Source organism: Erythranthe guttata, chromosome 2 (assembly GCF_056151865.1).
Source record: "Erythranthe guttata isolate IM_541 chromosome 2, IM_541, whole genome shotgun sequence".
Taxonomy (NCBI): domain Eukaryota; kingdom Viridiplantae; phylum Streptophyta; class Magnoliopsida; order Lamiales; family Phrymaceae; genus Erythranthe; species Erythranthe guttata.
Genome location: NC_142534.1, coordinates 15678018 through 15955385, shown reverse-complemented (window position 1 = coordinate 15955385; position 277368 = coordinate 15678018). Strand labels below are relative to the sequence as shown.

The following is a 277368-nucleotide window of genomic DNA, read 5'->3' as shown; positions in this document are numbered from 1 at the left end:
ATAAAAAGAAGAAATTTTAAAAAATCATTAAAAAAATGAAGTTGCCTTTATTTTTTCCACGTGAAAGTCCCGTTTCCTCCATAGGTATATATCTCGCCACACAGCATAAAAAAAAAAATCAACTTCGTATGTATATAATATTAATATGATATATGACATGTACATTGGTATTTTTAATAATTTATGCATGTAATAAAAACATGCTTTTGGAATGTTTTGGAGGGTGGTGCGACGAGGTAAAAATTTCTTTAATGATTTTTTAAAATTTCTTCATTTTATTGCAATTGGTAAAAATATTTGGTAAAAGTCTTCGTAAGAAAAAATAATTTTCAAATAACTCGATAACAAAATAGCTGAAACATTTTGTTTTCCTAACTCGAGCTTGATTCGAAAAAAGGAATGATAAGAAATATAAAAACTTAAAGTTACTCGAACTCTATTCATACTCGAGCAAAAGGTAATTTTCACAAAATATTACATTTGGTTTCATAAAATGGGTTAATCTCTCAACCTTTAATAAACTATTTCATTAATTATTATTTTGGGTAAATTACGAGAAAACCCCTAAACTAAGGCCAAAATATTAAAAGAACCCCAATAAGAAAAAAAAACCCAATCATCTACCCATAATTAGCAATATATCCAAAATGCAGCACACAATGCTATACATATAAAACAATAGAAACACAGAATCAAAGCATTCAAAAAGACCGAACAAGCGGTCGAATTATACGCAACGCAACTCGGTTTCAGTTTGATGCACCAAATGATCGATTACATGTCAAAGTTCTTCAAGTTCAAGAACGTACGGCTTTACCGTACTGTACCGTTTTATTTATTGTATATACATTTTTTTATTTCTACTAACGAGATTTTGCAAACTGTCGATTATACACTTAACAACTCAAGTTCAACATCGAATCTTACGTTCGTTTCATATAAGTTATCCTGATGCGCTTGTTGAAAGGTTCGACTCTGCCGTAACCTCCACTCCTCTTATTAACCTCTCTTTCCTGTCTGTTCCAGCAATCTTCGTTACACGGACACGATTCGTTACATTTCACCTCCAAATAGCAACATTCACAGTCACTGCAGGACAAAAAAATTATAAACAACGTACGATGATTTTAATTAATCGTCTACAAAATCGCATAATTTGATTCAAAAAAAGGAAAAAAAAAATTGTTAGGTTGGATCATATAATTCTTACTCTTTCGAACAATATTTGTTCTCACATGTGCACTTTCTGATCTGAAAATCGGTTTGTGTCTCCTCGGAAGGGCCGACTTCGATCGGACCGATATCAGTGTCCGATGTCTCGGCGGCGTTAAGGCCGTCTTGTGATAAAGCATCAGGAGGACTACTAGAACCAATTAGTGCAAGAGCTTTACGAGATTCGATCTCTTTTCGCAGCTGAACAACTTCGGTCTCGTTTTCCCCGTTGTTCCAGCAATTTTCGCAAGGACAATATACGCCGCAGAAATTGTTCTTCGATAGACATAAACACAATCTGCATGCAGGGGAACATATATATATATATATATATATATATATATATATATATATATATATATATATTAATTGCAAACATATATGTATATATATAAAAAAATCATATAACTGATAAAGAATTAATGTTGGAAAATCGACTTACTCGTCTTTTGAGCATTCTTCCCCACACAAGCAATGTTCGATAACAGCTTCTCCCCCCGGTTCTTAATTTCGATCATCCATGTTCGGCTTAATATCTAAATCTTCGGATTCGGTAAAAAAAAAAAAAAAAAAAAAGGCATCTGTCAAGATAATATCGGAGCTCTCGGTCGATTTGAAATTAGATTCTGATTTAAAAAAAAAATCCTTCAAAACTGCTACCACCCAATTTTCGAATCGACCAACAAATTCAGAAAGAGTCGAGCCAAAAGGAAAAACAAAAATAATATTAAAGAACAGAATCGGAAAATCGCAATATACATACACAAATACAATTGATTGGTAGTTATCAAGCTTGCAAGATTTGACAGCGAGCAAAAATTTTCATGCATGAAAAGCTGATCAATTTATCTTTTCTCTCTTCGCATGAATTTCTTACTCTCTCTCTCTCTAGAAATTACATGTGCCTGATCAGCTTACCTTCTCTCTCTTCACGTCTTATTTGATCTATCGCCTGGAGTTGGTTATTTGATAATCGTTTAATTTATAGAATGTAAATTAAAAAAAAAAGTGGAAATATTTAAATATACAGTTGTGATATGGCGGGATAAAAGACTGTTATTTTGGGCTCAAATATGGTTAGTTAGGTCCACTAACTATTGGATGAGGGCCTATCTTTCCATTTTATTATTATTATTATTATTATTATTATTATTATTATTATTATTATTATTATTATTATTATTATTATTATTATTATTATTATTATTATTATTATTATTATTATTATTATTATTATTATTATTATTATTATTATTATTATTATTATTATTATTATTGTTAATAATAATTATTAATAATAATAATTAAAAAAGAATCAAAAGAATTTAATTTATATTTTTTTGGAAAGGGAAAGATGGGCCCTCATCCAATAGTTAGTGGGGCCTAAATAACCATATTGATTCCAAAAAACTGTTATTTCCCGCCATATCACAACTATATATTTAAATATTTCCATCTTTTTTTTATTTATTTACTTTCTACAAATTAAAACAGGAAAAACGATAATCAGATAATCAGCTCCAGGCGATAGATCAGAGAAGACGTGAAGAGAGAGAGAGAAAGAGAGAGAGAGAGAGAGAGAGAAGATAAACTGACCAGGTGCGTGTAATTTCTAGAGAGAGAGAGTAAGAAATTCATGCAGAGACTACTACTTCACAACTCTTTCAGAAATTAATCTTTTCATGCATTAAAAAAATTACTCGCTGTCAAATCTTGCAAGCTTGATAACTACCAATCAATTGTATTTGTGTATGTATATGTGATGTGTATACATTTATAATGCGCGTGTATCTCTAATTTCCGATTTCCGTTCTTTAATTTGAAAATTGGGGGAATTGAGTTTTGATTCTTTGATTATTATCTTCATCTTCAAGATTCAAGTTTATGGTATGGTAGCATTTTTTAAGGATTATTTAATTTTTATTTCTTAATGTTTTTTTAAATCAGAATATAATTTCAAATCGACCGAGAGCTCCGGAATTATCTTGACACATGCCCCCCTTTTTTTTAACCGAATCCGGAGATTTAGATATTCAGCCGAACATGGACGATCGAAATAACGAACCGCGCGGAGAAGCTGTTATCAAACGTTGCTTTTGTGGGGAACAATGCCCAAAAACTGATTAAGTAGATTTTCCAACATTAATTCTTTATCAGTGATATGATTTTATATATATGTATATATATAATATATGTTTGTAATTAATATATTATGTTCTCCTGCATGCAGATTGTGTTTATGTCTATCGAAGAAGATTTTCTGCGGCGGATTTTGTCCTTGCGGAAATTGCTGGAACAACGGGGAAAACGAGACGGAAGTCGTTCAGCTGCGAAAAGAGATCGAATCTCGTACAGCTCTTGCACTAATTGGTTCTGGTAGTCCTCCTGATGCTTTATTAAAAGACGGCCTTAACGCCGCCGGGACACCCGACACTGATATCGGTCCGTTCAAAGTCGGCCCTTCCGAGGAGACGCAAACTAATTTTCAGATCCAAAAGTGCAGCTGTGACAAAAAACAATGCTCGAATAAGAAAGAATTATTATATCCAACGTAACAATTTTTTTTTTTTTATCAAATTATACGATTTTGTAGACGATTAATTGAAATCATCGTACATTGTTTGTAATTTTTTGTCCCGCAGTGGCTGTGAATGTTACTTTCAGGCGGTAAAATGTAACGAATCGTGTGCGTGTAATGAAGATTGCTTGAACAAGCAGGACAGAGAGGTTAATAAGAGGAGTGGAAATGACGGAAATGCCGAATCTTCCAACAAGCGCCTCAAGATATCTTAACTGAAATTAATGAAGGTAAGATTTCGATTCCGACAAAAGTATCTATTATATATATATATATATATATGCGATTATATGTGGATAACTTTATTTGCAGTTGGTTTATTCTGGTTCGGTGTGACCTGAAGAATCGAAGCCCTTAGTAGAAAGAAATCGATGAAGCCATTGAAGAACTTGACTTACATTTTATCTTTAGTAGAAATAAAAATGTATATAGAATAATAAAACGGTACGGTAAAGCCGTTCTTGAACTTGAAGAACTTGACATGTAATCGATCATTTGGTGCATCAAACTGAAACCGAGTTACGTTGCGTATAATTCGACCACTTGTTTGGTTTTTTTGAATGTCTCTCTCTCTCTCTCTCTCTCTCTCTCTCTCTCTCTCTCTCTCTCTCTCTCTCTCTCTCTCTCTCTCTCTCTCTCTCTCTCATCCAATAACATTTTGGTTTTCGCGGAGATAAAGTAGCCGTTGATTTCGCTGTCTTCTCTCGATGCCCGCGAGAGTAACGGAGTTGCGGGGTGTAGCCTTAGGGCTTCTTTGACGACCAGCTTTAGGTACTTAAGTTTTGAAGCTTCGGTTTCGTCGATTTTTTGGCCGTCTTTGGAGACGTTTCTTACTTCGGCTTGTGCCTTTGCTCTTACGCGTGGGTTCCGCATTAGCTCCACCATTGCCCAATCGATTGTCGATGATGAAGTTTCGGTTGCCGCTGAGAACATGTCCTGGTTGAGAAACGAAGACACGATGCAACTAGTTAAGTCTTTTTTTCAAACAATAAATAACTACGGGGTCATAAATACTCGGATAAACGGTATAAAACCTCCGCGTGTTAAGCGAAACCTACACGTTTATGTTTATTTTATCGTATAAAATGAATTGTGATTTGGTACAATTTCTCTCAATACACAAGAGTTTAGGTTGTTTGAAATTAGGGCTGCAAATCGGATCGGATCGGGATTAGCACTATTTCGGAAAATTCCATTGTCTCCGAAGTGTAAAAAACTAACTTTACCAACGTCCCTATTCTCTTGCCGCGTACCGCGTAATTTTACCAATCCCCAATTCTCATTCATCTATTTCTCTCTCTATAATCTCCCAATTCGGCCGCTCTATCCTCAAACACCACCGTCCTCCTATCAAATTCGCCGAAGGCATGAAAAAGGCAAAATCAGAAGACGGCATTGACAGAATCTCCGAGTTGCCACAGTGCATACTGCAGAGAATACTGTATTTCCTCTCCCAACAAGACGCCGTCCGCACCTCCGTCTTCTCCAAATCATGGCGCCGCATTTGGTGCACTCGCCCTAATCTCAATTTCTCAGACGCCTTATTCAAAGGTAACACCAAACAACAACAATTCACCTCATTCGCGTGCAATACTTTACAGAGATACTCCGATCAAAAGCCGTGCGTAGATGATTTTCGCCTCTCTATATCTCTGCTTGATCTCGATTCGATTTCGCTTCTCCGTAAATGGATCCCATTGCTCCCAACCATCGGCGTAAAGCAGTTCCATCTTTCTATTCTTTCCGAGCAAATTACCGATTTGCCCTCGGTGGTCTTTGAAGCTGGATCTGAACTCAAGCTTCTGCACCTGCAAAATTGCAATTTGGTCCAAAATACCCCTGAGATTATACCGTTTGTTCGCCTGCAAGTGATTAAACTCTGCCACGTCTCGATCGCGAACGGGGTTTTCGACAAGGTAATCTCGAGCTGCCGTTTGCTTACGACAATGTGGTTCCAAGAGTGTAAGGGGCTGAAAACCATTACCGTGGAGAAGAAGGTTCACAGATACCTCAAGCACTTTGCTTTTATCAACAACGATACTTTCCCGTACGACGAATGCAGCATCCAAATCGACAGCAGCCCGGATCTCAAAACGATCAAGATTATCGGCAGTAAGATCCGCTTCAATGGCCGCGAGTTCATCAATCTGAGCTCTTTGGCTCTATAGAATGTGGTGATACTCTCTAGCAATAATTCGAATTCGGTCGAACAATCTCGGCTACTAATACGTATTGTTGCCCCCCGAATAAAGTACCTTCACTATTCGGGATTCTTCATCCCGTCAATCATTTACGCACCGGCTTCGGGGACGTCGGTTTTAGGACTGTACATTCGGGATGTAGATAATGCTCCGTCGTGGTTGCTCGGACTAAGTAAACTGCTCAAGAGTTTACGCAGGTCCGATATTTGGCTGAATATTGTTCAACTTACCATGAACAATGTGGACATTCAAGAAGACGATCTAGTACGACACGTTTTAGATGACGACGGTTATTATTATAGACCTGTTGTGGTGCATTTAAAACTCCACATTAGTCATTTGAGTTCGCTTCCATCTGTTTTGAACTGTTTGTTTTGTATCTGTCGTCCGAGGAAAATAGCTCCCAGCTGGTTCTCGCAGGGAATTTGTTGGGACGGAGAAAGGGAAATGAAGGAACTCGGTGAGTTTTTCTGCAATATCCAAAAGATGAGAGAGAGTGGAAATCAAGAAATCTGGCGAGATTTGGAGGATTTAACGATTGAAGGTTTGGATACGAGTTTGTCAGAATCTGCGTTTTCGGAGTTTGGGGTTCGATTGCAATGGAAGAGTGATCAAGATTGTGCAGAGAGAGAGAGAGAGAGAGAGAGAGAGAGAGAGAGAGAGAGAGAGAGAGAGAGAGAGAGAGAGAGAGAGAGAGAGAGAGAGAGAGAGAGAGAGAGAGAGAGAGAGAGAGAGAGGAAGCATTCAAAAAGACCAAACAAGTGGTCGAATTACACGCAACGTAACTCGGTGTTTCAGTTTGATGCACCAAAAGATCGTTCACATGTCAAGTTCTTCAAGTTCAAGAACGGCTTTACCGTACCGTTTTATTTATTCTATATACATTTTTTTTATTTCTACTAATGCACCAAAGAGTGAGTTTCTGGCACAAGATAAAATGTAAGTCAAGTTCTTCAATGGATTCATCGATTTCTTTCTACTAAGGGCTTCGATTCTTCAGGTCACACCGAACCAGAATAAACCAACTGCAAATAAAGTTATCCATATATAATCGCATATATATAAAATACATACTTTTGTCGGAATCGAAATCTTACCTTCAGTTAAGATATCTTGAGGCGCTTGTTGGAAGATTCGGCATTTCCGTCATTTCCACTCCTCTTATTAACCTCTCTGTCCTGCTTGTTCAAGCAATCTTCATTACACGCACACGATTCGTTACATTTTACCGCCAGAAAGTAACATTCACAGCCACTGCGGGACAAAAAATTACAAACAATGTACGATGATTTCAATTAATCGTCTGCAAAATGCAAAATCGTACAATTTGATAAAAAAAAATGTTAGGTTGGATATAATTAATAATTCTTACTTATTCGAGCATTGTTTGTTGTCACAGCTGCACTTTTGGATCTGAAAATCAGTTTGCGTCTCCTCGGAAGGGCCGACTTCGATCGGACCAACCGGTAACTTACTACTGGAACGACTTTCGGTACTGCTATCAGGTGCCTCGTTAAGGTCTTGTAATAAAGCAGGGGTGAAACTATGTGCAAGAGCTTTTCGAGTTTTAATCTCTTTTCGCAGCTGAACGACTTCAGTCTCGTTTTCCCCGTTGTTCCAGCAATTTTGGCAAGGACAAAATTCGCCGCAGAAAATCTTCTTCGATAGACATAAACACAATCTGCGTGCAGGAGAACATAATATATTAATTACAAACATATATTATATATATACATGTATATAAAATCATATCACTGATAAATAATTAATGTTGAAAAATCGACTTACTCGTCTTTTGGGCATTCTTCCCCACAAAAGCAACGTTCGAAAACAGCTTCTCCGCCCGGTTCGTTACTTCGATCGTCCATGTTCGGCTGAATATCTAAATCTTCGGATTCGGTTAAAAAAAAAGGGGGGCATGTGTCAAGATAATTCCGGAGCTCTCGGTCGATTTGAAATTGTATTCTGATTTAAAAAAAAAAACATATAAAAATTAAATAATGCTTAAAAAATGCTACCATACCATAAAATACTTGAATCTTGAAGTTGAAGATGAAGATAATAATCAAAGAATCAAAAACTCAATTCACCCAATATTCAAATTCACCCCCCAAATTGAAGAATGGAAATCGGAATTTGAGATACACGCGCATTAAAAAGGTATACACATACAAATACAATTGATTGGTAGTTATAATCAAGCTAGCAAGATTATATTCTGAAGGAGTTGTGAAGTAGTCTATCCATGCATTTCTTAGTTTCTCTCTCTAGAAATTACACGTACCTGATCAGTTTATCTTCTCTCTCTCTCTTCACGTCTTCTCTGATCTATCACCTGGAGCTGCTGCTGTTGGTTATCTGATTATCGTTTGTTCTGTTTTAATTTGCAGAAAGTAAAAATAAATATAGTTGTGATATGGCGGGAAAAGTCAGTTTTTTGGGCTCAAATATGGTTAGTTAGGCCCACTAACCATTGGATGAGGGCCCATCTTTCCCTTTCCAATAAATTATAAATTAAATCTTTTGTTTTTTGATTCTTTCTTAATTATTATTAATAATAATTATTATTAACAATAATAATAATAATAATAATAATAATAATAATAATAATAATAATAATAATAATAATAATAATAATTCTGGTCGGAAAATAAAATATGATGCAATTTGAACAATTAACCAAGTTTTGAGGGTGTAAAATGCGATAACTTATTTTTAGGGTGCAAAGTGCAAATATTGTACACTTCGAGGGTGCAAAGTGTAATTAAGCCAAATTTGCTGCGCTATTTCTTCTGCAGAGTGAGTTTAGCTTTGCGCGCTTGGGTAAGCAGACAAAATGGCTATCAATTCCAAATACATGCAACTTTACGGTACGACAAACATTGGGCAATCTTCTTAATCCTGTCTGAATTTCTAATTATTTAATTTAATTACTGAATTTGATGAATCTGCAAATTGTTTGAATTAAGGTTACGATCTGTTGCTGGGATCGATTGCTGCTTTCTATCTCTTTATGGCACCTTACACCAAGGTTGAAGAAAGCTTCAACGTTCAGGTATTTTTTAATTTGCTTTATATATTCGCTTTTGTTTTCGATTTCAAGTTTTTTTCTTTTTTGTTGCCCACACTGTTTTTACTGGTATTTTTTTTTTCTTCTGTTTTTTGAGGATTTTAGGTTTCTTAACACTCTTTTCTTGGATATATTTGGTTTTATTTTGTTTGGATTTTCAAGATTTTGGGTTTCTCATATATATATATATATATATATATATATATATATATATATATATATATATATATATATATATATATATATATATATATATATATATATATGTATATCATTTTTTATTTTTATTTTTTGCATTTTGATGAATTTATGAGTAAAACCCAATAATATGCAATAAGTGTCTGAATTTTTGTAGGCAATGCACGACGTCTTGTATTGGCGGCATCATGTGGAGAAGGTAAAAATATATATTTTCGGTTACGTTTACGGTTCTGGGGGGATTTTGTAAATAAAAAAATTGTTGTTTATATGATTTACCTGGTTTATATATTTTTGTGCTGTCAGTATGATCACTTGGAATTCCCTGGAGTTGTTCCTCGTACATTTATCGGTAATGTTTCTTACACCATTTCCTCCTATACAAACGCGTTGATCTTGATTAGATGTAGTTCAACGGTTTCCATTTCAGTTGCCTGCAAATTCATATCCTGTTTGATAAGATAATCAGAGCCGTTTACTTTTAAGTGTTTGCTCCGTAGGTCAGTAGTCAACGTTTGTAGGGAATCATTTGGATTACAATACATGACTTGATAAAGAATGCCTTAGTGAAAACGGATAAGAACTAAATCTGTTGCATATTGTTATGAATTGTAGAGATTTACTCGAACCGCAGTTTGCCACTCTTTCATGAGCTGTAGATATATAAGCCTTCGAGCAAGCATCAATGTCGTATTATTTTCAGATTCTTATCAAAATTTATTTGGGTGTAAACGACTCTTTCTTATTGCATATATGCAGTTATAGATTCTTATAGTTCTGTCTTTGCAATGGGGTTTCTCTAATTTTGAGCCTTCTTTATCTATTGAACTTGATCACCACCAAAATATTACTTTTCACCTCTATGATCGAGGCTAACTTTCGACTTTGGAGCAGTAATATATGGAGATTTAGGGTCAATTTAATGAGGCTTTGGTGTTTCTCACATAAAACCTTGTTTTACAGGCGCCGTAATTGTATCAGTACTATCTTATCCATTTGTACTAGGAGCAAGTTTATTACAATTGCCAAAGATTTACAGTCTTTATGCAGGTAACGTTTTGTTCCTGTGACTATGTTTCCATTTTGTAGAAGCGTTGTGTCCAAAATTGAACTCATCAACTTTGGAACAATTTGATCGATCAGTTCTGGCTTCCAGATTTTTCTAAATTTCTTTCCATTTCTTCGGATCTCTGGATTTTAAATTGATCACATTTTACAAGGCCTAACTTAGTGATCTTCTATCATTTGTTTTTATCCAGTTCGTTTGGTGTTAGGTTTCATCATCTTGTCTACATTGCGATTCTTCCGCATTCAGGTATAAATTTGGAACTGACTTCTTTAACACCCTTTTGCTCTTACATTTTTGAAACATACTTCTTTAATACAATTTTTGAGCAGATCAGGAAGAACTTTGGATCTCACGTTGAAGTGTTTTTCGTAGTGTTGACTCTCCTCCAGTTTCACATGCTGTTCTACTGCACACGCCCCCTTCCTAACATATTGGCATTTGGCCTAGGTAATAAATTGTGCTCGTAGAAATATTTAAACACTGGTGCTTTCTGTGTATATTAGAAAAAAAAAATTGCTGGTGCTTGCTGTCACGAGAGTTTTACCGCCCTATGTGATATATGTATAGAACTAAAAATAAAATCTCAAATTGCTGTATCCTGGGCACAAATTGCAAATGTCAGTTAACTTAATTAGTTGTTTGCAGTTAACTTGGCTTACGGGTATTTGTTGAAGCGAAGTTTCTATGCAGCATTAAATTCTTTGGTACGTATTCCTTATTGTCAATTAAATCTTGGATAAGTTTTACATCATTTAATGGTTACTGCACCACGCGTTATTGGTACGTGTAGAGGACACATCTTCCAGTTTCTCATTTCTACTATTGTTAATTGACCGCTACATACTTTTTGTCTTCATTGCTTTCGTCGTCTTTATAGACATTCAAGAATAAAAACGAGAAATCAAATAAAAATTGTAACATGCAACATTCTCTTATCTTTATCATTTTCTACTTTTTAATGAAATAAAACTCTGTTTTTCTGATGGTCAGATTTTCGCCACAATCGTCTTCAGATGTGATATATTGTTACTTGCTGCCCCTCTGGGTCTGGAGCTATTGCTGGTATGTTCTCTAGCCATTGATACTTTGTCTTGAAATTTGATGTTCTTTTTCCGTTATGCTCTGTGTGTGCGTGTGTGTGTGTGTGTGTGTGTGTGTGTGTGTGTGTGTGTGTGTGTGTGTGATGAGACAGTAATTAGTTCTTCTCCTTGTTTCTTTAACTCTGTCTTCAATTAATCAACTGCAGTCTAGATCAATTTCATTACCGAAAGCTCTATTATCTTGCACGGTAACTGCTCTGTTTTGCATAGGTTCGTGACCTAAACCACGCTATTTCCTCATCTTTCACACCTTAAAACAACAACTTTTTCTCAATGATATCACTATTATAATTATGCATTACAGGTTTGACAGTGCTGGTTGATTCAATCCTATGGAGGAAGTTGTTGTGGCCCGAACTTGAAGTTTTCTGGTTCAATTCGGTGTTGAATCGAAGTTCCGAATGGGGTGTATCCTTTTTCTCTGTTATCTGCTCTGTATGTTACTCCTTTTTATTATAATCTTATAATTATTTATCTTCTTCCTTAAACATTTCCCCTTTAGACACACGCTTTTCACTGGTACTTCACATCAGCACTTCCGCGTTCATTGCTGGCTGCATATCCGCTTTTTGTGGTGAGTGTAAGAAGGGTTTTCTTAATACCTTATTTTTCTATATGAAGTTAAAAAAACATCTTTTATTGGCTTAATTGTTCTTTTCTAAAATCTAGTTTCGTTTTCTTGATTTTACTATAAAGTACATAATCATATGCAATTTAATTTTAGTTTTATCGACCTTCACCTTTAAATGCTAATCAGAAGTTATGTTAATGTTGTGAACTTTTATTGCAGCTGGGTGTTATACTTGACAAAAGGGTTCGGTTCTACATTATTCCCGTTTTATCCTTTATTGTGCTTTACTCAAAGCTTCCCCACAAGGTAACGCAATGCAGGAGCTCTGTTTCGTTATCTGGAACTTTTATCAATATTGATAAATCATTATTTTACTGGTGCAGGAGCTCCGTTTCATTATGAGTTCCCTTCCTATGTTCAATTTATCTGCTGCAATTGCTGCTAGTAGAATGTACGTAACTTCTTCTTATCTATAGTTATCAAAATTATGATTATTTATTTTTTTAAATAAAAATATTATTTCGATTTTCTCCAGCTACAACAACAGGAAGAAAAGTTTCTGGAAGTATCTTTATGTTGCCATGCTGGGGTTGTTCCTCGTCAGGTTAAGTGAATTAACGTTTTTTGTTTCAATTGTTTGATGACGTCACCCAATTTTCTGCTGACATCACATTATGTAGTCTAGGGTGTACGATCTTGACATTTATGGCATCGTACGAGAACTATCCTAGTGGTTATGCCCTAAAAGAATTACATAAGATGGGTGAGCTTTTTCTTCCAATGTTTCTCTTTACCGAACATTCATTTATAAATATATATTATTTTATTATTTTATTTACAGGACATTTGGCGAATAATTCAAATGAAGTGTCAGTTCACATCGACACCTTCTCAGCAATAAATGGAATCTCGCGATTTTGTGAAAATCACGAACCGTGGCGGTATGCTCGACTACATTATTATTCCTATTACTGTATTTATGTTCCAAATGTTTTCTTTATAGCTTAATCGCACCGTTTAAATTAGAAAGTGGATCTACGAAAAAATTATATTAAATAGTAAATACTAACTAGCACTTTGTCCCCTAAGCTGTACGTCGATTTGCATGTTACCCCCTAAACATTTTTTTTCCCACACTATGTTCGTCCAAAATTCCATCGGAATCTTAGTCACATGACTTACACGTGATTTGTTTGGGGGCAAAATGTCCGTTATTATATATGTATATGTGTATACATATTCTTTGCCATTACTCGATCCAAAAAAATCTCAGTTCATGATTTGACTATGCTTTGTTTCAGGTACTCGAAAGAAGAAGGGATCCCTTTGCAAGAATTTCAGACTAGAAATTTTACGTACATTTTGAGGTAAATTTCCACTTCAATTATATTTACTTACCAAAGCCGAACATGGATTCTTTTCTTCAACTTTTTTTTTCGATTATTATTTATTTTATTTTATTTTATTTTTTTAAATTATTGTGTTACATTAACATGCATATATGGATTTTTAATTTAAAAAAAAAATTATTGCTTTATTGCAGTGAGCATGCTCAAGTCAATGGTTACAAGTGTCTCTTTAGTACAAAGGGGTTTTCAGGAACTCGTCTTCATGTTGGATTTCCTCCCATATCTCTGGTAAACGAAGAAAGCTTTATTTACCTCGTTGTTTTTTTACCTGAAGAATCGTACAAATATACCATACCTATTATTTTTTTTCTCTATAATACTATATAGGTCAAAATACCAAAGGTGTTTGTGCATGGAAATGTCGAAAACGAGGAAATAATGCATAGAAGGTGGCCAGGATGCTAACATAGGTAATAAAACTCAATTCAGAATTCTAATTTCCGTAGGGCTACTGGCTCTTTTCGTTCATGTGGAGGATGTCGAAAAGACTATATAGCCCTTCTACTTGCCCTGCGGTTTCGGAGGTTTTAATTGCACAATTGAATGTTATATGTTCTGTGATTTTAAAGTTTGTACTATTGTTTCTAAATCATAGATAGGATTAGGGTTTGCTCAACCTATTCATTAGCACTAACTGTGGTTTACACACACACACACACACACACACATATACATATATAAATTTTTGGGTGCCGGTTATTGGATAGAAATTTTCCTACCCGCTAACCAACCCGAAGTTTGTATGATCGGGTATCGGGTACCCTTCAACCCGAGCTTTTTTTTTTCATTTGTTATATGAAAAGACTGACCCGTCGGGTAAAACCGGGTCGGGTCGGGTCAACGGGTACCCGTATCCGAATGACTAATTCACGAAACCACCCCTACTCACAAGTCATAAGCAATTAAAAAGTCTGACCATTGACTTTGACTAATTGCACACTAAAAACCAAATTCCCCACCTTGATTTATACCACTCCATTTTACAATCTCAATATGCACTAACTCATCTCCTTCTTGCTTTCTTTCTCTCTCCCGGAAAAAAAAAAAAAAGAAAAAAGAAAAAAAAATGGCTAATTACGCCACCACCACAACACAAAGGCCATCTTCAAACCCTCAATCTCCTCTAATTTCCGACGAAAATGAACCCAAAATCTCGCCCCGAAGATACCACTACACGTTCAGCTTCAATCTCTCGTCTCCCTTCAACATCCCTTCATCACCAGAATCGGCTGCAGTTAGGATAATCAAAAACCTCGAAAAATTCAGTTTGTATTATGCGGTTTTCGTATGGACCGTGCTGTTTATCGCGCTGATCCCTGCACGGAAAGTTTCGGTCGTTTATTTGGTTGGCACAACTGAAGTGGCGTTTCTATACTACCTTTTGCTGCGTGCTTTACCGGATTCTTTTCTGCTAAATAAAATAATCGACAGGCGAATTGTGATGTTTGTTCTGTTTGTTGTTATAGCGGTTGAGATGATTCTGACTAAGGCTGCAGTTCATTTCTTTGTGGTTCTTGCCTCTACAGTGCCGATCGTTGCAGTTCATGCAGTTCTAAGCAAAAGGGATGATGTTGTCGTTGTGTCTGAGAAAGAGGCTGCAGAGATAGCTCTTCTTGTGCAGGAGAAACTTGGTGATGATGTTTCTTTGTCTGAGAATTTGGTTTGATTTTATTTTTCTCTATATATTGTTATTATGCTAAAAAAAGTTTGTAAGAGAGTGTGTTGAATAATAATTGTTAGTTGAATAACAAGGTCAAGAATTTGAAATTTGGACTTGATTACCGAAACGGAACTCGAAACCCCGAAAACCGAAACCAAGATATAAGTATAAAGTGATTGAAATTAGAGGATTTAGGTCATGTTTTATGGTTCTATATTGATGAATATAATTTTAAATTCTGATAATTGTGTATAAAATTCATATATATTTTACATGTATCCACACTAATATATGTGTGTAATTATGTGTAAATCAAATATGGATTTCCTTTTTTTTGATAAAAATAGTGGAGTTGACTCGGTCTTTGCATAATATTCCTTGGGGGCAAAAATGGTGGATATTGACTTGACTTGGTTTCACTTGAAAGTTAGAAAATATCACAATCTACACTCTCGCTATGCAAACTATTTGACTTATCAACGATAAAAATTGGCAAAAATTCCATCAAACATATTTTGTAAACTTAGATTGAAAAACTTAGTTGTAGAATTTAGATTGAAAATAGACATTTTAGACAGAATATTGACAGCGTAGTTGGATAACCAGGACCGTAACCAGACATTTTAGATGAAAATAATTCTTTTTCAATGATGATGTGGCAAAAATTAGGCTGTTGGTCGGAGGCAAGAAATTGGTGAGGAGAGGCAGTGGAATAAATGCATTTTTTTAAAGTGAATATAGTTTTGAGAATGGATAAGTTGATAACAAGTTATTTTCAATTGTCCGGAAAGTTTTGAGAACGGATAAGTTGATAACTAGTTATTTCTCAACTGTCCGCACGGACTTTTACCAAAATGCAAAAATATGATTGTCCTGATTTGAAAAGTTATTAATGTTTAATGATATTTAGCAAATTACCCCGTTTTTCAAAGTATATTTCTTATAGTACCTTGAACATGATACAAACAAAAAATTATTTATTTTTCTCAATTTATTTATCAAAAAACACATTTATTCCAGGATTTCTTTTACTTTTCAGCCCCAAAGGTTAGTTAATATTACAAACATTTTATTGGGGTTCTTTTGAAATAAAACAATACTTTAGAGTCTTGATTGTAAATAAAGAAAAGTAAAGAGAAAAAAATGTCTCTTATCTTCAGAAATCCTCACTTCACTTCTCTCAGCCTAAACCCTACACAAAAACTTCCCACAGTAGAGCAATGATTCTTCAACCCACCACCCCCAAACCACCGCCAAATTACCACCACCACCACCACCACCACCACCACAATCAAATCCATCTCTTCTCACCGAATACGCTGTCGTTTTCGTCCGGTCTTCTTCAAAATTCAGCTTTTTCTCTCAAACCACCACCAATTGTACCCACAATCTGTAATGCCCAGAGAAACCCGCTCTTCGTTGCGTGTTCGTCGATATCGCAGGTTCACAGCTATGGAACGCTTGACTACGAGAGGCGGCCGATGCTGAATTGGAACGCCGTGTACAAGCAGATATCCATGCTGGATGACCCCAAATTGGGATCCGCTTCTGTGCTGAATCAGGTGGAAAATGATGATAAGAGGCTCACGAAATGGGAACTCTGCAGGATTGTCAAGGAGCTCAGGAAATTCAAGCGCTTCAAATACGCCCTTGAGGTAATTCGCATTTCAATTTTGATGATTTCTTTTATATGAAGTTAAATTTGGGGATTTTTAGTTTCGGTTGGCTGTATCTCTTTCTTTTGTTCTTGAGATTTATGAAATGCTGTGTACTTGATTGATTTATCAGCTGCTGGGCACTAAATTGGAAGTGGAATTTTAAGTGTTTGGATTGAAATTGAAGCATTTGAACTTAATTAGGAAAATTTTAGGGAAGGATTTCGAATGACTCCGTATTGAGTAACTTTCAAATCCATCACAATAACTCGAAAACTAGTTTAGACGGAGGGTTATTAATTTGAGTGTTAAAACTAGTCTATAAGGATAATGTTGAGTTGTGTGTTTTAGGCTTCAGAGAGTCGTGCCTGGTTAGGAAATATGCTTTTATCTAGGTTTCGCATTATGTCTTATTGTATCGTACTGGATCTTTGTGCAACATGGTAAATGGAAGAGTTCGAGAAACATAAGTGCTCAACTGTTGTTCGGTATGTGGTATCGTTTGCTGGTACCTCTGTCTGTATGTCGTAGTTTTGAATCAATCAAAGTTAATTTTAATGGCCCTCGTTTTTTCTTCTGTTTATCTGTTCATAATTCCTCAACCTGCAAATGTATACGTGGCCTCTTAGTTATCAAGCTTCGAACAATGTTGTGAATGTATGATAACAACTGTCAATTGCGTTTACCCTGAAAGGCTAATAGCCCTCTGTTTTAAATTTTAATGATTATTTCCCCGTTGCATTTTCATAATCAATGCACCGTGATTTTTTAATTGAATCAGATGCGGTACAGAGTAACTGAAACTCTATTTTTTTCTAAAAGGAGTAAAAGGTTATCATTTGACATACTTAACCTCGAGAATTGACATAAAATTCCTTTGCTTCCATCTGTCATAATTCCTACTTTTTACTCATGTTCTCTTACATTATGATATTTAATGTGGTCTACGAGCTAGTCTAGTTTCCGTAATCCTTCATATTATATCTCTCTACTCTAATACCTCCAACATTCTTGTGGATTTGCAGGTTTACGATTGGATGAATAACAGAGCAGAGAGGTACAGAATAACAACAAGCGACACCGCTATTCAGCTTGATTTGATCGCCAAAGTGCACGGCATCGCAAGTGCCGAACACTATTTCCTCAAATTGCCAGATGCCTTAAAAGACAAGAGAATCTACGGCTCTCTCTTGAACGTGTACGCCCGTTCAAGAATGAGGGAAAAATCCGAGTCTCTAATGGACATAATGAGGAGCAAAGGCTACGCTAGCCACGCACTCCCTTTCAATGTGATGATGACACTCTATATGAACCTCAAAGACCATGAAAAGCTCGAATCACTAATATCAGAACTGAAGGAAAAAAACATCGCATTAGATATATATACATACAATATCTGGCTGTCATCCTGTGGTGCAAAAGGGGCTGTGGAGAAAATGGAGGAAGTTTTCGAACTGATGTCGGCAGACCCCGCCATCAATCCGAATTGGACCACATTCAGCACAATGGCAACAGTATATATCAAGTTAGGCCACCTCGAAAAAGCCGAAGACTGTCTGAAAAAGATTGAGAGTAGAGTAACGGGTAGGGACCGTTTGCCCTACCATTATCTTATTAGTTTATACGGAAGTGCTCATAATAAAGATGAGGTTTATCGGGTGTGGAATCTTTACAAGGCATCTTTTTTCAATATTCCGAATTTGGGCTACCACACTGTGATCTCTGCCTTAGCAAGAACAGACGAAATGGAAGGGGCTGAGAAGATATACGATGAATGGCTCTCCGTAAAATCGTTCTTCGATCCTAGAATAACGAATATTCTCTTGAGCTCATATGTTAGAAAGGGGCTTTCTCAAAAGGCGGAGACTATGTTTGGCCAGATGATCGAGGCTGGTGGGAAACCTAATTCCATGACTTGGGAGATTTTTGCAGAAGACCACATTCGGAATACAAGGATATCCGAGGCTTTGTCTTGCTTAAATAGTGCTACTTTAGCTGATGGTTCGAAAAATTGGAGGCCGAATCCCTCGAATGTGTCTTCGATTCTCAAGATCTGCGAGCAACAAGCTGATGTGGCAAGTAAGGACGCCTTGCTGGCGATCCTGAGGCGGATGGGTTGTCTTAATGATGTGGCGTATATGTCGTATATACCGATGCTGAGTGGTGAGAGAATTCCCGGCGGTGTTTCGGTGGCGGAAGATAGTGATGGGGGCGATGATGGAACTTTTGGACTTCTGAACGAACTGCAGGAGACCTTGTGAGAGAGTTTTCGATTTCTGACATGGCCATGCAATATAGTGTACCGTGTGAAAGGTAGGTGTTTCCTCGACGAAACTTATCCATTTTTAGCGACTTTTTTTAAGTATTAGTAAATAACTAAATATTGAGTTTGTTAGGTACTGTTATTCTCGAAAATCAAGAAAGAATTTTGGGTTTATTCAATGAAGCTCTGCAGAAACATTATTATTTTTGCTTGCTATAAGAATGAATCTTGTTGATTTGTGCCATCCTTTTTAATTATTTTGGACAAATGATGGACTCGGTGTTTTTCACTGTGCTCTGTAATGTGAAGAGCTTATAAGCTAATAAAACAGCTTATAAGCTTTTAGCCAAACACCCTCCTAATATTCACTATTATCACATTCCAATGATCAATGACTTTTTGGGATGTCTAGTTACTAGCTTAGAAGTGTTTTCTTTTTTTTTTTTTTTTATTAATATTTTCTATGTAAAATACAAATTTTAATATAGAATTTTGTTTTATGTTTGTGTTTCATAAAATATTTTTAAAAAATTGTAAAAACCCAAAAATGTTGGGACATGGGCATGTGCCTAAAATTGTAGGGGTTGTACATTTTTTATTTGGTCGTGGCCGAAGGATGCGGGTCGGATGCCCGACCGATTGAAGGACGTCACATGCAAATTAAACCCATATATATAATTAATTTATTATTTAATTTTACTTTTCTAGATTAATATTATTATTATTAATAAATTGTCACAATAAGAGTTTAAAAATATTATTTGGACAAATTACCTTACAAGACATGCTTCCTACCTTGCCAAATTTCATTTACTTTCTCTCTGTAATTGATGTGCTTAAAATACAAGTGGCTTTAAAAAAAAATTAAAAAATCATATATATATTTAAGAAATTGTCATCATTTTCATTAATTAATTGTTTTTTTGTACGAATATTCAGTGATTAAATTAATTTTGTAATAAATAGAAGTACTAGTACTTGAGAAATGCATATGGTGGCAGAGGACAAACTGAAGGTACTACAGTGGTTTGCCAGCATGTTATTACTCATTAATGATACAAACAAATTCACATCTGGCTTTTTTCATAAATAATTAATAAATAAAATAAAATAAATTACATCTGGCTGGAAAGCAAGGTTCTTGATTTACCCTTTATTAAACTCTTTGGAATAATTTTCACTTGCCCTTTATACCCTTTTAAGTTAATTAATGGAATCGGTTCGTTCTATTATATTTGAATTTTTATCGAGCTTTCAAAATCCCGTTTGAGCTTGATTTAAGCAATCCGGTCATGATCGAACGAATTTTTAATCGAGCTGAAATGAATCCACATTGAGTAGAATTCTCTTTTTTATTATTATGTTTTTTATATAATATTTTGTCATTTTTTTTAATTGAGCTCAAGTTGTAGCTGAGAATCATACAAGATCAAGATCTTAGTGCATTTCTAATGTTAAATTCTTTTTAATTTGTGCCGACAATTGTGTATTATATCTAGCTGTCTATTTTTAAGATAGCCTTAATTTTGTCATATAACATGTGTATATGAGTTATATCTATAGATTATGATTTATGATAAATAGATATTTTTGTCATATTAAATTAAAATAATATATTTCTAGCGGTAATTCGATTTTTGTTTAAAGAAAATTAGAAAATAATACACCAACAAGTGGAATTTAATTATACTAATGAAGGTTTTGGAAGTGATTTGGCACCAGATCTAATCACTAATCTAATTAATAACTATTGATTAATAGACAACTCATATAGTGATATAGATATGATTCCCTTTTGGTTTTGGATCTTTTTTATTTATTTTTCTAATTTGTTTTTCATATACACAATTTAAAATATTATTTGAAGGAATTAATTAGAAGAAAAGCATCAAATCATGAACAACAAATGTTAGTGATGGTTGAATGTGTGCATTAGAATCATCACACATGAATGTGTGAGGCAAAAGGTGGGCCCACTACTCACATTTTTCACACATTCATCCAAAGACATGTAATCACATGATTGATATATCTCTGTCTATAAGTTGCTACACCCGATGAAGATGAAAAGCATCGGGCGATCCAGCACCATAGTTCTGTACAAATAACTATTCACTAAGTACACATATTCATAAGTGTATGTTATTTCATCGGGTGTAGCATTTTATTATTTTTCTTTTTCTTTTTTTGTCATAAGAGCATATGATCAAGATCTAAGTTACCATGTTTTGCCCTTTAAATTTTTCATGTTTATTTAATAGAAAAAAGTGTTATTCTATAAATTAAAAAAATATAGAAAAAGTGTGGAGCACACATGATAGGTAATTTTCCCTCCCTCACAAGTTAAGTTCAAATTCAAGAATCATCCCTACCACTAATGAGTAATTGTTCATCATTTCCCTATTTTATCCTCTAAATACTTATAAAGCCATATATTTGAATTAAGAACCCATATTTCATTCGACACGATTCATAGTTGGGTTCGATAAAAAAAAAAAACGCTACACTAATTAACGAGATGCGGCTAAAAAAAAGTTCGATAACGCCAAATCAGTTCTTACATAGAAAATGTAAATCCATACCGTAAGTCCGTAACACTTCTAAATAGAACTAGATCCAATTCCCCCACAAGTAAAAAGCAAAAAGTCATTATTTTGTAAAATAAATAATTAAAAAAAAAAAAAAAGATCTTCATGTAATAAAATAAATAAATATATACACATGTAGTCATTTTTTATAATTTTGGCAAATTCCACAAAAAGAAATGAACATAGACATATATAGTAGTGCCATCCCATATTCCCATTTGCATCTCAAAGGGCATTTTAGTAAAAACACATCTTACCACCAAAACTAACTACCAGCCTACAAGTTGTTGGTTACACAAATTAATTTATTTATTTTAAAATAATAATAATAAATTAAAATAAATAAATAAAAGCAAGCCCCCCCTTTTTATTATAAAGTGTTAATAAATATCTGTGTTTCAACATTCACAAATTGAGCTTCGACAATGGCGGAGCTGGAGAGCCCAAGCGTGATGCCGAAGCTCATCGGATTCCTCTCCTCTCTCCTCCAGCGCGCGGCGGAGACGAACGATCTCAGCCGCGAATTTCAGCCGCCGCAGAAAATATCAGTCTTCCATGGATTGTCGAGGCCGAACATCTCAATCCAGAGCTATCTCGAGAGAATTTTCAAGTACGCCAACTGCAGCCCTTCCTGCTACATTGTGGCGTACGTGTACCTCGATCGATTCACGCAGACGCAGCCTTCTCTCCCCATCAATTCCTTCAACGTTCACCGATTGCTCATCACTAGCGTCATGGTTTCTGCCAAATTCATGGATGATATGTAAGTATTTTTAAATTATTCACTTTTTCCTTTTATTTAACTTTTTTATTTTTATTCAAGTTTTTTTTTTTTTTTTGTCGAGAAATTGTGTCTCTGTTTGATTCAATTTTTTTTTATTTTTTTAATGGGTGTTTTTTCTGGTTTTAGTGTTTGATTTGATTTCCCAAATTCTGGATTTTGAACTCGGATTGTGTTTTCAGAAGCCAATTTCTCTGAAATTGAACTAGGGCAGAAGTAAACAGAGAAGTGATCTTAATTCATAAGTGTGTGTGTGTGTGTGTGTGTGTGTGTGTGTGTGTGTGTGTGTGTGGATGCTAAAAAGAATTGTTATTAATTTTTTAATTAAATTAAGCAATTTCTTGATAATCCCAACAACCAATGTATAATCTTTGTTTAAAACTAACTTAGATTCCAGGTTGATTGATCCCTTCATTATTTTTAATCATTATTTAATTTACCATAAATTCTTGATTTTGAACTCTGATTGTGTTTTCAGAAGCCTGTTTCTCTGAAATTGAACTAGCGGAGAAGTAATCTTAATTCATATGTTTCTGCTAATTTTTTAGGTGTTTATTGTCATCATCTATGATAATTAAGCCATTTAACTCTGTGTGTGTACATGCTAAAAAAAATTAATATTACTTTTTTTTAAATTAAGCCAGTTCTTGATTATCCCAACAACCAATATATAATCTTTTTTTAAAACCAACTTAGATTCCAGCTACATGAAATCCAGCTTGATCTCATCATAATTTGAATATTTAAATAATTAGTATTAACAGTCTCATTCCAACATTGAAAACTGAAAGCTACAGCCCAACAATTAAAGACTTAAAACTCACAACTGTTCACAGCAAATGATTAGATTTTGTGAAAAAGAGATTAACATCTAATTAAACCACAATTAGTGATAATAAATGATTAATATATATATATGTGTGTGTGCAGGTATTACAACAATGCATACTATGCAAAAGTGGGAGGAATAAGCACAACAGAGATGAACTTTCTAGAACTGGATTTCCTATTTGGGATGGGGTTTCATTTGAATGTGACACCATCAACTTTCCAAACATACTGTTCATATCTGCAGAGGGAAATGATGACTCACCCTCATTTCAGTGTTTCTGAAGAGCCCTCTTTCTTGTATTCTTCAAAACTTCTTCATCTCTGTTTTAATGAAGATGATTCTTCTTCTCATCAGCAAACACACCAGCTTGCTGCTGTTTAATTTGTTAGATGATCATGTTCAATGCCAATGCATTCTTCCTTTTTTCTACTGTAGTTAGGTTAGTGGTAGGACTCTCTCTCTCTCTCTCTCTCTCTCTCTCTCTCTCTCTCTCTCTCTCTCTCTCTCTCTCTCTCTCTCTCTCTCTCTCTCTCTCTCTCTCTCTCTCTCTCTGTTGTCATTTGTAATGTTTTTCAGTGTATGTTTTTTTTCTGGGGAATATTTGGGAATGTACAGTTGGTTGTGTTTCTTGATTGACATTCTTGGCAATGGGGGAGCTCAATTGTTGTTTCTTGATTGAATATTATTCTTGTCACATGTTATTTCTTGATGTTTAGATACTTAGGTATATTTTTTGAATAAGTTGCAAGATTCTTGCTAGCAATTTTCTCTTGTGCACTTTAAAAAACAAGAATCTCAAGAAAAAAAAGAAAATCTTGATGATAAAAAAGAAAGTAGAGAGAAGGTGAGAGATCCAAAAGGGGAAAGGGACAATGAATGGTGAGATGATACAGTGGAAAAAAGTGATGGGGTTTTGTGGTGTGCTTATTTCTGGTGTTGAAGACAAGTCATTCCATTTGACAGTTGTATCTGATTCTTCACAGGGAACATTATACATGTGCAATCATGGAACTACATATATACATTCACATATATATACATATATATATATATATATATATATATATATGTGTGTGTGTGTGTGTGTGTGTGTGTGTGTGTAACTTTGGTTTGGGCATGTGACAAGTTGAAAGAGGGATTGAGACAAGAGAGAAACAAAAAGTCATCCTCTCCTTGTGTTGATATAAAGATTGCTTTTGTTATGTGGTGTTGTTGATATTTTTTTCTTATTTATTTATTTTATTTTGTTGAGAAGTTGTTATATATGTTAAGGAGTAAAAATTTTGTGAGTAGAGAAAACGTGGGTGCAATGTGTTGTATCGTTAGATGAGTTATGAAGTTCGGCTCGAGTTGAGTTCAATTAAACTTTTTTTTGATAAAATATGTACGAAAAATCAAACTACTTGAGCTAAATTTGTGTTTGGCTTGATTAAATCTCGTTCGAGATCGGCTAGATTGCTTATCAAACCAATCTCGAACGCAAATATAAAAATTCAAACAAACTTGCGTTCGTCTCGACTTAGATTAGTTTACTCCCCAATGTATAATTTCAATAGCTAAACATTTGTAGTGGGCTAGCATTTAAAAATTTGTTACGTTTTCTTGTTTTGTTAAAACTAGCGCGAAATCAAATGAATCGAGTTTGAGTTCCATCGTAAATGGTTTTTCGAGCTCGTCACACATAACGCATGCTAGTGTAGTTTACATCTCTGACTTTTCTTGCAAGCTACACAGAAAGGTGGAATTTTGCCGAGCACACCTATATAGTTAGCTACAAATTTATTCGAAAAAAAAGAAAATAATAATAACACTATTTGGATGACAATTTCCTTACGATCTTCTTCAACACCTGGAAAGCAAACGGCACGAACGCAATGTACAAAATGTACCGGAACCTCACCGACTCGTCAGGCGCGATCGCGAAAATGGCAGACGCGTAAGTCGTCAGCATGGAAAGAGTCGCGACCCAAACCTCAAAATGGAAAGGGAATCCGTACGTGAGGGATGTAATGATGACCATAGATATCGAAAGCGCCAAAGTGTTTGAGAACAAAAACACGTAGAACGCTCCCTCTTGATTCGCGTATATCGCCCTCCCGGCCCTGTGTGGGGCACGATCGTCCTGCCACACCCCGCCGGGGGGGTTTACCCCCGCCTGGAACGTCACCGCAGCTATCAACGTAGCTACTATGAGAAGAACGTTCCTCGTTTCCGTCGGAGAATCTCGTTCTTCTTCGTACTGGAACCTAAACCAACCCCCGCTCGAAAATTTTCCTCTAGGGCTAGCCATTTATTACGAGTCGAGAAAAAAATATACGACAATTTACGAGGTTCGATTAAGATGAAGGTCTTATATATGAGGGTTTAGGCAATTGAAAATACATATAAGTGGTGTTCCACATTGAAATGAATATTCATGTACAGGTTGGGATTAGTATAAACTATGATTGATTATTTAAGTCAACAACCAAAAGTCTTGATTAAAATGCTTTTAAACGAACACCTATACGATGTCATCGAGTCGTGACATCAGCGGTTCGATTGTATAATCGATTTTATAAGTATTCGAGTTATAATGGGATAGCATAATAGTGCAACAACTTGTGACGATATATATTATATGTTCGACGATTTTTTTTTTCAACACTTGCAATATAATAGAAAATCAAATTTCGATAGACAATGTGGTGTTCGATTCCCTAGCGTGTCGTTTTTTCCAATACTTTCGAGCTTTCTTCGCCCACCGAGGCAGCCATCTCTGAGCAAACGGCAGAGCAAAGGCAATCGAGACAAGAACGTAAGCCATCGCTTTCTGTTCGGCACGCACGCCTTCGATGGCAGTGCTGATAGCAAAACCGTAAGTGAACATCGTAGAGTACAACGCTATGTGGAGTTCTCTTTGAAACGGAAAACCGGAAGTGAGATATATTATAATGCACGTCGATGCAGTGAGGCCTAACGAGTTGCCGAACAGGAAAAGAAACGATGTGGAGTGGGACCTGAATATGGCCGACAATGCTGCCAGAGCGGAGCCTCCAACTGGACCCATAAGCTGTCTATCGCCGGAGTCTTGATTAGGCGGCGGCGGTGGTGGTGGTGGTGGCGGTGGTTGTTTATCGAGAACCCCCTTTGGAGGATTAGTGCCTGCTTGGAAACAAACGGTGGCTATTAGTGCGGCCACTACTAATAGCGCGTTACGAGTTTCGGAAGGGGAGTCTCTCTGCATCTGGAACTTGAAGTATTTGAACCAGTTTCTAGAAGGTTCTTCTGATTGGAGATTGTTCTCTCGTTCGAGACATGTTTCAAACTTTTTCGACCGTTGCGGAGCACCGATTGCTCCGGCACATTCGAGCTTCTCTCTGATCTTGACGTCGTACGAATCTTGTATGTGAAGAACGTCTAGAGGTGTGAGGCCATTAGCATTTTTCGCGTTCACGTTTATTGTTGTTCGTCCAGTGGCGATGTTTTCGCGAACAAGTAGGTCTACGCACTGCAAAATCGAACGAGGACACTTTCTCGATGATGCATATATATTAGTTAGAAATATAAATATACGAATTCACTTAAGTGGTTCACAGTAAACAGTTAAACCGAGCCAATTGACCACTCGGCAGATTCCGAGTTCGACCAAGACCGCAGTCGGGTCAAAACGTAAGCGTCAGACGAACTTACCTCATATTGCCTAGTCGAAACAGCAACGTGCAAGACAGTGTTTCAGTCGCAATCTCCCATATCGAGAACCGACTCCTTGTCTGGACCCTCGAGCCATTTCAACAGAGCGAAAAACGCATCGACCTGGTAATTCTTCACAGCAAGATGAAGGGCCGTCTCCCCGTGAATCGTGACATCTTCCAGCACGGCACACGGAGACGACGAAAGGAGCAACAAATCTATCACATCCACTCTCCCCTTGATGGCAGCGTAATGAAGGGCGGTTCTTCGGTCTTTGCCTTTGAGCCGGCATAAATCTCGCTCCTTGACCATCTCAAAGTCGCCCGCGATCACGGCTATATCCAACGGTCGAAAACCGTCCTTGTTGAGCTCTCTTGCAATACCGGAATCGATCCTCATGAGCTCCCGCGCAAAATACAGCTCCCTGGATTTCGTTGCTACGTGCAGAAGAGATTCTTGAAGGGATGCGAGTTTGAAATCGACGAGGATCGACCGATTTTCTTTGACGAGATTTGCTAGAAGTTCGAGGTTTCCATCACGGGCAGCTTCTTCCAACATTAACGTGTAGTCGCTCGCCATTTTTCTTAAACTTCGTTGTCTGGTAGTTTCGACACTAATTAAATTCCGAAGAAAACGAAAAGTACTTTCGATTTTGTGTTTGTGTCCGTAGCTAAGAAAATAGCCTCATTTCTAAGGGTCCACTTAAGAAAAAATATCTATATTGCATAGTCAATGATTTTAATGCACCTTCCCATGTTGTTCCCGATAAGTCTAGATCGATTATTGAACGTCGAGATTATACCGAGCAACTAAGATTAATCGAAATATTTGGTAAACTTCACGTTTTCTTTTTTCGGATTTTTTCAACTTGGAAGCAACAATAACCAAATGGACGATGATTATCCCAATTTCCAGGTAAATTTTTCATTTTATCAAAGAAAAATATTTGGTTATTCAGGGTTGTACAATAGCGAAACCGCGTCTACTATTCGGGATTTTGTGTTAAACAACGCGGAATTAAAAAAACAATTGAAAACCGAGTTCCGTGTTGAACAATACGGAAATAGCATAATTCAGTTTTTTCTTTTTCTCTTTTTTATTCGAGATGTGCATAATTCAAGAATTGTAAAAATATAGAATTTACCTCAGTTATTGCACGAGTTGAAAATATCAGCTTCAAGAGATTTTCTTGATTTAGAGAGTTTGAGAAAAAACAAGGTTTTAAAACAAATATGAAAAAATAATAGATATCGAAATTACTCTGTGACCTATCAATTTTCACTCCGTAAATATTACTTCAGCTATGTTAAATCTCACACCACGGCTTATCTGGTTATTTGAATATAAACTTATTTTATTGAATTTCATTTTCCTCCCCTCAATTATTTGTATAGTTCACTCGAGTCCCTTCGAAAAACATGATCCGGATTTACAAAATTACCCCTACCATTTACCATTTTATAAAGATCCAAGACAAGACTCAGTGAATTATATTTGACAGTTTATGTCATCCATATAGTACAACGTTCTTTGTAATCCACCTATGGTATATGATATAGTTATCAAAAGAAAATAATAATTTGAATTATATATTTAAAAATAATATAAAAAGAAAATAATAATTTTACAAACATTCCTTTTACAAGCTTATATTATCTGGTCAACAAATTAAATAAATAAATAAACATGGAAACTGGAATAATACATACATATCAAATTTGGATATTCCTCCAAATACTAATATAATAATACCTCAGACTTTCCCACCCTGTTTTACTCTACTCAAACATGAGAACAATTATTAAAGCACATAAACAAAACAAACAGCCAACACATAGAATGATTATTCCCTGGTTTCTTAGTACACGAGAATCGACCGACAGTTTTGACGAGCAAATCACGACTATATAAGATTACCGGAATTCTACTCACAAGTCAACAGAGATATTCTAAACAAGACCGACGGAATCCAATTAGTATTAACAGCAAGTTTTGCCTGGTTCAAAAAAGGATTTTGCTAAGGTGACATCCGCTGTCAACACTAGCAGTTTCAGAAATAAATAATGTAACTAGACCTCAACATTTTTCCGCTACAACCGGAAATAAAATTAGCAAAGCATGATGCATATTCCTACTGATCTTTTGTACCATACCGATATAGTATGGGACATCTATAATAGCAAGCAAATTTCAAACGACTAAGGACAAACAATACGAAGCCCGGAAAAAGGTCCTAAATTTAACTTATGTTCCGACTTTTTGCAACACTACAAGCATAGCAAGAACATCTAGACAATGCCCAGCTCGTAAAATTTTCAGCAGCATCATTATCCACTAATATTCATTCAATTGTCTATTGGACATTAACTTGAGAAACATTCCATCTCTTCAAGACAAAATTCATCAGAAAAGATGATCCGATGATCCTCAAGACGACCAATTGAAATAAGGCAGAAACGAAAACGTGGGATAAACTCAAGCGTGAGTAACTACATCCTAATCCCATCTAAGTGTGATCCAATAATAATCTTCGAATTTTTACTATTACGTCGAGATAGCTTCAGGCATATACATTCACTTCATTAAGACGAAAAACTGCTTTCACAACACGTAAAAAGAGATTCAAGAGACCAAACTCACTCCAACAAACCAATGGCATCAAAATGACAAAAATATGGTACCCCGACCAATAAGTAAACCATATCAAAGGACCAAGCTCGTTAGCCAATTAGCCTTTCACAACAAACCATATAGAATCGAATCATAACAAGTAACTTTGAACGTTTATTCAAGGTGGAAAATCTCAATCTCCAGGTGTCAGTCACCCTATATAACCTACGATTCCGATATTTCTTATCTCATTTCTGAATATTTTGGGGAAGTATGTTGAGCTTCCATTTGATGATCAACCACGACAAGGTAAACCGAAAAAAAAACTTGGGCAAGAACTAAACAGGCATTCTTCACCATTTCCAATTATAGTTCGCTGACCATCCAAAAATAAGAAAATGAAAAGAGAGAAATATCATTTGAAATGCTTCATCCAAAACCTTGCACCAAATAGAAGTACATGTGGCCCTTCAACACCACGTGTAGCTTCATCAGTTCAGTATTATATTACCCTCTGAACGGATAGTATATACTTTCTCCATTTTTTTTTCCACTGACAAACAATAGGAGTACTAAAAGACATTGTTTATAAATTATCGCAAGCTGGTGAACATGTCCCCGTTTAAGTTCTGAAAAAACTATGTGTCCTTACAGCATTAGTAATAAATAGGATGAAATCCAAACCAGATCTTTAAATACGTCGGTCCGTTATACAGCCACCTAAAGATTCTACTCAGAGTCACTCTTCCAGGTCATGGAATGTCATTTATATCACTTCATCGGGATACACGAGTTGCATTAAAGGTCCAAACTTCAAACCATCATCGTCCTACAGTAGAGCAGCCTCGTCTTAATTCCAGTTTCTGCCATACACAAGTTAACCATAACCATATTGCTCCATATCTGCCGAGTATAGCACCCTCAAAAACGGATGCGTAAACTATGGCTTGAGAGTGTTTATCCATTTAATCTAAAAAATAATCCACAAGTAAAATAATACACCCTTTCGCTGCCTCATGTAATCTAGCTAACACATCAAGATAGCAAAATACACAGGAAAAAATTGGTGTGTTAGCATTTCTTCTTACCTTAATAGTAAGACCCGGAACCACTGCCTCCCATGTAATTATTACCACCCATACCGCGTCCAGGATAGAGCGACGAGGAGTAAGAGCTTCCACCAACCTGTAATTCTCATGAACAAGCACAATTAAAAAGCCAGAAAAAAATACGACAAAAATCTTACAGAGATAGACTAGATTCCAAACATACATCACTCCCACGAGGCATATAATCACCACCATAGCTTGACGAGTACATTCCACCAGCATCACTACCACCATAAGGGCCTGCAAGGAGAAAATACATTTTCAGCATAAATTGCATAAGGTAAGCGTCTCTATTTCCAACAAGTAGGGAAATTAACCACGGACAATACGAAATTCCGAACACGAAAAGTTACAATAAAACCAGAGGCATACCTCCACCATAGCTCATACCCGGACGACCACTGTACATCCCATGAGAGTCTTGACTAGACAAAGAGCTTCTGCTTCCACTGCTTCCACCATATCCTACATTTGATCTCCCAAACCTAACATTCATGATGAAAGTAAAGGTCAGAATGTAAAGCATTTAAAAAGAGAAAAAATCATTAAAACTCACAAGTAACAACCAAAACAGACCTATCACTGTATGCGTCGCCGTAGTGATGAGAAGCACTTGGACCAAGATCATAATCCACACGAGCACGAGAGTGGCGCATTCCTGCCTCAGCATAGCGTGGAGGAGGAGCATCATCCTTATATGTATATACTTAAAAAGTCAGTTGTCAATATTTGACACATTACGAGAACTTAAATCAAATATAACACTATAGAGAATCATATTCCAGAAATTACCACAGCGGAGTATGGGCGTTTTGTCCCAGGCATAGAATCATATTCGCGCCCACGTCCTTCGCGGTAAGTTGGAGGTGGCCTTTCATACCTTTGATTACTATAACCGTCATCAACATATGCTCTTCTTGGTGCAGGTCTTGATGTGACGCTTCTAGGCAAATCTGGGTAACCAGATTCACGAGGGTGAGGATAATCCTCTCTGTAGGGTGGGCGTCTATCTGAAGTTGCTCTGGGATTATAGTCTACTGGGACTCTGCTTCTAGGGTGAAGCTCCTCCCTCTGACCATAATCCCTCTTGAAACCACCACTCTTGGGGTATGACGGAACTGTAAAGTAGAGATTAGTACATAACGCTTTTTTAAAAAACGACTCTCAAATATATTAGAGAAAGGTGAGCATACCAGGTGGTCTCCTATCATAGGACCTCGGCAAAGGAGCAACAGGCCTGCCCCTTGGAGGGGCATCCATAACAGGTCTTCTGTCTCGAATAACAGCAGGCCTTTTAAAGCCGCGATCAACTACAGGAGGAAAACGTGGTCCAATTCCTCTGGTGCCACGAAGAGGGATACTATGAGGAACAGGGCGGCCCCATGGACTCCTAACACCTCCAATAGATCCACGTCCAGGCCGAAAATCTCCTCGAGCAACATGTTTTCCTTTGCCCCTTTGAAGTGGTCTTGACAGTCTGGCTCTCACTTTAGCCTGAAAAATATCGCTGTTTAGCACAACTCAAATCCAAGACTGGAGGAAAAAATATTTTAAGCAAAAACGTATTGATTTCTATAAGTAACCTTATTATCTCCTTCACCCAATTCCTCATTATTGATACTTTTAGCACAAGTTACTGCAGCATCATGGGTATCAAACGTGACAAATCCAAAATCCTTTCTCCTGGCAGATGGCATATTACGAGCAAGCTCAACTTTCTCAATCTTTCCGTATTTTTTGAGGAGTCCCCTGATGTGTTCCTCGTCCCAAGAAGCACATAGACCATCCACAAACACAGTCTTAACCTGAATTGGAGTTATGAAGTCAACACAGCGTCGTAAACGAAAGAAAATATAAAACCTAAGTTTTTCAACACATTTAGCGTAATCAACGATTCAACAAAGAAAATCTTCAGATTTAAATAATGTCGAGTATATTTCATCTAAGTACGTAACTATACTAAAACAAAGGTTCGAGTATTTTTGCAACTATAAGCTACAACAAACAGGTACATACATCGAATTTAACCAAAGGATTAGATGACACCAAAAAAAGTTCACTACTGATAGAGAAACCAATATGTAATGGACTTTAACTGCTTGTTAGTTTCTAAATTTTTCAGCTCAACAGTACAATGAATATTAAAAGTACATCTCGAAAATATAACATCTAGAAAAGAAAAAAGGAAAAAGAATAAACGTTAAAAGCTCCAAAATCTATATCCAGGACCTATTATTCAGCCACACTTCAGATGGTAGTTAACAGAATACAAACAAAACCTCAGCAGTGAACGTTAACTTTTTTAAAATAAGCAAAAGTATCTAAGTGCGTACCTGGGCCATGATTTCATCGCCAGGGTCAATGAAGGAATCTGCGAACGAAATCTTAGCAGGCCTATCAACACCAAACATTATCTCCCTCTTCTGTAGACGCTTATAAGCATCCATGGCCTCGGATCGGGAGGAAAACTCTAAGAAGGCAAATCCTCTGTTCATCGCTACATTGTTACTGTCTTCAACCAATGTCAAATCCTCGATATTATCAACACCATAGTTCTTTAACTTTTCTTTCAACTGGAAGCACAATAGATAGCAGTGAGCATCATTTGAACAACATCATAGATCTAAAGAGTGAAGAAATTATCCAATCTACTTACAGCTTCTTTTGTCCATGTCCTGCATATGTTTCCTAAAAATAGAGTATCACTGTCCTGGCTTGGGGTAACACCACACTGCTTGCCATGAACCTGGAATTCGGGATTGTCAAGAATATTCATGCGAGATATAGAGAAAAACCAGTAATCGTGACAACTATAAGATTAAGTGAGTACCACTGGGTTTTTCAGCTGAGCACAAGCTCGTTTTGCTTGCTCCACAGTTGCAAAACGCAAGAATGCAAAACCCTTGTTCTTTTGCGTTAGAGGATTCATCATGAGTCTCACTTCAGTAACTTCACCAACTTCACTGAAGACTTTCCTAAGATCACTCTCACTGGCATCCTTGTCCAATCCCCCAACAAATATTTCATATTCTTTCCGCTTGCGTCTTTCTTTGAAAACTTCATGGTGTTCATCTTCCTCGGCAGTATCAAACATCTCAGCACGCTCCTCTACACGCTGCCCGTCTTCCTCAGGTTCAAGTACATCATGCACACCTTCCATTTCCTCCTCTACCGCATCGCCTTCTTCCTCGATGTAAATTTCCTCAGGATCTTCCTCTACTTCACCTCCCAATTCTGAAGGATCATAATCTACACCACCATCCTCTTCAGGTTCATATTCAGGCTCGTTATCCTCCAAGTCTAGCCGCTCACAATCATCCAGAGACTCTTTAGCCTCATTGTTCTCTGCAAGGTAAAATAAAGAAGACAGGCATCAAAAGAGAAGTCAAGTAACTGAGACCACGAAAGGCAACGACCATATAAATCAGAGTAATATTCTGTAAGCCAGTATCTCAATTTAAACATAAAATATTGTATATGGTAATTACATAAATAGTAATCCTCCTTCAAAAAATAGATATCATTCACAAATGTAATTGAATGCTAGGTTTTCCCGTCATTAAAACTAAGGCGTTGAGACTTTCGAACTTATAGAGCATATTTAAAAGTGTCTACTTTTTCCCCTTCCTCAACAATTCTAAAAAACCCCATAAAACCATAGGAACCGCATAAGACACATTCAGCCACCGCACTCGTTCAGAAGATGAGAGTTCTGTTGAAAATCAATGAAGGATATTTCCTTATGCGGTTTTATTTATTGTTTAAAACATCATAAAATAGTCATAAGTTAACGATTAAATCTTCCGATTACCTTCAGATATGGAAGAATATGGTGAAGCGTGATGGAGAATAGACGGCGGAGATATCGGAAGACTTTTAATTACTTTGGGAGAGAAGTGACAGTGATGGGTGCCTGTCAATAATTACTACTTGGGGTTTAGAAGGAAATGGCAAATGACGGACGGTGGTGAACCGTGGAAATATTGGAAGAAATGCAAAAATGGAAACACTGATGGAAGCAAAAGGAAAATTGGGGGAAACAGAGAATGCAACACCAGATACGAGATATCTTGGGTTTACTGCATTTAGATTATTTCTAGAATATTGCCCTTTCTTTTAACCTTTTAATACGTAAATGAAATGATAAAATTAATAATTTGGATCAAAAGTTTGGGCCATTAGGGTCCAATCCCGGCTCCCTCACCCCCTCTACCCTCTACCCTCCACCTGGCCCCCAACCACGCCGCCCCTAAAAAGGAAAAAAACTTTATATTATGGCTTGTGAAAGATACGCACCTAACCAATTGCACGTGTCAAATTATCAATAATTTATTGAGCTTTAAGGAAGAATGGGATATTAAATTGCAATCAGACTCCACTAATTACTTTATTATCTGTCTTTCCGAATCTATGGTAACTAAGTCTTATTATTAACAAAAAAACCAATTTGACGCAGTGAAAGAATTCATTCATACTCCAAAAGCAGCATTATTGAAAGACAGCCCTTTGCTACCGAATCTTCTTGAAGCCTAAATTAAATATCTACGGTCATGAATTTATTAGCAGCTAAAAACTAAAACTTCGCAGAACTCATAACAATCTTCTGTCAGTTACAAGAAAACATACCTACCAAGTTCCGACTATTCAAACTAGAAGCATAAAGAAAGATTCCTTTAGAAGAAGGGTGTCGGACGTGGTAAAAAGCAATATATACCTACCTACTCTAGTTGTCTCTGCTTAGAAAAATACATCACAATCCAAAGAGAAAAAAAAAGGAAAAGAAAACATGACCACCTTTTGCACGTTGAAAGTGAGCACAAAAAACCACAACGTCATCAGAGAGGGGGGAGACAATAGACATAAAGGTTGAATCACATAACCAAATGAGAGAATTTTATAAAATACACTAGGTCAATCTCATTTCTAAAACATAATGTAATAGTCATAGTAAAATCCATATGTACACCGAGAAGAAAAATCATCAATTGATTCAGAATCATTGAACAGTTCCATAACTGGGACAAATCGACCCCCTCAAAGACATGCAATAATCAATTTAATAAATTTAAAAACCAAAAGAAAAACCAGTGCAGAGAAGACGCGAACAAAATTATAACAATTGCTTTTAGAAAGAAAAAAAAAAAACCCAAACCACTTTAGCATATATATACACAAAAAAAACGCGAAACTCCCGTGAATCGAATCTCACATAACAACAGTTCATCCATGCAGCAGAAGATTATGAATCTTGCAAACATACAGATCTAAAACACACAACAAACGAAAACCAATTTCACAAGAACAACATTTTACCAATAAAAAAAATCAAGAAAATAATAAATCTTCACTTACTCATGGAAGAATCGTCTTCATTATCATCCGTCTTCACAATCTCCTCAGGTTCCGTCTCCTCCGCCGTAACTACGGGTGCTTTTTCTTCCTCAACCCTCACTGCATCGGCAGCCTCAAACTCGTCGACCTCCTCCGCTTTCATGTTTGATTCCTTCAGGTCAATTCCGGCCTGCAACTTCGCCGCCGCACCCCGCCCCCGCACAGCTCGCTTGCTACCCGGCCCCGCCGCAGTTTTCTTCGTCACTCTCGGTGGCATCTTTTTTTTTCTTCGAAATTCACCGATCAACGCTTCACGAATTCAATTCAGAAGCAGAAGAATTCACGAAAATTGAAAGAACGATCGGAAATTAGATAGTTGAGTAGTTGTATGTATGTATGTGCGCCGGTTGTACGCGAGAGAGACAGGTATACAGAAACCCTAGCAATTAAAATTGAGAAAATCTATTGTGTTTCGTGCAAGAGAGGGTCGAACACGATTTTTATAGGTGAAATTTTACTGTTGACCGTTCCACTTATTCCACACGTGTACACTCATTCTGTAATGACGAAATATTGGTCAGGATTCTATACTTTTTTATTTGATAAAATAAAAATTATTTTTTTATTTTTTTTTACAGCCATTTTTAAGCACACTGTATTTCGATTTTATATTGTTAAAAAAAACATAGTAAAAAATTACAGTTTCATGTTTTATTTTAGTTCTTTAAAAATCCAAAATTAAATTTGAGAAATTCTAATTCTTTTTTCCGAAAAATACACCTATAATAAATAATATATATTATAAATACTTATTTTAATTTTTTTCGTGAAAGATTAATTTGATATAAGTTTTGTTTTAGCATTTTGACATATTGGATTATTGTTATAAGTTTTATTGGATATTATGATGTGGTGTATTTTTTTTAACTTAAATTTAATAGTTATTAGTTTTACTTTAACACTTATCAACGTAGTTCGGAAAATTATGTAATTTTCAGAAAATTTCCGCTATGTGATGAAATTTCAAAACTTATGTTATTTTTGAAAAAACAAACGAAATTCTGAAATTTCCAGGCATTTTAGAATTTGATGAATTTTTAAATTCCAAAAATTTTGGAATTGGAATTTATTTTGTACTTCCGAACATTTTTTTTAAATTTCCAAAAAAGTAAATTCCGACCAAATCCGATCCGATCCATCCGACTTTCAAGTGTCAATCCTTAATGTGAAAAAAGAAATGCACACATTGAAGAAAAGTACACGTACAGATGTAGAGATACAGATGCATGATAAACAGTAGAACAAAAGAACATCATAGTTTCTCAAGAAGAACACTGACTCCATATTCCGGCTGTACAACCAATCTAAACGCCGGCGAGTGGCGGTACTCCGGCGAAAGAGACAACCTAAATTTGGACAGCACAAGTGACAGAATGACTTTCAGTTCAGCCATGGCAAAGTGCTGACCTAAGCAGATCCGATTCCCCACACCAAACGGCATATAAGCCTGTGGAATCTTGCAAGCCCCCGAAACCCCGTTGGAGAATCTTTCCGGATCGAACTGACCCGCTTGCGGGCCCCACAGGTCTATGCTCTGGTGCATTGCGGGTATGGGTACTTGAATGTTGATGCCCTTCGGGATTTTCAGCCCTTTGAAATCGATATCTTGCAAGGCTTCTCTCACCACGTAAGCTACCGGTGGGTAGAGACGTAGGGTTTCTTGAATCACCATCAACAGCTGCCATTTTTGGAATTAGGTTAGATTCTTTGAGAAATATCGGTTTATCTATAATAATTATGCAAGAAAGATGACGAATTTCGATTTTTCAACACACTAATAATTCTACAAGGGGGGTGGGTCCCACAACACTAGAGGACTACTCGGAAAGATAATAAACTTCTACGTAAAATAGTGGGGTTTTCAAGAAGTGGTGGGGGCCGTTACCCCCTCGTAGGAAGCTTACGATTGTATTAGCTTTTTGCATGAGATGTAAGACTTCTTAAGGAAAACACGAGGTTTTAACTAGGGGTGGGATCGGAACGAAATTTCCGATTTCAATCGATCCCGATCCCGATCCAAAACTTTCTGATTACTAACGTCTTTTAATGCGAATTACGAAAATTCCGATTTCCGAAACTTTTTATTTTAGATCAAAATTGGAATGTAGATAAGATTCGGATTCCCGATCCAAATTTAATTTGCAAACCTTTTTCCCCACAAAACTCCAAAACGAATTTCTGAAAATTACACTTGTACATCAATATGATTAGGTATTTTGTACTTTAGGCGGATAAAAATTTGGAATTTAAAAATGACGCCGATTCCTATTGGAAAATTTCCAATTTTGGAACAACGTTTTTCATTCCAATTTCAGAAATTTCGATTTCTACTTTTTTTGGACCGGAATTTATATTAGGGTTTTACCAAAAAAATAAAAAAATAAATCGGAACTTTTCCAAAAGTGTTGATTCCGATCCGATCTGTCCGATTTCCACCTCTAGTTTTAACCCATTTTCTCAACTTCACTACCATGATTTACAATTTTTTTCCCTAAAGCATATGATAATAAGATAGTCGTAAAAATTGTTAAAGAGATCGTACCACTTTCATATTCCGTAGCATATCAGAAGTCGGGACATTTGTGCCACATACTTCAAGCACATCTTCACGAGCTCGATCCTGCCAATAAGGATAAGCTGCAAGTACCATCAAGCACCAAGTTGCCGAAATGGCTGTGGTCTCGTGACCAGCAAAATATATGTTCTTGCAGTTATCCACTATGAATTTGTTCGGAGTGATATCTCCAGGTATGCTATTGCTGTCATCTCCGTAACTCTCGGCTGCACTTAATAGCAATTGCAGAAGGTCTTTCTTGTTATTGTTATCCTCACCATCACCTTCGCCTCGACTTTTGACTACTTCTAGTATCTTCGAGTCTATCTCGCGTTCTAATTTCCATATCTCTTTGTTGTGCTTGTTAGGAAGGTGCCTATTAAATGAGATTGCGTCATTAGAGACATATTTTTGTTTGATGAGATATGAAGATCAGCTTGACCTTGACCTACTTGCAACGAAACTACAAGTTTATTGCATTTCATACCCATGTATAACACATACATGGGTTTTTTTGGGATGGTTTGCTAAAAAAAATGCGGAGTTTTTAACAATTAGAGAAAACACAGATGTGCCGAATGCAATAAACCATAAAAATAAGCTATATTCGAGTTCAATTCATATTCAACTTGGTTAACGAGGGTTCTATTAGACTATTAATTAAAACCAATCTTTAACAAACTTGAACAATCATGTTTTCAACTCGACTTGTTTCATTTACATTTTAATTTTTACACCATTAACGTCAGCCATGCCCATGAAAAAACGAGTTTTTGTTGCCACAATTTTAGAAAGTGCGATTCCATCAAGCTCGTGCTAGCATTTCGTTAGTACGAATGATTCGATAAATAAAGATGGGCAATACCTTAAACCGGGAATTCCGATGCTTCCCCTTGACATTACCCTTAGAAGCGATTGAAGTTTGCTGAATATTTCTTCCCCTTGTGCATACCTTCTTCCAAAGCAAGTTCTCGAAATTATATCTGCTGACAAACTTCTCAAATCCTCATCTACTCTAATTTCCACCTTCTCGTTACACCTCTCGGTTTTCTTCTCCCAATCTTTTAACATAGTTGATGTGGATTCTACCATCAACTCCACCATACCCTATCAAAGAAACCAGTCATTAAAAAAATAAAATAAAAAATCCATATTAAACTAATTGAAGGAGTTGGCTATATTATATACCTTGACTCGATCTAGGTAAAATTCAGGTGCAATAATCTTCTTCTGATGAGCCCAATAAGGGCCGTTGGATGATAAGATGCCTCGACCGAGCAAAGGACCACGCTCTGTTGATAGATACGAAGGCTTACCGAGATTTAAGGATGTGTGGAGGCTCAATTCCTTCACCATTTCTGGATCTGTAATGCAAAGTATCTGTATGTTTCCGGTCGAATACGAAAAAATCGGCCCTGCCCATTGTATCTCAAGTCATTCTCCAATAACATGTTGTTTTATATATTTGTCTGTGGATTTGTGAGCATTGAACACTCTTTTCGATCGGTTTTATGCACAAATAAACGAAACCCCAAATCTCAAAGCAAATCGAAACTGTTGATAATTACAGCGATTATTAACCTAAATTTCCAACGATCATCAATTATATCCGAAAAGGGGGAAAACGGTCCGATATAGATACACATACAATAAATACAAAACAAATTCTGTACACTTACTGAAAATAGCGGGAAAATTAGTAATTAATTTGAGGGAAGAAGAAGAACAAGTGATGGATTTGCGGTTTACCGAATTGATTTCTCCATTGATCGAGGTGTGGGAAGACGGAGGGGAACCATGAATGAACTATCGAATCTTCGGGCCGGGCTGGTGATTTTTTTAACAGAGGCTTCTGAATTTGAGCAATCGTCTTCATTTCGTGTATGTTTCCGTACAAAATCGAGGGCGGAGGGCCTCTGATTCCTTGTTTCTCGAGTATTGATCTGAGTTTTCTCGGCTTCACGACCAAAGCATTCAGAAATCGGAGAAGAAACAGTGAAAAAATTCCCAGAGCTAGTGAGAAAATCATCTTCGTTGCTGTAATCGTCTCTCTTTCCATTGTTAATCAACCCTAACTCTGTTCCCTCCCTCTCTCTCTAAAACTCTCTCTCTCTCTCTCTCTCTTTCTCTATCTCTCTCTGCGTGTGTGTGTATGTATCAGTGTGTGTGAGCGACTGTCTGTGAGGAAAAACATGGCGCCTTTTTGTCTCTGCATTATGTTGCTACATTTAATTTTATTATTATTATTTTACTGAAATGCTATTCATAGAACAACTTTTACCGGCTTGCAGTGCGACTTTATTTCATTTGTAACTTTTCTTACGAAAATTCAAAATTCTCTCAAACCCTATCCAAGGTTCTTCGAGTTCTTGCGGATTAAACGAGCAATTCAACAACGATTTAAGGTAAAATTCGAACTCGAAATCATTGACACAATGTTTTTATAGTAGTATATTAACAAATTTCGTCGAAAATCTATACGTTTTGAGTATTTTGATTATGTTCGAAAGTTTTCGGAGATAAACTTACATTTCGTGTAGAAACTCACGAAATTAAGGGCTAATTTCGTGAGTTTGTACATGAAATAGACGTATTTGTTTGTTTTTCTTACATTTCGTGTACAATTACACGAAACACAAGCTTACATTTCGTGAGAAATCTCACGAACTGTAAACTTTTGTTTCGTATACTTGTACACGAAACGTATGTACTTTGGTTGTTTCACTGTCATTTCGTGGACAAACACACGGAATTAGTGCTTGTATTTCGTGTGTTCTTACACGAAATAGAGGCACTAATTTCGTGTGTTTGTCCACGAAATGACAGTGAAATAGCACGGTTCATTTTTTTTTTTAAGATTTATTTTATTTATTATTATGATTAACGCTTCTCTACTATCACACACAATACCACGTTCAAAGAAGTGACTATGATCGTGAGATTGTTCTCTTAGTTCCTGCATAAATATTTAAAATTAAAAGACAATATTTAAGGGATTTCGTAGAAAAACATACGAAATGTAACCTACATTTCGTGTAAACACACACGAAATAATAGCTTCCATTTCGTAGGTTTTACCACGAAAGCTTCCATTTCGTGTGATTGTCTACGAAACAAACAACTAACGATTTTAAGACATATTTCGTATAGTATTACACGAAATGAAAGCATATATTTCGTGTGTTATAACACGAAATCCCTAAAAACGTTGGAAATGAACAAAAAACGTGTATTTTCACCTCAAAATCGAAGCCATTGTCATCCATGTCGATAATGCTTTTGCTCTAATTGATATTGGTCGAAAAATTACTAAAATTGAAAATTTTCAAGAATAAAAGGTTGAGAGTGTTTGAGAGAAGATTTGGATAAGATTTGAAAAAGAAAAAAAAAATGAATTATTTTGCACTGCGAGTGGTAAAAACCGCACTGATAATAGCAAGCCCCTTATTTTATTTATTACTATTATTATTTATTTCATTTTCGGATATTCCGAATGGCCAAATAGGCAAATAATCATATATACAAAAGAATCTTAAATTTAGGGGTGTAAATGAGACGAGCAGGCTCGCGAGCTTCCGGAGCTTGCTCGAAAAAAGCTCGTACTCGAGCTCACGAGCCTGAGCTTTTCGACGAGTCAAGCTCGAGCTTCATTTCAGTTGTTCGAAAGCTCGCGAGCAGGCTCGCGAGCTTTACCTTTTCTCTATATTTTTTAATACATATTAATAATATATAATAATGAATATTATTAATAATAAACAAAAAAAAAAGAATAATATACTTTTTTAATTGAAAAAATAAATTTGATGGATGGGTTTTTAGTTGTGTCCAGCTCGAGCTCGGGCTCGTTTCGTATATGAGCTCGAGCGCGAGCTCGAGCTCCTTAGAAACACAACGAACTCAAGCTCGAGTTAAGACTTATAGGCTCCTCGAGCTCACGAAATAAGGCGAACTCGTCTCGTTTACACCCCTATTCTTAAACCTTAATGCAACGTAGATTTACTAATAAAATATCATCATGCCTTATTATATAAAAATTAGGATGAACCTTTTAACTTTTCGAGGTTTAGGGCTTGTTCGGTTGTTGTTATAAGGTTTTACTGACTAAATTGTAGGGACCGGTAACACGTTCGATTAATAAGATTCACGTTTTTTCTGACCTATAAAATTACTATTTCATAAAATAAGTAGTACTCCTTGATATTAATTTACCCCTTTAGATTAATTTAGTAGGAATGTAACTAAACAACAAATAAACACTATTTATCCTTCAAATCATATATAATACCGAAATTTAACACATTTAATACAAAATCGAACATATGGGATCACTCGAGAGGCTTAACTCAAGATTCTTTCAATTCCCGTCTAGTAGAATTGAATGGTCAACGTCCATTGAGCTTCGATTTGTTTCACATTCAACGATCAAGGGCTAGCCTAAGGCCCCCAATTTTATTTTTTATGTATTTCGGGGTAAAAAAATAAAATAAAACATAGAAACATAAAAGTTTTAGTTCTCAATTTTATATAAAAATGTATAATAATAATACAGGGGCTTCAAATTCTTGATAAATTAAAAAAAAAAATATTAACTATAAAAAAAAAATAGATGGGCCCCAACTTGTTTTGGGCCTTTGGACCACTTATTAATTTGGGCCGGCTCTATCAATTCTTACAAATGGATGTCATATCTACAAGTCCATTTGGAATAAATTTTTAACACCCTATAACATGGAAGAAAATAATAATAATAATTTGGGGGTTTAGCTCGTAAATCCATTTTGAATAGTTTAATATACTAGACGATCCCTGATGTACTGAAAAACCAACGAAATTGGATCTATATCTCTACATTTTACTGCTACAGTATCAAAAAGTTCATTCATATATAGTCTCATTATTCTTGATTGCAGCAACAAATTGCTGATGATTATGTTGGCAACTACATCCTAACATTTTAATCAATGGTTGTTGATTAACACCAGATATGTCCATTTTTTTAGACATGGGATAAAGAGCTTAGTAATATAGATGGGCGGAGCAACGGTGGCGCGAAAAGGGGCCATAAGTTGAGCTGCATGGCGTTTCTTTCGATTTTTTACCGTAATTTGATTCGGTTATGTTGAAAACAATAATTATGTATTGGAAAGTGGGATAAGAGATGTTTAGCTACATGTATAGATAAAATGGAGAAGAAAAGAGAAATACAAAATAGTTTAATGAAGGACATTTCAAACATTTTGGGTTCAGTTTCGGTTTCGATATTAAAGAAGATTATGTAAATAGAAAGAAAAAAAAAAAAAAATCCACGTAGGGTTATGCCACAATAGGAACACACAAAAATATCTTAAAAGAAACCAAAAATGAATACAGCAAAGAGGGACATATAAGAGTGCACACATGTGAATGTATATATTTAAAAAATGCATATATAATAAATAATAAAATTTTGTTATCTCTATGAAAAAATGAATGTGTGCTACTAATATTTATAGTATATCTACACACATATAAATATGTGTAAAATGGCTCGATTAACTTACCGAGTTTCAACTTTTATTCCATAAATAACTTTAAATTAAAAAATATTAGATAGCATGGAAAAATATGGGCTTAATTCCATTTTGCACCTTTAAGATATATCATTTTAGCATTTTGCACCCTCAAAAAAAATTAATAACATTTTACGCTATAGAAACACAATAAATTATGTATAATGCACTCCAAATAAATTTTCCCAGCCAATGTTTTTAGTGACATTTTTAACATGCCAAATGTCAAATCAATATTTTTCTTTCATCAAATCATTTTGAAAGTATGAAGTCTAAAAATAGAAATACATCTCATCAACATATTTATAAATTATATTTTTTATCATAAAAAAATATTTTACGAAAAAAAATCCTTCAGCTATTTCGTTATCTAGTTATTTGATAATCATATTTTATTCCAAATATTTTCACCTAATATTTCCACCAATTACAATAAAAGATTCCCCAATCCAATACTTTAGTAATAAAAGTTTTTTTTATTTATTTTGTAAGAAAATATAATTTTATTCAATAATCAGGTGTGATTTTTATTTTTTCGCACTTTTCGCACTTAAAATTAGGTCGGAGGTTGAAGAAACTAACAATTTAATTTGTTATCTTGCACAAAAAATAAATAATAACAAATAAAATTGCCCTTATTATTCAGTTTATGATGCATTGTACTTTGAGGGTGCAAAGTGCTTTTATATTTTTCAATGGTGCAAAGTGCCAAAAGGTTCCATGTTGAGGGTGCAAAATTGAACTAAGCTGAAAATATGTGGTGAAAAATAAAAACTGCAAAGGAAAGTAACGATAATTTCTTGGATGCAATTGTTATTACAAAAAGGATAAAGGATCAAATAACAATATTTATTAAATGATTACTAATAATCTTATATTATATTATTTGAAATCACAAGAAAAAAGAATTTGAAAATAAAAAACAAGAAAAAAACAGTTGGGAAAGAAAAAAAAACACAAAAAAAAAAAAAGAAAAAAAATCACCCGTTTCTCTTTCTCTCTATGTAAGAAGAACAAATTGAAATGAACCCTAGTTCTCTCCGTCTCTGTGAATCACGCACCACTACGTTTTTCTCCTCTCTCCGATCTTCCGATTGAAATTACAGATTTCGCACAACTTCAGACGTACAGATAGATACAGTCGGAGAATTTTTGGATTCGGATTTTTTTTTTATTTTTTTTTATTTTATAGTATGAACATGTACAAAGATCGAGGGGCTGGGGGCTCATCGAAAGGCGGCGAGATGTTGGATCGGAAACGGATCAACGAGGCGCTGGATAAGCAGCTGGAGAAGTCTTCACCTTCCACATCCAGAAACAAGGGTTCCGCCATCGCCGTGCCCTCCACCTCCACCGCCGCCGGGAAGCATATTGATCCACGGGAAAACCGCTCTTCCTCCACCATCCCCGCTAGCAAGAACAAGCTCTCCGAAGGTATTAATTTTTTTATTTTTTTTTGGTTTGGGTAGCTCTTCGGAGGTGGTGAATTTGATTTATTTTTCGATTTTTTTTTTTTTTGGTGAAATCGGTGAACCTTTGTTTTTTTTAATGCTTGAATTGCGAAGTAATTATTGTTTAGTTGTTCGTTTCTCCGAAAGCTGGTGTCTTTGTAGGTTAAAGTATTGTTTCATCTATGCAGTGTGTTGATAGATCGATCTATTCGATGTACTAAATATGCCGTTTTTGGAATTATAACTGTTGAGTGTGGGTAATGAGTGCATCACCTTGCTGAAGTTCTTTATATTCTGATCTAATCAGTTTGGTAGGCGTGTTGACAGGGCAATTTTGATAATCTATTCTTATCAAACTGAACTGGAAATTCTGCACTGCAGTCTCCGATTTTTATATTTTATAGAAGATACGATATATGATTGGGTTTCCGTATTTGGTTTTGCTAAAGTAGTCCAATGCATATGTTTTTATGAATTGGTTTTTAGTAACATGTTTGTGTTTATTACTTTTTGCTACATTTTAGCTCATTAATGTTTTTTGGAAATACTGTTATGATGGTACTTTTAAAAATACGATTAACCAAAAAATCCATAGTAACACGATTAATACGTTTGTTATTTGATAGAACACTTGGCATTCCAGATTGAGCGAAATCTCAGTTTGATTAACTTGTTTCTTTTTACCAGTTTGGTTCACTTTGACCGACGACTCCAATTTTGGGAATATGGAGTTCACGATATTATTTGGCTTGTGATTTTGTTTTCTCTTCGTGCTATTTGTTTGTTTGTTTTTATTTTGGTGAGCTTTTGAATAAGCTTTTCGGATATAACTGTGACTCCAAAAAAGTAATAAGTTTTAGATAACTTTTGCTGTGGTGATTTTGAGGGTTAAGCATTTAGCTAGCACATACGAGATTGTGATTTGTTTTTTGTTGATAATGCCGTAAAATTGACAAGGATACTTTCATAACGTTTAAACACACACACACACATGTGTGTGTGTGTGAGTGTATATGAATCTGCAGATGCGCTCGTATTTGCAGATCAGTTTTTATTCCCTTTCCTTCTACCATATATGCAGATATACGATGGCTAAATAGAAATTTAATATTCCAACTTTATGTTTATTTTTCAGAAGAATCTGACACAGATAGTGAAGAGTCTGATGTCAGTGGTTCCGACGGGGATGATACATCTTGGGTTTCATGGTTTTGCAACTTGCGCGGGAATGAGTTCTTTTGTGAAGTTGACGATGAATACATTCAAGATGATTTTAATCTCTGTGGGTTGAGCAGTCAAGTCCCGTATTACGATTATGCACTTGACCTAATCCTGGATGTAGAATCCTCTCACGGTGAGTGTTTTTTTATTTTTCTGTGACTTAAAGATGTAGGTTGAGTTGATATTTTTCCTAGATTTGGTAGTTGTATTATTTTTTTCTGCTTATAGTATGCAATTGTTGTTGCTAAATGTGTCAAGTTCTTTTATAGATCCTCGGTCGATTTATGACTGGCACCTAATGAGCCAAGGCTCATCATCTGAGTAATGAATTTTCGTCAACCGTTCCAGCTAATAAATTATATGGTGTGTCTGTGTCCAAATGTTCACGATATATCAGCCTTTCGAAAATACTTTTAAACTCAACATGGATATTTTATCTTTGAAACTATCGACGTTTCAGATTAAAGCAATAAACTCTTTTAGGAATTAAAATAACAGAAAGGTAGAGAACTGTTAAAATAACTGATTCTAACTCCTGCTGTAAATTATGCAGAACCTTTTTAATGCCTTATCTTTTATTTGAGCTTTAAATGAAGTTGATTTAAATTGATGGTTAACCTCCCCTTCAGTGTGTATGTGTATGTGTATGGAAGATAACAGCGCCCAACTTAATAATTATGTTTGAACTTACTTCGATTGATGGTTGATTATAGTTACACAAATAATTTTGGACAGGCTATGAATAAATAGAAGTTTCCATTCTCTTCATGCAAATCACGTGCCATGTTGTTAGAATTAGTTTGTAATGATAGTGTCCTAAGATTGCGTACAAGACTGGATTAAATGTAGGATTCAATTTAGTCGATCATTTTCCTTCAGACACATTTTTTTTGTGTTGTGACGTAATTGTGGCTGTTTCGCTGAATATGCAGTTCCATGTGAGGAAGTGCTATTTCAATTTCTTTTTTTTTGCTGTCAATGGCATGATTTTTTTCATTTACTTTGTTTGTGCTATAGCTTCAAGTTTCATTGTTTGACGAAATAAGAATGTTCTAGTAAATAGGTTGTCGTTTCGTTTTGCCCTGCAATTTGCTTATAGCTTAATTTACTTGCGAAATAGTGCTTTCTCTTCCCGTATTTTCTGTTTTTACTTTTATGAGCTGAATTATCTTTATTTTAGGTGATATGTTTACCGAGGAACAGAATGAATTGATTGAATCAGCTGCAGAAATGCTCTATGGCCTTATTCACGTACGGTACATTTTGACAAGCAAGGGAATGGCTGCAATGGTAACAACATTATTGATCTTATTAATCTATTTTTACGCGCTACGTCACCCCGTATTATTATCTTTTAACTTCCTGCTCGTGAACTAAAAAAAAACAGTTAGAGAAGTATAAGAACTACGACTTTGGAAGATGCCCAAGAGTTTATTGCTGTGGGCAGCCATGCCTTCCAGTCGGACAATCAGACATACCACGGTCAAGTACCGTAAAGATATACTGTCCTAAATGTGAAGACATTTACTATCCTCGATCCAAGTACCAAGGCAGTATCCTTACTCTTTTCTCACTGTTATTTTCAATCTATTATAAATCGAATGCATTCTCTCTCTTTATGTTTTTTTTTTCAATATTCTGATTATAGGGAAGTAAACTTGACTCACTAATTGCCTGTCGTCTAGCTTTTGAACTGGAACATATTTCTTTTTATATGCCGTCGATGAAAAAACTAGTCCTCCGCCTCGAACAATAATATATCTTTGTTAATTACCATAGATACGCCCGTAGTTGATATTTTACTGCATTACATTGTCTACCGAGGTTCTTAAAAATCGAAAATTGATGATTTGTGGTGCGTTTAAATGGGTTTTGCTACATTCGAATTATATGCGTTTTTATCACCGAATATTGAATATTATTTTTGCTTTTACTTTCTTTTGGGTTCCTTGACTTCCAAAAGATATCGACGGTTCATATTTCGGAACCACGTTTCCTCACCTGTTCTTGATGACTTACGGACACCTCAAGCCTCAGAAGTCAACACAAAACTACGTCCCTCGAGTTTTTGGCTTCAAATTGCACAAGCCTTGACGAACGAGTTTTTCGGCTTCGAAATTCTTCTTTCGGTATCATGGCTGCCTCAGTGTATAAAATGGGCTGCGAACGAGCCAGGTTAAAAAAAAAAAAAAAAAGAAAAAGAGAGCAGGTATTGATGTAAAATTGCTTAATTGATGTAGAAGCAATTCTATAGCTTATGAGGAATTGATGTTTAACTTCAGAGAAGCACATATGCTTATTTCGATTTTTTTTTTTTCGGTTGAGAAATGTTTTGCAGTACTTAATGTTATGTAGTCTTTCGTGTGTGAAATGCTTAAGCACTACACTTTTATATATCGAACGAATTGCGTTTCGAGTTCGGGAGAATTGTCTGCATGCAATGCTTGCTTTAGAGTTGATAGAACAATCTTACATTCATTTCCTTTTTTTTTTTTTTTTTTTTTTAAATATTTTTATTTCATATTATTTATCAATTTTCAATGTTGCATCAAATGTATTTTTTCATGTTTTAACCTTATAAATCCAATTCTAAGTATTAATTCTCTTTTATCACATCATTAGATGATTAAGGTTATTTAAATTTTTTTAACGCGTTTTTTTTTCTAAAATCAAGACACATTTATTCAAATTCTTAGTATTTGTGCCAAGCTGAAAAACGATAATTAATTAGTAAATTCAAAAACACACCTCTCAAATCCTCTCATTCAAATGCATCATAATTCACATGCATAGTGGTGGATTTAGACAAAAAATCGAAGAAAAAGTTGTAAAATAAACTTCAAATGATTACAAAAATGACAGAAGCACTTGTAGAGAAGTAAAAGCACCATTATCTAATTTGAGAAGTGCTTTTAAGAAATACCCATCCCCCTTTTAAGACGCACCCATAAATGAATATTAAAGAAAATATTAAATAATATTTTTTCTCTACACAAATACTCATTAATGATAAAAAAAAAAAAAAATAGTAAAAATAATTATTCCTTAGGTTCATAATAACGGTCTCTTTTCTAAAATATTTTTGTTCTATATATTATCTGTTACTTTAGATTTTTAATACTGCATTTTTTTCCTTTTCAACCTTATTAGTTCCACTTTAAACTTATCATCATCAAATTATTAAGGTTATTTTAGTCTTTTATTATATTTTTTCCTAAAATCAATACGTCATTTATTGTCATTCTTAATACTCGTACAGAGCTAAAAACGACTTTTAAAAAAGAGTTTAAGTAAGAAACCAAGATAGCAAAAAAATTCACAAAAATCTAGAATAAATATCTTTTAGGTGATAGAAAGATTTAAATCTTATCTTTGAAAAATAATAATTTGATAGGCAACTTGGAGCTGGCTAGACAAACTCAAAAGTGATCCATTTTTATTCTTTCCAGATGAAAAAATACCATCTTCGGCTATTCCCACTCTTTCAACTTTATTCATTCCAATTTTAACCTTTACTCAAATTAAGCTATACTTTTTCTCTTTGATTTTAATATATTTAAAACAATTTATTTAAACCACATTAGTAGTTTGTATACCTTTCTATGCATCACAATTGCATTTTTTTTCAAATGCCCGTCTATGAGTTCATAGTTTCGAATAATAATTTAAGGACTCGTTTGGTTATAAATATTGGATTAGATGAAATTGGATTGATATCCTACTGACTAATTAATTATTTAGTTAGTAAGATGATCGAATGCTTAGATCTTTTATTAAATTTGTTAAATTCGGTTATTATATATGGATTTTTTTTTTATAAAATCGCAGTAACAGTGATAAAATATGATTTTAAGGATAAACTTGTCTTTTTTTTTCTTTTTTTTCGATCCTTATAAAATTAATTGCAGCAAGGAGGATGCTACTAATTTTATGCAATAGTAGCACTTGATAGCGAACTTCAATTTGAATAGCAAGTTTCGAATAAGTACGAATATTAGCACCCGAACATCTTATCAGCCCCGACTATACAGTCAGTAGAATCTAATAGCGGTAGCCGAACGAGACATAAATTTGAGTTGCATTATCTTATTAATTATTGAATTTAAAAATTTTAGTCAAAAAATATTCCATAACCATGATATCAAGCCCATCACTTAAATGTTAACATCATCTAGCATGGAAGAATGAAGATAAACTATACTCCAAAAGGAACAAAACCCCATCTTCATCCAAAATAAAATATTAAAAATAAATTAAATGAAGAAATACAATTTACAATAAATTGTCTTAATCAAATTGTCTCTCTTATATCCAAATAAATAAATAAATAAATAACTAAATCCATTTTAATAAATATTTATAAAAAAGACGGCTTCTTGTTTGCGGCTATGATCAATCAATCTATTATCTAACTGCTCCATTTGAAAGGGAAATTGTGAAAAGACAATTTAACCCCCATTCCATATTTGGACTCATTCATTTGCTCCATATATTTCTTTTCAATCCCTTTCAATTGCATCCCACCTTTTTCCATTTTTTCCACACTCACTTTTCAATTTTCCCTTTTTTTTTATTCTTTAAATGTGGTATTAATTTGTTTTTATGGCTATTTAATTTTATTTTTTTTTGGTAAAAACTAATAGTAGTAGTAAAGTGTGGCAACTTTTTTTAGATGATTCAAATTTCAAACTACACAATTTGAAAGATGGAATTTGGTCCACATTTGAATATTACCAAATTACTCGATATTAAATATCGTTTATTAGACGCTCTTTTGAGCTCGATTTATAAACATAATGAACAAGCTTTGAACACATATTTTCGGTTTTGATAATCTATGAAACACGATTCGCGTTAGATGCTACTACGTGACAAATAAAAAAATATATACTTATTTGAATCGACTCAATAGACCCTTAATTATCTGCACCGAATCACCAAAAAATGGCCGAAAGTAAAATCCATCTATAAAGAATTAAGCTATAATGGTATCAGAATCGATCAAATGACTGTTTAGGTTTGTCTGAATTTTAAGAATTAAAAACTGTACTTAAATTTTTTTCTAGTCGATTACGAGTCGAACTTTATATCTTATCGAATGAAAATATGATACTTTTTATTTCGAATTTGAAATTTTCGTTTTCCTATTTTATTTTATTCTTCTTTTATCTTCTAAATTGAAGTTAGTCATTTTTTTCCTTTCGAATTGCTTTTTCTTTTTTTTCCCGAAGATACTAGTTTTCGACTTTCGACGTGTTCGATTTCCATCTAGTAGGAAGTGTCCCAAAATAGCCAGTTATAAATGAAGAGACTGAAATTGGTCCATGGCTACAATTTGGGAGAGGAGGGGCCTTCTTGCATTTATTTGTTTATATTTATTTTGTTTGAAATGTATGTTTTAGGCTTTTATTTCTAGACCGTGACCGAAACTGAAATCGAAACTGAATATATCGTACAATTTACAAATACGAAACAAAACTAATAGTCTCTCTCTCTTTTTTTTAGGGAAAAAAAAAAAACTACTAGTCAACATAGACTATTAGTGAATAATTATGTCGTTAATAAATAATTATGTTGACTAATTAGCTTATTAAGACATGGATAACACAAAACAAAATTGTCCTAAATTAGAATAAATTTGAGGAGTCAATAAAACTTGCACCTCAAGTATTAGCAGTTAGCACAAGTAATTTGAGTCTATATAGATTTTCTACCCTTTAAAATTTAATTAATTAGTAGTATTTCTGTGGTGGCTGATTAATTAATTAATTGGTAGTAGTAGTATTTTTACATTTTTTTTATAGTTTAAATTATAAATTAAAATTTTGAATTTTAATTAATTAATTAATTAATTCATTAATTAATTAATTAATTAATTAATTAATTAATTAATTAATTAATTAATTAATTAATGGTGTCTCTATCCATATATTCGTGCCTTAATTAATGGGATGTTTTTTCTTATTCTTTAAGTTATATGACAACTGTGGACGCGTAGAATTTAATATATATATTTGGTTTTGCTCTTTTTATCAAAATTTTGGTGAAATTGCATTTATTTCTTATCTCATACTATTTTTAGAATTTACTCAAAAAAAATAAAAAATTAGAATTAATTTTTTTATTGAAATGAAAAACTAATTCTAATTACATTATAAAAAGTAAGAAAATATATGGAAGAATCATAAATTTTGAAAAAGTTGTACCAAAATTGCAATTTTTCGGATCGAAATCGAAAATTATGTTTTTTTATTCACATAAAATATAATATAAATAATAATAATATATTATGTTGTAAGAGTAACGTTTGGAAATTAAAATAATAAAATCTCAAATTTCAATTTTGATTCAAAAGAAAATTTCAATAAATGAAAATTTTGACATTCATAATAAAAAAAATCCTCCGAAATAGAAAAAAAAAGAAGTCGATTTTCGAAACGAACATGCTCCAAGAAATTGTTATAATTTCCGCTCTTAACCATAAATTCATTAAAAAACATCTTCTACACATTAAATAAAGAAGGAAAATAACTATCTTGATATTTTATTGGATAAATTAAGGCCACCCCTAAAGTATGATGAAATTACGAAAAAATCTCATATTTTATGAATTTTTTTACACATCCACCTTTGTTGTGTTAAATTTTGTGGTATATTTTCTCCAATTCGTACTCATTTTATCCCATTCGAGATCCAAATTTTGAAACAAGATGACCATAACATGTGTTTCTTGGCTTGTAAATAGCAGATTGTAGTGCATTAGAAACTACATTTTGGCACAAAACGAGTACAAACAAAAGAACATTCCACTGAGTGTAGAAGATTCCGTTGCATTTGGCACCACATTGATGGACATATAAAAAAATTTATAATTGAATCGGTTGATTGTAATTACCCAAACACGAGGAATTTACCCTATTTTATTTGTTCCATACGTCAAAATGCAATTTAAAGATAGGAAGAATGAAGCAACCAATAAGAAAACAAGAAAAAAAAGAAAAGAAAAAATGAGATCATGATTACTCCCAAAAAAGGCAAGTAGAGTGGCAAAAACGTAATAAACATGAAAAAACAAGGTTAAAATAGGAAACCAAATTATAGAAAATATTTAATAAATAAATAAATAAATAAAGAAATAAGCGGCCGGTCGTCTCTGGTTTCAAATTGATCTCCTGCCCCAAACAACCATTAACTCCTCGCACTCTCCGCTCCTTCTTCTTTCTTCTTCTTCCCCTTTCTCTCTCACACACTAAACACACACACACTCTCTTCACTCATTTCCATATATAGATACACATATATATAACCCACCTATTGTTGAAAAAAAACACAAATTATAGTCCCTGAATTTCCAAGGAAAAAAACACACACACACACTAAAAAAAAACTGTGGAAGAGAGAGAAAAACAAAAAAATAAAGTTCGGGAGAGGGTTCGATTTTTTCTTAATTTTGTTTTTTTCTGCGTTGTGAAATTGAATTAGGGTTTGGTGATTTTTTGTTTGGGGGCGTATGTAATGCATCAGAAGAAATCTGAAGTACAGATCGGAACAGAAAGCAGCGGCGTCTCTTCCGATTTCAACCCAACCCCACCCCTCCCTCCTTCCTCCCTCACCCAGAAACACCCTTCGCCGTCGTCTTCCTCCTCCTCCCCTGTAAACAACACCCAAATTGAAATCCTCATCAACAACGGCGACAATCAACTCGACCAAAATGACGCTTTTGCCCTGAAGCACCCCGCACCCTTCAAGCGTCCCCAATTCTCCACTTCCCTCACAAAGACTCCGTCTTTATCCAACGCCCTCCACAGATATGGCGTATTCGCCGCCCAGAACCACCACCACCACCACCAGCCCGCCACCAATTTCAACCTCCTCTACAACAGGTCCCAGAAATTCCTGACGCATTTCCACCACCACCTCCGCTACCTCCGCCGCCGCCTCCGCCTCCACCTCCGCCTCATCCTCCTCCTCAGCCTTCCCTTCTTCTACTTCCTGGTCTCCCATCCTTCCAGCTCCTTCGTTCTCGATTTCCTCTCCGCTTTCGCCTTCTCCGCCGTGCTCCTCTTCTCCCTCAATTTAGCCATACCCCGCCTCCCCACCATAAGATTGTTCCTCGCAAGATCCTTGCCCTTAAAGATAACCGCAAAGGACCACGCAAACCGGCCGCACTTACCCGTATTCTGGTCGATCGGGTCCCGCCAGAAGGCCGATAAGAAAGCCATCTCGGGGTGCTATGTACAAGCATACAGCAATGGAGATGTGTATGAGGGAGAGTTCCACAAGGGTAAATGTAGTGGAAGCGGTGTCTATTACTATTACATGAGCGGAAGGTACGAAGGGGATTGGGTTGATGGTAAATACGATGGCTATGGAGTCGAAACGTGGGCCAGGGGGAGTCGGTATAGAGGGCAGTATAGGCAAGGTCTTAGGCATGGTTTCGGTGTGTACAGGTTTTATACGGGCGACGTGTATGCTGGTGAATGGTCGAGTGGGCAGAGCTACGGCTGTGGGGTTCATACTTGTGAGGACGGGAGTAGATATGTCGGAGAATTCAAGTGGGGTGTTAAGCATGGACTTGGGCACTACCATTTCAGGTATGTGTGCCTCTTTTTTTATATGCGTTTTTTAGTTCTTGTTTGTTGTTGTTCGATTCTTGGTTCTTCTTCGGTTGTAGTGTGGTTGAGTAGTTTTCTTGATTTGGTTCGTCGTTTTTGTGTTGACAGTGTCATTTGGTTGTTGGTGTATTGGCTGAGGTTGGCTATAATTAGGATAAGATGATGCGTATGAATTAAATTCAACGGAGTATTTTGAAGTGATTGATGATGACGTGAACATGGCCTTACTCTCATTGGTTGTAGACAAATTTGTTAGAAATTGCATTTTTTAAATGACACGTTTACGAACGCAGCTTTTTCGGGAAGTTTTATTGGAAGTAAGATTTAAATGACATTTAGTACTGATATATAGAGCGAGCATATGGATATTTGTTCTGTTAAAGTAAGGTAATATATGTAATTGAACATATTGACAGAAAAAAGAACGAGGAAACTTTACATGCGTATCTACATTCACTCCTAGGAAGTGTTGAATTCCATTCGATTGCACGGAGTGTGTTTTTTTTTTTTTTTTTTACGCTTTCTCATATTATCACCGTTTCTTTATTTGAGTTCTTGATTCAAAGAAACATGTCGAGCTATATAACCTTTTACTTAAACTTTGTTTGATGAATTTATGATATGCTTACAGGAATGGAGATAGATACGCAGGGGAATATTTTGCTGATAAGATGCATGGATTTGGAGTGTATTGTTTTGCAAACGGGCACCGTTATGAAGGTGCTTGGCATGAGGGTAGAAGACAAGGGCTTGGAATGTACACTTTCAGAAGTGGTGAAACTCAGTCTGGACATTGGCAAAACGGAGTTCTTGATGTTCCCAGTACACAGAGCACTGTATTTCCTGTTTCTCCTGTTGCGGTCAACCACTCCAAAGTGCTTAATGTTGTCCAGGTATTATTCTACACGTTTTTCGTTATTCGAATATTTTTTTTTTTGCAGTTTCGTATTCGTTTTTCCCCCTCTGGGAATGCAATGGCAATGAATTATTTTTCGGAACAAATCCAAAACAAATTCGGAAATGGAAAACTTATTCCAAAAGAATACAAAAAAGTTTGGAATTTCGGAAATTGGAATGAAAAAACTTGTTCCAAGATTGGAATTTTGCGGAAAATTCCAAAAAAAATAAAATCAGTCACCTGTCTATAAAATTCATAATAATAGTGATATTATTTATAGGTGTAAATTAAAAAAAAATGTATTTTTGGAAATCGGAATCCAATTTGTTCCAATTTCGTCCCGAAAAACAAAATTGAAAAGATCGGAAATCGGAAAATTTTGGATTGGAATAGGCTGAATTTGGAAATTATGTTCTAATTTCCATCCCTAACATAAAAGCATGAAATTATATACTTGGACACAACTAAAAGCTAAAGAAAACAGCATTAATTTGAAGAAAAAAGATGAATGTAGAAGAAATGTACTAATAAAAAAAAAATTAATGATATGTTTGTAATGAAATTCATGTGGAAATTATCAGGAAGCTCGAAGAGCAGCAGAGAAAGCATACGAGGTGAGCAAAGTGGACGAGAGAGTGAACAGAGCAGTAGCTTCTGCTAACAGAGCAGCTAATGCAGCTAGAGTATCCGCTGTTAAAGCCGTGCAAAGGCAAATGCACCGAAGAAGCAATAGCGACGAGATTCCAATCCCCCTCGTCTAAAAACGAGACTTATGCGGCCATTAATCAAATCAAATCGTTAGTACATAAAGCAACTACTCACTTTTTAATAGATCCTTCTAGATGGTGGTGGCCTTCGATTTTACTACCTTTTTTTCTTCCGGAAAAACGAAATGTTGGTTTCGTCATGAAAGCTGAATTTTCGACCAGCTCGGAGGGGAGAGAGAGATTTACGAGAGTGAAATTTATTTCCCGGGTTTTTTTTTTCTTTTTCTTTTTTGGGGGTTTATGTATAGTTGAAAGTAGGTATAAAATTTAGAGCTGGTAGTACAAAGGGAAACCCTTTGAGCTCAATCCAGCTTCTTTGTATGTGAAGAAATGAGTAATGAGAAACTAAAACAGAGAGATATGTTGTAATATTCTCAACTTACGTTGTAGTTTTGTCTAACCTCTGCTTTACTGTCTGAAATCTGAATATCACTATATCTTTCCATATATATATATATATATATAGAGAGAGAGAGAGAGAGAGAGAGAGAGAGAGAGAGAGAGAGAGAGAGAGAGATTTGCTAGAAGTATTAAACAAGGTGGAAAAACAAATTAAACTAATCCCACATTGATTAGGTTGATTGCGGAGCGATCCTAATGCAAAATTTCGATTCCAACCTAATATAACTTATAAATCATACCAAAACATAGATAGAAAACTGAATATAAGGCACTCTGCAAAAAGGATGCAACTTTCATAAGTCGAAACAAATACGGAAAACAAGTACATACGAGTAGCTAACAATCTCACTAGTCTCATAGTTTATCGTTTACTTTAAACTGAAATGAAAATTCAAATGCCAGAAGAAAAAAAACATAATTTAACTCTCGGTCTGCTCCCTAAGCCTTCTGATCGTGCTCCTGACAGTCACGGCACTAGCAGTGCTGCAAAAAACAAAACATCTCGATTTTTAGCCAAACAAACAAAAAATATAAGTCCATTAATTTACGTAAAAGTGAATGCTTATTTACTTTAGAGTGTAAGCACCGCCAGCTTTCACTTTGCCACAATCTTTGCATCCCCAGATGCCGACAGCCTGCCTCTTCACGGCGTACTGTGAAAAGACGGATAAAATTGTTCATTCAGAAAAAAATCACATTACATGAATAATAAATATATTGTGTTACGAATTCTCAATTTTATACCTTTCCGCAGAACTCGCAGAAATATTTGCTGTGCTGACTCACTTCCATCTTCTTAATCTGCTTCCTCAAACTAGCACCATACCTGGTACCTGCAACATGATAAATTCCGTAAATAACACATACCAATACAATCTGTAATATTAAATTTTCGACTTCAATACTCAAGAACCAAATAATATTTCTCAATCCCATATTAGAGCGCTAACAAGAAATTAACCAACATGAAATTGCCCTAAAAAAAAATGGAACAGACAATATTTCTTAAGCCCATATTAGAGCGCTAATGAAAAGCTGTTAACCAACACAAATGCTACATTATATTCATCACACATCTTAAATACCCAACCCTAATCAACAAGATAGTGTATCTTTACACAAGAAGATCCAATAAGTAAAAGAATGCGCGAAAAATCAAGAAAATAAACATAAAATTACAAGTATGACTTACCATATTTCCCGACAATTCCGACTTTCTTCGTTCGTTTGGCCTACACATAGCAAAGGAAATCTTGTTGAATATAAACAGCAGAAAAAACGAATACATGACTGTATAAATAACAATCCATACCCACTAATTACATTACAAAGTACCAAAGATGTAATTTTTATTTGTCAATCATAGCCATCAATTATTAGTAAGAAACATGAGTTCTTAGATCTGCAACATTTTTGAATAAAATTCCTGCACTAGTTAATTACAACAATTCCAGAAATCCCAGAAAACACAAACGCAAAATTCTAAAATGCGCCGAGATAAACAATTCATGAAGATACATACACTAATTTTAACATTAAAACAAGAAGGAATTAAATAAAGCTACAGTTCAGTACAGGAAGAACAAAAATGACGTCGTTTTAGCTAAAAGCATTTTCCACTCAATCGGAGAAGACGAAGATCGAGCACAAACTGAAATGAGAAAAAAACAGATGTGAGAGAAAGAGAGATGAGAGAGAGAAAGAGAGAGTACCATCGGAAAAGATTGAGAGGGGCGGCGAGTCGATGAAGCGAAACCCTAAATTCTGCTTGAGAGAGAGCTGTGTGATTTGCGAGTGGTTTTATATATTGATTATAAAAAAAGAAGTTGGGACAATTGCATTGAGCTCCTCAAAGTTATACCTAGTTGCAAGATATGCCCTAATATTTGGGGTAATTACTGTGTGGTCCTTTATGTTAACTTCGGTCATTTTTTGGACTTTATATTTTGAGGGGTTAAAATCGTAAATTTGTTTGCTTAATGAAATAGGCAAAAGGGCCAAGTTGTTGTTGAAGCCTCGTCCTACAGATTTGGCCAATAAAGGCAAAGACCCGATGGAATTGGCCCACACTCGAAAGATGAGGTAAGACCATATGGGATCCGAAATTCTTTGCTCATTTTATCGGACTTTGATAAGTGACCAAAAATATTGAGCACACAAGTGTAAGGCCCAAAGAATAAAATACATTGTCGGACGAACTAGGAGACCTAAGAGCTAGGAGCTAGTGGACCTCTGACGAGGTGAAGGTAGCTGACGAGCGACAAGCGACAAGTGCCGAGTGACGAGCTGAATGTGCAACCTCATGACTTAAGTACTAAGGCATAGAAAATATATTGGTAACTTAAGCACTAAACTTGTAAATTGTCATGGACTTGAAACGACACTATTAACCAAATTGAATAAAAACAGCTTTTTCTATAAATAGAGGGTTCATAACCCTCAAGGTAAGCAATCTCAGGTGGATCTACCAAGGTTTGAACCTTGTTGGAGTACATGGATGGATTCCTTAAAAGATTCTTGGATCACATCTATGGTCAACTTGACCAGCGTGATCATCATCAAGGAAGAGTAACACATCAGACACTTTCCGAACTCTTTCGGATCTACACACTAAAAGACCTTTCGGATGCTTGTTTAGGAGGTATATCACTGGTTTGTTGAATTGGTGCATTATCATTTAGCTTATCTATACCGACCTTAAAAGACCTCGATTTCGGGTCTAAAACCCGTTAATCCTGTATCCATCGTCATCCCTACTTAATGTATTATATGGTTTTCTTTAAATTGCCACGAATAAAACAATTACATTTTAATAAATCCTCAAAATAACTTGTTTTATTTCAAATTTAATATGACTTTTTATTTTTATTTTTTTAATATCTTTGTAAAAAAAAAATTATATTTTTCATTCCATGCTTTCAATTTCTTAATCATGACGTATACACGTCAATAGATATATTTATTCTTAAGGAGGAATGTGCTTTTTCAAATGTGGGATTTTATATTTAATGTAAAAGAATAAATATATCTTGCAATGGTGCAAGATATATTTATTCTTTTACATTAAATATAAAATCCCACATTTGAAAAAGCACATTCCTCCTTATTTATATAAAGGGCGAAATCGTCACACTCTGACATTTTTTTCCAAATCTTGGAAAAAAAATTCACGCGTGAAATTAAAATCAACAAATTCTCCTCGCCGCCTTCTAGAATCTCCGATTGATCTTCTCCGCCGTAGTTAGCTTCCACCACCTCTCAAATTGTCGATTCCCACCGCTATGTACATGTTAGTCAACTGCTCCGGTTGTCGCACTCCGTTGCAGTTGCCGCCGGGGGCCCCATCGATACGATGCGCTATTTGTCAGGCCGTCACTAATATAGGCGATCCTCGCCACGCGCCGCCGCCGCCGCCTGCCGGACCCCCTGCTCCGCCGTCCCCGTACTCCCACGCCCCGCCTGGGCCGCCGCCAAACCCTCACGGCCGTAAGAAGGCTGTGATCGTCGGCATATCGTACAAGTACTCTCGCCACGAGCTGAAAGGGTGCATTAATGACGCTAAGTGTATGAAGCATCTTCTGACCAATAAGTTTCGCTTTCCGGAATCTTCTATTCTCATGCTAACTGGTAAAATGGATTTTTTTTTTACTTGTTAATTTGTGTGTGTGTGTGTGTGTGTGTGTGTGTGTGGTTCTTTTCATGATGAGTTTGGGAATAAATATAAAAATGGAATATGATACAGTGGAAAATTGAATCCTTTGGAGCATTGCTTTTTGCTTTTTGCCTTTTGATTTTTCATTTGTGACCTTTCTTTGTGGGCTTTATTTCGTTTCGGTTTTCGTTGAAGATTGGGAACTGTGGGAAAGGTAAATGTTTGACTAAAGATAACTATTTGATTTAGTTGTAAAAGCCCTTTCAACATTAAGGATGTACGATGATTTGCTAGCTTCCGTAATAACTAAACAGGGTCGATGCATTTATCTGCCGTGCTTATCGATGTGATAAAGTTACAGAATATCCAACTATAGATGGAAATTCTTTAGCAATCTTTGTGATAAACAATAACTCCCAGCCTTTAGTTTTCTCGCATGTGAGGTACATAAAATTTCCGTTAATAGCTTGCTCGGTATGACATGAGTTACATGAAATAATATGAATAATGCATTGATTTAGCTGAATTTTGAGCTTAACCAATACCGTTAAGGTTTTGTAAAGATATTTGGATATGCCAATCGACGAAGTATAGTATTTTTTGCTTGATGATAATAAATAAAAGGATCCATAACTGTTTTCCAGTCACAGAGAAATAAGAATTTCTTTCTTACGTGTCACCCTATTATTCGATACTTTGCTGAGAGTAATTGTTCATGAACTTGCACAGCTTAAAAGGATATGATTATGTGAAAGAGTGAGATGTTGGGATCTCGAAAGAACCTTTTTGTTGTTACCTTAATACAGGTGTTTATGTGCCGAAAGCTTTGTGATATAGCTTGTTTTAATAATGGAAAACTCAGTTTTCAGTTCCTTTCGTATTTGATGTTTTCTTGAGTTCAAATTTTGCTGATACAAACAAAAAGATTATGGAACTTTTATTGGTAATGCAAGGCTTGTTTTATGCCAATGTTATTAGTGGTGCTCAAGTACTGTACTACTACCCGAGTAAATATTTTTCTTTGACATAAATTTAAAACTACCCATAATTAGGAATTATTTTCAAACTTGCGATTTCTCTTTGATAGTTGACTTCCTTTTGGTGAATTAAAATGCAGAAGAAGAAACCGACCCCTATAGACTTCCAACCAAGCATAACATGCGGATGGCATTGTTTTGGCTCGTACAAGGTTGTCAGCCAGGAGATTCTTTGGTGTTCCATTATTCTGGTCATGGTTCGCGGCAGAGGAACTATAATGGAGATGAAGTTGATGGATATGATGAAACCTTGTGTCCACTTGATTTCGAAACACAGGGTATGATTGTCGATGACGAAATCAATGCATCTATTGTCAGACCTCTACCTCGTGGAGTTAAGCTTCACTGCATCATAGATGCTTGTCATAGCGGAACAGTTCTGGATTTACCGTTTCTTTGCAGGATGAACAGGTAAAACTTTTAATATGCTTGATTGAAGATTGACGATGTACTCTGATATCTCTCTCTCTCTCTCGTTTTTTTTAATCTTTATCTTCTTAGTATCGGATGGTTATTTGTTTCTGGAAACAGAATATATGTCATAAAAAAAATTAAAAAACGAACTTTTTGCAATAATGACAAAATTAAACATGAAAGTTGACTTTGGGGATATTTTCTTATCAGTTTGTCATTTAACAATTTCCACTCATCTTTTACATATTAGGTCGTCGGTTGATTTAGACCAATATGATACAATCGTATTTTCGTCTTCGTAAAAATAGAGCTGTTGACATTGATTGTGTTTTTTATGCCTTTGTCTAGCTAACAGTGATACCAAATAGTAAAGAACTATTCCAAAAAATTAGAGACTATTTCTCCTACCTTAGTAAAACGGACCATTTCCCGATTCGGGCCTAGTAAAACGAAGTACTACAGCCTATAAATTTTTCAATTCGTTGATGTTACAAATCCAAACTTATAAATATATGCAAACACTCTTCTCTAATTGGTTTGAGAATTGCATACCTGTTTGTAAATTTTTTGTGGGTTCCTGTTAGTAAATATCAGTTGTTTTGAATTCACCTGTTAGTATAAAGTTGGAAAATACGAAAGATTGAATTAATACCAATTGTTGGCTATAACCTTATCATTACGCAACATTATTGAAACCAGGAGTGGGCAGTATGTATGGGAGGATCACCGCCCTCGATCAGGCGTATGGAAAGGATCCAACGGTGGTGAAGCAATTTCCTTCAGCGGCTGTGATGATGATCAAACCTCAGCCGACACCTCCGTAAGTTTTACTCATTTACAGAAAATCGAAAAACCAGCCAGCATTTTGTCATTTATATATTCTTTTTTGTTTAAAAAAATTATGTAGGCTTTGTCAAAAATCACTTCTACGGGTGCAATGACTTTCTGCTTTATACAAGCCATCGAGCGCGGGCATGGGGCTACGTACGGGAGTATTCTAGCTGCAATGCGCACCGCAATTAGAGATGCTGGAAGTTCTACAGGTCCTGATCTTGGTGGTGGTATGGTGACATCACTTCTGACCATGCTTATTACAGGAGGTAGTGGAGGTGGTGTTGGTGGATTGAGACAGGTAAATTTTTTTTATCATCTTTTTAAGCAACTGTCTACATTTAGACATTGACATTCTACTGAATTTTTAGCTCAATAGTCAATACTTAACCCCTCCCTTTTTTCCAGTCATTTGTAACGTAAATGAATAATATATGTATGTATATGATTATAAAGCTCAAGCCTTCTATATGGAAATGTTTGGTTCTATTTGGGGTTTAGGATGAGGTACAAAATTACTTTCGGTCAAATCTATGCTATACAGTCGGTGAAGCGTAATATCGGGTAGAGATGTAGTATTCGATTTACACACCAACGTGGATGCGTGTGTTTTTGTATTTGAATGAATGGTGAAATGGTGGTGATGTACTACGTACGTGTATTTAGCATGAAGCAAATTCGTTTAAAATGATTTTTTGAACATACATTGACTTTCTAAAATGTTTGTTCTTGTTACAGGAGCCACAACTAACTGCTATCGAACCTTTCGACGTGTACGCGAAGCCATTTTCCTTATGATTATATACAGAGGCGGAACCTGTATTTTTGCACCCGCATCACATCTAGGGGTGCGACAATTTTTCGATGCACGAAAAATAACCTATATTATATATGATTGGTTTGGGTGGGGTTTTTTCAGAAATGTGGAATGCTGTAATATTTACTTAGGATTGTGTATTTGTTTGTAGGAACAATATATTATGTATTCTTGATTGGGACAAACAGTATCTGACAATACATTGTTCAACTTTATTTTGAAATATTTTATTTATTTAACAGATTTAATCTCACATTAATTTATTTATTTAAAATGTAAAAAATATTATTCAACTTAATTTAATTTTCAAGTCTAATATGGCACTATTTAATTCAAAAGCTTTATTTGAAAAAAACAATAAATAAATTGAGTCTATTGTCATGGTTTTTATTTTTTATTTTTTATTACAACAGTGAATAAATGTTTTTCTATAATAAAAACAATAAATAAAAAAAATAATCACATTAAACATGCCACAAATTAAATAAAAATAGACAAGCGAAAAAGTCAATACAAAAAACATTAACATCTCCTATAAATACTCAGATATCTTGACCACTACTTTGTTACAATAGTATGTTTTAATTAATTAATTAATTATATTTTTTATTATCCAACAAAGAATAAATCGAAATTTTTTTTAAGTTTAGAAAGTTTTAAGCACTCATTTACACTAATTACTAGTGAATAATTACTTATTTAATAATTATGCAATATTTATTAATTTAATCACTGTGATATATACAATTAATGTACATAAACTCCATCTCTCTCACACTGTTTTACTTTATTTCTCTATATTCATTCATTCATTCTTCTTCTGCATCTTTTTTCTTATTATTTCTCATACGGCGTCGTTCTGTTATGGTTCACGCCATTGTTATCTCCCAGTAGAAACCCTAATTTCATTCCCAGGTGAAGTGAATCAAATTAATTACGTTGATTGCCTAATCGCTTTTTAGATTCTATTTTTTCCTCCCCCTCTGATTGAATTTGGATGCATTTGATTTGATGGATGGATCTCTGTAGGGAGAAAAGTGTTGCTCGAGATTTCAGGGAAAGCGTTTTGTTTCTCCAATACTAGAATTTATGTCTCACAATCAATCAAGGGCTGAAAGGAGCGAGTCTGCACAGTACAAAAAAACCGGCCGATCTGGTAGCTTCAATCAGCCACGTCAGTTCTCCGGCGGCGCCTCCAATAAGGTCGGCGGCGGCGGCGGCGGCGCCCCCTCCGGCTCAGCCAATCTTTCTAACCGCAGGTGCACCTTTTTATGTAGATACAACAAGTGGCTTGTTACATATGCATGTGGTTGCGTTTTTATTTTTATTTTTTTAATGGCTGGTAAGGAATGTCAGTGAGACTTTTCATTCAATTGTACGGAATCTAGGGTTTTGTGAATAGACGCATGATATGTTTGGATAAATAAACAATGAATTGAGTACTAATTACTGTTTTCTTTGAGATGCAGTTTTAAGAAGTATAACAACAGCAGTGCACCACCAGTAGGGCAGCCCAGTGCAAGAAGCCCTAATGTAGATTCTAGTGTTTCACCTGCACCAGTTTCTCTACAGAATGGTGCTCATCAACAACAGCAAACTAATAGTACGTGATATATTTTGATTCTTGGCAGAAAATAATCATTTATTTTTTGCATGTACTCGTCTTGTTAAACTTTTTGAAGAGAATCGTTGATGTTAGTACTATACATTTTCTTTAATTTGGGTTGTCATTTCTTGTTTTAGGAGTGTCCGTTACACCTGTCGTCAATACATCTTCTAATGTCAAGCCGGCTGATACTCCGAGCCAGACTATCAGCCGAGCTGTTCCGAGAGCTCCATCCTCTAATGTTTCATCTGAGTCTAAGACACCCACAACACCCGGTAAAGTTATGCATTTTGGTGATCATATTTAGTTTAAGCTGTTAATTTATGTTTAAATTAATTGGATGATACATCATTGCAATAATGATGAATGCATCTTCTGCTGTTGTTGTATAATGTATTCCTCATCTACAGGAGATGCATCTAAGTCATTTCCCCTGCAGTTTGGGTCCATAAGTCCTGGTCTTATGAATGGAGTGCAGGTATGTTATAATTGCATGAAGTTTAAAATTAACTATGTGGTCCACTTTATAATTTGTGTTGATATCCTTAAACTCCAGCTCGTAAAGATGGAAGGTTCCTTTTTATTTTTTTTGTAGATACCTGCTCGAACAAGTTCTGCACCACCAAATTTGGATGAGCAGAAAAAAGATCAGGTTTGTGGTTCTCTTTTAACCAGTTGTTTTTACCTACCACGGGGAAGTTAGTTTCAGCGGATAGGATAACAGAGTTGCATGCTATGCCGTTCTTTTGATTAGACAAAATTAATGTGTTCAACAGCATATTTTTTGTGTTGGATTATATACAAAGGTTCTTGGATAGCATGCTGGGAGATGAAAGGAAGTAATAAGTTACACCTTACAAGGGAGAATAAATTTTGATTCACTGTTTATCCTTCTGTTGGATGAAGGAATGGGGGATACTTCCATGTAATAAGAAAGCTTTGGCAATAAATTAATCCTTGCGTTCCTTTCTTTTCTCCCTGTGTTTTTTCCTGTATAAATTATATTTTCCGTCATTTACTCCGAACCAAGTTAACTCTAAAGTTTAAGTTACCAATTTTTTGTTGTTCATTTTTTTGTTCAGATCAATTTTTAGGGTAACTTCCACTTTACCGCCCTCAACACTAGCCCGGTCTCACTTCATACTCTTAATTGTATCACTATGCCCTCCTCTACTTGTCAATTTTGTTGTTATTCCATCCAAAACAAAAACCAAACTCTTAGGTGCGGATATTAATAGACATAAATGCCCTTACCTCTTATATTGATACATATATCATATATGGATATATGCCAAAAAACCAATTCTTGCAGTCTTCAACGATTCGTTTTCTTGTTAACACCCAACATTTTTCTACAAGCTTCAGCAAATCCAAAAGTAACATACTGGAATCACATGACTTAAACTTATTCCATACTATACTACATGAAATCCCCAAAAAACTGAGGTTCGTCGAATGAGTTATATAGAAACCAACTGATTCACATAGGGATTAGTTCTCTCTCTCTCTTCCTTTATCTGTCTTTCTCTCTGTTCATTAGCTCAAATTCTACAACATTGAAGGGTTGTCTGAAATAGGGTTTCAATTTGGGGGAGAAACAAAAGTGTGAGAATATGACCTGGAATAAGGATTCGATTTGACGAGAAACAAAGTGTGAGAATATGTTTGGGAGAAACATTGTGCTGTAATATTATGGGTATTTAGGGATGAAAGTTTGACGGAAACCATCTATTGAAGCAATTTTACGACTAGAGGGGGCCAGAGGCATAGTGATACATTTAAGAGTACCTGAGGGTAAAGTTTAGTGTAGAGGGAGAAGGGGGTGGGGGGGTAAAGTGGATTTTACCTCAATTTTTACAGTTGTAGCATTTCTCAATATTTATTTTTCTTTGAAAATTGCCTGAACACTATATAACTTAGAGTTGATAACGCCTGACTGCAGTCATTGAACTTGTGTTCAATCAAATAGGCATGTATGGTTTGACGGCATGTTGTTTGTTTCTTATTGTGACAGGTGCGTCATGAATCATTGAGGGCTGCTGCTGCAAAGCCAGTTCAATCAATTCCAAATCAGCAATTCCCAAAAAAGGATGTGGGGATTCCTGACCAACCTAATGCTGTTGAAGCTCAGCTAGTTTCCAGATCAAAGAGGGATGCCCAAGTTTCAGCTGCACCACCTGTGACTCAATCTCAGAGTCCTTCTCGACATCCAATCCAGGGTATGCCCATGCAACTTCCATACCACCAGCCACAGGTTCCTGTTCAATTTGGTGGTCAAAATCTTCAAATCCAGCCCCAAGCCATGCCTGGACCGCCAATGCCGATGCCAATGCCAATGTCCGTACCTATAGGAAATCTACCGGTGCAGCATCCAATGTATGTTCCAGGTCTCCAGCCACACCACATGCAGCCTCAAGGAATGATGCATCAGGGTCAGAGTTTGACCTTTCCACCCCAAATGGGTGCTCAGCATCCTTCTCAGTTGGGTAGCATGGGAATGAATTTACCTCCACAGTTTCAACAGCAACCGGCTGTAAAATACAGTGGTACTCGTAAAACTGTGAAGATTACTCATCCTGAAACTCATGAAGAGCTGAGGCTTGAAAGCTCACCCGCCCCAAGGTTACACCCTAATGTGCAATCTCAATCACAGCCCATTTCTTCATTTCCTCCTAATATCCAGATGAATTTTTATCCGAGTCCTTACAATCCAGCTTCCGCCTGTTTTCCTGCCGTGAGCTCTGTTCCTATTAATACTACTCAGGTTCCTCCCACTTCTCAGCCACCAAGGCCCTATAAACAGGTTTCTTCTATCGAGACTATTATTGATCAAACATGATGTTATTCTAATAAAAAACTATCACGTCAACATTGCATGCACTGTCAATTGGGATCGGTTCAGAGTTTATGTTATTTTAATGTATTTCACCTTAATTTCTGCAGGTGACTGTGAAATCACCTGTTGGCTCTCATGGGGAGAAAGAGGTATTGCCACCCACAGGGTCACCTTCTGGTGGAAAGGCAGAGTCGTTGAAACCTTCAAGGTTACCAGGGGAAGGTTCGATTTTTCCTGGCAAGGAGATTGAGCCTTCACCATTGAGCACTTTGCCAATGCCAAAGCCCGGTTTAGGAACATCATATGCAACTGTTGCCTCATCAAGTCCTGTTGTTGTGGACAGAGTTGTGCCCCACACTTCAGTTTCGGCTTCCGATCCTATGGATGGTTCTGCATCAGCATCAACTACCACTGCTGAAGCAAGAAGTGCAGCAGTAGTGCCTGATTCCATCAAAGATAAACATATAAAACCAGGCAATGACCAGCAAGACCAGGTATTTCACGGGCTGTTTCTTTGTTTTAGTTGTGCTTTTTGAGCGAATTTACCACAAGTTATGAGCATGATTTCTACGTCTTTTCAGGTTGGAAGGCCACAAACCTCTCCATCAAGTTTGCCTTCTCAATTCCCTGAACCTGAAGCGGTAGAAGTAAAATCTATTTCATCAAGAAATAATTTGGTTTCTGAAAATGATGAGGAATCATCATCAATAATTGCAGCTGCTTCGTCTGAGGCTTCTAATTCGACAAATGAGGGTGCTGGGGAAGGAAGGACGGCTGAGATTTTTAAAAGCGTTGGAGTGAAAGGTGTAGATAGCATACAATCAAAACCTGACACAATTGGGAGAAAGGAACAAGGAGAATCCATATTATCTGGAAGTTTGGAATCATCTACACATAGTTTGGAAACTTCTTTGAGGTCTCTTTCTTTAGAATCTCCAAAAATCTCGGGCAAAATGGAGGAGATCTCTAATCATGAACTAACATCCACTACTGGTGTTTTATCTGGACATACTCCAGATAAGTTGGACGAATCTGTGCCAGTAACTGGTTTATCTATGCAAAATGATACAACTTTTACTTCAGATGCATCATTGAGTGTGCCTCATAGTATTAATACAATGGAAACAACTGTTGCAAAGTATGACCTGGTGGACCAGAAGTCTGCCCCTGTTTTAGTTTCATATCCTCCTGAAGAAGTATTGGGATCTGGAAATGAAGATGAAGATATTGTCAGTAATGGTAGTGGCTTAGTCTCTCCTTCTCCATCTAGTGTCAACGGTAAAGTCTTATCAGATGTAAATGTTTCAAAAAGTGTTGCACCCAGAGGTAAGAAGAAAAAAAAAGATTTATATAAAAAAGCAGAAGCTGCTGGGACAAGTTCTGATCTTTATATGGCATACAAGGGTCCTGAGGGAAAGAAAGAAACTGTAACGTCTGCTCAGGGCTCAGAAAGTTCTTCAAGAGTTAGTGAGAAGCAAAAATCTACGGATATGTCTCAAGAGAATGCTGTTCCATGTGAGAAACCTTCTCATGTTAAAGTGGAGCCTGATGATTGGGAAGACGCTGCTGAAATTTCTACTCCGCAGTTAGATACTTTAAAGAATGAAAATCAGGATGATGATGGATTAACAACTAAAAGGTACTCCCGAGATTTCCTTCTGAAATTTGTTGAGCAATGCACTGATCTTCCAGAGGGTTTTGAAATTGCTCCCGACATAGTAGATACGCTGGTGGTCTCGAGTGTTAATATATCACGTGAGTCATATCCTAGCCCTGGACGTAATACTGACAGGCCGGTTGTAGGTTCTAGACCAGATCGTCGTGCAAGTGGCTTGGTAGAGGAGGACAAATGGAATAAAATTCCTGGGCCTGTTATGTCAGGGCGAGGAGACATACGGACAGATGTTGGCCACATGAATAATATTGCAGGGCTTCGACCTGGCCAAGGAGTTAATTATGGTGTTGTAAGGAATCTTCGGGCTCAGCCACCTGTCCATTATGCTGGGCCTATCCTCACTGGGCCATTGCAGTTTGGTCCTCAGGGTGGGCCATTGCAAAGAAATAATTCTGATTCCGATAGGTGGCAGCGAGCAACTGGTTTTCAGAAGGGTTTGATGCCTCCTCCTCAGACGCCTATGCAGATTATGCACAAAGCTGAAAAGAAGTATGAAATAGGTAAGGTCACTGATGAAGAACAAGCGAAGCAAAGGCAGTTGAAGGGCATCTTGAACAAGCTTACGCCTCAAAATTTTGAAAAACTGTTTGAACAAGTTAAGCAAGTGAACATCGACAATGTAATTACGTTGTCTGGGGTGATTTCGCAGATTTTTGATAAAGCTCTCATGGAGCCGACCTTTTGTGAGATGTACGCCAACTTCTGCTTTCACCTTGCTGCAGATTTGCCTGACCTAAGTGTGGACAATGAAAAAATTACTTTCAAGAGATTACTCCTGAATAAATGTCAGGAAGAATTTGAAAGGGGAGAAAGAGAGGAAGAAGAGGCAAATAAAGCTGAGGAAGAAGGGGAGGTTAAGCAGACAGCGGAAGAGAGAGAGGAAAAGAGACTCCAAGTCCGAAGACGCATGTTAGGTAATATTAGACTCATTGGAGAACTGTACAAGAAGAGAATGCTGACTGAGAGAATAATGCACGAGTGCATAAATAAGTTGTTGGGTCAGTATCACACTCCTGATGAGGAGAATATTGAAGCCCTGTGCAAATTGATGAGCACAATTGGGGAGATGATAGATCACCCAAAAGCAAAGGAGTTCATGGATGCCTATTTTGATATCATGGCACAGTTATCCAATAATATGAAACTTTCATCCAGGGTCAGGTTCATGCTGAAAGATTCTATTGATCTGAGAAAAAACAAGTGGCAGCAGAGGAGGAAAGTTGAAGGTCCTAAAAGAATTGATGAGGTACACAGAGATGCTGCTCAAGAGCGGCATGCACAGGCTAGTAGGCTTGCTCGTGTTCCCAGCATGGGTAATTCTGCTAGAAGGGGTCAACCTATGGATTTTGGTCCTAGATCTTCAAATATGTTATCTCCGCCAAGTCCCCAGATTGGTGGTTTCCGTGGTGTTCCCCAGCAGCAACGTGGTTATGGTACTCAGGACGCCCGGACAGATGAGAGACATTCCTCTGAGAACCGGACCATGTCCTTTCCTATGCCTCAGAGAACCCTCGGTGAGGAGTCCATAACTCTTGGGCCACAAGGTGGTCTTGCAAGGGGAATGGCTTTTAGAGGGCAGGCATCAGCACCTAGCATCCCCTTGGCTGAGATGCCAAATTCTGGAGATGCACGGAGGATAGGACTCGGTCAGAATAACATCAGTTCCATTCCTGAACGAGCGGCTTATGGCCAAAGAGAGGATCTCATGCCAAGATATATGTCCGACAAAATCCCTGCTCCAATTTTTGACCAATCTCATCCTCAGGTGCAAAATATTACTTCTGGGAATAGAGAAGTTAGAAATGCAGGTGGCCCGCCTATTAACACACTAAACGCGTCTTCTGATAAGGTGTGGCCAGAAGAGGAATTGCAGGAGAAGTTCTTGGCTACAATCAAAGAATTCTACAGGTATACATGTGAATCTTCTTTTAATTTTACAATTTGCGCATCTTTTATAAGTTTATTAGCTAGAGTGGAATTACATTCAATATTCCTCCTGCCTCTTATTCTCTCTCCAATGCTATATTATCCGGAATAGAACCAATATTAATTGCATTTTGAAGCTACCTATGTACTTTACTACATTGGCATGGTGGTTGCTGTGTCTTTCAATTATGTCACAGCATGAAAAGAACCATTACTCTCTACTTGAGAGGAATAAATGACTGTCAGAGTCATATTCTTTGAAGCAAATTGAGTGATTGGTTGTGGGGCTTGTGGTCTACATATATGCAGAAATATTCTTTGGATGCATGTTTAGTTCGTGCTAATTACAAATACGTCTTAATTTATTGGTATCTGTTCATATTTTCCTACACTGACCAGATAGGAAAATATCCTTGACATTTGAATTGTTGGCAGGTTTTGTCTTAGGAATGAATAATGATACATTGCTTTCAAATTGTTGGAAGGTTTTGTGTTAGGAATGATACATTGCTTTTAAGTTGTTAAGACAGTACTTTTTCACTTACCCCCAAGACATTCTGAAAAAGAAATCCGGGAAGTGAAGTTGCATTAGATAATTAACTATTGTTATGCATTTAGTTGGTAGTTAGGTCATTGTTGACTGGCATCTGTCCTTCTGACATATTGCAATCATTAATATTCCAAAATGATGCTTGGAATAATCAGTTACTTCAAAAAATAGGAAAAAAATATATTAATATTTTTTGCTGGAATCAGATCATGAATATTAACTGCTAGTAAGTTACATTGGCAAGGACTGTTCACTTTGGGTTTTGGGTTCCTTATGGAAATTTTATCTGATTAGTCCTTCAGTTATCTCCATTTTTTGAATTTTTAATTTGGTGCCTTTGCGTTTTGTCTCATCTGTAAGTGCGGGGTTGTAATGAAAAGTTAAATATCACATTTCCTGTTGGTAGAAAAAAATTAAGAAAAAGATAGAAAATTATTCCTTTTGATATGGAAGCCGAAGCATATATAAAGTGTATTATGGATTTTATTTTGGGAAGTGTGTGAATGGCGTCCACACTGATTCTAGGAAGGGGTCTAAGATTTCTACGTGTCCTTGTGAGTTCGACCACTCTAATTCTTAAGCTCTTTGTTACCTATTTGACATTTCATAAAGAATATACATTCTTGGAAGAAGACATTATTAGAGCTGAAACGATGTCAATAACTGAGGAGGATATTAGTATATTATGAGTTTATAGGGCACCAACCCAATTCTTTGTTGGATATAACCCGTATACATAATATCACTACGTAAACTTGTTATATTTGATCATTGCGTCTTATATCTTTTTATTGGTCCTTGATCTTTTTATTATTGGCATCCTTGAAAAATAGCACCCGGAGTTTTTTTACTTTCTTTTTCATGCATGCATTCGCTGCCACGTCCTGGTGGTACATCCATTTGGTTCTTTACTGTAAAAGCAGGTGGATATTTTTAGCTCTATGCATTTGGTGCAAGTTATAAATCACTCGAACAAACCTGTTTAGAGAGTCATTTCCAAGTTAAAAGGCTTTTGCTTTTTGTTTCCAATATTTTGTTCTAACAATTCGCTTGCCTGGCAAAAATGTGTGGAAGACGATGTAAAATAATTTTACAGATATATTTATTTTAGATTTGTATTGCCATCGTGGATAATTGAGTACATTCATCTTTACAACTACGCCTGTGGGGGTATGCTTGTATACTTGCATCGGCTTCTTACTGGTTCGAGATCCATTTATTTCCGTTGTCTCTTAGTAACTTGATTATCATGTATTGACATGAAAATATTTTTGTTTATTCCAGTGCAAGAGACGAGCACGAAGTTGCTTTGTGCATCAAGGAATTTAACGCCCCCAGCTTTTATCCGTCTATGATATCTGCCTGGGTTAATGATTCTTTCGAGAGAAAAGACATGGAGAGAGATTTATTGACAAAGCTTCTTATCAATCTAACAAAACCTGGACAAGGCATGATTAGTGAATCTCAACTCATCAAAGGGTATGTATTGGTTACGACGACTCGATATTCTCATATAGTTAAATATTTTAATCATACAAAATTAATTTAATTTTTTTTTTCAATATTATAATAGGTTTGGATCTGTTCTTGCTGGTTTGGAAGATATGGTGAATGATGCACCTAAAGCAGCAGAGTTCCTCGGTCGTATTTTCGCCAAAGTGATATTGGAAAAAATTGTCTCACTTTCTAAAATCGGGCAGTTAATATACGAAGGTGGAGAAGAGCAAGGGCAGCTTGTGCAAATAGGGCTTGCAGCCGATGTACTCGGCAGCACACTGAATATCATCCAGTCGGAGAAAGGTGAGTCCGTATTGAATGAGATTCGTTCGAGTTCTAATCTTCGACTAGAGGATTTTAGGCCACCTGGGTTTAAAAAATCTTTGACAATAGATAAGTTCATTTAGAGGATACGAATGCAGAATGCTCATTTGTATCTGGTTAGAGAATTTTTATTCCTTGGTTCTTTTTAGGACACAGTTTCTAAAGTTGCAGGTTTATATATTTAATTTTGGGTTAATGGTGGATTTTTTTTTATTAGCACAAAGTCAATTATTTTTGCCAGGATATTTATCTCGATTCTAGAAAGGTTCAATTGTGAGCATTCATCATCCATATCAACAATTTTTTTGGGGTCTCCTTTTCTTCTATATATATATATATATATATATATATATATGTATATGTATATATATATATATGTATGTATGTATGTATATTTAATTGGTTCTTGGAAGACTATGCGAATGAATAAACATGTGATCTTAAGCTATGAATGGTGTTTGCAAATGTTTATTTATAAGTAGAAGTTAGTGACTGTGAGTTAAGTTGGTATTAAGTGTTTATTTCTAAAAGTTGGGGGTGTTTGCAAGTAAATTGGAAAATCAACTGAAATAAAAAAACAAGTTTGTGTTTGTTTTTCAAATCATAGCTTAAAGCATATTATTAAGGTGGTGTTTGCAAACGCTGTTTTAAAGTGATTATGAACTTTTTAATGTTTAAAAAAACTGATTTTGAACCATAAAAAACTGATAGTCACTTTGGAAAAGTGTTTGCAAACACCACCTAATAAAAGCAAAAAAGGTAAAAGTTAGTTTTGCAAACGCTTAAAAGTTGATTATGATAGGAAGAAAACTCATCATCTGTATCTAGAAACTTTTGCAAACGCCACCTATAACTATAAGTTCTGTTGTAAATAAAAAAAACTCCTCTTTCTTGTTACAAATTAGCACATTACAAACTGTGTTTTATAGTATGTTAACAAAATCTAAATAACTCAACATAAACTCCCCAACGAATCTGTATAAGGAACTATACATTGCCACATTATAAATTGTGCTTCGTAATGTGTCAACGAATTGAATAACTCAATAAAAACTCTTCAACTAAGCTGTGTAAAAAAATAAAACCGCGCCTTGTATATCAAAAAAAAAAGTTCATTATTATATTACACACAAATTACTTCATTGGGTAACCAAATCGTATAAACAAATACACACACATATATATAACTTTTATTGTATGTATACATGAACATATCTGTATTTCTTTTTATAAAGGAGGATAGTTGCTGGTTTCCTAATTCCCCTCCTAATATATACGAATACATTTCCGTTTGATTTAACTCAATATAACATGTACAAGTTTATTAAAAAAAAAAAAAGAGACACTAAAATCTCCTACAAATACTCCTTATTGACCACCACCACCTAGGATAGTTTGTTACACCAACACAAAAAAAAAAAGAAAATAATAAGGAAAGAAAAGAAAAAAAAGAATTCACAATTAATAAAACTAAAACCTTCACAATCACAACACATAAACATATTTAAACTAGTTAGTGTTGGGAAGTGAAAAGGATTTCAATTAAAAAGGTAGACACATTTTTTAATAAATTTACCAAAATCAAAACCGTATATAAAACTATTGTTATATTAAATCGATTTTTATTAATTATATTTTCCCCTTTTCCTTTCATGAAAAAACAAAAAAAATATCAAAAATAATATATTATTAATATTTATTTTAGGTTTTAAAGTAGATAAAGTCCTTCTCTCTCTCTCTCTCTCTATCTTTCTCTCTCTTAAAATTTGTCTATACCTATTCATCTCTCTCACCCCTCACAACACACAGAATTACTCAATTTTTTTTTTTCTTCTTCTTTCTTCTCACGCTGTCGTGGCATGGTTCCCGCCATTGTTGGCTCACAGTAGAAACCCTAATTCTCTCTCGTTCCAGGTAAACGCAAAATCGAATTAATTACTGAATCTTTCGCTGATTGACTAATCAATCGCTTTTTAGATTTTCTCCCTTTCCCCCCCTCAATTGAATGCTTACCAGAACAGCATTAATTTTTGATGCGTTTGATTTGATTGACGGATCTCTGCAGGGAGAAGTGTTACTCTAAATCTCGACGAAAGCGGTTTTTTTTCTTTTCTTTTTCCCTCAAAGGTTAGAATTTATGTCCCACAATCAATCAAGGGCTGAAAGGAGCGAGTCTACCCAGTACAAGAAAACCGGCCGATCCGGTAGCTTCAATCAGCGCCAGTTTTCCGGCAGCGTCCCCACTAAGGGCGGTGGCGGCGCCTCCTCGGCCGCGACCAATCCTTCTAGCCGCAGGTGCGCCTTTTTTTGTTAATCGAATTAAAAATATGGTATTTAATTTTTGTTGATTTTGCGAAGTGGTTTTGTACAACATGCACGTGAGTTGTGAGTTTTCTGATGGTTGGTGAGGATTGTCTTCAATTCATATATATGCTACCTAGGGTTTTATGTATAGAGTCGACTGATGCGTTTGGACAATAAATTATGAATTGCATACTAATTTTTATTTCTGCGAGATGCAGTTTCAAGAAGAATAACAACAATGCACCAGTGGGGCAGCCAGGTGCAAGAAGCACTGTTGTAGATTCTAGTAATTCACCTGCACCTCATGCTGTACAGAATGGTGCTCATCAACAGCAGCCGCCAACTTATAGTACGTGATTTGTTTTTTTCTTCTTGTGGTAAACATCATATTGTTTTTGTTGTGTGTTGGGGGGATATGGGGTGGGTGGGACTTGATTTTTGAAAAAAAAAAAACTATTCTTTTCCCTTTTGCATATACTCGGTTTTGTAAACATATTTTGCATTTATAAAAGTTTCTGCACAAGAAAATTCTGCTTCATTTTGGCCCACCCTTGTATAATGGATTTTGCAGAAACCTGCAAGCAAACTAGCTTTTTGATTCTTTTTGTAATTGTTATTAATACTTTTTATCTAACCGGACTTTCACTTTCTGTTATAGGAGTATCGGGAACACCAACCATCAGTACCTCTTCTGGTGTCAAGCCGACTGATACCTCAACCCATAGTATCAGCCGAGCTGTTCCGAGAGCTCCATCATCTAATGTTTCATCTGCACCTGCACCATCTAATATTTCCACTACTAGCTCTGAGCCTAAGCCCCCCACAACACCCGGTAAAGGTATGCTTATGCATATTGACGATCTTATATAGCTTATGCTGTTAATTTTTTTTGAAATTATTGGCTGGTATATTATTGTAATAATGATGAAGGTATCTTCTGCCGGTAGTTTCTATTGATGATTTCTACTGTTTATGTATTCCTTAGCTCCAGGAGATGCATCTAAGCCAGTTCCCCTGCAGTTTGGGTCCATAAGTCCTGGTTTTATGAATGGAGTGCAGGTATATTACATTTGCATGAAATTAACGTTGTATCCTCCATTATAATTTCTTTTGTTGTCCTTAAAGTCTAGATCCTAAGGATAAAAGGTTCCTTTATATTCTTTTTGTAGATACCTGCTCGAACAAGTTCTGCACCACCAAATTTGGATGAACAGAAAAAAGATCAGGTTTGTCGTTCTCTTTTAGCCAGTTGTTTTTACACGCCACAGGGAAGTAGCTTTCAGTTGATAGTAGAACAGAGCTTCATGATATGCTTTTCTTTTGATAGAAAAATTTATGTGTTCAAGAACATATTGTTTATGTTGGATTGTAAATAGAAGTCGGAGATTGCATGCTGGGAGATGAAAGGAAATATTAAGTTATGAGGGATAATGATTTTTAATTTACTGTTTATCCTTCTGTTGGATGAAGAGAAGAATGGGCAATACATCCACTGATAAGAGAACTTTAGCAAGAAATTGATCCTTCCCTTCCTTTTCTTTCTCCCTGTGTTTTTTCCTGTATAAAAATTAAAATAGAGTTCCCTTCCATCCCTTATGCCCAACCACGTTAAGTCTAAAGTTTCATTGATCTATAATTCAATAAACTAGAAAAAAAATAAAAAAATGTCTTTAAGTTCCATTGGCAATTTGTTATTGTTTATTCTTTTGTTCAGATCAATATTTACAGTTGTGGCATTTCATATATTCTTTTCTTTGAAAATAGCGTGAAAATTATATTACTTAGAGTTGATAACACTTGACAGCAGTATTCAATCAAATAAGTATCTACGGTTTGACTTAAAAGTTTTTTTAATCATGACAGGCGCGCCATGAATCTTTGAGAGCTGCTGTTGCAAAGCCAGTTCCATCAATTCCTAATCAGCAATTCCCGAAAAAGGATGCGGGGATTCTAGACCAACCTAAAGCTGGTGAAACTCAGCTAGTTTCCAAACCCAAGAGGGATGCCCAAATTTCATCTGCCACTCATCATCAGAGTCCTTCTCGACATCCAATCCCGGGTATGCCCATGCAACTTCCATACCACCAGCCACAGGTTCCTGTTCAATTTGGTGGTCAGAATCTTCAAATCCAGCCCCAAGCCATGCCTGGACCGCCAATGCAGATGCAAATGCCAATGTCTTTACCTATAGGAAATCTACCGGTGCAGCATCCAATGTATGTTCCAGGTCTCCAGCCACACCACATGCAGCCTCAAGGAATGATGCATCAGGGTCAGAGTTTGACCTTTCCACCCCAAATGGGTGCTCCGCATCCTTCTCAGTTGGGTAGCATGGGAATGAGTTTACCTCCACAGTTTCAACAGCAACCGGCTGTAAAATACGGTGGTACTCGTAAAACTGTGAAGATTACTCATCCTGACACTCATGAAGAGTTGAGGCTTGAGAGCTCACCTGCCCCAAGGTTACACCCTAATATCTCGATGCAATTTTATCCGGGTTCTTACAATCCCGCTTCCGGCTATCTCCCTGCTGGCAGCTCTGTTCATCTTAATAGTACTCAGGTTCAGCCCACTTCTCAGCCACCAAGGGTTAACCAGGTTTCTTCTATGAGGCTATTATTGATCCAACTTCATGTTACTCTAATAAGAACTATGGCTTCAGCATGGCGGACACTTCAATTAGGTTGGGTTCAGAGTTTATGTTACTCTAATGCATTTCACCTTATTTTCTGCAGGTGACAGTTAAACCACCTGTTGGCTCTCGTGGGGAGAAAGAGCTATTGCCACCCACAGGTTCACTTTCTGTTGGAAAGGCAGAGTTGTCGAAACCGTCAAGGTCAGGGGAAGGTTCTGTTATTCCTCTGAAGGAAATTGAGCCTTCATCATTGAGCACTTCGCCAAAGCCAAAGCCTGGTTTAGGAACATCTTATGCAACTGTTGCCTCATCAAGTCCTGTTGTTGTGGACAGAGTTGTGTCCCGCACTTCAGTTTCTGCTTCAGATCCCATGGACGGTTCTGCATCAGCATCAACTACCGCTGCTGAAGAAGCAAGAAGTGCAGTAGTAAAGTCTGATTCCATCAAAGATGAGCATAAAAAATCAGGCAATGACCAGCAGGACCAGGTATTTTATGAATTGTTTATTGTCCTAGTTGTGCACTTTAAGCAAATTTATCACATGTTATGATCATTATTTTCCACATCTTTTCAGGTCGGAATGCCACAAACGTCATTATCAAGTTTGCCTTCTCAAATCCCTGAACCTGAAGCTGTGGAAGTAAAATCTATCTCATCAAGAAATAATTTGGTTTCTGAAAATGTTGAGGGACCATCATCAACAACTGCAGCTGCTTTTTCTGAGGCTTCTAATTCTACAAGTGAGGGTGCTGGGGAAGGAAGGACGGCTGAGAATTTAAAGAGTGTTGGAATGGAAGTTGTAAATTGCAGACAATCAAAGCCTGACACAATTGGAAGTCTGGAAACTTCTTTGAAGTCTCTTTCCTTAGAATCACCAAAAGTCACGGGCAAAATGGTGGAGAGCTCTGATCACGAGCTAACATCCACTACTGGTGTTTTATCTGAACATACTCCAGATGAGTTAGAAGAATCTTTAGGTTGCTGTTCCAATGATGCTAAGATGGATGGCAATTTAGCTGTGCCTACTCTGACATCAGGTGGTCAAAGTACTAAGAGTTCTGATGCATCATTAAGTGTGCCTGATAGTCTGGAAACTTCTTTGAGGTCTGTTTCTGTAGAAACAACTGTTGCAAAGTATGACCAGGTGGACCAGAAGTCTGCCCCTGTTTTAGTTTCATATCCTTCTGAAGATGTATTGCCATCTACTGTCAACGGTAAAGCCGTCTCAGATGTAAACGTGGGAAAAACTGTTGCACAAAGAGGTAAGAAGAAAAAAAAAGAACTATTTAAAAAGGCAGAAGCAGCTGGTGCAAGTTCTGATCTTTATATGGCATATAAGGGCCCTGAGGAAAACAAAGAAACTGTAATGTCTTCTCAGGGCTCGGATAACTCTTCAAGCGTTAGTGAGAAGGAAAAAGCCATGCCATGTGAGAAACCTGCTCAGATTAAAGTGGAGCCTGATGACTGGGAAGATGCCGCTGAAATTTCTACTCCGCAGTTAGAAACTTCAAAAAATGAAATTCAGGATAAAGATGGAGATGGCTATGAATTAACAATCAAAAGGTACTCTCGGGATTTCCTTCTCAAATTTTTGGAGCTATGCACCAATCTTCCGGAGGAATTTGAAATTGCTTCAGACATAGCAGATGCGCTGATGGTATCTAGTGTTAATGTTCCACGCGAGTCATATCCTAGCCCTGGACGTAATACTGACAGGCCGGTGGGAGGTTCTAGACCAGATCGTCGTGCAAGTGGCTTGGTAGATGAGGACAAATGGAATAAATTTCCTGCGCATATTATGTCAGGGCGAGGAGATATGAGGACAGATGTTAACTACATGCATAATATTGTTGGAGTTCGACATGTCCAAGGAGTAAATCATGCTGTTCTAAGGAATCCTCGCCCTCAGCCATCCGTCTATTATGTTGGGCCTATCCTCACTGGGCCAATGCAGCTTGGTCCTCAGGGTGGGCAATTGCAAAGAAATAATTCTGAGTCTGATAGGTGGCTGCGAGGAACTGGTTTTCAGAAGGGTTTGATGCCTAATTATCAGACGCCTATGCAGGTGATACACAAAGCTGAAAAGAAATATGAAATTGGTAAGGTTACTGATGAAGAACAAGCGAAGCAGAGGCAGTTGAAGGGCATCTTGAACAAGCTTACGCCTCAAAATTTTGAAAAATTGTTTGAACAAGTTAAGCAAGTGAACATCGACAATGTAATTACCTTGTCGGGGGTGATTTCGCAGATTTTTGATAAAGCTCTCATGGAGCCGACCTTTTGTGAGATGTACGCCAACTTCTGCTTTCACCTTGCTGCAGATTTGCCTGACCTAAGTGTGGACAATGAAAAAATTACTTTCAAGAGATTACTCCTGAATAAATGTCAGGAAGAATTTGAAAGGGGAGAAAGAGAGGAAGAAGAGGCAAATAAAGCTGAGGAAGAAGGGGAGGTTAAGCAGACAGCGGAAGAGAGAGAGGAAAAGAGACTCCAAGTCCGAAGACGCATGTTAGGTAATATTAGACTCATTGGAGAACTGTACAAGAAGAGAATGCTGACTGAGAGAATAATGCACGAGTGCATAAATAAGTTGTTGGGTCAGTATCACAATCCTGATGAGGAGAATATTGAAGCCCTGTGCAAATTGATGAGCACAATTGGGGAGATGATAGATCACCCAAAAGCAAAGGAGTTCATGGATGCCTATTTTGATATCATGGCACAGTTATCCAATAATATGAAACTTTCATCCAGGGTCAGGTTCATGCTGAAAGATTCTATTGATCTGAGAAAGAACAAGTGGCAGCAGAGGAGGAAAGTTGAAGGTCCGAAAAAGATTGATGAGGTACACAGAGATGCTGCTCAAGAGCGGCATGCACAGGCTAGTAGGCTTGCTCGTGTTCCCAGCATGGGTAATTCTGCTAGAAGGGGTCAACCTATGGATTTTGCTTCTAGATCTTCAAATATGTTATCTCCGCCAAGTCCCCAGATTGGTGGTTTCCGTGGTGTTCCCCCGCAGTCACGTGGTTATGGTTCTCAGGACGCTCGGACAGATGAGAGACATTCCTCTGAGAACAGGACCATGTCCGTTCCCATGCCTCAAAGACCTCCTGGTGATGAAACCATAACTCTTGGGCCTCAAGGTGGTCTTGCAAGGGGAATGGCTTTCAGAGGTTATCCATCAGCACCTAGCAGCATTCCTTTCGTTGAGATGCCGAGTTCTGGTGATGCACGGAGGGTGGGACTCGGCCAGAACAGCTTCAGTTCCATGTCAGAACGAGCAGCTTATGGGCCAGAAGTAATTGTTGCTGCTCCAATTTACGACCAATCTCATCCTCAGGAGCGAAATGATACCTATGTGAATAGAGAAGTTAGAAATATGGATCACAGTTCCGATCGAGCTGTGCCTGTTTCTTCACATGCTAGAGGTGGCCCACCTACTAGTACACAAAACGCGTCTTCAGATAAGGTGTGGACAGATGAGCTGCAGGCGAAGTCATTGGCTACAATCAAAGAATTCTACAGGTATTTTTCTATGCATCTTTGCAAAAAAATGTGAAAGTTTATTAGCCAGATTTGGACACATATTACTACTGCCAGATTCTGTCAGTGTCATTAAATTTATCCATTTTATTATATTTGAAACAGAATAAAATTCGGATAGATATTAGCACAAGTAAGCAGGTAATTGAAAGAACTAAATATGTGGGGAACAATAATTTCTGGAGGCATTATTTGTCTTGCTAGTCCCGACACAAGATAAGGTGTAGAACTTCTTGATTCTTGTGTCGAACGAGTAATGACTTTTAATTCTGATGATTTAATTCTGGGGATTGAGTGAATGACATCCACACCGACTTTATGGAAGGGTCCTAGATTTCAATGTTGTCCTCTGAGGACAATTCTAATTCTTGAACTCTTTCCTGGCTGCTACACATTCCATATTGCTTAAATTTACATGGGATATGTCACACAATCTTGGTTAATTTAGAATCAGTTCGTCCTTGAGAAATGATGACGGTTCACACAAGGCATGTTAGAAGAGTAGAGTGCGTGGATTTTTATCTGGTTCTTAAAAGCAAAACATATCTTGCTGATTGCATATTTAAGAAAGTTACTTTAGGAAGATGGTATTAGTGTTTTGAGATCCATTTATATCTGTTGGCTTTTAGTGACTTTATAATGGTTGGGATGGACAAAAGAAAAAAAAAGGAAAATTCAATTACGTATTAACATGATATTTTTTCTGTTTATTCCAGTGCAAGAGATGAGCACGAAGTTGCTTTGTGCATGAAGGAATTTGACACGCCCAGCTTTTATCCATCCATGATCTCTGCCTGGGTTAATGATTCTTTCGAGAGAAAAGACATGGAGAGAGATCTTTTGACAAAGCTTCTTATCAATCTAACAAAACCTGGACAAGGGATGATTACTGAATCTCAACTCATCAAAGGGTATGTATTATTTGGCTACGACGACTCGATATTCTCGTATGGTTAAATATTTTAATCATACCAGATTAATTTTAATTTTTTTTCCCCATATTATAATAGGTTTGGATCTGTTCTTGCTGGTTTGGAAGATATGGTGAATGATGCACCTAAAGCAGCAGAGTTCCTCGGTCGTATTTTTGCCAAAGTCATATTGGAGAAGATCGTTTCCCTTTCTGAAATTGGGCAGTTAATATACGAAGGTGGAGAAGAACAAGGGCAGCTTGTGCAAATAGGTCTTGCGGGTGATGTACTTGGTAGCGTATTGGATATAATCCAATCGGAAAAAGGGGAGTCTGTACTGAACGAGATTCGATCGAGCTCTAATCTGCGACTAGAGGATTTTAGGCCGCCTCCTGGCTCTAAAAAATCACCGAAAATAGACAAGTTCATTTAGAGAGATGGCGGGTGGTTGGTTGGTTGTATCTGGTAGAGAAATATATTCCTTGTTCTGTTAGAGGTCGGTCACGGTTCTTACAGCTGCAGGTTTTATATATTTAAATTTTTGGTTAATGGTGGATTTACGTAGATGTTTTCGTATATTATTTTGCCAAGAGATTGATTTCTTTCAATTTATTGAAGGTTCAGTTAGTTATTCGCATCTCAACTATCTCCTCGTATTCTTCTTATACAGAACAAACATGCTACTGGACTCTCTTTTATTCTTATTTACTCACTTTGTGAATGCAATGTTGGTCGATATTGATTTACTTTTTGGCAAGTAAAATCACTTATTTTTATTTTTATATTTTTTATATTTTAATTTCATGCATAACATTATTACTATTATTATTATTATTATATTGGTCCGTCGAAATGCCTTTCTATTTTGAATTTCAAATTAGTGTTTTGCTATTTATATATATATATATATATATTTAAATGCAAAAACTCCCCCTGTATTAATCCTAAAGACCAAAAACTTCCCTGGGATAAAAGAAGTGACAAAAATCCCCCTGTAGTCAATAGTCAAAGCCATACATCTCCCTAATCTTTGTGCGTGTCATTCACTCGCTGTGTGTGCGACTACTTGTTCGATTTTTGTACATTTTGCGCATGAAAAGACAAAATTGCCCCTCTGAATCAAAACACTTAAACTACTCATGAATTTTTAATAATATTTAAATTTAAACAAATAAAATAAAAAATATAAATTATATTTAAACATATTCAAAAAGAAAATAAGAAAATAAAAAAGGCATACAAATATGAATTTTTAATAGTAATTAAATTTAAACAAATAAAACGAAAAAATATAAATTATATTTAAAGATATTCAGAAAGAAAAAAAATGAAAATGTCTCAACCCAATCTACCCCACCCCACCCCACCCATCTCCCCTCCTGCCAAGGCCGTCGGTTCGCCGGAAATCTCAAACAATAACCACGACAATAGCAAATTCGGAATGCATAATTGGAGGTAAACTTCAGTTTTGGGGAAACTGAAGAAATGGTGCCCCGAGAAAATTAAATAAATGTTTTGTTTTGGAGAGAAGAAGGTTTATTGTTGCGGGACGACGTGTAATGGTGTTGAAATTGTGAATCATAACTTTGGATTTTTCTTTTTCTTGGAATAATTTTGTAAGAAATTTTTAGTTGAGAGGGAATTCGTTGTTGTTAGGGGTTGAGGAGCTTGGTTGCCGGAGAGAGGTTTCAGTCCATGAACGGAGCCGGCGAAAAATCAAAGTGTGAGTAATTGTGTATCTCTCTGTTTTTTTTTTCATTTAGGGAAGAGGGCTTAATTGAAAATATTAGGGACTGACTTGAAAATTTTAAAAACTTCATTTGGGTCATAAAATTTTTGTGGTTGGACAGATTTATCCGAGGGTTTATTCGTCTTTTCACGAGCAGTCAACGAATAAAAATAAATGGATCGAGTATGCTTGTTTGAACACTTATCCCAGGGGGGTTTTTGTCACTTTTTTTTTTATCCCCGGGGGGTTTTTGGTTTTTAAAATTAACACTGGGAGCATTTGCATTTAACTCTCTCTCTCTCTCTCTCTCTCTCTCTCTCTCTCTCTCTCTCTCTCTCTCTCTCTCTATATATATATATATATATATATATATATATATATATATATATATATTGAACACATAGTTACTCTTGAATCGAAAAATAACAGAAACCAAACAAAAAACCGAAGAAAACTAATATATTTTTCATGTTCGATTTTAGCAGAAATAAACAAAAACCGATGGAAACTAAAATATTTGGTTCATGTTCGATTTTTAGCAGAAAAGTGAGAGCGGATCGAGCACTGCACACGTTCAAAACAACTTCTTCTTAAGAAGCGAAAGCCGCCTATTTGCTGCGAGCCTCGTCCCCTCCTTCTGCACCAACGCGGCCTGCCACCGCCTTTGCAATTTCAACCTCTGCTCTTAGCTTTGCCATTTGAATTCGTAATTCTTCAATGAGTTGCCTCACATTCTTTCGATGTATTTCTTCTTCAACTCCCACGACTCGACTCAGCTCCTCCAATTTGTTCATTTGTATCTTATTAAGAATATCTAACTCCTCCAACAACACACTATACGGCAAAAAAATTATCTTCGAAATGCCGAGACCAACAAACCACCCGACTGCCGAACTCGCAACAAGCCCGGGAAAATCATGTTTTACAGCATACATCTGCATTACAAGAAAGAGGGGAAAAGAATTTAATTTCAAACCCTAAATTCCTCAATTCTACTAAACGAAGAAATCTGCAACTTCATCTAAATAATATAATAAACAGATAACAAATTTCTCAATTATTACAGCATACATCTGCATTCCAAATTAATTTCAAACCCTAAATTCCTCAATTCTACTAAATGAAGAAATCTGCAACTTCATCTAAATAATATAATAAACAGATAACAAATTTCTCAATTATTGCAACAAAAAAAAAACCTGAATTAAAATGAACAATGAAAAAAAATAAAAAAAAAGAACCAGTAACAAAGCAAAACAACAAATAAGAAAAAGAAGAAGCAATTACGAAAGAAGTGACGTCAGCTCCGGCGGTTCGGGAGAACTCTCTGCAACCCGATGGACGGCGATGCCACAGATCCGAGGAGAATGAACCGTTGGATTTGCTCCTTCCATAATTGAATAGCGAAGAAGAACCGTTGGATTTGGAAGATCGAATCAGACCTCGAAAAAAAGCCATTAAATCAAAATTGTATGATGTATTTTTTACAAAGTAAAACCCTAATAGTAATATAGTATGCTTGCCCAGTTTTATAGTTAATTGTGTGAGGAGATATGGCGGTGGGCCCGACCCGACCCGGTTATTTATAGGGGCATGCTATCTGGTTCTTTCATTCACCAAAGGCCACGTGTAAATTTTTAATTCCCTGTCTGTTAAAAGGAGACAAAGAAGAATATCCTTCTCTCATTTATTTTTAGGGCCCCTTACTATGGTCAAATTATGAAAAATACTCTTTATGTTTGGGTAATTACAATCATCCCCTTAACTATGAATCTTCTTACACGTCCGTCCATCGTTGCGGTGACAAATTTAGTCGAATCTTCTAGATTGTGTGGAATATTCTTCAGTTTGTACCCGTTTTGCCCCATTAGAGCTCCACATTTTGAAACAAGATGATCATAAAATGTGTCTATTGACTTATAAATATCAGATTGTAGTGCATTAAAAACTGTGTTTTTGCACAAAAAGAGTAGAAACTGGAGAACATTCCACGGATTTTAGAAGATTCTGTTGAATTGGATATCAAAAGAGTGGACGTGTAAGAAGATTCATAGTTGATGGGTGGTTGTAATTACCAAACTTGAGGGGGGTTTTCGTAATTTAACCTTACCTCAGGGAATTTACCCTTTATTTTTATTTTACTTTTTAGCTATAATATTTTCGTAATTTTTTTTATGTTACCAGCCTTTAATCATTATACACTAAGTTGCTATAGAATATAATAGATATTCATCAATCTAATTGAACTCTTTATTAAAAGACCACATAATAATATATATAGTAGAGTCTGGTGGAAAATTAACATTTGAATGAAAAAAATTCAAATAAAAAACTAATTCCAATTTCGTTCTAACAGTTCCATAAATACAAAAACCGGAATGAAAAATTGCTCTTTTGTCGTAAATTTTGCGGATCAAAATCGGCATGACTAAAAAAAATTCTATTATTTTATTCATTTATAAAATAAGAAACTTAATATTTTTTGAGAAAATGAATTTTTTATAAATAAAAAACTCAAAATCTATTTCAATTGCAATCCTAAAAGAAGTTAAAAAAAATATATAAAAAAAAAATATAAAATCCGGAAAAATAAATTATATCGATGTTTTTGAACGAGTACGAAAACATTTAATAAACTAGGATTGTGATATAGGTCTAAAATATAATCGAAAGTTCAGACATTAAGTTAATCTACTGCAACATAACAGAATCTGCAGTAAAACTGGAGTGAGTTTGTTTCTGCAATCTGATGGCAAAAATCAGATAAATATACCTTAAACAATCTCAAGAAGGGAGACCAAAAGTTTGAATCAAGTCGGTATCTTTCGGCTGGTTAATGATCTTTACGAACATCTCTTTCAATCTTTCTTGACCGACCATCTCCTCAAGAATCCTGTCCTCGATCCCCAAAGACGGGTGCTCTTGTTTATCACTCTCGTTCGAAGACGAGAAAACCAACTCCGACAAACGGTCCTTCTCAGCCTGCCTGCAGTACTTGTCTGCCTCGGTTGTACCCGAAGTCATCAAATGGTACGTATAGACGAACTTCTTCTGCCCGATTCTATAAGCTCGACTAATCGCTTGCCTCTCGACCGAAGGATTCCAAACGACGTCAAGCAAAACCACCCTCGAAGCCCCGACTAAGCTGATACCCTCGGAGCAGCACTTTGTCGAGGCGAGCATGACCTTCGATTCGCTCTTTGGATCGTTGAACACGTTAATCAGAACCTGACGCTGCTTCTGGTCGAGCTTTCCTCGCATCTGAAGAATCTGCTTTCCGTCGCCCCACTTGAAGAATTCTTTCAGCTGGTCGTTTATTAGTTGCAACGGTAGAATGTACTGGCTGAATATCAGTACCTTTTCGTTCATTACGACGCTGAGGCGGACGAGCTCCAGGATGAACTTTGTTTTGACGCCTTCGTTCGGGTTCAGCCTGGATGCCTCCACCGCAGCCATGTCTATGCCGGTCAGTTGCTGCTCTTCCGGCGAATCGGAGTGTTTGAAAAGATACGGATGCACGGATATCAGAGCCACTTTATGCTCGAACTCGAATGTATTTGGCAACCCTTCGAGCCTCTCGATTAAGCTCTTCTGCAGAGGCGGGGGGTTAAGAAAAACGACGCAGTCCATTAATCCCGGTAGACTCTGCTTGAGGATGGTGCCTCTGTGCACATGAACGAAGGGCGACATGTGTAATTTAAGCTTGTCCACGGCGCGGTCAACTACCTCCGGATTCAAAGTGGATTGCTGATGGTAAATCTCCCCCTTGTGCGTTCTTCGTGTCCTCGGCGTAACCATCTCGGAAAAAGTTCTCTCGTGCGCCAGCACATCGGCAACTGCTGGTCTGACGAGACGCAGCGTGTTGAAGAGTTCAGCAAAGTTGTTCTGGAAAGGAGTTCCGGAAAGAATGACCCGTTTTTGAGTCTGGAGTTTAAGGAGAACGTTCCATATGTTACTCCTCTGATTACGAGGAGTATGCCCTTCATCGAGAATGACCAATCCGGGCTTTTCGAGGAGTATTTTTCTCTGAGATTCCAATCTAGATCCGAGAGACACACCATTCCTCTTCTCGCCTAGCTTCTCCTTCTTCAAGTGCTTTTCCCCAGTTAACTTCTCAAACAAGCTATAGCTGATCCCCAAAATGCTTCTCCCCGTATTCCACGAAAATATCTTCACCCAACGAATCGCCTCTTGGTTACCACGTTTGCCCCCCTCGAGCCGCTCCGCAGCTTTCTTGTTCTCGTTGCCCAAAATCTCCGGATTATTGAGGTTAAAGAACGGGAACCGAACGTTCCATTTTCTGAACTCTTCTTCCCACGTGAGGAGCATGCTGGCTGGGGCGATAATCATTGGCCGGCAGTACGGAAACATTCTTAAATAAGATTCGATGAAAACTATCGTCAGACGGGTTTTTCCGGTTCCTGGGGCATGAGAAATGATGCATCCACCGACTTTACCAGGATCACTGCTCTTCAGTTCGTCGAGGTCGGTGCTTCCTGCCAAATTTTTCCACAGAAATTCAAAGCCTTCTTGCTGATGTTCGTACATACTTTCTCGTGCAACAGGATTGAGACTCCAAACAGTACCACTATAACTATTGCTATATTCGGCAAGATTATCAATCGAAAAATCGAAGTCCATTCCATCGAACTTTAAATGATGCTCCCATTCAGAATCTCTTTTCCTTTCCGATTCCCTGTAAATTCTCTCCACCTACATATAAATGTAAAAGGAGAAATTTCAATACAAATAATGTGACGGCATACAAAGTCTTGGAGAAGTAAATTCCACAAGAACCTGCTTCGATATTTTACTAACCACGGTTATATTTAAGAGGGTTTTGCTAATAATTCTACTTACCCAATCGGGCATTACGTCTTTCGGTCCCAGCTCCACGTGATAACAGTACTTGCAGATTAGCCCTTCCTCGTCTTGTAAGATCAACTCGTGCCTCCCTCTAGCGCATCGTGCATGCTGAGTTTCTTCAGACGGAGAAAGTTCGTTCTCTTCATCAATCTGCATGACATGGAATAGTCGTTAATCATGGTACATTTTTCTGGTCTCAAATTAGTTCTCGACTTGTCATTAAACATAGAAACAGTTCAGCCAGAGAGGTGTATATTGACAACAGAGATTTACGGAAGCATTGTTCAGTTTGAGTAGTGCAAATTACAGGGAAGTTAAGGAAACAAAGTTGGATATATATACCTCAGGGCAAAATGATCCTACTTGCTGCAGTGCCAAACAAACGTCAAACTCATCCCACAGGCCTTCCATTTCTCTCTCGTGTTCTGTTGTTTCTCTCTCTTCCGGTACCTCGTCTTCGAATCTGAACCTCGTTGGAAGAGCGACTTGGGTTTTATATTGATGTTCCATCTCAGCTTCTTCGTCATCAAGCATTGGTCCGATCCCCAGTACAGAATGAGCAAGCATTGTGCAGAAATCGTAGTGCCTTGAAGTAACTTGTCTCCCTTCGGTCGGCTTCTTGATTTCTTCAGGCACATCGTCAACTTTCTCCGAGCTGCCGTGCGTCTGGATATTTGAACTGGTTGCATCAATTTTATCCTGAAGAATATCGTCACTCTGAATACGAACGCTGTCGTCTCTCAACTCGGGAGGAGAAACTTCATCCCGTTGCTCCCTTACGTCTGCCTGTGAGGAGTCCTTGGTCTGCACCTCCTCCGCTTCGTCACAATCCATTAATTGCTTCGAGTCTGTGAATTTAGGCATTTCATCTATTTTCTCATTTCTCCTCTCTCCCAAGCCCTCGTCCGCATTCGCATCACCGCCGAAAATTCGGTTTATTACTTCATGGACACTGTGTGCTTTCTCTCCCTTACTTTTTTTACTAGACACACCGGGGCTCAACTTTCTTTTCCTAGAAGAAAATTTACGTCTTCGAAAAACAGGCTGCTCACAGTTTGAAACTTCTTTCTGAATATTGGATAGAAGCCCACTCTCCAAAGCATGCTGCACAGCAAGCCCTTCTTCTTTTCGGCACTCGTCGCTCTTTCTTGCAGCAAGCCCTTCTTCTTTTCGGCACTCGTCGCTCTTTTCTGCAGCAAGCCCTTGTTCTTTTCGGCACTCGTCCCTCTTTTCTGAAACAAGCCCTTCTTCTTTTCGGCACTCATCGCTCTTTTCAGCAGCAAACCCTTCTTCTTTTCGGCACTCGTCGCTCTTTTCCGCAGCAAGCCCTTCTTCTTTTCGGCACACGTCGCTATTTTCTGCAGCAAGCCCTTCTTCTATTCGGCACTCGTCGCTCTTTTCTGCAGCAAGCCCTTCTTCTATTCGGCACTCGTCGCTCTTTTCTGCAGCAAGCCCTTTTTGATTTAGGCAATCTTCACTCTTCTCTGCAGACACATCGGGCAACGTGTCTTTCTGTACATCACATGCCTCAACATGCAGTAGCTCTATCTCGGCAGAGTCAAAAGGACTCTCCGGTTCAGACTCTTCACCACCAGCATTACGATTTCCAGAAGACGAACTCGAGTCAACTTTCAGAGGCTTTTTGGTGATTCCCATCCTTGACCGAGTCCGACTCGCAACACCAATCTGAATCTTGTTTCCTCCACTGAGTGAGTTGGTTTCATCGTCTTGTAGCAAATCAACGGTGTTCTCGCTACTGGAATGACTGCTCGAGTAGGAGTCAGTGTCTTCCGAAGAGTCCTCGTCAAGAAATTCATTGCAATCTTCGTCACTCTCTGTCATTCTTGAAAAGGCAGCAACTTTTATTTTCTTTTTGCCTTTGTCAACTTTTTCAGTCGAGGGTTTCTTTTTCCTCATGCTGTTCGAGGGCCCTATGTTCTTCATGGAGGCCGAACGCAATTTCGCCCTTATGTACTCAGCTTCATCGACCGTCTCAATCATACTTTCCTTGGAACTCGTAAATGCATTTTTGTACCCTAAATAAAGACAAAAACATGCAAATAAATATAGTGTTTACTAAAGTATTACACCAATACAAAGGTTACGTACAAGATTCACACAGTGGGGAGTAGATAATAAAGATCCAAAATTATCACCTTTCTTTGCTAATGGACTTGGCAGCGGATCGGTATCGGTTTCACTATCATCTGGAAAATAGGGTTTGTTTTTGCTAGAAGAGCCAGCAAAACGGCCTCGATTTAACTCTTGCCCCCTCCTCGGGCCCACTTTTGTCACAAAACGAGTTTTCTGATTCTCGAACATGGCTTCATCAATTTCCTCTACGTCGAATTCCTCATGAACCATATCATCACTGTCGCTCTCTGCACATAAATATGAACCAATGAGAAACCTATGCAGGAGTGTTTTTTTTTTCTTTTTTTTTTTTAAATACGAAATTATCATTTAGTTGAAAAATAGAGATTGACCCACAAAATTTGAAGTTTCTTCAGGTCTAACGTACAATTTGTAACGTGAGGATCAAAGATGAATCAAAATTACATTTTTGATAGTTATATACTCTGTTGAGGCTTGTGCTTTAGACATTCAATCAAACATACAGTCGTACGGCACGATTTAATTAATTAAAAAAACATTTCTTTGAAAGACAATCGAACCTCTTGCCTCGCTAATTTGTTGCACAACAACTTTACATTTTTTTGAAATCATTTTAGGATTTTTTGGAGAATTATCTGAAGGTGCAGTATCGCAGCAAGGATAATTTATATTTGATAACGTAATTGATTAAAATTGACATGAAAATTATTTCAAAACTTCAAAGTTCAAAATTTGGCAAAGAGCGAACAAGTTAGACATGGCTTTCATGGGAAAGAAACAATAAAGAAGGGCAATTAAATGATTATACGAAGATGAAGAGTACATTAAAAACATTAATTGTGACATCAATCACAATTTACCTAATTAACCATAACGAAAATCCAATATATTAACTAACTGAAATGGGATACAATAGGTATAAAAAGAAAGTTAAGAAACACGAAACATTCATGCTTTTAAAAGGTATAATATAATATAATATAAATAATATAATATAAATTAAATAATAAATATAAAAAATAAATAAATAATAGGATATGAGTAAGATAGGAAACGAAGGACGAACCTGATTCCTGCAGGCATAATTGATCGAAACAATCGCAAGCGTTCCTAAGATTTTTACCAACCGAATAACCTTCGTTTGATTTTTTCTTGGTCGAGAACCCAATTTTTTGCATGAATTTGTTTTTCTGATTCAAGAACTCGGCTTTATCAATTATCTCAACGTCGTCTTCGTCGAGATACGTAGCTTTCTTGCGATTCCCTGCACAAAGACGTAAGAAATATAAAATCCTTCTATAAGTGGCTGCAAGCTCTGTAGAGCGCCATTAGTTTTGAATGAATTACACGTGGTGTTTTTTCGTTCGTGACTTTGCTGAAACGATATTCAATGCGATATACAGTTGTACGAAAAAAGTAATTACGAAGGGATGAGTGCTAAATTATTACGGATTAACGCATAATAATTATTTCTGGACAAAATTGAAATGAGGAATTTCAAAAGTCTTCATCGTCGATCCAGTTCACCGATTTTCATTGGATTGTATACTTATCTTCAAAATCTTGAAACACCAATTATATTATTGATAACCTTAATCGTATCAAGATTGCAAATGAAGTTGACGAAAAAAATTCAAGATCCAAATTAATATAATAGCCAAAAAAAAAGAATTAAAAAAATTAAAAATCACCACCTTTTTGTAAACTTGAAATTGACTGGTCTCGCCATCCTCGATTAAAATGATGCTCGTCGTGCTCAGGAGAAAAGGATCCATAACACATGCTTTTGCTCACACCAAACACATTCTTACTGGAAGTGGCTGCGAATCGATCGTTTATTACACGCCTGTTTGTGGGTCCTATATTCGACATAGATTGGTTTCTCTTTGCTCTGAACTCAACTCGCCCCAATTTCTCAGTCTCAACAGAATTATTACCTACAGACAACCTTAAAATCTGAGAAAACCATATCTGGAAAAAAAAAATTAATTAAAAATAAATAAAAAAATCTCGAGTTATAACCTCTTTGAAGAAAAAATCCGTGATCGGAGCGATGTCTGAAATCCTTCGAAGAAAAAAATCTGTTAACATAAGGAGAAGCTTTATCCCTCGTGCTGACATCAAAATTCTCCCGCGAAATGGATCCAGAAAAACCTTCATCTAATTTTCGCCTTGTCCTGAGCTCCATCTTTGATGCGATTTTTGTTTTCTTATTTTTGAATCCAGCTGCATTGGATCTCTCGATCTCGATTTCTTCGATATACATATCTCTACTGCTGCTGTTACCTGCAAAGAGACTTGAGAAAATGAGAGACCTACGATTTTAAGTTGTCGCAATCACTAGCGTTTTCTTCCAATTATTCAGCTTCCAGGAAACTTTATAAAAGGGGGAGGAGTTTCGACAATCCAATTATTTTTTATGTTGTAAGATTAAGTATATTTGATGTAGGAAGAAAAGGGGTAAACGATGCAATAAATATGTATTATGAGCATTTGCCTTTTCAAATAAGTGGAACGTCACGTCAGCATCATTTATGGTCTCCATTTAAACGAACGGTAATTTTTTTGAAAAAAAAAAAAACGACAGTGACGAAACTTCTGTTTCCGGTGTGCTTGCTTCGGCTAAAATTAACAATTATTTAAATGCTCATTAATCAAGTAAAATCAGTGTAACCATGTTTACGAGATGAACTGCTAGGATACCATATAAAACCTAAGTGTCTCGTCAAATTCCAAAGGCGATCCTAAAAACATATAGCAAAATGCGAGTCAAAATACGAACAAAATGGTACATCTCTTTTATTTGACCACCATGAACTCTTTCAATTCGGGATTGCAGATTGCATTTCATTTTCATTTTCTCATTCTCGGGAAATTCAAATGCCCTAACTTCTTTTTCCAGAAAGGTGCATTTCCACCAATCGACCATATCCATGAACAAAACATAAAATGCAAAAGCAAAGACGACAAAAAGGATCAAACTTCATAAAATTCATTCAATAAAAAAAAGGAGATTGCAGAACAAAATTCTTTCACATTCAGACAACGAACAGAAACAGAAATCCGCGGTCATGCTTTTAAAAAGATACCTGGAGAAACTCTTCGGACGGGGTTCGGTTGAATTTTCCTCTTCCGGTTTCGTCTTCTACAATCATGAGGGGCCGATACCCCCTCCGATCCAGTCTCGTAATCGCAGCTCGGAGAATTCTGTTCCCTTCGAGGAATCGGAGCAGAAACTCCCCACGAACGATAACTTGCTTTCGTTTCCTCCACAGTCTGAAACCCGGAAGAAATCCTGTGCGCTTCTTCTTCTTCACCACTGGTCTCGTAGTAGGTTCCATCGTAGGTTCCGCCTCTCTTCGATCTTGTTCTATCAGCAACACCAGACAAGAACAGCTTCGTTGCTTCGTCGTAGTTCTTCGATTGCCTATCGCTCTGAATCTCAAGTTTTATTATTCGAAATCACGAGCTCGATATTTGAAAATTTTAAATGGTATAAATACAAGAATGATTTTCTTGCTACAATATTTTCTTAAATCTGTTTGTGTCTAGTGGATAGCTATCACAAAAAATTCAATTCCTCGTACGAAAACGCATACTGCTGCATCTTAATAAGAAATCTCAACAACTAAACTCATATGTTCTGTAAGCAATAAAAATTTGAGGAAACATTAATCAATAAAAGGAGCCTAATAAAGCCCATAAACAATCAATCATCCAAACCAAACACTCTATTGACACTTTATACATAATCAATCCCATTCATCAATAGCCCCCAAAAAAAAACCCTAATTTATTTTGATTTAATAATCAATGCTCCAAAAATTCCAGTCAAAACTGAATATTACATAAAATCAATTCAATCCAGATGCAGTAATCTTAATATATATTAACATAAGTCTCCCAATTAATCTCCGACGAACAATTGCATGATAGACCAAATCAAAATTCCTTCAAATCACATTGCTAAAACCCCCCTAAATGCATCCATCGAACTGAATACACGCGCGCGCGTGCATGTGAGTGTGCGCGTGGGTGCATGTGTGTGTGTGTGTGTGTGTGTGTGTGAAAGTAAGAGAAATTACCTGTGTGAATGGAAAATTACAGGGTTCGTGGGAAGGTAAAGGGGTTTATAATAAATAAATAAAACTATATTTTAATTTTTTTTTATTTTTTATTATTATTTTATAGAATAAAAATTCTCAAACAAAAAAAAAGTAATCATGCAAAAAAAATCAATTACACTAACTACACACATGAAGAAAAATATTCAGCCATTGCAAATTTTATTTTTTTCAGTAAAAAATAATTTTGGGACATAATAAAACATTAAAACAATTTACATTTATTCTATAAAAAAAAATAATAATAATAATAATAACGTACCATTGTATCGAAATTCGATGTTTACGTTCTTCGGTGGCTACCTTGACAAAATCATGGATGCAGAAACTGGATCTGTTTCATGGAGATTTGGAGTTTTGTGAGTAAAACACCAAACAAAAAATTCAAAAAATCATTTGTTTTTATTTTCTTACATGCAATAATTGTTGCATTATTTGTATCTATATATGATTCTGAATTTTAATGTTATTCTAAATCAGACTTGTTGTAATTATTTCTTATAAAAGAAATAGACAATGACACCATCTGATTTTCTTTTCTAATATATTTATGTAATATAATGCATTATATTGAAATAATATTACTTGACATTATATATTGTTTCATGAAGAAAAAATAATTATGTATACAAATATTTTTTGGATGTAAGAAAATATACTTTTATTTAAAAAAAAACCCATAACCAAACGAGAGAGAGAGAGAGAGAGAGAGAGAGAGAGAGAGAGAGAGAGAGAGAGAGAGAGAGAGAGAGAGAGAGAGAGAGAGAGAGAGAGAGAGAGACCTTTTCCGCCATTAATTTGAATGAAGCTCTGATGTTTCTAATGTTCTTGATGAGAAAGAGAAGCCATTGATGAGGTTTTTGATATATGACAATTGACAACCAACTTTTTTTTCATAATTAATATAACAATATATATATATATATATAAATCATTTATTTCTAAAAAACAAAAACTGGAACACATACATACAAATACAAGCAATACTACGTAGTACTGCTGAAAGTAATATTAATGAAGAGCAACAATTAGTTTAATTTAATATATTTCTTGAAACTAAAGCAATCTGACAATTACATATTAATTAGGTCATATATATATATATATATATATATATATATATATATATATATATATATATATATATATATATATATATTGAAGAATTCTGCATGGTAACATTTACCATTTTTGGGTATAATAATTGTGATGAATTCTTTTCTCCTTTTCTTTTTGTTGTTGTTTTTTACTATTAGTAGAACCTTATTTACTATTTTCTGCAGTGTAGTCTTTTCGGAGTATGTTGTAAGATGTGCAGAAATTTGAGACAACAAGTCCTTTCTATTTATATATTCTTACATTGAATATTGGAGTTTATAATAAAATAAATATAACATTTTTAATAGGGGTAATTTGCTAAATATATTAGGCACTAATTAATACTATTTCAAATCAAAACGGTCATATTTTATCGAGCAGTTTAATTAGACACACAATAGTTAGACTGAAAATATATTTTAAGTGTACATACAGAAATATAGTAAGAATATGAGTATTAAGAATATCAAGAAGAGTCGTCATTTCCTTGTGTTCCAATGTTGTATTTATATCTATCGTATGGATGGGGTGGTGGGTCCCACGTTCTATCTTTGATCAGACCAGATGTGGGAGTAATGTGACTACTACAAGTTGTGTTTGTTTGCTGAGGGCATCTTACTTCCTGCGATCTTGGTCAGTTCGATGGGCATAGCCCGCTAGTGTAATCCCTTCTGCTTAGGGTTGTTCATGGGTCGGGTCGGTTGATTATCGGCCGATTATCGGCCCGACCCGACCAACCGACTCTTACAAATATGTAAAACCATTATCGGCCCGACTATTGTGAGTCGGGTAATGGTTGGCAACCGACTTTGTCGGTTGCCAAAACGGGTCGGTTGAAATTATCGGCCAATATCGGCCACATTAATTAAAATAAAAAATAAAAAATGAAAAAAATTATGCTATTCCTCTATCAAAATTCAGCAACAAACATTCCAATATTTCATGCCCAAAAATCAATTTCAACGATATCACATGTTACAAATTAAATTTTCAAAAACAATATAAAAACTAAAACGAATCACTTTAGCCATTCACACTTTCACAACACAAAATTATGAAACTTTTAATTTTAATTTGAGAAAATGAAGAGTATAGTTTTTTTAGTTGTGTATTTTTATTCATTTCACCGAAAGGTCAAAAATTAAATATTGAAACTAATAGTCGGTAAAAACATAAAGAGAAATTAAAAAAAAAAAAAAAAAAAAAAAAGTCGGTTGGTCGGGTAATATCGGCCAACCGACTTTTCAACAAATTAGAAACTATACCCGACCCAACCATGCATGGGTCGGTTAAAATTATCGGCCCGACCAAAGCGGGTCGGTTGGTGGGCAATTATCGGCCAGAATAGTCGGGCAGATAATGGGTCGGTTGTCGGGTAAAACCGACCCATGAACAACCCTACTTCTGCTTATGCCGTAAGTGAACCTCTCCCCAATCCATGTCATATTGCAGACATTCAGCCTTTATCTCTATCATTGAGCCCAATATAATGTAGTCACATTCACCATTTTCAATATTTAATATATATATATATATATATATATATATATATATATATATATATATATATATATATATATATATATATTGATTGTTTTGCGTGAAGAATCACAAGAAATAGACAGGATCTTTTTAAAACATTGGTGGCAATAAAAGATCATATCTACTTATATTCATCAAAATATAGGTAGAGTCAAAGTACATACTAGGTTTAATATTCCCCCATCTACATGACATGACATGACATGATGCAAGGAATGAATATAGGGAATGATTCAAAAAACATTCGAAAATGAAAAAACTACTTTTTTCTAAAGGGAAAATTCCAGACTTACGTCCCTAATGATGAGAGAGAGAGAGAGAGAGAGAGAGAGAGAGAGAGAGAGAGAATTGTGCATTTTTCATCATTTCAACTGTGTTGAAAGTTTTTGCAGAAATAGTCCGTACAAGTGGATATTAATAATAATTAGAATAATAAATTCTTACAGGTAAGACACAACTACATGCATTTAATCAATTTTTTTCCTCTTTTATGCACTAAAAATTCATATATATAGCTAATTAATATTCTCACTCCTCACACATTATCTTACACGCAAATGGCAGTCCTGCTTCTCTGTTAGAATCGAAGTTGATCATGTGCTTTTCAAATCTGGGATTTATCAACCTTTTTTTCTGCTATCAAGAAACGAGTTAATTGCAATTACTACCCCCTGTATTATCTCCAATCTACGCTTTTAGTCCCTGTCTTAATATGTATTTACAGGCACATGAAGCAGAAAGTACTGGACTGGATAAATCAATATATATCCCGCCGATAATCGAACCGAGGCTTGAAAATCAGTACTCACTCGTAAGATTGCTAAGTTGGCCGATAGTGGGGTCTAGTTGTAATTACACCTAATCACTGGGGAGGTAGGTGTGATTTACCCTTTTCGTAATCTACGAGATACGAAAAAGAATAGAAGAAACGAAACGGAAATCAGACATGTCTAATGCAAAAAAAATAAGTTAAAAATCAAATAGCAATCAGATGGTTCTAACGGAATATCAACGGTGGTAATTACAACGGTGTACCTGGTAATAGTAGGAAAGTTGAGTCTGTTAAATCTTCTTAGTTACTGCTTTCTTCACCAATGCGCAACAAACACGTAATACTCAAATGGGAAAATACCTTTCCACCATTAAATTCCCGAAACGGTATTTCAGCCTCGTTTTTCAATTTGAAATCCGACTTCTAGATTCTTATCCAGGTGGTCCGAATTCTGACAGGGTCTTCTGGAGAAGTCTCGTGTTTAGCCAACGAAAAACTTCCATGCAAAACAATTCCATAAACTCATCTGTTGATTGCTTCCCGATTAGTGCTGGAACGGTTATCAGTAAATTCCGAAGGGTCAAAATCTGATTTATGACGAACCCTGTTTCTGTATATAAAATCATACGTAATGTACATTAGGAAGTCGACAAACGGAATATTCCCCGTTATTTCTTCTTTACATCCAACATCTTCTTCTAAATCCCGATCCGCTTTGTCCAAAATCTTACATGTTATCTCATCGAACTCAAACTCAATCTCCCTCAACTTGTGAAACCATCTCACTGTCTTCTGCGGTAGCCCTTGCTTGCGCAGATTAGACAGCAGTAAGTTAATCGTAACTAAATCCGGAACAAAGGAAATCTTGAGCAGTTTTGCTGTCAAGATCATCGCACGATCCAGTATATCGTGACATATACCATTCATCAGAGTATTGTAGGTGACTGTGTCGGGAACAATTCCAGAAGAAATAAGATCATCGAACATCATTATAGCCTGATTCATTCTCTTGCTTCGGCAGTAGCCGTGAATCTGCGTGTTGTAGGTTATTACATCCGGGCCCCACCCACTGGACTCCATTCTGTTAGCCCAGTTTTCAGCATTCAACATATCGAACTGCTTACAGAATCCACTGATCAAAGTGTTGTAAGTCACGGTATCTGCTGTGTATCCATTCCTGTGCATATCTATGTAAGTATTCATCGCTGATGTCATCCTCCCCTGTCTACAAAACCCTTTGATAATAATGTTGAAGGTGATTAAATCTGGTATTAAACCCTTCTCCCTCATCTCCATCTCCAACTTCCAGGCTTCGTCTAGATTCCCGCAGTTGCAAAATCCAGAAATCAAAGAATTGTAAGCAAAGTTATTCGGCAGAAGACCTTTGCTCGTCATTTTCAAGAACATGTCATACGCCTTCTCGACAAACCCTCCTTTAGAAAGCCCGTCAATAAAAGCAGAAAAGGCAACGGCATCAGGGGCCACCCCCATGGACTCCATTTCTTGCCACAGATCATGAGCTCTCATCATATCGCCTTTCTTGAAATATCCATCAAGAACCACGGTAAAAGCCACTTTACTCACTGGATACCCCTGTTTAATCATGTTGTGTATAAGTGAGTTGGCTTCTTCGAGCCTTCCGGTTTTAGATAGACCTAAAAGAAGTGAAGAACACGTCGAAGCCGAAGGAGAAACACCGAATTTCACCATGACGTTATAGACTTCGAAAGCTTTGTCATCTAACCCCGCTTTGCCATAAGCAACGATTAAGGAGTTGAACGCAATTACACTAAGATGAATCCCTTTCTCTAGCATATGCTCCAATAACTCGAAAGCTTCGTCTAATCTTCCCGCCCAACATAGTCTTCCAATAGATACATCAGACAACGAACGATCCGGTACTAATTCCAACACCGACATGTTCCTTAATAACCTGTCCCCATCCTCCACCTTGCCATACTTGTAATGACCCCAGGATAAAATGTTAAAAGTCACACTATCGGGGACCACACCGTTTCTCCTCATCTTCTCGTAAAGCATATTTGCTAGACCTATTTCTCTGGCCTTAACATAACCATCCATCAAAGCATTGTACAATACCGTGTTTGGAAAAACACCCATTTCCTGCATACCGTCAAAGACATTTCTTGCTTTGACGATATTACCCTCCTTGCAGAACGCGTTGATGACTGTACTAAACGTAGCGGAGCTCGGTTTGCAACCGTTTTCAACCATCACATCCACCCAATCCAACGCATCCCAACTCCACCCTCTAATGCAATAAGCATTGATCAAGATATTATATGTATGCACATCGGGTTCGCAGCCGTACTTCCCCATCACACACAATAAACTTTCTCCAATACTAATGCATCCTTGCCTACAAAATCCAAGAATCATCATATTGTAGACATATATCGAAGGTATAGGTCCTTTACGAACCATATCTCTAAACAACTTCCACACACGACTAAAATCGCCAAGCATAAGCAATAATTTAAACAGAACACAAACTGCAGATACACTCGGCCTACCACCAACTTGTCTCATCCTATCGAGAACCTCCAATGCAGGAGATGCCATTTTCGTGTTTGTGAAAGAACGCATTAGAGTATCGAGAACGAAAAAATCGAACGCGTTACTGTAATAGTCCCTCCACACAGTTTTGTAACTCCTTTCCTCACCTATCTCCTGAATAACCCAAGTCAGCACATCTTGCGCTAAATACCTCGATTCATCGGCCACTAATAAATGCACTAAAACACAACAATGGCGGACTACACCATCGGAATGATCGCGGAATACATATTTGAAAAATGCAAAAGCAACATCACGATTAACTAGGGCTTTCATGATCTTTACGAGGCTGAATGGGCAGAAATTACCGGAAAATTCGCGGAGAAGATATCCTCTCTCCGCTTTGATAATCGTTGAAATTCCGACGGCGAGCCTGCGTCTCTCATTTGAATTAATCACGTCGCCGGAGGAATTGGTGTTGGAAGGAGAAAACTGCGCCAGAAAATCGGATTCTGGAGCAACGCCGGGTGAGTTCGAGCAGTTGAAGCAAGCAAATTTAATCAACTGGTGACAAAAAAATCGGGTTTCTGAGCTTCGTTGGAGAAATGGAGGGTAAGAAGAATGGCGGATTCTGAGATTTCTGTGCAGACGGCGCACAGCTGCAGACATCCGGATTCCCGCCGGAGATTACGTCGGAAATGGGGGACTCCGACGAACGGCGTCTCAGAAGGGTTTTACTTTTGGGCTTTTACGGCTGCATTTCGTTACCGTTAACGTTTGGAGTATTGTGCTTTACATTTTTTGAAAGCAAAATTGGGCCTCAAAATATAATCCTCTGGGCTTTAAATATCAGCTGAAAAGCCCTAATTTTAATTTTCAAGATGAACCCTAATTTTAATTTACTTTTAAAATAAGGATTTATTATTGAGAGTTATGCAGCACGAAAACTTCTACTTCTCAACTTATCCGCATTTCAGACAAGTTTTGTATCCGACGCTCGAGGATACCTGTCGGACACCTTATTTATCATTTTGCAATTTCCGAAAAGTTAGAAACATATTTGAATAGTGAATTTCCAATTTTTTGTTTTTGTTATGTCCCTATTAATTTACAAGATATAACGATCAATTGTCAATTGATAGTTAACAATAATATTTATTTTCAATATATTTGTATGGAAATATATAAAAATAATTCATAAATAAAGTTTTTGTTTCCTCGTTTCTCTGTATCGTTGTTTTCGTAAAAAAATAAAAAGATAAATAAATAATCCTGTAATTAAATTGAGGAGATAGGAATAATAAGTGTTGCTAAATTCATTAGAGCTAGAGCCAACGACATTCTATCTTATAGTTGTCCATTATCGCGGTCTCAAATTTAGTGCAAGTGAAATATTTTCCAACTTATATATTCGTTTTACTCATTCGAGCTCCATATTTTAAATAAGATGATCATAAGTCATAACATGTATTTTTTGGTTTTAAATATCATATTGTGAGGAAGTCGAGAAGATTCTGTTTATTTTGACACCAAGAATAATCGTGTAAAAATTAATATTATTCTTGACTAAAATCAAACGCATAAACTTACATACAATAATTATGATACTTTAATTATTTATTATTTTTACCAATTCGAAATAAGGAATATCATTTTTCATAATTCTCAAGAAATAAAAGAAAATAAAAAAGATAATGCTAATTTTTTTTTTTAACTATTTGAGAATTCCATTACATGAACAAAGATTTACATCTAATGGCATCTCAATTAGAAGACAACTCAATCCTCTTTATCATATTGACAATATCGAGATGCCATTTTCAAGAAATTAAAAAGAAAAAAGAAAAAGAAAAAAAGAAAATCACAAATGTAAAATAGTAATTAAAAAAAAAAGAAAATCAAAATTGTAGGGATGTACCCTCTCTTCTCCTCCTCCTTCTCCCCACTTTTTTTTTTTTCTTTTTCTTCAACAGATCAAACTATTTTCCAATCCATTTTTTTTGTTCTCGACAAAAAAGATTTGTTTTTTTATTTTGGGAAATTTCTAAGCCACGGCCACCGTGCCGTTCCGTACAGATTTACCGGCATCGTATTCTTTAGCAGATTCCGAGGTTGTTTGTCTCGCCGAGTTAGATCTCTTCGACGAAGAAGAAAGCTGCTTCATTTTCTTCTCACTCGCTTCGTCGATTTCAATCTGTTCTTGCCTGCAATCTTGGCTACAGAACGGCGTATCCCCTCTGCAAAATTAAATTATTTCAATTTTCAAAATCCAGATCCACAAAAATTTAAAAAAAAAATTGAAGAAGATGAATTTTAGGGCTGACCTGTACATGAAGATGTCGTTGTTTTGGCTGAGTGGTCGTCGGCAGAGGGAGCAGCAATCGAGAAAATGGGGTTCGTAATCGTCGTATTCGCAGCCGGAGTAGTACGCCGATGAGCCCATACCCTTAATTCGAAGACGGCGGAGGAATTGGTGGTTGACGGCGGCGGAGAGCGGTGGTGGATTTTTTGTATACGAAAAATATATGAGATTGAAGAACTGTGATTGTAGAGAGAGAAAAAGAGAGAGAGATATTGGTATAGGGGGTGGGTGGTTTATATAGGGAAAAAGCAGGCCGGTGGGGGTGGGGAATTATTGGGTGTTACGCGGACCACAAAGACCAGTGATATTAACTAATCGGAATTATTGAGCAAGTTGGCATTTGACAGGTTCTGATTGGTTGAAAGTTGAAACCCCCACTTTGGGTTTAATTGCTGTGCAAGAAAATGGTTTTTTTCTTTTAAATTATTTAATGATTAAATTAGTGAATTAAAAAAAGAAGAAAAAAAAACAGTAGCAGTTTCTCCCAAATCCAAGGGGCTGAATCTTGTGGCAGAGGGGTATTTGCGTCTGTTGGGCTTATCGGAGGAATATTCTCTCTCTCTCTCTCACACACACACACACACAAAATTAGAATTTGTTTTAAATATATATATTTTTTTTATATAAATTACAGCACTGATTTCATATTTGGTCCATAATGTTTATAAAACGCACATTTGATCCCTTATGTTGTAATAATTTAACAGTTTGGCTCATTTCCGTCAATTTATCGTTACTCTGTCAGTTAAGACGGTGCTGAACACGATGCTTGATTCGTTATTACTAATAGAAAATTAACGAAAATGACTGAAAGTGTTGAAATTTTTTAAACATGAAGGACCAAATGTGTTTTTTGCGAACATGGATGACCAAATGTGAAATTGGTGAAAACGTGAGGGATAAAATTTGTGTTTCCTCATCTTCTTTTTTCCCAAAATTAAGAAAAAAAAATTGGTTTTATACCAATCGGCGAAATAAATTTTATTTTTTAATCACATATATTTTAAAGTTCATAATATTTCACAAAATTATGACGTGGCCATAAAACTGAGTTTACATTACACTTTTTGAAAAAAAAAAAAAAAAAAAAAAAAGAAGGGTAAAGCAAAACCACTAAAACCACGTCATAACGATCACGACAACCCCCAAAAAGTTCCATAATTTCATTGGAGTCCCCACACTTTTTGGCCTTTCTCAATCACGCCACCTTGGAGCTGCGTGGAGTGGGCCCCACACCCCTTTCACACCAAAACGTGGGTCCCACCTTAAGGACCGATTTGGGCCCAGATTCCTCAGCCACTGTCATTTGTCTCCCCAGCCCGTTCTGCCCGCGGGCAGCTAACTATAATATTCTAGAATAATATATTCTCACACCAAATAAATAAATAAATAATACGTCCCAGGAGTTTCCAGCGAAGCAGGCAATAATTACTCCGAGATGCTTACGTGGCTCTCGGTCAGGCGGGTGTTATCGTTATACTTTGTTGGGATGCGTCACCGTTTTCTAGGTCAATGACGTGTACGGTTACGATTAGCTGGTGCACGTTAGCATTACGCCCGACTCAATTATTGGTGTAGATCCAGACTCTAATTCGGGTGTCTGAATTTCGATTAGTGAATATGATTAAATATAAACCTAAATTGGAGTTAAATAAGGCCTCGTTTGCTTACCTATATCGGATTACATTGAATTATGTGAGATTGGATTAATATTCAACTGACTTATTAATTATTTAGTCAGTAAGATGTTTGATTCGTTAGACTAAATCTTGTACTCCCTCCTTCCCATTTTATTTGTCGTTTTGAGCTCATGCACACGTATTAAGAAAATCAATAAATGTGCATGGATTCTACAAAAATCATAATAAAATGACTAAAAAACCACTCTTATTTATTGCTCCATCATTAATTCTTTTAATAGTAGTAAGGGCAAATTTGAGAAAACACAATAAATATGTCATTGAAATTGTAAAGTGACAATTATTTTGAAATAAAAAAATATCTCTAGAAAGACAAATAAAATGGCAAGGAGGGAGTATTAAATTTGTAAAATTCTGGTATTTAATGTGAATTGTCTAAAAAGTATTTTAATTAAAAAATTAAGATATTGTTTTAAGGATAAAATTGTATTTTCCTCTTTTAATCACCCCTACAAAATTAATCGCAGAGGGAGATGTGCTACTAATTTAACCAAATAATATCACTTAATTGCGGGCTTTGAGTAGTAGCGGACTTGACTAAATACGAATCTCATCAATCAAACATCTTACTAACCCCTACTATTTAGTTAATAGAGATTAATAGCACTAAGCAAACGAGGCCTAACACTATTAGGGATTGATCAGATTTTAAATTAAATAAAAAAAAAATTATATTTTAATTATGAAAATAAGAGAGAATATAATTAATTAAATTATACCCGGGCTGCACGTAATGATTCTTTAATGCATGATTAATTGTGAATTAATGATAAACAAGACTTTGAAGCATGTGACATAAATCTTTTGCCACCTGTCATATCGACAATTTTATTATATTTCTTGGAAAAATAATGAGTGATACAAAAAATAAGAAAATAAAAATAATAGAGAAATAAATAAAATTTGTCAAATGATGACTAAAGGCAAAATGGACCACAAGAGAAGGTTTCTCCAAAGTTTGAATGAATCTTGCTTAGAATATTGGGAAAAAGGGGAAACCTTCTTTTGTCAATAAATTTCAGTCATAATTTTATTTTGTTTTGGGAAAATATATTTTCTCAGCAAAATAAAATAATAATAATATCATGTTCATATTTTAGTCAAAAGAAATTTATATTGTATCAGTCATATCACGTGTATTGAAAGAAATGCAATTTGTATTTAGTACAAATATTTCATACTATTTCGTTGTGTTCGCAAAAAAATATTTAAAAGTAAAAGTTATGGAGTGTGAGTAAAGTTTATTTCTTAAATTGAAGGTGTTTAGATATTTGCTAGAAAATCAAATTAAATAAAAAAAAACAAGATTCAAGGGTGTTTTACGAATTATAGCTTAAAACAATTTATTTTAAGAGAAACAAAAATGAATGTTCATCTTGCAAACACCTAAATTCTTTTTTGCAAATACCACCTTCGTTTGCATAAGTGAATAAGCCGTATATATTCAATGTAAGGTGGTGTTTGCAAAATTTGAACTTTTACTTTTCGTAAAATAAGCAGATTTAACTTATAATTTGTAACGCACCCATGATCCTGCATTTTCTATTTAAATTGATTTTCCAGCAAATTTATAAATACCTTCAACTTCTAAAAATAAGCAGTATGTATGTAATAAGTCTATTTATTGTCATTATCAATATTAGTTAACTAATGATGTTCTTCCATTATTAAACATGTGTATTAGAAATATAAATAATGTATAAATTAAAGAAGAAAATCAGAATTAGGTCTTGCAAGAAAGTCATATAATAATATTTTTGAGTATTTTTAATTGAGTGCTAACTCGGAATTGAGTCATGATCATGTTATGTGGGCCATTTGATGGTTGGTAAAGTGTTGTTTAACTCATTAAGTGTGATTATGTATGTCATCACTTTTATTTAATTATTTTAAATTCTATTGGTTGGAGTTGTCACCCGATTTGGTATATACTGAAAAAGTCAAAAGTATTTAATACATAAATATTTAAATATTGCTTATTTTTTTTTTCAAAACAAAAAACATGTGATACAAGTATTTGGACTGAAAAGCAGATTGTGAGGACTGAGGTGCATTGAAATATTAATTGGTGCAAATTACGGCCAACCCCTGAGATATGCTCAAATTACGAAAAGATCTTTTGTATTTAGGTAATTACAACCATCTTTCATTGTCTTACACGTCCACCGTCACGGTGTCAAATTTACATACTGAATAAGGGATTTTTTTGTAAAACAATACCTAGTTGAGGGGCTTATTTGTAATTATCCAACATAAGAGATTTTTTCATAATTTGAATACAGTGATTTTCAGTAATAATTTAGATACTCAAATTATATTATTCATTTTACTGCAATATTTGTGTGAAAACATGTGTGGAAAGTAACATTAAATATGTTAATATCGTGTAAAAAGTAAATAATAAGTTAATGGGTAAATTACAATCACCCCTGAGGTATGGTCAAATTACGAAACTCCCCTCTTGTTTGGATAATTACAACCACCCCTCAACTTCTCAAATTTAGTGAAATCTTCGAGATTATATGGAATATTATCACTTTTATACCCATTTTATCCCATCGAACTCTACATTTTGAAGCAACATGATCATAATATTTGTTTTTTGGCTTGTATACATGAGATTGTAGTGCATCAGAAACTGTATTTTTTTCGTTTTTTTACACAAAATGAGTACAAAATAGAGCACATACCACGAAATATAGATGATTATGTTGAATTGAACACCATAAGGGTGGAGGTGTAAGAAAAAATCATAGTTGAGGGGTAGATGTAATTATCCAAACAAGAGGAGTTTTTTCGTAAATAAAACATATCTCGGGGGGTGTTTGTAATTTACCCTAAGTTAATTTATGTACTTCTTTTAAATTTACTTAGGCCAAGCTCACTTTTACTTGTGCCCAACTACTTTGCCTCCTAGTGATCATGCAAGAAAAACGTTTTGGGTAGCTGGAAAGAGCAAATGCATAAAAAACATTTAACTTATTTTATTTATTTATTATATTTTATTTTTCTAAAATTGAATTATTCAAGTTTCCATAGACTAATTTTAAAATAGAATAATTTTTTTTTGGTATAAATTCGAATACGATCACACATATGTACACATTCAAAGCAAATATTCGGAAAAAAGATTGCCACAACAATTAATTTTAAAACTTATACCTTATTTTTACTTCATTTTTCATATATATTCGAACGCTGTCACACCTGCACGCATTCAAAATAAATATTCGGGTAAAAAATCGCCACAACAACTCGGAAAAATAACAGCTATCTGGCATTAGCCCTTTTCTTGCAGTCAAGACTTGAGAGGGAAAAACGAATCAATAGTACATTCGAAAAAAAGTCTGGATTCGAGACGAAGATTTACATACGGATTCTAAATAACTTCATATATGTATTTATAATTTCAAACAGATTATTAATAATCAAATGGGACTGTAATGAAAGAGAAGAACTTAAAGAATTTAAAACATCCAAATCTATTTGGGCTTCAAATTTCTCCATATCAGTCCACACCTGTGTTCATCTTCCGAGTATATTCCAAGATTCCGTTTCGGACAGAAACGGGGTCCACGTGCTCAGTCGGAACAGTCTCAACTGCGATGACATCAGCAATTGAATTTGAATGGACAAAGGCAAATCCAGTGCTGATGAAGTAATTAGTGACTTCATTGCCCTCGTGTATGGAAACCAGGCTCGGTTTTAGCTCCGATATTGATGCCAGGTGTCCAGGGAGGATTCCCGTCTGGCCTGTTGTGGAAGGTACCGTAACCATGTCTACCTTAAATTGGCACAATATATTCCATAATTATTGATTTCGATTTCCAGATTTTATAACACACATTTCGGCAACCTGTCACTACTAAAGATGTTCGACGGAAGAAGACAGAGACTTAAAAATGAAAATAATAGTGCCTAATTCAAGAATGAAGAAGCTAATATTTATGCATTGATGATTGGACTAATGCACTCGAAGCATTTTTCCATCTTTTATCGGATGCTTCTAAGCACCAAATAATCATTTTAGCAATCTGGCACACTTAAACAATATTTTACAAAAAAAAAAAAAGAAAAAGAGTCGCTTAATGCAGATGATAAATGATAGTAGTGCCTAATTCAAGAACGAAATTGGACAAAAAAGACTCGAACCGTTTTTGCACTATTCATCGGATGCTAAGTTCCAGCCACTCCAATTTCAGTAAGTGACTGATAAGATATAAAGTTGTGCATTGGAGTCCTTCAATATAAGAATCAGCTAAGTACAAGGAATGTGTTCGATAAGATAAAACGAGAGTGATAACCAAGTTTAAAAAAAAACGGAAAGATCACCGCCACGTTCAGCCAATGAAGTGGACACCTCACCAAATCGGTGTGGCTACGAAGTTCTTTAAGCGATGCTGTAGAGGCATTTTCGAAAGACCAGAAAGTGCAGCTTCATATATAGCAGGATTATTGTATAGGAAAAAACGTGGAGGTCTTCCACATAGATTAATCACAGCGAAAAGGAAAAAAACAGAGCAAGTTAGAAACAAAAGAAAACTCAGACAAAACACTGCTACACTAATTATCGTCATTCTTCAGACGAGGCTTTTAGGAAAACTCACAAGGAATGAGGAAATCCAAGTTTAGTCATAGGGACTTTTTGTTCATTATCGATTTACGTTTTGCAGAAAAATCCCACACATTTATAATGTCGAACAAGAAAACAACACAGCAAATAGCTAACAAATTCTACAGGTTTAAAACAAAGAAATGCATCACACCGGGGGTGAATTTTCGTGGTTATTCGTATAAAAATCAAAAGTGAGAATTGCAAAATGGACCAATCAAAACAGGAATCAACTTTCGGTCCATAATAAGGAAAATAAGAAGAACATCAAGGCCTTGTTTGGGAATATTGATGAGATTGATAACATTGATAGAATTGAATTTGATAGGATTACACACGTCCATAATAATTTACTATGTGATTGTCTTATGTTTCGGATTTATGATGATACAATCCTGGTACTGGGTAATATAAAGACCTAATAAATCCAATTGATAAAAGCATAAACACAAACTAGAAATAATGCGACAAATCGTCAAAAACAGGGAGGAAATTACACCGAGTTAACTCAGACAGGTAATAAATAGGGGGAAATGTAGACCTGTTTATTCGAGAACTGAGAAGAGTACGGGCAAACCAAGTTGATAGTGAGCTTCGGCGGGATGGGTTCAGCAGAAGCGGCAGATGGCCGAGGCTGGAAGAAGGTCAGTGGAGTATTGGGTGGGTCCAGATTGGGCACTAGCTATCTGCCTCCAAACCGCCGTAAAAGCCCGCTCGAGGGGATGGTAAACTATGCAATGCAGTAGGTTACTGCACACGAGTTCAAGTCATCCGACGAGTGATATTCGCCGATTGACCTACATTAAATCCGGCGATTTAGAAAGGAAAAAAAAAAAGATTCATCCCTCCAAATCCCATTCAGAAATGAGGATAGCCAACATAATATTACAATTTATCTCGCATTCCCCTGAAACAGCACTAAAACCTACACAAAATCGAGACTTGCTTTCTGCCATCAATCATCAAAACCCAAATAAATCTGTCGAGCAACAAGTTAAAATTATCAAAGAACAATTCCAGCATGTTCTAATTACCACCAATTATCGATACAACTCAAACAAGTTACTCAAGATCGCATTCGAAAAAAAAGACTTTGACCGAAAGATTTCAAATCCAGTCAATAAAAAACTTCATACAACACAAACATTCGACAAAAAAAACCGGATATCAGCACCATATAAAGGAAATATATATAGACGAATACCAACGATTCACACAAACGTCCTTACGCCAATTTGCATATATCTTCGTACTCAACAGCCTTTAAAACCCTTCCGTCATATATCCCCTTCTCGACCACCACCTTAGCACAAAACTTATCCGTATCAATCGCAACCAACTTTGCATTTTCACCACGGTACGCCCCATTCACAATCTTCACAAGCCCACCAATCGGAGGAAGCACAGTCTCCAATTCCTCCTGATCGACTCTCAAAAGATGCTTATTCTCGAGCATCTCAATCTCCGCTAAATACCTATCGATCACTTTCCGCACAACCCCCTTCTGCTTGTAATACCCCTTACCCATCAAACCTTTACTCATGACCTTCACGATAATCCCCTCAAATAGCCAATAGTCCTTCCGATTACTCCTCTCCTTTAATCTCTCCTCCTCTCTCATCATCTCATCAAGAACCGATCCATTCTTCGTCGAATTTGAATTCGAATTCTCGCCTTCCCTTTTCCGTTTCCCATTACTATTTTCCTCGTCGTCAAACAACAACCTCGAAGATTCCCGTTTCTCGATCATCTCGGCGTTTTTCTTACCCAAACTCATCTTGATTTTAATCTCGCCCTCTCCGTCATTCTTCTCCAGGATTCTTGATTTGGTTTCGTCTTTTTCTCCAGTCTCGTTATCCGGCCCGACGGCGACCGTCTGCTCGGCTCGTTCGATTTGGCGCTGAATCTCCTTCTCCAGCTTCTCCTCGTCGGCGATATCGGCCTTAATCCTCTTACTCTTCAGCTTCTCCTTAAACAAGGTTTCGGAATCGCGATCGATGTAGGTGATGAACCAACCCTTGGGGGTTTCTTCGACCTTGAGCTTCCCCAACTTGCCCAGGTGCTTGATGAACTCGGTGAGGGTGGCCCACTGGGTTGAGTTCATGTGGACGTGGTGGCGGTCGGCGATGTACTCGTTGTAGACGACGGTGGCGGCGATGCGGCTGAAGCGGTGGCTACGCTTCATGTGCTCGAGGAAGGAGGTCTCGAACTCCTCGGAGTATCCGTCGACGACCCGGGTCGGGTTCTGGCCGAAGACCTGCATCTGGCGCTGGTGGGACTCGCTCATGCAATGGCACTTGAATCCGTTCTCGTCGCGGCATTGCTTCTGGCACATCTGGCAGTACCATCGGAGCTTCTGCAAACCTTTTGCTTTGATTCTGTTCGCGATCGCCTTTGGGGTCAGGAATTCGTTCTTCCCCATCGTTAATTTTAGGGTTTGATCAGCCGATTTAGGGATTTGGAAATGTTAGGGTTTGATAGAAATTTTGGGGCTACGGAGGAATCACAAGAAACTATCTAAAACAACCTCGTAAATAATATCAGAAGCCTGTAAATACATTAAAAAAAAAAACATTAACTGTAATATTAAAATATATTTAGTCAAAAAAAATATTAAAATATATTTTAAGAATACAATTTTGTATATTTATTATAGGGTAAATTCCACTTTCCACCCTTTACTTTCGCTGGATATCACTTTACCCCCTGTACTTTGGTTCGATATCACTTTACCCCCTTATACTCTCAATTCATCGACTTGCCCCCTTGTACTTTGGTTTGATATCACTTTACCCTCTTATACTCTCAATTGCATCGATTTGCCCCCTTGTACTTTGGTTTGATATCACTTTACCCTCTTCTACTCTCAATTGCATCGATTTGCCCCCTGTACTTAAAAAAATGTCTCAATGTGGCCCTCGCCGTTAGTTTTCAAACCTTTGACCTTAACACCGTTTTTTTATCTAAGTTTGAAAATTACAAAAATGTCACCCCTCCTAGTTTAAATAATTATTAATAAAAAAATGTGGCTGCGTCGTGGACTATGTTTTCTCGCTGTCTTGATTTTTTTATTATTTTATTTTTTGTTATTTATTTATTTATTTATTTATTTATTTTTAAACTGGAGGGGTGACATTTTAGTAATTTTCAGATTTAAATCAAACGGTGTTAGGTCAAAAGTCTGAAAACTAACGGCGAGGGCCACATTGAGACAATCAGACAATTTTTCAAGTACGTAGGGCAAATTGATGCAATTGAGAGTAGAAGGGGGTAAAGTGATATTGAGCCAAAGTACATGGGGGCAAATCGATGAATTGAGAGTAGAAGGAGGTAAGGTGATATCGAACCAAAGTACAAGGGGGCAAATCGATGCAATTGAGAGTACAAGGGAGTAAAGTGATATCTAGCCAAAATACAAGGGGGAAAGTGGAATTTACCCTTTCTTATGTATACATAATACATAACTAAGGTAAAAGGGGTAGAAATCAGACGGATCGTATCAAAATTATTTGTTTTGGGAAAGTGTCCCGATAATTTACGGAAAGAAAAAAAATAATTTCAATTATGTTCAAAAAGAATAAAAGATCGAAAATCAGAAGTTCGAAATTTGGATTGGAATTTCAATCGGCAATATTTTGATCAAAATTTGAAAATTATAATTCTTAATTCACATATATTACAAAACAATTAATTCGGACATCAAATATCATCCATATATAGTCCTACTAGAAGGCCCATCTTTGTAAACTGCGTAAACAACGACGACCTCACGAGCTAATACCGAGCTCGGATCATGACGAGAGGGGAGGCGCATTTGTTACTCTGATAAGCGTATTTAATGCTTCAGCATGCGCATTAAATGTCTTGACACGAAGGTGCGACTGTCTTAGATGGTCAAAATTATCATGAGACGTGCGGAAAGTAGGCAAAAACGGCGATATGATACGAAGATTCCATCCCACTCACAAGGGGACTCGGTTACGTGTATAAGAAAAATCTACCTTTTCAATTACTTACACAAATAGATATCGATATCCACTGACTTGATTGTCGGAGTGTTATTTCCGCACTCAGTCCGATTTTCTTTTTCTGTGCAGACCGACCTCGATTTTCCGGGATGTTCCGTAACCGGTCAAACTCGTTATATATACACAAATAAAACTCCAATACAAATTTCAAAGCCCGGTAATAACTCAATTAAGCTTAAAACAGTCATATGTTGGATTTTGATTAGCCCAGATAACATGGGCTTCGATATATGGGCCGAACTAATATAACAATAAGAAGGTCCAATATTTATTTTTATTTTATTTTTAAGCATATATATATATATATTTTTTTAATTTTAACACATATAAAATATATACTAATTTTATCCCGAAAAAATAAAATTGAAATAAAACCAAGAGATTTAGTGGAATCAAAGTGGGATGCGTGTGGGACAGAAATCTTACTAAGAACCAAGTCTATTTTATTTACTACCAAAAGAATTATAATTAAAGCATGCTTTTAATTTTCAAATAATAAAATAAAATGTTACATATGTCTGGGCACTGGCAATTTTTTCTTGAAGAAAGAGTGGTTATATGCTTCTGCAGTTTTAAGAGCATGCCAACCTTCTTACAGAAAGCAATATCATTACATACACAGTATGCGTGCTTGTTTCTGTTTATTATTTATAAAAAATATAATATATTTAGAAAATTAGCATATTAAAATATGATATATTATTACTCCTATTTAAATTCACCATTTATATTCAAAAGTCTCGATAACGAATTCATTACTAATAATTGCAAATTACGGTCATCCTCTTAAGCTAAGGTCAAATTACAAAAAAAAAATCATTTTATATTTAAATAATTACAATCATTCCCCTCAGATATGTATTTTTTTACGAAAAATCCCCTCATTTAGTAGATAAATCTGACACCATAAGAATAGACGTGTGTAAAACAATACATAGTTGAAAAAGTAGTTGTAATTACCCAACAGGAGGGGAAGTGTCGTAATTTAGCGTTACTTTAAGGGGTTGGCCGTAACTTGCCCTACTACTAATGAATACATATGACAGTAAGCATCAGCGGGATTATGATATCAAGTCCGGGGGCCGAATGCATTAAAAACATTAAGGAAATGCTGGATAATGCTTGTATACACAGTTTTAATACGAATATATATAAAATTAAGAATTTAAGAAATGTTAGAGGGGTCATGGCCCCTCTTGGCCGTATGGTTGCTCCGCCACTGTATCTATAAAAAAAATTGTATAATATTGAACCTATGTGTGATTAGTATATCATTATATATACATAATTGAGGTTGTGATTGGAGGGTAATGATATACCTTAACATTATTAATATTATTATATTATTAAAAACGAGGATTATGAAGTAGTGATGGCCTAATGGGGTTGCACTAATATACACGATTAACCAACAATTATTCTCAGAGGCTTTTTATCGAACACTTAGTGAGCACAAACTTTGAACAAATATTGTGAGAGTTGCAACATAAACAAAAGTTGATCAGCCTTCATTCCCAGCCGACAACAACCTTCGCATGTAGTAACATACAAAATCATTACATGTAACAAAAAAACAATAGCTCAAACTTTGGGCAAAGGATCAATTTTTTTTTTTTTTTTTGAACTTTTTTCTCATTTTGGTGCAATTAACTTTTTAATTGTGCATTTTTTTGCAGCCTCCAATTATAATTTATCTATGTTACTTTCGAAAAGCCAAAGTGGCCAACCAAGTCAAACTTGCAAAATAAATAAATGGCAAATAAGTAATTTTGCAGTTAACTTCTAATCTACTTATTCTGCAAATATGTATCCAATTCTTTTTTATAGGTTCATGCATGCAAGCAAATATATAATTTGGAGAATTTATTATGGTGCAACTTTTCGTTTGCCCACAATCATTTAATTTGTGTTGACCTATTTGGATATATATATATATAGTTCCCATGCATAAAAATGAAAATGATTGTTATGGAATCATCCACAAAAAAGATGGTAAATTAGATAATTTATTCATTCAGTTAGGGTTTATAATGCGAAGTATAGTTTTAGGGTGTATGTGTAAATATCGATACCACATGGATGTATAAGTTATTTGGTCATACTTCAGGAGTTCGCCGTAATTTAGTGAATATTGAATATCATATCAATCTCCTCTTGACTTGGTCGGTTATCAAGCAATTTTTTTAATTATGTTGCAGACGAGCAATAATCAACGGGTCTTCGTCTGAAACGAAATATAGTCATGAATTTGTGATGTATAATAGTATTGTTCGTATTGAATTGAATTCGAATTAAAAATATTTAAAATGTAGGGTTATAGATTCATGTTGATAATTGAGTGTAATATACCGAACTTGTGAATGCACTTAAATATTCTTAAAGTTCATAAATGATGTAGTGTGCCTATATTCACATCAACAATTCAATTCATTCGTATAGCATCAATTAATGCAATTATTTCTACCAATTAGTTTTATATTAACTGTCCATTTTGCAAAATATTTGTGTTTTGTATTATCTGTCACTTTACATTTTTAATAATCAATACTGTATTAAACGTATGTTTCTTGTTTTTTCCTTATTAATTCAATATTAAATATTAATTATCTCTTATAAATTATTAGATAATAATGATTATTTTAGTCATTTTTTATGTGGTTTAACTAAAACTAAGTTACATTTATTGAGTTCCTTAATACTTATGTGAGATAAAAATAGATAAGGATTCATCCAAGTTAATTTACCTTAATAAAATAATTAAAAAAAAAAAACAGAAATTGTGGTGCTAGTTAATTAGTAAAGAAAAAGTATTTTTTTTTATGAAAAAAAGAAAAAAGAAAAAAGAAAAAAGCAAGTGAATGTTTAAGAATGGGAAAAATACAAGTTTCATCCATCAAGTTTGTACCGATATTATATTTGGTCCCCGGTATTTACAAAAAAACACATTTGATCCTTTATGTTTGAAAAGTTCAACATTTTTAGTCTTTTCCGTCAAGTTTCTGTTAAAACTAACGGAATCAAGAATGTGACCACCACTAACTTAATTGATGGACTAACGGTAAATTAACGGAGATGACCAAAAATGTTAAATTATTAAAACATCAGAGACCAACTGTGTTTTTCTGTAAACATGAGGGGTCAAATGTGGAATAAATACAAACTTGAGGGGTAAAAAATATAATTTCCCCGTTTAAGAAGCTATCAACTTCAATCACCTAAACTGGTACTAATTATACAGTGATGAGAAGAGTCAATTTTCTGCAGATACACTTTGATGCACCCAAATATACATGAATGAGACCCCTCCATAATTAATTAATATTAGTAATAGTAATTATTATTATTACTATTATTAAGTTTAAGAATCCGGATTAATTAGCACTAACTATTAATATTAGTCCACAATCCTCCACTTTTTTTGTTAATCAAATTTAGTTGAGTTGACTAATAGCCACGTAATTATGGATAAATTATGTTGAAAAATGAAAACCAGTTGAATGGAAAGATAAAAATGGGATAATATCATCCAACAAATAACCAAAGAATTAAATGTAATTTTCATAACATTAATTTATATGGCAACTTATTTCAATACGCCAAAAATAAAAAGATAATAAAGTTATTAGTCAATCTTGACTGCCTTCTAAAGGTCAAATCTACGCTAAAATCCGAATAGAATAAATTTCTTCCAAGTGATGCATCAATTATTATTTTTATTTTCATTAATTTGAGGACAAATAATTTTTTAACTCACAAATAGGGGTATGAACGAGCCGAGTTCTATCTCGGGTCTGTTCGAGTTTTTTTATTTTTATATGTTCTTTTTATATTATTATTATAATATTTATTATTATTATTATTATTATTATTATTATTATTATTATTATTATTATTATTATTATTATTATTATTATTATTACTACTATATATTATCTAAAATAAAAAACAATATATAAAAAAAAAAAAGAAGACTCGTGAGCTCGAGCTCAAAATCAAAAAACTCAAATTCGAGGTCGGGCTTTTTTCGAACCGACTCAGCTCGTTTTTAACTCTACTCATAACCAAATAAAGAGACTATGAAGATCTAGGGCCGGGCATTTGGGATCGGGATTCGGGATCCCGTCCCGTCCCGATCGGAATTTTACTATTTGGGACTAAAACTTCGGGAATTCGGGATTACGGGATTCGGGATTGGGATTAGGAACAAATACGGGGTCGGTATTAGGGAATTGGTTCAATCCCGATTGGGATATTTTAATCCCGAATTAGGAAAAAAAGAAAAAAACTAATAAAAACACACACACACACACACAGATATATATATATATATATATATATATATATATATATATATATATATATATATATATATATATATATATATATATATATAGTGTCAATGAGATGAGAAATACAATATAAAATATATTGTTTCAACTTATTTTTAAATTTTTAAAATCTTATTTGTTCAAAGTTTTGTGGTAAAACTAAATAAGGCAATAACAATAGTATGTATATAATATATTCAAGTTGGTTTAGTGTATAAAATAATACTAATGGAAAAAAATGCAATATTTCTTAGTTTTTAGGCAAAATATGGGATTTCCCGATCCCAATCCCGATTCCCGAAATATTTAGGGATACCGATATAACCGGGATTTAATAGTATGGGACGGGATTGGGATTTAAGATTTCTATCCCGAATCCCGAAATCCCGATCCCGAAAATTCCGAATTCCCGAACTCACCCCTATGAAGATCCAAAAGAAAAGAATAAAACGAAATTAAATTACTATTCAATTCAACCGAACCAAAATGGGGAAACCAAACCCAAAACATGTTAACAGAACCAATTAATGCCCAAAACCAAAACCAACCAAAATTAAAATATTTTAATTATTTATTATTTATTAATTATTTAAAAAATAAAAAAGGAAGAAGAAGAAGGCCCCACCAATTAATTCCCATTGGCCTAAATCCAATTAATGCCCCCACTGTCACACTGCTCCACCTCTTTTACTGCTTTTCGCCCCCCAAATTTCATTTGAGTTTTTTGCAAAAAGTACCACCGTGAAATTCATAATTGCAAACTAAGTCCCTGTGCTATCAAATATCAATGAAACCCCTATAAAATTTTGTAATTGACAAACTCGACCCATCTTGCAGTTATACCCGTTGACCACGAAAGAAAAGACAGAAATACCCTAGGTTTTTTTGGAATTAGAAAGATAAATAGTTTTTTTTTAACTATTATTTAATTTATGTTATATTTTTAATACCACTATTGGGTTTTTTAGCAATTAATAAAGTATATTTAATTTACAAATATTATGTATTTCTTTATTTTGGATTTTTTATACTATATAACTAATTTGATTAAATGCAAAATTTTATAAAACATTTGTGTTTAATTTTATTAATATTATGTATCTCTTTATTATGCAATTATTAAAAAGAAAAAATATATAAAAAGATTTAAACATATAATTGTAACATTTGAAGTTTTCAATATTTGTTTTATAATTTTTTCATTCACATTTTACAATTTCAGAATTTTAGGGGACTAAAGGAGGGGAGAGAGCAAAATTTGTGGGTAATTTAATTTTAAATTTTGCGTTCCAAGAGGGGTATTTATGTCCTCTTACACTTAAAATTTCCTTCACCAGCCGCGAGTGCACAACACGAACACGAGCTGGGGAGGAAAGTGCCATTGACTAAAACTCATTGGGAGGTTCCAGTGATATTTTATAATACATGGACTTTTTCTGCAGTTGGAAATTTCACAGGGGCACGTTTTGCAAAAAACCCAAATTTCATTTTCATCAACTTTCTCGTTATTGCTTTTTTACCCCTGATTTTTCTCCTAATCCAAATTACACACACTTTTACATGGACATATAAAACACGCAGTGAAGTTGTAAGAAATTCCGTACACTAACTAGTAGGGTGTAGCAAAAACCACATATATAGGCATAATGGATTGTAAGAACACGTGCCAGTCACGTGTCATCCATCCCCAACAAAAACACCCAAAGGAAAGGAGCTCATTCGTCATTTATTATAGCAACCCCCTTAACTCCACCACCGGTGACACTAATAAATACCTCCCCTACCCTCATCCCCAATCTCTCTTTCTCTCTCTACAAATGTCTTAGTCCCTTCTCTCTCTAAAAACCTCCCTTTCTTCCTTTCTCTCTCTAAAAACCCCGGTCCGATCCTTCTTTCCCTCTTTCCAAATGTCATCTTCCTTTCCGCCGCCACTCACCGTCATCGGCGGCGGCTTCGCGACACCCGCCGACGTCGCCTCGCAACTTCCACCGCCGTACTCCGACGGCGCCGGAGGCGCCACCTCGTCCTCCGTCGTCATAGTCATCATCATCATCGCGTCCGCCGTCATCGTCTCCGCCTCCATCTACCTCTTCCTCCGCTGCCTCTCCAAGCGCTTCCACCGATCCTTCCGCACCTACTCCGCCGCCGACGACGTCGTCCTGCGTCGCGACTCCTCCGGCGGGATCTCCGGCCAGCAGCGGGAATGCCACGTGCCGGCTTCAAGCTTGCTCGACGCGCTGCCGCTTTTCACCTTCCGCTCCGTCACCGGCAACCTAACCGGCGGCGATTGCGCCGTCTGTTTGTCGAAGTTCGAGCCGCACGATCAGCTCCGCCTGCTGCCGCTCTGCTGCCACGCCTTCCACGCCGCCTGCATCGACACGTGGATCGTGTCCAACCAAACGTGTCCCCTCTGCAGGTCCACCGTAGTCCCCTCAGACGCCGACGTACTGGATAAAATACTCTCCGCCGAAAACGGCGGCAACAGTCTTCGAAGCGGCAGCTTCCGGATTGAAATCGGGAGCATCAGCCGCCGCGGAAGCGGCGCCGCGGAGGCGGCCGTGGAAGCTGGAGTGCGGCGGTCGTACTCCATAGGCTCCTTCGATTACATCGTCGACGACAGCGGGTACGAGGTTCCGGCGGGGTCCGTCGCACATCGCAGGGGAATTTCCGATTGCAATTCCGCCGACAAGGAATCGTCCGTCGGAATCCAGATGCCGGATCCGCCGGGCGAGGCTCTCGCGGCGGAGGTATCCAGCGGGAGAAATTGGCTGAGGGATTACGTTGACAGGCTGGCCTCCGTCTCAATTTCGTCCCGTGCGATGTCGTTTAGGAGCTCGGGAAGATTCTTCTCCGGCAGCAGTCGCCGGACGGACCCCGTCGCCGCCGCCGAGGATCTGGAGGCGAACCGTGTCGGAGAGGAAATCAGTGAGCTCTTTCGGTGGCTTTCCGGAGTCTAAAATGTAAATTCTCCAAACCCTTAGGGGTAATTTGGTAACTTCGGCACATAATTTCATTTTTTATTTTTTCTTAATTTTGTGAATTCCCACAGAAACTCTTGATTTTGCTGTCCACACTTAGATCAGTAATACTCTTTATTAAATATATATATATATTTGGAGTGGATTTTTAGCAAAATATGGAGTGCGAATACAATTAATTTTTATTTTCCTTTTCTTCAGCCATAGAAAAATGGAAATATTAATTTATAAAATCTTTAAAATAGAATTATCCAAATTGAATATAATCAGTCAACGCTAGTCTGGGATTACTGGTGGATTAAGTGGAAAATTAACAGGATTATTTATATTTTCTTATGACCTTTTATATTCTATATTAATTAATTAATGTAATTCTGGTTAGCTTTAGTTAATATGATTTAGTTAGAAAGTAGCATGTTATTTAAGTAGTAGAATAATATTGTTGGTGGTTTGACAAAGTTAAGGTCAAACTTTCTAACATGCAATTTTTCACCTTAATTAGTTAGCCAAAACCTAACAACATTTTACAGTTGTCTAACTTAGAGCCCATGTCTTGCATTTGTTCACACTTGGTAAAATATGTGATTATGGTAGAAATTGGAACGAAATTCTCGATTTCAATTGTTTCCGATCCAATAATTGGTCTTTTCTATGTTAGATTTCGATCCGATTTGTCGGATTTTCACCAATATAAATGTGTACGTTTTTGTACGTGACTGAACTAGCAGAGCCAGAATTTTTAAACTCTGGATGAGCCGTTAATGCTATTATACACGAACTTTTTAATATTTATACACAAAATAATGGGATTTGAGAAATGTTGGGGGGCCATGGCCCCTCCCGACCTATACTGACTCCGCCACTGATGGCTCCTCGGTCATATGCTGAATCCGCCTTTGGTGTAGTGTAGAATAAATATCTTCTCAATACGTGTAGCTTAGATTTTTATTATTGTAATTTAATTTCCTCTTGGATATTATAAATTTTATTTAAAAAATAAATAAAAAGAAAAGGACAAACATTAATCTCCTTGGGTAAATAGAGAATTAAGGACAAAGAAATGTTAGTTGTTGTCAAGTAGTATATACCTTTATTACCTTAACATTCCATTCTCCACCAACTATCTTCTACTTACAGGAAACATTAATCCTATGTGTTTTGTTTATAGGTAATCTACAATGTGGGGGCCCCCACCCCCCTTCCTTAAATGTCTTAAACTAATTAGATCAAACCCTATAAACATGGATCTCTTGTCATGCACTATGTCTCTTTCTCTCTAAGTAGTGATATTTTCGTGCACATTTTATTCCATTTATTGTAATCTTGTATCCAATTTTTATACTCCCTCTTTGCAAATTATCTGTCATTTAGATTCAAATAAATAAATAAAATATTGTGTTCCATGTTATGTAACACTTTAAAATACCAATATTACTCCAATTCTAAGGTAAAATATTACTCCCAAAATAATATATCGATGATCTGTTTGGCTAAACTTATTTTAAACAACTGATAAACTCTTACATCTGATAAGTTGTTTTAAGAGTTGATAAGTTGTTACATGCACTGAAACCTTAAAAAATATTATTTGAAAATAATGAGTAATCATTTAGTATTATAATGCAATTTTTGTGTATAGTATTTAAGGAAGTTGTACATTTATTATATGTAAATATAATATGTGCATATATATAAGTAAGATCCAGTTTCTTGTTTTTTAACAACTTTAAAAAATTATTCATAGTATTATTAGTATTTGTATTTTACTTGTCCTGCACGCATCAATTTGTCTTTCTTTCTCCCTATTTTGTGAGCAAAAGAGCATTTCTCATATGCTGCCAAATACTAAAGAGAAAATTCGCCCGCCAAACTTTTGTGGTGCCCACCCCACCTTTTTTCCTTTTCTCCCTCTTTTTTTTTTCCTACCAAAAAATAAAATAAATTAAATTAAATTGTATATTATACTACAATCAAAGATTAAATATATTTTTTTTGGATTTTATTTTATAATTAGAAAGAATAATAAGATTTTGTACACTTAAGTAGATAAATATAAATGAATAACGGGTTTTATAGAACTTACACCTGATGAAATACACTACGTCATTGATCAACACATAATAATACACACACACACTCATGTGTATCTATGCTCGGTGTATAATTATTTATATAGATTTACGAATTAAAACTATATAATATATTTCACCAAGTGTACGATCTCACGAAGCTGAATTATGTATGCCAGCAAAATTAAGGTAGTGACATGGTTAAGGCGTAGTGGCACTCATAATGTGGCACTAAATGGGGATTATGGATTTCAATTAATTAAGGGTTTGAATTTTTGTGCTTGATTTCGACACAACCACAAATTAGTTGGATTTAGTTGGAGTTTCCTCTAATGCAAGTCGTCTCCAAAGTCAACCACCCTTTATTTATTTTTTTATTTTTTTTTCCACATAGATGTACTAGTGAAGGGCGACTTGCATATAATTTCAAGGAGGACGACTTAAATGCACTTATATTTATACGAAAAACAGTTTCACAAATAAACTCATCCACAATATTTTTTTCCTAAAATACCCCTCGTAATATACTTTCATCCATTTTTCGTATTAAATTCCAAATGAAACGCTAATACCTATTCCCACTTTGGTGAAAGTCTCGTTTTTCATTAGAGAAGTTGTTTTTTGACATGAAAATAGTAGATTCAAGAAGCGTTCCTGTGGATTGAGATATTTTTGTTGTCACCCCAAAATGGATCCCGTTGTGGACCGGAAAGTCGTGAGATTATTAACGCCACATTTTGGAGCAAAGATCTTGGTGAAGTCACTTCTTGTAGATGGCAATATAGGCTATTGTTAGATGCACACAAATTAAAAATTTCAAGAAATGCAATCAAAATTCAATTCTCATTTGAAATCCGAGAAGTTAACTTTCAAAATTTCAAAATGTCTATTTTAATAGATAAGACATTTTTAAAATAATATATAATAATAAATAACTTTAAATAATATGAAACGAGGTTGAGGTGTCACAATATGATATATTGGGCCAAAATTTATGATATTTGGACCAAAGTTGTTCTCACTTCATAAAAAAAAAATAACCGAAAAGACAAACCCCAAATCGACCACTTTTAAGTAGGAATTTTTAAAAAATATATAAGTTGTCGCCAAATTTAAGATATTTCTATTACTTTTTAGAAAATTTTCCCTTCTACTTAGATATTCATTATACTTACCAACTAGCTAGAAGGTACCTAAAAATAAAATGTTTATGTAGTACTCTACAAATTAAAGGAACTCCCAATGATTAAATCAATTCCCACCGTCCATTAAGAAGGTGGAAAAGTATAATAGAAGGATGATTTCATTTGTGAAACCAACGAGACAAACCTTGTAAACACAAAATTTGTGAAATGTGCACAACCATGTTATTGCTAATGACATAAGATCATAGTAAACGAGGTCAATCCCAACATACTATTGCCAATAAAACAAAATTTGATTCAACAATCAAATATCAAACTTGGAACTAAACTCGCAATAAGTGTAGTCCATGCTACATTTTCATTGTTTATTTAGTGAAAAATGAATTATTTGTAGATGACATAAGAAATGTATTATTAAGTTTTACTACACAACAAGTTGCATACAAATTTCCACTGGTAGAGTGCGACAATCATCAACACTGAAACGGCTTTCGGGTTATGCAAGCCAACAAGATTTATGGCTGCCCATTGTCTCCAAGATTTATCAGAAGACATATGAGAAATTGTATTTTTGTAAGAATATAGTCAGTTATAAATATTTTTCTTGTAAAGTCAACGAGCCATTATGTACAACTATAAATGTAAATCGGAAATGAGAATTGAATTAGCAATTTTTTTTTTCTTTTTTTTTTTTTTTTGAAATGAAAAACTACTTCAAATTCATAAAACAAAATATTGGAAAATCAACAATAGGAATTTCATAATTTGTATTGGAAAAACTTGTTGCATAATAAAAAATAATTAGAGAGGAACGAACAATAATAAAATAAAAAGTTATATTATTTTATTCATCTGTAAAATAAAATACTCAATAAATTGATATCATAAATACTTATTTTCAGAAAGGAAAAAAAAAAGAACTTTTCTCATTAAATAACCCAAAAATGGAATGAGCAATACTGTTCCAAAATCGAAACTTTTCGAATAGGAATCGACGAAATCCGGAAAATCTATACCAATTGCACAAATGGCACATATACATCACCTTAAACACTTCCATTGTATTAGTACCAACAAAATGACAGTCTAAAATAGAGAAATGTTCACCTGCGAAAATAGAGAATCCATTCATATCTTCGATATAAATTCGACTTTTTCACACGTTCAACAAAACCTATAAAAGAACGAAAAATTGAACCGAAAAACTAACGAGCATCAAAAGTACCAACAATTTTCTTACCACATCGAAACGCTTGTCTCCTTTACTACAATCGAAGCTAGTTCCACTATAGCACCCACTCTTTTGCTCAATCCCTTTACCAACATCTTCAAGAACAAAAGTCGTAGCGTTTCTCCCTTTACTATCACTAAACAAAATGCACCAAATGTAAGGCCCTTTACCTTTTTTTCTCCCCCCGATTATTCCCACTCCAACTTGCGTAAAACTCCCGTTTTTCACTAGTGATAGTGTTTTTTGACCTGGAAATAGTAAACTCGAGAATGCTTCTTGTGGGTGTGAATATTTTTGTTGGCACCCTAAGACGGTTCCCGATATGGACCCGAAAGTCGGGAGTTCAACTCCACAATTTGGAGCGAAGATTTCGGTGAAGTCATCTTCTTGCGCATGGCAATGTAGAGTATTGTTGCTTGTGCAGTTTCCTCTGCGTACTGCAGAGCGATGCATCCTAGCCCTCGATTTTCGGTTAGGTTAGGGAGGTTTTGGGCCGTTCGATTCTTGTTAATGATCCCGAGTAGATCGTTTGCAGCGTTTCCTATAAACATGGAAGAAATAGCAATATTCAAGAAAACACCATGTTTGAGGATCATATAATAAGATGTGCGGATATTAATCTATAGAGATACACTTTTTTCGATTACTATTAGTGAAACGATCTTTTTTCAAATCGAACATGGTAACCGCAAAAAAAATCAAGGGCAAACGAGTTCAATAGGCCAATAATTTTCCGAAACTCATTATAAACACCTCAATTAGGGTATAGTTGGATAAAAACAAACTTGTTCATCGTTGGAATCGTAAAACGACAATTAATCTGATATAATACTTTTATTGCTAAAAAATGATCGATGGAATGGATCGGAGTACATACGCCACGACATGCTCTTCTTCGATGACTACTCTTAAATCTTTAATTGATCATAATTAAAAAACTAACAAATTAATCTCAAGTTACATATATGAGACCCTCAAAACATACATTGTCAAATATTACAAAATTACCATTGTCCTAAAGTAAAACTTAAATGCTGCAAAATAATAGGATTAATGAGTATAATTGCAAAAAAAAAAAAATAAGGGCAGCCATAAATTACGAAATTACCATGATTCTTGGAGCAAACAAGAGGGGCTAGTATAAGAATACTAGAGAGAGAAACCCAGTTGAAAAAACCTAAATTCTTGGCCTCCATCGCCATTAATAACAGAGCTCTGCTGCACACAGAGGAAAGATGTAATAGCAAATTCAAATTTCAAACAGAAGCCCAGAAAAGTAGGGTTTCTTTCCGACAGTGAAAATAATGAGGTCTGAGCTTATAAGGGTTTTTTTTTTCTTTAACAATGGCAGCGAAGCAAAGCTGTGGTGGATTAATGGGGAATAGGTTTCTTGGGAGGAACAAAAAGGAAGATGGATTTTTCATTTTAGTTATAGAAATTGAAAAGGGTAAATTATGTGCTGCTGAGATTGAGGACAAAAGGAACAAGTGGTGGGCCCTATTATATAGCCGTTGATTGGTTTCTTATCTGTGTAGAAATAAATTGGAGCCAATTTTGAAATGGTTAATTTACGGTAATACCCGAGGTAAGATCGAATTACGAAAAAAATTATTATGTTTGATAATTACAACTATTCTTCAACTATAAATTTTCTTACACTTCCACCTATGCGGTGTAAAATTTAATTGAAGTTTCTGGATTATATAGAATATTTTCCGATTTGTACATATTTTACCCTATTTGAGCTCCATATTTTGTGTCTATTGGCTTGTATAAATATCAGATTGTTGTGCATCAGAAACGACATTTTTGCACAACACGAGTACAAACTAGAGAACATTCCATGGAACCTACAAAATTATGTTGAATTTGACTTGTAAGAAGATTTATAGTTGAGAATAGTAGCTGTAGTTGTCCAAATAAGAGGAGTTTTTTTTTTTTTTTTTCGTAATTTGATGTTACCTGAGGGGCTTGGTCGTAATTTACCCATTTTGAAATCATTGAATCATAATCCTTATTACTTTTATTTGATGTAAATCCATATTTGATTGAAGGGCAATTTAGTTAATACTTCCCTGTATGGAATTTAAATTAGAAAAATGACTAATTTGCCCTTCATTCCGTACTATTAGTCTCTTACTGTTTAGACGTGGCCGGAAATCAGCGATTCAGATTCAAGTTTTGAGTGAACCCAAACCGGGAATATGGAGGTTATGGGCCGGTTCAAGTAAACCGCCAGTCCGGTTCGACGACGATTCATGTTAAATTTGATACATTTAAAAACATAATTATACACAAAAAAAAAAAATCATAAATTAATGCTGGACCGAAAGTTAGGTCCGTTTATATACTGGGCCTGCAATTCATCACGGCCCATTATATAAAACGAGTCGGGTTTCCGGGTCAAATAATAGAACTATCTAGAGCACATCTATATAGTGCCATCCAATAGCAATCCCACACGTGGCCTCGAAGAAGAAAGAAGGGCCTGCTTCATTTCAGCAAAATCCCCCTTTCATCCGGTTTGTTCGTTTCGAAGCAGCGCTAAAGCACAAAGTACAACACCCTCACTGCAACAAGAACTTCCCTTATCCATGGCGGCTTCTTTCATTACACTGTCCAACCCCTTCGCTCCCAACACACTCAGCTTCTCAAACAAAAACCCAACAGGTCATTATTATTATATTTATTATTATTAATATTTTATTTTAGAATAATTAAATTCCAATCTAAAGTTAGCTAAACTTTTTATTTATTATTATTATTTTTGCTTTGCTTGGATTTGTGTTGTTCGATTAGGTTTCCAGAGGAGCTCTTTGAGAGTAAACGCATTCGCCACGAAATATGAACCCACTAAGGTTTCATTCCTTTTCTTCTTTTCCGTTTTATTGGTAAATTACGGGTCACCCAAGTAAAATTACGAAAATACCCTTCATGTTCGGATAATTACAACAACCTGTCAACTATGAATCTTCTTACATGTCAACCCGTATGGTGTCAAATTGAACGTAATTTTATAGTTTTCGTAGAATATTGTTCTCTAGTTTGTACTCGTTTTGTGCAAAAATGTAGTTTTTGAGGCACCGCAATCTGATATACAAGTTAAGAAACGCATCTTATTTCAAAATGTGAGCTCGAATGGGGGTAAAACAAAGAACAAACTGGATAATATGCCACATAATCTAGAAGATTCCATTAAAAAATTTGACGCGTAAGAAGATTCATAGTTACTGTTGTGGTTGTAATTATCCAAACATGAAGGATTTTTTCGTAATTTGACATTACCTAAGAGTGTGGCCGTAATTTACCCTTATTAGTATTATTATTTTTTTACTTTTTTAGGTTTTCTATGTTGTGTAACTTTGAAGGAAGAGGCTTGAAAAAAATAATAAGTTTAATTATTGTGTTTGTTTGTCGTGTGTTACAGGTTGTGCCACAAGCTGATAGAGTTTTGATTCGCCTAGAAGCTCTAGCTGAGGTACTGTTTCGTGATTTCTTCTCATTGTGGAAAATTCCGATTTTCATTTATTTTGTAAATTATATAAAATAAATTTATGTTGACTGTGAGGTATCTTCATAATAACTGTGTGTTTGTGTGTTTAAGTAACCATTTTAATGATGTTATTTCATGCCAGACTCGGTATTTTCAACGCAATCGATCTATTCAATATCGAGTTTTATTTATTTATTTTTTTTCTTCGTAATTTCAAGATTTGAGTTGTTGATGCTTTCTTTCTTTAAAATGGCTGTGAATTTGGTTTTCGTTTCTGCTAATGTCCTCATTTTATCTGACCATCCGCATCGTATGATTCCACCAATTTACGAGCAACTACTTATCCACGTGTTATTCTTCAATAATTCATTATTCTCTTAATTTTTCTTTAGACTGGGATTTAGAATAACCGATCATTTTGCGTGCAGAAATCAGCTGGGGGAGTTTTGCTGCCAAAATCAGCTGTTAAATTTGAACGGTACCTCGTCGGAGAGGTGTGTGAAAGCATTCAAATATTTAGACATGCTTATTGCCTATCCCCTTTCAGAAAAATTATAAATAATAAATTAATAAATAATAATAATAATATATAATAAAAATGTATTATTGGAGTTCATATTCTGCTTTCTTATCGTTCGAACACTCGTTTTTCAGGTTCTTACTGTCGGTGCCGAGGTTGAGGAAGTAAAGGCTGGAAAGAAAGTGAGTTCTAATGTTTTTAATATTATATATAGATATATATATATATTATACACACTCACACACACACACACACACACACACACACACACACACACACACACACACACACACACACATATATATATATATATATATATATACATATATACACACTGTAGAACCTCGATAAATTAATAATCACGATTAAATAATAGTTTCTCCCGGTCCCGACTCGGTGAAAACGTGTTAAGTTATTAACTCTATTATTTAATAATTCTCTAAATTAATAAAATTTCCCTGATCCCGACTCTATTAATTTATAGAGGTTTAACTGTATATATATACATGTTTTAATTGTTTGGACAATATTCTGCCCATATTATTATTAGCAATTCTTCATGTGAGTTGATGCTTTCCTTCTATACAGGTTATGTTCTCCGACGTAAGTGCATACGAGGTACGTGATTTCGGTTTTTAGAACACGTGTGTGTGTGTGTGTGTGTGTGTGTGTCTATATATATATATATATATATATGTATGTCTGTATGTATATGTGTGACGTTAAAAAATGTATATGTTTATGATTGATCAGGTTGAATTGGGAACGGACGATGCGAGGTACTGCTTCTGCAAAGCTGGCGATCTGTTGGCTGTGGTCGAATAGAGATTTTATAGTGTTTTAGTTGTTTCGTGTTAAACCCTAGTTCCGAAAATAAACATGATTTTGTGTTTCAAGAATCTGTAAGAATATATGAATTTTCACCATTATAATTCCTCTTCTTTCTTTCTGTCTTATTTTCTGGCCCTAATTTCATCTTTCATTTTTTCCTTTCGATTTTTTTTTTAATTTTAATTTTATTTTCTTATTCACTTCAAATTCCATCCACAGTAATATAGAACGAACCAAATGCCCACTAAATCATATGAGACTCGACTTTGGTTAAAATTTGAAGTCTTAGTTTATATTACAATTAAATAAAAATGGTTATTGTGGTGTTTTTATTAGTGTAAATTGGATGGATCGAATCAGATCGTAATTAGTATTTTTGAAATATTTTTTTTTTGAAGTGGAGAGCTAGTTTCAATTTCGTTCCAAAAGGTTTAAAAAAGTCGAAAATCAAAAAATTGAAAAAAGGTTTTTCCAAAATTAGAATTATTTTTTGGGTTGTAACTGAAGGAATTCGAAGATTGCAATTGGGTAATCTATAATACAAGACATAATAATATTGATACTATAACTCTAATTTTGGGAGGAAAAAAAATCATAATTTTTCGGAAATATTTCGAAATTAAAATATGTCCGGAAATCGGAACCTAATATGCATTCCAAATCCGTTCAAAAAAAAAAATTCAGAAAAATGAAAATCGGTTCTAAAATTAAAGTTTTCGGATCAAAATCGATAGAATAACCAAATTTCCGTTTCAATTTACACCCCTGTTTTTTTTCCATGGGTCATGGGATCATAATAACCAAGTTTCATTTTTTGGAGGACTGCAAAATAAAATAAAATAAAATAAATAATATATATTTTGATCGGTTTCTGGTCAACGCTGCTGACCGATGACCGATGAGCTTTGGTGATTCTGTAAAACCCTCACAGCCAAACTGAGAAACACACAATCGGAGCAACAATGGCCGAAAATATGGATCGGCAAACCCTAGAGAAGAGACCCGCAATCTTCGTCGTCGGATCCCCCAATGTTGGCAAACGAACTCTACTCTCACGTAAGCCTCCGTTTTCTTCCGCCCCTCGATCTGGATCTTTCTTCCATTGTTTTGACCTAGATTTATTTTTTTCTCATACATTTCACAATTAGTGTATCAATACGCTGCCGTTTGATGTAACTTATTCATCAGGAATTAGATTGATGTTCAATACTTGTAAAAAGCTGTTGAATTTTGAAAAAAATAGCTTATTTGGTGAAGAAATCAGAAGAATTACCTCACATAAATATTCCTTTTTCTGATTGTTTTGGCGAATCTTTTGATGATCACATAATTTTTACGATAATCCGAGCGGTGAATTAAGATAATGTTTTTCAAGTAATTAAGGGTGTTAGCATGTGGCAATGCTATCTTCTAGCATATGTCAATTGTCATTCGTGCGGACGATTATGCGTTATCTTTCTAGATTTAACGTGTAACGGGTACTCGAATATTCGATTGTTTGATGCAGGACTACTCGGCGTGGATTTTGGAGATTCCCCGGATCCATCACCCGAGTTACTTGTCCACGGGTAAGTTTACTAGATGCAAAAAAACCAATTGCTCAATGATAAACACGATAATCTGAATGTGGTTACGTTATAAAGGTGGACAATCAACACAAAGTATTACACGGCGGATGTTTCAGTTTGGACGGCACATCTTTGTGACGAGTTATCCATCACAACCTTTCCAGCCATCGAACGATTAGTCGCCCTTGTGATGGTTTTCGACGTTAACGATGTAAGCCATTATCAATTTATTCGTTTATTATCTGTCCGGTTTACATATTGAACTGTTTTATCTGTGACTAGTACATTAACCTACATTGTTACTTGCAGCTGTCTTCGCTTGTTGTTCTTAAAGAATGGGTTTCTCAAACCGAAATTCAGAAGTTTGATATACTGCTATGCGTTGGTAATAAGGTAGATCTTCTTCCTGGTCATCCAGCTCATATAGAGTACAAGAGACGCTTGCTTAAGCATGGAGAATCTTCCGTAGATCCTCATCTAGACTTCTCGGAGTACGGTATATCCGAAACTGAAGGGAGTAGTTTATTGGGAGATGAAGAACCGTTATCGGGATTTAAAACATCGTGTTTAGAATGGTGTCTCGAACATAATATTGAATACGTTGAAGCTTGTGCATCTAACGCTGATTTTGACCGATGTAAGGCCCTCTAATTGTTTTTTTCCTCATTAGTTTATAAAAAAAGAAAAAGAAAAACCGATAACTAATTGTTTCTGAAAATTAAAATTTCGTTACAGGTTTGTCTGTAGACGGTGATTCGCAGGGTGTTGAGAGACTTTTCGGTGCACTCTCTGCTCATATGTGGCCTGGAATGCTGTTGAAGTCTGGTGATAAGATAAACGAACCCTCAATGCCCGATCAAGAAGGTTTTGTTCACATGCGAATTTGTTACGTTAATTTGCTAATTTGTTATTTATCTCAATGTTCATTTATTGAGTGTTATTATTATTTTCTTTTTTTTGCAGATTCGTCGGAAGAAGAATCTGATTACGAACCCGAATATGAAATATTATCTTCTGGTTCAGCAGAACCATGGGATGACGTAGGATGGATTTCTGCAGAAGGTCCTGTTTCCACCTCGGGAAATGGGAAACAGTTAGAAAATGATATTAACTCTCTAAATCGAGAGCTTGTAGTCGATTCAGCTGGAGAAGAAAACCAGCCATCCACATCAGGTACTCGGGCCCACGAAGCTGACAAAGCATCAGAGAATGACGATGAGAACGATGATGATGATGACAAAGCGTATGATTTTGAGGATTTGGAAACGCTGATGTCTGAAATTGGTAACATGCGCAACGGGTTAAGGTTGATGCCCGATTTCCAGAGGAGGGAAATGGCTGCGAAGCTGGCCATGAAAATGGCTACAATGTTCGGTGATAGTAGCGGTGAAGAAGAGGATACGATTGATGAGAGCGAGAAAAAATGAAGTACACTATGGAGTAAATTCGACGGTATAAAATTGAAGTTTCGACAGCTTCAAAGTTTCTATTTTCACTGCCGTGGTCCGATGGAGAAGCAACGGCAAAATGAAAGAGGTTAGTAAGCAGTCGAGACTGGATAGAATTAAGTGCCGATTATAATAAATTTATTTGGATAATTAGGTCAGTTCTTGAAAACAGTATTATTATATTCTTGAAAATATGTTTTTGATATATATATGTTGCGTATAAGCAATGAATTAGGGGGGGTGCCCAATTTTAGTTAACAAGTGATGTAACATTATTAAATGATGATGGGTTTATAGACTTTTACGGTTACTTGATTTTAAAAAAGAAGAAGCACCCGAGAGAAGAAACTCCGATTGAAGCTATACCTGAAATAACGGTTTTGCCCAAACTTGCATAGTTTTTGCAGTCCAGCCGAAAAGTGGCAAACCTATCATATTTCATGTGCCTTGTTGTTCTTGTTTCCGAAAGTTGCCGTTTCCGACTTTTTTTCCCCTCGGTTTTCGATCCCATTTTAATATTCAAAAGTATTCCAAAACATTGGAAGTTCTGAATTCCGCTGATCTTGATACGAAATTTTTCAATTTTGGAACAAGTTATTTTCATTTTGGCTAAAGCTAGCTAATAATCCCTCATCTTATTATTTAGTTTCAGCTTTAGCCTCTCGTCTCTATTGTCTTTTTTTCATTTTCATCCCTCAACTCTACAATTCATCTCATTATAGTCCTCCCGTGTATAATTTGGTTAACTTTATCGGGATCTTTTATTTATTGGATGAAATATTCCATTCTTATATTTATTTGTAATAAGCTATAAACAAAATAGTAGAAATAGAAAAAGACATATATAATTGAATTAGTTCTTCAAAATATTAACATAAAATTATAAAAAGTATAAATAAATTCAAATAAAGAATACACGTAGGGTGATATATTATAATTATTAGATACGTTCCTAAATTCAATTCGTATCAACAAAATAAATCTAAATGGTTATTTGTGTATTAGTATAAATTAATATTTTGTATAATTTTTTAAGTTATATTGTTTTGGTTGGAAATATTATTTTTAAATTATAAAATTAATCATTATTTTTATTTTTCTTCATAATTTATCAAAAATAATTAACAATGGTATTTTCCAACGATGAAGAACCGGCCTTTCATTTTAGTTTCTGAAATTCCAATTTTTTATTTTATCGAATTTCCTTGGAACAAAAATAGAATTCGTTTTTCACTTTCGAAAAATAACAGATTCTTTTTCAAAAGTGATAATTACATTCGATCAGTTCAATTTCCACACGTCTCTATTTTCGGCTGCTCATTTGTTTCATAACGAGTCCTATCTTATACATTTAAAGTTTGTCATAATTGTTTCTTCATCAAGAAAATTATGAGGGGAAGAGTATGATCAAGACTCTAAAATATATATATATATATATATATATATATATATATATATATATATATATATATATATATATATATATATATATATAAGATTTATGTATATCTTATACCACTGCACATATGTGGTTGCGTGTTCTTATCTGAATATTGACTAATTTTGGGATTAAATTGTTTTAATTATCTGTTAAACAGTCGTATTAGTGCATGATTAAGAATCCAAAATATTCTTATTCCATAATATCTTGTCATAATCAACTATTAGTCCAATAATACATAGCAATAAATCACTCCATAAATCAAATTATTGCGCATAATCACAACTAAGGATATATATATACTCTATATTATATACTTCTAACTGCAAGAAATTTGTGTTGTACTTGCACCACACCACTGTCAGAAGTACATTTCTATCTAGAGGTGAAAATAGCTACATTTTTTTTTAATTATGCTGATTTCGATCGGAATATTTGAAAGGATGCTAAAGAATGTCGTACCGATAAAACACGAAAACTTAACAAGAGTTTCGTGAGTTCGAAATTACGAGTAGTTTTGAGAAAATGGGATTTATCCTTAAAAGGCATGACCTATCATAGAAAATAAATTCGCCATCTTCATTCTCAAACAAGAAACAATAAATCAGAGTTTTGATTTATTTGTCTGATTGAGCAATCATCACTCTTAGCAACACTTCAAATTTACAATCATTTTTCTCATAACTGCACACAAGCCCACCTCTTGCCTATATAAAACCCATATATTTCTCCATTAAAACCACACCACACCACCCCCACTCCCCCCACCCCACCTTCAAGAAAAGAAAAAAAAATGAAGCCCTTTTTTCTGTTATCTCATCCAACCATAATAACAATCACAATCTTGATCATAATCCAAGCCACAAAAGGCGAAAACCTAATAAACACCACCTGCAAAACCCTCTCGAAAAACGATCCAAACATAAACTACACCTTCTGCACAACCTCCCTCCAGGCGGCTGCCGCCAGCCGGTGTGCCACCCTACGAGGCCTAGGCACAATCTCCGTTCGTTTACTCAGCCACAACATAACCGACACTCGTCGCCACATCACACAACTCTTGAAGAACAAGAAGTTGGATTCTTACGTCAGACGGTGCCTTAGCGATTGCTTAGAGCTTTACTCTGATTCGATCCCTTCGGTGGAAAAGGCCATGAAATATTATAATAATAAACGGTTTGACGATGCTAATGTGGCGATAAGCTCGATTATGGATGCTTCCACTACCTGCGAGGATGGGTTTAAGGAGGGGAGGACGGGTGTCGACTCGCCGTTGAGCGAGAGGAACGATGACGTGTTTCAGCTCTCGGCTGTGGCGCTTAGTGTTATGCGTTTGCTTCAGACAGGATCTTGATCAGGTTGTTTTTGTTTTGTTTTGTCCTAGGTAAGTACTGGTGTGTATATAATTATCTTGTGTTCGGTGTAAAGATGTGTATGTTTGTGTTTATGTTCTGCAGTTATATATTAGTACTAGTGTGTGTATGTGTGTGTAATTGTAAGTGTATCACTTCCTGATATTCTAATGAAAGAGGAAATTCGTATGCCACCGAGTAGAATCTCACCGTACACGTGTATACACAAACACACACACACACACACACACACACAATACACACACACACACACATGTATGGGTGTGTGTGTGTGTGTGTGTGCGATTGTAACCAAGAAAACATTCACTAATTCATTATGCTTCTTGAACAAATATGTTCCTTTTAGAGTATGAATAATGTTCAATTCAATATAGGGTTAATTATAAGTATTATCCATGAGATTTGACCTAATTATTAAAAAAAGACAAAAAAACCTCGAGAGTCGAGACATATTTGCAAAAGTAATTAGTCAAAGTAATTATTAAATCCCGCATGATCGGGGGTTCTTTTAATCAAAGAATCCCCAAATTATTTCCCATCCTGGGATCAAATTTCTACAACATCACACAGTCAAGCAATGACTGGATAAAAACGTCTAATTGCATTAAAATAAATTAAAAAAAAAAAAAAAAAAACCCGAAAAATGTGCTGCAGAACTTAGCTGGACATTGGGTGGTTATAGACATACTCGATTGCAAGAGGACAAGAGTCGATCTTATCAGCCTCCTTATCGGGAATTTCGAGCTTAAATTCTTCCTCAATAGCCATCACAATCTCCACAGTGTCTAAGCTGTCCAATCCTAGATCATTCTGAAAATGAACATCCGGGGTAACCTGCACATTTTTCAATACGAAATATGACGAAATCGGTTCAATCAAATAAACACAAAATACAGTTCTGCAAAATGCTGGGACGAATATAAAAATATAACCCCATCTCTTGTAATTTTATCTCTAATTAAAAGCAAAGGACACGGATTTAACGACGAAATCGGCTCAATCAAATAAACACAAAATACAGTTCTCCAAAATGCTGGGACGAATATAAGAATATAACCCCATCTCTTGTAATTTTATCTCTAATTAAAAGAAAAGGACACGGATTTAAAGCTGCATAAAAATGGAAACTTGTTTAATTACGAGACAGGCATTGTACTTACAGTGAAACTCTCGTGGAAATTGGGTTCAAATTCATTTACTATACAAAACCTGTGATTAAATGAAATCTTCTCGATTTCATTCTACAGAAGAATTACGTTTCATTAATGATAACTTTTGAACTTATGACAAGTCTAGAGAAATTACGACAAACCACGGCAACGTTTTTTTTTTAAATCACTCTAATTCTTAAGCAAAGTCCTGAAAAGAAATGAGAAAACTCATCCAAAGTACATAAATACGAGGTTTGAATTACTTCAACATCAATGAATCCCATTAAAATAAGCTGCTTTTAGATTCATGAAACGTTGTAGCTAACAACTTTTCTCCGTTTCAGATGGAAGTAGTAGAAAAAGGAGGGAACTAAATGTCGTAACTCGAGTCGAGTACCCACTAGTATTCGCATCTACGAGTTAAAGAACACTCACTCGTACTTCATTCCCGTCAACATCGTATGACATTTTGCACATCCTCTAGCATAATAAGACACGTTCGTGTCAACTTCTATTATTACCGAAAACATGTAAATATTTCGCTTTTCGTTCACTTTCATAGTCCCCTTTAATCGTCCGAACGGAAAAAATAATTGTGCTAAGAAACAAAGACGAAACCTTTATTGCAAAATAATGCTTCTTAAAAACACCAATTTCTATCTAAACATCTGCAATTAGCAAGCCACGGAAGATGAACTCGAAAACAATCGTAAATCGCCACCTCTTCAAATTAATCTCATTAATTCTCCCAATCCAGACACAGATAATCACACCTCCGATACAAATAAATCGGAGACAAATGTAATTTGCGAAAAAACAGAAATTTCCTGATAAAAAAAAATAAACACGAAAATTAAGATGAATAACCTTAGAGGGATCGACTTTGGGGAAGCTCTTGATTACATCGAGGACTCGGTCAACAACCTCCTGCTTGTCGAGGTGATCGTCGCCGTGCGACGACATTGATCGGACGGCCGTCGAACGGGATCCGTTTAGGTTTAGGGCCCTTGAAACGGGGATTCGTAGGTGGCGGAGTTCGGTGAATCTCCACGCCGATGCCATTCTTTTGCTGCAATTAATCTGTGGGAGAAATGCTCAGAATGCAAATTGCTGAGTGTTGGGGTTTGAGGTGATTTCTTCTGGACTTGCTTTATTCGAGGGTTTCTAGATCAGCCAGGGGTGAAATTGATACATAAAAACTGTAATTGAAAATTTAAAAAAAATATATTTAATTGAATTAGACCCTATTATATAGGGTAAATAACGCTTAAACCCCTTATACTTGTAATATCAGCATAAAACCCCCTTGTAGATAATCGAGGTAACTTCTGTTTGTTTTTCCGGCAAACTTAACCGCATGTGTCACACATCAAAGTATATCTTTTGCAGACGACCCCCTTGAAGTTTGACACATGCGGTTAAGTTTGGCGGAAAAACTAATGGAAGCTACCCGTAAACCATAAGGGGATTATGTGCTTATATTACGAGCACAATGGGTCATCTGCAAAAGCTTGTAACTCGAGAGGGTTAAGTGCTAATTACCCTATTATATATAACTTTTAAATTACGCCGTCCCTATGAGATAAGGACAGATTGCGAGAAAAAAAAACCCTCGTGTATGGGTAATTATAACTATTCTCTGAGTTATATTTTTCTTACAAAATAATTCATCTTTCAGTAGGTAAATTTGACACCATAAGGGTAAACGTGTAAGACAATATATAGTTCAAGGAATTGATTTTAATTACCCAAACAAAAGTGGTTATTTTGTAATTTGACCTTGCTTTAGGAGGTGACCTCTAAAATAAAATTGGGCTCAATATATATAATTTTATAACAGTATTTAATAGGGGTGGTTTCGGTACGGTTGCCGAATATTTTGATCAATATCGTGTACCTACCGAATTATATGGGATTGAAAAATTCGATACCGTTACCGTACCAACAAGTGCGGTATACCGTTATTCGGTCTACCGTTACTTTCGGTACGGTATATCGGTATATGGTACTCTACCGTTAATTTTAATTTATTATACTTTGAAGATGATCTTTATAAAAACACAATACTTTAAACAAAAACATTGGCTATTCATATAATCTTATTCAATTTTTCAAAGCTCCTTCAATATTTATCAAACTTTAACTTCATTGATTTAGTGACACCTTGCAAAATAAGATTACTAGAGTCATGATCTTTTTTTTCAATCTCAATTTGCAGCTCTATTATTTCAGTGAAAACCAAATGGGATGCACGTTTTTTTGTTGCACTAAACTTCAATGTTTTCTCATAATTTTTTAAGAACTATATTTTAACTTTTTTAAGTTTCGACCTATTTATTTTTATGTAGTAATTTTAGTTTTAGTTAATTATTAACCAATAAATATACATTAATTAAATTATAAAATTCAAATTTGTGGTACGGTACGGTATTCCCATAGTACTGAAATACAATACCACTACCGTACCGTATAATAGTGGTACGGTACTACTACCGTACCAAATGTAATGGTTACCGAAGTTTCGGCAATTTTTCGGTATTGTTTAGTAGGTATACCGTGATATTCGGTCGCGGTAATTATTTTCCAGCCCTAGTATTTAAGACCATGGGGGGCCTAGACAAGAGTTTTACATTGTTTATGGGTTGGGCCCGGCCCGGTTCATTTATCAATAATAAAAGGGGAAATATGCAATACACCCCTTATTTAGAAAATAATTTGAACTAAACCCAATTGACTTTAAAGACTTTTCTCATAACCCACATTCCAATCTAAATTAGTGAGACCCCCTTACCAGCCATGATAAGACTAAAGTGCCCCTATGTGTTAGGTTTTTAATATAATACAATTTTATTTCTCCCTCAATTTCATTCTCTCGCTCTCTCCCTCTTTCGTTCTCTCGCTCACAGTTTTTTTTCTTTTTTTTTCTTTTTCTTCTTTTTTTTCCTTTTCCTTCTTCTTCACATCTGTAGGCCGCCGCCGGAGTCACCCTTCAAACGCCGCCGGCCGAAACCCGTTGCAGGAGGCCCTCCTCCGCTGATGTTGGAGATCGACTCCCCTCTCGTCGAACACCACCACATCGACGCCTGGTACAATTGGCGGCGGCGCCTCCCCTCCCCCACCTTGTTGCTGCTTCTGTCGGATTTCTAGATGGAGATTTTCCTTCTCTCAACGCGGAATACCAATATATACTATATTAATTGGTAAATTTTATTTTTTTATTTTTCTCGAATTAATTGTCGAACTAGCAATAGAATATGTTATGGATCTGGATTTTCAGTTCTATTATTTGTTTGTTATGAACGCATACATTGATTTTCAATTATTCTGGATTTTATTAATATTTGTGTTATTCTGCATATTCTGAATGTTTAGATCTGGAAAACCATATGCTAAATAATATTGAATTGAATTGAATTGAATTAGTTTCAGCAGCAGGTGTTACCTCCAAGTCTCCATCTTAATCTTTTTCCCTTGAATACCAAGTTTATCTGTTATCCACAGCAAACAATGTCAGGATGAATTATATTGGTCCAACTGTATTCTATTAGCTAGTGTTTTGCTCAATCTTGAATTTGCTTACCCTGGTTGACCGCAATAACTTCCTTATTGCTTGGTAGTGCCAGTGTCGTTTTGTCCATTGACCGAATATCGCACCCGATTATCAGAGGAGCCTGATTCCCCACACATGAAAACATTTATAATGCATGCATGTTAGACTAGTCATGACTCAACCTGGAAAAAAAAAAATTCACTTATCAACTCTACTACTATATCACTTACTTTCACTAATGCCCATATGCTGAAATATGACCGGTATTCTTCCGTTGTCATCCCACCATTTCCAACTTCCAGCATGTCAGGATCTACCATAATCATCGCAAAATTGAGTCATAAGATTAGATTAACAATTTAATGTTGTTAACAAGGCAAAACACCGGCCAAATGGCTAATTCTTTTATCAATCCATTTTTTTTTCTTTCTTTTAACTCGTTATTCCAAATTAAAATTATGATGATTGAAGATGATCAAATATATAGAATCTAACAGAATTACGAGATTAGTCGGTTGTAGTGCAATGTATTTTACAGAGTAGTCACATTTGACAGAGTAGTCATGTTTAACAACTTAGTTATATTTGTCCTTTTTTTTTGTAGTGCTGCATATGTTCAACAGTGTAGTCATATTTAACAGAGAAGATCAAACGGAAGATTAAGTGCAGTCGGTGCAACCGAGTTGGATACCGCAACAAAAAAACATGTTCGATGGCCATTGTTGAAGGATCACATTAGTTATTTTTGTTTTTTCGTAGTCATTTTTTTTTTCTTTTTGCAATGTATTTTGCTGTTAATATTGCAAGTTTTTTCAAGTGCTGATTACTTGTAGTCATATTACGCAGAACCTAGTCACATAATAGTCATATTCCCACTGTCCTGTTCAGTCTGTTATACAAACTGTAGTCACATAATAGTCATATTCATGCTTCTACTGTCTGTTAATTATAATGTTTTACAAAGCACAGTCACATTCACATAATAGTCATATTCTTACTGTTAATCCTGTTCAGTCTGTTATACAAACTGTAGTCACATAATAGTCATATTCATGCTTCTACTGTTTGTTAAATATAATGTTTTACAAAACACAGTCACATTCACATAATAGTCATATTCTTACTGTTATATTAATAATTATGATTCTACAATATGTTAATTACAATGTTATACACAGCGTAGTCACATAATAGCCATATTCAACTATAGTCATATTCGGAGTTGTAAATCTGTCGAGAAAAAAAATTATCAATTTTTTGTTTAAAAAAAATTAAAAAAAAATATTTTTTATTAAAAAAATATTAAAATATTAAAAAATAAAAAAATAATAAAAAATGGCTATAAAATCCGAAAATAATACAAAATAAAAAATAATAAAAAAATGGCTATAAAATCCGAAAATAATACAAAATAAAAAAATAAAAAAATCCTTTTTTTTTTATTTGGTAGCAAATTTTAGAAATTTGGAAGTAGATTTTTTAGGAATTAGATTATTGTTATGGAAAGAGAGAAAAAAAAGGAATAATTGAGACTAATTATGCTAATTGACATAAGGGTAGAATTGGAAATACAAATTCTAGGGGTTTATCACAAAGAAAGATTTAAGGGTTGGACATATCACCATTTATTATCTACATGAGGGGTTTATTGCTAATGACCCCATAATAAAAAGAATATATTAAAAAAAATACGCTTAATACAAATTACTATTAATCACAATGGGGGCAATTTCGTCCAATAATTTAATAATAATTTGGATTAACATTTCCACATAGTCGACCGACGACCGCCACCACCGGTATCCGCACTCAGCAGCAGCTTCCGCCAACCCTTCTGTTTGTATTTTTCTTTTTTTCTTTTTTTAATAATAATAATTAGTAATAATAATTTATTATATAATATTTTCACAGTTGCTTCACGCGCAGAAGGAACACGTTAATAGCACAGTAGTATTTAGTGATTTAGCAAATCCCTCTCATTTCCAAATCAACAAAACGCGCAAACAATATACAAAATTTTTCTCGCATCATCGATTTCTCCGGCAGTTCTCCGATTTCCTTTTTTCCGGCGAGATCGTGAACTTTCCGTCGGAAAAAAAACAGCAACCGATCCGATTCTGAACGCCCCGATCCGGTTTCGTAATTTAATCGAGTTAATTTTGAGTGATGGCTCCGGTGTCGGCGCTTGCCAAGTACAAATTAGTGTTCCTCGGCGATCAATCCGTCGGGAAAACCAGTATCATCACTCGGTTTATGTACGACAAATTCGACAACACTTATCAGGTGAGCGATCAATTCGTTTTCTGGAGTTGCAGTTTAATATTTTTAATTTTTTTTTGAATTTTACATTGTTTTGAAAAGAATAATGCAATGAGTACGGATCTGGTTCCTGATTGTTGTTATTTGGTGTGATTTTTCGAAAAGGAACATTTCGAGTTGACTTTTTGTAGTTTGATTTTTCAAATAGGATCGATAAACCTTCAATTGAATGTGATAATTATGATTTGTTTATTGAAATTAAAATGTGTTAATTTTGAACCTTGAATTTAAGTTGAGCCTAGAATTCACGATCGTTGTAATCCGCTGTTCGGAGGCTGAACTTGCAAAGTATGCAGTTGCAAGCGTTTATGTGTTCGATTCAGAAGTTGCTTAAAATAATGGAATATCTATGATATGTTATGTGCAACATTTTGTTTGTTTGGTTTCTGATCTATTATTGCTTGGTCTGGCTCTTAGTATTTCGATCCACCCTCTCATGAACTAAAACAAAGGCATTGAAAATAATTAAATTTAATGGAAAATGCGTTCGGATTTCTATTTATGTTTGACATTGATGTTGTTTTCAGGCTACTATTGGTATTGATTTCCTATCCAAGACGATGTACCTTGAAGACAGAACTGTACGTTTGCAGCTGTGGTAAGATACAAATTCTCGACAGAAATGAAACTACACACGCTTGCTCAGATATATATGCTCAGATATATATTTTATGCTTTACATTCTCGTTGAAATAGGTTGCAAGAAAATCTACTCTAGAAATCTTTGATAACGTGATGTGACCGCCTTGTGAGGCTTGGAACTATAGATAGGAAGACTCGTATTATCTACAGACTACAGCACATCAGAAACTCTTTTTCTGTTAATCTATATTTCTTTTTTTCTTTTTTAACTGAATAGATCAGCATGATTAATAGCGAACCTAATTATAAGTAAATATTTTTTTTATAAAAACAATTGTGGCAGTGCCAAAATTTTGTTGGGTTATTTCCCACTGTCTGATAAAGAGCAATGACTCTATCTAGTGCTCTTTGTTTTGCTGTTCTCCGAATTCTCAGTTACTGTTTCCAAGTTATTTTTTTGATGAGTAATCTTTTTATCTTGTGTGTTCAGGGATACTGCTGGTCAAGAAAGGTTTAGGAGTCTCATCCCGAGCTATATAAGGGACTCCTCAGTTGCTGTCATAGTATTTGATGTTGCAAGTAAGATTTTATCTCTTTGTAATGTAATTTAAGCAAATTAATATTTTACTTCCCCTCTGAGGATGTCGTCTGGTTTTCCTAGATTTCGTTCTAATTTCATATAGAAGAGTTTTTTTTAGCTTCTTCCAATGTCCAGCTAGGCTAAATTTTGCAGTATTGGTAATTTTTTTGGTATTTATGATATTTCACTGGCTATTAGGTAGACAATCGTTTCTTAACACTTCAAAGTGGATCGAGGAGGTTCGTACTGAGAGAGGAAGTGATGTTATTATCGTCCTAGTTGGCAACAAAACTGATTTGGTGGATAAGAGGTAATTATTTCTAGTTTCTGCTCTTATTTATGCTCGGTTTTTCCACATAAGTTATAGCGATTTATCTCAATAAACTATTAGTTTTGCTTGTTTTATTTTTCAGTTTTATACTATGCACTTTATAGTGAATAAGAGAGAAACCCGGTTAGAAAAACCTCACCAGTTGTGTTGAATAGATTGGTGAACAAATCACCACACACCTAATTTGTACCTGTTGGGTCGAAATAACAAGTTTTTGACTATGTTGTTGCAAGGCTGCAAACATTAGAATTTATTGAGCAATATCAAAGTTTGATTCTTACTGGGATTATGAAATGGCCGATGCAAAAACAAGTTTTGTAACTTTTTATGAAGAGCGATTATTTGAAAGAAAAAAAATGGGAAAAGATTGGAAGCAGGGTACTTTAGCATTGAAGCGGGGTCGTAGAGTATTAGAGTATGTGTTTGATTTCAACCTTTTACATTAGTTTGTTATGTTAGCCATAATTGCAGGTAAGGGATAAGAGTTGGTATAATAAACAGAAGATAATTATATTCTGCTCTTACTCAACCAATTTACGGTGCCTAATTGCAGGCAAGTTTCAATAGAGGAAGGAGAGGCTAAAGCTCGTGATCTCAACGTCATGTTTATCGAAACTAGTGCAAAGGCCGGTTTCAATATTAAGGTAAATACACTGCAATATTTTCTCGTATGATAATCAATTTGGTACAAATCACCACCTTCTCCAATTTTCATTAGTTATATGATGGACAACTATACAATCTTCTCATCCTTTTTTTAGTCAACTAATATATAGCCCCATTTTAACTACCTCGTATTTTGATGTTGCTGTCTGCACCACCACATGATAAAGTAACCAATAAGGTAGTTTGGTTGCCACAATGGCATTAACCAAAATAAGATCGTTACAATCTCACTAGGCCTCGTTTAGTTCCTAAGATAAGATTAAATAATCTAACGAATACCCAATTCTATTATTTTCCAATAAAATAATATTTTCCGGGTCGACCGGGAAAATTATTGGGTTTACCAAACATCAAAGTCCCCATCCAAACAAGGCTTAATAGAATTTGAGCTTTGCATGACTTATTTTTTTATTTTTTCAGGCCTTGTTTAGGAAGATTGCTGCAGCTTTGCCAGGAATGGAAACTTTATCATCAACAAAGCAAGAAGATATGGTGGACGTGAACCTCAAATCTAGCAACGCAAACGGATCTCAGTCACAACAGCAGTCTGGAGGATGTGCCTGCTAATTAATTCAAAAAAAAAGAAAAAAAAACGAGCCTCGATTTTTTTTTTTTTTTTTGTGGTTCTATCGTATTTTTTGGTCGGGACAAAAAAATATATGCATCTGTAGAAAGTTCTTGTTATTTGATAGCGGATCGATTCTGGTTGTGATTTGTCAAGAGTACTTTTAAATCGGGATATAGTAGTAGATTGTCGTTGTTGTTTCACTCTCTACTGTGTGTGTTTTTCTCATCTTACGTATGTACCATTTTGGCGTATTCGTAGTCATTGAGACTGTAGTTAGTTTTGTTCCTTTCGGTGTTGTTTATTTTTCTTCTTCACCGACCCCCTAAGTATGCGTTTATTGGATATGTATTCATATGATTATGGATGTAAACGAGAGAGTTGATTATGTGATTGTTTGGATTTGTCGATTTTTTATCGAGCTATTATGTTTGATCGAACTATCTCAGTTCGATTTTCATCTGTATTCTTATGATGTAACAATCCATCTAAGTATGAATGACATCAAGAAATCGTATGCAGGGTCTGGATAACATTTGTGTATAAATTACACTTCTTGCAAATGCAATAAACAACAATGATATTGCAAATGCAAATGCAAATGCAAATGGTATTAGCCATTAGGATTTGAATTTCCTCCCACCTTCCGATGAAAGCAAATTTCAATTACGATTTTGCTACCGGTTCGAGTTGTGGGCCGGGCCCAACCATTCAATTATCTACTAATTATGATAATTGCCACTCAATAATCCCACTAATTTAGGACTATTAATTGTCACAACTCATAATGGATAGTTTGACTTTTTTTTTTTTGGGGGGGGGGGGTAAGTAAGACTTTTTATCTCAAAGATTACTCACGCAAAATTATGTTGGAATTTGGAACAAAATTTCACAATTTCATCGGTTCCGATTCAGATATCATCAATTTTGGAAAAAAGTATTTGTCATTCTGAATTCCAAAAGTTTCGATTTACATTTTTTAGTGGAAATGGAATATTAATTAAAATTTGACTCTTGATCCGATTTTAAGTTTTCGAAAAATCAATAGTGTTACGTATTTTATATTATAGATGATTAAGAAATAGAAACTTTGTCCCGATTTTGAAACAAGTCTTTTCATTCGTGATCGGGAACAATTCCAATTATACTGACCCACTAGGCAAGTTTGGTTCAATAAAGCCCATAAAAAGCGAGGCCGGTTATAAATCGCTCGCTCGCTCGCACCGATTTTCATAACAACCAACCAAATATGATAAATCATAGTACCAATATTTATTAAAAAGCAAAGAATCATGGCACCATTAAAAATAATTGATTAATTTATTCTTGCCAATTAGAAACCAATGCTAATTGAAGCTTAAATTGACATGCTACCAAGAGAAAATAAAAAAAAGCAAAAACAATATTTTTTTTTGAGAAATAAAAGAAAATAATAACAATTTATCAGAAAAAAAAATATTAATTAATATTAATTAATTCTAATAATGAATATATGATGCATCAAGTGATATTTGCTTTCATTATTTGTGTGTGTGGAAAAATCAAAAAAGCGAAACCCCATTAGATACAAATTTTGAAGTGCGTATAACTTCATCACCTCCATTGTTTCCCTTCAAAACTCTCTGAAATTATACGCAAATCCCTCAATTTTCTCTGAATCTCTCTTTTCCCCCGCATAGTCTGGGAATTCGCCCTTTTCTCTGGGTTTTAATTTTTCTTTTTCTGGAACCCATCTTCGAATCATGCCAGGTATTTCTACGTTCCTCAGTAGCTCAAAATACCTGTAATTTGTTGTTGTTTTTCTTTTTAATTTTTTTTTTTGTTGCAGTAATTACTTGTAATATTTCATGGCGTTTCCTTAAATTGATGTTTGTTTAAAATCAGTAGTTTATTTGGTAGAATATGATACAGATGACAAAGTGTTTGATAATTGATAGGAATCTGTTTTCAGGTTATTATGACAGTCTCTGATTAATTCAAATTTAGTATTAAATATTTTATGATTATTGAAGATTAGTTTGAGTTATAGTGAATTATTGTCTTGCTTGTCGCAAATTCGCATATCGAACATTTAAATTAGTGTTTACTTGTGGTGGATTTTAGGACTGTAAGTCTGTTTAACCAACATTCGACTGTAATAAATCTGGTAAAATTGAACTTTTCGATCGTAAGAGAATGCGTTTTAACAACTGACTTGTTACATCTATCAATGGGTTTGATGCGAATAGTCGATTCTTGATGTAGATTTCGTAAGAATCGGGAAGTTTGTAGTTTTACGTGTTTTTTTAGGTGTTAGTATATATGCTTTAAGATTTAGGATCTTGTTTATGAAACAAATCGCGCAGGATTTTCGCCCGAGTTGCTTTTGCTTTTATCCTCGTCAATTGTTGATAAATTTCGTCTTTCTGGATCCAAACTTTCGTTGTCTTATGTCATTACACATATACTTTCGATGTTTTTCTCTATTACATTGTCTTTACACTAAGCTAATCTAACGGGCCCACTTTTCCACTCTACAGATATTCAAGAACCCGTTATGGAAAAAGACGGGCTTTATCAACATCCACTTCATAAGCTAAAACGAACGCACTGGTGGATCTTGGTTGTTCTCAACATAACTTTTCTCATAGTCGGTCAAGCTGCAGCGGTTCTTTTAGGAAGATTCTATTACGACAAAGGCGGCAATAGTAAATGGCTAGCCACACTTGTCCAAACGGCCGCCTTCCCGATTCTTCTAATCCCGTATTTTTTCCTCCGCTCGAAAAACGAGCCCCCTAGTTCATCACCCCCACCTTCGATTCTTGTTCTTTGCACGATTTATTTCGTCATAGGCGTCCTAATTGCAGGTGATAACATGCTCTATTCCATCGCCCTTTTGTATCTATCCGCTTCGACTTATTCTCTCATCTGCGCCACACAATTGGCGTTCAACGCGATTTTTTCCTACTTCTTAAACAGTCAAAAGTTCACCGCTTTAATATTTAATTCCGTGGTGATTCTCTCTTTATCCGCCGCCCTTCTTGCTATAAACGACGACTCGGACAAACCTTTAGGGGTATCTAAGCGTAAATATATAATCGGAATTGTTACGGCACTTGCAGCTTCTGCACTGTACTCCCTTTTGCTGTCTCTAATGCAGTTGACTTTTGAGAAGGTTCTAAAGAAAGAAACTTTTTCGATTGTGCTCGAGATGCAGATTTACACGGCGATTGTGGCGACTTGTGTTGCTATTGTGGGCCTTTTCGCTAGCGGGGAGTGGAGGAGTTTGCAGGGAGAAATGGGTAATTTCACATCGGGGAGAGTTTCTTACGTAATGACTTTGGTTTGGACAGCTGTCGCGTGGCAGGTATGTTCAGTCGGTGTTGTTGGTTTGATTTTTGTGGTTTCGTCTCTTTTTTCGAATGTCATAAGTACCCTTTCGTTGGCTGTTACTCCTCTTGCTTCGGTGGTGATATTTCACGATAGTATGAACGGGGTGAAGATAATTGCTATGCTTATGGCTATTTGGGGATTTGCTTCTTATATTTATCAGAATTATTTGGATGATTTGAAATCGAGAAACGACAAAATTCGTGGTAATAACGACGCCGGTCATGATTCTTGTATCTGATTCTTGATTTTTTTTGGGATATTTTTATGGCAAAGACTTGATGGAAATTCATGTTTGGACAGTTAGATTATTTTGCGTTTATCATTTTCGTTCGATTTTCGGAAGGATTCGTATTAGAAAAAAAAGTTGGTTTTCGTTTTTTTAATTTTTCTTTTCGCAAACAAGAGAGGAAATTAAGATGAATACTGTTTACGATTTCAATGCTGCATTATTATGTACTTTTCAATTATACCCTTATTAACCCTCCAACACTATTTCTGCATTAATTAGTAAACAAGGGTATTTTTGTCTATCAACATCTATTTTTCTATAATCAAGACATATTTATTGAGATTCTTAAAACTTGTGCTAAGGCAAAAAAACTAAACTTATTTAGGAACCGAGGGAGTAACGATCATAGTTAGATGAGTAAGTAAAAGTTAGGATTGAGGGAAAATTAAATAAAAACTACGGGTTTCGATTAAACCCTATCCGTAAACTTGTCAGCTTTGCAAACCGGGTTTTCCTTCTCGATAGCAATCTTTCCCGTGCTCCTGAAATCAAACTGGCACGGATGCGCCTCCGCGTACCTGTGGACCCCACAAAACGTGCCGCCGCACCGGCACTCAAACCCTAGCAACCCCACTTTCTTCTTGCAAACCCCGCACCGATTTTTCACGGCTGGAGGAGCGGAAGCCGATGGGTTGTTGGCGGCGTCGACTTCCATCATTGCTCCGGTTCTCGAAACGTCGATCAATTTACCGATCGCGATTCCCCTCGGGGTGTTGCCGCCGGGCGGCGGGGCAAAATCCTGCCGTTGGCCGCCGATTGTTGCGGGTACCGATTTGATCATCGTCTCTTTGATGTAGTCGGAGTAGCACTTGGAACAGAGGCCGCGGTTCTCCGCCGCGCCGAAGAAGCCGCAGCCGCGGGCGCAGAGGTAGCTTATCTTGCCGTTATCGGTAGACGAAGATGAATCCATCAGCTTTTATGATGATTGCTTCTTTTTCTTTGAATGTTTTTTTGAATTTGATTTTGGGTTTGATTAATTTGTTTTGGCTGATCGATCGATACATGTATATATATAATGAGTGGTTTTTGTTTCAGAATTGGAAAAGGAAATTAAGTTAGGAAGTATCTTAGCTATTTCAAGAAGGAAAAAAATTATTACCTAAAAAATTACAAATTAATTAATTCTTAACTTGAAATCCTATATTTGCTAGATTTTATTTTACCACAAATTCACCTCTAACTACAATTCCCAATTCGACAACAAAATCTATTTCATGTGGGCGGCGGCCGGGCGGCGAGTGGCCGTAGTGGTGGCGGGGGTCCAGCAATAATGTAATCTTACAATAAATGTGTATAGTGCTACATAACAAATAAGGGCAAATTACGGTCACCCCTGATGTATGGCCAAATTACGGAAATACCCCTCTTGTTTGGGTAATTACGGCCACCGCTCATTTTAAATATTTTTACACAAATATTTATATAATTCAGTTATTTACCGAATCAAATCGTATATTCAATTCGGTAAACGGTATGAAATGTTGGCGTCCGAAATTTCGGTTCGGTTTTACCGATTTAACATCCCTAAATTTACATTTGGAGGGGTTTTCCGTAAGATAATACATAGTTGAGGGAGATGGCTGTAATTACCCAAACAGGAGGGAAGTTTTCGTAATTTGATGATAACTCAGGGGTGGACGTAATTTGCCATAACAAATAATTATTTCACCTCATGTTATTAGTATATATTATTCATTACTATTATGTACTATTGTAATAGTACAGTCCATATGAACAATAATGTGATGAACATTAAAATAATATCACTCATCTTTTACTATATTTTGATTACTTAGTAGAATAATAGTGTACCTAATTTAATTCATTATTCATAATGAAAGGGTTTAACCACTTTCTTGGACTATCCCACCAAATTTTCCAAATTCTACTTTAAATTTTGTCTTTTTGTGATTAATCAAAAGGTTTTTAGCAAACATGTTCACCTGGTCCCTAGAGCATCGGTTCATTGACCGTGAACCGGTTAGCCGTTGACCACGAATCAACATGTGAGTCGTAAATTCTCAAACTGTAAATTCATAGTTCGAATCATCTATTGAACTATTGGTTAAATCATAAAGGCGATTCCCGTAATAGTGGCGAACGTCAGCCGAAAGCATCATCAGCTTACACTCTGAACCGAGTAGAATGGGACACGTGGTATTCCGTGTGAAACGACAAGGACCACTTTACAAAACTAAATACCCCTGGGTGAACGATAGCAAAGTAGAACCTTGAGAAAAAGGGTAAAAAGGGAAACTACTAAATAAAGTAGATAGTTTGTGTTGAAAGATTTGGAATAACAATGATTAGAAAGAAAGCAAAAGTGTATGACCAACATTATAATTAAGGTGGGTTTCTATTAGAACCCACTTATGAAAAATAAAATAAAAACTTTATTCATAAAATTCAAAAGATATTTATTTTTATAATCATACCATATAAATCTTGTGTCTAAATGCAATTATCAACTATTTATTATGTATGTAACTTTATGCAATAGAGTCAACATAGTTGTCGAGAGTGTGTTCATGTTTAAAAATCTTTAGGGTCAAACACTTGACCTCAAATTGAACACGTTTCACTGAAATCCACATAAATTCCACTTTCGGTAAGAAACAAATCAAGTTTGAGTAAAATAATACACAAATAAAACATAAGATTTTTGTCGATTTTTTTCGTAATGAAGGAATCTGCAGTAAACTAATTACGTGCGCTGTCAGGGGCGGACCAAAGGCATATCTTGGGGGCTGTTCCTGTAGGAATTTTTTTTTTTTACCTCTTTTTTATTTTTTTTTTAATATTTTGAGTTATTTATCTATTAATTATATGTTTTAGCCCCTCAAAATTAAAATTTTATACCATTTTAGTCCAAAAAAATATTCTAGTCCGCACCCAAAATCCCCTGGGTCTCTGTGGCTGCTACACTCTCGTATAATGGTTTGCAAATCATACTAGGTAAATCATGCGTGATAAGTTTGACCTAGTAACAATTGACAATGGGATTCAAACTTGAGTTAATTAACACAAACTCATTTATTCCAATTGCTAACTCATCCCTTGCGGGAAATTTAGATAATAGTAATTAGTAATATGTTTGGATAATTGGGATCGAATTAATTCGAATTCGTTATAAAAGTTAAAGTCTCAAATCAAATGTGATTATCCAATAAAATTCGTGTTTACCTAAATTCAACCATATAAGTGCACCGAATAAGTAATATATTTTACAAGGTTAAAGTAGATGGTTTTTTATTGTTTTCTCAACCAATTTTTCAGAAGAAAATTATTTGAAGTGGTGGTACCATAACCATTTATAATTGGGTGAGAGTACAGCTCATTTCAATTAAGACCTCTTATCTCAACCATTTAAAACATTAATTAAAAGAAAAGGTTTTGAAATTAACAAATACCCAAACTATTGATTTCAAATGAATAAATAAAGTTATATATCAATGGATCGTAGAGAAGTTAGATAGATGGATATTAATGCAAATGCAGAGTGGGGGTGTATGTGTGGTACAGTGGAGACTCACCCCACCAGATCAACACTGTACAGTCAGACTCATCTGACCACCTTGCAATTATTACAAGCTTCCACATTCTAAGTATTAGATCCCACTTTCGTTTAAGACCTTTATTATACAAATATAGGTCAAATTACGGCCAATTGACTTATATCAAATTACAAAAATTCTCCTTCTCTTTGTGTAGTTACAGTCACTCCACTAGACTATGTATTATTTTACGAAAATACCCCTCTAAAGGTAAATTTTGGTATTAATTCGATAAAATCGAAACGAAATTTCGATACGCCAAAATTTCATACTGTTTACCGAACTGAATATACGATGTGGATCGGTAAATAACCGAATTACATAAATTTTATGGAAAAATATTTAAAAAGAGGGGATGGTTATAATTACCCAAACAAGAAGGATTTTTCGTAATTTGCCCATATCTCAGGGGTGACAGTAATTTGCCCTTAAATTTATCATTGATCGACAAATTTTGAAAACTATGTATTAAAACATTCTATTAAATATCAAATGAGTGTTTGAAAACTCAATACCACGAGAGCTATTCTTATTAGATGTGAGCAATATGGATCCATCAACCCACTGAATCCGTCAAACTCGAGAAAATCCGACTTGCTAAAATCGGACGGATAGATCCATCAAAAGGATTGGGTCCCAAATAGAGAAGACCGTAGTTTGGGTCTAAGATGGGTTAAAAAAATGAATACTCGTAAAATCCGTCCCGCCCAACCATACAAAACGATTTTATTTTGTTTATATTTGAAGTTAACAAATTAATAATATATAATACATGAACAAAATATCTATTACATGTCAAAACTTATATTTATAACTCGTTTTGTCGATAGTTATCTATTTTATTTTAAATATTGTCTTAAAAAACTTTGGATTTAGTTATTATGTTTAATGATTTGTTCGGTTAGAACGCATTAACTTTAATTTACTCTTAGACTAGTTAATTTACTCTTGACATTCACCATTGATGTTATTATTTACATTGGTTTTAACTTAAGATTTTATGTTTGATCACTCATTTTAATTTCTAAATATTTTCCCGTAAAATTTATAAAAATATTATATAAAAAAAAGGTTTAAATTAATATGAGTTTTGACCCGTGAAAATTGCATTCTACTATATTCCGCCATAGACACGCCCACCCGAACCCGTTAAAAATCCATAGTTTGACTCCTTAAAATCAAGAACTACTGTTTAACAGAACGAGAGCGAATTTTGCTAGAATCTGCAAATTAATGACCCCACACACCCCAACTCTTATTGTGAAAAACATTGAATGTGAGAGTGTTGCGCTCCACTTAGTGTAGTATAACCGACACATTGACTTTGTTCAATTGTTTAGTTACACTTATAAAAAAAAAAACCCCTTAGAAATCCAAACACAATCAAATACCACTTCAAAAGCCAATTTCTTGTCCATAAACTATGTACTAGTGCCCCACTAATCTCTATTCTACATTGCCACATTATTTCAATTTTTAATCAAATTGATAGGTACACTAATACATAATTAATTAACTAATTAAATAAATAAGACAGAAGACACCTTGACTTTGTTCAATTGTTTAGTTGCACTAAAAATCTTCTTGAACCATCTAAAACAAATCAAGCCAATTTCTTGTCCATAAACTATGTACAACCACCATCCACTAATCTCCATTCTACATTGCCACATTTTTCGTTTGTTTTTTTTTTTTTTTTTTTGAAATCAAATAGATAGGTACAAATATACATAAATAATTACATAAATAAAACAGAGAAGACACAATCATTACACTCAATCAAAAATAGTCAAACCCTAAAATCAAGTTAGTGTTATCCAAACTCAATCAAATCAAAAACTCCACCTAAATCAAACCAATCAAAAGTGTAACGATTATGGGGGGCAAATGCGCCATCCCCACTATACCATCCACTATTGCCTTACAGGGGCACTAATGTAATTTCACACGACCGTATTAATTGTATATTTGTTACTACAGTGGGTAAAAAAACATAATCCCCAAAATATTACTTTGTGTATTTATGTTTTTTTTTTTTTTTTTTTTTTTTTCTTTTCTTCTTTTTCTAGTAAATATAAGAAAACTGTGGGGGCAAAAATGTACATTGAATGAGAATAAGTAAAAAGAGTGGGGGCAAAACCGTAAATAGTGTCACGGGATGAGATGGGATGATCGGCGTGTCAGAAGTCAACGGTCGCCGCCATGGGTCAATGGTTGCTGTTATTGTAGTAGTGCCTACTGTAATCGGCGAGCTTTCGGGACCTGTTCTTGTAAAACGACGACGTTGTTGAGAGGTGTGCTTTCGCCTGAACCCTAGATTCGCCGGCAGCTGCCTCCGGCGGCATTCCTTTCTGATTCCAGTTACGGTTCGGGCTGGCCCGAACCAAGGGACTAAGGCAAAATGTCAGGCCCGATATGTTCCTGCTGAGCCCGCCAGCCTTTCCCCCACCCCGCCGCGCCGTGGCCGGCGTCCTCCGCGGGGTCTGTCTCCACCCTTGGGACGATTCCGACGAGTAGCCACTCGATCCGCCGTGGCAATGCTCGTCGTCCTCTCCGTCGGAGAATCTCGCCGGCGACATCCCGCGGTCTCGATTCCGGCGAGCGTTCCGCTGGGCTCTGATCAAGTTTTCGTCGAGAGAAAACGTACGAATCTGCTTTTTCCGGCGGCCGGGGACGATGGTGGAAAACCACGACGGAGAGGCCGAGCAGGAGTCGATCGAAGCCCCTGGATCCGAAATCGGGCCGGATTTCGGATCCAATTTGTCCGATTTCGATCTGAAGAGACCGAAAAACAGAGACGAGAATCTCCCACCCTTGCTCCTCCTACTCTTCTTCGATTCAACCGCCGCGGAACCGGCGGTGGGCCCCACCTGGGGAGTACTGTAGAAGCGCTGATGCTGCTGGCGCCCCCACGCATCGGTGTTGGTGTCCGACTTCCGCCGGTTAATATAAGGGGAAACCGAACGGGGAAACGAAAGCGGCGGCGGCGGTTGCTGGGCGTCCGATTTCCGGAAATCCAGCTGCGCCGCCATTGTAGCGAGGAGGCGCTCCCGGAGGCAGGAGGCGCAGACGCCGACGCTGCTGCTGAGGTCGGCGGGGTGTTTCCTGCACCTCATTATTCTACCTATAACAGCCACAAAACAAAACACCAACACCAACACCAACACAAATCCTGTATGTATCTATATATTGATGTATCTGATTTCAATCAGATTTCTTCAATTGGGGAGTATTGACGAAAATCCGGAGGCGATGAATTTTTATGGGAGAGGGGGAGAGAGATTTTTGTTTGTTATCGTGCGTGCGTGTGCGTGTTTGTGTGTGAGAATTTGGCAGATGTGACGACAATACCAACGCAGAGGCCTGATAGCTTTGTCTTCTTCTTCTTTCTTCTTCTGCTCCACACTTTTTGTGAGTGTTTCTAGAGAGAGAAAAAGATCATCAAACAGAGAGAGAGAGAGAGATATTATAGAGAGAGAAAGAAAGAAAAGGGTTTTTGCCTTTTTGGAGAGAGATAGAGTACTAGTGGGTGGGGTTAGGGTGGGGTTGGGGGGCGGGCTAATGGTGAAATTATTAATAATTATGTCCTTTCAATTAATTATTCCTAATATAAATAATATTTAGGGTAAATTACACATACACCCCTAAGGTATGCTAAAATAAATTTAAAGTCCCTGTAGTATGGTAATTACAATCACCTCCTTGAAACTTTGTTAGAAACGCTGCATAATGCATCGCATTATTTATTCTAGTAGATTTATAACGGACTATTAGTTTCAGATAGTGGTGGATACAATATAGAGCTAGAGGGTGACATGGATCTCCTAATATTGGGATAATTACAGTTTTAGTCCCCCAAGTTTGCACGTTTTTCAGTTTTGGTCCCCCATTTACCGCCGTCAACAAAATACACACTAATGTTGTCAAATTTTAACACATTTAGTCCCTCCGTCTGTTTGACCGTTAAGTAGTAACGGTCAACTGTTGAATTAGGGCTGAATTTGGGATTTTTCATAGATAAAAATTGCACACAGACCCCTGCATTCTTTTAAAATATTCTAAAACCCCCTAAAATTTTACCCAACCATAATTTAACAACAATTTCATCATTTAATCAATTTTGACAAACGACCCCAATTTTTACCACCATTACCGTTGACCCTTGACCGCCGTTGATTTTTTTTTTTGTAATTTGTTTTTCGGCATTGAGTTTTTTTATTTAAAATTGATTTTGACGCCGTTCACCGACATTGTATTCTCGGTAACAATGTTGATTTTTTTTATTTTTCTTGATTTTTTACGAACTTTTTCCTTTCACTTTTTTTTCCGATCAACACAATTACTGTATAACACAATAATAATACTATATTAATATCTAGTATCGTAATATTAAAATTACAACCTTCTAAGAAAGTTTTTATCTAAAATTTTAGGGCCTAAATACAATTTTAAAAAATTTCTAAAATCCATAATTTCTTCCCCTCAAATTTTTCTTCTTGGAACCGCCAGTGCATCTCAAATTTCTTCCCAAGAAAATATGAAGAAGATGAATTAGGCATATGCGGAGTAATTTGTAATGAGAAAACCACTCTATTACAACGGTTTTTGGGGGCTAATTAACACCGGCCGTTAATTTTTATCTCTTTTTTTTTTTTGTCTTAAAATTTTTCCGTCATTGAGATGCGTTGACTTTTTCATTTTTTATGATATTATTTTCTCGCCGATTATCAGTTTTGATTTTTTTAATTATATTTTTCCATTACTGAACAATTGAAATAAAAATCAAGAAAAAAAATGTCAACGTTGTTGAGCCGACATTCAACATCGGTCAACAACGGGAAAAAATATCAATCGACAAAAGAGTCAACCGAGTTAAAAAGAAAGTCAACGTCGGATTACCCAATTTTGAGAAATCGGGGTCATTGGTTAAAATTGGTTAATTGATGAAATAGGGGTTAAATTATGGTTGAATAAAATTTTAGAGGTTTTTATAATATTTTGAAAGAATACAGGGGTCTTATTGCAATTTTCTCAAAGAAAAACCCCAAATTCAACCATTTACCGTTACTACTTAACGGTCAAACAGACGGAGGGACTAAATGTGTTAAAATGTGACAACATTAGTGTGTATTTTGTTGACGGCGGTAAATGGGGGACCAAAAGTGAAAAACGTGCAAACTTGGGGGACCAAAACTGTAATTATCCCCCTAATATTTCTTAAATCCTTAGTATTTTAGATAAGATATATAAATTTTCCTCTATGGCAGCATTAACGGTCTTCAGAATATAAAATACTGGCTTCAGTAATTGTTTCAGGGGTGTAATTGTAATTACTAATACGGCATGGATCTTAAAGTCATTTTAGGATATCTCAGGGGTGTAGCTGTAATTTACCTTAATATTTAAGTAGGGCAAAATCTCATAAAGGACATTATTCTAAAAAAAATTAATTAAAAAACAAAGATATTTGGTCGGATTATTGTGGTGGTGTGCTCATCTATGTGGATAGATCCAATATAGTGGCATGAAAATAAGCAATTTTGCCCCCCCTCATATAATTTATATAACAAAATTATTCTAATAGCTAATAAAAATCGTTAAAAATTCAATTTCGATTCATTTGTCAACACTTTGTACGCTCGTATCGTACGTAACTTGTCTAGCATAATTTACAAATTTAAAATAATTTGCAAGTTACTATACTATTCGATCGTGAAAATGACCGCGCAAGTGTGAGGGCGGTTGAGCAAAGCAAGTTGGGCCCCGTCGTCTAATGGTTTATGACATCTCTCTTTCAACGAGGCAACGAGGATTCGAATTCCCCCGTAGGTAGGGTACTATGATATAGGAAGTTGATCATGGATTAACAATAAGCATAAAATTGATTTTTCTTGGGTCGATGTCTGAACGGTTAACAGGGACGAGCTGGGAATTCGTTGACAATATGTGTACGTCGGTTCAAATCCAGCTCAGCCAATAATTAGTCAATCTATCATAAGATGGTATAATCTCCATCGTTGGTTCTTCAGAAATACCCCAATCGAATATAAAAAAATAATTAATTTTTCTGCGATATCCCTTTTTGCCCTAGGATTGTAGCTTTATTCTTTGCTCACGTCAATTTGATAACTTCCTATTATATTTTGTTTTCATCTTATAATCTATTTTACTAATTATTCATTACATAATTAATTATTTTTTACTCAACATAGAATATCCTATTGGCATAAATTGACCTAGCTCTATAAGTAGTGGTTACACTGATTAGAAGAGTGGATTAATTAGTTTATTCATAATTATTAGATAAGTCGTACTTTGTGATTAATTGAACCAGTTGGAAGCGTAATGCTTACTTAAGCATCGATTTATTTATTCTTATTGAACTCGAGACGAGTTCGACTCTACGAAACTCGTCACTAGCTCATACACACTTGTGAATACTTATGAAATCAAGTCGGTTTTATTAATTCTTTTGAAGTGAGTTCGATTTTGAATTCGGTTATCTAAGCCTCGTATAATAGCTTGCAGATTATACGAGAGACGTAAATCACATAAAATCTAACAGACAAGTTCGACCTAGCGACCGTAAGAAGATTCGAACCTGGATCATTTGACATAGACTCACTTTGCTCCAACCCCTAGATTATAATTGAATATTTATAAAAAGTTAGGGCTCGAGTTGAATATTTTAATAAGAATGGATAAGAAATTGAGAATTTGTGAATAAATAAAAATGATTGAAGTAGTCATATATAGCAATAAAAAAGAATAAATAAATAAATAAAAATGAGATACACATCCACGTTGTCCTCAAATTGGTTTACTTGATGGTTAAGATTTTGTATATTTGATGAATAAAATTTACTAGAAATAGATAGCTTCATCTCTCAGCCACGCAATTGTGTGTGAACAAGCATGATTCTTCGTGTAATATCAAATATGTACATATATATAAAAACTTATGAAATTATTATCATTTAATTAAATTGAGTGGTAAATATTTGATTTGGTCAATGGAATTGGTTGACTTTCCTCTTATAACTCAAATTTTAGGTTACTTTGATTTTGTGTACTTTCATTCAACGTTATAGAGATTGTTAACCTAAAACGAAAGTGTTTCAATTTATCATGGAAATAGATATTAGATTCAATTAATTAAAGCTCGACCAAAAAATGATGAACTAAATTCTCGTATAATAGTTTGTAAATCATACGATAATGTAAACTACACTAGGTTAACCATGTATATGTTAACCATGTATAACAAGCTCGACTTAACAATCGTTGACGAGATAATTCGAACCTTGATATTTGACACAAACTCACCAGCTTCAATCGCTATGTCATTTATTACGGGACTTAATTAACATCGGTTATTAACATCTGAGCACAAATTATTTCAATATATTCTTATATAATCTTTATATCCACTACAATTCTTGAACAATCATCTCCAATTAAGAAGATGAGGGGTTTTACTTATATCTAGTAATATTAATTAGACCATATTTATATGTTTGTTTAATTTAATTAGGGCTCAAATCCCACAAAATAAAACATATTTCATTTTCTCTTAAAGGGCCTTCTTTTAAAGTAATTGGACTTGCTTGCAAATTTCAGTTAATGGGATGGGTGATTGTAAAATTAAATAATCACGATGGGTATTTTGGACATTTCAAGTGCACGTTTATAATTTTGAAAGTTCTCAATATATTTTTCTTTTTAATGATTCTAAAATAAATGAAAAAATATACACGTGGCCAAACATTATGATTATTTCTTCTCTAATCCTTTTGGCTGTCATTTGTCAGTGGTCAAAGTCAAACTTTAGTGAATTTTGCTTAAAACAACCGCAATATAAATGAAACAGAGACTCGGGTAAATAAATTAAAAAATAAAATAAAAACTGAGTATATTTTTTGGTAATAGATATTCTGATATTTTTATTGAAAAAAACCATGTATTATTAATTTTGTGTTTTAGTCCTTAAATAAATAAATAAATAACAATTGGAGACACTATATTCAAATACTCATAAACTGAGCTTCTATATCTCAATGTTTTGGGTCATTTATCAAAGTCCGATGAAGTGGACAAACGAGCCCGATTACCATTTGAGCCTTGCCTTGTTGGTTCATGCTAATCTGATCGGAACACAGTTATAATGTGGCTGAACTTTACCAATTTTGTTCCAAGAAATTCTGATTTTCTAATTTGTTTCTTCATTTGAATTTTCCAATTCTGAATTTCATTTTTTTTCACTTTCTTCTTTAAATGTCATTGCAATTAGTTTTCCACTTTTGAGAAAAAAAAATAGAAATTTTCGATTAGTACTAATTCAGATTCGATCCATTTAATTTTTATTCCTAAATAATACAATTGTGTTCTTATAATTTTTTTTTTAATAATTTTATCTTTTTGAGAATCAAACGAGTTAGTGATTAGGGGTTGTATTGACTTTGGAACTAACTTGGGGTGAAAACTGCAATTTCATAGATCATAGAGGATGAAACTTTAATTATTGCAATGAAGCTGTACATTTAAAATCTATTTATTTTATTTGCGTTCTTACCTTGATTTTGTACAACCACCCAACTTTTCCAATGTGTTATGTCTTTCTCAATCCTTAAATTTCATGTTGGAACTTGGACCATATGCTAAATTCCATGACAGCATTTAATATGTATACTGAATTTTCTTTAATCTTTTACCGAATTTTAAATTCATTTTGAATTGTTGCGCACGTATTAATAAATATGCATAAGCTACAATATAAATATAACAAATTATTAAAATACATTTAATGTTAATTATTTCTCAACTAAGTATTTCAAAAGTGATAAAGGGTAAAACTGAAAAATAATATGCAATGAATATAGTTTTATTTTTACTCTTATTATTGCAACTTTCTCATACATTAATTGTAAAATGGTATTTTTAGTCTTTCTATAAAACAATTCTTTTCTAATATTCAAGAATATTTTAGCAATTTTCTTAAAATGTGTGTAAAAAATTTAAACCACAAATATCGTAAAACACGGGGAATGTATACTCTAATGAAAATTAAATATTTTTTAATATATTGTAAATAATATAGAAATGAAGTTTCCTAACATAACCACACGATGGTTCTCGACTTCCCCTTATATTCTATATTGAACTGTGTTACTTTTCTTCCACGATTAGCAAAACCAAGGAGTTACATTAAATAGACCATTTTACAAAAAAAAAAAAGTATTACTTGTCAATAATATAAATATAAATATCCAAATGAGTAGACATCTTATATATAAAAGAAAGAAACGCTGGGCAACCCTAAAAACCCTAATGGTAGTTATCTGATTATTTATTTTTAATATTTTTTCTCTACTAATTTCTAACTATAATTTGTAACTATTATCAAGATTAAAACTAAACTTATGTAATTATTAATTTTTTTTTTCTCTACTAATTTTTTAACTATAATTTTCAACAATTATTAATCTCCTATATTTCATCAATATATCTCAAATCTTAAGAGATAAAGCTAGAAATTCGATTTGTTAACTCTTAGTCTATTTATTTGGATTATAATTTAATATGTAAGGTTTAAAAAAAAACTAATGTTATAAAAAATATTAATAATATTACATTATTAAATTTTACTATACTAATGTACTATATTTTTTTATGGGTGGTGATATACGCAGGCCAAATTAAACATTCAGGCACTTTTTTACCATGGTTTTTTACCTTTTTACCATAAGTATTTACCTTTTGTACTATTCCTACCAAATCCTATAAAAAAAGAAAACTCAACATTCAAAGTGAAAAATTTCAGATATTCAACAATTTTTGCGATGGATCCAAACAACTTAGACCCGAATGTAAGTTTTTTATTTTTTTCCCGAAAATTCATCTACTCGTGCGAATTTACGTGAGCACTTGCCAAGTGCTCGTGTAAATTCACACGAGTAGATGAATTTTATTTTTTATTCATGTGCTCGTGTGAATTTACGCGAGCACTTGGCAAGTGCTCGCGTAAATTCACACGAGCTCAAGAACTTTTTTTTTTTTTTTTTTAATTAGCTCGTGTGATTTCACACGAGCAGAGGAGGTTTGCTCGTGTGAAATCACACGAGCAGAACGTCTCTGTTCGTGTGAAATCACACGAGCACCACAATTTTTTTTTTTTTTTTTTTAATAGTTTTATTCTTTAGTTTTATAATTTGCTAATTACATTAATATAAAAACAGGAAGTATACATAGATGTGGATGAAGATATTGAAACATTCGAGCTACATGATTTCAGTGAATTTTTCACAATTTCGACTGCATTTGATAGTAAAGATGCACTAGTCGAGTGGGCGATGAATATGGCCATCAGTCATGGACATGAGATTAGGCGACAGTCTTACCACGAGGGCCGACAATATTTGACTTGCAAAAGAGCCTATAAGAGTCGAGGAAAAAATGCAGAGGTCGAAACAAGCCGGAAGTCCGGTTCAATAAAGTGTAAATGCCCTTTTGCGCTATGGGGTAAAGAGGGTCGTGATGGATTATGGCGCCTTACCATCAAAAATGGCAAGCACAATCATAATCCTCATAAATATCCACAAGGACTACGGTCGCTAAGTCGCCTGACTGAAGAGCAACGAGAAGTGACAAAGATACTGAAAAAGAGCCATGTGAAGCCGAAGGAAATTTTGCATCATCTGAGGCAGATGAATCCGGATACGGCTGCGTCCTTGAGAGAAGTGTACAATGAATCACAGAAAATTAGACGAGAGGAAATGAAAGGAAAAACAGTTATACAACATCTGTGGCACGAACTAAGTGAGAGTGGATACAGCAAATGGCATCGAACAAATCCAGCTGGTGATACAGTGCAAGACGTTATGTTTGCGCACCCTGATTCAATAAAGCTTTTGCAGTTATTTCCATACGTCATCCTGATGGATTGCACGTACAAGACTAACAGGTAATAATTATTTAAATGTGTATTACATTTATTATATATATATATATATATATGTAAGAGTTGACTAAATTATAATTACCTTCATGTAGATATGAAATGCCTCTTTTGGAGATCATTGGGGTTACTCCCGTGGGAAGGAACTTCACTATTGCCGTTGCTTTTATGTCACGTGAAGATGGGGACACTTATGCATGGACATTGCGATGTTTGCGAGACATATTACCAATCGGGATAGAACCAGAAGTGATACTGACAGATCGTGAGCTGGGCCTACTGAAAGCATTGCCAAACGTGTTTCCACATTCGCATCACATGTTATGTTTATATCACATAAACAGAAACGTTGAGGCAAACGCGTCAAAATTCTTGGGTAACACCAAGTTGGGTGTACTGTTCCGGAGGACGGTGTGGGCAAAGTTAGTCGAATCTGAGACTGAGGAAGAATACGAATGCAACTATAGAGAGATAGTTAGTTTGTACGGGCAATATCCGAAGCTGATAACTTACATCAATGAAACGTGGTTGATTTATAAGGAGAGATTTGTTAAGTGTTGGACCAACAACATCGTTCATTTCGGTAACACGACGACTAACAGGTATATAAATTGATTTTACTATAAACTCGTTACGTACAATCTTTTATACACATGTTACATTTATTCATTATTTGAGTGTTTTCTCGAAACAGAGTAGAGAGTGCACATCGTGCATCGAAGCGTTGGATCCAAACATCGACTGGAGCTATGGATACAGTTCAAAATGCACTAGATGCGCAAGTTGACCTTCAAATTAATGAATTGAAGGTGGAAAATGAAAGCAGTAGAACAGTCAGGATGTACAGTACTTCACTGTCGTGCTTCGGTGCTTTGGTATGTAACGTATCACACAAAGCACTGGACCTGTTGGATAAAGAGTACGAAAAATTAGAAAATAATCCGGATAGTTGCAACTGTTACCTAAGTCGAACCCACGGACTCCCGTGTGCGTGTATGATTGCAGTTAAAATTGCTGAGGGAGATACTTTTTATCCGCAACAGTTACATCCATTCTGGAGAACGTTGGTTGTCGAGCCAAAGTCGGGTCCATGGGAGGACGAGGAGGAACCGTTTGATCGCACAGTTGCAATTAAGAAAGTTCTTCTCGATGAGTTCGAGAAGTTATCAAACAAAGATTACATGTCCCAAAAAAATGCGGCCGACTATTTACGGGACCTAAATAATCCTTCTTCAACGCATTTACAAGAGCCGACATTTGTGAAGGCCAAGGGACGACCTAAGAATAACTCGATGAAGAGGTACTTGTCCGGATATGAGCACACGATGAATCGGAAATCCGAAGTTAAATCTTCTTCCGGCTCTAAGGTACTTGTACTGTATTATTGTAATTTTGTTTACGTTGTTATCGGACTTACTTATTTAGTTATTTGTACGGATTATAATTATGTTGTATCGAACGAAATTATATTTTTATTTGTAGTATTAACGGGATTTAAAAAAAAATAAAAAAAATAAAAAAAAAAATAATAATTTTTTGCTCTGCTCGTGCGTTTTCACACGAACAGAGGTGTTCTGCTCGTGTGAAAACACACGTGCAGAACGCCTCTGTGCGTGTGAAAACGCACGAGCGTATTAAATATATTTTTATTTTTTTTTTGGTTTTTTTAAAAAAAAAAAATAAAAAAATAAAAAAAAAAAAGATTACGTGGAAATACGCTCGTGCGTTTTCACACGCACAGAGGCGTTCTGCATGTGTGTTTTCACACGAGCAGAACACCTCTGTTCGTGTGAAAACGCACGAGCAGAGAAAAAAATTATTTTTTTTTTTTTTTTTTTTTATTTTTTAAATCCCGTTAATACTAAATAACTTCGTTCGATACAACATAATTATAATCCGTACAAATAACTAAATAACTTCGTTCGATACAACATAATTATAATCCGTACAAATAACTAAATAACTAAATACGGGCAAATAAGAAATATCCGCAAATCCAAAATGAAACATCCGTACAAAAAACTAAATTCGAAAACAAACAACAAATCACAACACACGAATACCAATTGTCAGGTGCAAAAAATCCGAAACTAATACACAAATAGATAACATGTCCTACTGTCCACCCCTCGACCCCCGACCCCGAGTCCTCGGACCTCCCCCGCGACCTCTCCTAGGTAAGAGACGCAAATAGTGGGCATGTGGCGTCAACAAGTCCCTCAACTGCGGCTGAATGCTCAGGAATGCCTCTGCTGCGTCGTCACCAGTCAAACCGAACACGATCGGAACTAGGAGCCGAGCTATATCGTTGGCGAACGGCTGGTCTGGCGGCACCGCAGCAACAACCCGTTCTGCAGGCGGAACTCTATCAGGGTTGCTAATGAACCGGTGCGTCCGCTCGATGTACCACTTCATGTACTCCTCGGCAACTGTTTCCGGCGGCCAGGCTTCAGGGTATTGCGACAGGTCAATGAAGTTGGCGTACTCGTTCTGCCACATGCCGCCAGGAGCGTGGAAAGTGACTTTGTATCCCGCGCCAAACAAGCCGCGGTTATGTGGCAAGTTCGATTCAATTATCGGGAAAGGAATAGTCTGGACTCTTCCAAACTGCCGCAACGCTCGGTCGGGCATGTACGGCTCCACTATATCCATGAACTGTATCGTGCCGTAATACATGGTCCGAGGGTGTAAGTAATGTGCACCGGTACCATACGGGGTCCAACAAACCTAAGCATATTTTAAACTAATTAGAAAAATCCGTAACTCTACTATAGACATAATTAGAAAAATTATTACTCACATCTCTTTCGGTCATGGCGTCGAGTATTTTCCGGTATTCCTGCAGCGTGGTTTTATTGCCTCCACCATGGGCCCACCTTCTGCATCGAGGCTCAAACTCGGCATATGAACGGGAAAGAGGTGGTCGAAAGCAGGGAAAATGCTCAAAGATCCAGCACTGAAAACAAACACCAATGAATAAATAAATAAAATAGAAGTTTAAATAAATAAATAATTACTAATAAATAATTACACGTACCAGAAGGAGAATAACACATCCACAGAGACTGTTCATCCCAGCGCGGGTGGCAATACCCAATTGGCGGTACATGTTTGCTAAGCATGCCGAAGCCCACGAATACTTGCCGACATTATCGAGATCGTTGGTAAAATGGATCCACCACGGCTTCATGTTACACCCTGTTTTGTCTACAAACAAAACAGACCCAAGCAGAAACATCAAGTAGCCCTTCATCTTCTTCTCGTCTGTGGCGGAGGGAAGGGTCAACTGATCTCTCACCTTAACCCAACCAACTCCCTTGTTTCGAAACATGTCATTGGTGTCCATCAGACCGAGACCCAATACAGATGCAAGACTCTGTGAGCACTCTTCTACCGGGCGAATTTCAGAAACTGCTGGTCCGTCCAGCCGCAACCCCATGATGAAAGCGACATCGTGGAGCGTGATCGTCATCTCGCCCCATGGCATGTGGAAACTGTTCGTCTCCGGCTGCCACCTCTCCACGAAAGCTAGCATGAGGTTCTTGTTCATCTTCTTCAGAAAACAGTCTCGTAAGTGGTAAAGATCTGTTGCCTCCAGCCTCGCAATCATCGTGTTATCCTGCGGGCCGCGGTAGTCCTCGAGTGCTTTGGTCCTCGACTCGCACCGTGTAGTTTCACGGCGCTCCTGAAAAATATTGCATGTATTGTTAGCTAAAAATAATGAATAATATAAGAATTATGTAAAGCACGTGTTGACAGAAAAACTTACATATCCTTCCCAAATGTACATCGCTATATGCGACTTGAACCATCGCATAAACTCTAATTTTTGCGGCCCTCCATCGCACGGACCCTCCAAGTACGCCGGACCAGGCAGCTGCGGAAAGGGTAAGGCACGACCAGCTTTACGATCCTGATGTACATCATCTTCCTCCACCTCCTCGTCAGTATCCATATTATCTGGATTGTTGTTGTGGTCATCATCATCGTCGGCATGTGGCAATGTACTACGAGCTAGCTGGAGATCGTGTGTAGGTCGACAGGGTCCGGCTCCAGCTGCAACAGCTTCTCGTCTCAATCTCTCATCTTCCCGCTGTAACGCTGCTTCTCGAGCTAACTGCTTTCTTCTACGGGCGGAAGCAAGGACATCTCGGTCTCCAATGCGATCCGGATCTTCCGGATTGTCACCCTTTCCGCTCAAGGCTTTCATTAAGCTCTTGCCTTTACCGGCAACTTGACTCATAAGACTTTTCCCCCGGCCTCCTGCCATCTACATTTTAAATAAACACTTTATTAATATTTCATTTAATATAAAAAAAACATTTAAATAATGAAACGAAAAAAAAAAAAAAAAAAAAAAAAAAAATTGGTTCTGCTCGCGCAAAAATGCACGAGCATTTCAACAGTGCTCGTGTGAAATCAGGCGAGTACTGTTGAAATGCTCGTGCATTTTTGCGTGAGGAGAACAAATGCAGATTTTTAAATTAATTAAAAAAAAAAAAAAAAAAATTAAAATTAAGTTGCTCGCGTGGATTTACACGAGCGCAGTGGATGCGCTCGTGTAAATCCACGCGAGCAACTTAAAAGCCGGTTTTTAATAAAAAAAAAAAAAAAAAAAAAAAAAAAAAATTAAATTCATACGCTCGTGCAATTTTACGCGAGCGAAGTGGATGCGCTCGCGTAAAATCGCGCGAGCGTCCCCAAGTGCGGTTTTTTTTTGTTTTTTTTTCGGATTCGTAATCTACATAACATGAGGATCGTAAAAACGTAAAAATTACCTCCGATCTGTTGACGATTTGCACGGGCTTTGCGAAAGAAAATCGAAAGGGTAGAGAGAGTTTTTTGAGTTTTTTACCTTTTGGTTTTTGAGAAATGGTAAAAAATGTGCCTGAATGTTTAATTTGTGCCTGCACAAATCATTTCAGTTTTTTTATTATGTATTAAATTGATTATTTTTTTTCACTATATAAATAATATCCCGTGCATCGCACGGGGGAAATGCTAGTATATTTAATAAAATGATGGTTGAGTTACCAAATTGATATGCATAAGAACTTGAACCTGGACCATTTTTCATATCAATTTTGTTACAAGTTGTTCTCTCGTGCCAACGTTGACCTATTATAGACCATTCAAAGTCTACTATCTCCCTAAGTAGCTTACTTTTAAGCCTAAACAAAATTAGTAAGCTCTAATTTATTTTTAATGACTAATTACCATTTGCTTAATTTATAAATAAATAATTTTACTCAATATTGTAAAATTATAATTTCATATTTTATGCATCGGTTTCCAAACGCTTCATAATTTTGCAGTTTCTTGATCTCAAAAGTGTTTGTTGGCAGATGACTTCGAACCTGAGTAAAGTGATACTGAATCGTTTCGTGTACGTTGAATATAAATTTCGAATCGAATGAATAGATGAAAAAAGAAAACATCATAAATATACAGGCTACCTAAAAAATGAAACTTGTACTCTATATATTATAGTTGAGTTAGTAGTTGGTTGGTCCCCTCTATTTTAGGAAAAATGTCACAAATTGGACATCTTACCATGGTCAAGCTAGAAGAAGACAATGTGTTATGTCTTGAGCAAAGGTTGCTCCTTACATGTAAATAAATGGTTTTTATTTACAATATATTTTATTATTATCAAAATATAACATTCTTCTAAAAAAAGTTTAAAAAAAAAAAAATAAGGGCAAATTACGGCCACCCCCCTATGTTATAGTTAAATTACAAAACCGCCCTTCTGTTTGGATAATTACAGTCACCCCCTCAACTATGTATTATCTTATGGAAAAAAACCCCTCCTCTAGAGGTAAATTTAGGGATGTTAAATCGGTAAAATCGAACCGCAATTTCGGTACGACAACATTTTATACTGTTTACCGAACTGAAAATACGATTTGATTTGGTAAATAACCGAATTATATAAATTTAATATAAAAATATTTAAAAGAAGGAGGATGAGTGTAATTACCCAAATAAGATGAGTTTTTTTATAATTTGGCCATATTTCAGGGGTGGCCGTAATTTGCACAAAAAATAATGTTAAAAATTTCCAACCAAAAAATGTTGAACATCTTTTCAAATTGAAGTACATATGGTAGGCATGTATTGTTATATTTGTGGGTATCGAGCCCAATTGCATAGCCCAATTATTATTTAAAATAAGCTATAATTTGGAGCAACTTTTCTTATTTAAAAACTCTTTTACAAATGATGGATAGAAACATCAAAAATAATATTTAGATGTACTTCATTTGATGCATCATCTACAACTTTACTATATGTATAATTGTATATTATTTCTTGCATAAATTGAAATGCTACTCGATGTACTTCATTCGGTGCAGCATCTACAAGATCACGAACATAAGTCTAAGAAACAACAAGATGAAAAAATATATGGAAAAAAAACATGATAAAAGAAGTTTTTAAAAACGAATATTATTATCCCTCTTCCTTCTCCTAAACGAAGCCCCGATCACCCACTTAACCAAATTGAACAACACCCTAATCATCTTCACAATCAAGCGAAGTGTATGTCCAACAAGTAGTAAGGCCATCAAACAAATCCACGCAAACACTGTAATCCCGACCATAGCATCGATCGTCGTCTCCTTTTTGTTAGGCGGGGTCGATATAATCACAACAACCGTGTAAGAAAGCGCTATCGCCGTAATCGCAATCCAAGTGACCACCATCAAAACCCAAACGAAGAATTTCCGTTTCAGCGGCAATCCGCTCATCAACAACAATATGATGCTTAGAGAAGCAATGAAGCTCGTGGTGTTGATCAAGTAGAACCGCTCGGAGTTTTTAAGGTGGTTGATCGCCTTTGTTAGGTAATGACGAAGATCTTTTGAGTTTCTCGTATCGAGCGTCTGAGTTTCCTGCCAGATGTTGTTGGGGGGGTTGACCCCCGCTTGAAACGCCATTGTTGCTATTAGCGAAGCCACTACCATCAATCCACTTCTCTTCCTCTCGAGCCAATCTTCTCTTTCGTTGAGCCATTTGTTCAAGATGACGTTGGTTGTTAGGTCTTTTTGAGGGGAGGACGACAATAAGCCCCTTTTTGGAGTGGTTTTGTGAAACGACGACGCACCTACAAAAGCTCCGGCTCGTTTGAGGGATTCTTCGATTTCTAAATCGCTCGAATCGGTTCTCCTTTGGATCAGAATGTCCATTGGTTTCATTCCGGCGGCGTTCACTACATTGAGATCGATGATTCCGATAAGTGACAACAAGTACTCTGTCGTCTGAAAAATATTCCAGCACATAAATTTTAACATTGTCAAAATTTGTCCCAAATTTACCATCGATCATAAAGAAATTAATGATAAGCATTATGAAGAGTAGTATGCATCTTAACAATAATCTTTATATATAATAGAAAACCCTAATGACATATTTAAAAAAAAAATTAAAATTAATTGCATCTCTTATTTTTCAGCCCTTTTTCTTCTAACGACTTTCATTGCAAGTCGACTAGCAAAAACCTAATCCACTCGCATATAGTTTTTTTTTTCTTTTTAAAGAGAAGTAACGTAACTTGATTAATTTATGTGTTTTGTTGGAATTTGCACAATCATACTTGTAGAAATATTAACGTTATTTTGATAATTTAAATTTCACAACTTCGTATTTTAATATAATGTTATCATTTTTATAATACAATTTAATTATCATATACTTAATTTTTCTTCTTTTTTTTGAATCACACAGAAAAAATTGCTAACAATAATAATAATAATAATACCTCAACTTGTTTATCAGCAACAGCAAGGTGCAAAACAGTGTTACCATTTTGGTCAACCCCGTTGACCAAATCCTTATCGAAACTCAAATCCTCCAAAACAATTTTCAAAGCCTCAAACCGGCCGTACTCCACGCAGAGGTGAAGCACGGTCCCACAACTCCGGCCACCCCTCTTGACCCGTTCGCGGGCGGACTCGGGTCTGACCCGAACCATCTCCCTCAGTACATCGACCCGGCCCATTACAGCAGCAATATGGATCGGGTTTCTCCCGTCCCTATCAAGTGCGTAGCACGCATCCGGATCGACCATCAGCAGGCGCTTCGCGATCGCCACGTGGCCTCCGGCGGCCGCCCGATGGAAAGGCGACGAACTCTGCCGGTCCAGCTGGCCGGCCAGGCCGGGCTTCCGGTTCAGGAGCTCGACGGCGAAGCTCTCGTGGCCGAGCATTGTGGCCACGTGGAGCGGGGTTTCTAGGTGCGGAGTTATGGGGGTTCTGTCGAGGATTAAGGGGTCTGTTTGGATTAGTTTGATTAGGGTTTCTGTGTTGCCTTCCATTGCTGCTTTGTACAGCCTTTCATCCATTGTTTTTTTTTTTTTCTGCTTTCTCTAAGTTTAATTTTCTGTTGGAAGAAATTCACACATTGTTGGGAAAATTGGTTAAAAATTGAGTCATGAACAATTTTTTATCAATGTTATTGTACGGTCTAATTGAGTATATAAATGAATTTTGGATTAGAACCAATTTTGTGGTGAATGAAAAAATTACTAGTCCAAAATATAAGGAAAGTGGGATTTGAGTTATCCCACATTGGAAAAGTAGAGAAGTACTGAGCTGTATATATATCAAAATATTGGGACGGGCCAAAAACATTAGGTCATGGGTTTTTAACCCATTGGGCCCTTATTACTCGAAGCCCATCTCGATTGGTCTGATTGGTCTGAATTGGTGCGGCCGAACCAATGCAAACCATTCGGCTCAACTCGAAATGGTGCAACCACTCCCAATTGGCTCAACTCGAAATGGTGCAACCATTCAAAACAAAAGGTACCTTTTTGCTCCAAAGGACACTACTTTTCGAACCTTATAAATAGACCCTAACTTTCCCAAAATTCCTCACTTCAATCCAAAAAACAAGCCTACTACATATTAAGCCTACCCTTCACAGATTCTCTCGAAAAGTTCTACACAAAGTACAGTTCGTCGTACTTGGGATTTGGAGTGCTCCTATTCCAAGTTTAGCCGTTGTATCTTGGGAGACGATCTCCATTTAGTCCGTTAGCACCGTTGCGGGGAAATTTCGTCTTAAGGACAGAGTCAACTCGCCTCGGCTAATCTTTCCGTATTTTCACTAATTAATTTGTTCAACCAATTTACTAAATTCACTACCCGTTTTATGTATCGGGAACAACAATCTTAAGACGAAATCTTTGTGATTTAGTAAATTGTGTTTTCTGCACACGTTGGTAAACGAGATGGAGAAGAAGATAGTCTGCCAAAAATCAAGAAGTTACAAAATACAATTGGAGAAAGTTCATTTTCGGACAGAACATGAAGTCCACATTCTTTCCCATTTTCGAAGGTGTTAAAGTCCGAATATGGCAAATTAACATTTCACAAAAGTTGTAGATAATCAAGTTAGCTTTCCAGAACATGTTAAATCGTCACAATCGGAGATCGTACGAGGAAGTTATGATGAAAACACGAAAGGGTGGCAGAACTGCCAATGCACCTTTTCATAAGAAATTACAACCGTTCGTGACCAATGCAACTCGTCGCATATTAACGCATCACCAATGTCCAATGCACGAAATTTTGATGAAAGAAGACTGAATCGAAGATCAATAATGAGGTTTTATATTATTTTTGATTCATGAATATTATTTAATATTTTTCTCTGGTTCCATTGTAGGTGCAAATTTACAGCACACCTATTCCGACTTCGTGGCTTATTTTGATCATGATCCAATCCGAATCTCAGAAAACGTAAAACATAAATGTTGTAGATAATTTTGTTGGCTGTTCGGATCATATTGAATCAACAAAATCGGACTTGGGACGGAAGAGATATGAATAAATGATTCAGCACTGCCATAATATTGACACGATTTGGTGCTACCCACAAAATCTTGAATTGACGAACATATAATTTATCGGGTACGTTTTTTAAGTATAAGATATCTATTTGTGAAATATATTGATAATGCTATATGATATAATGGTGGATTATTGCATGATAGTTTAATTTTCTATGTGGAAGCATCGTAAACCATGTACAATATATATGCTTAATGAATATTCATGATGTTTGTGTATGTACATTAATAATAGAAATATTTTTATCCTAAATAAAATAAAGTGATAGCGTATGTACTAATTATTTGAATAAATTTACCATAAACCGCATGATAAGTGCTATACTAATGACATTTCTCATGAAAATGCAATATTTATTTGCATAAATTGCTTATAGTTTGATATGGGATTAACTTTCTCCCAATTTGATGTGGAACTGTCCGGTTGATTGATTTTCGAATATGTGAGTACGTGATCTTATTAACGTTTTTATTATTGTCATGATCGATTAGACTTGTCTCGTATATTAAGTATGAGTTACTTACTAAGAGGAATATTATTATACATATTATTATTTGCGTAAGCCATACTAATTCCTTAGAATTGTGTTATTGCATTGACATGCATTGATTACGTGCTATAGAATTTTTATCAATTCATTATGTTGGACATGAATTTATTTATGCCATGAAATATTATTTTCAAATTTGATGCTATTATATACTAGTGTGTATACTATGTATATGTTGATATAATATGCTTGATATATTGTTTCTTTCTATGATCAACTAGTATGAAAGACGTGCTCACATGTCAAATATTATGTTTATTATAATATTGATGTACATATGTTTTATATATGAATCATACTACGGTTTAATTAAAAGCATGATTTGAAATAAAATAGAAAGAAAGAGAAGCTCAATTCATGAGAGCACATGAGTAGTTCTTGTCTCAAGAACATAAGAGAAGATCGAATTGTTGGTTCGATTTGGTTTTTTTGATATCACATTTACAAGGTGATGATCTACAATGTGAATGGATGAGATCAGATTTTGATTTTCAAACATCCGAAATAATTGTAAACAACAATGAATGCTTTGTTGAAATAAAATTCGAGCAGTTTACTTAAGAGCTCGTTTTGTAGAATTAAATCGTTGGATTTGGCTGAATTTTGAACGGCATGTTTAGGACATACAATCCTAAATTATGAATGATTAAGATTAGAATTTATATATTCTAACTTTAATGTTGAATAGTGGAGATCAACCACCATTTGAAGAGATTAATATTCTCTTGTTTATTGACAAGATTTAAGTATCTTGACAAGTTTTCTCTTTTGAGGAAAAAGAAGAAATCTTATTATCTTAATTGTTGACAAGATTTAAGTATCTTGAGAAGATTTTTCTTGTTGTGCTTTCTTGAGAGAAAGAAAAACAATACTTTGTAATTAAATCATATTGGTGATCCAAAATATTTTTCTAACTAAAGAAGAAATGTATTTTGTTACATTGTATCCTTATTAATAAAATAAAAATAAGGATTTCAAAGCATTTAAATGTTATGTGAATGAAAGTTGGAAAGTGCCAACTTTGACAAATGAATTAAAAATGAGAACCAAAACTTCTGGAAAAAGTTTATGGATATTATATTGATAAATACTAGAATACATACTCTAGAATTTGTGGGGAAAATCAGATATCCCGAGCTACCACGTTAATATTTAGAAATGTGGGGGTCTTTAGGCCCTAACCACATAAATTAAATATTCCGACCTAACCACATTAATATTTAGAAATGTGGGGGTGTTTAGGCAAAGGTAAAAAAGTACCTAAGTTAATATACAATGCCTAGTATAGTTAAGTGGATAAAATACTTACGCATATTCATTGAATATGCAAATAATGATTGTGCATAAGATAGTCATTCTTGATGCAAATTACATTATATTTTTCTTGTAAAATAAGAAAATAAATAAGTTCTAAATAAGAGAACTAATAAATGTCTAAGTGGTAAATCATCAAAGTGATGAATAACCAAGTTAAAATATGTGTGATTGGTAAATCATCAAAGTGATGAACAACCAAGATACAACAAGATGACAAAGAAAATCAATATGTTTGATTTTGATTTGATTTTATAATTTATGAGTTATAAAATGAACAAAGGACAATTATTGAAATATTGTCTACATTGGAAGAATGTACGTGGAAGTTAGTTTGTCTTCTTCCAAGTAGTAAACCATTAAGGTTTTGATGGACTATTCAAAGGAATGATTAAGGGTGGTCCAATAAAGCTAAATTAAATAGCTATGGAAATATTCTAAAGTAATATTTGATAAAATTGTGTTCGTAATTCTCGTAATAACGAGTGTGGCCAGTGTGTTTATATTAAAAGCACATGGAAGTATATGTCTATAGACGACATTATAATCATGAGACGATAGTGATCATGATACTATTTTGAACGTTGAGAAAATATTGGAAAAGTAAAAATAAAATTTTTGATGTCAAAAGACGAGGGTCTAGAGGATGTAATCTTATAGATTAAAATCACTAAGACAAAGATAGTCTTATTGAAAGTCTCATGTTGAGACACTACTAGAAAATTGATCTAGTTATCTAAAGACCAAGGGTTAACCTTGCCAAAAATAATGATGAACAATGGTTCAATTACAAATATTTTTGGATAGTTTGGCAGCATAATGAATTGCAAACTAGTAAATATGTAATTCCAAAAATAATAATCATTCAATGATATTATAAGGGTTCTTAGGTAATCTAAGTATAGCCTTTAAATGGATTACATTAAAGAAAATATCTTATTGTATTAGGAAAGTACATTGGGTATATAAGTCCACTAAGATTATGTATCTTGGAAATCCTTAAACAAAATTGAATAGCTCGATTCATGGTCGAATTCGAATGTATAACTTGAGATAAGGTTATAAAAGAAGTTGAATAAACTTCATAAAATTATTGGAGGATGTCCCGTGTTGGACTAAGTCGGTGTCTACAATTATGAATAAATTGTGATAACCAATCGGTTACGTTAAGGGCACAAACGACATGTATAATGGCAAGTATCGATACACTCGTACACATAAGACCATTAGGCAATTGATCTCAAAAGAAATAATATAACATTGATTACGAAAATCAATGGTTAATAGCGGATCCGCGACTAAAAGTCAACTAAAGAGATCAAACATATTGCCTGTCTAGGGGAGTGAGATTAAAACCCATAAATCAAGGACAATCTTGGTGGTAACCCAACCATGCTGACTGGAGATCCCAAGAACTGGTTCAAAAGGGACAACTAAGCTAAGAAAGTTCAGTGATGCACTAATGAGTATATATTCCTATGGAATAATATATTTCCAACTCATTCCCGTGATAGACATTAGTGCTGCCTGCAGAGAGGGTAAAGGATAAGCGGAAGCTTTTAATGATTCCAAAACCTTATAACAAAAGGTGAGGTATTGGCAGGATACCTTTAATAGGAGATCACCTATGTAAGTGTATGAAGTGAGGGCCGCTTCAAAAACTTGACAAACACTTATGAATCCAAGATGTGTGTCCATGGCCAAAACGGACACAATCATGAGAACTAAGGAAATGTGAGAATAGTATTGTGTGGGTTGCATTGTCTTGGTTTACACGAACGGCTGACAGTTCAAGACATCGCGTTCACTACTCAGCCTAGTAAATCCGATGTAACTCCACTACGGTAGGTTCAAAGCTATATGCTACCTATCCCGATGCAATACTATTCGCGGGAACTCTAGAGAGAATCGACGCCCTCGTTTTCATTCATGTGGGGGATTGTTGGGAAAATTGGTTAAAAATTGAGTCATGAACAATTTTTTATCAATGTTATTGTACGGTCTAATTGAGTATATAAATGAATTTTGGATTAGAACCAATTTTGTGGTGAATGAAAAAATTACTAGTCCAAAATATAAGGAAAGTGGGATTTGAGTTATCCCACATTGGAAAAGTAGAGAAGTACTGAGCTGTATATATATCAAAATATTGGGACGGGCCAAAAACATTAGGTCATGGGTTTTTAACCCATTGGGCCCTTATTACTCGAAGCCCATCTCGATTGGTCTGATTGGTCTGAATTGGTGCGGCCGAACCAATGCAAACCATTCGGCTCAACTCGAAATGGTGCAACCACTCCCAATTGGCTCAACTCGAAATGGTGCAACCATTCAAAACAAAAGGTACCTTTTTGCTCCAAAGGACACTACTTTTCGAACCTTATAAATAGACCCTAACTTTCCCAAAATTCCTCACTTCAATCCAAAAAACAAGCCTACTACATATTAAGCCTACCCTTCACAGATTCTCTCGAAAAGTTCTACACAAAGTACAGTTCGTCGTACTTGGGATTTGGAGTGCTCCTATTCCAAGTTTAGCCGTTGTATCTTGGGAGACGATCTCCATTTAGTCCGTTAGCACCGTTGCGGGGAAATTTCGTCTTAAGGACAGAGTCAACTCGCCTCGGCTAATCTTTCCGTATTTTCACTAATTAATTTGTTCAACCAATTTACTAAATTCACTACCCGTTTTATGTATCGGGAACAACAATTCACACACACACATATATATACACTAGTAAACTAATGAAGAGAACAAAGTCAATGGTCAGTCAACGCACAAAGTCAATCCAAGGAAGTTGCTAACTAAGGGAGGGAAATGGAAAAAAACACAAAAATACAAATATACAAATCCATATTACGCGGTGATAAATACGGAGTGGGTTTTCTGCTGCCACGTGTCATTTTTTGTATTTTATAATATATTCCCCTACTAGGGTTAACCTGTAGGGATTTTAGAAACATACAGAAAATGACACGTGGCAGCAGAAGACCCACCCGATGTTTATTATCACCTAATATGTAGAGTCGAAGAATATATATATATATATATATATATATATATATATATATATATATATATATATATATATATATATATATATATATATATATATATATATATATATATATATATATATATATATATATATATATATATATGTTTAGGGCTGAAAGTCGGATGGATCGGATCGGAATTAGCCTTTTCGGAAAATTCCCAAAAAAATTCGGAAGTACAAAATCAATTCCAATTCCAATTCCAAAATTTTCGGAATCTAAAAATTCATTCCAATTCCAAAAGGCCCGGAAATTTCGGAATTTCGGAAAAAAATCAGAAATCACATAAGCTTTAAAATTTCAAAACTTAGCCGAAATTTTCTAAATGTTCATAATTTTTCGAAAATAAGAGCATCCACGTCGATAAAAGTAAAACTAATAACTACTAAATTTCAGTTCAAAAAAATAAATAAAAATAAACACAACATAATATTCAATAAAACTTCCAACAACAATTCATTATGTCAAAATCCTAAAACAAAACTTATAGGTGTATTTTTCGGAAAATAAGTATTATATAATATATACTATTTATAGGTGTATTTTTCGGAAAAATATCAGAATTTTTCGGAATTAATTTCGGAATTAAATTGGATCGGAAATCGGAAATTCCAAATTTATTTTATATAATTTCAATTTAAATCCAAAAGAATCGGAAAGATTCGGAAATCGGAATTTCGGAAGTCGGAATGAAAAAAGTTATTCCAAAATTGGAACTTTTCGGATCGGAACCGGCGGAAATTGGAAAATCCGTTCAAACTTGCACCCCTATATATATGTTGATTGATGAGAATTTGTTATCAATGATGAAAAATCAACGAAAGAGTAATTTTCGACTAGAATACGTTCGCACATGAACTTGTTATTTTGTGCATGTAAGCATATTTTCCCGCCGAACTGACCGAAATACGCAATATGTGCATTTCCACGTAATTACGTACAATTTTCCGTGTTTTGTATTTTTCTGAAATTAAATTCGCGTCATAATAAAATGAGGCGAAAACCTCGAAAATTCTCATTTAAATTCTCCTAATTTCAAACTGTCACTACTAGAAGGAACGTGGCGTGCAATCCGACAATGATCTCGTAATTTTTATTCTACATGTATAATTTGTTTTTGTTATTAATTAGTTGATCAACAACAATCATTCAGTTGCAAGCAAGCGAAATCCAAATTTGTTAATTAAAAGTCTTAATTTTTTTTATTCAACTTTTGACTTTATATTATAAACGAACATCAACCACAATATTTTTTGTATATTAATGCTTAGCTTTTTTTGATATATATATGAAATACTTATTCTCAGCGCTAATAATTGATGACACGTGGATGTTATATCAGATGGAATATATTGAATAATATATCATATTATATCATCGGAAAAATAATTATGTACGTATACTTGTAGATATGTATATATATTAAATATATACGTGTCTATACTTATTGTTTATTAGTGGTTCTAAGACAAACAATTAGGCCTTGTTTGATTGCGAGCCTGGCTTTTGAGATCCTACACCGGGTAGATCTTTACCATTCATATACATACAAACACACACATACCAACATTGATGTGTGTAGATCAACGGTTAAAAACCACCCGGAGTAACCTTCACCGGGTGTAGGATAGATAAAACCTGCGAGCCTTTTAATCACCAATTTGCTGATTCGGTAAGTAGTTGTAATTGTGCATTTGAATTTAATTGTTAAATAGATTCACAAGGCTCTTAATGATTCGGCCAAAATATAATATAGGTGTTGACCGAATTAGTCATATGCATGCGTATTCAATATTCGGTGATCGTCGCTTAATTCAATTAAACATCGCCCTATGTGGTGTTTGTAAAAGCTTATTTAAAAGTTGTAGTTATGAATTGTGAGTTAAGTTAATTTTAAGTAATTATATCTAAAAGTTTCGGATGTTCGCAAATTTACTGGAAAATAGACTTAAATAGAAAAAACAGGATCATTAGTGCTTAACAAATTATAACTTAAAGTTACTTATTTTAAGAAAAACAAAAACAAAAATTCATTTTACACACACTTATAAATAGATTATGAATAAAAAAAGCTCATAATCTATTTGGAAGAGCTTTTACAAACACTTTTGGATTAAGATTTCAAGTTGTTTAAAAATTAAAAGTTAATTAACTATTATTCCATTGCGCGTTTGACAAGAAATACTCGGGCGAGAGGCTAAACTGCGCACCCGGCGCAATATATCACTACTTCCCCCAAAATAGTACGCCAACCAGAGCAGTTTGAAAATTCTTAGTCCAACTTCAACTCTGCTCCTTCTCTCTCTAAATTCGCGTCGATTTTTCCTCATTTTTGTTGCTTGCTTCGGTTCTAAGTTTCTTTCCCGTGTGTTTTCCGTACCTGAATCCGCCGTTTTAAGTTTGAGCAGAACAGCAATCGATCACAGTTTTTTTCAATTTTGATCTGTTGTGGTGGAAATAAGAATTTTGTGAATATTCAAACCGACATCTATGGCGGCTATGGAGAGTTTGATTGGATTAGTGAACAGAATACAGAGAGCCTGCACCTCCCTCGGTGACTACGGCGGTGACGACCAGGCTTTTTCTTCTCTGTGGGACGCTCTGCCCTCCGTCGCCGTCGTCGGTGGCCAGGTTAGCATATCAGTATTTTTTTTTAATTTATTTAAAGTAATTATTATTTGTAGAGACTCTGTGAAAACAAGGAAATTATCGTTTGTTTGGTGTTTATAATTGGAGTTTTAACTGTGCGATGCATCCTATGTTTAGTTTTAAAGTTTTAATCGAATTCATTGTTGATTTTAGTTTACGATGGAAGGAGGAATTGGTGTTTTTTTTTTCTGCTTTGTAATTAATCGTAGTATGAGAATAATATGTTGTTGTTTGAGCTGAATACAGAGTTCAGGAAAGTCGTCGGTGTTGGAGAGCATAGTCGGAAGAGATTTTCTACCCCGTGGATCTGGTTAGTGTTTTCGATTATTGCAATATGATGGTTAAGTAACTAGTTTTGAAAACTATGTGGATTTAATTAACGGCTGATGTTCTGTTTCCGGTTTTGTTGACGATAGGCATCGTTACTAGGCGACCGTTGGTGTTGCAATTGCAGCAAACTGAAAAAGGGAAGCAAGAATATGCCGAATTTGGACATTTGCCGCGGAGGCGGTTCACTGATTTCTGTATGTGTGATATTTGATACTTCACTGTCATATGTATTGACTAAGTGTGCTCTTAATTCTGGATCGAACCTGTATTTTGTTTAAACTTCTCCATGTTATTTTTATTGCTGTACTTAATAGTTAATACTATGCTTGGTTTTATTCACTCGGATATTATATTTAGTTTGGAATTGGCTGCTAGATGGAAAGTTACCTGGAGTAGTTTGTTTGATGTTTAATGATGTAGTTATTCCCCTCCTTCCCTCTTCGCTTCTCTTGATAGCCAAATTGTGATGTCTATATATTTACAGTATGTGGAATTTCAGCAATTGTAACTTCTGAAGTGCTTTATTGGCAACGAATAAGCTGACGAAATGTTTCCCATCTAATTCTCTGATGCAGCGTTGGTTCGCAAGGAAATTCAGGATGAAACTGATCGAATAACGGGGCAAACAAAACAGATATCGCCTGTACCTATCCACCTAAGCATCTATTCACCAAATGGTATTTTACTTTATTGAGCTAATTTTATGCTAGTTGGCCAAAAGTCATAATTGCTCACTACCAAAGCTACACCATAAAATTTCTATTACCGGATTTGTTTTTCAAATGCTGATGGTTTTGAGTTGTTTTCTGCAGTTGTGAACTTAACTCTGATTGATCTTCCTGGTTTGACAAAAGTTGCTATTGGTCAGTGCACATTTATATATTTATTTTTCCTACTACTGGTACAATTCCCAACTCAGGGGTGTATCTAATGCAAAGACATTTGATCTTGTAGAGGGGCAACCGGAAAGTATAGCGCAAGACATTGAAACTATGGTTCGTTCGTATGTTGAGAAGGTACTGATAAAACCATATTTTGTATTTTTTTCCCGATTAAACTAGCCTCATAACTCCCAGTGTATGTAAGAAGTATTTCTACAGTACCTTACGAGACCTAGTGTATACAGTCAGCATTAACTTTTTAAACGCTGAATTCCCCTTCTCTATCTTATCTGCGTTACTGGTTTGGCTGGGTTCATTCTCCTATTTTAAAATGTTAAAATTTGTCGATAAATTTATGCTCCTTCTTACTTTTCCTGCAAATTTTTCCCACATGCAGCCCAACTGCATCATACTGGCAATATCTCCAGCAAACCAAGATATTGCAACTTCAGATGCTATTAAACTTTCAAAGGAAGTGGATCCATCCGGTAAGTCTGGTTTCCTTTTGTATATTAAAAGTTCGGAAGGTTGAATATGTTTTAGTATGTGGCAACTGGCGTCGTCTGTCATTTAATATTTTTTTGCAATTCGCAGGTGAACGCACATTTGGGGTTCTAACAAAATTGGATCTGATGGACAAAGGAACCAATGCGCTTGAAGTAATATCTCTCTCTCTTTCACACACACACACACACACACACACACACACACACACACACACTACTCATTATAGTTCTGGATATGTTGATAAATATTTTCTTATATCGTAGGCACGTTATCCTTCTTGAAAACTAAGAACGACATTATACATCTTCTATTGAAATATTATTACTCCTTTAATAATTGGATCTGATGAAACATTTTTCTTGCTGCTAACTCAGTATGATTGAAGCGAACAAAAGCTCCTTTTAATTTTGGATTCCAAACTTTTTGCAATGTTCTTGTGAAGGTTCTTAGTTGTTAGTTATGTTAAATATGTTCTCTTATGTATTCTTGTCTTCCATGTCCTTCTATTTTGTCTCATCCTGCAACATTTTCGTCATTTCATATCATCATCTCTCCATATTCTTCCTGCTGCTAAAGATCAGAAGACCTTGAATAATTTTTTATTCGTCTGCTATTTTCATTAGGTTCTGGAAGGAAGATCTTATCGCTTGCAGCATCCTTGGGTGGGTGTTGTCAATCGTTCACAATTAGATATCAATAAAAATATGGAGATGGTTGCTGCTAGGGGAAATGAGCGCGAGTACTTTGCCACAAGTCCCGACTATTCGCACTTGGCAAGTAAAATGGGCTCTGAGTATCTTGCAAAGCTTCTCTCGAGGGTACGTTCGGGTTTCTTAGTTTTAATTTGAGTGTCATGACTGCATTACTTTTAGAGCTCATACGGTTGAAATTACTTGTACTGCAGCACTTGGAATCTGTAATTAGAGCAAGAATTCCAAGTATCATTTCATTGATTAACAAAAGCATTGATGAACTTGAATCTGAGCTTGACCACCTTGGAAGGCCTGTTGCTATTGATGATGGGGTGGGTTTCTTGCTTCCCTCATTGTTATTATTGATTTGATATTTCAAACTTGCAGCAATTGAAGTATGTGTTTCAGGCTAAATTGTACACCATTTTGGAACTTTGCCGCGCTTTTGACAGGATTTTCAAGGAACATTTAGACGGAGGGTATGCTTCATTTTCTCCTATTGTTTCCTCTTATTTTTTGATTGGAAACTCTTTCTGACAAGCAATTTAAATTTCATAATTTTTCCTGGATTTTTCTTTCGGTTCTGATGTCCATACTTGAGCTTTTTTTGACATGCATGGATATTTTTAATTCGACGTTCCTATTAGTCGTATAAAGTGGGAGGCTAATTGAGTTCAGTGATCTAAGAGAAATCAGACCCTAAATTTATGTTGCAAGTGATGCCAATGTTAATTGTCGTTGCAGTTGAATTAGAGTTTAAAGTTATATTTGACTTTCCATTCGGTAAAGACTTGGCAATCATTGTAGGATATATATATATGTAGTTTATTGGTATTCTGTCCTCCAGATTTCAGATACATGTATATTTATGTTTCTATAATTTAATTTGTTTTTACACATTGAATCACAAATGCCCCACATTAAGCTGATGAATTTGTCTTCACATCTATTGATTTATTTTAGGCTGTGGCAGATTATTGAGGCAGAAATTGACTCCATGTTTTATTATGGAATTGATTATCCTCTAGTCACTTACAATTAGCTATACCTCCCATTTGCAGTTAGCTCCCTACAATTTCACTTTATAATGCATTCCAACTTTATAATTTGCTTAAGAAGAAAAAAAAATTGACTTTCCAAGTTGGCTTGAAATTTTTTAGTACCTTGTACTTCTTATATTAGAAGAAATATGTCCACCTATATTTGTCAGAACTTTTTTGATTTTGCGTAAATTAGGCATCCATTATAGTGTAGATTCTAATCAGCTGCATGCATTGATAATTTCAGCCGACCAGGTGGTGATCGAATTTATGGAGTTTTCGACAATCAGCTGCCTGCTGCTTTGAGAAAACTTCCATTTGATCGATATCTCTCGTTGCAGAACGTAAGAAAAATTGTTTCAGAAGCTGACGGTTACCAACCGCACTTGATTGCTCCCGAGCAAGGTTATCGACGTCTTATTGAGGGCTCGTTAAGTTACTTTAGAGGCCCTGCTGAAGCTTCTGTCGATGCTGTAAGTACTTCTGTCCACTGGAATATATATAAAAAAAAGGAATTTTATTTCTTCTCAGTCACTAATCGTTTGCTTCATCCATGAATAATAAAACAAAACTGTTTTCAGGTTCACTTCGTCCTGAAAGAACTTGTAAGGAAGTCAATTGGAGAGTGTCAGGTGACGTTCTATATCTTAATAGTCAATGTTTGGCTTTCCTCTGGGCTAGTATTTTCATTTTATTTAGGGAAAAAGGTGTTTCGGGGAAGAATTTGTGAAGAAAGTAATGTTGTTTATATTTCGAGAGAATTTTTTTTTACAGTCAAATCTTCTGAGAACTACCGTAGTTGTGAAATCATGTTCCAAAGAGAGAGAGTATTTCCAGATTATTCTCCGAAAAGACTTTTGATTCTCCATTTAGAAAGCCAAACACGAAAAGAGGAATTGAAACGTTTTCAATTCTATTTTTGGTTTACACTGTTCGCTATTTGCTTCTAAATTTCTGTTCGGCAAAAACAGGAATTGAAACGTTTTCCATCTCTGCAAACGACAATAGCAGGAGCAGCAAACGAGGCTTTGGAAAAGTTCCGTGATGAAAGCAAGAAAACAGTGACTAGATTGGTTGATATGGAGTCTTCATATGTGACTGTAGAATTCTTCCGGAAAATTCCCCAAGAAATCGAGAATATTGCAGGAAATCCAGGGCAAAACCCAAGGGGGAAGCCAAACGAAAGGGAAAACTCAGCACCTGACCCAACTATTGATCGTTATTCAGAAGGCCACTTCAGAAGGATAGGCTCAAACGTGTCTTCTTACATAAACCTGATTTCCGAAAATCTTAAAAACACAATTCCTAAAGCAGTGGTTCACTGTCAAGTTAAAGAAGCCAAACAGAATCTACTTAATTACTTTTACATGCAGATTGGCAAGAAAGAGGTACTTTGCTCTGTTTTTTCATTTCTTGTACACATACATGGGCTCGTTTTATCGAGATTATTAACAGCTTTTATTTGGTGGCATTACAGGGAAAACAACTCGGTGAATTATTGGACGAAGATCCCACATTGATGGAGAAGAGAATGCAATTTGCAAAAAGGCTTGAACTGTACAAGCAAGCAAGGGACGAGGTTGATTCTGTCTCATGGGCTCGATGATCTCTATCCACGGTACAGTTATATTTCGTTTGTCAATAGATTTCACGATAAATAGCGATTGCATAAACATTGATTCTTGACTTAGGCGATTCATTCTTGCATTATTTCTTTTGGCTCGACACAATGATTTTTGTTTCCGTGATATTATTGAATTGTAAATGGTGAACATCTTCAGACTTTCATATTCGAGTACATAACAGATTTTTACATTTCTTCTTGTGCTCACTTTATACCTCAGTAGGGAGTCTAGAAAAAAAATATTTGTATTTATCTTTTTGTAGGATCGGAACATCAAAATAACGACTAACCACTTAGTTGAGTGCCAACTTTCGCTGGACGTGTCTTCTTTTCGAGACCGTCTAAAACGGCCCACAACTTAGCCTCGGTATAATCCTTGATAACCATAGCTGCACCTGCTTCTGATAGTAATCTTTCAGGGTTACCCGTGGCTAAACCTACTACCGGCATTCCAGCTCCCACTCCAGCTTTTATTCCCGACACTGAATCCTTAATTTTTTTTAATCCAAATAAAAATTTAGTACATTTTTATGTATCAATTTTAAAATCGAAAAAAAAAAAAATTCGAACCTCGAAGACGAATGCATGCTCGGAAGAGATACCGAGCTCTTCGAGAGCCTTTAAATAGGGGTCCGGAAAAGGCTTTACTCGGTTACACTCACTTCCTATAATAACGAATTCGAAGAAACTTTCGAGACCAAGTATAGAGATTAACAGATCAGCATTTGATCTTGGAGCATTTGTGACAGCTGCTCTTCTCAAACCATTATCTTCTACCCATTTGATCAGCTTTTCTAGCCCGGCTACGGGTTTCATTTCTTCTGCAGCCAATCTAAGTCCAGAAAATCAGCTTTTAACGGAAATGCTTTTTTTTAGTTTAATTTTTTATTGAATATAGATACGAGACACGTACTAAATAAAGAAAGTGCTGACGTAAGTTAGTTATACCTTCGAAACATTGCTTCCTTGTCATCGAAGAATTTCACGGCCCTTTCAACATCCCAATCAGGGAATAAAACGTGACGGAGTTCCACGTTGTGCTTGCCACTAATACTGTTTATGAAGAATTCCTCGGTTATGGGTGCTCCTCCGTGGAATCCTACCTATTAGATTAACAAATAAAGAAACAATGAAATTGGAACACGACAACTAAGTAAAGTAAAATAGGAAGGACGAAAAAACGAGGATGGAATAGACCTCTTGAAGCATTTCTCTAAAGGCGTAATAGTGGATAGGGTCCGAATCAACTAGTGTTCCATCGATATCGAATAGTATTGCTTCCAATGGAGCAACAGAAGCGAGCGAAGAGTGCCTAAATACGTATCGGAGATTGTTGCAACTTTATGAAATATCAACTTGCCCACATATTCTTAATGAATGAAGGGTCCGAAAGTATTGGCATTATTGAGCATAATACTATGAATCAAGACTTCATCAACAAACACATTTACCAATTTGTATGCAAAACTCAATAAGAGGGTAAAAAACACACCCAAAAAATTATATTAAATAAGGCTTCGTTTGGCTGTGAATATAAGATTAAATAATTTAATGAAAACCCAGTTATTTTATCAGACCCCCGAGACGTCTAACGAAAAAAATATCAGAAGATAAGCAATGATAACATAATATTTGCGGGTCGACACGGACAAGTTATTGGGGATATCGAAGATCAATTAGTTAGTTAATAATAACTAACTAATCTCCCCAACCAAACAAGGCCTAATTGAGATAAAATATAGGATTATAAATGGCAAGTGAGAGATAGAAATGAAAGTAAAAGGGGAAATAGAGATGAAAAGGGAATTAACCTTGGTGAGGTGGAGGAAATCCTGCATCGAGTAGTGGCGGCAGAAGAGAGGTTTTGAGTTTGAGTGTTGTAAGAGAATGGAAGAAGATGATGAATCTTAGGTAGTGCAAATTGAAGGGATGGCATTGCTGCTGCTGCTTCTTCCTCAGCTCACACGTTTGACTTTGTGTTTTCTGTGTGTGTGTGTGTTTAGTTGGTTGGTTCTGTTTAGACGGGTCGGCCACCACTTGTTTGGGTCAACGGGCTTTCGACCCGGTCCTAACTCTAATTATTATTATTTTTATTTTTGTTATTTTAATTATGAAAAATCAACGCCCATATTTAAATTCATTAATTTTTGTAATTTAATTACATTTTAAATGAAACAGTTTGACCAAAAAGAAAAAAACGTACTCATTTATTACTAGGACTGTTTTATTCTTTTTTTGAATCAATTACAGAGTTATTAGAACTAATTAACCAATAAAGTATTGGCTGCGGCTATATGCAATACTAATTTCACTTGTGCAAGACCAAATTAAAGAAAGATTCCAAAAGATTTCATTTTATTAAGATGAAATGACAAATATACCCATAAATTAAATGGCTTTTGTTTGCTCATGCAAGACCAAATAACAAATAATAAAAAAATATGAAAAAACTAAATTTCGACATTAAGGTGTCGAATATATGTTCATAAATTCGACACCTTAATGTCGAAATTCAGTATATTTGGACTAATTTGCTAATAGTTAAATTTCGACACTAAGGTGTCGATATTTTACTCCAAAATCGACATCTGAATGTCGATTTTTACCTATAAAATTCGACATGTGCATGTCGACTATGTGTGCGCGGGTTTTTTTTTTTTTTAAAAAATATGAAACAACTAAATTTCGACATTAAGGTGTCGAATATATGTCCATAAATTCGACACCTTAGTGTCGAAATTTAGTATATTTGGACTACTTTGCTAACAGTTAAATTTCGACACTAAGGTGTCGATTTTGTACTAAAAAATCGACATCTCAATGTCGATTTTTGCCTATAAAATTCGACATGTACATGTTGACTGTGTCTGTACGGGATTTTTTTTGAAAAAACGATATTCTAGCTAAAAAAACACATAAATGCATATTTTCTTGGGTTTTTCCACCGTAGATTCTTCTATTTTGATGTCTTCTGACTTCATACTTACCATCTTTGTAAGATTTGTTGAGTTTTGATGATTTTGAATGTTTAGGTGTTGTGGGTTTGTAGATGAGGAAGGAGAAAGGTTTTGATGGAGAAGATGAGAGTTGATCTTGTGGTTTTTTTTATTTTTGAGTTTTTGGTATTGCACATTTTGAATTTTCTATTTTTTTAACAAGTAAGAGTATTATAGTATTTATACATTAAAAATTTGAATTTGGTCTTGCACAAGTGGTTCTAGTCTTGCATATAGCCACAGCCTAAAGTATTTCCTTCATATGTTAAATTACTGTCAGGTAAGGTTAAATTATGAAAAAATCCCTCAAATTACAAGAATCTTCTTACACGTCCACCCTTATGAGTCAAATTCAACAGAATCTTCTAAATTCCTTGGAATGTTCTCTACTGTGTACTCGTATTGCGCAAAAATGCAGTTTCTAATGCACCACAATCTGATATTTACAAGCCAAGAAGCACATCTTACGACCATCTTGTTTCAAAATATGGAGCTCGAATGAGGTAAAACAGTTACAAACTGACCACTAAAGTCGACAGCACAAAGATGGACATGTAAGAAGTTTCATAATTGTAATTACCCAAACATGGAGAGTTTTTTCATAATTTGACCTTACCTCAGCGTGCCAACCATAATTCAATCTTTCATACATAATAATACTAAGGAGATATTTACGAAATTATTACAGGAAAAAAAGAAATTAAAAGAAATGGAAAGTTTGTGAATCCCACGTCAAGACAAGTGGAAAGAATTATGATAAATGGGAATTGAATTCCCCTACAGTGCGCATATGAATTTTCTGTACTGAAAAAAAATCGGATTCATTGATTCCCACAAAATTATCAAGCACGACTACTTGTCAAACTGTACAGATTTTTATTTTATTTATTTATTTAATTAATTTCTCTTCAAAATTACGCAAAGTCGCAAATAACACTTCTCCCTCCGCAATTCATTCAGCCCAACCCCCCTGCAATTATTTAATCATTCATTCCCTCTCTATAAATTAATTCTTCATTTTGGATCCATTTTTTCCCCCATTCTTAGATCTCCACTACTTTCCCTCTCTTTTTTCCCCCATTTCTTCTGCTGCAATTTGGTGAGTCTCAGATCTTCATTTTTTATTTCACGATCTTAGTTTCTGCTCGATTTTGTATGTGTAGATAGATTAAATGTGAGATATGTATATATGTAACGGGATCTTTTATTTTATTTGATTTTAATTTAATTTCATTCATTTTTGTGTTTGCTGAATTTTGGAATTTTGTTTTTATTCATTTACATGGTCATGCATTTTTGTCTGTGATTAATGGTGAATTTGATCTGAGCGATCTCGGTTTTTATTGAGTTATTGGCTTATGATTTTGTCGTTTTTCGATGGATCTGCCTATATGGACCAGCCTCTTGTTAGTGGATAGTGCCGTGATCTGCATTACATTATATTCGATAATTAGTATTTAGATCACCGTGAAATTGTCGAACTGTCGATAAAGATCATTGTATGGGCTACATTTTTTGAATTTGAAGTGTTTTTTTTCATCAAAAACTGAACATTCTTGGCTAAAATTTGGTCTTTTCGTTGATTTTTGTTGATCTCCGTTTATTCGTTTATTAGTATTTAGATCACCGTCGTCAAATAGTCCAACTGTCGATAAAGATAGCGTATGGGCTACCTTTTTTGCATTTGGAGTGTTTATTTCATCAAACACTGAACATTCTTCGCTAAAATTCGGTCTTTTCGTAGATTTTTTTATTGATCTCCGTTTATTCGTTTATTATTATTATTATTTATTTTGTTTCTTAACATTATAAATAGAGCTAAAAATTTACTGCTACCGCTACTTGACTTTGATGTGAATTTAATCATCGATTTTAGTACGTCCAGTTTCTATGTGATACGAATATTTTTATTTATCTAATGTTACCTTTGTACCTGTTCGACTAAAACAATGCATCTAACTCTCGTTGGTATATTTGGTTGTATGCAGATAATTTATCGGAATTTCTCTAGGCACTATGGGGACTGTTGTTGATGCTCCCAAAACTGTATTTTCTTTAATCCCTTTTTGCCATTGTTCTTGATTTTCTTTTTTCGAATCTAAGATTTTTTATCCCTTTTTGCTTTTGTTCGTGATTTTCTTTTTCCTATTTTTTTTTTCTGAATCCGAGTTGAAAATTTTAGGACCCGCAACTCTAAATTTAGCTTATTACGTGCTTAACGCAAGAAATACAAATTTCAAATTCTAAATTCCATTACATGGACTTTCCTGCCGAGCTGGCATTAATTTAGACAAGCAAGTTGTATATAGCCAAAGTACCTTAAATTTTACGTAACTGATTTAGGTTCAGGTAGCTAATGGAGGTGCACATACCAACAAGAAAGTCACCGTCGTTTTCGTACTTGGTAAGTGCATCGGTTTCCAATATTTACGCACTTTTTCGTAAAATTGTTTAATTGTTGGATGTTGAAGCTAATAAAAGAAAGAAAATGCTCTGAATTTAGACCGTTGTCTTTTCGGTTATCGGTGTTCAATAACGATATGCTATCCTCACATGCCTGTCATTTTTTCTCAGGTGGGCCAGGCAGTGGCAAGGGAACTCAGTGTGCAAATATTGTCGAACATTACGGTTACGCGCATCTCAGTGCGGGTGATCTTCTCAGAGCTGAGATAAAATCTGGCTCTGAAAACGGGTATAAATTTTGTTATTATTACACCAATATTCTTATGTGATTGTTTTATTTGCGGAGATAGATAAATATAACTCTATTTATATTGAGTTAGTAAGACATTACATTCTTGAATGTGTTTTGCATGTCATTTCTTGTACACTTCCTTATAGGAAATTAACGTGTAACTCCATATTCAGTGCTTCGTTTCAAATCTCTTCAGTTACAACTTGCAAGGGACAAAAATGATTTTTAGTTCTGAATTATTTTATCGGTACCGTGTGTTTTCTTTAACTGAGTTGGCTTATTATATATATAAATCTAGGACAATGATTCAAAACATGATTAAGGAGGGAAAGATTGTACCTTCGGAGGTAACAATTAAGCTTCTTCAACGAGCCATAGAGGAAAATGGAAACGACAAGTTTCTCATTGACGGTTTTCCGCGTAATGAGGAGAATCGTGCAGCATTTGAGTCTGTAGTAAGTCTCGTTTTCACTATATAGATATATAAATACATACATATTTATACGTATTTAAAAGACTAATATAAGTTAATTCAATTTCGTCTTTTCAGACTGGAATCGAGCCAGAATTTGTACTTTTCTTTGATTGTTCGGAGGAGGAAATGGAGAGACGTCTGTTAAGTAGGAACCAGGTTACATCATTTGATTAGTTTATTTATTATTGATCCAAATTATCTACCATTTCTTTTGTATTTCTTCATCTCATTGTTTATTTATATTCTTTTTTTTTATTCCGGGTAAAAGGGTCGAGAAGATGATAATATCGAGACAATAAGGAAGAGGTTTAAGGTCTACATGGAGTCTAGTCTTCCAGTGATTGAGTATTACAATGCTAAGGGGAAGGTCAGAAAGGTAATTTCACCACCGAGCTAACGTTTTTCTTAACCCTCGTTGGATATGGTAATTTATTTTTTTCTTTTGATTAAGATGGATGCTGCAAGACCGATTGAAGAGGTTTTTGAGGCGGTGAAATCAGTTTTCACCGCACCCGCACCCTGTGACAAGGTAACAACAATCGCACATTTTATATTTTGTGTAGCTAAAGAAAAATAATCGAGCGATGAAATTCTTGTGAAGTTGAAAATCGTTTATATTTATGAAAAATTACTGCTTGTGACGGAATTATTACAGCAGAAAATTTAGATTATATCCTATCTAAAGTCGAAGAATTAACTGCCAATATGTTGACATGTGAAGTTGTTATTCGACATCATAATCGGAAATTGTTGGGATGAAATAGAATTTTGCATTTTTTTTAATCCGATAATTAGGTTTTTTGTCCTTTGAAATAGGTTGCTGCTGCTTAATGGTGCTCTACTTCACCCACCATATTATACCAGATTTCAGTTTCAGTAAGTATATATATATATATATATATATATATATATATCAGCATCCTTGTATTCAAAATTTTCGAAATCATCCTCGTATAATATATGCTCAAAATCGAGGCTGCTTATTTTTCTGCAGATTTTAAAAAATATATACAACTTCAGGATGCGAGCATCACCGATGCATTTCTTCATCCGCAGGGGTTACGTTTTACCTTTGTCTTTTTTTATTATTATTTGAAGAACTCGAGAAGCATAATTCAATGAGGTTTCTGCCTAAATAGTGTTATCTCTATTTTTATTTTTATTTTCTTGATGAGGTTATTGCCTCTTATATGAATTTTATTGATAGATTGAATACTCACCTAATTTTGATCTTCATTTTATTTTATCATGGTCATGGTTTATTATCTTTATTATCTTAGTTACGAGTGGAAATGGAATTTTCGCATTCCGCCGATTATGGTCCGAATATTACCGATTTTGATTCCAAAAGTTTTGATTTCCAATTTTCGATCCGATTTTTATTTTAGAAAATTTTGATTTTTCTTTCAAAAAATTACTCTTATAATATCAATATTGTTATGTATTTTATATAAGTGATGACTAAAAAAATTAAAATTTCGAATGCCACCGATTAAGATTCGCAAATTTCGTATTTTTCAGAACAAGTTTTCTCATTCCAATTCCAATTTCCAATTTGTTTTTGTAATAGAATTGAAATTAATTTCACTTCCAATTTTTTTCTTCGAAAAGTGCCTATTTTGGTATGTTCGATTTTCATCCTCTGGTACAAGTTTCGCACATTCACATGTAATCTATGGCGACATATTACACATTGTGTTTCACTCAGCATAACACACACGACTTCATTTTCCGACTCTCACATTGCCGATAACTAAAATAAGGAGCTTCAATTCTTCAATACTACAACAATAAAAAATCGAAAACAAAATTCCTTAAATAAGAACCCTACTCACTTCTACCAGCCCGGAAAACAACACCTTCTACAATTAACATCAATTCAAAATTACAACAAAAAAGAAAAAAATAATAAAAAAAAAAAATCAGGGAACAAATATGATACCACTCTCTTGTATAGTATCAAGAATAATAGCAAGTCTGCCCTCAACACGCTCGTTTTTCTTGAGCTCGTACGACATTGCAAATACATCAGCTTCCTTCGATCGCTCGGCAATTAGAGTACCTATAACTTTACACGCATTATTGTCTATAAGTGAAGGCAATGTGTTCCTCAAATCTCTTGCGTTTGTGGTTGCGACAGAGACCACTTTGCTTGTACCTCTATGCATCACTTTAGCATGCACAAATCGCTTCGAAAAAAACACGTTTAGTAAGAACGGTCTCATGTACATATCTGTCTTTTGCTTCCATGATTTTCGATTCGGCTTTTTTTCTGCTTCACTGCGAGATCTCCTTGTCCAAGCAGCTTGTACAACGAAGCCCTTCAAATATTTCGTACAAGATCAAAATATACACAGAAGACCGAAAATACACTATTTATACTCGTCTTTCTTCGAGAATCGGGTGTCTTATATAAGGAGAGTGACAAACTCGTTCTATTACCATGTTAAATAGGTTTAGGTAGAACAAGAGGCGTATCTTGGACAAATTGGATCGGAATTAGTACTTTCTGAAGAATTCCTAATTTTTCTCGGAAGTGAAGAACTAATTCCGACTCCATTCCGAAAAAAATTCGAAGAAATTGGAACGAAAAAACTTGTTCCAAAATCGGAGATTTTCAGAACGGAATATACGGAATTCAGAATTTCCAAATTTTTAGTCACCTATAAAACAAAATACACAATAAATTTGCTAGTATAAGTGTAATTTTTGGGAAAAAACATCGGAAGTTTCGGAAATTAAAAATCAATTCGGAAATCGGAATCGAATATGTATTCCAATTCCGTTCCCAATAAAACCAGAAAATCAGAATATTGGAATTCGAAATGAAAAATATTGTTCCATTATCAGAAATATTCGAATCGAAATCGGCAAAATTCAGTATTTCGGTTCCAAATTCCACCCTAGCTAGAACTCATTAAAAAAAAAAAAAAAAAAAAGCTCAAACTCCATTGTTGAGGTGCATATATTCCAAGTTGATTCACTACCTACTTCAATTTTCAGAAAAGCAATTTCTTTTTATAAATGAAAAAACAAAGGCAATCCTATGTTTAATCTCATATTCAATCTCACCGTCACGCTATCAAGTAACATTACAGCAAAAATCAATAAACTGCTTCTTAATTTCAAAAAAAAAAAAAAAAAAAAAAAATTGGGGATAAAGTAATAATACCTGGTTTCGATTGAGAGTGGGAGCGGATAGAATAGAAGTATTGGGGGGAATTTTGAGATTAGGTAAAGAAGAAGACCATGAGAGAGAAGTGATGCCGTCTCTTTTAACTGAGAATCGTTCCGATGAGAGAGAAACTGAAGATATAGGCGGTGCACATATGCAATTCGCCATTTCCTTCTTTCTTCTTCTTCTTCTTCTTCTTTCGTCTTATGTAGATATTATTTTTGCTGAACTTCAGCAGATAAGTTTAATTATTAAGGGGCTGTTTGGGCCTTCATATAAAGCCCAATAGTTTCAATATTTTATTTTAGTCGGATCCATTTCACGGAACCGGATCCATTTGTCGGGTCCTCTTCTACTTTTATTATTTTATTAAGTGTAAATTACGACCAGCTCCCCGAGGTACGGTCAAATTACGAAAACCCCCTCCTGTTTGGGTAATTACAACCGTCCATCAACTATAAATTTTCTTACATATCCACCCTCGTGGTTTCAAATTTAATGGAATCTTCTAGATTATATGGAATATTCTCAATTTTGTACCCGTTTTATCCCGTTCGAGCTCCACAGTTTGAAACAAGATGATCATAATATCTATTTTTTGGCTTGTTATATATCAAATTGTGGTGCATCAGAAACTGTATTTTTGCACAAAACGAGTACAAACTAGAGCACATTCCACGGAATCTAGATGAATATGTTGAATTTGACACCATAAGGGTGGAGGTGTAAGAAGATTCATAGTTGAGGGGGGTATATGTAATTATCCAAATAGAAGGGATTTTTTCGTAATTTGACCATACCTCATGGCTTGTAATTTACACTTTTATTAATTAATATTTTTTTTTCTGATTCAAAAGTAAAGAAGATTATTTCGCTGAATGAAAATCGTCGTCACTGCTGAAGCGCTGTTATCTCTAACGTTTTGGTTACGGATTCACGCTTTTCTGGCATTAAGAGGCAAGGTTAATTAATTCCCGCCTAAATTAATTTGTATTCCGTTCATTATCTAAATTTTAAATAAATAAATACTATCAGTATCTAATTAAGCTCCTTTTTTCGATTTTGATCCAAAGTTTTACATAAAATAAAATCATTCTGATTTCTAAAAACATTTTTTTTGGGATTTCTCTTAGGATCGGAATCTGAATTAGTTTTAACATTCGAAGAAACAAATTGATTTTTTTTTTTACCTTGAGAATTATAGTTTCAATATACTATATTAGGGGTGTAAAGTGTAAACAAACTGAGCTAGGCTGTTTTGGTTAGCTTGAGCTCGAGTTCTTCGAGTTTTTTTTTTTTTGGGCTCGAGCTCGAGCCTGAGCCATTTTATGTATTTTTCTTTAATTTTTAATTTTTTATTAATATTGTTAGAATTCATTATTATAAATTATAATAATAAAATTGAAATAAAAGAAATGACCTGTAATTTAATTTTTTTAATTATTTAAATTAATTTGTTATCTAATTTTATGTTATTATATTTAAAATAAAAAAAAATTTAAAATAAAAGCTCGCAAGCCGGCTCATGAACTCAAGAACAATTAAGAATGAGCTCGAGCTCGACCGCTCGACTCGTCACAAAATTAGAGCTCAAAATTCGAATTCAAGTTCGAATTTTTGTCGAGTTAGCTCAGCTCATTTACAGTCATGCACTACATCAACATTTATTTTTCAAAGAAACTATAACATCATTCAATTGAGTTTAAATCTCAATAGATCCATTCACTAAACACAAAACATAAATTACATAACCAAACTAATTGATCCATGTAATAAAACACAAACACAAATTACAACCAAACACAAGTTCAAATGAGTTTGTGCAACACACACAATTCATTCACATGGAAATTTATTATTACACAAATTAAAATAATCCTAAAAATTATTAATAAGACATTAATTAATTAATAGGGTGAAAATCCATGTTTAAGTGCAGCTTCCCAAATTTTCTTGAACTCAAAAATATCATCACCACACTCATGCACATTCCATCCTTCCAATGCATGCAATATTCCCGCCACGCGCCAAGCGCTCATCGCTCTTCTCGGCAGCCAATTCTTCGAAAATAAAAAAAAAAATCAAGAAACTTATATATTTATTTTTAAAAAAAATTAATTTTGCAATGATTGTATTAATTAATTTACCTCACAAGAATTAAGATTCTTAAGTGAAGGAGGAGCTATCAAAGACGGAGTGTGACGGTAGACGACGTCGTTTCGCGCTTTCTTCGGAGGGAATTGAGAGAACGGAATGAATAAAGTCCCTTTTGGTGCCTTCTTTTGTTCATCTTCTGTAAATCCATCTCCAACTATCCATATCTGCAAACATATTTCATTTATTTAAAAATAATTCCATTTAAAAAAAAAAAAAGTATTTCGTTTTTTTTTTTTTTGCTTTTACCATTTGAGTGTAATTTTCGGAGGTCACAACTTTAGTAGCATGAGGCATTGTGGACAATTTAAGCTTCTCGTTTTCGTAGAACGTCGCAACCTAGTACGGAATCGAACTTGTTAACTAATTACACTTAAAAGAAATTAATAATTATTAATTACAACAAGAGATAATTAATTAATTAAATTACCTTAATGCCCTGCTGGCACAAAGCAGAAACAATGGCAAATGCAATTTTGGAGAGGCTGCCTCTAAATAGTATTTCAGTTGTGCCTTTAGGAATGCTGTTTAGTACAACCGCAACCGCTAAACTACTTCCGTCGACTATTTTCGTTTTCATCTTAGGATGTTTTTCGACGAAAAGTTCTCCTCTTCTATTAAGTTCTTCACTCTGCAAAAAAAAAAAATTTTAATTAATTAATTAGTAAATGAAATAAATCGAATTTGACGAAATAATATATATAATGTGAACTTGCCTGGTTGAGTAGGCCTAGGCTTATAACCTTGGCGCCTCGTGCATCAGCTTCGAGTATTGCTTCTTCGATTAATCCGTTAATCGCTTTTCCTTGCCATTTGAGCGAATACTACATATGTAATTAAAATAGTAATTCACGATTACATAATTCACGGCACAAAATTTTCTTGCGTTGATTTTTTGTTTTTTTTACCTGGAAATAATATCGAGGGATCGCCCAAGATTGGAGCTTAAGTTTCTCGAACAAATTTCTCTCGACGATAAATGTTTTGCCGTAGATGTAATTGAACGTGACGGACCAAAACGTGAGTGGCCACATGTACCACTTCGATTTTTGAGGCTTGGAAGCGAACGAGGCAAATCCCACTTGCAGATGGAAGATAGAATCCGGTGTGGTTAGGTGCGTTATATGTACCACGTCCGGAGAATCCTCCTTTCTCTCCAGTGAGGTTTCGTACAGTGCGTCGGTTGACTTGTCCATTGTACCGTGTACGTAGTCGTAGAACGGCATGAACAACGAGTAGTTTGTCCGAAATTGCGTGTGGTGCAACGAGTGAAACCTAGTACACATTCTAATAAGATTTTTTCCGAAAAAAAAAGAAAAAAAAACATGTACGAAATATATATATAGATATACTTACGAAGGGGTGTACATCAAGTACTTGAGAGGAGGGAAAATCGAGAAGATCCATTTCGGAACGAGCTCGAAATTGCAGTGTCCCATATTGTTCATAAGATCAATGTAAGTGATGTAACCAAATAGGGAGATAATTGAGGCGGTTCTCGTAAGAATGGTTGCGAACATCGGGATCGCGAACAGGGCGAAATACGATAGGTGCTCGGCGAATGGGTGTATGACAGCTGTCACAACATCAAAATTAATTATATAATAATATAATTGTTAGAATCTGTTGTGTCTCGTATAATTCAGTTTTTACAAACTGTTACAACGCTTTACGCAACAGTAACGAAAAACCTGATCAATCTGACACAAATAATTAATATTTGCACGAAATAAATTCTAACAATAATATAATACGAGTATTAATTTGTTGTTCGTACATGTGATTGGTTCGGTGACGATGGACGAATGGTGGTGGGAATGGTATCTGGTGTAGAGAAAATGGTGGTGCAATCCTCTGTGGAGCCAATAGTAGAGATACTCCACTGGACCAGCATGAAGCAAAATTGTGATAATTATGCCATCATTTCTCCAAATTGGCAAAAATGATGCACTTTTTAGTGTTGAGTTGAAAAAATAGAACAATATTCCACTAAGTAGAATGTTGTCATCCCTGCAAATACATACACACAAATAATAAATTTAAAAAAAAAAAATCGGGTTTTTTAGTATTTTGATTCGAATAATAGTTGTCGGTTCGGGATCTAGTATTGAATTCATATATAGAATATTACGCGCTAAGAAATAATCTTTTGAGTGACCGATCCTTAGACGAAATAATATGATCATTATGTTTTCGATTAATGTTAAGCAAGATAAACCAAGATAACATAGTATTTGCTGGTTGACCCCGCAAGTTATTCGGGATGCCAAACATCAAACAATGTTCAGTTCTTTAGCTAATAATGGCTAATCTCCCTAACCAAACGAGACCTTAATTTACTAATTTCTATATAGTGAAATTTGGTTGAGTATAATATCTCATCAAACTTAAGTACAAAGTAATTAATATTGATTTTTTTTTTTTTTTGTGGGGGGGAATTAAAAACGGAAAACGAGAATTAATACGAACCAGTTGCTTTCCCTGTCGACCTGTTCGAATTCGATGGTCCTATCGAGGATACGGTTGTTGCCTTTAGCGGTCCGGTGACGAGAAATCGAAATCCAGATTTGGTTGTGGAGGATTCTTGATACCATAAATGGAATTACCAACAAATTGATGTAGTCTCTTTCTTTCTCTCCATTCTTGTTTTTTGCAATTGAGTATATGCTTTGCATTGCCCATGGAGCCAAGATCATGTACTTGAATAGCAAATTCAAACAAAAATTAAAACAAAATTAATACTGTTTTTTTAATATAAAAAATTTAAAAATATTAATAAATTAATTAAGATATCATAGGAAAGGTATTAATAATGACTCTTTTTCTGACAATTATGAGAAAGTAGTCAAATCATCGTACATGGGTTTGTTTTGTTTCCACATGATTTTAAAAGAAAGTACAACTGAGTTTTATGAACCACCACCACCACCACCACCACCACCACCACCACCACCACCACCGTACCCAGAAAAGAATTATATTAAACTATAATAATATCAATATCATGCAGTTGTTTATATATATGTCTGTTTCTTCCCCAAAAAAAATGGAAAAAATTGCTGAAAAGGACAGAAAATATATAGAGAAATAATAAAGAAACATAAGTACCTTAAAACTTCCGAGATGTTTCCATGGCCAATCTGTAAGCAGTCCTGGTTTTGTTGCCATTTTTTTCTGCCTGTAAATATTTTATATGTATGTATATATATTTTGGTTGTAGATGGATGCTAATTGCTGAAAAATGAGCCCTTCCCATGTGGTATATATATATATATATATATATATATATATATATATATATATATATATATATATATATATATATATATATATATATATATATATATATATATATATATAGGTCATAATTAATTAAGAATAATAAGATGGTTTCACTGTCAACACACTGTGCAAAAGAGAGTATTGGACAGACAAGTAATTTAATTATGGTACTCGAGATTTTCATTTGGCATTTCCAAAAGATTTTGAAAAGATATTATTATATGAGTTTTCTTTTTCTATATATTTTTTTTTAATTTTAAATAAATTGATTTAAGAGGGTGTTCTGATAAATTTATAAGATTTTCAAAAGTGTTTGGTAATTATTTTTAAAAGTCTTTTAATATTTTAAAAAATAAGTTGTGTAGAGTTTTTAAGATATTTAAAATGTACATTCAGGTAACATTTTTATTTAAAATCTTATAATGAGTAAAATGTACAATTACGTTAAATTACGGCCACCCACTGACGTAAGTTATAATTACAAAAAAAAAAAATACTCTTGTTTGCATAATTACAACCACTCCTCTCAACTATGTATTTATTGCCTTATAATGTTAAATTTACCAATTAAATGTTAAATACACCCAGTTGGTAAACCGATTGAATCGAACTAAACGAAAACCGTGCATGCCGATTATCGAACCGTTAATTTGGTGTGGTGTTCAGTTTATTTTATTTTATTTATATATATTTATTTTATTTACAATTTTACAGAATGAACGCCCTTAAATTTATCAACTAGAGGGAGTTTTTGTAACATAATACATGGTTGAGGGGTGCTTATAATTTATGCAAACATGATAGTTTTTTCGTAATTTGACCTTACCTCGGGTGTTGGTTGTAATTTGCCCTAAAAAATTAGATGTTGAAAATTAATTTTTCATAAAAAGGGATTTGTTTAAAATTAGATGTTAAATTATTAGGGACGAATTTGTTTATTTTAATACAAAATTATTATTCCTATATATAAAATGTAATGCTTAATTGTTCTTCAAACCAATCCTACAATTTTAGGTTTAACGAATTTCATGAAAAGGTTTTTTAGGAGATCACCAAATGTAGGACTGACAAACGAAAAGTTATATAGGCACCCATCAATTGTTAGCAACTTGCATTTCTATTTAATTTAATTTTAATGGTAAATTACAACCACCTCCCTCCAATAAATTTATTAACGAAAACCCCCTGTATTTTGAGAAATTAAATCCAACCCCCTATAAGCTGTAAAATTCTTACATCCATCCCTTTTAAAAGTGGGGTTTATGTAATTATAGAAAAATAAAAGGGGTTCTCGCAAATAAACCTCGACTCAGAGGACGATTGTAATTTAGCTTAATTTTAATTTCGAAAACATGTGTGCGTGTCCTTTTCTGTATCAATGTGAATACTATTAATTAACAATTGATTACATAAAAATCATGTTAGTGATATGTTCCACTACTAATAGAACTAATTTGTTCAACTGGGAAAAAAGTATTATTCATACTATACCTTTAAATGTAATTTAATTGAGGTGATAACCTATGATGCAACCTGATTTGTATTCTTTGTATAACTATTTTTAATTAATTGGTTGTGAATTTTAACTAGGTTTTATAAATGTGTTTACAACTATGTGCGCGGAAACTTCAACTTCTTAATGTTTTTGTGTTGGGAACACATTTTGTGTCCGACAGTTCGAAGAATACCTGCCAGACACCTTATGGGCCATTTTGCAATTTCTAAAAACTTAGAAAAATATTTGAATGTATCTTTGAATAATAAATTTTCAAATATTTTTTGTTATTTCCCTAATTATTTACATACTTTCATGATCAATTGCAAATTGAGAGTTTATTGTAAAATTTATTTTGAATATACTTGTATGAAAATATACAAAAAGAATTTCTATATAAATAAAAACTTATATATATTTATATATCATATTTATAAATATAACCCAATACTTTTAATATTTACACATTTCCCCCAAACTTCCATATCCATATTTTTGGGACGTGCCGCTTCCTCGTTTCCCAGTATCGCAATTTTCATGTCAGTTACGTAGGTTCACCATTATCATATAATGATGATGTAAACTCATGACGATGACGTAATTGAAAGGTTGATGGAAGGTTGTTACATACATATTTTTATGTTTTATATAGATACAATAAGTATATAATTAAACCTCTATAAATTAAAACAGTCGAGACTCGAGACTAACAACATTATATTAGGTTAACGAAATATTAAATTATTGAATTAATAATTTCATATATTTTTTTATCAAATCAATACCAAAACAAATTATCATTATTTAAGCGAAATTATTAATTTATCGAATTTCAAATTGATGTTGAAATTGAATTCCCAATAGAGAGCCAACCCCCATTCCCAAACTTGATATGATTAATTGCTTCCTACTCTTTCTCAACCCCCATCCTCTCAATCTGCCGAATCCCACCCTCCAAATCCAATCATTGCTTAAAAACAAAATATTCCTTTAATTTCGTTTTATTTGTAGTTTCATGTTTATCCTATGATTTTTTTCTTCTCTCTTTCTTACTCATAACTTTATTGCGTGATCGTAGGTGCAACTTTTACTTGCTTCCGAAGGCGAAATCGCTTGCTTCCAGGCCCTCGTCTCTTGGTCAAACGAGTTTTTAATTGAGGAATGTTAGTTATAGTGATTTAGTGAATTAATGGGCCGTTAGGGTAACCGGTTTGGACTTAGTACCTTAATGTAAATTATGGTGACTCAATGTAATTACGATCGGGGAATTTACAGTTTGTATCTCTCAAGTTTACACCGGTTCACATTTGGTCATTCATATACATTTGATGCATCATGTTTCAATAATTTAGCAATTTTTGTAATTTTCGTTAATTTACCGTTACTTCCGTTAGTTCTAATGAAAAATTGACGGGATAGACTAAAAGTGTTGAATTTTTAAAACATAAGAGGCGGAATGTGAAATTGGTGCAAATTTGAAGAATAAAAAATGTATTTTTTCGAATTATGATCTTATAGTTTATCTAGTTATTTTAAAAACTAATTAGTATATAATTATAACATACATAATACCAATTTTACGTCTCAGAATTACAAAATGCATTCAAAAGTTAATAAGAAATCGCAACTCAGTTGAATATTATTTATTTTTAAGAAAGTAAACTCAAAATTATATTTCTAACAAAGATTACCTCCACGTGAATTAATATGATATTAATCTATTTCACAATGACTATTCTACCCTCTCTCTAAGCATGAATTTGCATGTGATGAGTTATTGAATTTTGAAGTATCACCTTTCCAACCACTTTGCATTAATCATTTACTAATACCAAATCGCATTTATAATTAGAATTTAATACCTAAACATATGATATGTTCCTCAACAGTGACGGACATGAAAAAAAACATTTCAGGTAAACTTTACATATATTTTGTAAATTTGGGTTTTGGCCCCCCGTCTTTTTGTAAATATGATTTTTAGTCCTTTCAATGTTTTTTTTATTTTTCTCGATATTCTTATATAAATTTATATAATGTTTCGTATTTATCATTACAATATAAATACCATAGTTCACGTCTGCAAGGGTAGACTCCATATTTTTTGGGACATTATATGGAATTAAAAAGATTCCGTAAAAAAATCAACCATAAGGGGGTCGTGTAAGACATAAACAACCATCAGGAGAATTTCGGTAATCACCGATAAGTTGGGGTGTTTTCTGTAATTTAGCCTAAGTTCAAGAGGATTTTCATAATTTATCTTATTAACAATGATTATTGTTCTTTTACGTCTTAACGTTTGCTTATACCCTTATAATATTTTAAATAATTTTAATGTCAGTTTGATAATATAATAAATATTAATTTCTAATATATTTAATATGTGTTTTTTTATGGTTCATGCAGCTACCACACATAAGAAATTTGATATAAATGTTCGAGATTGAATATAATTATTTATTTATACTAAATAATAGATCATTGCAAAAACAGATCTGTAAATTAGAATTTGTGATTAATATTAGTTTTGGAATTAAAATTATAATTAAGATTCTTTGAATTAGTAGTAGTAATACTAGAAATGGGATTCATACTGTGATTAGGATTATTATAATATTAGATTATGATTAATATTAGTATTAGAATTATAATTAAGATTATGATTATGCTTAGTACGATAATTAGTGATATATATTAGTATTAGGAATATGATTAACATTAGGATTATTGGAATTAGAATTATAATTAAGATTAGAATTAGAATTAACATTAGCATCATTAGTATTAAAATTATTAGGCTTATGATTAGTGTTAGGAATAGGATTATGATTATGATTATGATTCGAACTATGATTAGTGTTATGAATAGAATTAGGAATACGATAAGGATTTGGATAATATTAGAATTACAATCATAATTAGCATATTTAGATTATCATTAGCATCAAAATTAGTATTAGCAATAACATTAACAATATTAACATATTAGTATTAGTAACATTATTAATAATATAATTAGTATTAATATTAGTATTAGTAATAGTATTAGTATTGGTATTAGTATTAGTATTAGTATTAGTATTGGTATTAATATTAGTATTAGTATAAATATTAGTATTAACATAAGTATAAGTATCCGTATCAATATTATTATCGATACATGTATAAGTACCACAATATGTATCAGTACCACAATATGTATCAGTACCAATATCAGTATCATTATTAGTATCGGTATCAGTATCAGTATCAGTATCAATATTGGTATCGATATCAGTTTCTGTATATATGTATATGTATCATTAGCATTCGATCATTAGCAATAAAATTAGTTTTAGCATTTATATTAGTATTAGTAATGATATTAGTATTAATATTACTATTAGTAATAGTATTAGTATTAATATCAGTATAAGTATCCATATCAGTATTAGTATCGATATCAGTACCAATATCAGTATAAGTATCAGTATCGGTATCAGTATCAGTATCAGTATCAATATTAGTATCGGTATCAGTATCAGTATTAGTATCAGTGTATGTATCAGTATCGGTATCAGTTTCAGTATCAATATAAGTATGAGTATCAATATTAGTATCAATTTCAGTATCAATATCAGTATTAGTATCAATATTAATATTAGTATCAATATTATTAGTATAATATTAGTATTAGTATTACTATTTTTATAGCATCAGTATCAGTATGAGTAAAAATATTAGTATCAGTATTTGTATGAGTATCAGTATTAGTAATAGTATTAGTATTAATATTAATATTAATATTACTATAAGTATGCATATGACTATCAACATCATTATCAGTATTAACATCAGTATCAATATCAATATCAGTATCAGTGTCAGTATCACTATCACTATCGGTATCAGTATCAATATCAGTAAGTATTAGTATTAGTATTAGTATTAGTATTAGTAATAATATTATACTAATTATACTGATATGAATACTAATATTGATACTAATACTGATATTGATACTGAAATTGATACTAATATTGATACTCATATTAGTATTAATATTACTATTTTTATCAGCATGAGTATCAGTATGAGTAACAATATTAGTATATGTATTAATATGAGTATCATTATTAGTAATAGTATTAGTATTAATATTAATATTTATGAGTATCAATATGACTATCAACATCATTATCAGTATTAACATCAGTATCAGTATCAATATCAGTATCAGTATCAGCATCACTATCACTATCACTATCACTATCAGTATTTGTATCAATATCAGTAAGTATTAGTATTAGTATTAGTATTAGTTATTAGTATAAGTATTAGTATTAGTATTAGTATAAGTATTAGTATTAGTATTAGTATTAGTATTAGAATTAGTATTAGTATTAGCATTAGTATTAGTATTAGTATTAGTATTAGTATTAGTATTAGTATTAGTATTAGTATTAGTATTAGAATTAATATTAGACTATTAGTATTAGTATTAGTATTAGTATTAGTATTAGTATTAGCTTTAATATTAGTATTAGTATTAGTATTAGTATTAGTATTAGTATTAGTATTAGTATTAGTATTAATATTAGTATTAGTATTAATATTAGTATTAGTATTAATATTAGTATTAGTATTAGTATTAGTATTAGTATTGATATCAGTATTAGTATCAGTATTAGTTAGTATCAGTATTGGTATTAGTATGTGTATCGATATTAATTAGTATCAGTATTAGTATGGATATTAATTAGTATAAGTATTAGTATCGATATTAATATCAATATTGGTATCCATATTGGTATCGGTATTGATATCAGCATTGGTATCAATAAAGGCATATACATCTTATCTCTTTTGCAATATTTAAGTTGTATTGTTGTTTGAGTAATGTGCATCACTAATTAAACGCGGTTAGTAATAAACTTACAGGTTATTTGAATATTTATTGTGTTACTTCTCTGCTACCGTGTTTGTTGTTAAGTTAGTTATTTTGCAAAAGATTGACACTGTGTAGTAGGTTGCATTCACCTCGAAATAGAGTTATACCATATGTTTTAAGTGATTTCACTTAATCTTCATATCGTGTTTGCGCGCTTCACGTTTTCTTCGTTGTAATATTTAATTTAATTTCATATGTTAAAACTCTGAATTAAGAGATAAAGTTTATGATTTTTTTATTTCCTTCCATTTTGTTTTACTTGAATTGGTGTTGTTATAAAGAGATAGTCGTTTACATATTATTATTTTTCTCATTTTAAAACTGACCTCCGTGCAACGCACGGGTGAAGAACTAGTTATTTTAAAAACTAATTAGTATATAATTATAACATACATAATACCAATTTTACGTCTCAGAATTACAAAATGCATTCAAAAGTTAATAAGAAATCGCAACTCAGTTGAATATTATTTATTTTTAAGAAAGTAAACTCAAAATTATATTTCTAACAAAGATTACCTCCACGTGAATTAATATGATATTAATCTATTTCACAATGACTATTCTACCCTCTCTCTAAGCATGAATTTGCATGTGATGAGTTATTGAATTTTGAAGTATCACCTTTCCAACCACTTTGCATTAATCATTTACTAATACCAAATCGCATTTATAATTAGAATTTAATACCTAAACATATGATATGTTCCTCAACAGTGACGGACATGAAAAAAAACATTTCAGGTAAACTTTACATATATTTTGTAAATTTGGGTTTTGGCCCCCCGTCTTTTTGTAAATATGATTTTTAGTCCTTTCAATGTTTTTTTTATTTTTCTCGATATTCTTATATAAATTTATATAATGTTTCGTATTTATCATTACAATATAAATACCATAGTTCAGAACTAAATTTAAAAAGTTTTATATGGTCAAATTATTGAAAAATTACTTATTTATCCTTGTTTATTCAAAGAGCTCAGAGTCAAGAAAAAAAAAACAAAACAAAACAATTGGCGCGCTGTCCTGTGGGAAAGCAAGTGTAGGGCCAGAGGGGGCATGGCCTCCTCAAATTTTAATTTTTTTTTTTACTATTATATATGCATGTATAGTTTTTTGTCTTTGCATTGTCCTCCTATAATAAATGGATCTAACAAGTAGGATAAAGAAATTACAAGTTGTGACTTCGAAGTAATGGCGATTCCAACCTTGGGAAGTGATAAACCCGAGACATCCTCAATTGTAAAAACATTGTATTACGCCTCTATATCTATTAAGTCCGTCAACTTTTTAATTATTTAGTGCACCTAAAGTCCAAATAAATGCAAAAAAAAAATACTAATTTTTTTTTTCCTATCTTCTGATTTTGAAAAAAAAAATCTGAATTTTTCCGAACTCTCAAAAAATTAAGTCTATCATGCAGTTACATCTTAGATTCATTGAACAGTCATTATTTTCATTAATTTTTTTTACTTTATATTTTAATACATATTCGACACCAAATGATAAAATCCTAACTTCACCACTAGCGCTGTCATCGAATTCCCGTAAATCCATATATATATATATATATATATATATATATATATATATATATATATACTATACACACGTTTAATTAGTGATCATATAATTCATATACATACATGCACAATAGAATTGCGGGGTTGAGGTAATTGACCGGAGAGATAGGCGGTCGGCGGGTGGCTATGATTGAAAAAAAAAACGTGTATTAAATAAGAATTCTAATTTTTTTTTTTTTTTTTGAGTAAAAATAAGAATTTAATTAGATAAAGGAATTGGTGGATTGATATGATTGGGTAATGAGAATTAGCTATTTATAATATATTAGTAAATGATTTTTAATTTAATAAAATCATTTCATCACTTAAAAGTCCAATGCGCAATTTCAACATTCAATGTGAATTCCTAAATAATCTCAATTTTCAATTATTCAACCATTTCATTTTTTTCAAGTTATATGTTAGCCAGATTAGTCACTATCTATGTGGGTCGAACAAAATGTTATTTGTAACAAGTAGTTTTCTTGGTCGATTAATTGGTCACATTTTATTCATGAAAATGGAATAAGACGTACAATATATAATAATTGTCCTAGCTCTACATTGTCTTTTATTTCATTTCTTCTGGAACAATTACAAACATGTGTTTTGAATTTTGATTATGGATCTAATGTGAGAAAGAACATTCAATGTGAATTTCTGAATAATCTCGATTTTCAATTATTCAACTATTTCATTTTTCCAAGTACAATGTTAGCGAGATTATAAGTCACTATCTATACGTGTCAAACAAAAATGTTATTTGTAACAAGTAGTTTTCTTGGTCGGTTAATTTTGTCCCATTTTATTCATGAAAATGGAATAAGACACCATTGTATTACATCATAAGAAAACTCACCTCCCCTAATAAATTTTCCTGTTCAAAACCGCAGTTAATTGAGTAGTTAGAAACAATGAGACGTTAAATAGTAATAAATAAATAAATAATAGAAATGTAAATTAGTAATTTATGCAGCATATACAGTAGAACCTCGATAAATTAATACCCGATAAATTAATAACCTCGCTTAAATAATAAATTTTCCCGGTCCCGACTCGGGGACAACGTGCTAAATTAATAATTTGCTAAATTTATAAGATAATACACATTCGGAAATTTTAATAAGCCCCATATAATATATAAATTAATAATGCATAAAAAAATTTCTTAAATTACATGGTACAGTGCATATTTTATAGATCTATGAAGGCTTAATAAAATATAATTTAATTCTCGTTTGTTTCTTGTAGAAGTTCACATTACCATCAATCTCGTCCCTCACTTTTCCTAACATGGTTAGAACTTTCGGTATAGTTTTCTCATAACTCAACATAAATCGTTCTATACCATTACTGTTTTAAGAGCTTCCGTTCGTGAAACGGGCTCTATAGTGCATTGAACGAATGGTACAATGAATAATATACACATAATTAAAAAAAAAATGTATTTATTGAAAATAATAATAAAAGTAATTTCATAAATTAATAAGTTATTAATTAATGTATAAATTAATAATTATTAATTTATCGATAAGTTAATATTTCGCTAAATTAATGAAATTTTGATGGTCCCAACTGTATTAATTTATAGAGGTTTAACTGTATCTATCTACCCACTGTTAAAATTATTATGACTATGTAGGTGAAGTGTGTCTCTCAATGTACGACAATTACCATTTTCATGTAATTTATAGTAAATTGGAATGCACCTAAGTTGCAGAATGCTAAATATGTGAACATAAATTAAATAATTAATGTGAAGATAGAAAAAATTGTAAGATAATTTATTGCTGTGCTAAAGTGAGCGGTGTTACGTACAAATTATTGCTGGGGTATTTTTAGTAATTTTCATTTATTTTAGGAATGATTTGATTTCGAATTATTAAGCCATAGTCCAAATATCTGAAATTATACAATATTACATGTGAAACTCATTTATTACCTCACGACCGCTTTCGTTGTTAGAGTTTATTATTTAAATTAAAATAAAATAATATTAAAATAAGGTGGGGGTGAGAATCGGAATGAATTTTTTTATTCCGATTTCCGATATTCTTCGATTTTTCCGGATTGGAATTGAAATTGTAAAAAAAAACTATTTGAAATTTCCAATCCGATTTAACTTTCGAGATTTCCGATTTTTTTTTCCAAAAAATACACCAATATATATGGTTCGTGATATGCTATACCTGGTGTAACACATCGGGTGGTTTTGAATCATAAATCTATATAAATAAATAACCACAAAACACACATACACATGAGTTTTTGTGTTGGTGTTTAGATTAGTGGTTCAAGATCACCAAATATATTATATCGGGTGTAACATCTACAAAACTGTATATATTCATATAATGTTGAAATATTTCAAATATCTACGAAACATTTGGAAACGCAATAAATACCGAAATTTTGAAAATTTTGGAATTGAAATTAAAATTGCGGTTAGATTTAAATGTTGATTTGGATGAACCAATTGTCACCTTTAAATTGTGGGAAGCGTGTCTACCCTAATTAGGGTTGGAACACTATTTTTTCCTTGCATGCATGTGACTCTACTATACATGTTATAGCCGAGGTTTAAGTACACTATATTTTTTTTTTCATGGTAGTCCTTAACAAGAAACTATGCTTCTCTTTTAGTCCTTTTTCTTAATTGGAAGAAAAAAATAAAATAATTGACATTTATGGGGAGAAAAAAATGATGTGTGACAATATTCCAACTCCCACTTTTAATTCTTCATCTCAAATGAACCTCTTGCTATTGTGCACTACTTGCCAAATGTTGGCGCGTGAATCTTGGTTCCAGCAAAAATCCTCCACCGACGTTCAAGTCAGTTATCGAACACTGAAGATTGCATATTCACAAGTGTATTAGTGAATAATTAATCTCATATATACCGCTAATCACGAGGATTGGACGGTTGGTATTTATACCTAGGGTTAATTTCCCATGAGCGCGGGCCATCACTAGCGTGGAGTTTGCAAAAGCTTTTGGAAATAAAATACGAATATACGATCTTATTCGGCTTATAGTATATGTTTGACTGTCTATATACACAATTTTTCTTTCGTTTCTCATAAATAAGGTTTTCTTTAATATAGATTTATGGTGTAAAATTAGTTGGTGTAAGCATCAACTAAAATTGGTTGTTTCGGCCCTCGATATATTGGGCTTGAGCCCACAATTTTGAATTTAGGGCTATCCATTATAACTATTGGACTTGAATATGGGTCACTATTTTGGAAACATGCCTCTCTATAATAATTTTTTTTTTTATTATTTTTTCTCTCTATTATATTATTATATAATTACATTCGATGATTTTTATTTTTTGATAAATAAAAATTTAATTTCGATTAATTTACCCACATAAGTTTATGTATTACAAGAAACAGATAGTGAATGTGCATAAATTTTTCGAACCATATATTTTGACTTCAATTATCAAGGTTAAGTTTCAACTAGAGCTGGAAATTTTAACGGTATTTTCAAGTTCGCTAATTTCAATCCAAAATTTTCTAATTTTGGAACGGTATTTTTCATTCCAAATTCTGAAATTTCGATTTTCAGTTTTTCCGAGTTATTTTTGCAATAGAATTGAAATAAATATGAGATTTCAATTTCAGATCCTATTTTAATTTCCGAAATAAATTTCAAAATTTTCGATTTTTTTCAGAATATTACACTAATATTTATAACTACAATATTATTATGTATTTTATATTTTACGTGACTGAAAATTGGAAATTTTCGAATTCCGTCAACTCCAATTCGAAAATTTTCGATTTTGCAACAAGCTTTTCATTTCAATTTCGGTTTTTTTATTTTATTTCTTTCAATTTGTTTATAAATGATTTTTTTTTTTTGGCCAAAAGATTTTATTATTCCATTATTAATAAGAGTTTTGGGGCTTCGTTAAAACCTTGTGGACGTACACAAAGGAAAAAAGAAGTACCCCCACATTGGTAATAAAAAAATCAGAACGGGACCTATCTAGGCTATTACACAAATGGCCCAGAGAGGGGTAAGAAAGCAAAAAACTAGAACAAGCTAACTAGGTAAATGCAGAAAACGAAAATTGCTGTTTTGACCCCAGGTGGGGGTCAAACTGCAAATAATCAATCTTGGTGTTGTCCTCCAAAGATAAGTCTGTGAAAGAATCAAAAATTGCGGCAGGGACCCAGGTGGGGGTCAAACTGTAATAAACATAAATCTGTAAAATATGGGCTCTGTTTAGGGGTGAAAGTCGGATGGATCGGATCGGAATTAGCCTTTTCGGAAAATTTCCAAAAAGTTTTGGAAGTACAAAGTCAATTCCAAAATTTTCGGAATCTAAAAGTTCATTCCAATTCCAAAAGGCCCGGAAATTTCGGAATTTCGGAAAAAATCGGAAATCACATAAGCTTAAAAATTTAAAAAATTAGCGAAAATTTTCTAAAATGTTCATAATTTTCCAAAAATAAGAACATTCACGTCGATAAAAGTAAAACTAATAACTACTAAATTTCAGTTCAAAAAACAAATAAAAATAAACACAACATAGTATCTAATAAAACTTCTAACAACTATTCATTTTGTCAAAATCCTAAAAAAAACATTTATAGTTGTATTTTTCGCAAAAATAAATATTATATATTATTTACAGGTGTATTTTCGGAAAAAAAATCAGAATTTTTCGGAATTAAATTCAGAAATCAAATCGGATCGGAAATCGGAAATTCCAATTTTTTTATATAATTCCAATTCCAATCCAAAAAAATAGGAAAAATTCGGAAATCGGAATTTCGGAAGTCGAAATGAAAAAAGTTGTTCCAAAATCGGAACTTTTCGGATCGGAACCGGCGGAAATTGGAATTTCCGTTCCAACTTGCACCCCTAGCTCTGTTCCACCAAATTAACAACTAACATAATGATAATTTGTTAATGAATCAATTTTCCTCCGGTTGGTAGTGTCACATGATGCTACATTTTTTTTAAATTTAAAATATTATAATTATTATATTAACAAACAAATTCAATTACAGTATTGTACTACATATATTATTCAATCACACACAAATCACCACATCTTTTTTCCTTATACATTGTTCGATGTGGGAGAATATAAATAAGGACACGTGTACACAAACACTCAAATCTGACATCTGAAGAGACTTCTAGAAACTTCTAGTATATCTAGTTCGTCTTCGATTCCGTGAGGGGGCGAAACCCCTGCTCGAGACAAGCTTGCCAGATCTTCTCAATATCGAACATCATATCTCCACACTCGTGCACACCCCATCCTTCCATCGCATGCACTATTCCCGCGATTCGCCATGCACTCATCACTCTTCTCGGCAACCAATTCTATCGTGCATAAACGAACAATATAATCAACGCAAAAAGTTTCCGATTTTAGAAATTTCGCCGAAACAATATTATAGACAAACGATTACAATTTATAACAAATTAGCGTCAATTTTTCGGAGTTAATTTGTGTATTATATACTACGTTATAAATATTAGCAAAAAAAACCCTACAATGCATTTTTTTAGCACATAACCCCCTAAACGATGAGGTAATTTTAGGGGTAGTTTGCTAATATAACTGAATCATAGGGGAATTTTGCTAATATCTATAAAATGGGGGGTTCTTTTAAAATTAGAGTAAACATAAGGGTGCTAAATGCAATAAACTCTTATTTGCTTAGCTAACCTCGCACGAGTCGACATTCTCAAGATGTTTTGGTACAAGCATTGCCGGTGTGTTGTTGTACGAGCAATCTTTACGAATTTTCTTCGGAGGGAATTGAGAGTAAGGAATGAATATTGTTCCTTTCGACGCCTTCATTTGTTCGTTTTCGCTTAGTCCATCTCCCACTAACCATGTCTGCACACAAAACATTATTTTCCATTACGTATAAAGGAACAAAATATACGAACAACACGTACGAAAAAATTTCGGACAAGAAAAAAGCCGATTGAAAACAATGAAATGTTTACCTTTGGAAGATTGTGTTTCGAGAGGATTAAATTATTACCGGCCTCACTGCCAAGATTTGCTTTGAGCTTCTTATACTCATTCTCATGCAATGTGAATACCTATTTTAACAATCAAATCATTACCAACAAATTAAATGGGGTTTAATTGCATTCAACACTCTCATGTTTACTCTAACTGTTAAAAAACTCCTCGTGTTGTAAATATTAGCAAAAGAATCCCCTATGATTCAATTTTAGTTGTAAATTTCCCCTAAAAACACATCATTTAGGGGTTGTTTGCTAAAAAAAATCATTAGTGGAGGAAATTTGCTAATATTCTTAACATGAGGGATTTTTGAACAATTAGAGTAAATACTGGGGTGTCAAATTCAATAAACTCAAATTAAATGTGGTTAATTGCATTCAACACTCTTATGTTTACTCTAACTATTAAAAAAACTCACCGTGTTATAAATATTAGCAAAAAAACCATTTGATTCAATTTTAGTAGTAAAGTACCCCCTAAAAACACATCATTTAGGGGTTGTTTGCTAAAAAAAATCATCAGTGGAGGATTTTTGCTAATATTCTTAATATGAGGGGTTTTTGAACAATTAGAGTAAATACAGGGGTGACAAATTCAATAAACTCAAATTAAATGGGGTTAATTGCATTCAACGTACTCTTATGTTTACTCTAAGTGTTAAAAAACTCCTCGTGTTATAAATATTAGCAAAAAAATCCCCTATGATTCAATTTTAGTAGTAAATTTCCCCTAGAAACACATCATTTAGGGGTTGTTTGCTAAAAAAATCATCAATTGAGGAATTTTGCAAATATTTATAATATGAGGAGTTCTTTTTAACAATTAGAGTAAATACAGGAGTGACGAATTCAATAAACTCAAAATAAATGGCGTTAAAAATTAAAATTGCCAAACATGTACCTCAATTCCCCCTCGGCATAAGGCAAATGCGATCGAATACGCAACCTTCGATAAATTGCCACGAATGGCCACACGATTTGTTCCCTTCGGAATACTATTCACAACAATAGCAACGGCTAAACTACTCCCGTCGACCAACTTCACTTTTAGGTTAGGGTGCCTTTTCAAGAAAAGTTCGCCGTTTCTATTCAACCCCGCTTCCTAAAATCACACGTAAATAAATATAAGATGTAATAAATATAAAACTCGAAAAACCCGGCCCCACATTAAATATTTTGTAAAAGCTCTTATATATAATAAATTATAACTTGCCTGATTTAATAAACCCAAGCTCAAAACCTTAATCCCCTTTTCGTCGGCTTCTAGGATAGCTTCCTCGATCATTCCGTTGATCGACTCTCTCTGCCACTCCATGTAGTACTGCAAAAAAAAAAAAAAAAAAAAACAACAAGAAAATAAAAATTATTGATACAAAATAATGCATTTTTATTTATTTAACGTTTAAAAAAAATTTAAAGAAAATCTTTTAATTACTTGAACGCTATATTTGGGGACGGCCCATGTTTGAAGCTTAAGATTTTTGAAGATGTTCCGTTCGACAATGAACGTACATCCGTAAATCCACGTCACCATCATCGACCATAGGGTGATAGGCCACATTAGCCACAAGTAGCCGTTACTAGATTTATGAGGCTCGGATGCCAAGTGTGCGAACCCTAACCGGAGATGGTATATGGATTCGGGTGTGGTTAGGTGAGTGAGGTGCACCGCATCGGGTGAGTCCTCGTCTCTGACGAGGGAGCGTTTGTACAATGTGTCGGAAGATTTGTCCATCGTACCGTATACGTAGTCGTAAAACGGCATGAAGAGTGAGTAGTTTGTTCGAAATTGAGTGTGGTGGAGGGAGTGGTACCTGCACGTGTGATCAAACTTTAAGGATAAATGACCAAATTGCCCCTGAACTAAGAGGTCTAACGGTTGACCACATTTCTTAACAGAAAAAATGTGTAATGTCTATAATACCCTCTAGTTCAATGAAAATTACAAAAAAAATACAAACCACCAAAACCCACATGAGGCATGGTTCAAAGACCAAAAAAACCCTCATATATCCATAATGTCATTTTTGTATGAGGTTTTAAAGGGATGATAAATAATTTGAAGGAAAAAAAATTATAAAAAGAGAAAAAAGATTCTTGAAATAAACAGTTAATTTGAGACGGAGAAAGTAAGTATACTTACGAAGGGGTGTACATGAGGTACTTGAGGGGAGGAAAGAGAGAGAAGAGGCGGTTGGGAATATGCTCGAAATTGCAGTGGCCCATGTTGTTCATGAAATCAACGTAAGTTATGTAACCAGCAAACGAAATCATCGAAGCAGTGCCGCTGTACAATGTTGTTAGCAACGGTATTGCGAATAGCACGAAGTATGCTATGTGCTCGCCGAATGGATGAATCACAGCTGCCAAATATATAACACACAAAATATTTTTATTTGCTTAGGCCAAAATTAGGTTCGATTATTATTATTTTTTTCTTTTTTATTATATTTCTGTTAAAATAATTTCTACAGTAAAAACAAAGTTTACATGTTTTAACTTAGATTCAGATTCATCATGATTTAACATAAGTATACTTTGTTTTTAATCCCAACACAAAGAATCTTTAATTTGGGAAAGTGGCATAATCAAACACTTAATGGGGTAAAAGCCAAGATCTTGTACTCTTCAGGGGTCAAATAAACAGTTTATAAGTTTATTCACAGATTAATTGCTGTATTTTTCGAAAAAAAAAGGGTTGGGGGGCCACCGCCCCCACACTACAAATGTATTATTGTAGTTCAACTATCAACCTTAATTTTCAATTTTGTTTGGTAATACAGCAGAATCTCGATAAGTTAATAACCTCGTTTAAATAAAAAAAATAGTCCCAATTCGGCAAAAACGTATTAAATTAATAGTTCAATAATTTAATATTTCGTTAAATTAATAGAATTTTGGAATTTTGTTAGTACTGACCGTATTGATTTATAGAGATTTAATTGTATAATATACTATAAGAAATGAAATTCTTACATGTGATTGGTTCGGTGACAATGGAGGAGTGGTGGTGGGAGTGATATCTAGAGTAGAGATAATGGTGGTGCAATGCTCTATGCAGCCAATAGTAGAGGTACTCCACTGGACCAGCATGAAGCAAAATTGTCCAAACTACCCCCATTGTTCTCCACCATGGCAAATTATGTGCCTCTTTTATATACATTTGTCCCACATAGAACAATATCCCATTGAATATTATTTGATCATCCCTGCAAATTTAATTAATTCGTTCATCTCCAAAAATAAAATCATACTAGAAAAAAAATCATATGTGTATAAATAATATAGTATATATACCAGTTACGTTCTCTATCGACTTGGTCGAACTCGATGTTCTTGTCGACGATTCGGTTAGCGCCTTTGGCGGTTCGATAACGGGAGAAAGAAATCCAAACTTGGTTGTGGATCATTCTTGAAATCAAGAATGGGAAGATGATGAATTGTGTGAGATCTCTCTCATTTTTGTCCTTCACCATGTACGAGTATGTTGAATGTATTACCCATGGAGCTATCACCAAGTACTAATAATATAATATATATAATAAATAAATAACATGGAAAATAAAACCATTATAAGATTCATATTATTTCACAAACATAAGCACAAACAAAAAAATAAAAATAAAAATCCAATCTTTTTTAACATGAAATTAAATAAATAAAAATCAAGTCTTTTTTATATTTTCATTATTATTAATTTGAGATAATGGTGATGTGAATAGAAGAAGGCCACACAATTTTCTGTCTAGTTGGAGATATTTTTGTTGATATAACAGTATGTATGTATATGCAGAAAGAAATGGAGTTAAGAGAGAGAAAGGGAATAGTGGAGGAGAGAGAAGGGAATATACCTTGAAGTTGCCAAGAAATGTCCATGGCCATTCAGTGAGAATCCCTGGTTTAGAAGCCATTAATAAACTTTTTTTCTTCTTTCTTCTTTCTTCTTCACTTTGCTCTAGTTTGTATGTTCATAGAGAGGAGGACCAATGGATTTATATAATAATAATAATAATAATAATAAATAAATGCAAACTTTTTGGCTCGTGTCCCACTTGGTGCTATATTACTTTTCTTTGTAATTAATTTTTAGTTCGTGGTCGTGTTTAATGTAATTTACATCTTTCGTGGATTATTATACGGGAGCAATATTTGTTTTACGTCGAGCTCGTTGCTATGTGGAGCTTGTCTAGTACAATTTGCACTCTGATGTGGTTTGTGCACAACGACAACTAGAGGTATACTGTGCGGACCGGGATCAAGGTGGTTGCGCCGATTGATTTGAGGATTTTTTTAGCAAAAAATGACAAAAAATAAATACTATATATAATATTTAATTAAAATAGCATAAGTTAAATTCTTTAAACTCAAGGTAATAGTACTTAACTCCTCTACAGTTTGAACTTTTTACGGGTGACTGCCTTGTAATTTCAATATAAGCACATGGTCATCTTGTATTTTTAATATAAGCATATAACCCCTTTGTGATATTCCACTTGACAAATAGGATAAATAGTATTTAACCCCCTTTGGATCGACACTTTTGCACATGAATCCTTGTACTTTAATTTTTAAATTTTTTTCCTACTTACAAACTACAATTATCTCATTTTGCATTCATTTTGTGAAAACCTATGTGATTTGATGGGGTAATTGATTTAAAATCTTACGTGTAATTTGAAAGTTGTTGCACAATTTCGAGATTTAGTTAGTTGTTATAGGTACAAATGTTACATTCGATGAAACACACTGAATGGTTATTAACCGTTGATATGCACATAATCATACACACACATCGACGATTAAAAGTCGTCCCGTGTATATGACCCGGTGTAGCATGCAATGAAGGGCCAAAAGAAAATTTTCAAAGAGTCTGTAATCTGCCGACACGTGTAAATAAAATTAAAACAATGTTTATGGATTAGGTAACTATAAATTGCTTTAAAATGGCTTTATGAAAATTGAAAAACGATACAACAGCTACTACTCAATAATTTTAACTGATGTAACGCAGAATAAATCAAACCATAGTTTGTGCCCACGCCTCCTATTTTAGTGATAGTGCATTTATTAGTCTCAACCGCCAAGAAATGGGATTATTTAGTAATTGAGGGACTACTCAAGCAAATTCTATTTGGTACTTTCCCATAAAAAATTCGTATCTTACATCTCGTATTTGTGTTCGTCAATTTCTAGTTCAATTTTCTGCAAACATTTGGCAATATTTGTTTATTGTATACTATTCTCATCGGTCTCCTTTTTTTTCCCCTTCCAATCCATTTACAAATAAGGGTAAATTACAACCACTCCTGAGATATGGTAAATTTAAGAAAAACCCCCTCTTCTTTGGATAACTACATTTACCCCTCTCAACGATGAATTTTTCTTACACCCACATCCTTATAGTGTCAAATTCAACATAATCATCTAGATTTCGTGGAATGTGCTTTAGTTTGTACTTGTTTTGTGTAAAAATACAGTTTTTGATGCACCACAATCTGATATATATAAGCCAAAAAAGACATATTATGATCATCTTACTTCAAAATGTGGAGTTCAAATGGGATAAACGGGGTACAAAAGTGATATGTTTGGAAGCGTTTTGGAACTTATTTTGATTTCATTTTGAGGAAATATGTTTTGGGGGAAGAATTTGAGAATGAAAGTAATGTTTGTTTATATTTTGAAAGGAGACAAAATACACTGTATCAGTCACATCGTGTTACATTTCTTTGTTTTTTAGTGAAGAATTTTTTTTTACTGTAGCAGTTAAATCATTTTACTGTAGCAGTCACATCATGTCTGAAGGAGAGAGAAACTTTTGAGATGTTTTGAGAAAATTATTTGAGAAGTGTAATAAATATAATTTTGTTTTGGGGAATCAACGAAAACAAAATGAAAACACTACCAAACATTGCCTATAGGATTATTCCATATAATCTCGAAGATTCCACTAAATTTTAAACCGCAAGAGTGGACGTGTAAAAAGATTTATAGTTGAGAGGTGGTTGTAATTAACCAAACATGAGAGGGTTTTTTTGTAAATTGAGCATAACTGAGGGGGTGGTTGTAATTTACCCTACAAATAATGAATGAAATCTACCTTTCATAATTTACACATACACCCGTGAGGTATGCTTTAATAACTTTAAGATTCTTGTGGTATCGGTAATTACAATCACCTCCCTGAAACATTGTTAGAAATTCTAATGGAATAATGCATTGGATAACTTATTCCGTTAGGGTTCTAACGGACAATTAGTTTCAGGCAGTGGTAGAAACAACATAGAGCTTGTGGATTACATGAATGCCCTAATATTTCTTAAATCCTTATTTTTTTATATTAGATTTATAAATTCCAGCTATGATAGCATTAACGGCCTCGCGGAACACAAATATAGTACATATCGGTCTTCATGACATGACATTTTAACTCCGGTAATTCTTTCAAGGGTGCAACTATAATCACCAAATTTCCCAAACTCTCTCATTTCACTATTTTGACCCAAAATACCCTCATTTTAATTAATGCATTGGTATTACAATATAGCGTCGATAAATTAATAATTTTGTTTAAAGAATAAATTATTTTATATACGTATGATTGAAAAAAAAAAAAAAAAAACATGTTTCCAATTTAGTAAGAGTAATTTCTCTACGAGGGCTTCCAATCAATTGATGTGTGACACCTCTTTGTGCCAATTAATTCATTTTCCATCAAGTCAATTTGTTGGACCAGATTCTAACACGTAATTGAGATTTAGTACAGAAAAATTGGAGGGACTCATTTAAAGATAATAAATTAGACAGTTATACCTACAAGCCGGATATATTGATGAAGATTACAGGTGGTAATAAATACAACAAACATATAACCTTAATTTCTTAAATCAAACTGGTGGGAAGTTTGTCTATAATTTTGTACTTTTATAAGTGAGTAGGGGTGCAAGTTGGAACGAAATTTCCAATTTATGTCGGTTCCAATCCGAAAAGTTCCGCTTTTGGAACAACTTTTTTCATTTCGACTTTCGAAATTCCGATTTCCGAAATTTTCCGATTTTTTGGGATTTGAATTGGAATTATATATAATAAATTTGAAATTTTCGATTTCCGATCCGATTTAATTCCAAAATTAATTCCGAAAATTTCCGATTTTTTTTTTCCGAAAAATACACCTATAAATAATATATATTACATAATAATTATTTTCCGAAAAATATACCGATAAGTTTTTTTTAGGATTTTGACATAATGAATTGTTGTTATAAGTTTTGTTGGATATTATGGTATGTTTATCTTCTTTATTTATTTTTTTGAACTGAAATTTAATAGTTATTAGTTTTACTTTTATTGACGTGAATGTTTTCATTTTTGAAAAGTTATGAACATTTTAGAAAATTTCGGCTAAGTTTTGAAATTTTAAAGCTTATGTGATTTCCGATTTTTTTCCGAAATTCCGAAATTTCCGGGCCTTTTGGAATTGGAATGAATTTTTAGATTCCGAAAATTTTGGAATTGGAATTGGGATTAATTTTTTACTTCCGATTTTTTTTGGAAATTTTCCGAAAAGGCTAATTCCGATACAATCCATCCGACTTTCACCTAATACAACCACTATTTTACTATTTTGTGGTGACATTACTACTATCAATTTTTGTTGTCTATCGTAACACTTTGTTGTCGGTAAACATGAACAACTAAGAAGACTCGTCATATAGCTCGGAAATTTTGAGTTCGAGCTTTTTTCGAGCCGATACAGCTCATTTACAGCTGTAATTATGTTTCTTCATTTGAAAAAAGATTTGTGAATTTGGGTCTTGAAAATTTTGAGATGTGTTTTATAACTGGTAAAATTCTTTTTTGCTTTGACTAAATAACGAAACGACGTCGTTTTATTTGTAGTATAAAATTTATTTTATTTATTCCCGTGTAATACTGAATTACTGAAAAAAAAAAAATCATTGTTTTATAGATATTAGATTGATGGCATGTGGATACCCTAATTTATTCATCATAATACCCCCTACGATTTAATATTTGTAGAAAACTACCCACTAAATTAACTATTAAATGGTTTTTGTGCTAAGAAAATGCATCACATGGTTATTTTTGCTAATATTGATAACAGGGTTAATTGCATTTTGCTCCTCAAACTTTAACGCATTTTGCACATTGCCCCCAGACTAAAATATGTTGCATGGTGCGACCACTCATTCTTGAACGGTGCTCCAAATAATAGAGTTTGGGGGCACCGTGCAACGTTTTTTAGTCTGAGGGGCCATGTGCAAAACGCGTCAAAGTTCGGGGGACAAAATGCCATTAACCCTTAATAATATGAAAAGCTTTTTAGCAATTAAATAAAATATAGGGGTACAAAATGAAATAAACTCTTATTTTATCTTTACGCAACACCTAAAAGCGCGCTTGAATCGTTTCTAGTAGCGACTTTTCTGTTTCCCTCCAAGACAATAGTACCTCTTTCTTCCCGCCATTTTAACCCTAAATTGAAACAAGCAACCGGAATCCTAGAGCATCGAGAGATCTAAGTGACGGTAAAAATTTTTTTTTGGGTGGAATTTCTCGCAAATAGTATGAATTTGCTATACCCCAAGATGATTTTGTTTTTAATTTCGCTTTTTTTTTTTTTTCTGTTTGAATTCATATGCATAAAAAAATTGTTCTATTATTTGAAAATGAATGTCGATTTGTTTGGGTTCGATTGCATTTGGTGTTTGAGGGATTTTTTCAGTTTATAGTTTGCATCCTCTTGTTGTTATTCTTCTTGATTTGAAGTGGGTTTCGAAATTTTATCTGAAAGCGCGCTAGTTATTATTAAGCTTGTTATCATTAATTAACCCCCAATTAGCTCTGCTGGATTAGCAATAGTGAATCACTGAGTTGCTTTCTAATTGAAGGATTTTGTTACGAGTTCGCCTACTTTTGTTCTGGTAGTGTGAGTTGGGATTTCTGATTCTTTTTAATAGAATGAATTGGAAAGAAAAAAACCCTAATATCCAAAATCTGGGATTTCATGATTGAATTGAATGTATGAGAAATACTTGTGCTTATGAATTAATGGAATTTATTAAATAGTATCTTCCATTTGAGATCTGTCATCTGTATTTCTGTATCGACATGTTTCAAATATCATCAGCATACTGTGCTTGATCCCACTTCGGACTGAAATTACTAACGAATATAGTTTCTTTTGACGTGTTACGAACTTGGGCGGTCTTGTTTTCTCGGTGTCACTAGTTGTGTTCTGTTTTTACTGTCTCTTTTCTCCCATCTTTTTCATTTGAGAGCTCGACTTGACGGCTTGCTCTATAAAATGTAAAAACTATTTGAGATGTTTTCATCAGTAATTGTCAGGTTAATGAAAATGTGGAGATATGTGATCAAATCCGAAAACATTGTGTGTTTCTGTGTTTTTTGTGGGTTTGTCTGTGTGTTTTTTGTTGTGTGTTCAAGAAATCTGTGAAACGGTTTTCCGAAATTTCCGAAAAAATCGGAATCGGATTCAGTTCTTGGATTCCGAAAAATCGGAATCGGAATCAGAATAAATATTTCGGTTCCGAAAAAAATCCGAAATTTTCCGAAAGTCCCATATCCGATCCTATCCGATTTCCACCCCTGTATATCATCAACACTGCTAATGCATATAGGAAAACGTTTCTTTGCTTCTTGGTTTATTGAGCTTTGCTGTAATCTGCATCTAGATTAGTTCTGCACCTTACTTTCTCCCATGAAAACTGTTTACGTTTTATTCTTAGATAGGTAAAAACCCCTTCTTTAAATAATTTTTGGCTATAATTTTGCATTTTTTTGTCGTCGTCATCTTTTCTTTATTTTGTTAACTTTATTTAGCAACAATTATCGAAAGAGAGAATGAGGATTATGTCCTCACAGTATTTGCTTTAAGTCAATCGGTGGAAATCGACAAGAGTGACGATGATGACGATCTTCTCTCGTAGTAGTATTTGCCTATATTTTACTCGTAGGAAGCTCTGAATCCGTTACATACTTATAGTTAGTTGACTTATCCATTTTCCCCTTCATGGTAGATATCAGAGTAAAGAAGGGACATAAATTTATTGACAATTATACCCCCTCGAGTCTTGGTTTACAAAGGAAGAGAGGTGCATGGATACGATACATACAGAAGCTGGATGCTCGGGTGGTGCAGAAGCAGTGCTACGCCTTCAACCGAATTCCTCAATCTCTATTACTTACGACTCTCAATTCGGGCCCCACAATGACATCATGCTTCTTGAAATCGACGAAAAGCTCCTCCCTGAAATCCTTCACCAAAGGTGTGTGTTTATGAAATTTCATGATCATTACTTTGGATATTATTATTTAGGGTAAATTACAACCACCCCTGAGGTATGGTCAAATTACGAACCCCCCCCCCCCCCCCTCCTGTTTGGGTAATTACAACCATCCCCTCAACTATAAATCTTCTTACACGTCCACCCTTGCGGTTTCAAATTTAGTGGAATTTTCGAGATTATATGGATTATTATCACTTTTGTAACCGTTTTATCCCATTCGAACTCCACAGTTTGAAGCAAGATGATCATAATATGTGTTTTTTGGCTTGTACATATCAGATTTTGTGGTGCATCGGAAACTGTATATTTACACAAAATGACTACATTCCACGAAATCTAGATGATTATGTTGAATTTGACACCATAAGAGTGGAGGTGTAAGGAAAAATCATAGTTGAGGGTAGATGTAATTATCCAAACAAGAGGGATTTTTTCGTAAATTGACCATACCTCAGGGGTGGTTGTAATTTACCCTATTATTGATTGTCATTAAATTAATTTTATCTTTTGCTTTTGTTTTAATAGAGTGACTTTAAGAGGACAGCCCGACGAAGATGCAGTTCTTTGTACTACTTCCAAGACGTATGCTGTTAAATTTGTCGGTACATCAAACTCCGTATTACTCATACCTCCCTCAGGCAAAGTCTCGGAACTGTGTAATAACAAAGATGAAAAAAATACAGTGGTTGCATCTGTCATCAAAGTTGCACCAGGTTGCATGGAACTCGTTGAGGTGGCACCTAAATTAGATAAACTCAAACTGCTTCTCTCTCAAAACCCATACACTTTTGGCGAAGCCTCGAAGATGGACATTCTGGAAGAGTGTGAAAAGACGGATTTAGGTCTGTACAGATTGGAGGATCTTCTCGACAGGTGTCAGGCAAGTGAAGACGAACTGAAGCGGGGTCTACAATCCCTTTCGGCGATAGAAATCGATGGGTACTGGCGAATTCTGGACGACGAATATAAATACGCGATTCTGAACATGCTCTTGCACAACGCTGTGTTGAACGATTGGTCGATTGATGAGCTGGACGAAGATGAGGTTGTGAATGTTCTGGTAGCGGACGAATTTCCGGCGAATATAGCAAGGCATTGCTTGCGGGCCCATAGTGAGGCGGTGGATGTTGGGGGGAAATGTAGGTGGAAGTTGGACGAGAGGGGCGTTTGCGTAAAATTGGCGAGGGGGATCTTGAAAGAAGGGAAGATGAAACTCGAGGTTTTTATGGAGGAGTGGGGGCGGAAGGTTCCGGAAGGTATGAGGGCTAGTTTGGACTTTTTGGAAGGTGAAGTTTTGATGGAGAAGATTGGAATGGAGACTAGGGTTTACTCGTTTAGTGTGTCGGATCTTCCGTCGAGTCCTGTCGAGCGATTTGCTGTGCTGTTTAACGAGAGGGCGAAGTGGGAATGGAAGGATCTAGAACCTTATGTCAAGTGAGATACAAAAAAAAAACATCCTAGTTAATTTTTTTGTGTTGACTCTAGTTATTTACAGTTTTTTGTCACTCGATTTTGTAGGGATTTGAGAGTGCCGGGACTTTCTGCAGAAGGTTTACTGCTGAAATATACGAGAAGAACCCAGCCGACTATGGACGCAGAGCCTGTTTTCAGTGCAAGATAGCACACTATGGAGGCAAAGCCTGTTTCCAGTGGAAGATAGCACACACCATGCATGATTGCTTAGCTTTTATAGTATAACTGGGTTTTAATAAATTTGATGTCATAACTCGAGCAACCAATGAAAGGAAGAGTGCTGAGCTGGCAGTTAGTTATAACTAACTCTCCATGCGTGTATTGCAGCACACGGTTTTTAGGTAGCTCATATTATATCATCCAAGGTTGTTACAATGAGCTGGCATGTGGAGTATCTTGTAATCTCGATTAAATAATAGTTTCTCCCGGTTCGGTGATCAATTAGTTGCAACCGGATATACAGGTAGAAATATATTATTAGGTAGAAAACAGTTTAGCACATTCTAGTGTGTGTTCTTGGTGTTATATGTGAGATCGATTAGATTGCTGAGAATTGATATAATCTGTAACACTCTTGATCTATATTTATTCTTAGATCGTTTTGTGGATATAAGCTCTCGTTAATTGGAACCACGTCAAATTTGGTGTTCAATTTGTGATTGATTTTTCTAAGTTTGTTTACACACACTTAGCAACTTTATTTCACACACTTGAGCACAAATTCATATCAATTACTATAAATATAATAATTTGAGTTTATTTTTCCAAATTCTTACTTAAAATAGGTAAAATTCATATTTTAAGGCATATATATAGTATAAATATAATTGAAAATTATTAAATTGGGCTTTATAATGTGGATCCGAATCTAAAGTGGGCTGATTGAAACAGGCCCGAAAGAAAACCCCTAAGACTAAATCTGCGTCGTCCATTTTGATCCAACGGCGCAACAGCTCTCCCGCCATAAACGAACCCCCCACCATGCCTTTGGCGGGAAGCGGAGAAGACAATTCAATTACCCCATTTTATGCTGTATCTTCAATCGTCATTCTTCGGATTCCATTTTGATCCAATTTGATCGAAGAGAATCGAGGGAACCCTAAAACCCTAGTTGGGTTTTCCGATTGATGGCTCCGAGGAAGAAGGCGAGCTCCGTAGGCAAGAAATCGAGCACTTCGAATAAGGAGCCGCTGCAGCCATCTCACCCTCCCAAATTTGGGATTCAACACTTCTTCGATCGCCATTCGCAGAGCCAGAAACCCCTCTCCCAGAGCAACAGCTCCAAGAGAAAAGACGATTCCGCCCCCGACCGAAACCCCCAAATTGCCTCAAAACCCGCTATCAATCAGAACCCGGGAAATGATACTGATCGTGTTAAAATGGAAGTTGATTGTCCAGTGGGCACGGCCAACTTGGAGAAGATTGAGTCCATGGGTAAATATTTGAGGGGTGAAAACCCCATACGTAATGCAGCAAGTTCATCCAAAAGTTGTGCTGATGAAAATTGCGGAGATTCTAGAAAATGTGAGGAAAAGGTGGTGATTGATTTATCCGATGGTTCGCCAAACGATAATTTATTGCCTGTGGATCAATTGGATGTTTCGCCGGAGCCAACCAAGTCCGTCTCTGTTAAGCGCTTCAAGTTTTCGCCGGGAATGGTAATCTTAATAACTCCATTTTACAATTGGTCGATTCGAGTATCTGTCCCTTAGTTACTACTTGATGATAGACGATATACAGTTAAACCTCTATAAATTAATACAACCGGGACTAGCAAAATTCTATTAATTTAGAGAAATGTTAAATTATTGAACTAATAATTTAGTTGGTTTTAAATTTTAATGAGTCGGGACCAGAAGAAACTATTATTTAAGAGAGTTTATTAATTTATCGAGGTTCTACTGTATATACTGATGAATATAGATTCATAGATAGATGAGCAGGTGAGTACTATATACACTTTATGGTTTCGTTTAGGTTAATGAGAACCATTGTTGAAAGATTTTTATTTAATCCCAATTTCCAGAATCTAATGACCGTAATCATTGAAATCGTTCTTGAAGTAAGAGTGTGTTATAGATCGTCTAATATGACTCGAGCTTCTTGGAAACCACAACTTAGCCACTGAATTGCAACAGTTAAAAAAAAATTAGTTTGCATAGTCAGGAAAATATATCCAACTGATAATAGAGTGGTAAAAAAATTGGTTTATTTTCCATGTCATCACTCGTCTGTTGAACTCCTTTTTCCTCTCTCTAGTTGATCAAGCAGAGCCAAGATGATGCAATTGATGAAGTGACATGGAAAATTTCTCCAGTAAACGAGAGGCTCCACGCGAAATCTAAGTATTTGCCAGGCCAAATAAGGGTATTGGCAGATTCGACGAGGTTTAACTCAATGAGTTTTCAGCAGTGTTCCCAGAATAAGGTTTTCGATAATTTTTATTTCATTTTGTCTCCTTTGCATTCATTTTCTTTAGAATTTTTTTTGTAAAACAGTTCCTCTTGGTAGGTGCAAACTTCCCCTCTCATGTCAGGAAGGCTTGAAAGATGGCTTTCTTCACCTCCACTGAAGCCGGATAATAAATCTTTGATATGCTCGGATGGGTTTGCATCGAGAAAGGTTAACTCAGACAATGATTCGAATTGTCGTAGAAACAGCAGAAATATAAGTAGCATTAACAAATCTGAAGTAGTAAATACGCAGAGCCCGTTCAGTACTCCACCATCTCTGTCTTGTTGCTATGACAAGGTGATTTCATTTTACAATTTCATATGTATATGCCGATTTTTCTCCAAGATTTTTCTATCTTGTTTTTTGTGATTTTGACGATGGATGAGATGTAGGCGCCCGATGATGTGAATTGTAAAGGAGTCTCTGATCATCTGGGTTCAAGACATCACAAAAAGGTCATTGGTTCTTCTATATTCGATCTTCACTTTGTCAAGCCTAAGTTCTTGTTCTGTTTCAATGCTCTGAATTAAACATTAGGAGTATATTTTACAACGTTATTTATTTCCTCACAGGCTTTAATCGAACTCTTAGATGAAGTAGAAGATGTAATATCTGTTGATCATTCATTATGTAAAAGCAATGAAACAATTTTAGATGCTGAGAGACGCCCCAAAGCTGAACATTCATTATGTAAAAGTAATGAATCATTTTTAGATGCTGAGAGATACCCCAAAGTTGACCTTTTTGCAAACAATTTGACAAGCACTTCAGATGACGATAAATGTCGTAAAGACTCTGATTTCAATTTTCTTGTATTGGAGGTATGCACCTGTACTTCTTTGCTTATCAATTCTTTCTGTATGGGGAATGACAGTTCATTGATGCAATTCTGTTTTCGCGTATGTGCCATAGGTTTCAGAAAAACATGGAACTGGTGAACCATTAGGTCCTCAATCATCTATCAAGGTATGCGTAATCCTTGAGTAACTTGCACATTGAAATACAACTAGCAAGGTTTGGTGATTGAGTAATTGCATCTCAGGTGCTGCACTTATTAAATGAACAAAGTGGAGCAGAGCGGGTTTTGCATTTGTGGGATGAATGGTAAGTAGTAAATATTGATTAAGCAAAATCTGATCTTTTGGTTTTGGCTTACATCATGGTGAATTGGTTAAGCAAAATCTGTTTATTAGATTTGTCGATAAGAGAATAGTGTTACTATTAAATGCATTTTTATGCTCTACTATTGTCGTTTTGTCACATTAGGCCCCTAGTATCGGGATTTATTGATTAGTACTACTGATATTGTAAGCAAGATAACATGAGTTCCTTATATTTACATCTGATGCTAACTGCCGAATGATTTTTCGATTCTTGCAACAAAATTGAAACCATTATCGAGCGAATTCTAAATCTTATAAATACTTAGATGAGATTGTTTCTTCTCTCAATTTTCAAACTTTAAGCAGTGACAGCAGTATATATTATCCTTATATCCTTCTTTAGATCTGCCGATGCAGATTAGTTATATTCATCTTCCCCTATTTGAAACTTTTATTTCTTTCTGAAAATGTTCCTTAAATTGTATAAATTAGTAGTTGCTAAAGCTTTCATCATCCTTATGTTTCCTTCTCTTTTCTATCCTGCAGGTACTTTAGTGTTGTTGCGCCTGGAGATACTGTTCACGTAATTGGTGAATTTGACGACCGGGGAAAGTGTGACGTGAATCGTGAGATGAACTTTCTCATTGTCCATCCAGATATATTGGTTTCTGGTACTCGGGTATTACCAATAACTCGCTGTTCTTTTAGTTTACTGCTTCTTCTCGTATGTATTTAATTGTAATATAAGGATATAGCTTATTTCATTACCTTCAAGGATTCTTTCTGTCGCCTGTTGCCTCATTCTTTTCATTGTTCTGAAAATTGTTTATAGGTTTCTGCTAGTTTCAGCTGCCCAAGACGCACTGTCCTGGATGAGAGGTTAAAACATAACGAGCATTCAGCTGCAGCATTGATGGGTACCTTATTGCATCAGCTATTTCAGGTCTCAGAAACAATAATTGTAAAACACGTATTCCATTACCCTACATGCAATACTTATGTTTTTATTGAGCAAACATAATTTTATTTCTCCAGGCAGGCCTTATCAGTGAATTCCCCACAAAAGAATTTTTGGAGGACTATGCTAGAACAGTACTTCAGAAAAGTCTAGAGAGTCTTTATGCGTGTGGAGGTGGACACTTTTAAGTATTGCCTTGTTACATTTCCGTTTCAACACGTCTTGTGTTTGTCTTTCCATTGGTTTCACTTTCTTACATTTTTCTAGTAGCTTCGACTTTAACATTGATACTCATCAAATATGAATAATTAGCTTTTCCTAGATGCTAACTCCATTTCCTGGGGATGTTGCAGTGAATGAAAATGATACTTGGAAGACTTTGATTGAGGCGATCCCAAAAATATTGAATTGGATATCTTCCTTCAGAGATTCACAGGTAGATGGTGGTAAAATGTCCAGATATTTATTTGATAACATTTGTACCTCTAGAAACCGGTTCAGCTGATTTTACTGATAGAAGGGTTAGGTTGATCCTATTTAATTACCAGCGTATTTTTGTCAGCTTGATTGGTTAAAAAGTTTTTCCCGGCCTTTCTTGAACCAATCACGTGCCTCTGATGTCGTGAACCAGATTGTGTACTTAATATTTCCGTAGTTATCATTTTAATTACTTCCTTTATTTATTCAAGTAGTGGTTGTGTTGCTGTCTATGGAATGATACACCCTTTTCCCAAACTTTGCCTGCATGCATGTCTTTAAATTACTCATGTTCAAGTTTGGTTAGCAAGTTGCATTAATTTAATTAGACAAGCATAATCTGTTCCCTGTAAACCGGAATCTTTGACTTGAGTTTGATGTTTCACCTTTTAGGGTTCTAAAAGCACAAGCATTGATTTCAAAAGCGATGAAGGAATGAAGAAGATCAGAATTTCTGAGGTAATGCTTTTCATATCCTTACCACATAGGTCCTATTGGATTTGACTTTTATCGCATAACTACAATGACTTAAGAGACTAAACTACTATAAAATATACATACAAGCTTGTGCCACAATAACTTAAGGCATCTGAGCATCTCACTTATTGTGAAATGAATCATGTAGAGTTTTATGTAGCTTATTGAAATCTAAAACTTAGTTCTAAATGGAAATATTGGTGTTTGAGCATACCATGTAGTCTGTACAAAATAGAACTGTAAGTCTTCTTGATCTTAGTGTGCATTTAGCCTATGGAAATGGCATCACTATCTCCTATTATTTAGTCAAATTGTTTGCATATTCACATACGGGATCAATTGGTCTCATAAAAGAATATATGGACATGCTGTATATTTATGAATGCATTGTTCTCAATTTGCATATAGGCTCAATTATATGGAGAGTGATAATTCTCCTCTTCGATTAGAAAATAATTAAACATGTTATTAAAAAGTTTAGGTAATTGACATTGAAGAAATGGCTTGGGCCCCAAAGTTTGGGTTGAAAGGGATGATTGATGCTTCTGTGCGAGTAAGTACTAATACAAAGTCTGCAGAAGCTGCAGAGATAATTATGCCTATGGAGTTCAAGACTGGGAAGGCAACTAGTGGACAGGCAAGTTAATTATCAAACCCGTATTTCTGAAAAAAGAAAAAGAAAAAAAAGCAAAAATTTCTATTATGATGCCATTTCATTGGATGATTTCTTATTATCTTTTTTTTTTCTTTTTCCAACTCTTTCGTTAGGTGTAATACTTCTCATGCACATTCTTTTCTGTTGTACAGGCAGCTATGGAGCATAGTGCACAAGTTATGTTATATACTCTCCTCATGTCCGAGCGGTGTGTAAAGTCATTGCGGACACGTGTTTTGTAAAGTCATGCTTACTTCCTTAATAGTCACATAACTATCTCTTTTGTTCCTTTTCTCTTTCAGGTACATGATGAATATTGAATATGGCCTTCTATACTATCTTCACACAGATCAAACACAGGTATAGCCACCATATCTCGTCTTCCAACTCTTTTATGACTTCATAATTTTGTTTAATTTGATATGAACTTTCTGTGAAGGGAATTTCTGTAAGAAGATCCGACTTAATTGGGCTTATAATGCGCCGAAATGACCTAGCCAATGATCTGTTCAAGGCATCAACAACTCAGCAATTGCCACCAATGTTACAAGTATTTGCACCTCCAATTATTGTTTCAGTATGTGAGTTAAATTATTATACAATTAATTAGTGAATCCATTTTACACAGAGTCCAAACATGTGCAGAAGTTGTCGCCACCTCAATGTCTGTACTATTTACCACAAGGTCAGCCATCTTACTCTGCTTTGGAATTTCCGGGCCCTTAATAATTAGATTGTTACATCTGAGAATAAGAAAAGATATTGAAACATAAATATTTTAGACGTTAGATATGGAAACACAAATAAGTATTTCTTCATTATATTTTGGACGTTAGATTTCGAGGTGATTGTCACTTCTATACATTCTTCTATAGTTGTCAATCATAAGATGGGTTTAGTATTGAGTTCTTACTCTGAAAGATAAATGATATCTTTGATTTTCTTTAGCTTTGACTATTTACTATAATTGATTTGCTCTAGCCATAGCTTCTCGTATCCAAAGCACTCATATGTTTTTAATTGTGTTTGATTGTGCAGACATCTGGTGGAAATGCTGAAGGAAGTGGACTAGGTGCTTTATATGATTCACTGGTCTCCCATTTAAAAACCACACATACTGATTTTCTCCAAAAGTGGGAGAGATTAATTGATCTGGAATCTAAACATTTGGAGGTAGTGTAGCTGAGTTGCATACTGTTATACTTGGTTGTTGAAGTTAATAAATAGTACTTATTATTTCATCATTTAGGTTGCGAAGAAAGAAAGCTGGTGCTCAGACAATTCGAGGAAGGACCACCACGCTACTTGTCTAACATCTCTGGCTCTCGACTCTTCGATTAAATCATCACCAGAAAAACTTCCAAGAGGAAACCAATTTGTTTATCGCTTTGTGCATCGAGAATTTCCTTTGCTTGACACAGAAAAACCTCATGGAGATTCAAGCTCTTCCTCTTCCTTGAAGCATATTTTCAAGAATGGGGATTATGTGGTATGTTCTTTTTTTTATTTCCTTATCTCTTTTCAAGGGATTATGTCTGAATCGTTCTGCTCTTTTGGCAGTTATACTTCTTGGCCACTTACAAGTATAGACTTCAATGCTTTAGCATTTAAGTGAGATGCATATATTTACTATCAAATAAAAGTTATATTTCTTGCTGCACTCTGCTCAAATAGAAAACATAGTCCATACGAGTTTGTTCACATAAAATGACATGATCGGCCTGAAAAGTGAAAACTGTAATGTTTTTATATTCAAACTTGTTTATTTTGTCTGGCCTTAGCACTTGGCAGTATTGTCATGCACCACCCGATCTTCTAGCATTTACCATAATATAAATTAGTTGAGCGGCAATTTTTTTAATTCATCCTGAAAAATGTTTCTTAATTTAAAGACTCGTGTGTATATCCCATATGTACCCTTTTTACTTGCACATATTGTAGTGTGGTTGATTAGCATTCAATATTTACATACCTGATGTTTTAACTAGAAACTTTTCCATTTTATTGTGGCAGATCTTAAGCGCAGAACCTGGTCGTCTACGAGTTGCTAATGGTGTCATTGCGGAAATCGGTAACTCCCATGTCTCTGTAAGTATATCATTTCAGTAATTTAATATCTCATTTTCCAAGATACTTGCTTTCCCTGCTTTTCCTAAAGCACTTAGTTATTCATAAGAGTGCCATTTCAGTTAAAATAAATCCACTATCATGAATTCCTAAGCATAAGTTTATAATTGATCCTTTAATCTTTTAGGTATCTTTTGCTAAACGATTAAGGCTTCCGGGGAGTAGTCATGGGTCAATGGCAGAAGCTCTTCTTCGTCAGCAATCCTGGCGGATTGACAAAGATGAAGCTATGGCATCATTTGCAATTATGAGGTCTGCAAAAAATACTCTCTGTTGCACATAGTTTCTCATAATTCCTTACAAGAAACAAAAAGGATGTATTAGTGACGTTTGTGCCTGTATTAGGTACAATCTTATTCAAATGTTTTTGCAAAATGAGAGTAGTTCTTGCCTGAGGAAGATGGTTGTTGATCTTGAGGTGAATCTTTCCGACTTTTGAATTTAGCCCTCGCATCACTTCTCTTTGAAAGTACACTTACTTTCCTGCATTTATGCTTACATTAGTGTTGATTGCAGATGCCTAAATTTGAGAGTGGCTGCACGTTTAGTCAAGATCCTGCTATTTCATATGTCTGGTCGGAGAAAAGTTTGAATGATGATCAAAGAAGAGCCATAATCAAGGTCCCAAATCAACTTGTAATCTAGATTTTTATGGTGTATTACTACATCTAGAAACATATTTTAAATTTCCTTTGAAGATTCCTAACTCGTCTCTTCATTATTTCTTTTTGTGGTTTTCTACTTTCAGATATTGACAGCAAAGAATTATGCCCTTATTCTTGGAATGCCTGGTACCGGCAAAACATCTACCATGGTACATGCTGTGAAGGCATTGTTGATGAGAGGTGCATCCATTTTGCTGACATCATACACAAACTCAGCTGTTGACAATTTACTAATCAAACTTAAAGCTCAGGTCATAATTATATATCATTACTGCATTTTTTTTCTCAATTGGGCGTATTATAAAAAACTGACACTTACTCAGATTCAAGATTTCCCAAGTCGTTAACATAGGTATCACCTTAACTTTGAAGCCCACAAAGTTTAACTTGCTCTCACCAAATCTGTACTACCTTTAAAATGTTTTATGTTTCTTAACCTTATTGTGATGTCTATTATACTCCTACCACTATGTTAAAATATGGATTAATTATGGTTAATTAGGTAAAATTTGATTCATGTCACCAGTAAAGCGTTCAATATACTATACTCTTCATATTCTTATCTTCATTTTATTTGTTGCAGAACTTATAGCAACACATAAACAAACACTATACAGAATTTATATGGCTTTAAGTAAAAATACAACTTCAAGAATTTGCAGAAACTTATCTTTTTTCAATTATCTCTATGGAGATGAAGATAGCAGGATTAAGTCATCTATGTTTGGAAACTTAAAGATAGATATTATTTAAAATAAAGAAGATGGGTATTACCAGCATAGTTTCCGAGTACGCAAGATTCATAGTTCTCCACATTTTGGATTTCTAATGTATTCGTTTGTTGTTGAATTCTTTCAAGGTTCTGTTGCATGAAAATTTGAAAACTTGTACAGGGCATAGATTTTATAAGAATTGGTAGGTACGAAGCTGTTCATGAGGCAGTTCAAGAGAATTGCTTGTCAGGTTGGTTTGTTGGTTTATATGACGAGTGTTGTTCCATTTACAAGAGCTTCTTATTTTAATTTGTTGTTCAAATCTTTTGATTGCAGTAATGGATATGGAGAGCACTCAAGAGATTAAAGAAAAGCTGGATAAAATCAATGTTGTTGCGGTTACTTGCCTGGGAATAAATAGTCCTTTGCTTACTAATAAGAAATTTGACATATGCATCATGGATGAAGCAGGACAGATAACACTGCCGGTATTACTTTACTCATTCATACATACATGTAACCCGTATTTTCAATTTATGCTTAAGCCGCCGGATTTTTGTTCTTCCAAAAATATCATTTTCTAACTACGAATGCAAGTAGTATCTCTTATAGTATCCGATATTAACTTCTGACCGTAATTTGTTTATAGATTAAATTAACATAATTTTCTTTGCAATAGTTGGATTTTGTTGGTCATATATTGCTTCAACTCCCATGCATCGCTTCGTCAGATATTTCGTATGTGTGACAGATAGATTGAAATTAGTTTCTTCCCCTTTCTCAATCAGGTTTCCTTGGGCCCTCTGATGTTTGCTTCCAAATTTGTTCTTGTTGGGGATCATTATCAATTACCACCACTTGTTCAGGTACGTTTCTTTCTCTGTGATGCTCTTAGTTTTTTCGCCGAGAGTTATGACTGACTATAACATTAATTGCACTTCTGATATTAGAGTCCAGAGGCTAAAGAGAATGGAATGAGCATGAGCCTCTTTTGCAGGCTCTCAGAAGCACATCCACAGGCAATTGCGGCTTTGCGTAGCCAGGTAACTCTATTTTCAGTTGATTTTTAACTCGGTTATTGCTTTTTTAATATACTAAATGAAATTTTTGTACTATATGCAGTACCGTATGTGTGCAGACATAATGGAACTGTCAAATGCTCTGATATATGGAGATAGATTGCGTTGCGGTTCTAAAGAAATAGAAAATGCAAAACTCAAGTACAGGTGTTCGGCATCTGCACCAGTATGGCTGATGAAGGTCTTGGCAAAATATTCAATTTGTGTCAATATATTATGTAGCTAGTAACTTAGTCTTCAAACGGCCATTTAAAAATTAAAGATTTTAAGTAATGCATTATCTGGTTCCTAGTATTGAATACTATGATACCTATTGGACTTCATTCCAGGAACTGTGTCGATTCTTATTTGGTTACTTTTTAGCAGGTTCTGGACCCAAATCATCCCGTGATATTTATCAATACAGGTCCGTTCTTCAGTTTATCTTTCCATATACTATCAAATGCAATGACTAAATACGTGCTTTGAATAATGTATTGTTGTTTTCCCTAGCATAGATTCGTTGCCTGCATATGAGACAAATGATCGGAAAGCTCTGAACAATCCAACTGAGGCATACATTCTGGCAGAGGTGAAGATTCCTTTTTCTTTTTTTTTTGTTTCTCTCTCTTAACTAGAGAGGTCTAGTATTCGTAATTTTAATTTCATATCGGTGTAACTGTCATGTCCCCAAAACCTTTCCGATATGTTTTCAGCGTATTTTTATTTTGTTGTTGATAGGTCACTAAAACGTTGGTGCTAAGAGGCATCGAAGCGCATGATATCGGCATTATTACTCCATATAACTCGCAGGCAAATTTCCTTAGAGGAGCTGTTTCAGAACCCGTAGAGATACATACGATAGACAAATATCAGGTTAGATACAAAATATATGCTTTACTCTACTTGAAGTTTGAAGGATTATTTGTTTGTATCATTTAGTGCTACAATTCAACTTCAATAATCTGTTACAGGGAAGGGACAAAGACTGCATATTGGTGTCCTTCGTAAGGTCATGCGAGAGCCCGAGAAGTAACACTTCACTGCTTGGAGACTGGCACAGGATCAACGTTGCACTAACACGTGCCAAGGTTCAGATTTATTACTATCCTTTTCTGAATACTACTTTTTTTCTTTTTCTTTTTTTTTTTTAATTTAATGGAAAGTGCTTTATTATTATGCAAATTGAATGACGTAAAATGGTGACAAGTTTGGGAAGTTTTAATTTGACGGAACATCGATAATTGATGGTGACTTGTTTTCTGTGAATTGTTACAACAGAAGAAGTTGGTAATGGTGGGATCGTGCAGAACACTATCGAAAGTGCCGCTGCTAAAGCTTCTAATTGACAAGGTAGAAGAGCTTTCTGGTATGTTGGTTGTTTCCAACCAGGATATTATTAGTTACCACCACCAGTTTGAGCTCAAGAGATGCTCTCTATTCACTTGACACTTGATACTACTGCTTTTTTGCCTTCTAATTTAAGTTTGTATCATTTTGCAACAACTAATACATAAATGTAAATTAAAATGAATCTATAATTATGATTTATTAACCTAACCTTTACCTCTGATAAGTTATATATAAATTCCCCACAAATTGGCAAACCGGAGTAATACATAATTACATATACATACTCATGACACTTAAAACCCTCTAAATATAGCTATAGTAGAACCTCGATAAATTAATAAACTCGATTAAATAATAGTCTCTCTCGGTCTTGACTCGGTGAAAACATCTTAAAAATATTAACTCGATAATTTAATAATTCACTAAATTAATAGAATTTCTCTAGTCCCGACTCCGACTGTATTAATTTATAGAGGTTTAACTGTAATCTCTCTTTAGTGAAAATAAAGTTGGTTATGGTTAGTCATACAAAAATCTTATCTATGTGAAACAGGATTGTGTTCGTTGAATCCTATACATTTTCCATATCGTTGAATCCATATTTATTTGTTATTAAATTGCCTTTCTTTGTAAAAATAAGTAACAATTGCAATTTATTCTCACAACTGCGCATAGTAATAGCAAAACATCACCCAACACCAGCAGCTTCTAGAAAGAATTTCCATGTTTTAACAGTCCAACAAGGGAAAACATAAACCACTAGAACAAAGATGAAAAGTTGTTACAAAAGAGTATTAAATCCCATCAATTAACTAGTGAACAAAAAAAAAAGAGTTGGGCTATGGTCAGTAAATCGTACAAAAATCTTTATCTAAGCGAGACAGGCCTCGCCTCAACCTCAAAAAAATCAAAAATCGTGTTTGAACGAGATTTCAGGCGATTGAAATTTTTCTACCAAACATTTAGTCAACAGTAATAACTTCCTCTGAAACATTAAGCAACTCTTCAATTTCTACTTCCTTGGCCTCGTATTCCTCTTCCTCGTCACTAACTTCCCCATCACGAAGTTTCTGTCTCTCCAATTTATCCTCCTCATGAAGCCGCTTCCATTCGTTCACCCACCTAGCCCATTCTTCTTTCACCATCTTCCTCTTCTCGCGGTCTTGTTCGCTTAGGAGCATAGATACGTCTTGATCCTCAGCCTCGTACTTCTTGCTGTACTTCTTCAAATTCTTGGCAATTTCTTCTTCCTTCTCAGCAGTCAAGAAAGATTGGGGTCTCGGGCGCCACAAGAACTGTACATTAAATGGGAATACGCATATTTAGTTATAGCTCTATTCCATTTTCATGTATACAGATTCCAAAGTTGATCATTAACCAAATGAAATTCGAAAATGAAGCGTAAAACAAAACTCTATGTCTATAGAGAAAATGTCAGTCTCCTTTTACTTGCAGAAAGGACATACCATTCTAATGTATGTATAAAGAATATTCACAAATAATCAAATAACCACTCCAGAAGTGATTGCCGACAAAAGGAAGGAAAATACTTACTTGGAAGAAATGATCCTTCAGTATTCTGTACAGCAACTTGCCGTTAAAGGACCACACGTTGAATCCATTTTCCATCTCATGAACAGACGTGACAGCTGTCACAACATACCTACAGATAAAAATATTAAATATTAAATATGTGAATATTTTTCTACTAAATATTGAGCAGATGTGACAGCTGTCAGTAACTATTACCTTCCTGTCGGATCCCATTCAACATCTGTTGCCATGAAATGCTCTGCTTGTGCCATGGTCTCGAGCTCATCGACATTGTAAAACTCCAACTGCCCGTTCAAAGTTTTCAGACCAGCAAGAATAATGAAGCGTCCGGTTGGTGACCAGAAAAGGGCATTAGCCTGCTTTCCCTTAATAGTAGCGAGCTTCGAAACCCGACCAGTGTTGGTTGCACTGCGCATCGAGTAGAAACTCACATCAGGCTTCGGGTGCTCACCATGGATGACCGCGAACCTGTGGCCTTTTGGCTCCCATGCAAATGCAATGATCTTATCATTCTTATTCTCGAGCTCCAAAACTTCAATAGGTATATCCCTTTCTTTGATCCTGAAAAGCTCAAAACCAGTGTATGTGCTCTTCTTGGTTTTTGTGTACCGATCAACTTTAACAGCGAGGTAATCTCCATTACTTTGCCAGTACATTTTACAATCACTAACACTGAAGAGGTTCTTTTGCCTCAACTCTTCTTTGCTAGGTATTTGCACAAGACTCACCTAAATGAAGTATAGAAAGTAAGATAATGGAATAAAAAACATCTCAATAGGGATAGAAATGAAAATCTATAGGTTAGTTTTGCAAATTTACCCTTGCAGGCTGATTCCCTCCACCCAGTTCGGGGACAAAGAGTGCAAGGATGGGATCGGTAGGTGACCAACTGAAGTCAACAACATTTTCGACCTTCATTGATTTCTTGTCAATTAGCGTAAAAGTTTCAGTTTCGTACACAGAAACAACGTTTTTCCCAATTCTTGCGAAGTATTTGTCTTCTTTTCCACCACCCCACCTGAAAATTAGAACAGTTTGTAATCATAAGACAACAGATAATAGAGAAACCTCCGTATGTGTATGTGTATGTGTGCATCTCAAGAACAAAAATAAGTGAGGAAACAGAAATGTATCAAAAATCACCTGAAAACAGGCCAGGACACACCACTAACACCTCCAGTTCCACCAACGGCAAATTCATCAGCACTCCCTTTGAAATCTCTCATAACTTTCCCAGTCCTCACATCAAAGATGTTTATCACAACCCTCTGTCAACAAAATCAATTCAATAAAATCATCCTAGTAACATAAAGCAATAAATAGAAAAGAGAGTTGTAGAAAGTTACATGAGTATCGCGAGGATTGCTTGGCTCATGGCTGCTGTAGGTCACCAAAAATCTCTCACCAGGAGAAAAGTCAATCAATTTTACCTGCAATCCACAACAATTAAACATACGAACTAGAGTAGAAATAAAGCTAAATTCAGAACCAGATGAGGAAAGCAACCTGTGGATGAGGATAACGCATCAGACGGTTAAAGGCAGTTGCACCTCCCCAAACTGCAGCCCCCTGCCTGTGTACTGTTGCCAAGTAAGTCCCTAATGGGGACCACTGCACAAAACTTTCTGTCCAGTACTGCAACCAAGAGAACATAATTAAATAAACGTTACGCAACTAGATTTCGGTCTCCAAGCAAGCAAAATTACTCAAGAATCATCTTAACAAAATAAATTCTTTTGATGATAAACACTCTTCTCTCTTAATGAAAATATTGCAAAATGCAAGCACAAAGCTTGGTCATGCTTGTACACACAAACAAGCACATAATTCAAGTTCACTTACAGTTTTCTTGTACACAAGCTCGGGCTTTGATTGCCTTGCATCATTCCACAAGACCTCAGTGTCCGAGCCAGCATGGATCACAAATTGGTCTCTGGCCTTTTCATCAGTCAGCCATTTTTGCAGATTCTCCTGTACGAAATATAAAATCCATTCAGATAATTGAAAGAAATTGATAATAAAAGGAGATATTTCCTCCAGTTCCTTTCAGCCTGCTCTGGTCTAGTATGTATGTGAGAGAGAGAGAGAGAGAGAGAGAGAGAGAGAGAGAGAGAGAGAGAGAGAGAGAGAGAGTGACAAACCCCTGGGGTATAAGGTTTGGCTTCTGGGGGTGCCCACTCCTCCGGTACTTTCATAAATTTTTCAATATCATCAAACATATTGACAGCAAAGATATGAGATCTGTCCAACTTGTATCCATTAGTCTTCTCTTTAGCTAACTCAGCTTCCTAAAATCAAAACATGTGTTAAATTCCAAATTAAATTCTACATAGTCTTATAAGAATATGACAATTCGCACATTAGCATGTGTTGCATGCCTAACTTATATTTCCAAAATAAAATGCAATAACTTGTTCAGGTAACTATGTTCATTATCTCTTCAGCAATTCTTGTATGCAGTCCAGATCTAACATAATTCAACAGCCAACAATGATCAAGAAAACAACAAAAAGGAAAAAAATAATTTAATCCCACAAGAGCGAGCGAATACCCTAAAAATATCAGTATGATGACTCACATCTAAACAAAGCAAGTATTTTTACATTTAAAATCTAATAAATCACATTCTCATAAATTCTTAAAATACAACTGTATGAACAATGATAAACATATGTTACCTGAGGAGTGTTATACTCAATGAAACAATATCCTAGGGTTTTCTGGGTGTCAGGGTCGACAGGCATCCAGAGTCCGTCTTCCTTAATAATCCCAATCTGACTGTAGATTTTGCGAACAACCCCTTCCAATTTCTCGAATTTCTCCTTAGCCACAACCGGCAGATTATCCACCACAATTATGTTTCCAAATCCCTCCTCGAACTCCAACGATTCCTCCCCTTTCAAATCATCGTCATCACTAAAACACCGAAAAAAATAAAATCAACAAACAATCAAGTGTTAAACCAAAAAAAAAAGCAATAAATACAGCATAAATTCGCGAATCTCTACCTGGCGATGCCGAAATCTTCGGACGGAGGAAGGTGAATGGAATCGAAATCGAGGGCGGAGAGGTCGATATTGAGGCGGTCGGCGGTGGCGTGAATTGCTTCCATGGTCATAACATCCGCCATGGTTGGTGGATTGTAGCTCCGCACGTGTAGATGCGTCTGTATCTATACGTATATGCGCCTCGATTCGAGATAGCCAGCGGGGAAGATGAAGATTTGCAGATAAAAGTGTGCTTGAGCGTTTAGAGAGAGAAAGAGAGCACTCTTTCAGCGGTTTTAGGGTTTTTATTTATTTGTTTTGAGGTAAAGGTGTTCGGATCATCTAATCGGGCTTTACATAACGGCCCATTTTCGGATGGGCTTTTTATAGAGACGTTGATAAAATTTACGGGCCCAAATAATGGTATTTTCTTTTCTTTTTCTTGGTAATTTGCATCCACCCCCCGAACTATATGATCTTTCGATAACCACACCCTAAATATTTAATATTTTGGCGTTCACCTCCTTGAATTATGACATTTAAAATCTAGCTCGAGCTCGGCTCGTTTACATCCATCATTCTAATTTTGACCTTTCATTATAATAATTTCTGAAATTTGTAATGGAAACTGATATTTAAAATATTGAAATATTATTTACAATGCCAATTTTAAAATGACCATTCTAAGTTTTGTACGTAAATAAAGCCAAAAAAATAATTTATTTTTCTTACAAAATAATTTTTAATAAAAATAGATGGATTCAAGAAATTTAGGCCAAAATACCAAATGAAAGTAGATCGACTTTTTTTCATTCTCGAGTAAGTACATATCTTACCCGGATCTTCTTCCATAATGGTACGGAAGAATAGTATCATTGACATAGATACTCAAATTACTTTAACAAAAGAAGTCGAGTAGGTCGGTTGGTCCGAGTGGAGAGGAAAATAAAAATTGGAACTTCAATTTTTTTCCGGAGACCATTTCCCCGGAGAGTCATATAAGATATCCCGACATAACGGCGTTTTGATAGTCGAACCATGCGAGTTGAGCTTTGGTTTTATAGTTGTCGGTTCAAACTAGGCTCATGTATTATCTCAGAATTCGGGTTCAAACCGGACTTATAAACATTAATACTCGGTAAATCAACAAAATATTGCAAATTACGTAAATAATTAATCATCTAATTTGGAATAATTAATTACTTCCCTCAACACTTTCGCAGCATCCTCTGGTAAAACGGGGTTTATGTAGCACCCCGTTGCTAACTCGAACCCACCTACGGTTGTGAGTTGAGGAACTATCTGTATAAACCAGTGAGTGAAAGGTAATTGTGTCGAGTCAATCCGAAGTGGAGCGCTGTGAATCATTAAATTGTAAGGCGGCTCGTTCAACTGCAAACACATCTTCGCAAGCGTAAGTTTCAACAATCCCCCAAGATCCACTGCCTGTGAAATTCCAAAAAAGAAAAAAATCAAAAAAATTAAAATCTCCTTTATAATTAACAACCAAACAAAAAGCCCGAGTTTCCAAGAAAAACAGCAATACACATCACAATCGAGCAATTTAAAACGCATACCTTATTTTCTTTATAATTGAAGCCGAATCGATTCAACCCACAAGTTATCAATATCTAGTTTATTTAAAGAGCAAAAGTGCCCGAGTTTCCGAGGAAATGGTAATACACACCACAATCGAGCAATTTAAATTAGCATACCTTATTTTCTTTATAATCGAAGCTAAATCGATTCAACTCACAAGTTATCAATATCTAGTTTACTAAAAGCTCCTTAATAATAAAGAACAAAAATGCCCAGAGTTTCCGAGGAAATAGTAACACACATCACAATCAAGTAATTTAAATAGCATAGACTCAATTTCTTGATAATTGAATCCAAACCGATCCAACCCACAAAGTTATCAATATCTAGTTATCAATAATGCAAATATTACCTTATCATTATCGAGGTCGTGAAAATGAGAAGAGTGGTCGCGTGGGATTATCCATATCTCAAAAGGATAAGTGGCGGCAAAAGGTACGACAGATATAAAATGGCTTGACTGATCAATCAACAGATCGTCTTTTCTAACTTGGCAGACGCCGCATTTCCCCGTCTGCGCGAAATATTCCTTCGTACTATCGATTCTTGCAGAAGCGGTGGGTGGAATAATCGGAAGTGCCATTATTTGACTATGCGAGTGGCTCATAGATGCTCCGGCCGAGGCACCGTGGTTTTTGAATACCTATATACAGTTAAACTTATATAAATTAATACAGTTGGGACCAGCGAAATTCTATTACTTTAGCGGAATATTAAATAATCGAACTAATAATTTAGTAGGTTTTTACCGAGTCGGGACCAGAAGAAACTATTATTTAACCGAGGTTATTAATTTATCGAGGTTCTACTGCATATAACAAGCAACATTAAGTATTTAACTGGTAGAAATGTAAAATTTCGACAATGTTTCGTATAACTTGACTAGTATTTGATGTTCCGAACTCTTCCGATAATCGAAAAACACTCACAAACTTAAATTAATGCAGTTTATTAGTTCTAAAAAAACAATGTAACTCCAACTCCAAGCATTTCGTGTTAGTTCCTCAAATATATGCAGATAATTCAGAATTAATATTGATTTTAACATTTAAAAGTAATAATTCAAACACAATGAATTAATTAATAAATAAACAAACAATTCTGAAATATTTAATTTTCAAATGATAATATTTTTAATTGGGGAAATTGAAAAAGAAGAACCTGAACATATTTAACGGAATCAATGGCGCGGAGCTGGTCGATCCTTTTCTTATAAGTGAGCAGAAGGTCGGCCAATTGCGGCGGGGAAAGATCCGTCAGGTGAACCGGGTGGGCCGGCGACTCGATCACCACATCGTGGAACCCGAACCCGGGAACCGTGACCGGACCGGCGCCGAATTCGGTATCCAGTGGGGGATCCAATTGGCGGCTGAGAGCGGGGTAGAGATTCTGTATGACGCGGATTTTCCAGTCGGAGGTAGATTCGGGCGGGAACCGGAATATCTCTGGCGCGCACTCGTGCTCGTGGCCGGCGCAGAAGGGGCATTCGGTCTGGGTTTTCGTATTCGGGTTCGGGTTCGGGTCGTGCTTGGACTTGTAATCCGACGGCCGGCGGGCCCTGGCCGGAGAAAATATCACCCACCGGTTGTGGACGGCGTCTTTCCGGATTTCGGGGCTCCGATTAGTAGCCATTGGCTACCTTTCTGCTCGCTGGTGATCTCTCACCGGGCCTCGCCAGTTATCTTACTATAAATTCTCTGCTAGTTCATTTGAAAAATACAAGGATTATTATTAATATACAATTTATGGGCCAGCCCGTTTTACTTGATGGCAGGCCCGAATTGAATAACCACCCAATCACAATAGCTCACAAATAAAACGGAAAAAGAAAAATGTAAATCGAATTGGAAAAACTAGCTTTGCTTGTATTTTTAGGTCTCCTTTGGCTGTGGATATTTGCCATAATTAGTAGCCAAAACAACTTGCCGAGTCGAACAACAAATATTATGTTATCGTTGCTTATTTTGATTTTCAGGGAGTATTTTTATTGTACGTCCTGGAATCCACCAAAATAATTAGGTTTTCATTAAATTATTTAATATTAACTTGACTAATCTTATATTAGATAATTAAATACTGAGAATCAATTTAATGATAAAGAATAAGGATTTAATAATATAGCTTATGAAGATCCCATTTCTTATAAAGTACAATTCATCTGTGTTCACCAGCATTTTAAAAATACATAAACCAAATCAAGAAAGGAAAGAATAGGTTCAGTTTAGAAAGTGAACTTCACCAAAACCAATTTGAAGTATTACTCAGAAAGGAGTGAATTGACATTTACACAATCAAATTCCATTTGTAACAAATACTAATATCAGATTGGTCAACAAATTTGTACAACACAGGACTCTACCCTTTTAATCAATTAATGCAAAACTGCAACTTCAAAGTTGAACGTAGGACGCGGGAAGAAATTCATCAGTCGATTCCCAAGCTCGAGTACGGTTCAAAACCACCCTGAAAATTACCAACGTCAGAACATAGAATACAGAAAAAATATAGCAAAATTAAGTATTCTTCAATGCACCAACGGAAAGAAACAAATAAAAACCCTTCAATTCGGGTTGACCATTCTTCCCGTTATTGAAGAAACAGATCTCTTATTCGAGGCTTTTTATAGAGGAGGCGCAGTTAAATTATTAGTGCGGTCGTCTTTTGTTTAGATATAATAACAAACGGTTAACTACGAGAGTACTTACAGCACAATCATCATGCACACGCCATATAGTTTCTCCCAAAAGGTTTGCCACAGATAAGATTGTAAGCTGTGGAAAATAGTTGTGCTCCGCTACTGGAATTGTGTTTGTTACGATAACCTCTTGAAATAGTCCGCTCGACAATCTCTCTATGGCTGGAGGACTGCAATAAAAGAGTAATGTCAAAACTCAGGAGTAAATTTTAACATGGCTTCAGAGTTCAGACAGTTGTGCGTCGGTCGTCGACACTTCAGACAAAGAGTAAAACATCATTCGGGTCGATGTGAAAAATGGATCTATTACCTGAAAACGGCATGAGTGGTGCAAGCATAAACCTCCCTAGCCCCTTCTTGATGTAATAGAGCAGCTCCTTTTGCAATAGTTCCTGAAAAGCATTTGCGCCGTGTTTCGTTATCAACCATTATAACAACAATCAAGACTGGAAAACAGAAAACACTTTAGAAAACGCGGATACAGAAATATTGGGTCCGAGCAACAAACAGTAATACCCTTAGGAAACAACGGAACACGAGGACTTAAATGGACACTTCTAAGAGTAACAAAGAATAAACAAAAGCATTAAACTATTCCAGCACAAAAATGACCTAGAATCGCCAACCATGTCAACCTCGTGATCAGTCGGGAGAAAAAGAAATCATCGTTAAAATGTAAGTTTGGTAGCCATTTTGTGTGTTTGACTATGCAGGCCAAAAGGTTAAACCATGTTAATATGTTATATCTTTGCGTACTTCTATCTTTATTGAATTCCTATTGTATTAGAAAAGTCAACAACTAACCAGCAGTATCAATCATGTCATCCACCATCACTGCCACTTTCCCCCGAACTTCCCCGATCAAATTCATGACCTGCAGAGTTCAAACATATATGTCAGGTCAGTTAGTCACTCGTAGAATGAGAACACGTCACATGCAAAACTGAGAAAAACAGCTACACTAGCTTTTTTTATAGTATTTGGCGAGCATCTCATAAATTGCACCAACCAAATTTATAATTCAATTATCTTCCTAGTAGTTTTAGCTAATCCAAGAAAAAAGTAATATAATCTAGAGCCATTAGCACGGGGTACGCTAAGAAGTACGTATAGTTTCAAAGGACTACCTCAGCAACATTGTGCCCATGACGCCTTTTATCCACAATAGCTAGAGGAGCATCAGACAGCTTCTTTGCAAAAGCTCTTGCTCTAGCGACCCCACCAACATCCGGTGAGACCACAACCAAATCATCGGAACTTATTGTCTTACTGGCAAGATAATCAAGTATCACAGGCTGCAAAAGAGTAAATTGACTTTAATATACCGATACTGAATATCCAGTCACCTAAAAATCACTTGTAGAGCAACAATGAAACAAGAATGCAATTGTACGTCGAATTAAAGATTTATTAAATCATGCTATGATCACATTATGAATGGTGTTTCAAGATCGTTACACTTTGATATACTTCAAATAATCACTTATAACATTTCAAAAGGCCAATATTATTGGGACAGATGTACTTTACTTTTATTCAATGATGATGAAATGAGGAAAAGGTTTATTTACCTGGCCATGCACATGATCCACTGGAATATCAAAGTATCCCATGGACTGTCCAGAGTGAAGATCACATGCCAGAACCCTGTCTGCACCTGCTTCGGTAATCAAATTTGCTACAAGTTTGGCTGCAATTGATTCACGCCCTTGAGTCTGAAATGATGGTACATATTCATAACAAAATCAAATAGGTGAAGCAAATGAATATAAATAGGGCAACATCTAAACCAGAAGTGGACAACTACTACTATTTCACATATCAGAGTTTTGAATAGACTAGTACCATGATATTTTGGAGTATCGTCTTGTTAACTTAAATTCTTCTATACAAATGCATAGATGCAAAATCAATTACAAAGTACACCATTCAAATAGAGGATAACAAAAAAAAAAAATCAAAATGTACCGCCAAAATCAACGATAGATTTATATATTCCAACTTATTTTACGTTGTACAGCTAAACCGAATATGTAAAATAAACAAAATCACACTAAGGAAGATAGAAAGATAGGGATGCTTTAAGAATTTACGATACCCCAGTTACATGTGGCAATTGAGTGTTTATTTTTCATGTCAACATTGTGATGGTTAAGGTCAGGAAAGCTGCAATGCTAAGAAGGATTTAGAGCCCTATACGGTTCCTTACAGAGCTTCTAAGAGCTAAAGTTTAAGTACTATAGTAGCTCCATTATCTGTAGGATATCCCTAAAGGCAAATGTCAAAGAGAGTGATATTTTAGAGAGTGTACAATATTTTGGAATGAAAATTTCAAACATAAGAAATTCACATAAATACCTAAACAACTATGCATGATTTTTACCTTTCGGTCAGCCCGCGCATATCCAAAATAAGGAATAACAGCGGTAATATTTTTGGCTGATGCCCGACGGCAAGCATCAATCATTATCAATAGCTCCATTAGATTTTCATTTGCTGGAGGACATGTGGGCTGCACAAGATACACATCACATCCACGAACACTCTCCTGTAACTGAACGTAAATCTCCCCGTCAGCAAAGCGTTTGATCTTAATCTTACCAAGCTCAAGACCCATATAACAGGCAATTTCCTGTATCAAGAATTTCCATTAATACCAACTCAAATGAGAGACTAAAAAAGATAAAGTAAGTATGGAAAAACAAAAAAAACAAGAAACTTAAACCGTAACAATCATCTCATTTACACATTGTCTGAATATCAAACTTTAAATAATACAATCAAACTTTATTTTCGTTACAATGAGTTAAAAATCTACAGCAACTACAATATTATGGCAATACCCTAAAAGAAACAGTAGTCTGAAGCTTTGAGGATAATAAGGGATCAAATCATTTAAGTATACGATTGAACAATCAATTTCAACATTGATAAACCGAACATAAACTACTACGGTTACTAGGATTTTGGAGAGAACATAAGTTAAATTTCTCCTTCATTTCCTGGTAAACTTAGAATTGTACAACTGCGCGAGCATTAGCAAAACTGCAAACGGTCACAACTTCTACAATTCAATTCCGAATCAGATAACTTCAGAAAGATTAGAGACAGGACCGAATCGATTTACATAATTCGTGGCCTTCATACGCAACTTTCCTTTCAATCGTTTCAAGACATTATATACTGCAATGTATTCGCGTCTACAATACCCCTATAACAAAATAACTATGGAGCAAACAAATTCCAGCAAACACCAATTTTCAAGGATGCACAAAAGCTCAACAACCACCACAAAAAAAAAAATATATACTCACGGCAACAAAAAATTAAATAAATACCTGCGATAGAGAAGGATTGGCGGTGCCGGAGAAAATACGAAGCCGCGTGTCGGCTTTCGGGTCGGAGAATCTGTCGAGTAACAATCGATTGGGGGTGGTCAAGAAGCTGGGAAACGACGGAGACGATTGACCGTTATATTCACGACCGACGGTTACTGGTTTCCCATTGTCCCTGCACCTCACCGATTCCGGCAATTTATCACAGCGCTGCACAAACAACAACAACCAGCGTCAAATCTCATAAGAAAAACAATGATCAGACACAATTTACGTAGCGAGCGAGCATTGTTCAATCGAAAAAAAAAAAAAAAAAAAAGGCTCACGATTGACGATGGGGTTTTAGGAGTGTAATGAGGGGTTTTATGGGGATTGAAGAGGCTGGTTCCAGACAAAGCTAGCGACGCCATTTTTCTTCTGCTGCTGCTCCGAGTTTAATTCAGCTCAGCTGGAGGAGAAAATCTAGTAGGTATTGTTAGGGTTTTAACGTTGGATTTTTTTTTTTTTTTTTTTTTTTTGTATCTGGTATATTGTTATTTTACTTTTTGCACCTACAACTACTAAAAAATAATTTTATTTATTTTTTTGGAAAACGACGACGTTCCCTTGTTCGTCTATTAATGTACCATTTTCCCCATTTTTTCCATTTTATTTCTTTTGGCTAATTTTTTTGTGTTTTAAATTATTTGCTATTTTATTATTTCAACAATAAATTATCAATTGCACTATTTTTTAAAACAAACAACTTTTAGTTGAAAATCAATTAATGGCATAGAATTTTAGTAATTTTCTCTATAATAATTGCAATTCATGCATATTTATCGAATTTCTTAATTTATGCACAACAAACAAAAGTGACTATCAATTCCTAAATATATGTATTGGTTGACTTTAAATATTCAGATATCCCAAAGGCATCTCCTGTCGAGAGGGGGCGGCTCCCCCCACCCCGACCGAGGAAAGAAAAGAAAAAAAAGGAAAAAAAAAAAAAGAAAACGTATAGTCACGGAGGGGAGCGGCGCGTGAGAGCCCAGGGCTTATGCCTTGGCTCATTTCGCCCCCCCCCCCCCCCCCCAGTCCCCACCCCAACCCCACCCCAGCCTCATCCCATTAGACACACCAGCCCTGCTCCACCCCCCACCCCTTTCCCATTAGACAAGAGATGTCCTAAGTTCCTACATCTGAAATGATTTGTGCAGGCACAAATTAAACATTCAGGCACATTTTTTACCATTTCTCAAAAAACAAAAGGTAAAAAACTCAAAAACTCTCTCTACCCTTTCGATTTTCTTTCGCAAAGTCCGTGCAAATCGTCAACAGATCGGAGGTAATTTTTACGTTTTTACGATCCTCTTGTTATGTAGATTACGAATCCTAAAAAAAAAACGAAAAAAATCGGACTTTGGCCTGCTCGTGTGAATTTACGCGAGCACTTGGCAAGTGCTCGCGTAAATTCACGCGAGCAGGCCTTGTTAATTTTTTTTTTTTTTTTTTTAATTGCTCGTGTGATTTCACACGAACAGAGACGTTCTGCTCGTGTGATTTCACACGAGCATATCTTCTCTGTTCGTGTGAAATCACACGAGTGGGTTAAAAAAAAAAAAAAAAAAATTGTTAATGTGCTCACGTGAATTTACGCGAGCACTTGCCAAGTGCTCGCGTAAATTCACACGAGCACATGAATAAAAAAAAGTCCGATTTTGTGCATATGAATAGTACAAAAGGTAAATAGTTATGGTACAAAGGTAAAAAATCATGGTAAAAAAGTGTCTGAATGTTTAATTTGGCCTGCATATATCATTACCCTTCCTACATAGAGGAAGAAATAGTACGGATCAAACCGAAATTAGTATTTTCGGAAAAAAAAAATCGACTTTTTTCGGAAGTCAGACTCCAATTCCAATTGCAGTTCAAAAAAACAAATCATTTTACAACACTCCTAAAAAATAAAGCATGTAAGGAACAATTCACCTTCCTTCATGTACAATCAAAATTTGGAGTCGCATACAAAAAGAAATCCATGCTTATTGCAACCCAAATTAAACCCCCAAAAAAAAGGCGTCGCAAAATACGCACCAAATCCCGTGAATATACGATCGACGCTCTCTTAAAGAGCATCAACTCCTCACATCTTTATTCAAATATACAGACAGCAAACGAAGTTAATTTAGCTACTAATATACGAAGGAGCCGGTAAAAATGGAAAAGGTGCGACTGAGGCATACGCTACTGGTGGTTGTGCAGGCCTTCTCTTTTTCTTTGAGGTAGCTTGTTCGATCTCCGAAGAGGATGAGAGAGAAATTAATTTATCCGAGCTGTTGTCTACAGTCACAGAGTGCTGGTTATCATAAACACGGTGGACTAATAGTCCACCCATAAATACAGGGAGATAAAGGAGGCTGGCGTGGAACATTCTACGAGCATTTTTTGTTGTACGGTTTAGAAAGAACGATGCTGCAGTTGAAGTTATTGCAAGAGCGAGGAGTGTCGACTCTGCACAGAACCATCCGGAAGTTATACCCCCTGTGAAAAGAAGCAATAGTTGGAAAATGTATAAGCAAGAGTTGATGGTGGTAATTATAAATTGAAGTAGAAAGAATGCTATTAGCTATTAGGTAATGCAGTCTTACTCTAAAGATTGTTTATTCACAATTACGAGGGCTAAATTTATGTAGGTCTAAAATCGGGAATGTACAATGGGCACATTTTCAACGAAAAAAAAATGAAATAGGGACCGGAAGTAAGAATCGCCATGTTGAACTGCTCACTGTACTGTTGAGATTAAATAAAATAAAAAAAACCTACAATATATTAGGTAACATGGGTAAAAAGAAAATGCCCGTTTTAACAACAAATGGTGTAAAGGTTGAGAGTGGTTTGAATAAATTGATTACGAATAGCAACTAGTTTCTTGGAGAAGAAAACGAGATGACCTACTGAACCATACGGAAAATCGTATGAGCATATATATTTTCAGACCAAGTATATAATTAAACATAGGAAACTAGGGAAGAACGAACAAACCCGACTAACTAAATAACCAAGTTGATCAAAAGCAACTCACAATCATATGCAAGGTAGCCCAATGGAAGAAGATAAAGACAGTTCCTCAAAGCAACCAAGGCTGTTCTGCGACCAGTAGGATCGGCAAGGGAAAACATCTTGAACCTGATATAAAAAAGCAGATGGCACTTTCATTAATATACAGTACTAACTCTTAATATTAATGCTATTAGTGGTAAAATGCATTGTATTAATGTGTAGTAGATCGAAGATGTCACTTCTTTTGTAAGATCTTATAAATTGTTCAAGAATCGTTATTTCAAATACAAATAAGATTCTGAACGGAATGTCGAATACATAAAAGCACCTGTCTTGCAAGGTTTTGAAATGTTTTTTTTACTGTGAGAGTTAATTCGGGTATAGTGCAGAGACATACCCTCCATCGGCATAATCTTGGCGACATAAGTACGCAAGGGCCATAAAATGAGGTAATTGCCAAAAATACAGAGCAGCAGGAAGTATCATTGAGTTAAGTGAGATCTCGCCCGAAGCTGCAGCCCACCTTGTAAAGAAGAAACGATCAACTGTCAGCATCTCTATTAAATTGATAATTTGGAAGTAAAAGGGACATTTAAATCAAGCCAATCATAGAATAGAACAGTATAAAACAGCACGGATCAGATTGTTTTTATATGAAAAATCATCATACGAGAAACTTTTACATAATAACGACAATACGAGGTACTGCTGGATATGGTGAGGCAGTAGAAAATTACCCAAGTAGAGGTGGGATTGCACCAACTATAGCCCCAACCCAAGTATTTACTGGATGTATCTGCTTTAACGGAGTATAGACAAATGCGTATAGGACGAGATTGGAAGCTGCAAGGCCAGCTGCCAGCATATTAGCCTGCAAACACCTTGTCATAAAAATTGCAACATCAATCCCCTTACCAATATGTCAACGATGAAAAAAAAATTTAATACAACATGTTAGGAGATAATGACCACCTCGCTAGCCAACAGAGCAGTCCCAGCTACACCCATCGATGATGCCCAGAGAGCTGCATGAGGTATCGTAATACGGCCTGATGGTAGTGGTCTATTTCTGGTCCTATTCATCCTTGCATCATTTTTTACCTCAAACACCTAGTGCACGAAAAAATAGGAAAATATGATAAGTTTTAGCATAAAAAGAGGGTGAACAAGCGCTATATGTAATGGAACATGGCACCTTTGAAGGACAAAAAGGCTATATTTGGAAGCATTTTGGAGCTTATTTTCATTTCGTTTTCGGGAAATTTGTATTGGGGGAAGAATTTGAAAATGAAAGTCGTGTTTGTTTATGTTTTGGGAGGAGACACAAAATACAGTCAAATCACGTCTAAAGACGTTGGAGAAAAAAATGAAAACGAAAACGCTACCAAACATTGCCGAATCATTATCAATAATCATCAGTCTATATACTGTATGTGTGGGAAATTTGATTCATGCTCTGAAAGACTTAAAAGTCGGAAAAATCGTGGGCAATTATGTTCTATTTTTATGAGAATTTGCATATATAACTTTACTTTTTATACCCCAATTTCTGCTGGAATCAAATCCAAATAAGATACTATTTAAATATTTAGTTACATTTCATCATCTGTTTCCGATTGTTTTGACCTAATTTACTATTTAGTCTATTCATAACCAATTAATTTAAATCATAATATTGATGGAAAATAAATATCTTACACCTTTTCCATCACCAAGGTTAGTTTACTAATGATAGAATGAAAATAAGTGAGAAGATTTGTGTGTACTAAAAAAGGTCAATCTTTATCATCATCATTCTCTAAGGTATTCCTTATTGTACTGCATTTTGTTTATTCAGTAACCATATGCAATAAGCATTTTCAATTCATCGAAGTAGCATAACAAATAAGAAGCAATCGAGATTTGAAGCTACTTCAAATGCCAGTTTCTTTTGCTTCTTCTTAACCCTCAAAAATTCGATTTTCTAAAAACATAGTAATGTATTCCATTATCAAACAGGTCGTAGTAAAAACATTCAACCATTATGATAGCGGCTACAGTGAATCAATTTTCCACTGGCAAATGATCAAAATAAATACCTACTTGATTGCATGTCGTATTAGCAACTTATAAAAGAAAGAGTTGATCCCCGACACATTAATCACATAATTTCCCGAGGCACTTGCTTATAGTTCTTGATTATTCACGATTAAAGAAAATCAATAGGGCATAGTATTTTGAGCGATTTCACAATTGCAGAATAAAGTCGATGAAGATCTATGATAGAGAGAAAGGATGGATAGCGAATCAAAGAACAGAACCCTTTAACAATGTGATTAAGCTCCCTAAGAAGTTAAGTGTCTTAAACAAAAGATTCTTTAAGATAAACCTCCGACCGCATCAGACTAAGCAATATATAAAGTGATCCAAGATAAACAACTTACATACTAAAAAGTAAATTTACAATCGAACAATAAGAGAGCACAAATACCTGGTTTAAGGTGCTAGCTGAAGCTGCAACCATCATGGTGCCAGCACATGTGCAGCAAAGGCCAAGGTAATCAATGGCACCACCACTCCCGAGGATATATCCAGTCCCGGAAGTCGCAACAACTAGCATGCTGAATATAAATAATGGTTAATTATTCAAATACACGATTCTTAAATTCTTCATTCGCTTCCCTTTTTACATTTTGATTATCCTAAAAAATTATCATACCCTAAACCAAAGATTCAAACTCAAACGGTGGAACAAAATACTGGAATTACAATCACCACGGTCGAATTTCCACGAACGGATTCATCACAAATATATATATATATATATATATATATATATATATATATATATATATATATATATATATATATATATATATATATATATATATATATATATATATATATATATATAACGATGGAAAAGAAAAATTGCAAACCTTAATTTAGCTTTGGAGAGCTCCCAATAGCACTGGCCATAGTGCTTCGCCAAGTCGGCCGCTTCCTTAGCCTTGAGCGCCGCCGCCGCCGCCGCCGACGGCAAGTCAAAGGCGCTCGCCGGCGCTGAACGAGGCCCGATGTACGGAACTTGGGCCCCGGCTCGGGCCCAGGTCACGGGATCTGCGGCGGATGTGGATTCCGGGCTGGTGAAATTGGATCGAGCGAGGAAACCATGGTGGTGGAAATTAGGGGAACTGCGGGGGAAGAGAATAAGGGAGAGGTTCGAGTTGGGGGCGGCGAGTTTGGATGAGAGACTCAGTGAGTTTCTTCGCCACATGGCCGGGTCAGGTGAGCGAGTTTTGACTGAGAGATGATGGGAAAATGGGGACGATAATCCGACGAAACGAAGAGAGAGAGAGAGAGAGAGAGAGAAAGCTATATTTTTTTTTTTTTTGTTTTTTTTTGGAGAGAGAATGCTAAGTTGACATGCAGGTGATGAAAAGCGGCCCAGTATTTGGGCTTTTAGGTGACGTGTCGATAATACTCGATTTTATTGCTGTGAGGTCCAATGTTGTAATGGGTACAATATGGGCCAAGATCGTGTGATTTTTTATTGTTTTAATATTTTTTTTAATTGTGATTTGTTTTTGTTTGAATATTACTTTAAAATATGATAATAAATGTAATGTTCCAATTTCAATTTTTTTTTTTGAAATAATCATATCTTAATTTTTAATTATTTTAGGAATAAAATTATATTTATCTTACTACTATAAAATTAATTGAAGATGAAGGATAGTTAATAATTTTGTCAAATATTTATTTACAGACTTGAGCTTTATTTGGCACAAATTTGAATCTTATCAAACAAATATGTTATTATTAACTCATGCTATTTAACATGATAGTAGCAACCAACATAGAACAAATTTAAAAAAAAATATTAATACTAGATCTAGTACAACAAAACCGTATATTTACCAACTAGCTAGTTAATCTAATCCATTTTAATTGTGTGTCGTGGTCGATCCATTGGTCTAATGATTGCTCGTTTGTTGATTGAGTTAGGAATACGAATGATTAAAGTGATAAACTCGACTCATCGACTGTTGGCAAGAAAATTCGAACATGGGTCAATTGACATATGCTCACTTCCTTGAAGCGCTACCTGGCGATGATAGTTGTTTTGATTCGTTAGTTCTCTACTTGGTGCTCTTATCTCCTAGAAGCTAACTCGGCTGACTGCTATGACAACTTATAAAGCACTAGAATTTGCTCGGACCGGGATAATGGTTGGAATAAGCTGGTTATATTGGAAGATGATTCAAGCATACTTGTAGCTATTATTGGGGGAGAGATGAGTTCGCAATCGAATTATGGGAACATCATTGACGACACACAAAGTTTAGAACCTTTCGAAGTTTGTCATGTCAAGAAAGAAGGGAATCGTGCAGCTCATGAAATAGCTAGACTTTCATCCAAAGAAATTTTTAATTCCAAGGTGTTACGGAATCTTCTTCTTGATGAAATTATTATTATTATTGATATACCTAATTGGGCCGATCCAATGGGTCCTCTAATTTGCTTAATAATTGGGCCCACTACACAAAAGCCCAGTCACCTTCAAAATAAGGCTTGGGCTCAATTAAGTAAACCCAACCCATTCAACGACATATAAAAAGAGGTTTTTACTCATGTATTAAGCTACGTTCTATTATTCACCAACAATCTAGAGTTTTATCCTCTCTATCATCTCCACGATCCGTACATCTGACTTGAGCGTCGGAGGGGTTTCCGCCGGATCAACCCCCGGCTTAGTTTCACGTGTGTTCATTTCGCAGGAACCTCAGAATCATCAAGTTATCAAGCTACTGATCCGCTTTGCTCTCCCAACTCGTTTTATGCACTACTCCAGGTGATCTAAGTAATCAACATCATCATTTTGGCGCCGTCTGTGGGAACGATGCAAACCAGATCACGTAGACAACAAGATTCTCCTGAGGCATCCACTCGGAGAGAGAATGACACAGCTAACAACCTCCCAGTCCGTGGAGGCTCTGGCTTGCCACCTCCTCCACGTGCCGCGGATCCGCCTCGCGAGTTTCAGGTGATCCCCCATCGGGACCCACCACTCGCCGATCCCTACTCCCTGCTCCTTGAACGGTTCAAATAACCGAGGATGCGCTCCAACGCATGATAGCAGAAGCCTCAACTCGCGCCGCCACAGAGGCCCTGACCCAATATATCGCCACGATGGGAGCAAATGCTCCCAATGCGATACCAGCACCAGCTCCACATGTGGTGCAACCAATGGCACCACCGCCAGTCCAGAACCAAATAAGTGTCTCCTCATCCACCTCGGACCCACGGTCCCGAGTGCAACTATCCACCAATCACAGGGGGCCACAGCCCAGACAACAACGTCAGCGCTCACCCCCACGGGGGAATGCGTCTCCACAGAGAGTCCATCTCTTTAATGAGGGAGAAGACGAGGTAAACAGCAGAATGTCTCGCCAAATTTCCTTCCCCCAATTAAACAATCCAATTGGGGAAAGACTGCCCGTCCCAGTAAGACGCAATCCTTTCACCATGGACATCCTCAACGAGGTATTACCTCAAGGAGTGAAGATCTTGGGGTTACCTCAATTTGAAGGGACCACTGACCCACAAGAGCACATAGAGAAATTCAACGCCATGACAGATTTGTATGGCCCAATGGAAGTTGCGATGTGCAAAATGTTCTGCACAACTCTCTTCAATAGAGCTATGAATTGGTTCAACTCTCTACCCGCAGGATCGATTGACACCTTTGCTCGATTTTCAACACGGTTCACCAATCAATTCGCCATCAACAAGGAGTATGCCAAGACCCCAGCCCACATTTTCTCTGGCGTAAAGAGAGATAACGAAACGCTCCGCAACTACATCAAGCATTTTGTAGAAGCCGTCCACGAAGTCCCACGCGTAGGACAAGACATGCTCTCCGGGATCATGCAATAAAACTTGAAGCCGGATAGGTTCAAATGATCTATTGCTGGAAGACCTCTAGGCAACCTAGAGGAATTGCTGAACCGGGTCGAGAAATACGTACGAATAGAGGAAGCCTCTACCCATGCTCCTCCTAAGAGGAAGAGGGAAGATGATCGACAAGACGTTAGAAGACGAGATGATAGACGTCCACCACTCCCACCTCAAGGCCAATCATCTTCCTTCTACAATAGATTCACTCCGCTAAACACTCGCCTTACTGAAATCCTTCATGTGATAGAACAAAAAGTTTTAGCAGAACCCCCACGCCCTATGCAGCCAAATGCGAAACGAGAAAAATCGGATCGCTACTGTCGATTCCATAAGGATAGAGGGCATACTACCGAGGAATTTGCACAACTCAAAGTAGCCATTGAAAGATTGATCAAGTAGGGTCACTTAGGTGAGTACATTGATAAGACTCAAAACAAGCGCCGTGATGACCTCCCACGCCGAGATAACAATCGAGATCAACCACAACGACGAGAGGAGGGAGGTCATCGGCGAGAACAAGATAACAATGATAATCAACCCACCCAGGGAGTCATTGTCTTTATCTCTGGAGGACCGGCGGGTGGCGACTCACAAAATGCAAGGCGCTCCCTCGCTCGATCAGCACGTATGAACCAAGAGCACGCCTCTCCATCTGCATCTATCTATCAAATACGGAGACATGATAATAGCATAGTCTTCAACTCTTCGGACCTTGAAGGTCCAGATGAAGATCATGTCGATGCATTGGTAATCACGGCGTCGGTGGCCAACTTCTTGGTTAAGAAGATATTAGTGGACGGGGGAAGCTCAACCGACATCATGTACCTCCACGCTTTCAAGAAGTTGGGCATAGATAATGCCCGATTTAGCTCCATCTCCACGCCCCTAAAAAGGATTCACGGGAGAGGGCATTTTGTCCATGGGAGAAGTGGAACTGCCCATCTCTTTAGGGGAAAACCCTTATCGAATTACCAAGATAATCAAATTCCTCATCATCGACAAGTTGTCCCCCTACAACATCATCCTAGGGAGGCCAGGAATCCATACATTCAAGTCAGTACCCTCCTCCTACCATCAGAAGTGGAAATTTCCTACTCCATATGGAATGGATGAAGTACTTGGAGATAGACGTCTCGCCCGAGAACGCTATGCAAGAGCCCTACGAGAACCTTCCAAGAAGCCTAAACCGTCCGGAATGGGAGACGACACCCAAAAACCCGACAAACGGAAATGGGTCAACGCGATCATTGAGGACGATAGAGAAATCCTCATCAGTGTACCTAGCGATAGCATCAAGCTAGCGGCCGTCGAAGTGCTTAAGCTCATAGAGCTCACACCTGGAGATGATTCCAAACTCCTACGCATCGGATCCGACTTAGATCCAGAGATGGAGAAGCAACTAATCAAATTCCTGCGACACAATGGAGATGTGTTGCTTGGAAAGCTCAAGATTTGTCAGGCATTCCCCCTCAGGTAGCTCTGCATCGGCTCAACGTCGACAAAAGGTTGAAGCCGATCAAACAAAGGAAACGGACATTTGGTCCCGAACGCAACAAACACATCAAGGCGGAAGTGGCGAAGCTTCTAGAGGCAGGTCATATATGACCAGTTCAGTACCCTGAATGGTTGTCGAACGTAGTACTCGTTCCCAAGCCCGGTGGCAAGTGGAGGTTATGCGTGGACTTCATTGACCTCAACAAAGCTTGTCCTAAGGACCCATTTCCTTTACCTAGAATCGACCAACTCATCGATTCGACCTCGGGATGCGAGCTCCTCAGCTTCCTCGATGCATATCAAGGGTACAATCAAATCTTACTCGCCCAAGAAGATCAAGAGAGGGCCAGCTTCGTCACAGACCAAGGCATCTAGTGCTATCAAGTCATGCCTTTCGGATTAAAAAACGCGGGAGCCACTTACCAACGTCTAGTGAACGCAATGTTCGCATATCAAATCGGCAAAAATATGGAGGTGTACATCGACGACATGCTCGTCAAAAGTGTCAAGGTCTCGGACCATTTAACCGATTTGGATCAATGTTTCGCCATCCTACGAAAATATAAGATGAAACTCAACCCCCTCAAATGTTCATTCGGAGTTCGGGGAGGCAAATTTTTTGGATATGTGATTTCATAGCGGGGAATCGAAGCTAATCCCGCAAAAATCGAAGCAATCACCTCCATGGCTCCGCCAACATCTATCAAGAAAGTCCAACATATTAACGGCTGTTTAGCGTCTCTGAATAGATTCATTTCAAGATCAGCGGACAAGGCTCTCCCCTTCTTCAAGATTTTAAGGGGGGAAAAAGTTTGAATGGGATGAAGCATGTCAAAAGGCGTTCATCGAGCTGATGTCATATCTGACATCACTACCCTTGCTTACAAAACCTTAGCCCGGAGACACCCTCCTGCTGTACTTAGCTACCTTAGCTGATGCCATAAGTGCAGTCCTCATTCGAGATGGAGAAAAAGGTCATCAAACCATATACTACATAAGTCGCGCCCTCCAAGGAGCCGAACAACGCTATACCAATATGGAGAAGCTCGCTCTCGCCCTCATTAACGCAACTCGAAAGCTCCGACCTTACTTCCAATCACATCAAGTAGTGGTTCTCACCAATTATCCTCTGAAGCAGATACTAAGGAGTCCCGATACATCCGAACGATTAGCCAAATGGGCAATAGAGCTGAGTGAATATGGGGTAGAATTCAAACCCCTCCTTGCTATCAAAGCGCAAGTATTGGCTGACTTCTTAGTAGAAATGACCTCAGTAGAAGAGAGCACCTCCCTCCCAACGGAGATGAATTCGAATATGCTCAACGATTCGAATTCATAGCCTCCAACAACGCCGCTGAATATGAAGCCTTGATAGCTGGAATTCGCCCGGAGCGCGTAAGCTCCTCATCCAAAGCGACTCTCAACTCGTCGTTAACCAAGTACTTGGAACTTACGAGGCCAAAGAAGACACCATGGCCAAATACTTAGCTCTCACACACACTCTGTTATCCAAATTCGAGAGCTACGAAATTAAACAAGTACCTCGTTTCAGTAACGTTCATGCGGATAAATTAGCTAGGCTTGGAAGCTCAATGGCAAGCATTGGAAGTCGGAAGGTGACACTTCTCACCTCGTCTCAGTCGGAGATAACTTCAACTGATGAAGTCCATTACAACGAGGAGGACGAACCGTGCTGGTTCACTCCAATCATAAAGTATCTCAAGAAGGGAGAACTCCCAACTGACCTCACCGAAGCACGAAAGTTAAAAACAAGAGCCGCTCGCTTCGTAATAGTGGGAGAAGAACTTTACAAACGAGGATTCTCATTCCCCTATCTCAAGTGCCTCGACCCAACTACAGCAAATTATGTATTTCGAGAAGTACATGAAGGTATCTGCGGAAATCATTTGAGCAGAAGAACCTTGGCTCTCAAACTATTGAGGCAAGGCTACTCTTGGCCAACAATGCACGAAGACGCAAAGAAATTAGTTCAGAGGTGTAAGTCCTGCCAAGAGCATGCCAACATCCCTCATCTGCCAGCGGCACTAATGCAACCGATTGACAGCCCCATCCCTTTCGCCCAATGGGGGATGGACTTAGTCGGACCATTCTCGCCAGCCACGGGAGGACGTAGGTTCCTCATTGTAGCCGTGGATTACTTCACCAATTGGGTGGAGACCGAGCCCTTAGCACGCATCCGAGAAGAAGAGGTCATCCAATTCCTGTGGAAGAATACTGTGTGTCGCTTTGGAATCCCACGCTCTATTATTTCAGATAATGGAACTCAATTTTGTGGCGACAAAGTGAAGAATTGGTGCCTCGGTTTAGATATCAAACAGTTATTCACATCCGTAGCCAATCCACAAGCTAACGGCCAGACGAAAGTCACAAATCGCACCATACTCCAACACATTAAGACAATGTTTGGTAGTGCCAAAGGGAAGTGGGTGGACGAATTGCCTAGCGCCCTATGGGCTTATCGAACAACCCCACGAGCGGCAACCGCCGAAGATAATGCTCGTCTTAGACTTGAAGAATTGGAGGCGTTAGATGAGAAGAGATTGGAAGCTCAGCAACAGCTTGAATGCTATCAAGCCCGCATGTCTAAAGCATTCAACAAAAAGGTCCGCCCTCGATCATTTCAAGTCGGGGATATGGTTCTCGCAGTAAGAAGGCCAATTACGCTCACCCAACGAATGGTGAACAAATTCATGTCAAAATGGGACGGCCCCTATGTAGTGAATGAAGCTTACACGGCGGCGCCTACAAGTTGGTGGACAATGATGGATTGCGAATCGGCCCCATAAATGGCAAATTCTTGAAGCGTTACTACCCTTGAAGGAACATCTACCTTCGAGGAAAAGAACATGGTGAATTGATGTTGCATGTTCTTTTGAACTACGTTATGACTTGATCCCTTTTAGAAGGGTACGTAGGCAGCTTAGACCCATATTCTAAGTTCAGTCAAACCAAAAAACAAAGTGTTCCTAAATGTTCTCTTGAACTACGTTATGACTTGATCCCTTTTAGAAGGGTACGTAGGCAGCTTAGACCCATATTCTAAGTTCAGTCAAACCAAAAAAAAAAAAAAGTGTTCCTAATTGTTCTCTTGAACTACGTTATGACTTGATCCCTTTTAGAAGGGTACGTAGGCAGCTTAGACCCATATTCTAAGTTCAGTCAAACCAAACCAAAAAAAAAATTGTTCAAAATTATTTGCTCGAGCTATGTTATAATTTGTTTAATTACGAGCATAAACGGAAGATATAGTTGTTTCGTGAAATCAGGCATGATCTCACGTTGAAACCATCTTATGCGCACAAAAAAATAATAAAAAAAAATCTGCAAGATAGAAAGATTTTTATTTTTCTTATTACGTAATCTCGAGCATAACAATGTTCGTAAAAAAAAAACCAAAAAAAAAAAAAAATCCTAGACTCAGGCGAAAGGATCTAAAGTCTTCAATTCTTCCTTGATGGCCTCCAAATGCTCCATTGAAGTCTTCACATTCTCAATCATGTCATGGCTCAACGGGGAAGTGTTCTCAATGGCAATGATCTCTTCCATGATTCCGCAAACTTCAGCATGGACACAGTTAAGAGATTCTTGTTGTCGCTTCAGTGATGAAGACAACTTCTTCTTTTGTCCTTTCAACGCATGTAGCTGCTTTTGGATGCCCTCCAATTCATTTTTTGTGGCTAGAACTTGAGCGTTTTCTTTGTTCTCTCTAGTTTGGGCACCAAGAAGACGATCTTTAACCACGTGAAGTTGTCGTGCAAGAAGTTCTTCAGGTGCTTTCTCTGACGACATAGACCTTGCTTCATCATAGGCTGCCGCATTTTCGAATAATGTTTTCACTAATCCCTCCTCGTGAGTAATGTCAAAATCACTAAAACGCTTCATTGATTGGAGCACGATTTCCACGTTATCTTGAATAGATTAAATGAACTCAACGGGGGTATTGACTATCTTGATGCGAAGATCCCCCCATAATTTTCGAAGAAACTCCTTCTCGTGAGTAAGAACGAATTTTTCGCCTTCAAATACGGAAACAGCAGCAGGACATGGCCTTTGTGCAGCGATGGCCACTTTAGATGGAGGTCTACGTGTCAATGCTTCAACCGAAAGAGTTGCCGTAATCGAGTTGGGACCTATCATTGACATGGGACTATGTTGTGACCCATCGACATCGACGACGTTGATGGCCTCATTTTCTAACTGCAAGAGAAAATATGGGCTAATATATATATAAAACAAAACAAAAAAAAAATAGTTACCTCATTAACATGAGTGTCCACTGTCTGCAAAGGGCTGATGACTGCATTGTCGATATTTCCAAGTTCTGAAGGTTGAGGATCCTTTTTCGATCGCTTCCAATGACGGTCTACATTACTACTACCACTTTTTTCCAATGGGCGAGAATTAATTTTGCTTTCTGCAAGAGGTATTATAATTAAATATAATAATAATAATAATAATAATAATAATAATAATAATAATAATAATAATAATAATAATAATAATAATAATAATAATAAATAATAATAATAATAATAATAATAATAATAATAATAATAATAATAATAATAATAATAATAATAATAATAATAATAATAATAATAATAATAATAATAATAATAATAATAATAATAATAATAATAATAAAAAAAAAACAAAAAAAATGCACGATTTGTGTGAATTAGTGAATTAAATCGTAAAAACAATTGAATGAATACACTGTACAGACTTTTTCGTTCGTTTCAATAGCTATTTACTACATAATCTCTCTCCTTTCCTTTCAAATCAATCCGCAGCAGCAGCTCCAGCAGAAGCCTTCTTGGCCGCCGCAGCAGCAGCTCCAGCAGAAGCCTTCTTGGCCGCAGGACCACCCATCCTCCAGTCCGTATGATCCTCCATCCAGGCAATGATACTTTCTTGCACCTTATCCATTCCTTTATCCATTCCTTCGTTCCTTAGCCGATTGGCCTCCAAATAGGAGGCCCGGCGGTCAACTTCTCGGTAAGTATCAAGTGAGATTTTATTATTTAAATTGATCCCGTGTAGCACGGGTGAATTACTAGTTTGGGTAAATTACACGTACACCTCTGAGATATGCTAAAATAATTTTAAAGTCCATGTGCAATGGGTAATTACAGCTATACTTTTGAAACAATTATCGGAGCCAAGATTTTATGTCCTGAGGACCGATCGACATACACTTAGACGAAAATTTATTTTAGCATAACTTGCCATAAAAAATCACGAATAACTTGCCACCATCATCATCATCATCATCATCATCATCATCATCATCATCATCATCATCATCATCATCATCATCATCATCATCATAATAATAATAATAATAATAATAATAATAATAATAATAATAATAATAATAATAATAATCATCATCATCATCATAATCATAATCATAATCATCATCATAATCATCATCATAATTAGACACGGCCACAGGCCGGTTCATACCGGTTCACGGTTCACTTTTTCCGGAACCGGCCCGTAATATGCACGGTTCGACGGGTCGGGCCGGCTCGCCGGTTCGGGCCGGTTCCAGGCCTATCCAGGGCCGGTTCCGGGTCGGCCTGGAAAATTTGAATTTTTTATTTATTTATTTATTTTTATATATTTTTTTAAATATTTGATGAATAAGTAAATTATAGGAAAAATTGGGGTGTGAGGGTATTTATAGGAAAAATTGGGGGGGGGGGGGGGGGGGGGGGGGGGGGGAATTCAAAAAAAAAGTAAATAACGGCCGGTTCACTAGCCGTTATTTGCTTTTTTTTTTGACCTTTTTTGAATTTTTTTTTATTTTTAAATCCGGGTGAACCGCCGGACCGGGCCGGCGGTTCACGGTTCACCATTTCTTAGAACCGGGCCCGTCCCGGGTAGGACGGGCCGGTTCACGGGTCCCAGCCGGTTCACCCGGTCAACGGGTCGGTTTGGGCCGTCAACGGGGCGGTTCCGGGCCCAAAACCGGCCCATGGCCATGTCTAATCATCATCATCATCATCATCATCATCATCATCATCATCATCATCATCATCATCATAATAATAATAATAATAAAATAAGAATAAAAAAAATGCAGAGCAACGCTTATAAAAATTGCAATTTGGTAATGGCGGCAGCCACTTGGCATAGTGTATGAAGGTTGATAAGACGTGAATCAATTGCTTTTATTTTAACCAACTACTCCCAATTATTTTATAAAGCGAATTCCATAAGGGATCATTTAATTGAAATTACTGTCAGAGGGTTTTATAATAACTCTGAATGAGTTCATTTCCGTTCGTGTGCGATGTGGGACGTTTTAGTGTTGTAATTTTATAAAGCCCTCTAGTTCATCCCTTATTCATCTCTTTCCAAACATAAAAAATCACGAATAACTTGCCATCTTCACTCCCAAGAATTCACCATTTCATTATTAATGGTAATGATATACCTAATTGGGCTGACCTAATGTGCCCTAAATTATCTAATAACTAGGTCCGATACACGAAAGCCCAATCACTTACAATTAGGCCCAATACACGAAAGCCCAAGCACCTTCAAAGTAAGGCTTGGGCCCAACAAAGTAAGCCCAACCCAATTAACGATATATAAATAGATGTTTTACTCATTTGTAAAGGTACGTTCTATTCATTCACAATCAAGCTAGAGTATTATTCTCTCTACCATTTCCACCATCCGTATATCTAACTTGAGCGTCGGAGGGGTTTCCGCCGGATCAACCCCCGGCTTAGTTCACGTGTGCTCATTTCGCAGGGACTTCAGGATCATTAAGTTGACAAGCTACTGATTCTCTTTGCTCTCCCAGCTCGTTTTCACACTACCCCAGGTGATCTAAACTTTAGCATCATCATTTTGGCGCCGTCTGTGGGAACGATGCAAACCAGATCACGTAGCCAACAGGATCCTCCTGAGGCGTCGGCTCGGAGAGAAAATGACACAGCTAACAACCTCCCGGTCCGTGGAGGCTCTGGCTTGCCACCTCCTCCACGTGCCGCAGATCTGCCTCGCGAGGTTCAGGTGATCCCCCCTCGGGACCCACCACTCGCCGATCCGCCACTCCGTGCTCCTCGAACGGTTCAAATAACCGAGGACGCGCTCCAACGCATGATAGCGGAAGCCTCAACTCGTGCCGCCACAGAGGCTGTGAGCCAATATATCGTCACGATGGGAGCAAACGCTCCCAATGCGATACCAGCACCAGCTCCTCGTAAAAGGAAAAGGGAAGATGACAATAGGAGGCGGGATGATCGACGTCCACCACTTCCACCTCAAGGTCAACCATCTTCTTCCCACAATCGGTTCAGTCCGCTAAACACTCGCATCACTGAAATCTTCCACGTGATAGAACAAAAAGGTTTAGCAGAGCCTCCACGTCCTATGCAGCCAAATGCAAAACGAGAAAAGTCAGATCGCTACTGTCGATTCCACAAGGATAGAGGACATACTGACCGAGGACTGTGCACAACTCAAGGTAGCCATTGAAAGATTGATCAAGCAGGGCCACTTAGGCGAGTACATCGATAAGACTCGAAACAAGCGCCGTAATGACCTCCCACACCGAGATAACAATCGAGATCAAACACAACGAAGAGAGAAGGGAAGTCATCGGCGAGGACAAGATAACAATGACAATCAACCCACCCTGGGAGTCATTAACTTTATCTCCGGAGGACCGGCGGGTGGCGATTCACAAAATGCGAGACACAAGCTCGCTCGGTTAGCACATATGAATCAAGAGCATGCCTCTTCGTCCGCCTCTATCTACCAGATACGAAGACCTGATCATAGCATAATCTTCAACTCTTCGGACCTTGAAGGTCAAGATGAATATCATGTTGATGCACTGGTGATCACAGCATCGGTCGCCAATTTCCTGGTTAAGAAGATATCGGTGGACGGTGGAAGCTCAGCCGACATAATGTATCTCCACGCTTTAAAGCAACTAGGCATAGATAATGCCCGATTTAACCCCATCTCCACGCCCCTAAAAGGATTCACTGGAAAGGGCGTGTTATCCATGGGTGAAGTGGAATTGCTTATCTCCTTAGGGGAAAACCCTTGTCGAATCACCAAGATAATCAAATTTCTCATCGTCGACAAGCCGTCCCCTTACAATGTCATCCTAGGGAGGCCAGCAATCCACACATTCAAGTCAGTGCCTTCCTCCTACCATCAAAAGTGGAAATTCCCCTCTCCTTATGGAATGGGGGAAGTATTTGGAGATCAACGTCTCGCCCGAGAATGCTATGCAAGGGCCCTACGAGAACCTTCCAAGAAGCCTAAACCATCCGGAAGGGGAGACGACACTCAAAAATCCGACAAACGAAAGTGGGTCAACACAATCATCGAGGATGATAAAGAAATCTTTATCAGTGTACCAGACGATAGCATCAAGCTAGCAGCCGTCGAAGAGCTTAAGCTCATAGAGCTCACACCCGGAGATGATTCCAAGCTCATACGAATCGGATCCGATCTAGATTCAAAGACAGAACAATAGCTAATCAACTTCCTACGACACAATGGAGATGTGTTCGCATGGAAAGCCCAAGATTTGACGGGCATTCCCCCTCAGGTAGCTCTACACCAGCTCAACGTCGACAAAAGGTTGAAGCCAGTCAAACAAAGGAAACGGACATTTGGTCCCGAACGCAACAAGCATATCAAAGCGGAGGTGGTAAAACTTCTTGGAGCAGGTCATATACGACCAGTTCAGTATCATGAATGGCTGTCGAACGTAGTACTCGTTCCCAAGCCGGGTGGCAAGTGGAGATTATGCGTAGACTTCACTGACCTCAACAAAGCTTGCCCTAAGGACCCATTCCTCTACCTAGAATCGACTAACTCATCGATTCGACATCGGGGTGCGATCTCCTGAGCTTCCTCGATGCATATCAAGGGTACAACCAGATCTTACTCGCACCAGAAGATCAAGAGAGGGCTAGTTTCGTCACTGACCAAGGCATCTACTACTATCAAGTCATGCCTTTCGGGTTAAAAAACGCGGGAGCCACTTACCAGCGTCTAGTAAACACATTGTTCGCAGACCAGATCAGTAAGAATATGGAGGTGTACATCGACGACATGCTCGTCAAAAGTGTCAAGGTCTCGGACCATTTAACTGATTTGGATCAATGTTTCGCCACCCTGCGGAAATATAAGATGAAGCTCAACCCCCTCAAATGTTCATTCGGAGTTCGGGGAGGCAAATTTTTGGGATATATGATTTCGCAGCGGGGAATCAAAGCTAATCCCGCGAAAATCGAAGCAATCACCTCCATGCCTCCACCAACTTCTATCAAGAAAGTCCAACAGCTTAACGGTTGTTTGGCGTCTTTGAATAGATTCATTTCTAGGTCATCAGACAAGGCCCTCCCCTTCTTCAATATTTTAAGGGGAGGAAAGAAATTCGAATGGGATGAAGCATGTCAAAAAGCATTCATTGAGCTGAAGTCGTATCTCGCATCCCCACCCTTGCTCACAAAACCTCAGCCCGGAGACACCCTCCTACTGTACTTAGCTACCTCAGTTGATGCCATCAGCGCAGTCCTCATCCGAGATGGAGGAAAATGTCACCAACCCATCTATTACATTAGTCGTGCCCTTCAAGGAGCCGAACAACGCTATACCAATATGGAAAAGCTCGCTCTTGCCCTCATCAACGCAACTCGGAAGCTTCGACCTTACTTCCAGTCACATCAAGTGGTGGTTCTCACCAATTATCCTCTGAAGCAGATACTAAGGAGTCCCGAGAGATCCAGACGATTAGCAAAGTGGGCGATAGAGCTAAGTGAATATGGGGTGGAATTCAAACCCCGCCTCGCTATCAAAGCGCAAGTACTGGCTGACTTTCTAGTCGAAATGACCTCAGTAGAAGAAAGCCCCTCTATACCTACTTGGTCTGTCAGCGTCGACGGATCTTCCACTGCCATAGGAGGTGGAGCGGGTATCGTCCTAACGAACCCTGACGGAGACGAGTTCGAATATGCTCAACGATTCGAATTCACAACCTCAAACAACGTCGCTGAATACGAAGCATTGATAGCAGGAATCCGCCTCGCCCTAGCAACCGGAGCACGTAAGCTCCTAATCCAAAGAGACTCTCAGCTCGTCGTTAACCAAGTACTCGGCGTTTACGAGGCGAAAGAAGACACCATGGCCAAATACTTAGCTCTCACACACACTCTATTATCCAAGTTCGAAAGCTACGAAATTAAACAAGTACCTCGCTCCAGTAACGTTCATGCGGACAAATTAGCTAGGCTTGGAAGCTCCATGGCAGGCATTGGAAGTCGAAAGGAGACGCTCCTCACTTCACCTCAGCCGGAGATACTTTCAACCAATGAAGTACAGTACAACGAGGAGGATGAACCATGTTGGTTCACTCCAATCATAAACTATCTCAAGAAGGGAGAACTCCCTGCTGATCTCACTGAAGCCCGGAAGTTAAAAATGAGAGCCGCTCGCTTCGTCATAGTGGGAGAAGAATTGTACAAACGAGGGTTCTCATTCCCCTATCGTAAGTGCCTCGACCCGATCACAACGAATTACCTACTTAGAGAAGTACATGAAGGTATCTACGAAAATCACTTGAGCGGGAGAACCTTAGCTCTCAAACTACTGAGGCAAGGCTACTACTGGCCAACGATGCATGAAGACGTAAAGAGATTAGTCCGGAGGTGTAAGCCCTGCCAAGAGCATGCCAATATCCCTCACCAGCCAGCGGCATTAATGCAACCAATTGACAGCCCCATCCCTTTCGCCCAATGGGGAATGGATTTAGTTGGACCATTCCCACCCGCCACGGGAGGGCGCAAATTCCTCATTGTAGCAGTGGATTACTTCACCAAATGGGTGGAGGCTGAACCCTTAACACGCATTCGAGAAGAAGAAGTCATCCAATTCCTATGGAAAAACATCGTGTGTCGCTTTGGGATCCCACGTGTCATTATCTAAGATAATGGAACCCAATTTTGCGGCGACAAAGTAAAAAATTGGTGTCTCGGCTTGGACATCAAACAGTTTTTCACATCCGTAGCCAATCCACAGGCTAACGGCCAGAGGGATGTCACGAATCGCACCATACTCCAACACCTTAAAACAAGGCTTGGAAGTGCCAAAGGTAAGTGGGTGTAAGAATTGCCTAACGCCCTATGAGCTTATCGCACAACCCCACGAGCAGCAACCGGAGAGTCGCCTTTTATTCTAGCTTTCGGCACAGAGGCTATCGCACCCGTTGAAATCGGCGAACCATCTTGGCGAATCACCAACTATGATCCAGAAGCTAACGAAGAAGCTATGCGGGGAAGCCTCGACCTCGTAGATGAGCTACGAGAGGTCGCGTGCATCCGACAACAGATGTATAAAACACGCATGGCCAAGGCCTATAATTCAAAGGTCCGCTCTCGATCCTTCCAAGTGGGATATTTAGTCCTCCGAAAAGCTGAAGCCTCGCGCCCCATTGGTAAGCTTGACCCAAAATGGGAAGGACCATATAAAATCACACAAGTGGTCAACAGTGGAGCATATCGATTCGAGAACCTTGATGGACATCATATACCCATAACCTGGAATATAGGAAACCTCAAAAGGTTTTACGCTTGAGGTATATATTGACATTACTTCAAATCCGTTTAAGTTATTATCCATATCCTCCTCATATAAAAGTTACTTACGAACCATTACGCCTACAGGCTTCACGATCTTCCACATCACTTGTCTCACAAAATTGTCTCTACATGCTTGGGAGGTCTCTACTCCATAACGAGGTGCGTAAACGTCTCACCCAAACTAGGGGGCTATTAATATCACCTACGTCAGCATTCCATAACCACATTTTATCACCTTCTTACAGATGGAGAATCAATTACGAGGGATGTCTACCACCTACCACTTGCCCAAAGAGAGAAGATACTCCGTACTATCTCACCAAGGGTAACACCACTTCTACTAAGTGATATCACACACACCTTCTTCGATAACCATACTAACATAATAATACCATCCCGTTTGACAGGGGTGATTAACGGAACTCACGAGTTGATTTCATATCTCGGAATGCGAGAAAGAGGAACGGTCCCCATATTGGGTACGTAACCTTGTAATACACATTACCCCTACTTCTGAAGTTACTAAATCTTCAGCACAAGTACTAAAAAAATTCTACTATACTTTTCAGGCATAGAGGCACCCGAGTCAATCGACATACCACCAATACATCAAGCACAGACGAGTACAAGAAAGACGTGGGAGAATAATAAATTATTAGAGTCACATAGAATAGTTTTCGTTATTTCAACTCATTTGCTTTTTACAAGTTTATTTCCCTTCGCCTCATGTAAGCTTGTGACAATTCACACTTTCCATCATTGAATAAATCAAGTTTTTGCTTTACTCTCTGTGCCATTACATCTATACTAATTACCCGTTATAACGAGTTCAATTCAGTACAACCCTACAAACACTTAGCGAAATTTAGATAATCCATATAGCCTGGCCAGCTGGATTGTCTAAGTCTCCTTATGTGTTTCACGAGGTGATACTTTTAAAACGTGGCCACGGACAAAATATATTTAAAGACCCAAGCGGTCCGAACAAAGGGCACGACCCTTAACAAAAACCTTGGGAGACTGATCCCCTCCTCAAGTACACACCGTACAATGCTAAATGTAAATACACATAAGCAACGCATAAAACTCTTGACAATGTCAAAATAAATATAATGAGAAATCAAACTTCAAATGTCAAACAAGGAAGAAAATTCAAACGAAATAGTAGTGGACATACCCATCTACATCAGCGATAAAAATAAAATAAGAGTATTGTAAAAAATAAAAAATAAAAAAGAGTTTAACTATCTTAGCAAACTAGCACATAAAACTAAATTCCCCCACCACGAGCGGGAGATGCCCTTGCAGTGGGATCATCATCAACCATGTCATCCACGAGCTCAGTGCCCGTCTCGTTAACATCTGCCTCATCCTCCTCTTCATAGGATATACCGGCTTCCATCCCACGAATGACCCTCTCGCTAATACCACCCGCCTCGTGAAGGTATTTGCGACAGGTACGAACTAATGGCTTATTGTTGGGCGAAAACCTACACGCAAGTGCACGTATCGTACAAGTAATAAAGTGGACAATTAAGTCCGGATATCGAACCCACAGGGAATATTTAATTATCTAATCCTAGACGCTAAATTCTACCAATTGTTATCAAGCCCACCCTACACAGTCGAAAGATGATAAATAAGCTAAATTAAACTAAAGCAATTAAAAAGACAAAAACAAGAAAGCAATTAAAACGAAGATTAATCAAAGTAGACAAGTCTAGGATTTTATTCTCCCCCCTATGTGATTATTACTCCCCCAATTCCTTCAATTATGCAAGCAATTAACCCGGATTATTAACGTGAGATGCTAAAATAATCGTAACCCGCTTCCGCGTGTATTACGATTCTAATACTCTAGATTCAATTACTATATTCCTATGCAATTAATTCTAGAACACAACATTAAGCACAAATCTCAATAATGGCTACCTAAGAGATTAACTATATTCCTATGTTAATACCACAAAGGCTCTTCTACCACAGTTCTAATTATTAACCCGATCTTCCGATTCATGCGATTAACAATAACATAAAAGTACATAAGGTGATCAAATTCATGCACTTAATAAAACAAGTAGAAGAAATAATCCGGAATTAAAACTTGCATAAAATCATAGAAAAGGGTTCATAAATCCCACATAGGGTTCCAAATAAAATCCTAGAAA

The 277368-nt window shown here is 35.6% G+C and overlaps 42 protein-coding genes, 3 long non-coding RNA genes, 1 other non-coding gene and 1 pseudogene across 58 annotated transcripts; 21 read left to right on the top strand and 26 right to left on the bottom strand.

The window, feature by feature from the left end:
* Window positions 1–1013: 1013 nt before the first annotated feature.
* On the bottom strand, window positions 1014–1442 carry LOC148772461 (uncharacterized). The gene is made up of 2 exons (XR_016030114.1): window positions 1211–1442; window positions 1014–1089 (listed from the first exon to the last, which is right to left on the bottom strand). It is a non-coding gene; the product is annotated as an uncharacterized LOC148772461 (long non-coding RNA).
* Window positions 1443–5157: 3715 nt separating this feature from the next.
* LOC148772460 (putative F-box/FBD/LRR-repeat protein At1g78760) lies at window positions 5158–5958 on the top strand. The gene has a single exon (XM_088815047.1). The coding sequence runs from the start codon at window positions 5158–5160 to the stop codon at window positions 5956–5958; it is 801 nt and encodes a 266-aa protein (XP_088671173.1).
* Window positions 5959–8762: 2804 nt separating this feature from the next.
* On the top strand, window positions 8763–15175 carry ALG12 (homolog of asparagine-linked glycosylation 12). Of its 3 annotated transcripts, none has more exons than XM_088813122.1 (21): window positions 8763–8861; window positions 8961–9046; window positions 9417–9458; window positions 9566–9611; window positions 10223–10309; window positions 10519–10574; window positions 10658–10775; window positions 10974–11032; window positions 11319–11390; window positions 11575–11638; window positions 11733–11836; window positions 11931–12002; window positions 12219–12305; window positions 12383–12450; window positions 12535–12603; window positions 12680–12762; window positions 12841–12940; window positions 13301–13366; window positions 13543–13636; window positions 13736–13818; window positions 14935–15175. In XM_088813122.1, the coding sequence occupies exons 1-20, from the start codon at window positions 8828–8830 to the stop codon at window positions 13811–13813; spliced, it is 1485 nt and encodes a 494-aa protein (XP_088669248.1). In that variant the 5' UTR covers window positions 8763–8827; the 3' UTR covers window positions 13814–13818; window positions 14935–15175. The 3 variants fall into 3 exon arrangements, with proteins under 3 accessions (XP_088669248.1, XP_088669247.1, XP_088669245.1); XM_088813121.1 differs by having other exon boundaries at window positions 14875–15175; XM_088813119.1 differs by lacking the exon at window positions 14935–15175 and having other exon boundaries at window positions 13543–13818.
* A 768-nt stretch (window positions 15176–15943) lies between these two features.
* LOC105954822 (Tetratricopeptide repeat (TPR)-like superfamily protein) lies at window positions 15944–19223 on the top strand. The gene is made up of 2 exons (XM_012978506.2): window positions 15944–16723; window positions 17749–19223. Exons 1-2 carry the CDS (start codon window positions 16289–16291, stop codon window positions 18982–18984), a joined length of 1671 nt encoding a protein of 556 aa, XP_012833960.2. The 5' UTR covers window positions 15944–16288; the 3' UTR covers window positions 18985–19223.
* A 2730-nt stretch (window positions 19224–21953) lies between these two features.
* Window positions 21954–23867, top strand: CYCP4;1 (cyclin p4;1). Its single transcript, XM_012978505.2, has 2 exons — window positions 21954–22337; window positions 23286–23867. Exons 1-2 carry the CDS (start codon window positions 22000–22002, stop codon window positions 23566–23568), a joined length of 621 nt encoding a protein of 206 aa, XP_012833959.2. The 5' UTR covers window positions 21954–21999; the 3' UTR covers window positions 23569–23867.
* A 1015-nt stretch (window positions 23868–24882) lies between these two features.
* Window positions 24883–27551, bottom strand: LOC105954759 (uncharacterized). Its single transcript, XM_088815046.1, has 3 exons — window positions 26905–27551; window positions 25911–26677; window positions 24883–25478 (listed from the first exon to the last, which is right to left on the bottom strand). Exons 1-3 carry the CDS (start codon window positions 27436–27438, stop codon window positions 24998–25000), a joined length of 1782 nt encoding a protein of 593 aa, XP_088671172.1. The 5' UTR covers window positions 27439–27551; the 3' UTR covers window positions 24883–24997.
* A 2336-nt stretch (window positions 27552–29887) lies between these two features.
* Window positions 29888–36468, bottom strand: LOC105954820 (RNA-binding (RRM/RBD/RNP motifs) family protein). 4 transcript variants are annotated; one of them, XM_012978502.2, is made up of 12 exons: window positions 35931–36468; window positions 33409–33923; window positions 33235–33324; window positions 32912–33151; window positions 32162–32383; window positions 31772–32072; window positions 31371–31696; window positions 31155–31270; window positions 30951–31063; window positions 30742–30818; window positions 30558–30654; window positions 29888–30332 (listed from the first exon to the last, which is right to left on the bottom strand). In XM_012978502.2, the coding sequence occupies exons 1-11, from the start codon at window positions 36184–36186 to the stop codon at window positions 30559–30561; spliced, it is 2352 nt and encodes a 783-aa protein (XP_012833956.2). In that variant the 5' UTR covers window positions 36187–36468; the 3' UTR covers window positions 29888–30332; window position 30558. The 4 variants fall into 4 exon arrangements, with proteins under 4 accessions (XP_012833956.2, XP_012833958.2, XP_088669222.1 ...); XM_012978504.2 differs by having other exon boundaries at window positions 29888–30439; window positions 35931–36440; XM_088813096.1 differs by lacking the exon at window positions 35931–36468 and adding an exon at window positions 34390–34828.
* Window positions 36469–37135: 667 nt separating this feature from the next.
* Window positions 37136–40747, bottom strand: LOC105954819 (cytochrome P450 714C2). Its single transcript, XM_012978501.2, has 5 exons — window positions 40273–40747; window positions 39712–39938; window positions 39389–39630; window positions 38512–38899; window positions 37136–37647 (listed from the first exon to the last, which is right to left on the bottom strand). The coding sequence occupies exons 1-5, from the start codon at window positions 40580–40582 to the stop codon at window positions 37222–37224; spliced, it is 1593 nt and encodes a 530-aa protein (XP_012833955.2). The 5' UTR covers window positions 40583–40747; the 3' UTR covers window positions 37136–37221.
* A 4213-nt stretch (window positions 40748–44960) lies between these two features.
* Window positions 44961–49163, top strand: LOC105954818 (casein kinase II subunit beta-1). Its single transcript, XM_012978500.2, has 5 exons — window positions 44961–45506; window positions 46659–46877; window positions 47925–48034; window positions 48132–48297; window positions 48708–49163. Exons 1-5 carry the CDS (start codon window positions 45266–45268, stop codon window positions 48836–48838), a joined length of 867 nt encoding a protein of 288 aa, XP_012833954.2. The 5' UTR covers window positions 44961–45265; the 3' UTR covers window positions 48839–49163.
* A 4537-nt stretch (window positions 49164–53700) lies between these two features.
* LOC105954816 (hypothetical protein) lies at window positions 53701–57445 on the top strand. Its single transcript, XM_012978499.2, has 3 exons — window positions 53701–55338; window positions 55991–56252; window positions 56839–57445. The coding sequence occupies exons 1-3, from the start codon at window positions 54260–54262 to the stop codon at window positions 57016–57018; spliced, it is 1521 nt and encodes a 506-aa protein (XP_012833953.2). The 5' UTR covers window positions 53701–54259; the 3' UTR covers window positions 57019–57445.
* A 257-nt stretch (window positions 57446–57702) lies between these two features.
* On the bottom strand, window positions 57703–59279 carry LOC105954815 (large ribosomal subunit protein eL43). The gene is made up of 5 exons (XM_012978498.2): window positions 59139–59279; window positions 58619–58658; window positions 58171–58259; window positions 57997–58079; window positions 57703–57909 (listed from the first exon to the last, which is right to left on the bottom strand). The coding sequence occupies exons 1-5, from the start codon at window positions 59139–59141 to the stop codon at window positions 57846–57848; spliced, it is 279 nt and encodes a 92-aa protein (XP_012833952.1). The 5' UTR covers window positions 59142–59279; the 3' UTR covers window positions 57703–57845.
* Window positions 59280–60491: 1212 nt separating this feature from the next.
* On the top strand, window positions 60492–64430 carry MC1 (metacaspase 1). The gene is made up of 5 exons (XM_012978497.2): window positions 60492–61053; window positions 62196–62526; window positions 63229–63349; window positions 63437–63661; window positions 64099–64430. The coding sequence occupies exons 1-5, from the start codon at window positions 60708–60710 to the stop codon at window positions 64156–64158; spliced, it is 1083 nt and encodes a 360-aa protein (XP_012833951.2). The 5' UTR covers window positions 60492–60707; the 3' UTR covers window positions 64159–64430.
* Window positions 64431–64638: 208 nt separating this feature from the next.
* On the top strand, window positions 64639–74891 carry LOC105954812 (eukaryotic translation initiation factor 4G). The gene is made up of 11 exons (XM_012978494.2): window positions 64639–65092; window positions 65207–65436; window positions 65647–65780; window positions 65921–66058; window positions 66194–66261; window positions 66379–66435; window positions 67798–68586; window positions 68727–69113; window positions 69201–72202; window positions 74055–74249; window positions 74344–74891. Exons 2-11 carry the CDS (start codon window positions 65267–65269, stop codon window positions 74672–74674), a joined length of 5271 nt encoding a protein of 1756 aa, XP_012833948.2. The 5' UTR covers window positions 64639–65092; window positions 65207–65266; the 3' UTR covers window positions 74675–74891.
* A 1232-nt stretch (window positions 74892–76123) lies between these two features.
* Window positions 76124–84747, top strand: LOC105954813 (eukaryotic translation initiation factor 4G). Its single transcript, XM_012978496.2, has 11 exons — window positions 76124–76505; window positions 76657–76886; window positions 77114–77244; window positions 77554–77733; window positions 77881–77954; window positions 78065–78121; window positions 78759–79493; window positions 79631–80017; window positions 80105–83055; window positions 83790–83984; window positions 84084–84747. Exons 2-11 carry the CDS (start codon window positions 76729–76731, stop codon window positions 84415–84417), a joined length of 5202 nt encoding a protein of 1733 aa, XP_012833950.1. The 5' UTR covers window positions 76124–76505; window positions 76657–76728; the 3' UTR covers window positions 84418–84747.
* Window positions 84748–86152: 1405 nt separating this feature from the next.
* LOC105954757 (uncharacterized) lies at window positions 86153–87318 on the bottom strand. The gene is made up of 2 exons (XR_016029533.1): window positions 87001–87318; window positions 86153–86648 (listed from the first exon to the last, which is right to left on the bottom strand). It is a non-coding gene; the product is annotated as an uncharacterized LOC105954757 (long non-coding RNA).
* Window positions 87319–88288: 970 nt separating this feature from the next.
* On the bottom strand, window positions 88289–97715 carry LOC105954811 (uncharacterized). Its single transcript, XM_088813059.1, has 10 exons — window positions 97601–97715; window positions 97081–97152; window positions 95784–96129; window positions 94717–94980; window positions 94389–94631; window positions 93761–93958; window positions 92736–92960; window positions 90922–92615; window positions 90574–90729; window positions 88289–90426 (listed from the first exon to the last, which is right to left on the bottom strand). Exons 2-10 carry the CDS (start codon window positions 97081–97083, stop codon window positions 88498–88500), a joined length of 5058 nt encoding a protein of 1685 aa, XP_088669185.1. The 5' UTR covers window positions 97084–97152; window positions 97601–97715; the 3' UTR covers window positions 88289–88497.
* A 2091-nt stretch (window positions 97716–99806) lies between these two features.
* On the bottom strand, window positions 99807–103557 carry LOC105954810 (uncharacterized). 2 transcript variants are annotated; one of them, XM_012978492.2, is made up of 2 exons: window positions 100494–103557; window positions 99807–100358 (listed from the first exon to the last, which is right to left on the bottom strand). In XM_012978492.2, exon 1 carries the CDS (start codon window positions 103414–103416, stop codon window positions 100753–100755), a length of 2664 nt encoding a protein of 887 aa, XP_012833946.2. In that variant the 5' UTR covers window positions 103417–103557; the 3' UTR covers window positions 99807–100358; window positions 100494–100752. The 2 variants fall into 2 exon arrangements, with proteins under 2 accessions (XP_012833946.2, XP_088669174.1); XM_088813048.1 differs by having other exon boundaries at window positions 99807–100323.
* Window positions 103558–104439: 882 nt separating this feature from the next.
* LOC105954756 (FCS-Like Zinc finger 3) lies at window positions 104440–105314 on the bottom strand. Its single transcript, XM_012978437.2, has 2 exons — window positions 105072–105314; window positions 104440–104984 (listed from the first exon to the last, which is right to left on the bottom strand). Exons 1-2 carry the CDS (start codon window positions 105188–105190, stop codon window positions 104792–104794), a joined length of 312 nt encoding a protein of 103 aa, XP_012833891.1. The 5' UTR covers window positions 105191–105314; the 3' UTR covers window positions 104440–104791.
* A 4800-nt stretch (window positions 105315–110114) lies between these two features.
* Window positions 110115–112377, bottom strand: LOC148772459 (ATP synthase subunit delta', mitochondrial pseudogene; annotated as a pseudogene). The gene is made up of 3 exons (XR_016030103.1): window positions 112351–112377; window positions 111963–112103; window positions 110115–110593 (listed from the first exon to the last, which is right to left on the bottom strand). The product of XR_016030103.1 is annotated as an ATP synthase subunit delta', mitochondrial pseudogene (transcript).
* A 44-nt stretch (window positions 112378–112421) lies between these two features.
* On the bottom strand, window positions 112422–113974 carry LOC105954809 (DNA/RNA-binding protein Kin17, conserved region). The gene has a single exon (XM_012978490.2). The coding sequence runs from the start codon at window positions 113841–113843 to the stop codon at window positions 112647–112649; it is 1197 nt and encodes a 398-aa protein (XP_012833944.2). The 5' UTR covers window positions 113844–113974; the 3' UTR covers window positions 112422–112646.
* Window positions 113975–121423: 7449 nt separating this feature from the next.
* ATL4 (TOXICOS EN LEVADURA 4) lies at window positions 121424–122912 on the top strand. The gene has a single exon (XM_012978489.2). It carries the CDS (start codon window positions 121685–121687, stop codon window positions 122732–122734), a length of 1050 nt encoding a protein of 349 aa, XP_012833943.2. The 5' UTR covers window positions 121424–121684; the 3' UTR covers window positions 122735–122912.
* A 4048-nt stretch (window positions 122913–126960) lies between these two features.
* On the bottom strand, window positions 126961–128662 carry LOC105954755 (uncharacterized). Its single transcript, XR_016029526.1, has 2 exons — window positions 128309–128662; window positions 126961–127741 (listed from the first exon to the last, which is right to left on the bottom strand). It is a non-coding gene; the product is annotated as an uncharacterized LOC105954755 (transcript).
* A 930-nt stretch (window positions 128663–129592) lies between these two features.
* LOC105954805 (10 kDa chaperonin 1, chloroplastic) lies at window positions 129593–132169 on the top strand. The gene is made up of 7 exons (XM_012978487.2): window positions 129593–129870; window positions 130000–130058; window positions 130628–130678; window positions 131122–131187; window positions 131348–131395; window positions 131802–131831; window positions 131967–132169. Exons 1-7 carry the CDS (start codon window positions 129795–129797, stop codon window positions 132036–132038), a joined length of 402 nt encoding a protein of 133 aa, XP_012833941.2. The 5' UTR covers window positions 129593–129794; the 3' UTR covers window positions 132039–132169.
* Window positions 132170–132921: 752 nt separating this feature from the next.
* On the top strand, window positions 132922–135267 carry LOC105954801 (GTP binding protein). The gene is made up of 6 exons (XM_012978482.2): window positions 132922–133100; window positions 133552–133612; window positions 133688–133823; window positions 133922–134249; window positions 134348–134476; window positions 134576–135267. The coding sequence occupies exons 1-6, from the start codon at window positions 133007–133009 to the stop codon at window positions 135037–135039; spliced, it is 1212 nt and encodes a 403-aa protein (XP_012833936.2). The 5' UTR covers window positions 132922–133006; the 3' UTR covers window positions 135040–135267.
* A 1949-nt stretch (window positions 135268–137216) lies between these two features.
* On the top strand, window positions 137217–138047 carry LOC105954804 (putative invertase inhibitor). Its single transcript, XM_012978486.2, has one exon. It carries the CDS (start codon window positions 137295–137297, stop codon window positions 137853–137855), a length of 561 nt encoding a protein of 186 aa, XP_012833940.2. The 5' UTR covers window positions 137217–137294; the 3' UTR covers window positions 137856–138047.
* A 292-nt stretch (window positions 138048–138339) lies between these two features.
* Window positions 138340–140223, bottom strand: LOC105954807 (acyl carrier protein 1, mitochondrial). Its single transcript, XM_012978488.2, has 2 exons — window positions 139893–140223; window positions 138340–138708 (listed from the first exon to the last, which is right to left on the bottom strand). The coding sequence occupies exons 1-2, from the start codon at window positions 140085–140087 to the stop codon at window positions 138532–138534; spliced, it is 372 nt and encodes a 123-aa protein (XP_012833942.1). The 5' UTR covers window positions 140088–140223; the 3' UTR covers window positions 138340–138531.
* A 1904-nt stretch (window positions 140224–142127) lies between these two features.
* On the top strand, window positions 142128–143398 carry LOC148772457 (uncharacterized). Its single transcript, XR_016030113.1, has 2 exons — window positions 142128–142225; window positions 143180–143398. It is a non-coding gene; the product is annotated as an uncharacterized LOC148772457 (long non-coding RNA).
* Window positions 142179–143006, bottom strand: LOC148772458 (alpha-galactosidase 2-like). The gene is made up of 3 exons (XM_088815077.1): window positions 142806–143006; window positions 142606–142696; window positions 142179–142513 (listed from the first exon to the last, which is right to left on the bottom strand). The coding sequence occupies exons 1-3, from the start codon at window positions 142899–142901 to the stop codon at window positions 142464–142466; spliced, it is 237 nt and encodes a 78-aa protein (XP_088671203.1). The 5' UTR covers window positions 142902–143006; the 3' UTR covers window positions 142179–142463.
* Window positions 143399–144381: 983 nt separating the features above from the next.
* LOC105954803 (ras-related protein RABH1b) lies at window positions 144382–148028 on the top strand. Of its 2 annotated transcripts, XM_088813014.1 has the most exons (7): window positions 144382–144411; window positions 144487–144858; window positions 145422–145492; window positions 145967–146055; window positions 146255–146366; window positions 146941–147031; window positions 147474–148028. In XM_088813014.1, exons 2-7 carry the CDS (start codon window positions 144742–144744, stop codon window positions 147618–147620), a joined length of 627 nt encoding a protein of 208 aa, XP_088669140.1. In that variant the 5' UTR covers window positions 144382–144411; window positions 144487–144741; the 3' UTR covers window positions 147621–148028. The 2 variants fall into 2 exon arrangements, with proteins under 2 accessions (XP_088669140.1, XP_012833939.1); XM_012978485.2 differs by lacking the exon at window positions 144382–144411 and having other exon boundaries at window positions 144443–144858.
* A 1108-nt stretch (window positions 148029–149136) lies between these two features.
* On the top strand, window positions 149137–151466 carry LOC105954802 (putative purine permease 11). Its single transcript, XM_012978483.2, has 2 exons — window positions 149137–149367; window positions 150138–151466. The coding sequence occupies exons 1-2, from the start codon at window positions 149361–149363 to the stop codon at window positions 151226–151228; spliced, it is 1098 nt and encodes a 365-aa protein (XP_012833937.2). The 5' UTR covers window positions 149137–149360; the 3' UTR covers window positions 151229–151466.
* Window positions 151467–151688: 222 nt separating this feature from the next.
* Window positions 151689–152189, bottom strand: LOC105954743 (zinc finger A20 and AN1 domain-containing stress-associated protein 10). The gene has a single exon (XM_012978425.2). The coding sequence runs from the start codon at window positions 152187–152189 to the stop codon at window positions 151689–151691; it is 501 nt and encodes a 166-aa protein (XP_012833879.1).
* Window positions 152190–156582: 4393 nt separating this feature from the next.
* Window positions 156583–158336, bottom strand: LOC105954800 (uncharacterized). Its single transcript, XM_012978481.2, has one exon. It carries the CDS (start codon window positions 157947–157949, stop codon window positions 157041–157043), a length of 909 nt encoding a protein of 302 aa, XP_012833935.2. The 5' UTR covers window positions 157950–158336; the 3' UTR covers window positions 156583–157040.
* A 6181-nt stretch (window positions 158337–164517) lies between these two features.
* LOC105973272 (PKS-NRPS hybrid synthetase cheA-like) lies at window positions 164518–167275 on the top strand. Its single transcript, XM_088814845.1, has 5 exons — window positions 164518–164699; window positions 165069–165793; window positions 165883–166389; window positions 166482–167154; window positions 167270–167275. The coding sequence occupies exons 1-5, from the start codon at window positions 164673–164675 to the stop codon at window positions 167273–167275; spliced, it is 1938 nt and encodes a 645-aa protein (XP_088670971.1). The 5' UTR covers window positions 164518–164672.
* A 363-nt stretch (window positions 167276–167638) lies between these two features.
* Window positions 167639–168716, bottom strand: LOC148772456 (uncharacterized). Its single transcript, XM_088812954.1, has 2 exons — window positions 168588–168716; window positions 167639–168514 (listed from the first exon to the last, which is right to left on the bottom strand). Exons 1-2 carry the CDS (start codon window positions 168600–168602, stop codon window positions 167903–167905), a joined length of 627 nt encoding a protein of 208 aa, XP_088669080.1. The 5' UTR covers window positions 168603–168716; the 3' UTR covers window positions 167639–167902.
* A 3255-nt stretch (window positions 168717–171971) lies between these two features.
* On the bottom strand, window positions 171972–174187 carry LOC105954799 (ankyrin repeat-containing protein BDA1). The gene is made up of 2 exons (XM_012978480.2): window positions 173553–174187; window positions 171972–173052 (listed from the first exon to the last, which is right to left on the bottom strand). Exons 1-2 carry the CDS (start codon window positions 174132–174134, stop codon window positions 172228–172230), a joined length of 1407 nt encoding a protein of 468 aa, XP_012833934.2. The 5' UTR covers window positions 174135–174187; the 3' UTR covers window positions 171972–172227.
* Window positions 174188–182602: 8415 nt separating this feature from the next.
* Window positions 182603–188482, top strand: LOC105954798 (phragmoplastin DRP1E). 2 transcript variants are annotated; one of them, XM_088812974.1, is made up of 16 exons: window positions 182764–182859; window positions 182968–183199; window positions 183464–183527; window positions 183634–183741; window positions 184123–184224; window positions 184360–184410; window positions 184502–184563; window positions 184826–184916; window positions 185023–185087; window positions 185559–185753; window positions 185840–185959; window positions 186036–186106; window positions 186915–187140; window positions 187249–187299; window positions 187639–188055; window positions 188145–188482. In XM_088812974.1, exons 2-16 carry the CDS (start codon window positions 183059–183061, stop codon window positions 188271–188273), a joined length of 1893 nt encoding a protein of 630 aa, XP_088669100.1. In that variant the 5' UTR covers window positions 182764–182859; window positions 182968–183058; the 3' UTR covers window positions 188274–188482. The 2 variants fall into 2 exon arrangements, with proteins under 2 accessions (XP_012833932.2, XP_088669100.1); XM_012978478.2 differs by having other exon boundaries at window positions 182603–183199.
* On the bottom strand, window positions 188401–190397 carry LOC105954796 (2-deoxyglucose-6-phosphatase). Its single transcript, XM_012978476.2, has 5 exons — window positions 190103–190397; window positions 189489–189603; window positions 189240–189394; window positions 188862–189123; window positions 188401–188780 (listed from the first exon to the last, which is right to left on the bottom strand). The coding sequence occupies exons 1-5, from the start codon at window positions 190225–190227 to the stop codon at window positions 188577–188579; spliced, it is 861 nt and encodes a 286-aa protein (XP_012833930.2). The 5' UTR covers window positions 190228–190397; the 3' UTR covers window positions 188401–188576.
* A 1654-nt stretch (window positions 190398–192051) lies between these two features.
* On the top strand, window positions 192052–195703 carry LOC105954797 (UMP-CMP kinase 3). Its single transcript, XM_012978477.2, has 10 exons — window positions 192052–192386; window positions 193276–193333; window positions 193631–193691; window positions 193862–193979; window positions 194281–194437; window positions 194533–194613; window positions 194726–194833; window positions 194909–194986; window positions 195274–195333; window positions 195452–195703. The coding sequence occupies exons 2-9, from the start codon at window positions 193304–193306 to the stop codon at window positions 195286–195288; spliced, it is 648 nt and encodes a 215-aa protein (XP_012833931.2). The 5' UTR covers window positions 192052–192386; window positions 193276–193303; the 3' UTR covers window positions 195289–195333; window positions 195452–195703.
* A 477-nt stretch (window positions 195704–196180) lies between these two features.
* LOC105954741 (Ribosomal L18p/L5e family protein) lies at window positions 196181–197897 on the bottom strand. The gene is made up of 2 exons (XM_012978423.2): window positions 197630–197897; window positions 196181–196778 (listed from the first exon to the last, which is right to left on the bottom strand). Exons 1-2 carry the CDS (start codon window positions 197798–197800, stop codon window positions 196380–196382), a joined length of 570 nt encoding a protein of 189 aa, XP_012833877.2. The 5' UTR covers window positions 197801–197897; the 3' UTR covers window positions 196181–196379.
* A 1398-nt stretch (window positions 197898–199295) lies between these two features.
* LOC105954795 (very-long-chain aldehyde decarbonylase CER1) lies at window positions 199296–203051 on the bottom strand. Its single transcript, XM_012978475.2, has 10 exons — window positions 202895–203051; window positions 202256–202485; window positions 201564–201796; window positions 201143–201362; window positions 200695–201061; window positions 200503–200610; window positions 200217–200417; window positions 200036–200125; window positions 199780–199953; window positions 199296–199692 (listed from the first exon to the last, which is right to left on the bottom strand). The coding sequence occupies exons 1-10, from the start codon at window positions 202952–202954 to the stop codon at window positions 199540–199542; spliced, it is 1836 nt and encodes a 611-aa protein (XP_012833929.2). The 5' UTR covers window positions 202955–203051; the 3' UTR covers window positions 199296–199539.
* Window positions 203052–215978: 12927 nt separating this feature from the next.
* LOC105954794 (very-long-chain aldehyde decarbonylase CER1) lies at window positions 215979–221097 on the bottom strand. 2 transcript variants are annotated; one of them, XM_012978474.2, is made up of 10 exons: window positions 220920–221097; window positions 220366–220589; window positions 220045–220277; window positions 219212–219431; window positions 218504–218882; window positions 218282–218389; window positions 217970–218170; window positions 217045–217143; window positions 216758–216931; window positions 215979–216408 (listed from the first exon to the last, which is right to left on the bottom strand). In XM_012978474.2, exons 1-10 carry the CDS (start codon window positions 220977–220979, stop codon window positions 216238–216240), a joined length of 1869 nt encoding a protein of 622 aa, XP_012833928.2. In that variant the 5' UTR covers window positions 220980–221097; the 3' UTR covers window positions 215979–216237. The 2 variants fall into 2 exon arrangements, with proteins under 2 accessions (XP_012833928.2, XP_088669105.1); XM_088812979.1 differs by having other exon boundaries at window positions 217970–218166; window positions 218278–218389; window positions 220920–221028.
* Window positions 221098–225508: 4411 nt separating this feature from the next.
* On the top strand, window positions 225509–229512 carry LOC105954793 (zinc ion binding protein). Of its 2 annotated transcripts, none has more exons than XM_012978473.2 (4): window positions 225509–225617; window positions 227130–227378; window positions 227925–228833; window positions 228918–229512. In XM_012978473.2, exons 2-4 carry the CDS (start codon window positions 227209–227211, stop codon window positions 229018–229020), a joined length of 1182 nt encoding a protein of 393 aa, XP_012833927.2. In that variant the 5' UTR covers window positions 225509–225617; window positions 227130–227208; the 3' UTR covers window positions 229021–229512. The 2 variants fall into 2 exon arrangements, with proteins under 2 accessions (XP_012833927.2, XP_088669073.1); XM_088812947.1 differs by having other exon boundaries at window positions 225519–225617; window positions 227137–227378.
* Window positions 229513–229812: 300 nt separating this feature from the next.
* On the top strand, window positions 229813–241119 carry EMB2411 (DNA replication helicase). 2 transcript variants are annotated; one of them, XM_012978470.2, is made up of 34 exons: window positions 229813–230530; window positions 231132–231299; window positions 231384–231623; window positions 231719–231781; window positions 231899–232147; window positions 232239–232292; window positions 232369–232430; window positions 232976–233108; window positions 233262–233372; window positions 233465–233561; window positions 233741–233823; window positions 234258–234323; window positions 234823–234978; window positions 235149–235204; window positions 235299–235356; window positions 235436–235546; window positions 235625–235681; window positions 236035–236169; window positions 236246–236485; window positions 237010–237084; window positions 237251–237375; window positions 237469–237541; window positions 237640–237744; window positions 237872–238039; window positions 238682–238751; window positions 238838–238989; window positions 239290–239367; window positions 239452–239544; window positions 239624–239761; window positions 239947–239986; window positions 240078–240151; window positions 240301–240435; window positions 240534–240650; window positions 240841–241119. In XM_012978470.2, the coding sequence occupies exons 1-34, from the start codon at window positions 230000–230002 to the stop codon at window positions 241006–241008; spliced, it is 4281 nt and encodes a 1426-aa protein (XP_012833924.2). In that variant the 5' UTR covers window positions 229813–229999; the 3' UTR covers window positions 241009–241119. The 2 variants fall into 2 exon arrangements, with proteins under 2 accessions (XP_012833924.2, XP_088669063.1); XM_088812937.1 differs by having other exon boundaries at window positions 229902–230530; window positions 234823–234982; window positions 235153–235204.
* A 519-nt stretch (window positions 241120–241638) lies between these two features.
* LOC105954792 (eukaryotic translation initiation factor 3 subunit B) lies at window positions 241639–245897 on the bottom strand. Its single transcript, XM_012978471.2, has 11 exons — window positions 245475–245897; window positions 245145–245382; window positions 244608–244754; window positions 244309–244437; window positions 243973–244101; window positions 243813–243896; window positions 243610–243734; window positions 243286–243484; window positions 242662–243194; window positions 242467–242575; window positions 241639–242207 (listed from the first exon to the last, which is right to left on the bottom strand). Exons 1-11 carry the CDS (start codon window positions 245594–245596, stop codon window positions 241875–241877), a joined length of 2148 nt encoding a protein of 715 aa, XP_012833925.1. The 5' UTR covers window positions 245597–245897; the 3' UTR covers window positions 241639–241874.
* Window positions 245898–246509: 612 nt separating this feature from the next.
* On the bottom strand, window positions 246510–248824 carry LOC105954754 (putative galactose-1-phosphate uridyltransferase). Its single transcript, XM_012978435.2, has 3 exons — window positions 248214–248824; window positions 247405–247695; window positions 246510–246899 (listed from the first exon to the last, which is right to left on the bottom strand). Exons 1-3 carry the CDS (start codon window positions 248682–248684, stop codon window positions 246627–246629), a joined length of 1035 nt encoding a protein of 344 aa, XP_012833889.2. The 5' UTR covers window positions 248685–248824; the 3' UTR covers window positions 246510–246626.
* A 439-nt stretch (window positions 248825–249263) lies between these two features.
* On the bottom strand, window positions 249264–253634 carry LOC105954790 (Phosphoribosyltransferase family protein). The gene is made up of 9 exons (XM_012978469.2): window positions 253409–253634; window positions 253086–253292; window positions 252131–252379; window positions 251319–251462; window positions 250875–251042; window positions 250552–250621; window positions 250058–250139; window positions 249758–249917; window positions 249264–249515 (listed from the first exon to the last, which is right to left on the bottom strand). The coding sequence occupies exons 1-9, from the start codon at window positions 253490–253492 to the stop codon at window positions 249477–249479; spliced, it is 1203 nt and encodes a 400-aa protein (XP_012833923.2). The 5' UTR covers window positions 253493–253634; the 3' UTR covers window positions 249264–249476.
* A 1300-nt stretch (window positions 253635–254934) lies between these two features.
* COX10 (cytochrome c oxidase 10) lies at window positions 254935–259489 on the bottom strand. The gene is made up of 7 exons (XM_088812961.1): window positions 259043–259489; window positions 258595–258724; window positions 257097–257234; window positions 256862–256995; window positions 256522–256647; window positions 256147–256250; window positions 254935–255605 (listed from the first exon to the last, which is right to left on the bottom strand). The coding sequence occupies exons 1-7, from the start codon at window positions 259378–259380 to the stop codon at window positions 255250–255252; spliced, it is 1326 nt and encodes a 441-aa protein (XP_088669087.1). The 5' UTR covers window positions 259381–259489; the 3' UTR covers window positions 254935–255249.
* Window positions 259490–277368: the final 17879 nt, after the last annotated feature.

Excerpts from the sequence above, each read along its gene's own strand:
- LOC105954790 (XM_012978469.2), bottom strand. The coding sequence starts at position 253,492 with ATGGCGTCGCTAGCTTTGTCTGGAACCAGCCTCTTCAATCCCCATAAA. Across the intron at positions 253,293-253,408 it reads CTAAAACCCCATCGTCAATC|CGCTGTGATAAATTGCCGGA; the intron begins GTGAGCCTTTTT and ends TTGTTTGTGCAG. Across the intron at positions 251,463-252,130 it reads ATGCGCGGGCTGACCGAAAG|ACTCAAGGGCGTGAATCAAT; the intron begins GTAAAAATCATG and ends CCATCATTTCAG.
- LOC105954804 (XM_012978486.2), top strand. The coding sequence starts at position 137,295 with ATGAAGCCCTTTTTTCTGTTATCTCATCCAACCATAATAACAATCACA.
- LOC105954813 (XM_012978496.2), top strand. The coding sequence starts at position 76,729 with ATGTCCCACAATCAATCAAGGGCTGAAAGGAGCGAGTCTACCCAGTAC. Across the intron at positions 77,734-77,880 it reads CCCCACAACACCCGGTAAAG|CTCCAGGAGATGCATCTAAG; the intron begins GTATGCTTATGC and ends TGTATTCCTTAG. Across the intron at positions 78,122-78,758 it reads ATGAACAGAAAAAAGATCAG|GCGCGCCATGAATCTTTGAG; the intron begins GTTTGTCGTTCT and ends TAATCATGACAG.
- EMB2411 (XM_012978470.2), top strand. The coding sequence starts at position 230,000 with ATGGCTCCGAGGAAGAAGGCGAGCTCCGTAGGCAAGAAATCGAGCACT. Across the intron at positions 240,152-240,300 it reads AGGCATACATTCTGGCAGAG|GTCACTAAAACGTTGGTGCT; the intron begins GTGAAGATTCCT and ends TGTTGTTGATAG. Across the intron at positions 240,436-240,533 it reads ATACGATAGACAAATATCAG|GGAAGGGACAAAGACTGCAT; the intron begins GTTAGATACAAA and ends AATCTGTTACAG.
- LOC105954803 (XM_088813014.1), top strand. The coding sequence starts at position 144,742 with ATGGCTCCGGTGTCGGCGCTTGCCAAGTACAAATTAGTGTTCCTCGGC. Across the intron at positions 144,859-145,421 it reads AATTCGACAACACTTATCAG|GCTACTATTGGTATTGATTT; the intron begins GTGAGCGATCAA and ends TGTTGTTTTCAG. Across the intron at positions 146,056-146,254 it reads CATAGTATTTGATGTTGCAA|GTAGACAATCGTTTCTTAAC; the intron begins GTAAGATTTTAT and ends ACTGGCTATTAG.
- LOC148772458 (XM_088815077.1), bottom strand. The coding sequence starts at position 142,901 with ATGATTATGGTAGATCCTGACATGCTGGAAGTTGGAAATGGTGGGATG. Across the intron at positions 142,697-142,805 it reads GCATATGGGCATTAGTGAAA|GCTCCTCTGATAATCGGGTG; the intron begins GTAAGTGATATA and ends GTGGGGAATCAG. Across the intron at positions 142,514-142,605 it reads AGTTATTGCGGTCAACCAGG|ATAAACTTGGTATTCAAGGG; the intron begins GTAAGCAAATTC and ends TGTGGATAACAG.
- ALG12 (XM_088813119.1), top strand. The coding sequence starts at position 8,828 with ATGGCTATCAATTCCAAATACATGCAACTTTACG. Across the intron at positions 11,033-11,318 it reads ATGCAGCATTAAATTCTTTG|ATTTTCGCCACAATCGTCTT; the intron begins GTACGTATTCCT and ends TCTGATGGTCAG. Across the intron at positions 12,451-12,534 it reads GCAATTGCTGCTAGTAGAAT|CTACAACAACAGGAAGAAAA; the intron begins GTACGTAACTTC and ends GATTTTCTCCAG.
- COX10 (XM_088812961.1), bottom strand. The coding sequence starts at position 259,380 with ATGTGGCGAAGAAACTCACTGAGTCTCTCATCCAAACTCGCCGCCCCC. Across the intron at positions 258,725-259,042 it reads CTCTCCAAAGCTAAATTAAG|CATGCTAGTTGTTGCGACTT; the intron begins GTTTGCAATTTT and ends ATTTATATTCAG. Across the intron at positions 257,235-258,594 it reads CAGCTAGCACCTTAAACCAG|GTGTTTGAGGTAAAAAATGA; the intron begins GTATTTGTGCTC and ends TTCGTGCACTAG.
- LOC105954801 (XM_012978482.2), top strand. The coding sequence starts at position 133,007 with ATGGCCGAAAATATGGATCGGCAAACCCTAGAGAAGAGACCCGCAATC. Across the intron at positions 133,824-133,921 it reads TGGTTTTCGACGTTAACGAT|CTGTCTTCGCTTGTTGTTCT; the intron begins GTAAGCCATTAT and ends TGTTACTTGCAG. Across the intron at positions 134,477-134,575 it reads CTCAATGCCCGATCAAGAAG|ATTCGTCGGAAGAAGAATCT; the intron begins GTTTTGTTCACA and ends TTTTTTTTGCAG.
- LOC105954792 (XM_012978471.2), bottom strand. The coding sequence starts at position 245,596 with ATGGCGGATGTTATGACCATGGAAGCAATTCACGCCACCGCCGACCGC. Across the intron at positions 244,102-244,308 it reads AGCTTGTGTACAAGAAAACT|TACTGGACAGAAAGTTTTGT; the intron begins GTAAGTGAACTT and ends TCTTGGTTGCAG. Across the intron at positions 242,208-242,466 it reads TGAAGGATCATTTCTTCCAA|TTCTTGTGGCGCCCGAGACC; the intron begins GTAAGTATTTTC and ends TTTAATGTACAG.
- LOC105954807 (XM_012978488.2), bottom strand. The coding sequence starts at position 140,087 with ATGGCATCGGCGTGGAGATTCACCGAACTCCGCCACCTACGAATCCCC. Across the intron at positions 138,709-139,892 it reads CCAAAGTCGATCCCTCTAAG|GTTACCCCGGATGTTCATTT; the intron begins GTTATTCATCTT and ends AAAAATGTGCAG.
- LOC105954799 (XM_012978480.2), bottom strand. The coding sequence starts at position 174,134 with ATGGATGAAAGGCTGTACAAAGCAGCAATGGAAGGCAACACAGAAACC. Across the intron at positions 173,053-173,552 it reads TTGCTGATAAACAAGTTGAG|ACGACAGAGTACTTGTTGTC; the intron begins GTATTATTATTA and ends AATATTTTTCAG.
- LOC105954754 (XM_012978435.2), bottom strand. The coding sequence starts at position 248,684 with ATGGCTACTAATCGGAGCCCCGAAATCCGGAAAGACGCCGTCCACAAC. Across the intron at positions 247,696-248,213 it reads ATTCCGTTAAATATGTTCAG|GTATTCAAAAACCACGGTGC; the intron begins GTTCTTCTTTTT and ends AACTGTATATAG. Across the intron at positions 246,900-247,404 it reads ACGACCTCGATAATGATAAG|GCAGTGGATCTTGGGGGATT; the intron begins GTAATATTTGCA and ends GGAATTTCACAG.
- LOC105954759 (XM_088815046.1), bottom strand. The coding sequence starts at position 27,438 with ATGGCGAGCGACTACACGTTAATGTTGGAAGAAGCTGCCCGTGATGGA. Across the intron at positions 26,678-26,904 it reads TCGATATGGGAGATTGCGAC|TGCGTAGACCTACTTGTTCG; the intron begins TGAAACACTGTC and ends TCGATTTTGCAG. Across the intron at positions 25,479-25,910 it reads TGGGCGAAGAAAGCTCGAAA|AATGGCTAGCCCTAGAGGAA; the intron begins GTATTGGAAAAA and ends CGACTCGTAATA.
- LOC105954820 (XM_012978502.2), bottom strand. The coding sequence starts at position 36,186 with ATGCCACCGAGAGTGACGAAGAAAACTGCGGCGGGGCCGGGTAGCAAG. Across the intron at positions 31,271-31,370 it reads AACGCCCATACTCCGCTGTG|GATGATGCTCCTCCTCCACG; the intron begins GTAATTTCTGGA and ends TATACATATAAG. Across the intron at positions 30,819-30,950 it reads GGGTATGAGCTATGGTGGAG|GCCCTTATGGTGGTAGTGAT; the intron begins GTATGCCTCTGG and ends TTCTCCTTGCAG.
- LOC105954741 (XM_012978423.2), bottom strand. The coding sequence starts at position 197,800 with ATGGCGAATTGCATATGTGCACCGCCTATATCTTCAGTTTCTCTCTCA. Across the intron at positions 196,779-197,629 it reads CCACTCTCAATCGAAACCAG|GGCTTCGTTGTACAAGCTGC; the intron begins GTATTATTACTT and ends AAATATTTGAAG.
- LOC105954756 (XM_012978437.2), bottom strand. The coding sequence starts at position 105,190 with ATGGGCTCATCGGCGTACTACTCCGGCTGCGAATACGACGATTACGAA. Across the intron at positions 104,985-105,071 it reads AACGACATCTTCATGTACAG|AGGGGATACGCCGTTCTGTA; the intron begins GTCAGCCCTAAA and ends TTAATTTTGCAG.
- ATL4 (XM_012978489.2), top strand. The coding sequence starts at position 121,685 with ATGTCATCTTCCTTTCCGCCGCCACTCACCGTCATCGGCGGCGGCTTC.
- MC1 (XM_012978497.2), top strand. The coding sequence starts at position 60,708 with ATGTACATGTTAGTCAACTGCTCCGGTTGTCGCACTCCGTTGCAGTTG. Across the intron at positions 63,350-63,436 it reads AAACCTCAGCCGACACCTCC|GCTTTGTCAAAAATCACTTC; the intron begins GTAAGTTTTACT and ends AAAATTATGTAG. Across the intron at positions 63,662-64,098 it reads GTGTTGGTGGATTGAGACAG|GAGCCACAACTAACTGCTAT; the intron begins GTAAATTTTTTT and ends TTCTTGTTACAG.
- LOC105954815 (XM_012978498.2), bottom strand. Across the intron at positions 58,260-58,618 it reads CGGAATTGTCGGGAAATATG|GTACCAGGTATGGTGCTAGT; the intron begins GTAAGTCATACT and ends ATCATGTTGCAG. Across the intron at positions 58,080-58,170 it reads TCTGCGAGTTCTGCGGAAAG|TACGCCGTGAAGAGGCAGGC; the intron begins GTATAAAATTGA and ends GTCTTTTCACAG.
- LOC105954811 (XM_088813059.1), bottom strand. Across the intron at positions 92,616-92,735 it reads AAGTCCATTAGCAAAGAAAG|GGTACAAAAATGCATTTACG; the intron begins GTGATAATTTTG and ends GTCTTTATTTAG. Across the intron at positions 90,730-90,921 it reads TAGGATCATTTTGCCCTGAG|ATTGATGAAGAGAACGAACT; the intron begins GTATATATATCC and ends CATGTCATGCAG.
- LOC105954795 (XM_012978475.2), bottom strand. The coding sequence starts at position 202,954 with ATGGCAACAAAACCAGGACTGCTTACAGATTGGCCATGGAAACATCTC. Across the intron at positions 201,363-201,563 it reads CGTCACCGAACCAATCACAT|CTGTCATACACCCATTCGCC; the intron begins GTACGAACAACA and ends ATGTTGTGACAG. Across the intron at positions 199,954-200,035 it reads CCGAAAATTACACTCAAATG|ATATGGATAGTTGGAGATGG; the intron begins GTAAAAGCAAAA and ends ATATGTTTGCAG.
- LOC105954793 (XM_012978473.2), top strand. The coding sequence starts at position 227,209 with ATGGATACGATACATACAGAAGCTGGATGCTCGGGTGGTGCAGAAGCA. Across the intron at positions 227,379-227,924 it reads CCTGAAATCCTTCACCAAAG|AGTGACTTTAAGAGGACAGC; the intron begins GTGTGTGTTTAT and ends TTGTTTTAATAG. Across the intron at positions 228,834-228,917 it reads GATCTAGAACCTTATGTCAA|GGATTTGAGAGTGCCGGGAC; the intron begins GTGAGATACAAA and ends TCGATTTTGTAG.
- LOC105954816 (XM_012978499.2), top strand. The coding sequence starts at position 54,260 with ATGCATCAGAAGAAATCTGAAGTACAGATCGGAACAGAAAGCAGCGGC. Across the intron at positions 55,339-55,990 it reads CTTGGGCACTACCATTTCAG|GAATGGAGATAGATACGCAG; the intron begins GTATGTGTGCCT and ends ATATGCTTACAG. Across the intron at positions 56,253-56,838 it reads AAGTGCTTAATGTTGTCCAG|GAAGCTCGAAGAGCAGCAGA; the intron begins GTATTATTCTAC and ends GGAAATTATCAG.
- LOC105954794 (XM_012978474.2), bottom strand. The coding sequence starts at position 220,979 with ATGGCTTCTAAACCAGGGATTCTCACTGAATGGCCATGGACATTTCTT. Across the intron at positions 218,390-218,503 it reads TCCCCAAATATAGCGTTCAA|TACTACATGGAGTGGCAGAG; the intron begins GTAATTAAAAGA and ends TTTTTTTTGCAG. Across the intron at positions 216,409-216,757 it reads AGAATGTCGACTCGTGCGAG|AATTGGTTGCCGAGAAGAGT; the intron begins GTTAGCTAAGCA and ends TATGCACGATAG.
- LOC105973272 (XM_088814845.1), top strand. The coding sequence starts at position 164,673 with ATGGATCCAAACAACTTAGACCCGAAT. Across the intron at positions 164,700-165,068 it reads CAAACAACTTAGACCCGAAT|GAAGTATACATAGATGTGGA; the intron begins GTAAGTTTTTTA and ends ATATAAAAACAG. Across the intron at positions 165,794-165,882 it reads TGCACGTACAAGACTAACAG|ATATGAAATGCCTCTTTTGG; the intron begins GTAATAATTATT and ends ACCTTCATGTAG.
- LOC105954812 (XM_012978494.2), top strand. The coding sequence starts at position 65,267 with ATGTCTCACAATCAATCAAGGGCTGAAAGGAGCGAGTCTGCACAGTAC. Across the intron at positions 69,114-69,200 it reads GCAATGACCAGCAAGACCAG|GTTGGAAGGCCACAAACCTC; the intron begins GTATTTCACGGG and ends ACGTCTTTTCAG. Across the intron at positions 74,250-74,343 it reads GAATCTCAACTCATCAAAGG|GTTTGGATCTGTTCTTGCTG; the intron begins GTATGTATTGGT and ends ATATTATAATAG.
- LOC105954805 (XM_012978487.2), top strand. The coding sequence starts at position 129,795 with ATGGCGGCTTCTTTCATTACACTGTCCAACCCCTTCGCTCCCAACACA. Across the intron at positions 130,679-131,121 it reads GCCTAGAAGCTCTAGCTGAG|AAATCAGCTGGGGGAGTTTT; the intron begins GTACTGTTTCGT and ends TTTTGCGTGCAG. Across the intron at positions 131,832-131,966 it reads CCGACGTAAGTGCATACGAG|GTTGAATTGGGAACGGACGA; the intron begins GTACGTGATTTC and ends ATGATTGATCAG.
- LOC105954810 (XM_012978492.2), bottom strand. The coding sequence starts at position 103,416 with ATGTCTGCAGCTGTGCGCCGTCTGCACAGAAATCTCAGAATCCGCCAT.
- LOC148772460 (XM_088815047.1), top strand. The coding sequence starts at position 5,158 with ATGAAAAAGGCAAAATCAGAAGACGGCATTGACAGAATCTCCGAGTTG.
- LOC105954798 (XM_012978478.2), top strand. The coding sequence starts at position 183,059 with ATGGCGGCTATGGAGAGTTTGATTGGATTAGTGAACAGAATACAGAGA. Across the intron at positions 184,411-184,501 it reads TTTGACAAAAGTTGCTATTG|AGGGGCAACCGGAAAGTATA; the intron begins GTCAGTGCACAT and ends TTGATCTTGTAG. Across the intron at positions 184,917-185,022 it reads AAAGGAAGTGGATCCATCCG|GTGAACGCACATTTGGGGTT; the intron begins GTAAGTCTGGTT and ends TGCAATTCGCAG.
- LOC105954818 (XM_012978500.2), top strand. The coding sequence starts at position 45,266 with ATGAACATGTACAAAGATCGAGGGGCTGGGGGCTCATCGAAAGGCGGC. Across the intron at positions 45,507-46,658 it reads CAAGAACAAGCTCTCCGAAG|AAGAATCTGACACAGATAGT; the intron begins GTATTAATTTTT and ends TTTATTTTTCAG. Across the intron at positions 48,298-48,707 it reads TCGATCCAAGTACCAAGGCA|ATATCGACGGTTCATATTTC; the intron begins GTATCCTTACTC and ends GACTTCCAAAAG.
- LOC105954819 (XM_012978501.2), bottom strand. The coding sequence starts at position 40,582 with ATGGAAAGAGAGACGATTACAGCAACGAAGATGATTTTCTCACTAGCT. Across the intron at positions 39,939-40,272 it reads TCAATGGAGAAATCAATTCG|GGCCGATTTTTTCGTATTCG; the intron begins GTAAACCGCAAA and ends TACAATGGGCAG. Across the intron at positions 39,631-39,711 it reads TTTACCTAGATCGAGTCAAG|GGTATGGTGGAGTTGATGGT; the intron begins GTATATAATATA and ends TTTCTTTGATAG.
- LOC105954809 (XM_012978490.2), bottom strand. The coding sequence starts at position 113,843 with ATGGGGAAGAACGAATTCCTGACCCCAAAGGCGATCGCGAACAGAATC.
- LOC105954743 (XM_012978425.2), bottom strand. The coding sequence starts at position 152,189 with ATGGATTCATCTTCGTCTACCGATAACGGCAAGATAAGCTACCTCTGC.
- LOC105954797 (XM_012978477.2), top strand. The coding sequence starts at position 193,304 with ATGGGGACTGTTGTTGATGCTCCCAAAACT. Across the intron at positions 193,334-193,630 it reads TTGTTGATGCTCCCAAAACT|GTTCAGGTAGCTAATGGAGG; the intron begins GTATTTTCTTTA and ends TAACTGATTTAG. Across the intron at positions 194,614-194,725 it reads GTCTGTTAAGTAGGAACCAG|GGTCGAGAAGATGATAATAT; the intron begins GTTACATCATTT and ends TCCGGGTAAAAG.
- LOC105954800 (XM_012978481.2), bottom strand. The coding sequence starts at position 157,949 with ATGAGGTGCAGGAAACACCCCGCCGACCTCAGCAGCAGCGTCGGCGTC.
- LOC105954796 (XM_012978476.2), bottom strand. The coding sequence starts at position 190,227 with ATGCCATCCCTTCAATTTGCACTACCTAAGATTCATCATCTTCTTCCA. Across the intron at positions 189,395-189,488 it reads TTAGAGAAATGCTTCAAGAG|GTAGGATTCCACGGAGGAGC; the intron begins GTCTATTCCATC and ends TTAATCTAATAG. Across the intron at positions 188,781-188,861 it reads AGCATGCATTCGTCTTCGAG|GATTCAGTGTCGGGAATAAA; the intron begins GTTCGAATTTTT and ends AAAAAAATTAAG.
- LOC105954822 (XM_012978506.2), top strand. The coding sequence starts at position 16,289 with ATGATTCTTCAACCCACCACCCCCAAACCACCGCCAAATTACCACCAC. Across the intron at positions 16,724-17,748 it reads GCTTCAAATACGCCCTTGAG|GTTTACGATTGGATGAATAA; the intron begins GTAATTCGCATT and ends GTGGATTTGCAG.